Source organism: Lepidochelys kempii, chromosome 1, assembly GCF_965140285.1.
Source record: "Lepidochelys kempii isolate rLepKem1 chromosome 1, rLepKem1.hap1, whole genome shotgun sequence".
NCBI classification, from domain to species: Eukaryota; Metazoa; Chordata; order Testudines; family Cheloniidae; genus Lepidochelys; species Lepidochelys kempii.
The window spans coordinates 335474414-335762771 of NC_136380.1; the positions used below are offsets into that span (position 1 = coordinate 335474414).

General features: G+C 42.7%; 1 protein-coding gene across 17 annotated transcripts; it reads right to left on the reverse strand.

Moving 5' to 3' along the window:
* Positions 1 to 25956: 25956 nt before the first annotated feature.
* SEMA3D (semaphorin 3D) lies at positions 25957 to 222156 on the reverse strand. 17 transcript variants are annotated; one of them, XM_078851164.1, is made up of 21 exons: positions 221599 to 221688; positions 218896 to 218983; positions 216912 to 217056; positions 204575 to 204704; positions 150618 to 150809; positions 128750 to 128910; positions 114065 to 114127; positions 111183 to 111302; positions 102004 to 102097; positions 97891 to 98019; positions 90262 to 90404; positions 76183 to 76297; positions 75716 to 75785; positions 73224 to 73368; positions 59033 to 59255; positions 56029 to 56117; positions 54133 to 54174; positions 52432 to 52589; positions 48050 to 48114; positions 45787 to 45926; positions 25958 to 34402 (listed from the first exon to the last, which is right to left on the reverse strand). In XM_078851164.1, exons 5-21 carry the CDS (start codon positions 150766 to 150768, stop codon positions 33974 to 33976), a joined length of 2337 nt encoding a protein of 778 aa, XP_078707290.1. In that variant the 5' UTR covers positions 150769 to 150809; positions 204575 to 204704; positions 216912 to 217056; positions 218896 to 218983; positions 221599 to 221688; the 3' UTR covers positions 25958 to 33973. The 17 variants fall into 17 exon arrangements, with proteins under 17 accessions (XP_073184750.1, XP_073184751.1, XP_073184758.2 ...); XM_073328654.2 differs by having other exon boundaries at positions 204575 to 204709; XM_073328649.2 differs by lacking the exon at positions 204575 to 204704 and having other exon boundaries at positions 25957 to 34402.
* Between the last annotated feature and the right edge of the window lie 66202 nt (positions 222157 to 288358).

Below are 288358 nucleotides of genomic sequence, written 5' to 3' on the forward strand. Positions count from 1 at the left end.
ATTTGGAGCTCAGACACTGAAAGTAAGACACACAAATCCATACTGAGGCATCCAAGGAAGTGGCCTGATTTTCAGAGGTGTTTGGTGCACCCATAATATGCAGATTGAACATTGCTGGAACTGACCTGTTATTTAGCAAGTCAGTTGCTGCCCCAGGAACAGAACGCTGGTGCCCCAGCTCCTAGCCCTGTGCCTTCAGCACGGGACCATGCAACGAAATAAGGATTAACAGCATTCAAGATGTGGAGGTTAAATTGAGGGCATGGCCACAGAAGACAGTGTCAGCCTCCATGAAGCCATCTTTTACATTCAATTCATATCAATGTACTGTCGTTCTCTTCTGAAATAAATTCCTACTAGTTATTCTGAGTTTAAGTTTGCTCCCATTTAAATCAATGGGAGTTTTGCCATATTGACTTCAGTTGGATTAGAATTTAGCCACCTGTGAGTTGACATTGAACAGAAGACCTTCTCCAGGAGTTCCTAATGTATTTGACTGCTAGAAGCATCAGTTAATCACACAAGCACAGCCCTCTCCCCTACCTCAAATGAATGTGTTATACTATCAACGTTACGATAGCACTGAAGGAATTTCTGGTTAGTGCTCACCAATGGGAGGAAAGCATCCATAATCAGGCCCTGACACAGTATACTGCCCTACTACTACACAAATAGTTTGGGAGTAAAGAGGCTCGCTATTTCTTTTGGTCTCACCCCACCAACCTGTGTAATACGGGACAGGTTTTACCCTTGCTATGCAGTGTGCACAGAGTAGGATTTCACTGTAAGTCAAAGAGACACCATAACAGTGTCACATATTATTGATCTTTAATTTGTTGACCTTTTTAATTTTTGAGTCCACTTTCTCACCATCACTAATTGAATATGGTACATGTTTTTGACCTTTCCCTAGCCAGGGCTGAATTAAGCTACACACTGTGCCCATAGCCCCAGCTTCTATTCTGTGGCTCTGTTCTGTGCCATGAAACCGCCCCCCCCATGGGGTAATAGCAGGTTTCAGAGTTAAGATGAATGGAGCAGATCATACCTCTTGGTGCTATTGTCTCAGGCTTTGTGCAGACTCACAGAAATTGGGTACACATGGGTCAGGTTCTCAAGCTTTTTAATGAGAACTGGTATTTTGATCTCATCCTGTAACCCCATGAGCTGGTATCTTAGGCATGGGCCTATACATCCTATACCTGAAATTAGCCCTGGAGTCAATGGGTCAATGGTTCCCAGGAATAAGTGCTCACCAATGTGAAGGAGGCCTGCACAACTAAGGGTATGTCTACACTATGAAATTAGGTTGAATTTATAGAAGTTGGTTTTTTTAGAAATCGTTTTTATATATTCGAGTGTGTGTGTCCCCACAGAAAATGCTCTAAGTGCTTTAAGTGCATTAACTCGGTGGAGTGCTTCCACAGTACCGAGGCAAGCGTCAACTTCCAGAGTGTTGCACTGTGGGTAGCTATCCCACAGTTCCCGCAGTCTCCGGAAATGAGATTCAAAAGTTCGCGGTTCTTTTCCTGTCTACCTGGCCAGTGCATCTGAGTTGAGAGTGCTGTCCAGAGTGGTCACAATGGAGCACTCTGGGATAGCTCCCGGAGGCCAATACTGTCGAATTGTGTCCACAGTACCCCAAATTCAACCCAGCAAGGCCGATTTAAGCGCTAATCCACTTGTCAGGGGTTGAGTAAGGATATCGATTTTAAGAGCATTTTAAGTAGAAAAAAAGGGCTTCATCATGTGGACGGGTGCAGGTTTACATCGATTCAACGCTGCTAAATTCGACCTAAAGTCCTAGTGTAGACCAGGGCTAAGAAATTTAATACTCTCACATGTGTTAGGGCTGGAGTCAAGCTAACACACTAGCATCTTGGTCACCAGTAGGCACTAGAGGAATCACACACTGCTCTTTTTATGAAGGAGCAATAAGGGGCAGTGCAGAAGTCATTGCCCCAGCCCTCTTCTTCTCTGGTGAGGTTCTCCTGGGACCTTTACAGCAGCTGTACCCCAGCATATTGCTTCAGTGAGCTAGGGCAGGAGTTTTCCCTCAGAGAGGGAAGAGTGCTGCCTTCACAGATTTTCAGTTGCATCGTGTAGCCGAGTGGGGGAGGGTAAGAAAATATAAACAAAGAGCAGAACTTTACCCAGGAAATGGGTGCTCTATATATTTTCCTTTGCAAAAAACAAACAAACAAAAAAAACCCCTAAGAAATAATTGCTGATTAACTTAATTGAAAGCCCTCCCTCTGTTTTCCCATGGAGACCTCACAGCTTTGGTCACATTTCCACGGATTTCTTCACATCATGCTTTGCTCTGAATCCCCAAACACAACAAATACTCATGCTTTATTGAGCACTTGCTTGGCTTATTTGAAGAATCTGACTGTGATGGCACTAATCCTGACCTTTGACTTTTCCTGGCCAAAGCCAAAGTGGTTATTTCTGTCAGTTCTTAGATTGACACCAGGGAGCAATTCATTAATCCTCCAGCCTTGTTTTCTGCCCTTGTTGTTCACGCTTCTCATGTTTCTGTACTTCAGATTTGTTCAGACTGATGTACTATTCCAACAGCTATGGAGAAGGACATGACACTATGAACTGATATTGGCTCCCCACATTCCCCCGCCCCCAACACAACTACCTATATTTTTTCTCACAGATAAATGAATGAACAACACACCAGGCATTTTAGTCCACTGCAAACAAGCACATGCCCACAGACCAGGCTGAATGCTCTAGGTGCAAAATATACATGCCACCTTCTGTAGAACAAATACCATACGCCATGAGTCGAGCGTTGCTAGTCCCACATTACAGCGAAAGTTGAAAAGGCCACCTGAACCTTTTCTCTGCCATTACTAGTAACTTCGTTAATACAGAACAATGCTGAATGCACTTTCTATATATGTAAGACTGTGGGTCAACCCAGCAGCAAGGATATAGACCCAAATTAAAGAGGAGACATGGGATCACAATGGAAAGTTGCAACCGAGAAGGCTTTGGAGCAGCTGTTTATTGAATGAAGCTAACTGGCTGTGCATCTCATACATACAAAGTCAGAAATCTAATGTTTACCATGGTACCAACAATGACCGGGGCCAAAGTGATTTCTATTTGCAGTGCTGTATTTTAAAGCTGATCCATTAGGACAATCTCCTAACGCATTTACATTAATAGGTGTGGAGAGAGGTCATCAGATGTAACATTCTAATTCAGCTTCACCTTTTTGATCATAAGCATGTGAAAGTTTCACTTGTTACCTGGTCTGGTGACTTGCACATGTCGCTAGCTGTTCTGCTTTCTACAAACGGCAGGCCAGATCCTCAGCTGCACTCAATGTAGCTGCTCCAATTTACAGCAGCTGAGAACCTGCCCTGTGTGTTTTGTCTTCTTTCCCAGGCTGGTGAGTCATTTCTGTATTGGTTTTTACCTTCCAAACTGAGTTTGTCTCCAGAATTAGTGTTTTCTCCTTGATCCGCCCTTTTAGAGGGGGCTGTCTCCAGCAATGGCATTTGTGAGACATTATGGACCAGTCCAGCAATCCCTGGGAAAAGTTCCCAGCAATTCAATGGAAGTTTATGAGCTTTGATGCCGTAACCCAATGACCCACCTCAGTGCCACAACTAAAAGCAAACTGTTCCTTTTGTTACTGCCGGCAAGTATATTGAAACTGCCTCCTGAAATATTGCTTATGCAGTTTACTTCCACCATTGGCTGTTTGAGCCTTTCATGCATCACCTCTATATTTACAAAGCTTTAGTTCTGTTTCCCTCATCAGCAGATTATGACTTAATTTTCACTACCTTGTTCTCTTTCATTGCCACAAGTCAATGCCTCTTCCCACATAGGTCTTCGGCTTTCATCACAGGGTTTAGTTTTTTGTGAGTTTCCATTGCATGCTCTTAGATGCAAACTGGGAGCTTTGTTTCCAGTTTACTAGCTTAGCACTTTGTAAATTCTACATACACAGTAGCTTATGGCCTGGTTCTACTCCCACTCAGGTCAGCTGAAGGTTTGCCATGCACTTCCATGGAAAGACAGTTGAGCTGTTTTGAGTGCAAAGTCAGCCCTTAAACTTACACTTGCAAAGATGGCATTGCACCTCATTCTGCTCCTTTCAAACTATTTGCATTTTAACCAGCTGAATGTTTTACATCATCTTCTTGGCTCATTGCTCTGAGGCTACATCTTCTCCACTCTTTGTTTGGTTCCACTATTATATTCTATAAAGGTTATTACGTTGCCCTCCTCACCATAATATCTGAACAGCAGTGTGTTGAACAATTTGACCCATATCACTATCAAGTGTAGTTTGTTCTCTCGTGGATATTCTCCCCATGGGAAGGAATTGCATGTGCGGTGCACTGTTTTGGTTTCCCTTATCTACCACATTAAACATAAGCTACTTATCTTGCCCATTAAGGACCACCATACCCTACCCATCAACTACACCTTATTGACAGAACTGATCAAATTATTTTGTTTAAAAAAGGTGGTTTTAACCATAATATAAATTTCTGAGACCAAGATGCTATCATGTTCTTCAGAAGCTCTAAATTCTATCTGTTAAGTCTTTGGCTTTTGCCTGAGAAATGTGAAACAGATGTAACTGATGCTGAAAGGTGTGACTGAATCTGGCACAAGAGTTCTGAGAGATGTGACCTGCCCCATTCATCTCAGATGGCGTCTGGGGTTAACTCAGATGCCCAGTGATTATGTCTTGTCACTGTTAACTATCTCATTCCTCAGAAAGGATAGCAGGATCACAGATCTGTACAATTTATTCTGGTGACCTCTCATTCTGGTGCTGCAAGTGTGGGGTTTTGGGGTGATGCCATCACTTATTTGTTTATCTGAGAAAGAGCCAACCCCAAGGAGACTAGCAGACTCCTGGGAGTACTCAAACCCTACTGAGAGGGAGACAGGTTCAAGACACTCTGCGGAGCTAAACAACACACACTATCATATTTAAAACCTCTCCACAATCTATTGTGAGGGGAATCTCATTTTGTTGACTCACATGGGTGGAGTTTATTTGGTGGGTGGAGCTTGAAAGAGTACTCACACCTATTTTTCCCTTGTACAAAACACTTGACAATGGCAAGACAGTTGGTGTGGTCTGTCTGCTGCTAAACATAGTTGTTTCTTTCTCCTTCCCCACCATCTTTCCCTTGTCCTTGAATCCACTGCATCACTTTTGTCATATGATACAACTGTAAGCTCTTTGGGGTGGGATCCATGTTTTTCATAAATGTGTGTACGGTGCCTAGTAGAATTATTATTTATTTGTATTACACCACTGCCGAGAAGCTCAACCAAGATCAAAACTCCATTGTGCTATGGTACAAACACATCATAAGCAGTTCTTGCCCCAAAGAGCTTACAACCTAATTAGACAAAACTTGCAAAGAGGGGAAGGGGAAACAGAGACACAGACGTGAAGTAACTTGGCTGAGGTCACCCATCAGGGCAATGGCAGATCAGAGAATAGAAATGAGGTCCCCTATCTCCCAATTTAGCACTCTGTCCATTGGACCACTCGGTCTCTCCTAAAAGGCCTTGATCCCTGGTTAGGGCCTTTACATGCTATACAATGCACAATACAAACAATAAATAACAAAAAAATACCATGTATGAGGCTTTCCAGCATCCATCTCTCTATATTTCTGTTATATTTATATGCCCCAACCCCCATTACTGTTGTATCTGAACTCACAGTCTTTAATGCATTTATCTTCACAGTGCCCCATGAGGTAGGACACAAACACAGTCCTAGATTGAAGCTGTGCAGATTGCCTCCATAAAGGTCTATAGTACCACTTAAGTCCTACTTAGACCCTAAAGGTGGTTCATTGGGTTAGAGTACATACACAAGCAATATTCACAACCTTAAGCATTCAAAAACCATGAGTCAGGCCCCAGACAATCATGGGAGTGGCTTAAAAATAATATGATTTTAAAAAATAAGGGTTGTTTTTATTTGCCCTCTTGTTTCCGAGCCTTTCAGCTGCACTCAATTCACATTTTGAGCCTTTACTCCACAGCCACAAGGGCTAGAAAACACACTTTTTATTTAAAAATAATGAAAGCTGAAATTCACACTTAACTGCTTGGCTAGGGGAGTTGAGAACTTAAGAAAACACCAGATTTTGTGAGACTCATGATAAAATCATGATTGACTGGCAAGCATGACGATGGAGTTACACTGGGCATGAATTTAGCCTATATTGAAGCCTATTTGGTTTGCCATAAAATATGTTGGTTCAAGAACAGGAAACCATTATTTGCATTAGCATTCTCTGTTTTAAAATCTGGGCAAGTTTAGGAGAAGTATTTGTATAAGACTTTTACATGTTTCCTTTCATTACTTCAGTTATAACCTTTATCCATGCCCACTATTTATGCTCCTAATGGATCCCACAAATAACACACTCAGGTTCTATAAATAATCAGCTTTGCAATTACCCTTTTAGTATTAAACAAAGTTACTAGACGTATTGGAAATGCCATAGGACTCTCAAGCAGTGTGGGACTGCAGACCTACTCTGGCTTTTGAAACTTGCTTTATTTTTGCTTTTCTTTAAAGCACATTATTTTGATAAATCATATGACCACCAGCCAATATCTATAGGAAGTTATTGTCTTTGGCGGTTATCTAAATAGTTACTAATTTAGGATAAATTCAAGGTGGAGAAACCTAGAATCAATACCAATAATCTGGAGAAAACAGTGATAATTCAAAGTCTTTAAATTGTCTTCTTGAGTGGGATTAGTTACTTCAAACTAAGGTGATTTTTACTTGATTATAAAAATCTCAATAAAAAAAAATCCACAATATAATGTTAAAAAGAGGGTGATTTGGCCTTTCCGAAAGACAGTATCTATTAAATTATAAACAACTTTTACTTACCTCTTTTGAGGAAAAAAAGAATTTCATTTTATTTTTCCCCGGACGTACTGTTTTCTTGAGTACAAACTAACATCCCCAAGTTTTAGTCTAGTACAGCCCCCTTGCAGCACTCTGTGAATTCAAGGGGCCATACATCCGGGGGATCTGGCCACCTGGGAATTCCCACAATTAAGAAGCTTTTTTTTTAAAAAAAAATCTCTATTTTCTCTTTTTTGTGTTCCCATATTTTTTTCTCTTCATTCTGTAGCAATGGTCCACAAAGCTGGTATTAAGTACTGCTGGTCAAAAATAATTGAATTTAGACAAAAACTTTCTCAATTTTTAAACAGTTATAAGTCTAACTCCAGAAAGGTCCACAGGAATTTCGAAACCAGAGAAGACTAATGGTCCACCCTAGACTAGTATCTTCTCTGACAGTAATTTGTGCCAGGTTCTTCAGAAGAAATAAACAGAAGCCCTTGAAAATACAACTTACAGTACAATACTATACCACAAAAGGAAATTTCTTCCTGGCTCCAGTCGTTGATCAGCTTCCCGCCACCCCTCAGAAATGGTAGGAGGCAACAGAATAGCTACAAGTTGGATAAAGACAGCCATAGTTACTTAATTATTGGTATTTGGGCAGATTGGATAGTTCAGGCCTGGCCTTTTCCCCCTTAACACCTGCTGATAGTTATAGTCATCTCAGACTTCTAGCTACATAACCTAAGAAAACTGTATTGTTGACAGTCACAACTTTTTGCCAAGTTAGGATGGAAACTCTTGGCTCCAGGCTCCAGGGTTATACACTTAGGTCTTAATATACCGTATGTTCAGCTTGAGATTTTGATCTTACACAGTGACAACTGGATATGATCTTTATGAGTCTTACCTTTGTGGAGGTTAAATGCACAAATGGAACCAGTATGTGTAGATTTAACTAGATTTTTAAAGATGATACGAACAGGGTGGCAAAATGAACAAAGAAAATACCAAGCATCTCTGGTGATTTATATTTGATTTCATTCAGCACAGAAGCACACAAGACCTTAAAGGTCTAGGATGTGTTTTTGCAAGAAGGCTCTGTTGAAGACATGCGCACAAATTACTGTAATACAGGACAGTTGTCAAAAAAGAACCAACAGTGATATAGAACAACAAGTCCATGATATAGAATTTTCAGTTCAAAATCGTCTTATGCTAACAAAAACCTGTATCTACAAAACATCTGAACTATAGTTACCAATGTTTTCCTAGTTGGAAATTAGAAAGCAACAACAAATCTTTCAGTCAATTCCTCCTGATCGAGCAAGTAATCTATTACCAATGATCAGAAAACCCTCTCTGTAGCGTTTGGAATCCTTAGAAACACGGATGAAGTCTATAGCAATAACTCAGGGTAAATCAAAGAAATAACTTCCATCAGTTTCTAATTGCTAGACCACAATGTTTAAACAGATGAAAATCAAAATCAAAATGTACCTTGATCATTGTAATCCACTGCCTTCAAATATTTCAGAGTAAAATTTGCTTTTCATCAGTTAATTGTACAAAGCCCAATAGCCACTCAATATTTTGACCAGTGATATTATGGAAGCTGAAATAATGGGGATGGCCCCATAATTGCACTGTCTGCTACAAAAGACCTTGCAAAGTTAGATGTGACTAAGCAGAGCTCACACTATTTAGCAATAAAATCTATGAGAGCTCATGAGAACTATGCAGCTCATAATATTTTTATGTAATATCTCTTTAATCAGGACTGGTGCCCCATTCTGGTAGGTATTGTACAAATATAGAAGATGATGATCTTTTACAATTATATAGTTCCTGCTCAGACTTTCAACCCAAACTTAAATTATCCTAATATGGTGCCTGAATATGGAGTCAACCAACCAGAGAGTCAGGCTGATAACATATGGCCTGTTTCATCATCCCTTGTGGCTGGATTCTTAGTTACACTGCATAGTTCTTTATTGCCTTTAGTCCCATTGAGTTCAACAGTACTACTGGGGCAGCAAAGTCCTACTCAGCACAGGCAAGGGAGGGGAAACTAGGTTCCAAGCTAGCACAGTAAGAGGATTCATCCTGCGGTTCAGCCAACTTCTGCTGTGGTTGACGAGTGGTTTGAATTCAACACCCAACGTGCTCCAGACTTTAAAAGGATAGTCACCACAACTCTTTAAACTCCACACCAGGCAACTGAAAACTTAACAAAGTGCCAAATGGCCATTTAGGAAGGTAAATAAAGAAGAACACCACACCTGCATCCATCTGAAGCTGCAAGAATATTTAGGTAGTCGGAATGTAATTGCAAGTGTTGGAATTTCATCATGGAATTAAAGTGCCATCGAATCTTTAATTACTATCAATTAAATTCAGCCCGTGCTAAACTTGATTAACTGCCATTGAGTTAAGGGTGGGTGAAGTAGTATCTTTTATTGGACCAACTTCTGTTGGTGAGAGAGACAAGCTTTCAAGCTTACCCATACCTTTTCTTCAGGACCTGTGGCCTACCCACAGGCAGATCTTTCCCAAAATAATACAAACTGGAAAAAAATATGAACACTTCCATACAGCTCTTGATCTCAGATTGGGGCAGCCCTCAGATTGTTTTCTGTCCACCATGATATCCATTCTACCAGGTCTGAAACAGGAATGGGAAGCCCCCGTGGTGTACTGGGAAAGCTTTGTAACATAAGCAGGATGGGCTAGTGGCTAGGGCTTCAGCCTGGGACTTAGGAAGCTTGTGGCAGAGCAGATCTCCTGTGTGACTGTGGTCAAGTCACCCAACCTCTCTGTTCCTCATCTGTAAAATGGAGATACTAGCTCTTCCCCACCTCACAAGGATGTTGTAAGAATAAATATGTTAAAGACTGAGATCTACAGAAGAAAATGCTATAGAAAGAGTAGTATTATTAGCCCTGATCTCTCAGCTCATTCCAGACTGGTGCTCATTGACTTCTGTGCTGAGTCCTGTTAAGAGTTAATATAAAGGGGTGCAAAAGGCTTCCTTTATGCAGAACAGTTTTTATAGGTCCTAGAAAACCTTGGAGCAATGCTGCATATTCCCCTATATATGGTACATTATCTGTTAACGATCTGTCTACATAGATACCCACATCCCATTTGTAGAGCACCATCATAACAAGCCCCAGAGATCGTATGGAATGAGCTGAAGGACTGGAGTCTTATTTTTAAGTTTCAAGTTTCCTGAAATCTTTTCAGGTTTCTTAAAGCATTTCCCTCCCTTAATTAAATTATAATATAATCCTCACTCTTACTATAATACACATTATGACCTGTATGCCCCAATCAGGATCATTGTTCTATGCATTGTAGAAACACAGAGTAGAAAGACAATCCCTGCTTTAATCTAATTTAAACAATCCCCTTACAGGAGAAGCTCAATTAAAATCATAATATGTATTTCTAATTAAACAGAAGCCTATAGTATGACAACAACAAAGATTTTTCTTTGAAAACAGTTATTTCCTTGAACCTAGGACTGCCAGAAAGTGAAATATAAACCACACAATGATCCTGAAGGCACAGTTTCCTAGAGACAAACAGAACTCAAACCTCCCCTGTTTTGAGGGTTTTTTTCTAAACCCACAAGCCAAGTGGGTTCTACATTTTGAAAAAAACAAGTTTTCCATCCCGTGTCTGAAACTCTGACAGTTTTTACTAGTATTTTCCTCCAATAACTATTATCTATTATACTTAATCCTAAATCCTGAGTTGAACAAAAAACATTTGGTGCAGTTTAAACTAACACAATAACAGCATAAAAGGTGCATATAGTCTGTAAAATAAGACCCAGATGATCTGGTGTCTCTTTAAATGTCTCTTTAATTTAAATTTAATTAGTTCACTTTATTTTATTTAAATTCATGCGTGGAGACAGAGGCATTTAAGAAGAACAAAAGGTATCTTAACAGGAACAGAATGGTAGTTGCATCAATGCGGATAATGATGTGGCTTTTCTATTTCTCATTTATTGCAGAGGACTAAGATACACTGCCACAATTAGTGGCCCACAAAAGGTCAATGAGCAGGGGGGTACATTTAAATTATATTGGGGAATTTATGTCTACCATTAAACTTTACGCTAACAAAGGTATCTTAAAAAGGGAGACCTCTGTTGTAGTAAGTGACAAAATATGGTTTATATTTTGATAGCCAAGGAATATAAGCTGCAACATGCTACCTGTGAGAACGTGCCATCCCCCACAGAAATAAGAAAGGGACAATCTAACAGGAAATAAAAGTACTTACTGCTGGAAGGAAGGCACAACAAACAGCAGGCAGTTGCAGAATGGCTACTTTAGGCCTGCAGCTGTTTGTTTCTGCCATATTTAAAAGGCCAGTTTCCAGATAGGTATGCTGGGAAAAAGTTCCAAGAGGGTAGAGATTCTATAGTAGAGACTGTGCAGTCACAAAGGAAGGTGTTTTGGAGGGAAGGGTGTGTTGGTTTTGGATTTTGTGCACTGTCCTTAAATCGCACTACATTAGAGTACAAAGCAGGAATAACATTTTGACCTGATAGTGTTTTACACCCACTTTCTCCACCATCTTGCATCTTGTCTACTCATTTACAGTTCTGCAAAGTGAGTGAAAATTACTAGCCAAGATGCCTGGCAGTGGCAATTCAGGTCCTATGGTTCTCAAGAAACTGCCTTTACGCAGAATGAACACATACTCATATTATTGCAATAAACCTATGGCGTTATATTGTGGCCCTGCTCCATGAGTTCCCTGAGACATAAAATTTGAATATTGTGAAACCTGACAACAAGCCTAACATCTTCCATGTTATATCTATGGGCCTGATTCTCCATTACCCTGAAGCTTGTGGAGTCATTTAATCCCATGCAAAGTGGATATAAACTACTACTATCCTGAGCTGAGTGAGAGTCAGGTCCCTTTTATTTATCTAGATGTCCACATGGAATTGAAGGCATCAGACAGTTATTGATGAATTTGTCCTCATAAAGGAGTAAAGCTGTTAGCCGACGGCCAAGGATGTTTGGTGAGGTGCCAGCTATGCCCGTTTATACCATCCGTGACTTTAACCGCTAGGACGCACTGTCCCTTCGCGGCAGGCAGCCCGGGCTAGGCTGACGGATGCCCCAAGGTCCTAACCACCCGTGACTTTAACTGCTAGAGCTCAGAGCTCCTTCGCAGCGGGCAGCCAGGATTGACTGACAGGTGCCCCAAGAGTTTGCCCCGTGGAGGCGGCACAACTCAACGCTAGGCTCTTAGTACTCTCACCTAATGGCCAGGCTTTAGAGCCAAAACGGCTGAGGTTCTTTAATTGTGTTGGCTGCTTTACAGTAAACCAGAGAAAACAAGTCAGGCTTATGCACAAATGGTTACCAAAATTTATTAAGCTAGATTCTAATCATGTGGTTACAAAATTGCTAGTGCCTACTTATTTAAATGTAGAGATGTTACACACACAAACAAGTTACAAAACTGAAGCCACAATCCCAAAGAAAGAAAACAAAGTATAGAGCTCTATTTCAAAATATGTGTACACTAAAGATAGGAGATCAGGTGTGGGTGCTTCTTACCCTCCTTGCATCTCTCGATTCCAGCGGTGCCAAGCCAGGATCGGTCACTCAATTCCGCGGAAAGACGAATAAGGGACAAGGCGTAGGGACCCTCTTAGCTGCAGAAGCCTTGGGAGGCTGTCACTTATCTGACCAGCAGATAGATAGTGAAAAGCACTCAAAAATCATGGTGCTGTAGGTCCCCTACTTATACCTCTGTACTCCTTTATTCTCTTTCTCCTTTCTTATGCCAAATTGAGGCTGGTCTGTCGGGGTGACGCCAGCTTTTGCAAGAGTAGTTTACTCTTGCAAGGGAGAGAAACAATAAGTTTCGACTACTGGACATTTCTTTTATCAGGGTAAATATTTTCCCACCTAGGATGTTGGTGTGTGTGCATCACCCTATTTAGTAGGGGCTAAGAGCCATGTCTGTCACAGGGCCTCTGCCTGCTGTGAGCTTAATCCTTGTATCTGCTCCCAGAGGCACATTGTAGCAGCACACCTGTGCTTTCACAGCTTCAAAGGCTGTGCTGGAATATATGTTAAGTGCCCTGTTCCTGCTTCCTCCTGTGTTTCCAGTAATGCTGGTCTGAGGGGGGGGGCTGGCTGTCTGGCTACATTCCACCCCCTGATGCACCACACTACATCCCAGATTGCAAGGTGGCGGTGATGCCAGCACCTCTTGCCCTCCTTGGGGAAATCTAGAAATACCCAACAACCAAATTAGAGGATGAGGGTTCGCAGAATTGGTTAGGATCCCTTTTTAGCTCTAGGTATCTGATTTGCGTGGAGGAAAGAGCAGTTTGAATCAAACGCTTCATAATACATAAAGTTACACAAAAAACAATTACAATAATTAAAATGGTTAAAACAGTATTCACAACCGAATGTAAAAACGGGGAGAGGGAGAATCCCAAGTGTTGAGCTAACCATTGCATCCATGAGGTTTGTCCATTCTCAGCCACTGCATGTAGTGGTACCAATTCAATTCCCAGTCCATTGGTTGAATCCAGCAAGGTGCACATCCAGCAATTTGTAGCACCAGCAGCTGAGGCGATGGTTTGGATTGCTCCCCGAAGAGGATGTTCTGGTATTGCCAAGGTGACTGGAGCCAACAGAAGGATCATGAGGGCTTGCAGGAACATATCTCTGGTGGGTCGTGTTGTAGCTAAAAAAACTTATTTTAAAACCAAAAGCAAAAATTACACCTGCTATTATAAGTAATGGCAAATATATCAACAGTCCATAGTAGTCTCTAGTGATCAAACAGGTCTGCTGCATGATCCATTTTGCTGACAGGTTAGCTGGCAGGTTGCTCGGAACCATGGGACCATTCCTGCAATAAATCACATGGTCAGCCGGTCTTGGATGCGATCCAAGCCTCTGTAATGGTTATTAGCCTTTTATCAGCATTTAAGGCACTCCATACACCTTTCTCTTTATAGGCGTGCAAAACGCAGGTAAAGGTTCCCAGGGCTGGGTGTTTAATCACAACAGTATCTCCGGGAGCATACTTGGAACTGTGCAGTGGTGTTCTGGCAGGGGAGATAGCTTTCCCTGTAGGGAAGAATCCCCTGCTGATTGGACTTCCTGTAGGAGTCTGTCTGTTGTTTAATCTCTGCACCACTTCGTCCAGTCTGTCTCCCCATGTGCCATCGGTAGGCTTCAAGTGATTCTTTAGAAACCCATTCCAGCGCTCGACCATGCCATTAGATTGAGGTCGATATGGAAGGTGGAAGGTCCATTGGACTCCATGGTTAAGGGTCCATTCCCTTACAAGTTTATTCTTAAAATGCGAACCATTATCTGATTGGATTTCTTGAGGCATTGGGACAATTGCTGTTAAGTGGTTTAGTCCCATAACTGTGGACAACCCTGTTGCCAATCGGGTTGGATATGCAAAACCAATCCCTGAAACAATTTCTACTCCAGTCAAGATGTATTTCCACCTCTGCCTTGTAGTGGGCAGTGGTCCGACATAGTCGACCTGCCAGGTTGCCCATAGTGTTTTTCCATCTCTTAGCCTGGCAAATCTTTGTCCTTCTGCTATATGTTTTCTAGTCTCAGCACAAATAGTGCAGGCTTGCACCAGGTCTCTAGCCTGTCTGTGGGTGATAGGCCACCCCCTGATATGTGCTTGCCGCACTAACTCATCACTTCCTGTGTGTCCTAAATTATCATGTAACCATGAATATAAGCGTTCCCATTCTACTTGTGTGGTAAAGAGCTGGGCAGCTGCATCGGCTAAATTGTTTAACTGTGCAGCTGGGGTATTATTCCTCTGATGAGCTGAGACATGTCCTATAGACAGGGGTTGTTGCAGGGCATGCTGATATAACCACTGCCAGTATTCCAGTCCCCAGACTGGTTTACCTCCTATTTCCCAGTGGTTATTTTTCCAGTTAGTGATCCACTGAGTGGCACCTGCCCATACCGCATAGGAGTCCGTATATACTGCGGTGGCTCCTGCTTCACAGGCCAGTTTAATTGCAGCCAATTCTGCAAGTTGTGCTGACCCATCAATTTCAGCAGTTAGGGGTGCTGCAGAGGGGTCTGCAGGCACTGCTGCAGCTTTTCCCTTCCATTTTCCTTTTACCAGCCTGGCACTGCCATCAGTGAACCATACTCCCTCAGGCTTAGAAGGATCAAATGGGGCAGCATCCTTAATGGGAGACTGCTGTGGAGGTAGGTGGTATTCATCAGGCATTGCTACTTTCCATAGGGATTCCTGAATCATAGTGGGGTTTTGTGCAGTGTCTGCACTCCCTACCCTGTGGTGTATGTAAAGTGCCCATCTTTGGATAGTCATCTTTTGTGCTACACCAGGTGGTAACTCTTTCTCTTCCAATATAGGTTTAATGATTGGAAGAGGAGTGTGAATTGTGATGTCCTTATCCTGAGTTAATTCCTCAGTTTCTCTCAAGGCTGTGTAAGCTGCCAGAAGCACCTTCTCATAAGACGTGTAGTTAGCCTGTGACCCTTGCCATGACTTGGAACCAAACTGAATTGGTCGTCTGGGAGCAGTGTCACTTTCTTGCCAGAGAGCATAAGACATTCCAGTGGCTCCCACAGTTAGGTACAAATGGAATGGGGCTTCAGGATGTATGGGACCCAGAGCCTGATAGGTGTGTATCTCCCCTATCAGTTGCCTGAGGGCTTCCTCATGGGCAGGAGCCCAATCCCAGGCAGCACTTTTCTTTAACAAATTGTACAATGGTCTGGCTATAATGGCAAAGCCAGGTACATGTTTTCTCCAAAACCCCAGGGTTCCCAAAATCTGTCTCAATTGATCTTTACTTTCAGGGGAGGGTGCCTGATTTAGCTCTTGCACAGTGTCATTAGGCACAGACCTCCTACCTCCCATCCATACAGTACCTAAGAATTTTATCTCTTGGGAGGGACCTTGGCATTTCTCAGCTGGTAACTCTAAATTAAGGGCTTCTAGTGCTCCTTTGATTTGATTCATAGCCTCCTGTACCTCTTCTGAGGTTTTCCCACCTATTAAGATGTCATCAATGTATTGCACAGTTTGTACATTGTGTGGCAGTATAAGGCCATCTAGGACCTTTGCCAGTGCCCCATGGCAAATAGTGGGTGAGTGTTTAAACCCTTGTGGCATTCGGGTAAAAGTGTATTGTACACCTTTCCAAGTAAAAGCAAATCTTTCCTGGTCAGCTGGTTGCAAAGGGACCATGAAGAACATGTCCTTTACATCTAATACTGCTAGCCAGTGTTTATCCCAGGTTTGTATGGTGTTTACAATATCTGTTATGCTAGGGACTGCTGCAGTTAATGGTCCAGTGTTACTGTTTAGCTTCCTATAGTCTATAGTGAGTCTCCATTTGCCATTTGGTTTCTTGATGGGCCACACAGGAGAATTAAAGCGAGAGTGTGTACGAATTAAAATTCCTCGCTGTTCCAAATCTTTGATCAGGTCAGTAACAGGGCTTATGGCCTCAGCTGGGACATTATACTGCTTTGTGTTTGTTACTGTTGAGGGCGGGAGAGCAGGCACGCTGCTAAGTAAGTTTACAGAATAGTGGGGAGGGCTTTCCTCTTCCAGGTGGGTGGCATGAGGAACAGAACTGACTCCAAAAGCCCATCTTTCCCCATTAATCCTTCCCTTCTTTCCTCTTAAAACGTCCATGCCCAGTATGTTGGCATTGCCCAAAATCACCTCATATTTTTGAGGCTGATGGTGGGGTTGCAATGGGATATCCAGTTTTATCTTAACTAATGGGTAAGTTATGGTACTGCCATTTACCCCTGTAACAAGTACCTGCTTTCCGCCAGTAGGTGGCGATCCCTGAAAACTTTCTCGCTTAATCATGGACCTTTGAGCCCCTGTGTCCATTAAGAAAGGAATAATGTGTTTGTCATTTACAGTTACATGTATCCGGGGGTCTTTTGCTGTTGTTTTCTCCTCTTTGGATTCAAGCTGGTTTATTAGGAGAGGAGATTGACCCCCGCAAGCTAGTTTCCCTGCTCTGGTAACTCTTGCAGTTGCTGCAGTAATGGAGTATACCAGGTGTCTGCAGGTGGGGAAAGAGGAGAGAGCTGCAGAGGTGCACTGGGAGTAGCATTAGTTGTCTCCCAGTCAGCTCTTTTAAAGGTGGTGAATAATTTTAGCCGCTCTGTGGGCAGTCCATTTATCACATCTCTGGGATAACCTAAAGCCAGACATTGTCTCCACAACTTGGCTCTAAGCTCCTTTTCCTCTTGGGTTGGCTCTCGCTTGTTTTTATGTCCTTTAGATGGTGCCCCCTTGTTTCCCTGAAGGGAACGCATCTTAGCTTTGCCTGTCAGTGCTCTGATGTCTCCGAATTCTCTAAAGTATGACACTAGAAGGTTTAGCAGTGCCCGAAAGGTACTGTTATGTGCTGCAGCTTCTGATCTAAGGGACAGTGCCATAGCCCTGTGGTTACTCGGAACTCCCTTAAGCAGGGGTCTGAGATCATCTACATCTACCTGACCCTCCCATGGGCTTTCATAGGCTAACTCTTGAGGGTTTTGGCCAAGCATGCTAATGACAGCCACAGTTAATAGAGCTGTTTTTACCTCATCTATGTTGGTCCAGTGCATTACTGTGGGTTCATCTCGGTCTGCTGGGTAAATACCTCTTGCCCATCGACAAGCCAGAGACCAAAGCGTTTTAGGGGTGTTCCCCTCTGAGTGTTCCAGGAATATTCCTGCACCTAAGTTAAGGCGCTCAGTTTCTTGGGCTGTCAGGCGTATATATCCACCCCCAGTGTCCCAGAGGCGGACCAGCCACTCTATTATACCTTCCTCAGGCTTTTTAGCAAAATCTCCCTGGATTGTTTTTAACTCCATGGGAGTATATTGGCGGGTGGTAATTTTGGTAAAGTGTGTTGGAGCTTTACTCCCTTTTCCCTTTTTACCTCCCTTCTTTGTTTTTGAAGAGGTGGATGGATAATTGTCATCCCCTTCTTCATCCAGCTCTGCCCCACTCAAATTTTCCTCATGTTCTTCTGATTTGTGATGTGTGATAGCTGGTCTTAATTTTACAGAGGGACCTTCCTCCTCAGAGGAGGGGGACTCATCTGCTGAATCCCAAATGTCTCCATCCCATTCCTCAGGGTCTAGCCAGAGAGCAGTCTCAACTTTAGCTCGGTTGATACTGCGTGTTTTAGTCTCCAGCTTTTCCCTTCGTTCTATCCCTTCTTTCTCAATTAAGGGAAGTAATCTTTTCTGAAGATGTTCCATATCCCTATTCAGTGTTCTTACTCTGGTATCTAAATTCTGGCATTCCTTGCGCAGTGTGTCCCTTTCCTGTTGTAGCCTATTAAATTCTATTGCCAGACTATGATAATCCTTACAGGCAGCTTGACAAATGTTAGTAAGCAGCCATATACAAGCACCTTTTCCTTTCCCTTTCTTCATCTTGCAGGCAGTTCTCCAGTTACAGAAATGCTGCCAGATCTCTGCTGGTTTTCCCCAATATTTCTCCAGCAGTTCTTTGCTCCACAGAGGATTTCCCTATCCCTCTTGGGTCAAACTTTTCTCTAGCGCAGGGAATTATGTGGTGTTTATCATGACTAGTTTCATTGTGTTACTGTAGTGCAGCCTATATCACAATCCTGTTCGTGACGCCAATTTCTGTTAGCCGACGGCCAAGGATGTTTGGTGAGGTGCCAGCTATGCCCGTTTATACCATCTGTGACTTTAACCGCTAGGACGCACTGTCCCTTCGCGGCGGGCAGCCCGGGCTAGGCTGACGGATGCCCCAAGGTCCTAACCACCCGTGACTTAGAGCTCAGAGCTCCTTCGCAGCGGGCAGTCAATACTGACTGACAGGTGCCCCAATGGCAGCACTAAGAGCCTCTCCACACCCGTGACTTTAACTGCTAGAGCTCAGAGCTCCTTCGCAGCGGGCAGCCAGGATTGACTGACAGGTGCCCCAAGAGTTTGCCCCGTGGAGGCGGCACAACTCAACGCTAGGCTCTTAGTACTCTCACCTAATGGCCAGGCTTTAGAGCCAAAACGGCTGAGGTTCTTTAATTGTGTTGGCTGCTTTACAGTAAACCAGAGAAAACAAGTCAGGCTTATGCACAAATGGTTACCAAAATTTATTAAGCTAGATTCTAATCATGTGGTTACAAAATTGCTAGTGCCTACTTATTTAAATGTAGAGATGTTACACACACAAACAAGTTACAAAACTGAAGCCACAATCCCAAAGAAAGAAAACAAAGTATAGAGCTCTATTTCAAAATATGTGTACACTAAAGATAGGAGATCAGGTGTGGGTGCTTCTTACCCTCCTTGCATCTCTCGATTCCAGCGGTGCCAAGCCAGGATCGGTCACTCAATTCCGCGGAAAGACGAATAAGGGACAAGGCGTAGGGACCCTCTTAGCTGCAGAAGCCTTGGGAGGCTGTCACTTATCTGACCAGCAGATAGATAGTGAAAAGCACTCAAAAATCATGGTGCTGTAGGTCCCCTACTTATACCTCTGTACTCCTTTATTCTCTTTCTCCTTTCTTATGCCAAATTGAGGCTGGTCTGTCGGGGTGACGCCAGCTTTCGCAAGAGTAGTTTACACTTGCAAAGGAGAGAAACAATAAGTTTCGACTACTGGACATTTCTTTTATCAGGGTAAATATTTTCCCACCTAGGATGTTGGTGTGTGTGCATCACCCTATTTAGTAGGGGCTAAGAGCCATGTCTGTCACAGGGCCTCTGCCTGCTGTGAGCTTAATCCTTGTATCTGCTCCCAGAGGCACATTGTAGCAGCACACCTGTGCTTTCACAGCTTCAAAGGCTGTGCTGGAATATATGTTAAGTGCCCTGTTCCTGCTTCCTCCTGTGTTTCCAGCAATGCTGGTCTGAGGGCGGGGGGGCTGGCTGTCTGGCTACAAAAGCTGAAGGGAGAGAAAGGATGGTCTTGTGACTGGGATGTTAGCTTTACACACAGAGACCTGGCTTCATTTCCTTCCTCTGCTACAAACTTCCTCTGTGAACAAGGGGAAGTTGCTAAAGCCTCATCTACATGGCAGAGTTTTGTCAGTAAAAGGCAGCTTTTGGCAGCAAAACAGTGGACGTGTACACACTACAATGCCACTTCTGGCAACCAAACTTTTCAGTTTTGGCAACAAAATAAAACCACCTCGACGAGAGACATAGAGCTTTTTTGCAGCAAAGTTAAAATGACAAAGCACCAGCGTAGACACTGCCGTTCGATATATTGCCAGAACTGGCCTCCCCCAGTATCCCACGATGCCCGCCATGACCACTCTGCTCACCATTTTGAACTTGGCTGCCCTCCTCTTTCAAAGCTTCCTGAAGTTCTCACAGCTGAGCCTGCTGCTCTGCTCTGGGAACAAAGAACAAATCATTAAGGTGGGATGCTGCTGTTTCCTTCACTATGAACACAGAGGCAGACAGGCAAGCAGGGACATTTGTGTGTGTGTGTGTGAGAGAGACTGCTGTGCTGTGCAGAACCAGGGAGGGAGGCTGGGCTGATATCGGGGGTGTCCCCCCTCCTGCCTCAGGACTGGTTGCTGCCAGTGGCTGTCTGAACATAGAGACAACATGCCGACACACTCACTCTCCCCCAACCCACACGGTGTCTCTTACATACACCCCCTGCTCTCTCACACAGTCCCCCAACACACTCTGTTTCTCCCCTCCCTCCACACACACACACTCCCTCTCACACACTCTGCCCCCTCCCCTCCCACTTCAGTTGAAAAGTGACTGATAATCTAGTAGGCTGCCCATGGAACGATGGGATTGAGAAACCTGCATCATGTGACGCTGTACCTGCCCATGAGGCAATGCAAACCCTTCCCAAAGCACCCTGCGGCCAGCTGCACAGTGGGATAGCTACCCACAGTGCACTGCTCTCTGTGTTGATGCAAGAGTGGTAGTGTGGATGCGCTCTGACAACACAAGGAACATAGTGTGGGCATGCAACAGCGGGTTAATTAAAATACTTTAATTAAAGTGGCAGAACTTTTGGCAACAAAACTCTGGAGTGTAGACATAGCCTTAGTCTTTCTTTGTACCATCAGTAAAATGGGACTAATGTGGTTTATTCCCTCACAGGCATGTTGTGAGGATAAACATATTACATATTCTGACTTGCTCCAATACTTTGATAATGGGAGCTATTTAAGTACTTTAAAGAAATAAGGCCTTGAACACATGGCCATTTTTCCTCCCTTAAAATCAGTGTGTTCCCTAAGTGTCCCCCTCAGCTCCGATCACCCACCTTCAAACCCCAACCACCCAAAGCTCTGTCCTTGTGTTGTGCTTTGAGTAGGGTGACCAGATCACCACACTAAAATATCGGGACACATTGGGGTGCCATCAGCCCTGCCCACAGTCCACCCCCGCAACTCCCAGGCTCCGCCCCCACTCTGCCCCAGGTCCCGCCCCCTCCCTGCTCCCCCCCTCCCCACCGCACCCTTCCTCATCCCTCTACCAGCCGTTGGCTTGCTGTGTCCCTCCTCAGTCCTCCAGCCACCGCTCGCCTGCCACTCACCCCTACCAGCACCGACTTCCCCTCTGCCGGGTGGCTGCTCGCCCACCCCCCGCCTCTGCACTGCCCTCGCCCTGCCCCCATTCCACCCCCTTCCCCCAAGTCCCCGCCCCTGCCCTGCCTCTTCTCCGCCTCCTTCCCTGAGCGCGCCGCATACCCGCTCCTCCCCCCTCCCTCCTGGAAAGCGCTAAGCGCCACCAAACAGCTGTTAGGTGGCAGGAAGCACTGGGGGGAGAAGAAGGTGAGGAGGGGGAGCTTGGCTGCAATTTTTCCCCGTGGGTGCTCCAGCCCCGGAGCACCCACAGGGTCAGCGCCTCTCTCCCACTCGCCTCCTTACCTGAATATCAGGACAAATGGCGTCCAGATCATACATTGATCGGGATGTGGGACAAAGGGTAAAATATCGGGACAGTCCCGATTTTATGGGGACATCTGGTCACCCTAGCTCTGAGGCATACAGCAAGGCTTTCACTCTGATGCTGAGTTCATGGGGTTTACATGGAGTTACACGGGGTTAAAGGTAAGTTTTTGTGGTTGATGATGTGCCTCTTTGTGCACTGATGCTAATCAAGGTGGTGCTTATTTGGTTCCAGATCATAGTCCTGTCTATCCTCTTGTACTAAATGTTATTCATGATGATTCCTATGAGACTGACTGATTCTTCAACCTCCTTCTCCATTCCCCACTTGTTGATGTCCCATGCAAAAACAATGTTCCAGATTGCATTCTAAAAACCCTTTGAGTTTTAGATTGTCAAGGCCTAGAATGCCTCTGCTCATTTGAAAATTTCTGTGAAGCTGCTCTATTAGTATTAAACATCAGTGTGTTGCTGGCACCCAATGCCAGAGGCGAGCAACAGCAGGGGGTTTGCTGCCTGGTGTGCATCACCCAATAATCACAACAGGGTGGAGAAGCAGAAAAGTTTATTTGAAGCTTCAAAGAAGGTACAGGGAGAATAGAATCTCAAATCCTGCACCCAGAGCAGGAAGTTACACAGGCTTTTATACATCCTTTCTTCAGCACACTTATCCAATAGCAAGCTGCCCTAAGTATCCATATAGCCAGCCAATCCAGTTACCAGCTAGTTCCCTTGTTCTCTGTACCATCTATTAAACCATACATAAAGCTGCTTTATTCAGCATTGTTCTTCCATATCTGCCCTGTTTGGCCTTGTTTAGTTTCAGGCAGTCTGACTCTGCAACATATTGTTGCAGATCCCCAGCATAACTGCTGCGAGTGCCTCCAGGCAGGGGGACGGGGGGGTGGCGTGGGGGGGAAGGACACTTGGGCCTAGTACGAGGGGGCTTCATCGACACTCATGGTCTTCCATCCCCTCGAGTTACCTAGTGGCCATGCCCCAGTGTCCCCAACCAGGTGTAACCATTTTTTGAAGTTTCACATTTCTGTTTTTCTCCATTTGTACTGCCTCTCATTTGAGCGTATGTGATGCACTTTCCAGATGCTTGTCACAGCTAGCCTGTCCGGTAAAATCAGCATGCATGTTCCACCTAGTAAAAAATGACTTTCCTCCGCTTTCATGAAATGTTTGTAGGGTATTGTTGTGCTCGTTGCTTTGCACTTATTTTAGCCACTTTACTCATTTTTTTGTTGTTGCCTCTTTAGCATTTTACTGCTGCTGACACTGCCAAAAAGTTGAGTTTACTTCCTGCTTCCACAAGACGGGTCACTGGTTTCATGGTTGAGTGGCAAGAAATGCCAAAATTCACACGTTCCATGACAATGGTGGCCACTGTGACAAAATCGTATCCCTACTCACACTTAACTGAAGTAAATGGCTTATTCATGGCAGTAAAGTTGAATACATAGGTGTTTGCAAGATTGGAGCCAACGATTGTTACCTTTAGTAAAATCTCAGCACACAATTAATCTGGGAATGCGTGAGCGAGGAAGAAAGGGGTTACAGGAAGGGGTGGGGAAGGAAAACCTTTGAAGCTGCACTGGCAACTATATTCCCTGACAGCTGAGGTATTTGTGGTTGTTTTTCTCACAAAACCCAGGTAGATGGTGGTAAAATTGGCCCCCACAATGCAGAGGCTGGCTGGTGTGCAGAGAATAATGGAGGAGACCACAGATTGAATAGTAAGGGGGAAAAACAAATAGGGAACAACTGACTCATTGACTATGCACTGTCCCTTCTGCGTGCTGAATTAGGCACGGCTCTGCAGATATAACAGTATGTAACCATGTAATTAAAGCTTTTATTGTAAGGAGCGTTAAGGTTGTAGAGGGAATCTTAATGTTGGCCCTGCCTGACTTTAAAGTGTTTAATTCCATTGGACTGTAACACTCTTTTAAAGATGCATGTCAACCTGTTCCAAAACATGCTTCGTTGTAATTAGTTTTCCCCCCACAATTTTAAGAATGAACTCGGAGTCAGAAATGTGGATTTGATACATCAGTGTAGGAGAGCAAAGGAGGGAGCTTAAACTAGAATAATGCTAAATATAATTGAACTTGTTGAACACCCTGAGCCGGTTTTGAAAGGCATTGCTACGGTGTCACTGTATCACGCTCTGGTGAACGTGTTTTCGGGTCTCCCCTCTGTGCCCATCCACAGAGGATAGGAATAGTTACCGCTTGTAGTTGTAGACACTTGGTGTTTTAGCTCAAGCTGTAGCAGCCCATACTTTTAGCTCTGGTGGTCCCCCATTCAATCCTTTATGTGGTAACTAAGGTGATGTAACATCTTACCCTTTGTGGATCAGCACAGAAAAGGTCTTGAAACGCACACACTCACCAGTGGGCAACAACTGTACTGGGTTACAGGTTTCGGACTCCTCGTTGTTTGTCCTGGGTTAGGAACTCCACTTTCTGCCGCCATTTCCAGACAGTGCATTAGCTGCAAGCAATAACAATACAGAGAAAATGTGGCGATGGGGAGCCCCTGGGGGAACTGTTAGGATACAGATATTCAGGCATGTCTGTAAAGGCCTGTACTCTAAGAATTTAGGTGTATTCTTATCACTTGGCTAGTTATAGAGGTATAAAAGAAAGAATCAAAATCACTGTCTGCCGGTGTAAGGGCCTTCTCTTACTGTGACAGTCTGAGGCCCTGTTCTTAGGCTAAGGCCTTTGGCTAAGCAGCAGAGGCAGCCATAACCTGGGAAGCGACTGGTCACTTCCGCACATTCCAAACTAGTCACATTGAAAGAAGGTGCTATTGGGCTGTTAGGAATATAGTCCTGTCCTGATAATGTCTATCGCCTCCAGAGAAAGGGAAATGCCTAGAAGATGTAAAAGGAAACTTAGTTTTAGTTTCTTCCTGTCTGGCAAGAACTCACTTATCAATAGCTGGGGTGTGAAATCCTCACTTCTGTATTGTTTTGTCATTATAGTTCCCACTTTGCTATTGTTTATTTGTATGGTCTCTCTCTGGTTCTGTGATTGTTTCTGTCTGCTGTATAATTAATTTTGCTGGATGTAAACTAATTAAGGTGGTGGGATATAATTGGTTACATAATCATGTTACAATATGTTAGGATTGGTTAGTTAAATTTCAGTAGAATGATTGGTTAAGGTATAGCTAAGCAGAACTCAAGTTTTACTATATAGTCTGCAGTCATCAGGAAGTGAGTGGGTGGGAGGGGGGGATGGGGAATTGGAATCATGTTTTGCTGAGGGAGGGGGAATGGGAACAGGTACACAGGTAAGGCTTTGTGGTGTCAGAGCTGGGAAGGAGGACACTAAGGAAGGAAACTGGAATCATGCTTACTGGAAGTTCACCCCAATAAACATTGAATTGTCTGCACCTTTGGACTTCGGGTATTGTTGTTCTCTGTTCACGCGAGAAGGACCAGGGAAGTAAGTGGGATAAGGAATAAGCCCCCTAACAGCAACTAGCTGTTCTTTTTGCTCACTCTAAAATTGGATCAAATATATTACTTCATAGAAACCTAAATTACTACCAGTGTCAAGTAAACTTTGAATTTCTTGTCATTAACATTATAAATCTCATTGTGTGTGAATAGGCCCACAAGTTCTTCCAAACGGCCAGATTTCACCTCCTCCCTCCTTTTCTCTCTTGGAGTAGTGACGTATTTAGTCAGCAGCCCCACGGATTTCACAGAGACTAGACGTGGAGTAATGTACTACTCGCTGTGAGCAACAGCATGCAGAAAGTTTAGAAAGCTAATCCATTTCACAAATGCTGTCGTGTGAGCTTCAAAGAGCTCCTTGGTTGTATTATTAGTTCCTTAGGCCAGGTCCACACTACAGATGTCTGCCAGCATAACTACATTGGTCAGCGGTGAAAAGAGATGTGATCCCTGATCGACAGAGCTGTGCTGGCGGAAGACCCTAGTGTAGATGCAGCTGGCAAAGCTGTCCTTTTACTGCTATACCTTGTTTTGTTGAATAGGCATTTTCACTACACCAGTACAAAAATACAGACTTGTTGGAGTAGCTGCTGTTACACTAGGATTGATTTGCTGTTAATAGTATAAATGTATTCCTACACCAGTAAAGCACTCCTACGGCAAACATGGCCTATGTCTTCCCACTTCCATCTCACTTTGCAGTCTTTTTTTCTTTGGAAGCCCATATTGTACTATTTGGTATGATTAGGGGGAAAAAATAGACAGCAAAAGTTCTGTCAGAATTTGCTATTTATTATAATAAAACCAAAATATACATTTAACAGTTTCAGATACCTTTGGATTACAAGATTGGAATTCCTGTTAAAACAACAGGATTGCCAAGCTCAAAGCTAGTTAGTGACCATGTACAACGCTTTACTTATGATGTTACATAATTAGCTATATTGGCTGTAGTAGTGTTGTAGCCATGTCAGTCCCAGGATATTAAAGAGAGAAGGTGAGTGAGGTAGTATCTTTTACAGAACCAACTTTTGTGGGGGAAAGAGAAAAGCTTTCAGGTTTACCCGAATGAAGAGCTCTGTATAAGCTCAAAAGCTTGTCTCTTTCACCAACAGAAGTTGGTCCAGTAAAATATATTGCTTCACCCACTGTGTCTCTATATTTAGCCATGGTAATTTACAAATGGGCCCTTTCCACCAAAAATGTTTTTTTTTTCCATATTACTCTATAAATAATGATACTATAAATGTGAAATGGACTCCTTCACAGAGTCAGTCTAAGAACCACTTAAGCCCTATAACATGGTTTTAAATGGTGCATAGTTCTTGTGCTGGACTACTGAAATAGTGTGAGTTTTGTCCTATGTGAAAATATTAGCCTTACTGACAGAATGTGAGGCATTAACCAAATTCCTTTTGGTCAGTCTGCTTGGCCATGACTTTTCTCTTGAGAGCACTTGGAGAGGTTTTGAGCAGTTTCCTTTCTTCCCAGCCAGACTTATGCTGAGATATTTGAAATTTTCTGTCATTAATTGTGGGGGAAAATGCACTTCATACAAGTGATGGAAAAGATTATAGATCAGTCTCTCTTGATTTGTATGTTTCATAGATTTCTGTACTTCTTATCCAGTAGTAATGTACTGTAGTTTTTACAATGTCAACATGTTGACTAGCAAACTTAAAATGACATTTTTACATTTACTTTACATAGAAATCTCTTCAATTTAAGTCATGAAGAAATCATAAGTAACAGAACTTAAGGAATCCTTTAGAGCAGGTTGATTTTTTTTTAAAGTTGGGTGAGTTTTGGAAAATTTGAAAGCAATTTTCATGATGCCATTGTTCCCGGTATTTTCATTTTTCCTGAATTTTCTTGTATAATAATAATTCATTTTCAAACTAAAATTTTCAAAAAATGTTTTTTAAAAAATGCCTTGTGACTAAGGGCTTGTCTGCGTGGGGAAGTTTGTGTGGAGTAATAAGCTAGGGTGTGAATTTAAAATGCACTAGCTACCCGTGTGGATACCATTACGCTTTAAAGCACACAAAGGTGCTCTTAGTGCAGAGTAAGCATGTCCACACAGAGAGTTAATGTGAAGTATCTAGTGTGTACGAGTTGCTCCACACCAGCTACTCTGGGCTTTTTTCCTCATGTAAATAAGCCCGAAAATGACCATGCAATCTTCCCTCCCTGCACAAATATACATTTTGAAAAGCAACAAGCAGGCAATTATTTTCTTTACAAATTTCTGTTGATTTTTTTTTGACAAAATAGAAAACTTCAAAAATATGAAAACTTTTTCCAAAAATATTCCATTTTTGGAAAATGGCCACATTTTGATAAAGTATTTTTTTCCTTTTAAAATTTGACCATTTCTAGCTATCAGAGTTTTGGAACTTTCGATAACAAATTATATAACTTTAGGTGGTGCTTTGATGCATAGTAAATGCAAGTTTTGTAAACTGATCCTGGCTTTCAGCCTATAGGCAGATATATGGTACTGTCCTATGAAATGCTAAGTGCTTTCAAAACTCATTAAAGTTGTGAAGCCCACAAGGCTCTGCCCGGAGCAGCCATGACACACCTTAGCAGACAAGTTATCTGCCTAAGCCTTCTGTTCCAGTCACTATTACCATGTATGTTGAATCTTCAGAAAATGGCTGGTCTTGGACATGGTTCCATTTAACAGCAGGAATAGCAAGAACAAAATGAAAGAACACAAAAAGCAGCCAAAGGCACTTATATATAACAAGAGTAATGGAGCAGAATATAAAACACCACCAAAATCGAGACATGTCTGCATCCATTAAAAATATCATGACTGCCTATGAGTGGACAGATGACTTTCTTGGCACAGACTATATGAAACCATTAACTAGCGGTCTATAGCAGTAATAAAAGTCACCTGGAAACGTTTTTCTTGTTCTTACATCACCCAGAAAGGTTTTTGTTTTAAAGCACAATAGACATTGATTTTAAACTGGGGAATTGTACACAATAACAATACAATAAAGAGGGAAAAGACCAACTTTAAACAAGAGTTTCAAAATCTCATTATTGAGGCAAATTTCACCTTCCGATCTGTGATTTGTCTTTCCAGATCTGGTTTACATCTGTCAGCCACTGAATAGTTTTGTGTCAAAACATTAGGAAAGTTTGTGGTAGACACTAATCTATACAAACACAAGTGCTTAAGAGAAAACATTGTCTGAGATGAGAATATGTTAAGGGGCCTTCTAGTATGTTTAACTTTATACACCAAGCAATGAGCCAAATCCTGAAATCTTCACTGATTTTCCTAGTTTTTTCTTAATGTCAGCAAGAGTTTGCCTGAGTGAGGACTGAGTGAAAACCAAGGAAGGATTTGGCCCGATAACTTGAGACAACAGACTTGGATTGTGGGTTATAAAAACAAACCTGATCAATTAAGAGCCCAATCCTGCGTCTGTTGAAGTTTGTAGCAATACTGTTGTCCCAGTATTATAATTTATTTAAATATTCAGCACTGTCAAAATGTATGCCTGGCTTGGACACTTTTAGGTTTATCATCATTAAAATACTATATGGAAGTAAAAAACCCAAGATTTTTCACAACCTTAAAATTCTTTCATGAGCTGTTCTTTTATCCTTCCTTTTCCTGCCTATAATGAATTTATTTTATAAACCTGAAAAGATAGATTACAATTACAAAGGATTTCACATATCAGCTAATCACAGAAGCCTAATTCTGAGTAATATTTGTGACACTAAGGTAAAATATAATAAGGGACCACTTAAATTTTCATAAATTGTAACAGAATATATTGGAGAGACATGTGGACTTGATTTTCCTGTTATGCAGGTGTAATTCCACTGCCTTCCATGCAGTTAACTCCTGATTCTCCTCTGTATAATGAATCTCTACATAGTTATCTACACTCTAGGCTGCATCTTGGAATAACTTGCTATAATTATTTTGGTTAGGTTCAGATCTATATTCTACTGAAGCCAATGGGACTTTGGTCACTGACATCAATGACTGAGCTGGCTCTGTAAGTATTTTTAACTCATACTAATCAGTTGCAACAACCTTGTGTTACACATAAAATAAAATGCATCCAATTACTTATGTAGGTCCCTACAAAACAGTCATACACATGACAGCAGTTTAGTAGGAAAATCATGTTCCAATAACCATGTATTAATTTTCGATAAGGGATTTGTAAATGGTAGGTGCATATCAAGACTTACATAGATTTGATTAAAATTTCAGAGCATTTTAGACTACGGCCCAATTCTGATCTCATATGAATGTAAACCAAGAGTAATTCCATTAAGTTTAATTCTGTACATCAGTATGATTGAGATAGGAATCAGGGTCCAATGTCTAGTTGAGGACTGGCAAAATCAAGGATCTTGGCTCCTCAGTATATGTGTAAATGTAACTGCTTGCACAGAAAACTGTGTCTGTGATATGAATACATTTTCACACATGTCCTTAGAATGTTTACCAGCAAAGGAAACAATTTATCAGAAGAAGAGTTAAACGCTTTATTCCTTTGTCCGCTAAGCCCACTGCCAGTTTTGTTTTAACTGACTTCTGGACTACTACTGTATTTAGGGACCTGTTGGATCTTAAAGCTGGCATCAGTTTTTAGAATTCTAACAACTACAATACAAGCTGCACTGGATGTTCTGACAGCCTGTTTGAAATGGATGCAACTCAGACAAACACCAGTTATCTTCTGAAGTGGGGGGAGAAGGAATTATTTTATTTTATTTTGTTGAGGTAGGGGAAGAGCATTTATTACTGATTGAACCAAAGTAATTTTTTTTAAAGTCTGCACTGGGGGGATCTGTTTAGAACCTTCAGTTATTAATGTGGAGGTAACTTTTTCCATGCTTAACCTAAACTTTGGGTATCATTACAGACGCTCCCCGGGTTACACAAGACCCGATTTACACAAATTCATACTTACGGAAGAGATTCCGTGAGCTAGAAATAGGAGGGGGGTTTTTTTGCATAACATTTGGGTAAACGTTTCCGACTTATGCAAAAGTCAAGTTATGCAAAGTTTTCCGGAACGGAATGATTGTGTAAGTCGGGGAGTGTCTGTACTTTTATTGAGCACTTTAAGGAGGGTGGGTTCAGTTTCAGTTTCCTGTTGTGGCTCATTATACAGCCCAGCAGCACAATGGACCCTCAAGTCCCCATTTTGAAATTTAAGTAGACCCAGGTTTGTGCCTTTAAATTATATATTTAGGAAGGGAATCCTTTCTTGTCTAGCTCTTGTTGCTACAATTCCCTGGGTTAGCTCATTCTGTTCTCCTTGAGACTGTTTTGGTGATTGTACATTACAGAAGGATCCACTACTGTTACTCCTGACCTTGGTTATTGACTCAATATCAAACAACTGTCTAAAGAAATCCCTTCTTATCCTTCCTCAGTGTTCCCTGGACTATCTATCTAATTTACTGGTCTCCAGGGCCCCTTGGAATCATGACCAGCGTATCATCTACTATGAGAAGCAGTGTGCTAGCTCAGAGTACATCACTTATAAAATGTATTGAACCACAGATTTTTATCTGCACAATATTATTAAATATCCCTCCCCGGGGTGGTATGAATCCAATATGGCACAACGACTTGGAGGATACTGAATTTATTTCCCCAGGATAGAAATGGCCTCATTCCTCACTTGGGGCTTCACTCTGCTACTTCACACAGGAGAGTTGAGGTCAGTCCTCTGAGAGGAATCCTCTTGCAAGAATACTTAAAATAAAACAAAACCCCTTGAATTTAAGAGTAGTAACATTTTAATTCAATCTTTTATGCTCGCAGTCCCAGTGGTGCAGCCCTTAGGCCCTCAAGACTCCTGTTGAAGTTGATGGGGAGTTTTGTGTGAGGATTGTAGCGCTAGGCTCTGCAAAGCTATTTAAACCTAAAGGAAATCAATTGTGTTCAGCTCTTAAGGAAGATGGAAAAAAGTACCAACCAAACAACAAACAGCTCATTTAGGGCCAAATCCTGCTCACCTTATCTCATTGAGTAGGGCCACTGAAGTGAGTCCATGGTTCTACTTTTATGAATAAGGTAAGTAGGGTTTGTGCTGTAATTAATAATTACACTACTCAGTCCAGTCCTGCTCCCATTGACTTCAGTGGGAGCAGGAGCAGGCCCCTTGTCAGTATATGTAAGCACAGGCCCAAGATGGATTATTTGATGGTAGCACCTTAGCTTAATCATGGCGTGGCACCACTCATTCCCAGAAGGACCAACTCTGAGAGATGGTACTTTCTGGACTGATAAAATACAACACGGAATACATCGGTGGGTTCTGTATGGTGACTGCAGTCATTCTTAGGCAAAATTTTTTTAAAGTGATTCAAGATTTTGTGTGTCTCATTTTTGGGTTTCCAACTTAAGATTCCTTAAATGGGCCTCATATTTACAGGATAACACCCCATATGGAGTCTCAAATTGGGCAAGAAACATCAGGGCAGTCAAAATCACTAGTCACTTTTGAAAATCTTGACGTAAGATCCTATTGCTGTACAAGCTGATTTCTGAGCATAATGCTTACTATTGTGAAAAGTTCTACAGACATTAATAGGCTACTCAGAGTAATAAAGATTAACCTTACTAATAAGAGCCCAGGACATCAGTCTCTTTGATTAAAGGTCCTGTACAATGAAACTCCCCTCTCATCTTTTATAATATTTAACACTTGCAGAGTACACTATCAAAGTACTGAGCACAAACTACCTAATACCTTCTAATTAACTAATGTATCTCTTAATGAAAAAACAAAGAATATAAACCCCGTCTTTATACAATACATGCACATTCAGTTTTAGTTTTTTTACAATGAACTTGAGTCAGCTGAGGTTCCTTTCTCCGATCTGAAAAACACACCACCATATTTGTATCATTTATCAGAAAGAAAATGTACAATGACACAGATTGTATGGACACAATTATTGATCTGGGACTGAAAGCACACACACACTAGGTAGCAGATAGGGATAATCTCCAGCATTCAGAGCCAAAGTTCTTGGTTCCTTAATGAATTGCACATGAATTACATGGGTTTTCCACAGACTTTGCTATCCAGACATGTAGAATGCATGAGAAACAAGTAAAGTCTGTCGGTTTAGTATCCATCAAAGCTTCCTTCCATGTGAGGACGTCGCTAATTTGTCATTTCACACTCAAAGAGGCGTGAAAGGCAAAAAGGGGGAGGTTTGGTAGAGTGGGGGAGAGGGGCTGCAAAGCATGAGAAGAGGCAATAGGCCTGATTTTGATCTTGCTTACACTAGCGTAAATTGGAAGAAAGTCCAATGAAGCCAATGGAGTTATACTGGTGTAAATCAGATCTGAAGGAAGCACAGTGTCTCTTGCTCATACAAGAAGATTTATCTTATTAAAGAGCAGAAAGTAAAACTAGGAACAATTTACAAATGATGCTATTGTAAATCACAAAGCTGCTCCTCTCTAATTTGTACTTCAGTTAATTTACACATGGGCTTTTTTTGTTTTTATTTAATTATAATAAAAAAGTATTAATTCCAACACCACAATACCTTGTTTGAAATACACAAGACCTTTTATAAAACAAATACACAAGTCTGAGGAATGTCTGCTCTTTCCCCATTGTTATACCTGGTGTAAGAGCACTGTCAGTTTCTGTCTGTCACTAAATATGTTTCCCTCATTGTCTTTTGTCATCAAGTTCGGGAGGGTTTTTGTGCGTGTGTTCACCTCTCCTCTTTTTTCCACAACAAACTAACCATACTCCAGAAAATGAAGCCAGTTGGGGGTTAGAGTTGTAGAGGTGAGTGGAGACATTCAGGGTAAAATCTTCAGCAAGACAATAGAGGTGAAGGCAGAAATCTCATTATTTGTTAATAGGGTTTGTGCATGTACCTCCCACATGCTTCTTACGAAATTTACTCTCGAGTATCTTGCTGGCAGTTTCAATTTGAGTCAACAGTTCATTTCAGCAGATGGACTGCAAACTAGAGGCTGCTTATGCCCTAATGAATAAAGTTCTACATTTCCTCCTCTTAAGATGTGATTACATTTTTAAAGGGGAAAACGAGTGTTACTTCTAAGCTGATATTTAATTTGATTTTTTGCTTTGCTTCTCTGCGTTAGCAAATGCCACCCATGTACCTAAATATATGCCCAATGGGTAATTTAGTATAGTTTTGCAGATCTGTCATGAAATGGCCTGTATCTATATGGCACCTCCCATCCTTACAAGACCCCCCAGCACTTTTACAAATACATCCACCTACCCCTGAACTGCAGCCAACTCTCGGGTGGAATGTAGCAGTCCATTAATAATATACTGTAACATAGACTTTAAATCTCATACAAAAATTATGCCAGGGAAGCCATGGAACACCCCCATGACATATGTCACGAATCAGCTTCTCACTAAGTGTTAGCTATAAAATCTGAATTTTTCGGGGAAAAAACAGATTTGGAATTATTGCCTTGAGTGCGGTGCTCAAATAAGGAATTTGTCATTTGCTATCGTATTCCAGTATTCCAGTGCAGTCCTGTACAGACCAATAATGACTGTGCATTATCTAATCTCAGTGAGAAGCAACATTAATTAATAGGAAGGATGCACAAAACAGAATACAGTATTTTTGCATGTTAAATGTCCTCTCTTTAAATAGAATATAAAAGCTATGTAGATGTTGGCCTGGCATCTGGGCTGCTGACAGGTTCATGGTGCCTTCGATTTCGCTTTTTCTTCATCTCCTGCATGTGCTTCCATTTTGCCCCACCTTTGTTCCGCTGCCGCCGCTTCTCCCGGTGCCACATCTGTTCACACCACTCCTCCAGGCTGAAGCTGGGGCTGCTGACAAGTTGAATGTAATCCTTGTATCTCAGCCGTGACTCAGTAAGCAAATCTCTCCCTCGTCCCTCTTCATCCTCCGTTTTCTGAGTGCTTTCCATGTGCCCATTCTCTATGACGTTCAAATTTAACTTCACGATGGTGTGAACGAACGTGTGCTCCTGTGCTTTGCAGTAATACGCCCCTGTGTCCTTTCTCTGCAGGCTGCGGATCAGCAGTCCGTATTCCGTTTTGATGATCCTCTCATCAGCCTTCAGCTGTGAGGTTGGACAAAGCAGAAAACAATGCATTAAAAGCACAGGAAAAATAAAATTTGAGTACGTGTTAGGTGGGGAGTAGAGGAGACAGAGGGGATGATTGGCTCAGGGACTGACCATGAGAAATGCAGCCTTTTACCTCTAGGTCACTGGCACATAAGTACCTTAGATAAAGAGATACGTATGGAACCATTTGAATTTCAGAGTTCTACTCTTCAATTGATAACTGTAATCTCATCAGCATGCATTAGTTAAATGTACATACAGTCTGAGAGGATAGAGTCACCAAGAAATAATACAATTAAACAGACCAAAACAACAGCAAGGTAGCTGACTTTCTCGAAGCAAGAGTTGGATAGTTAGCTGGACAAATCCCATTAGATTGCAAGCTGTTTGGGGCAGGGCTTATCATTTTATTCTGTTTGTAGAACACATAGCACAATGGGGTCCTGGTCCATGACTGGGGTGCCTAGCCATGACCGCAATACATATAATAAATCAATAGTAATAACTATTAAGACAATGAATCTGCTTCTGATCTGACACTGGGTTTACAACAGTGTAAACTCTCTTAACTTCAGTGTGGTTACTCTTCATTTACACCATTGTCAGTGAGATCAGAAAAACGTCAATGCTAAACCTCAGGGAGCTAAAACCCAATGCAATTCTTTTATCATGTAGGGTTTACAATCCGTGAATGAGAAAACCTGGAAAAAACAGAGATTTAAAGCTAAGGCTGAATTTCTGTGCATTATGTACCGTATTCACTGCAACATTTGTGGAATTGTACTTGAGATTGTGAAGGCTGTGGAAATACTTGCTATATCTAGCACAATAGGACATGTTAGCCACTGGTGTGCTGGCTCAATGCAATTGGTACCTGAGGCAAACATAGCCATCCATGCTGCCAGCTACTTTGCAAATCTGGTAACCTACAAGTGATTTACAAAATTAATTAAGCCTCACAACCCCTCTCTGAGGCACTGATATGTTAGGACCCTTGCAGATGGAGAAACATGGATGCTAAGTGATTTGCCCAAGGCCACACAAAGACTCAGTGGCAGAATTGTGAGTAGAGCCCTGACTCCCAGTCCCTTGTTCTAATTCCATACCCCAGGGTACGTTCCCTCTGAAGCACGGATGTTGGGAAAGGCAGCTGGTACTTCACAGAGTGCGCAGTGTTCTGCTGCCGCACAGAGGCTGCAGGGGAGCACAACAGCGAAGGGATTGTAGTTCAGCTTGATTAGCCCACAATGCAGCATGCACATTGAATACATCTTCAGCGCCATTAGGGTATTGTTATAATATGCAAGGACCCTGTTTAATTCACTATTGTGCTGAGTGCCTCACTGGAAAAAAAGAAAAAGAAGAAAGAAATCTGGAAAATGTCCCAGACTACACATCTGCCCTTCCAGCATATTTCAGAGGAAGATGATCAGGGAGGCATAAAGATGAGTAAATTAACTGTATTCACAGTGGGTAGACTACACACTGTTTTTATGTGAACAATCTGTATGCAATTCTTCATCCCTAAATAATATATAAGTCCTGCTTCTGCTAGCCTGGCTTGCTACCATGCTAGCTGAGCCACTCTTCAGCCAGAGATGTGCAGCTGTCTGTGTGCCACTTGATGACCCGCTCAGAGAGCACACGTCAGCTACTAGAAAGGCAGGGTGGTCTACTGAACAGAGCTCGGCTCAGCTGGGGCTTACTGGTGGGTTCTGTTTGGTTCTGTCATGGCCACACAACATGGCCTGAGGCAAGGCAGCTCTGGGCTTCAGTTTCCTCATTCAGAAATTGGCGACAATAATACTTACTGAGTCACAAAGGGGAAGTCGGGCTTATTTAATAAGTGTCTGGCAAGTGCTTTGTGATCTTTTGATACCAGGCACGATACAACCCCAAAGTTTGTCTGAATTAAACTAAATTGGTCATGCTCAAAATACAAGCATATTTACAGCAGCTAAGGGTCCTGCAATAGCGGGGAGATGGACTAGGTAACGTAATAAGTCTTTTCTTTCATAGATTCATAGATTCATAGATATTTAGGCCAGAAGGGACCATTATGATCATCTAGTCTGACCTCCTGCACAATGCAGGCCACAGAATTTCACCCACCACTCCTAAAAAAGACCTCACACCTATATCTGTGCTATTGAAGTCCTCAAATTGTAGTTTGAAGACCTCAAGGAGCAGAGAATCCTCCAGCAAGTGACCCGTGCCCCATGCTACAGAGGAAGGCGAAAAACCTCCAGGGCCTTCCAATCTGCCCTGGAGGAAAATTCCTTCCCGACCCCAAATATGGCGATCAGCTAAACCCTGAGCATATGGGCAAGATTCATCAGCCAGATACTACAGAAAATTCTTTCCCGGGTAACTTGGATCTTACCCCATCTAAAAACCCATCACAGTCCATTGGGCCTATTTACCATGAATATTTAATTACCAAAACCATGTTATCCCATCATACCATCTCCTCCATAAACTTATCGAGTTTAATCTTAAAGCAAGATAGATCTTTTGCCCCCACTACTTCCCTCGGAAGGCTATTCCAAAACTTCACTCCTCTGATGGTTAGAAACCTTCGTCTAATTTCTAATCTAAATTTCCTAGTGGCCAGTTTATATCCATTTGTTTCTTTCACCAGATTCTATCACATAGGGTAGTGTTTCCCAAACTTTTCAGGATGGCATCCCCTTATTTGAAGTAAAAAAAATTTTGCAACCCCCTTGCATTTATTGTAAAGTAACAATAACAATGTATCAATGATAACAACGATACGCCTATATAATTTATTTGTGTGTGTGTGTGTTGCGCTGTTGAGAGACAATACTTGACCCTGAAGAGTAAGGCTGGGTAGGCAGTGGTGGAGAGAGATTTTCTTTGATTTAGATTATAATAACATTTCCATTGCCTCGCAAACATCCCCCATCTCCCCAGTTGCCTTTCATGATCCACCCTTTCTTCCCCTGTAAGGATTGCGACCCACCAATTAAGAAACATTGACATGGACAACTTCTGGATGTCTGAGGAAGACAGAGAAATATAGAGTGGGATTTTCAAAACTGCTCAGCATTGGCCTTTACTCTGTTGCCATTAGAACCCGTATGGATTTCAACAGGAGCAGAGTTAGACCGAGTTAGATTTCTTGAAAATTTCACCTAGACATGGCATTGTATTTTGTCAATTGATACCACAACATTTAGTATCCTGCAAAAGTAGAATACAAAAGAGATATTTTAAGTTTTTGAAAAGGCCTATTTTGAAGATAAGGGTTCCCTCACTTTTGCTATTATTATTTCTAAGGCCACCTAAAGATATATTATTAGGTGTCTTCCAAAACAGAAAGCCTTCTCCAAGATGCTTAGAAGCCAAGATTATGCATTTAATCAGCATGGGCATGGCAGTATGAGGAAAGGTTTTTATAAATTATTCTGGGAAAACATGTTCTAATCTGGTTAATTTTGTGTAGGCATTATGAAAAAGGTGGATCTTAAAAAGGGGCTTGAATGAGTTGAGGGTGGTGACTTTTCATAGCAGCTCAAGCAGGTCATGCCAGGAGTACAGACTGGTGTGCAAGAAAGTGCAAAGAGGGCTGTGGGTAAAGTTGATGAGCAGGGCGAAAAGGCTGGTGATGCTGGTGGAGCAGAAATGACGCAATAAGAGACAAGAGGCTCAAACCACTGCTGAGCCCAAGTAAGGGAGTTTCAAAGAGGCATCCTGTGGCTCCCTGACACCATAGTTTAGAGCAGATTAAGGGCTGTTCTACACTATGTCCCAGCTGCAATGTCCTCCAAAGAGCTGTTTGCAGCTGGGAACTGCCAGGGCACAGCTTGCTCTGGCCACATCTCTGATTCTGGAGGCAGAGGGCTGGCTACATTGGTTTAGGGTGACCAGACATCCTGATATTATCGGGACCACCCTGATATTAGGGGCTTTGTCTTATATATGCAACTATACCTCCCTGCAAAAAAGTGTCTTGATTTTTCACACTTGCTATATGGTCACTCTATATCGGCTACACGTCAGACCTCCTACGGTAAGGAAATCTGCAGCCGGCTGTTTAAGCTGGCTGTACACTGGTTCAAAGACACCACAGTGGGGCTCAGCCTATTGTCAGGTAAAACGAAGGACAGAGCTATGGAGGATCTTGAAGAATCTAGAATTAGAAAAGAGCTGTTGGGTCACTTAGTCCATCTCCGTACGAATTATTACCATGCATAATTTGTAATACAGTAGCCTTCATGTGCAGTTTGACACTAGGATGGAGCTTCTCAGATGGAGCTAGGCTGTTCTCGGTGGTGGCAGATGACAGAACAAGGAGCAGTGGTCTCAAGTTGCAGTGTGGGAGGTCTACGCTGGATATCAGGAAACACTATTTCACTAGGAGGGTGGTGAAGCACTGGCATGCGTTACCTAGGGAGGTGGTGGAATCTTCATCCTTAGAGGTTTTTAAGGCCTGGCTTGACAAAGCTCTGGCTGGGATGATTTAGTTGGTGTTGGTCCTGCTTTGAGTTCTGTTCACAGTACAGTATAGTTATAAATGTGCTAAATGTTGAGGTTCCCATCACTCTCCTTGGGAGCCCACACCACGGGCTAACCAACGCTAAGGTGGTTGTGTCTCTTAATCCTAATCCATCTCTACTTTCATTTTTAATGAATAAGATTCTTATTCAAGATCCCATTTACATCTTGGTTATTGATTTATGGAAACTGTCACCCTCTCCTTTTCTGTGGCTTTATTGTTAATTCCTTTCTTATTCTCTGACAGGATGAAATTATGGCTCTGATTTCACACATATTGAGCCACATTTCATAATTGCTTTCCCTTCCACTTCTTTTTTTTTGTATCCTGTTTATGTTGTTTTACCCATAGGTTCAGAACTCTTCCTGTCTTTCCTCTCTACTTTTTCCCCCACAGGACTCTGGAGTTTCATAAACACCTGGCATTTCATTACTTGGTAGTAGATCTTTAACCTTTCACTTGAATACTTAATTTGTTCTTTAGTTTCTGACCTGCAGATGTAAAACATGTTTTATTAAATTTTGAGTATAGTGCCAAGCCTGGTTACGTACGAGATATCATTTTATTTCTGTCATATGTGGTTTCATTATTTTAAAGCGTATCATAACCAATAATTCTGCGGGAGCTATAACGAGTTTTTTAGCAATTCAGAAGACCAGAGATCCCAGTTCAATAATGTGATTAACTTTAAGCAGGTATTTTAAGATGAACATATGATTAAGTGTTTTGTTGAATCAGGGCCAAAATTGTGAGCCACAGAAATTAAGCAGTTGATTATCAACATTCGTCCACTTAGGTCTTCTGGTGTCATGCTTGATTCAGCTTGCAAATAGGTTGCAGTGTGCATGCTATATCTTCTCAATGACAAGGAAGCAGAGTTTAACAGCATTCTGTGTGTTCTTTCAGCAACTTTTAAATAGTTTTTTTATCATTGATATAAAATATTAAATAAAATGTGCAGAGCACAGATTCAGAAAATGCCCGGCAAAGGAATAAGAGGCTCATTTACATTATTTGCTTGATTTTTACAGCATGAATTTGGCAATGGGGGGAAACACAGATTGCCATAAGGATGGCAAATCTTGAAACGGTAAGATAGTAAAGAGCTAAGGATTCAAAAGTGGCATGGCATCAGGTTAGGTCAACGTTTTTTGTCCTTTGTTAATGGTGTGTTTAGATGGCTCCCTCATTACAACTAATTCCATGTCAACTTTTTCACAGATGAAACATTGCACCTGTCTATGAGAAGATAGTGGCTTCAAAACCTGCCTTCCCTCATTAATCAACATGTGAAAAAGCACTATCGGTGAAGCTGAGCTAACCGTGGGTTAGATTACTCCTGGGGGAATTCTGCACCACTGCACAATGTAGAATTTTGCAGAAATTAATGTTTTGCATGCAGAATTTCCTTTCCCCCCCGAACAGAAATGGGCTGCAGAACTGCTGGCCACCACTAGGGGCCACTGGACGTGGCAGAGCCCAGCTCACAACTAGAAGATACTGCGGGGGGAAGAGGAGCTGGTGCAGTTCCCAGCGTGCCCTGAAGGAAGGAGATAGTGTGCAGGAAATTCCATGCCAAGGGGGTATGAGTGTCTAGGCTGGGGGTGGCCATGGCTGGGCTCTGTGGCGGAGGGGGTGTGAGTGTCTGAGTCAGAGGGGGGCCCTGCAGCTGGGCTCTGGGGGAAGGGGTGTGAGTGTCTGGGCCCTGAAAGGCCCCACGGCTGGGCTCCAGGGAAGGAGGGGGTGTGAGTGTCTGACCCCCTGGCTGGGCTCTGCGGGGGGAGGGGGCAGAGAAGCAGGAACTCATCTGTAGTAGGGGTTTCTTTAACTTTCTATTCCTGGGGGAATTTTTGTGTGCGTCTGTATTGTCACAGACATACTTGCTGCCAGGTATTTTGAAATAAATGATTAAATAATTGAAAGTGGCATGATTATATAGTGTTATTTTGACAAATAGAATTTGCAGAATTTTAAAATATTGTGCACAGCATTTTTAATTGTTTGGCATAGAATTGCCCCAGTAGTATTAGATGCAACCGCTGAACAAAGAAAGGGTGGAAGAAACAAAAATAAGGAGCGTTTACTGAGAATTCTCCTTGATCTTCATTATCAGTGGCCTGTATCATCATTCCACTGAGAAAGTGGATCTTTTTTATTATGTGCCATGATGTTACTGTTACACTGGAGAAAATAATAATTGAATTCAAACACCGCTGTAGAGAGAATTATTTTTTTACAATTTTTTTTTTAAATTTGTACTTAATAAAAAATCTAATGGAAAAATCACAAATGTGTTGGGGACATAACAGAGAGACAAGGTGGGTGAAATTTTATCTTTTATTGGAACAACTTCTGATAGTGAGAGAGACAAGATTTTGAGCTTACACAGAGCTCTTCTTCAGGTTTTGGGGTCATAATGTCATTATGTATGGAGAGACATCAGTCACACCATAGTTAAGGTTGAAGTTAACTTCCCATTAGAAGGATAATTTTTAAACTCTCACCCTACACTTACCCAAAGCAAATCAATCTCCCTGAAAATCCACAGGGATATATCTCAGCTCAGGATACAATTTATTTTTTTTGTAATTGTGGAAAAAAAATAATGGTCTGATTTAAGGACCTCATAGAATTAAAAAACAAACAAACAACCCACCATCACCACCCAGTTGGTTAAAGTAAAGTAAAAGAGTGAAAGAATCATTGATCAACAAACTGAAACAGTTAAAACCTTTAAAGAGTAAGTTGACACTGCTGTCGACACCAGGGGATTTCCCTAAGAAAGCACATCACACCACCAACTTATGATAAAAAGCAGATCAGCTGCATCTTCAATAAAATTCTACAACAAATTAATCAATAACTACCTAACATTACATTCCATCCCTGCTGGGCAATGTGTATTTCAGTCCAGGGTTCCCACTAGTCACCATTCAATGGGCCTCCAAGACAAAATTCCCTTCTCAAAGAACCAGGCCTGATACATGACAGTGTATTCTTACATCTTTACTCGATAATAAAGTCTATGCCCATAACTGCTATTTTCCGCCAAACTTAGCCCTTTTCTACACACTGCTTTCATCTGACTCTTGGGTTTTGGGTTGAATAGTCACAGAATCTATCTACAATCACCACCAGAAACTCATGCCCATGGAGTTGTGGCCAAAGAAAATAGGATGTAATCACACAAAAATAATCAGCCACTAACTACCAATGCCTCACACACCCAATTCACCACCAAAAATATCAATACCACAAAACAGAGATAACTACCAGATGTGACTAAAGCCTAATCCCTTAATCCAGGGTAAAATGCACCATGGGAAAAAATGCCTTCCTGTCCCCAATGTGGTGACCACAGCAATAGAGTTGAATTCTCTACCAAACACATAGCTTTCAAAGAGAATTACCAACCAGGCTGGATAGCCTAATCCATGGCCAACATCAGCCAGCCAACGTGGGGTGGGACAGTGCGAAAGAGTGAGCTGCTGGTGAAGAAGCTGAAATATGCTGAGGCTCCCCAGTGGTTTATCTTCCATCCCCCACATCATGCAAGGAGTTAAATCATATCAGTGCATAGGCCGTTGTTTCAAACCATATGGCTTGCTCTGTCCCATGGAAGGGTACATGACAGCCTGGCAAACTTGTGGCCACAGGAGACTCTGGGTTGGGGCCAGCCGAATATTGTCTAAAACTATAGGAGGCCAGAGTTAGTAGCTTTGCAGGGAACCCTGGGTTTGCTTTTTCTGGTCCTGACACCTATTATGTACATAACACAACACATAGGAATTTAAAAAGGAATAAACAAACAGCCGAGCTTAAGCTGCAGGAAATTCAGCACGTTAAAGCTTTACGAACAAATGATATACAGGATTTTTTATTAATCCAAGTCACAAAACTGTTCTCCCACAAGTCAGTGACTAATCTTCCAAATATGGGAATAAACATGATCAATTGCGTGAGCAACACTAAATACAAAAGCACCAGATAATTGACTCATGACCCACCAAACCGCAGGGAAACGCACTCCCCCTGGCAGCAGAATGACCTGGTGACAGCTCCTGTACCACAGGAGATCCTGTCCCCTCCCATAGGCCATTCTGACTGAAAGTAGGATTCTGAACCATGACCTCAAAGGTGAAATGCAGGAGACATCCTGCTGGGCCAAAGGCTCCCAATCTAGTCTGGATTTTGCCCTTTCTCTCCCCTCAGGAAGCTGTATTGCATGTCATGGACAAAGTGTAACCATCTATTTGTAAAGTGAGGTTTAAAGATCTGCTGAAACATTCCAGCTACACCACTCTAACTAAAAGTCTGTAACTTAAGTTCCAGGTGCACTGAGTCATTCGCAAAGCATGGTATCGTCATCACAATAAGTTATACCTTTAAGACATGCACTAAAATAACATACAGTGTTATTCGAGAAATATAATGCAGGAAGACAGAGCAGAATATAGAACTGTAATAGAAAAAGTTATGGTAAGGTATTGACTTAGCAAAGATCAGGCTATATGTTATATACAGCTACCCTATTTCTGTTACATATGGTATTTTGGTCAAACTAAAGTGCATTAAAAAAACCCTCAACTTTATATCTCTCTATCTTTGCATTTTCTATAGGAATCCACCAACCCTGTTGTATCTCAATTTCCCAACATGAAAAATGAAGATGAAAATGCTCAACCAACTTTGCAAAGCACTTTCAGATCTAAGAGGTGTTAAACATTATCATTATTAAATATACCATCTTCAGATGTAATATTTGGTTAATTAACATTTGTAAATCCTTTTGAGAAACTTGGTTAGGTATTACAGAGGTGAAAGGTTGTTTTCATAATGACTGTGGCTCATCGAAGCACCAATCAAAGTTTCCTGTTCTGGAACACTCTAGAGCATGTGCCTAAGTTTAAGCATGTGCTTAAATCTCTTTTAAAACAATAGGACTTAAATAACTGCTCAATTGTTTTCATAAATTGGATTGGATGTAATCATATATGTAAGTGCTTTTCTGAAGTGGACCACTAGTGAGGTAAGGAATACAGCTTCTTGCATAAGAGAGTCAAAAATAAAACAATTAGGGCAAGAATTACAATATTTCTGGAGAGATTAATATAGGTCTTCCAAGCCATGCGTAGTACAGTTTTCAGTTTAGCCACCTGTGTTTATTAGTGTTCTTTGGCCATTCTCCAGACATACCAGCAGGCCTGCTGATAAGAATACAATATAATTTTTCAAGTATGTGGTATTGATGGAAGTCAAAGATACTGTTTTAAACCACTATAACTTTACCTAAGGCATTAAGCCTGGGGCATGAGATGTGCTAGATATATAAATACATTTGTTATGCGCTCATGCTCAGTGGTGAAGTTCACTTTGCCAAGCTTGAGTATGTAGGAATTGGTACAACAAAAGTACCCCAAAGCCAGGGCCTGCAGACAGTCCTGTTCCTCCAGTTCATGTGGTGGAAAAGCAGCTGCAGCCTGAGCTACTTGCATATAAAGTAGATTATCTGACTCCCAAGGTTAGCACCTATCACTACTCTCCATGGCCCACTATTGGTGTCATAGCCTCATGTGGTCTCCCACATGGCGACTTTCCCCAAAGAGCCCAGATGGTGCTCAAGGTCCTCTTCAATAGACACCATAGCCCCATACAAGGCTATCATCTCACAAGAATCTGCCATGGCTAGACTTTCTTGGCCCTTAGGAAGAAAGAGAGAAATCTTGCCATCACAGTCAATGGGGAGAGTTGCTAGTGCCCACAATCAATGGAAGGCTGAGCCATAAACGATGGTGCATGTTTAAAAGTTCCTGTAGGACTCTGATATTTGAACTCTGCTTGAGCTTGAAAGAAAAAACAATTCAATCTGGTTCAGATCCAAAGGCATAACTAACTAAAGACTGGGATGAACATTGAACAATAAAGCACATCTAAAACCTTCAACCAACTTACCCTCCCCCTTTTCTCTACCACTACAGTTGTGATAACTACACCGGTGGTAGGGAGTGGCTTGAGATGGAAAATGGCTTGTCTGAGGACAAAAGGCATTCTCTGTGAGGGGTCCTTAGGTTTGAAAGTCAGTCCAAACCAGTTCCAATCTGTTGACCTTCATGACATGCTCTAATGCCCACTGGTTTTTCACTAGCTGTGAGAGGACTCTGTGGGAAATTATAAAGATTGTAAGGCAGGAGCTATCTCGGGTGCTGGTCCCAGACGATAGAATTAACTCCCCCAGGAACTAAGGACCGTTGGAAACCACCCCACTTTGAAGTGCAAGGGACACTTCTTCCACCTGCCTTCTCCAATTTAAACACAGAGGAGCATAAATATTTTTTAAAAATCTGAAACCCAACACAATCATAATAATAAACACTCCACTGTACATAGAATTCTCCTCCTACGGACAGGAGGAGAGAAAGAATCAACTTCACATGAGAGATGTTCATCACCACATTAATTGAAAGGTTCTCAGATACGAGGGTGATATGAAAACTTATAGAGAGCAGAAGATTCTGAATGTGGTTTCGGCTGCTGAGTTATTCCATGTGTTAATTATTGGGGGAAAGGGTGTTACTGGAGTAGTCTGTCTTTTTAAAATGCACCCAAGAGTGCTTAGAGCAAAGGTTAGGGTTTGGATTTTTTTAATGAGTAGAATAAATAAAATAAATCTGCCTGTAGTACAGTGCAAATGGCCTCTCTCCCACCCTCTCTATGCCCCAAATGGTGATACCAGAACGCTACATGATAGCTAAAGTGAAGCAAGGAAAAAGAAAACATCTACTAATCCCAGTAACTCCTGCTTTTGAATACTCGGCTGAATTCTCCACTGAAGAAGCTTGCCTTGTTGCCTATAATTTACCTCTTCTCGATGTTCTTCTCCAGAGCGTTGAATATACCACCTAATCGAGGCTTGCTGGGACTTAGGAATGCATTCCAGAAAAGTTGAATTAAATTCAATGCCAAAAATCACTTTTTCATCAGCAGTTTCATGACTAATGCCTGGAAAGCAAACATGGTACAGAAGATTAACCCTGACCTGATTTTTAAAGCAATGGGAAAATAGACTGATTCAGAACAGATGCTATAGGAACAAGTGAATTATAAAATAAGCAAAAGGAAACTTAACTTTTAGCTTAAAATGTAACTGCTAGGATTTAGAGGCAGCTGCTAACTTTCTTCCAGTGCAACTGTTTTTTAGAGAGGTTAATAAAATCTGTACCACTGACTTACTTGAATTTAAAGAGAGACAGTCACTGCTAGTGAATTACATATTTTACCTATATTTTTTCTCTGCTCCATCCTCTGTGCACCCAGTGAAGACTGAGCAGAGTAGAGGTGGGGTAGCCATAAGTGCTGGTTGTAGTTTCACCAATTCTGAGAGCCACTAGGGACTGCTTTACCAACCTGCATACTTTAGAGCAGCCTCAAGGCTACTTTAAATCACTCCCTTTTAGTGGCCATCTACTAGGCAGTTACTGCTGGAGTTCAGTGTGTTCCAGATAGGGCACTGAACTAGAAGTAAGGAGATTTGGCTTCTTGTCTTGACTCTGCCAATGACCTTGGAAAAGTCACTCCATCTCTGTGCGTTTGTTTCCCCTCCCAGCCTTTGTCTGTCTTGTGTATTTAGATTGCAAGATCTTCAGAGCAGGGATTGCCTTTTGTACTCTGTTGGTGCAGTGTCTAGCACAACAGGGCCCCAGACACAATTGGAGCTGGGAGGCGCTATCATTACATAATTATTATCTATTATTAATAGTCGTTAGTATTAATCTGCCAGGGGCTGGAAGTGGGGTGGCACAAGGCCATCTTAACCTGTTTTACAGCACCAGGGGAGATACCCAACTAGCTGCTAAAGCTAGCCATACATTCTATTTTTGCCACCATATTGGGGCTCAGTATTGAGTTCATATTAGTGAAACATTTTAGTAATTTTGTATTTGTTCATCAAAGACAATTACTTTAATAACCATTTCTCTACAAAGAGATACCTGACAGCAGCAGTCGGGCTGGCAACCCTACAGTAACCCTAAACTCTGTGGCATATCTCAGATACCACTATGTAGTCATTGTGGGTGAATCGTGAGAGTGCAATCCCAGCCCCATTGAAATCAATGGGAGTCTGGCCATTAACTTCAATGGAACCAGGATTTCACCCTGACTTTTTAATGATCCCTGCGGTATATATGCACAGTGAGAGCCCAGTATACCAGGCACCAGACTGGTCTTTGATTTCATGGCAGACAGCCCTAATTTTTGCCATAACATTCGCTGAGTTCTGCAGTAGGCTTCCAGCACCACAGTGACGTGAAAATAATCAGAGAATGATCAAAGGAATGGCTTCTACTAGCTCAAAAATTAAACTCAGCAATATTATCAATAGTGTTGTGACTGGGCTGTTCATTTTAATAATTCAATGTAAAAACCCCAGACTAACTCAAACTTTGGTTTTGAAATTTTTTCATTTATTTTACGCTGCCACAGAAATTGTAGCATAACCGCAGGATTTAGCATTGACAGTACACACTGTAAGTGAACTGCAGCAGTTGTCAAGGGAGCGAGCCAGACTTTTGGCAGCTGGGAGAGGGGGATTTCTTGTTGAGGGAAGGGGAAGGCTCTTGTAATAAGGGGGGTGCTTAAGTTGCTGCAGGGAGGGGGAACTGGAGGGTTTGGCAGCTGGAACAGGGGTTGGGACTTTTGTCAAGTGTGCGTATGTATTAGGGGAGGAAGAAGGAGCATTTCCTGCTTCCTCAGAGGTTTTCTTACTTGGATCTCTCTCCAGATACTCTGCAAGGGAGTGGAGGTCCTGGCATCTCACTCATGGTCGTGTATGGGGTAGTCACGTCAATTGCCTTATTTCTCCCTTCATGCAGGTTTCTGCTGGTGTCTCTCCCCCATGGAGTGGGGTAGGGGAGAATTGTTTTCACCACTTACTTCTTTTAAGTTCCCATCACGCAGTGAGTCTAACTGCTGACTGAGGGCTGAATGGAGAGTATTTGGGGATTCTAACTGCCTGGGCATTAGCTGCCCGGATATCTCCAGAGGCCTAGTTCCAAAGACCATAGTAAACAGACAGACACACTGACCGTACACTTTTTGTTAGAGGAAGAGGCGCAAATACTTACTTTCTTCCACATCCCAGCACTGGGCGACTGGGTCTCCGTATTTGACATCTTGTCTCCTGGCTCGCCTATAACAAGAGCATTAAAATTTGTAACATTTGAGGCATAATTGCTGGAATTCAGTAACAAAATGCAGAGGAGCTTGGCCGATATGGGTCTGCAGCACTCCTGCCCTATTGTTGGCAATTCCAGCCCTAAGTAAATCCAGCCTCGCTCTCAAGTGGCTTGTGGCACAGAGAGATTTGTACAAATGGCACAAAGAGACAGGCCAATGATTTAAGAAAATCACTGTGGGGAGAGAAATCTGCCTAGAAGAGGGTGAGTGCAACCTAGTAGCAGAGACGGCTTCCAAATCATAGAATCACAGAATATCAGAGTTGGAAGGGACCTCTGGAGGTCATCTTGTCCAACTCCCTGCAGCTACAGGAGCTCTGCCAGATCCAAAGGCAGAACAGATGCTGTGATTTGGTGGGCCAGTTCATCTTGGAAACCATCAGAACCCTCAACACCCTAGGTCATGTAAACCTACGAGGTTCAACAGACCACATTCCTGACCCAATTCAAGGCCAACACAGTGTAATGTCAATGACTGAATTTTCTAAAACAAGCAATGCTGGAAAAGCATAGGTGCTGCTTCAGATGGAACAGTTTTGAGAACAGCAGCTACAGAGTACGGTTTGGGGAACTTTATGAAGAGATGAACAGAGCGGGGGCCTGGGAGTCAAGATTCCTGGATTCTTTTCCCAGTTCTGCTATTTAACTTGTTTAGTGATCTTTGGGTGAATTACTTAGAATCATAGAATATCAGGGTTGGAAGGGACCTCAGGAGGTCATCTAGTCCAACCCCCTGCTCAAAAGCAGGACCAATCCCCAAATAAATCATTCCAGCCAGGACTTTGTCAAGCCTGACCTTAAAAACCTCAAAGAAAGGGGATTCCACCACCTCCCTAGATAACCCATTCCAGTGTTTCACCACCCTCCTAGTGAAAAAGTTTTTCCTAATATCCAACCTAAACCTCCCCCACTGCAACTTGAGACCATTATTCCTTGTTTTGTCATCTGCTACCACTGAGAACAGTCTAGATCCATCCCCTTTGGAACCCCCTTTCAGGTAGTTGAAAGCAGCTATCCAATCCCCCCTTATTCTTCTCTTCTGCAGACTAAACAATCCCAGTTTCCTCAGCCTCTCCTCATAAGTCATGTGTTCCAATCCCCTAATCATTTTTGTTGCCCTCCGCTGCAAGCTTTCCAATTTTTTCACATCCTTCTTGTAGTGTGGGGCCCAAAACTGGACACAGTACCCAGATGAGGCTTCTCCAATGTCGAATAGAGGGGAACGATCACGTCCCATGATCTGCTGGCAGGCCCCTACTTATACAGCCCAAAATGCCATTGGCCTTCTTGGCAACAAGAACACACTGTTGACTCATATCCAGCTTCTCGTCCACTGTAACCTCTAGGTCCATTTCTGCAGAACTGCTGCCTAGCCATTCGGTCCCTAGTCTGTAGCGGTGCATGGGATTCTTCCGTCCTAAGTGCAGGACTCTGCCCTTGTCCTTGTTGAACCTCATCACGTCTTTTGACCCAATCCTGTAATTTGTCTAGGTCCCTCTGTATCCTATCCCTACCCTCCAGCGTATCTACCTCTCCTCCCAGTTTAGTGTCATCTGAAAACTTGCTGAGGGTACAATCCATGCCATCCTCCAGAACATTAATGAAGATATTGAACAAAACCGGCCTGAGGACCAACCCTTGGGGCACTCTGCTTGATACTGGCTGTCAACTAGACATGGAGCCATGGATCACTACCCACTGAGCCCGACAATCTAGCCAACTTTCTATCCACCTTATAGTCCATTTATCCAGCCCATACTTCTTTAACTTGCTGGCAAGAATATTGTGGGAGACCGTGTCAAAAACTTTGCTAAAGTCAAGGAATAACACGTCCACTGCTTTCCCCTCATCCACAGAGCCAGTTGTCTTGTCATAGAAGGCAATTAGATTAGTCAGGCATGACTTGCCCTTGGTGAATCCATGCTGACTGTTCCTGATCACTCTAAGTGCTTCAGAATTGATTCCTTGAGGACCTGCTCCATGATTTTTCCAGGGACTGAGGTGAGGCTGACGGGCCTGTAGTTCCCAGGATCCTCCTTCTTCCCTTTTTTAAAGATGGGCACTACATTAGCCTTTTTCCAGTCATCTGGGACCTCCCCCGATTGCCATGAGTTTTCAAAGATAATGGCCAATGGCTCTGCAATCACATCCGCCAACTCATTTAGCACTCTCGGATGCAGCGCATCTGGCCCCATGGACTTGTGCTCGTCCAGCTTTTCTAAACAGTCCCGAACCACTTCTTTCTCCTTAGAGGGCTGGTCACCTCCTCCCCATGCTGTGCTGCCCAGTGCAGTAGTCTGGGAGCTGACCTTGTTTGTGAAGACAGAGGCAAAAAAAGCATTGAGTACATTAGCTTTTTCCACATCCTCTGTCACTAGGTTGCCTCCCTCATTCAGTAAGGGGCCCACACTTTCCATGACTTTCTTCTTGTTGCTAACATACCTGAAGAAACCCTTCTTGTTACTCTTAACATTTCTTGCTAGCTGCAACTCCAAGTGTTATTTGGCCTTCCTGATTTCACTCCTGCATGCTTGAGCAATATTTTTATACTGCTCCTCGGTCATTTGTCCAATCTTCCACAACTTGTAAGCTTCTTTTTTGTGTTTAAGATCAGCCAGGATTTCACTGTTAAGCCACCCCGGTCACCTGCCATATTTACTATTCTTTCTACACGTTGGGATGGTTTGTTCCTGTAACCTCAGTAAGGATTCTTTAAAATACAGCCAGCTCTCCTGGACTCCTTTTCCCCTCATGTTATTCTCCTCTTAACCTCTCTGTGACTGTTTTTAGGTTTCATTAAAATAATATTGATAATACTTCGCTTTTAAGAACTTTCATCTGTAGATCTCAAGAGGATAAATCTAATTATTTTCATTCTTCACATGGGGAAACTGAGGCTAGGAGAGGCAAAGTGACTTCCTCAAGGACACACTGCAAGCCAGTCTCAGAGATGGCAATAGGACTTTACAAGTGCAATGCACAGCACTGTCTAAGTGGAAGAGCTGGCTCCTGGTGCTGATGTAACCATTTGGGGAAGAGACTTAAATATGCTGGGAGCACAGTGTGCTAGATAGCTAGATTGAGCTAAAGGAAAATACCCAAGTAACTGACCTACGGAAGATGCACAAAGCAAAACATCAACCCCTTCTTCTGGAGCCTCACACCCACAAAGCTTTGACCTATCCACCAAGCCAGGGAGCTCTATAAATAAATGAACTCTCGTTCTCTGTCTCCGCATGCAGTGGAAAGAAAGCACTGCAGCCTTCAGCAACCCCCATGGGTGCATAACTTGTTCATTGAATCTTAGCTTTTATATTTCTCTTCTCATTTACATTTCTCTGAATTTATTCTAGTTTGCTATGGCTTAGGGGAAAATGTACATGGTTGCACAATGAATGACACAATAACCCGCAACTCATTAACTACAATAGTTCATTTCATCGTTTAGGCCCAGTACGGCAGTCCTTAAGGAAGCAAAACTCTTATCACAGATCAGCAACCATGGGCCCTTATTGTAAGCTGGGCAACATTTTTCAGATGATTAGTTTATATGCCAAAAAACTCAGTTTCAGCCAAAAAAATCTTTGTGTGTGTGCGCGCGCGTATGTGTGTTCAGGGAGAGTTCAGATATGGCTCCCATGGTCCTTTCTCTTTAGGGAGGTTGTTGCTGCAGCTGGTATTAGCCCAGCAAAGCACTTGTGTAACCTATACCAGTACACTATGGCTCTTTGTTCTTCGCTAGTCCATGGATAGAGGTTTGTAAACTCTAAAACACCTGAGCCATGAGACCTGTGTCTTTTAGCTTAGACAGCAGCAGCTCATCTTTTCAGTTCCTGCTGTCGATGACCCACCCAAGGATATCATGTGAGATTCACACTCCTCATTGTGATTGTGCCTGGCAGAGGCACAAGTATGGGAGACTCCATGGATCACTTCCCTCCTTTGTACACTCATGCAGAGGTGGCCACAATCTAGTCCTTAGCCTCATAACTTGGTATCTTAAAGGACGTAGCATAACAATAAGTACGGTGATCTTGTTACGTTAGATGCCCTAGCGCAGTTAACGCTGTTCATATTAAAGTGCTGCACTGTTTTCATAGCACTCCCAACAAAACATGGACAAAGTTATGTCTACAATTTACCTAAACAACATGCTGAAAAAGTGCAACTTGTTTTCGCAGGCCTAGAAACAAAATGGGAACCTCTGAAGCCCTTAATGTAGAGAACATGAGTGGATGGATTTTCCATAGGAACTCTATACGTATTCTTACCTTTTAGAAGTTGGTGCATATCTGGAACATGAGTTTCCATCCCAAGCGCAGTATGGGTCTCTGGCAAGGCAGCAGTCTGCACAAGCCTTCCCATACGTGTGACATCTGTGCAGAGAGAGCTGAACCAATCCATCTCTGGAACCAATGTACAACTGTTGCTGCAAATCAGGGAAGGTGAATGAATTAGAAGCATTCTTCAAGCAATTATTTTAAATGTTCTCTTTCTCAATACCACCCTCGCAATCGTCCAACCTTAGCCCAGATTGTATTGAATGGGAGAGAATTTCACATTCATTGTAAAATGTTTCTCAGGGCACTGTGTGCGCTGGCCAGTCTCCATCCATTGCAGATGATATGATGGTGGAAAGGGGCTATGGAACTGGAAGGACAAGGATCTAAAACACTGGTAGCATGTCGGCATAAATTTACAGTATCAATAATCTGCAGCAATCCACAACAAAAGTAACTTTACTAATAATTTGATAGAGGAAGACAGTCATGGGGCTCAGTTCTGGTTTATGTCTTATGTTCCTAAAAGCTCATGCTTCAGGGTTTCAGATGGTCACCAGCACAGGTCAGGAAGGTATTTTTTCCCCCTCCAATGTATTTTTTATCTCCTTCCTCTGAAGCATCAGGGATGGCCCTTCCTGGAGATGGGATAAGGTGAGCCAGGGCTATGAGGTGACATTGAGCATTCTCTCTCTCAGGTGCTTGGCTGGCTGATTCTTGCTCAAAGGGTCTAACTGATTGTCAAACACAAGGTTGCAAAGGCATTTTTCCCCAGGTCAGATTGGCAGTGACCTTGGGGTTTTTTGTCTTTCTCTGCAGCATGTGGGTGAAGGTCACTTGCTAGGATTACCTGGGTATATCTCATCCAATCATTTCCCTGCCATTGCAGGGACCTCAGGTACTGTGCACCTTGGTCTTTCACCTGTTCTCTGCCTGTAGCACATAACAGTTCGGTTTCCTGTGGGCCGTAATACTGTGTTCTAATTTCAGTTGTTGGGTTTAGTGTGTGGGTACTGGGTGCTGTTGGTGGCCTGTAACATACAGGAAGTCAGACTAAATGGTTTGACGGTCCCTTCTGGTTTTAAGCTATGGCACTGACTTGGAATTCAGGATATCTGGATGACCTGGGTAAATAACTTTACCACTCTGTGCCTAAGTTCCTTATTTAAAAAGGGGAATAATAATACTTCCTTTTTCCCACCTTTTGTGACTTGTGTGATTAGACTGTAAGCTGATAGGTTGGGGACCGCCTCGTACTATGTGTACATACAATGTCTGGCACCGTGGGGCCCTGATCCCTATTTGGGATCCCTAGCAGTGCTGTTTGTAATACCGCTACTATAACCAATAATAAAATAATAATAATGTCTTGTTGAATTGATAGATTACACAAAGTCCAATTTTTGTTGTGTATGGAAAATATGTGTGAACTAACTTTATTCACAAATCCCACATCCGCGTGACTAAGGATTTGTATCTATGAGTAATTACCAGTTTGTGCATTCAAACTACTATTTGTGAGCAAATGTCAATTTTCCAGGCAAACTAGTTCACACTATGGTTTCCAGATACAGCTTAAGTGGCAGCCTTTGAAAGTTTGGCTAATAAGCAACAGATGTCACCAGCAAAGCAACAAGCTAAATGATCAAAATACCAAACTATTCATGTGAATTAAACAAGTGTGTGAATTACCTGCTTCAGGGACATCTCCATAGTTGAGATAAATGATGGACGCTGAAAAATTAATGAGTGAATGTCAGTGTAACTATTCATTGACATTTGCTTCTGTCTTTAATAGAAAAGACGACATATCTTATCACCTGCCTAACAACAAAAATAAAGAAAACTACAGAGCAACTTAATTGGTTTATGCAGATGTGGAAAAAAAATCAGAAATAACAAAATACCTGCTTCCAGAAACACATACCAGCAAATATTCTCTGCTACTTGCCAGTAGATGACTTTTATCCAGGAAGATTGTAATGCACTGTGCACAGAGAACCACCACCAAGTCTAAAAACTCCATTTAAGCACTATTCTGAAAGCTTAAATGGAACTTAAGGTATGCATAGGTTGCTCCTCTGCACCAAGGGTGAATTTTACCTCCAGGGAAGTCAATGGGTGTTGGGCCAATGTCTGTAGTATAAACAGGATGGTCCTGGTATATTATTTATGCTCTATCACATAATCCAACATCTAAGCCTATTGTTTAATTTTGATTTGATTTTAGGAATAAGGAATGGTTTGCAGCTGCTCTCTCCTCTTCAATTTTCCACATTAAAAAAATGCAGAGGTAACATTTATAAAGTGGAGGAATGTCTGTTGAGCAAACCCCAACCCTTTTTACTGTTAAATATGATATGGCATGTTTGCCCTTGACATTATGTTATAAGAATGCAGCAAATTGGTGTACGTATTGAAACTCCTGATTATTTGGCAGACTGTCAAGCAATCTTGGTATTTTCAAAGTAATATTTATAATTCATGTTCATGGCAGTGAAAAGAGGATATTGAGAGCCTTTAAATCAAGAGGATTCTCCTCCTATAGATGATGTATCAAAAGGCACATAAAGAGATTAACTCAGTAATATCAGTTTTACAGAGTCCGTAATAGTGCTGGGTGAACTCATTGTGTCTGATTTCAAACCCACTTGATCATTGTGAGTTAGAAAGATCGACTACGACCCCACTGTTCTTGGGCTTGCACTGCACTTAGGAGAGAGTCTATGGAAAAACAGGGCAGATGGTAGGGAGAAAGGAAAACACTAACGAAACAGTAAGGTGAAAAATGAAGTAGAGCTGGATACAATGAAAGGGGAACAGCGAGAGGCTGCCAAAAAGGAGGAGAGAGAAACACTGGAATGAAAAAATAAATCAGCAGGCACATTCTATTTTCCATTACTCTGGTGTAAATCCAAATCACACACTGCCATCAACAGAGTTAATCAGGATTTATGTCAGTGTAATAGAGAGCAGAATTTGGCCCAGGGTATATACCATTTACAGGCAACTCACTGGAGCTGGCCTGACTCTCTCTGACATTCTACCGTCATTGCGAACCCCAAGCACACAAAAACCTAGAATCAGGCTTCAGAATAAACCCACCCCAAAACAAAACAAATCGAGAGATTGATTTAAAAATCATTAGACTTTAAAAAACAGCAGATATTTCGTTCATTTTATTTGCCTTGTGTTTTTTGTTTGTTTTGTTTTTAACCATCATTTGTGTTTCAAGGTTTTCTGCGTGCCCATGAGGGTTGAAAATATTTTTAAAGTGATAATGGGGATCGCAGGACGTCAGAAGCTGAGGCTTTAGGAAAAACACTAAAAATCAAGCAGTGTTGGTGAGATGGGTGATAAAACTGCAACAGTTGGCAGGAGTTTCCTAGGAGCTTGAAAATTCATGTTCTTTTTGATTCAATCACCTTTGGAAAAGCAAAGGATCACAATGCTAAAAATAAAATAAGTCTGGGAACTTGCACTAGTTCCGAGAAATGAATTGCTTCAGAGGTTAAACTCCTCAAGGCTTAAAACTCCCCTAAACTATTCTCTAATGTGTTTAAACATTCAGTGGCTGGTAAAGCTTACCTTGAAAATCTGCAGCTCTTCCAGTACTACCTCCTCTATAGTCCACTTCTCCTTAGTAATACTCACAACTTTCAGTACCGTTCCCGTGTCTGAAACAAAGGGATGTAGTATACAAAGCAGTAGTTGTGTTTCAGCGTTTACGTACAGTTCTGTTGCTAACTGACTTCATATTGACTCCCCTTCCCATTCTTTTTCTAAGTGATGCTCTAAACTGCAGTTATAAAGAAGATAATAAAGGAAACTAGACATCAGAGATCCTGTTTAATGTAGCCAGGAATTTGCTTTCTAGATACGTCTGTCCATCCCAGGTACTTGTATGGCCCCCATCACTATAGTGTCTGCGCAACTCACAATTTTTAATGTATTTAACCTTAGAATGCTCTGTGAGACAGAGCTATTATCCCCATTTTACAGATGGGGGACTGAAGCACAGCAAGACTTGCCCAATCTCACATGAGAAACATGTGGGGGAAGCAAGGAATTGAACCAGGGTCTATTGAGCCCCACTCTAGTGCCTTAGCTACTGTATCATCCTTCTTTTTCAGTAAGAATTTATCTATTTAAACGGTTTTAAGGACGATAAAGGGCCTAAAGTCCTTTGCTGAATAGGGAGCCTGAGTGACTACCTAGGCAGCATGGTGTGATCATACTTAAAACTGAATTGAAGTGCTTTTAAAATCAAACTAAACAGTTGTTTAAGATCCCACAGCGTTAAGGGTGGAACCTCACACCTGCTGAGGCCCAAATGTGGGATGTGTTATGTGCCAGTGACCCAAAGTCAGGGATACAGAAATGTTACTAATGCAGCGATTTAAATTGCAATGGAATCCCTTATTTTAATGTAAACAACTCTTTGGATCACCTCAGCTCCAAGAGTCTGCATTTCTTCTCTGAATAAATCCAACCATAATAGTGAAGGGACACCAAAGCTGTGTGGCATTTATGTATTTGGGCTTGCAATGAGTGATGCCCTTGAAAATGAAGCCCAGGTGAGAGTTGTGCCCGAACACGGCCCTTTGCAACAGTCACATCCCACTTGGCCCTAACAGGGGACTCGTGCTGCATAAAGCCTTGTGCGTGGGTTGCACGTTTTCCTGACAGAATACAGGATAGCACATAGGGAGGCAGGTTGGAAGTCTAGGGAACTGAGTATTGGACTGAGTTAGGCATGCTGGAGTTCTAACCCCACCTCTGTCATTGACTCACTGGGTGGGTTTCAGAAACTCTGGGCCTCAGTTTCCCAAACTCAGCATGAATTAAAACACCTCCCTATCTCAAAGGGGAGATGAAATTCATTGACATTTGCAAATCCCTTTAAAAATACCAGGTTTGGTCATCTCCTGGGAATCCCCAGTGGTGTGAATTCCAGTTGGTGGAATCCCAGCATTGCAAGGGGGCTAGCCAATCCTGCCCCCAAAACTCACAGGCTGGTGAAGGGGCATGGCCTGGATGTCTGGAAGATGCAAGGCAGGATTGAATCAAGCCCATTCAGTACTAAATATTATGTGTAGTATTAAAACAACAAATAAAACAAGTAGTATTAAAACAACAAAAATACATTTTAAAGCAAAGTAGGAGACTACAGCTGATGACATCCCTAGCACTTCAAGTGGAAGCTAGAAAATGTCACTACCTGCCTTCTGTGTCAGTAATGTCCACACTCTTATCTAGGCTTGCACAGATACAAAGGGCTGCAGCTGAAATATCTATACATAACAGGCAGCCTTTCTAAATTCTCCAGCAGTGTTGGTTAAACATATTCAAACATATTTTAAGCTTCTGATCTTCTGGTGGCCAAAACTTCCCAAGTTATTTGGTGTATTTTTATGGACTCATTGTATAATCTTTGAAATATTATCTTTCAGCCTGATTTTCCACAGGATAGATTTAAAATATAACATGAAATAAAACCATGTACTTCTGGACAAAAAAAATAGCTCACTTTTTAACTAAAAGGTGCTGGAGCTGATAATTTTCTCTCTATTCAAATTACTAGTGACTACATGGTACCTAGCCACCTCCAAATCTCTACCCTAAAGAAGAATTACATTGAAGAATTAGATGTCAGTGCTGTCTATGAATAGCTAACCCGACAGAAGGTTATTGATCTAATTTAAGTTAATTTTGTATGAAAACCTATGGCAGTAGAGGATAGCACAAAACAATGCAAATTCTAGAACATGCCAAAACAATATTCCATGTGTTAGGCAGCAAATCTACCTTTTTCGAACGGATGTATAATTTTTTCATAACTGTTCAGCATGTGTAACATATGAATGATCGTGGGTGTGCATGTTGTGTGTATGCTTCAGATGTAACTTTTATATTTGAATTGTAGGGGTTTCATGGTATTTGAAAGTGCATGATTACTTTCCTCCTTTGATTGCGTCAGAAAGGCAAAGCAATGAAGGTTCTCCATGATCGGGGCAGTGCTTGCTCCTGGACAGCCAACCGTGCTGTGAGAGCAACCACCCTGAAGTTCTTCCTCATGCTAAAATCCCAGTCCATCTCACTCTTCACTTGTTGGCCTGAAGTGTATGGATGCTGGAAGACACCTCATGACACCTTGTTTGCTAGTGAAATTAGTACTTGCGAGAAAGGCTGAGTCAAAAGCCCTGGAGACTTAAGTCCTGCACCTGAGACGTTGTTGGCTTTGAAATTCACTCCCGTCCCCAGTTGTGTCCCAAATAGTCAAATTTGTTGAACTGCAGGGCACGCTGCAAAATTCATCTGTGTGGTAAAGGGGAGGCAGTGTGGCCTACTGGAGTGTGACTCAGGAGACCTGAGTTCTATTCTTGGATCTGCCACTGGCCTGTTGGTGATTTTGGGCAAGTCACTTCACCACTCTGTGCCTCAGTTTCCCCATCCGTAAAATGGGAATAATGTTACCTCTTTGGTAAATGGAAAGATTCTTGATAGATGAGGACCACAAATGATCTTCTTCAAGAGCAATATCATAGGAAAGCTAAATAGGTTAAAGAACTATGAGAGCTCTTTAATTTACCTGTGCCTAGGAATATAACATCATACTGCCCATCTTCTGCCATGACATGATCCACCACAATCTGTGTCAGCCTGTAGTCCACATTGATTCTAGTAAATACAGGTCCTCCAGTCACTGGGTAAACAGACTTGTACATCAATGGATGGCGTTTTATAAAGCTAACAACATCATCTGGAAAATCTCTGGTAGATTTAATCAACGGGTCGTAAGTTTTGCTTGGGCACTGAACACAAGAAAGGGGAAAAGAAGATAAAAAAGAGAACATTAAGAAAAAATATGGATTACTTTGAAGCGCTCGTTTCTGTGCTAGGAAAACTTATTCACAAACAGTGCAGGGAGATAAATGAATGTTTAGTATAACTGAAAAACATGTCTCACTCACTTGGAAACAGAGTTTAACATATTGGGTGCTACACAGAGCCCATTGAAGTCAGTGGGAGCTGCTGGGTGCTAAGCCCTATTGAAAAATGAACCACTTGTTTAGATGCCTAAATACGGAATTAGGAGTGTAACTTTAGACAACCATTGTTTTTAAACCTTGGCTTTTGTGTGTATATTGTAACTGTCTATAAAGCATGAATGACAGCGATAAACCCGAGATTTCATCCAGAGGGAACGTAATTTGGCCTAGAATTGGAATAGCTCAGTGGTGTTTCAAGTTTTCTAGTCACCAGTGCTTGGAAGCACACTGGGCTGTTCAAAAAGACCATCCAAGAACTCTCTGCATTGGGGTCTTCAGCTTGCCACTTTCCCCCTTGTTTTTCCACTTCCCTCTCCTCGTCTTTTCATTTTTCGTGTCTTTACAAGCCTGTCCCTTTTATCGTCATTTCTGTTTTTCTCCGCTCCCACTGATTTTCCTTTAGCTTCTAAAACTCTCTGAAACTTTATCATTTGTTTCCACTATTCCATTGCCACTTCTCAGTAATATAAATTTCAGACCCTTGCACTAACACTCTCTTTCACAAACGTGATGCAGTTTCTGGTGTCACTTATTCACCTGGACAATCCAGCAAACTTTTCTCAGGCAGACCTTCCATTGAAGTCAGTGGGAGTGCAGGTCAGTTGCCAGTCTGGGATAGAAAGGATTGGCAGGCCGTGTTAGTAGGAAGACTTTGTCTAGGAGGCACTATATGAAGCTCTAATAGGGGCTATAGGAATTCAAGCACTCAGACTCTATTTTCCTCCATTCAAGTAAAAAGTCTGTTAATGAAACTTATTAAAAAAAGTTACCTTTGGGACTTAAGATATATCAGTAAATAGGTGTGAAGACCACAATCGAAGAGCTTGTCTGTGCCTTCTTCTAATAGACTGTGTGACAATTACAGCTATCATTACGTTTATACTACTATCACCAATCATGGTGTCAAGGGTTACTGAATTTATTAATTATTACTATTATTGATCTGGTCCATGCCAGCAGTGTGCTCAGAGTTGTATGTGGCACATTTTAAAGGGCTTTTCAACAGACATTTGGATAATGAAGAGTGAACAGTTTTCAGCCAAAAACGATAAAGTAACATAAGAAAAAACACCCAGAAATTTCTGGTGTTCAAGATTTTTGTAACTATTTTCAATGTTAAAAGTGTTGAAAGGGAGATATGCTCAATTCTGGAAGAGCTAGAGGCCCGTTGTTTAACAAAGAGTCAGACAAGTGAGTCAGATTGTTTAACAAGGAGTTAGTCAAGTGAACTGTGTATGGAATAGAGGGAGAAAGGAAAGACCCGTTACGTTGTCTACCCATTTTATTTCAATTGCTGTGTGTTTTTCAACAGTTAGCCTACTGTGCCCTCTGGTGGTTTTCAGTGGAAAGTCCCCAGCTTCTTAAATCTGAATTGCCTGGATACAAATACAAGACATGCTTCCTTTCATCACTGTCTGTGCTGTTGTTTAATTGTTTAGGGCCATAGGATACCCTGATCTACACATCACAGAGCAGGGTAAAATGATGCAGAAAAGATCCCAAACTTAAGGGGAGAAGTGTAAACAGAAGTATTCCAGAAGATTGTCTCAAGAGACCAAACAGCAGATTTCTCTCGCGAAGGTTGGGGTTCTGTAGCGCTGGTGCAGTGGGGCTGAACAGGGGAGCAGTCACTCTTTAGTGGCCTGTACCCTGGCACATTTCCTAATGGGAATCTACTCAAAAGTTACAGCTGCTAAAACACCACCGTCTGCATTACTGAAGAAGAACTGTTTTATCATTCTCCCCTTGTTATGCCTTTGTCTGTTATACAGCTCTCTTTGACTATTTTTCTCCTGAGTAGGGAGTTCCAGATGGTGATCAAACCACCTTTTATCTTTCTCTTGTATAACATAATCAGGTTGAGATCCTTGTGTCTCTCATCGTAAATCAGGTTTTCCAGACCCCAAATCATTCCTGTAGCTTTTCTCTGAACCTTCTCCAGCTTTTCAGCACCCTTTTTTTATAGCCTAGAACCAGAACTGGGCACAGCATTCTGACTGATGAAGGCCTTTAAAGTGAATATTGCTGCTTACTATATTACATTTAAAACAGTCATACTATGTATGATAAATACTATGCCAAGGATTGAGCCTTCTCCTCCCTTCATGGTTTGTGTGCATTACTAGCATTCAGGTAACAATCAGACTTATTTTGCAGATAAAGTAGAGACTTTCTGGCAAATGATTACTGAGGTCCCTCTTTTGATAACTAGACAGCTACACGGAACAAAGTTCTTCTAGCAGATCAATACCAGATCTGCACGCTGACAGTGCTCTATATACATGCATTGAACTTCCATTGATATCAGGGATAGTTCTATATATGCACAGCAGGGAAACCACAAGATCAGAGCCAGGCCTGCCGACGCAGGGGAGGAGGGGGAAAGGGGCAATTGCTATGGAGCACAGGCAATTTAAAAGGACCTGGGGGCCCCCGGCCACTGCTGTCGGCAGCAAAGTGGAGCTAAGGCAGGCTTCCTGCCCTCCCTCACTCTGTGTCACTCCCTGAAGTGGCTGGAATGGCCCTCTGGTGGGTGCGGGGTGGGGCAGGGGTTCTCTGTGTGCTACCCCCACACAACGTTGACTCCGCAGCTCCCATTGGCTGGGAACTGCGGCCAATGGGAGATGCAGAGGTGGTGCCTGCGGGGAGCAGCACGCGAAGACTCCCTGAGCTCCCCGCCTAGGAGCCGCTGCCAGAGGGGTGTGCCAATCGCTTTCAGGAGCCCCCCGGGGTAAGTGCTGACCTCCTGCTTCCCTCCTACACCCCAAACCCCTGCCTCAGCCTAGAACCTGCACCCAAACTCCCTCCCAAAGCCCGTACTCCACACCCCCTCCCGCAACCAAACTCCCCGCCCCAGCCTGGTGAAAGTGAGTGAGGGTGGGGGAGAGCGAGCGACAGAGGGAGGGGGGAATGGAGTGAGCAGGGGGTGGGGCCTTGGAGAAGTGGCGGGATAGGGGCATGGCCTCAAGGAAGGGACGGGGCAGGGGCAGAGCAAGGGTCTTTGGGTTTGCACAATTAGATAATTGGCAACCCAACTGGGAGAGCATATGGAAGCCCTGGCTGTGCCGGAAGAGCGAGCCCACCAGCACAGCTGCAGTTCACTGGGCACCAGCCAGCACAGGCCCAGCACCGCCCAAATTTCAGGCGGACTGTGTCCGCACGGGCGCAGCTTGTGCGTGCGTGGGGGACCACTGACCGTTCTGCCCTGGGGCCTGGAATTGCTGTTGGCGGGTCTGATCGGAGCAGAGACCAGCTGTGTAAACCAGGTCGGAGACATTTGTCCTTTAAGTGGATCCTACATTCATACCTAAATTCAATCTGTACAGTCTAGTCCAGCCAAAAAGACAAATTAGCTTGAAGTTTAGCTTGTGGTAAACACAGCTAGTAACTATTCTCTACAAATAAAGGGAGTTTTATCTGCATATAAAACTGCACAAGTCTCCTAAGAGAGAAACTAGTTAGGAAAAAAGTAACTTTTGACTATGGGTAATATTTTCAAAAGCACCTAAATGACCTAGCAGCCTAAATCCCATTTTTCCAAAGTGATTTAGGGCCAGACTTTTAAATGTATTTAGATGTCTAAAGAAACAAATATTAGGAACTCAATGGGAATTAGGCATAGCTGCAATTTTTGGTGTCTAAATACTTTTAAAATCTGGCTTTTAGGCAGTTAGGAGCCTAAGTCTTATTGAAAGTCATTGCAGTTTAGTGCCTACTATGGCCCAGATTTTAAGATATTTAGTCACCTAACTCGCACTGTCCTTGTGTCACTTTTGACTATGCCTAAATTACATAGGAGGTTTTGAAAGTTTTACATTAGATTCTTGAGGTGTTACATCAGTGAAAGGCAGAACTGCACTCTACATCATCATGTACCCAGTGTCCCATCATTTAGCGTCAACCTACAATTTGATGTGCGACTGTGGCTAAAAATTAAAGACTCAACTGGAAAATACAGAGGCTCTTGCATTACTACCGTGTGATAGTTATTCACTGGGCATCTCTGGAGAGTTTGGCACAAGCAAAGAAAGACAAGGAGATATGTCAATTGGATACTGTAAAAGTCTCCTTTGGAAATATATTTTCATTTGCTGTGAGTTATTCTTAGTGGCATTTTGCCAGCATTTGCATATGGTCTTTATCCTCTGGTTTTCTGAGCAGGATCTCCCATGTTCCATTGTCTGATGTGCTTTCACAAACAAAAGCCATTACAAGGTTATTCCCTGAAGGTTGGCTATAGTGAGATTCATTTGTGAAGAAAATGATGTAATTTTAATTCTGACGGAATAATTTGTTTTGATATTATGTAGCAAAGAGAAATACAGAGTGTGTGTCACGAATCTAAAAATCCATTCACAGGCTAGTCAAAACCCTTTTGATTTCCAGAGAAATTCAAAAGGATCTATAGTGTCAGCAGAAAAAATTCAGATAGAACAATAGCTGTAAAAAACCAAGCCATAGCTAAACAGTACATTTTCAGGGCAGCCGTCAGGGAAATTTCTCTTTATCCCCATCCTTCTGAACAATCCAAATTTAATCCTCCTCCAATTTACACTGTTTTGGGAACTCAGTAACTGATTACAATGGTGTAGTTATATATTTAGGGGTTGAGGCAAAGCCCATTGAACCGAATTAAAAGATTTTCATTTTCTTCACTGGTACCAAGTATCAAAGGGGTAGCCGTGTCAGTCTGTATCCATAAAAACAACGAGTCCGGTGGCACCTTAAAGACTAACAGATTTATTTGGGCATAAGATTTCATGGTTAAAAAACCCACTTCTTCAGGTCCATGCCTCTGAAGAAGCGGGTTTTCTACCCACAAAAGCTTATGCCCAAATAAATCCGTTAGTCTTTAAGGTGCCACCGGACTCCTTGTTATTTTCTTCACTGGAGTTTGGATCAGCATAAGTGAGAGTAGAATCAGGCCAGATTCCCCGGGTTCCAGATGTTCAATAGCTCCCCATTGATGGAATTTATTTTTCCCTCCTTTGTATATTTTTCTGTCATCTGCATTATCACTAGCTAAATATGTTATACTTTATATGGCACAGTCCACATCTTCTAGAGATTTTTGTGTTGCTCCTCCATTCACAAATGAATCCCAGCCACTCTGTTTTTTTCTGAATACCATGTTGAAAATCTAAGTTAGCAGGAAAGACTAGAAGATGTGATAGATGTTCTGAGAGCTAGAATGTGAGACATTTAAACATCTTGCTAGAAATGTCTATGTGGAAGAACACAAGACGTAGGAGAGGTGACATCACCTGCTATCATCTGTGGGATTGAGAGCAAAATGTCTACCAATCTGGAACTGAAATAATTATATTACTCCCAAAGGCCTGGATCCTGCAGTGTGTAGTGTCAGCAGATCCCCGCCCATTTATTTCAATGGGCCACCATGGATGTTTGCACACAGTAGTTGGCTGGAGTGGGGTCTACTGTGACTTCAGTGGGCTTTGGATCATGTCCTAGAACAGCCTGACCATTAAGAACAGCTGACCAGGTGCAACCCTGTTGTTCTTGGCAAAGCTAGCTGTGCCCAGAGACATCTCTGTCAGTGGCACGGGGTACTGCAGAAGGGAATGAAAAATGATTCTCAGCCACCAACAGGAATTTGGCAAGTCACCAAACAGCTCCACCCATCATTACAGAACAATCTATATAGGCTTGGGCTTCCTTTCATACTAATCAGCATGACACATGATGTTATGGGCTAGGCAGCACAGTGGGTGAGCATAGTAGCTTTTCACCTCTTGAAAGCTGAGGTCACATCCTGGCATATGTCACAAGTGAAAATGAGAGGGGTGATCTCCACCCATTCCATAGAGGACATTAGTGTACATCCAGAAGGACCAGAGGGTGTGTCAGACATGGACACTCATCTTCCACTAAAGTCAGTGGCAGTTCTAAATTCACATCAGAGGGCACAGGACTGGAACATCAGGGATGTTGCATGTGAAGACTGGAATTCTGCTTTATATAGGTTCTTATAATACTCTCATCACTTTAGTATCTGAGAGCCTTCCAGTAGCATATTAAGTGATGTGACTAGCATCGGTCAGGGGAGGATTAGTTTAGCAGTGGGTGGAAGCCTACAAAGAACATATCCAGAGTGTAAGTCACTCTTGCAAGATTTGTTAGTTCTTTGCTTTTATGAAAGGTAAATTCACAAACACACAAGTTAAATGTTTTACAAAAAACACACATACTGTGCACACATGTTCAGCTACTGTGTAAAATCTGATTCACAAAACATTAAGGGATTGATTCAACACCCATTAAAGTCAATGGGAGTCTTTCGATGGACTTCAATGGGAGTTTGATTAGACCCTATTTGCTTTGGGTCCAATTATTATCCTGGTTACACTAACATAAATGCCGTAGCAGCGTCACCAAAATTGTTGGGAGTTACTCCTAATTTACACAGGTACAGCTGAGAGTTAGGAGTTGCCCATTGGTTAGGGAGGTAGTGTAGCGCAATGTACTTGAACTCAGGATCTCAGGGTTCTGCTCCCAGCTCTACCACTGGCCTGCTGGGTGACTTCAGGCAAGTCTCTTTGCATCTCAGTTTCTGCATCTGTAAAATGGGGACAATGATATTTACCTTGTTTGTAGATCACTTAGATGGATTATTATTTTGCGCAATTCTAGATCAAATTATCCACTCTAGTATGGGAGGAGATGAAACCTCAGAAGCTCCACAAATATGATGGGGAAAAGACACCACAACAGATGATCTGCAAAGATGTTTTTAAAAATTTTCTCATATAGACTATGCTACAGACTAGGGACCGAATGGCTAGGCAGCAGTTCTGCAGAAAAGGACTTCGGGGTTACAGTGGACGAGAAGCTGGATATGAGTCAACAGTGTGCCCTTGTTGCCAAGAAAGCCAATGGCATTTTGGGCTGTATAAGTATGGGCATTGCCAGCAGATCGAGGGATGTGATCGTTCCCCTCTATTCGACGTTGAGGAGGCCTCATCTGGAGTACTGTGTCCAGTTTTGGGCCCCACACTTCAAGAAGGATGTGGAAAAATTGGAAGATGTCCAGCGGAGGGCAACAAAAATGGTTAGAGGACTGGAACCCATAACTTATGAGGAGAGGCTGAGGGAACTGGGATTGTTTAGTCTGCAGAAGAGAAGAATGAGGGGGGAATTGATAGCTGCTTTCAACTACCTGAAAGGGGGTTCCAAAGAGGATGAATCTAGACTGTTCTCAGTGGTAGCAGATGACAGAACAAGGAGTAATGGTCTCAAGTTGCAGTGGGGGAGGTTTAGGTTGGATATTAGGAAAAACATTTTCACTAGGAGGGTGGTGAAGCACTGGAATGGGTTACCTAGGGAGGTGGTGGAATCTCCTTCCTTAGAAGTTTTTAAAGTCAGGCTTGACAAAGCCCTGGCTGGGATGATTTAGTTGAGGATTGGTCCTGCTTTGAGCAGGTGGTTGGACTAAATGGACCCTTCCAACCCTGATATTCTATGATTCTATGGTGTCAGACAGATGGATGCCAATGTATCACTTTGATCAATTAAAGAAAACAAAAACCAGAATAACAAAACAAAACACTATCAGTGTATCTCTGTGTATAGAGACAGCACAAAATATGCAGGCGGGATCCACAGGGAGGTTTAGAAAGCAGCATTTTGCACTAACATTACTGACATGTCATTCAAGCCCACTGGCTAGGCACACACAGGGAGCAGCAAAACAGCAAGGTGGTCAAGGACCAACCTCTTTTTTTTTTTTTTTTAAAGAAAGGGAAATATTTTTTAAAAGGCTCAGATTCCCGTGGCTGATGCCTGATCCTAGAGTGACCCACAAGAGGAAAAATGTTAGTTCAGGTGGTGTTTGGAATCAGCCGCTCCTCTGTTCAAGGTTCCACTGTCTGCCCCAAACGTGCTGTATCACGTTTCCTGTTAACACACTGGCATTGTTGATATTAAGGAATAAATTGAGATAATTGCTTTTAGGTGGACAGGAATAAGAAGGATCCACTAAGTGCTCTTGACTTTGCAGGTGACACTGTAGAGCTCTCTGTAAAGCTTTGCAAGTGCAAAAGGCAACTAAGATTCGCTGAGTTCAGAAAATCTGCTGTTAACTCAAAGGTGATTCATATCAGGGAAAGCGTATTAGTAAGGAGGTGGAGGAGGTTTCTTCAGGAAAACAACATAAAGTAAAATGTTTCACTTGATAAGGCAGCCCAGTTACAGTGTGGAGATCAAAGGAGAGCTGAATTGGAGAAGTGAGGAATGCATTCCAACCTATAAAGATCAGGAGCAACAGGGAGATTAGTCTACAAATAATAAATGACACCTGTGTAACCTCAATGTTTTATACACATGCTTATTACAGCAGGAAAGCCAACCAGAGAGTGGGCTAGTGGGAGTTTTTGGCGGAGAGTGCTGGCTTTGAAGGATGCTTCCCTTGGGGTTCAGTCTTGTTAGAATGAGATGTACAGCACCCCAACTATCTGCATCAAAACTGCAGAGGGGACAAGAGATGTGAAATATGATCAGTGTTAGATGTTATGGTGAGGAGCTCTACAGAAAAGTGAGAGACCCAGAGTAAGGAAGAGATCACATCTGAGAATCTCATTTTAGTTTTAATCATTTTACAGTTTTTAAAAAAATGTAATGCTCTGAAAAACAAAGAACCCAGAAACCCAGGATTTTGTGAGGTGCTTAGATACCAGTGATTATAGCTATAATAGTAGACAGATTAAAAGACTTTTCCCCTAATTTAATCAAAATCCTGCTCTTCTGCCTTCTACCTGACATAAGAACTTTATCAAGCACTGATTATAAGTGTGAAAATCTTCAGAATACATTTTAAACAGAGTTTTCGGAGATTTAGTCCTGATCTTCTTCTAATGTTAATGGTAGCTTCCTGGCTGAATCCTTAGGTAGTGTTTTCTAGTGGCAACAGCAGTTATGCAATCTCAATTTTTAAGAGGTGAAAGAAAATCAGAATGAAGTAGGCTTGCTTTTCAAATGGACCTTCATTTCAGATCTGCCTAATGTTATTTTTGATTTGTCCCTGTCTTCAGCTCCCAAATTCCAGCATACTGTATTTCAGTTATTTCACCCTTGTTTAATTTCCATTATTTCCTAGAGCTTCCAATTAACACCAGTGGGACAGGCCCGGCCAAAAGAGGCATACATCACACACTGACCAAGCCTAGGAGTGTGGTGTATCAATGGTCCCTGAATTAACACCAGAGGGCAGGCAAACAATGCAAGAAAGAAACTGAAGCAAACAAGGGATCCTGCTGCTTCTATACAGTTTAGCATTATGGAGTCATGATGTCATGGTCATGCTGGGAGTTCATCGCTAACACAAATTGCCACAGGAAGCATTTTGTCAAAATTTCGATATCAGCGTGGTCACAGCATATATAGAGAGCAGCTTTATTTAATTCGGAGATAACATTAGTTGAGTAGAATGTTAAATTAGGGTAACAGTCTCCAGCTTCTGTATAAATGCTTACAGGAAGCCAACACATCTCTGGAAGCCCAACATCAAAGGGAATACATTTCACAGTGTATTCATTTTTTAAGCAACCCATAGCATATAACATAAGAAATATAATGAATCCAGGAAGAGCTCTGTACACCCTAATTGTGTCTTAGCCCTTATACAGATCTTTCTATTTTCCAAATACTAATTTATTAAGGGCTAAATTGTATCTATTTTGCATAGCCCTGAGCAGTACTAAGCTACCCCATGCTAGAGGGACCACAGGTGACATTTGACCTTGAGGGGTAGTGACTCCAGCATCCAGAGAACACTCAAAACGCAACACACTTAAGACATGCAGCATACCTCACCTCCTATCCGCCGATGTGCGTAGCAAACTTTACTGACTGGCATATAGGCAGGGAGGAAGCATGTTTCCAACTACATCTCGTCCCCTCTTTTGGGTTCTGTATTACATGGTGGAGAGTCTTGGTATTAACTCTGTGCTCCCTTGATCAGAGGGGCTGCAAATCTGCCCAGAACCTTATGTGGGAGTATAACACAAAGGGAGTTTCCTCTTCCCCAAAGTTTAAGACTATTCATATCCAGGGTTTTGGTTTAGCCTATTACAAGATGCGGGCCCTGCCACTTAATTTGAATTTGGATCCTGATTCAGATCATTATCATCAAGGCACCTCCCAAAGAGATGTAGTCTCCTTGCAGATCAAGCACCACTGGGATCAATCTCTAGCTAGGTCCTTAGAACAATCTGGCTGGATGTTCAGTCTATGTCCATCACTGGCCATCTCACTGCATCACCAAATCTTTTGGTGACCATGTGATCTTGATCTGAGCAGCTGCATTCCTTGGTAAACAGGTTTTGTAATTTGTTGGTCTTCCTCCTATTATATCCATACCAGGAAAGCTGGCGAAATTAAACTAGTGCTGATGGACATCCATTGCTGGGTTTGGCTACAAATATCCTCATTGCTGACTGTGTCCTACCACTTAATATGGAGCTGAAATGGCCAAGACTTTCTTTGCCACTGAGGAAAAAATGCCCAATGAAAACTTGTGAAAGGGCCATTCCTGTATCCTGAGTGTTGGCAGCATATGTAAAATTGGGCCTGGGATGTTCAAACTTTGTCCGAAACAGCTAAGCCACTCTCCTCGTCAAGCTGTTGAAAAGTCTGAAGGTTGATATCTGTGCCTTATCTGAAGCATGCTGCCCAGAACCACCGAAAAAAAAAGAGTTGAGGACTGTACGTTTTTGTTCTCATGCTGCACTCAGGGGTTGCTTGAGCAGAGTGGCTATTGTACTTTCACCCAGTGCCCAAACAGAACTGCAGCTGTGGTGGATAATTCATGAGCAATTTATCCTAACTGGGGTACTAAATACTAAATCCCCAAATTTCAGAGATGTTCAGATCTGGGATAATTCCATCTTAGTAAAGACAAAAGATTCCAGTATTAAAAATACTAAATATAAATAGATATAATGTAAACATGTACTACTGTATTATTAAAGTAAATTATTGTAACCACTTTGAGAGCACTTTCTCCTCTAACAGCCATATCCCCTACTCAACCCTTGTTCAGGAAAACTCTTACTGACGTCTACTGACAAAAGATTGAGTCAGGAGGCCCTTAGTATTTGACCCTAACTTTTTATGGAACCATTCTCTCATAGCTGTTATCAGGTGCTTAAAGGAAGTAGCTGCAGACTTACGGGAAGGGTTATGGAAAGTATCAGTTTATCTTTAAATCTTGCAACCTTTAAAATTCTTTCAGATGTGGATATCCAAACCAGTGAAACAGATCAGTGCTGACAGGATCACTGACACACACTTCCTTCCTTGTGAATCTCAGTTCATGCATGTGATGGCTAATACACAAAAAAAAGATCCCTCTAGGCAGGACAGAAGTTTTAGTATATTCATCTTTCTTGGGCATAGCAGGAGTTTCAGATGAGTAATTCCAATGATATAGACAGCATGGGCCTGTGACAGTTTCTGGTTTTGTGGGCACTATTTTATGCCTATGAGTAACTGCACCTGCATTTTTTAGTAATGAGCTGTGAATGCAAGCGTTGGTTCGTTCTCTGGTCCAAATTGCCAAATGTGGCTTCTACTTTTGGGTACCTCAAATTCTGGATGGCAGTTAGAGACACTTAGTGCCTGATTTCTGAATCTCAGCTCCCATGCTCAGGCCCTGGGTATTTCTGGTTGGGCAACCATAAACTGCGGCGTCATTCCAAATTAAAGGTCTCGACTGAAAATCTGGATCAAAATGTCTACCTGTTTGCATGTACATAAAAGGGTGGGCTGCCCCCTTATGAGCCAGGGGCTGGGTGTTCCCTACAAAGGGCTGAGAGAGCTCCACTGAAAGGGGAGCTATTGAAAGGAAGTAGGTTTCTGTGGCTGGGCCAGGAATAGGAGATAGAAGAGCAAAGGAAAAGGCCTCAGGGGTAATGCAGCCTGTGTTGGTCAGAGGAATAGCGTTTTGTGTTTTTGTGAGTTTTGTGTTCGAACTGATAAACTGTGCCCTGCGGCATGGGCCTGAAAGAGACTTTGGGCATGACATTAGTCCTTCCTGGGTTGGGCAGACAAGCAGCTCGTATTTATCACAGATGTCTAATAACTATTGGTTCCTGCAGACAGCTGAGAAAAAAAATGGGGTGGGGTGGGAATAAAGGAGAAATGGGGGATGACCAGAACACATAGGAGTGAGAGATGGACTGAAAGGAAGAGCAAAAATTAGATAGTGAATTATTGCCTGAGACAGAGGCAACATCAGGCCATAAAATATGTACATGGTTTACTCTGTCACGTAATCAGTTTCTCACAGCAATGTGTGATTGTGTAGGATCATGGATAGGAAGGGAAAAGGCCCATAAGACAATCTCTATTAAGATGTGGATTACTCCACAAAGAAGCTTGGGAACTTTTGTTCTCGTGCTCCGTCCAGTCTACCTTTATATGTCTCGAGCTACACAGGGCTCCCGCCTCTCTCCTCTCCTCCCCAACGTGGAGCTGGCTCTCTTCTCTACACATGGTTAGGCTGGTCCAAATTTTTCCAATTCAATATTTAATTTTATTTTTAAATGTGGGAAATTTGTCATTAAAAATTATCCTTTTTTGACCAGCTACAGAGTAGGTCAACCATTTTGTCAGTATTTGAAATATTAATTAAATTATAAATTTTGAAATAAAGAAGTGTTTTGTTTTTTTTTCAATTTTCCAACCTTTTTTCCCTCAGGGCCTAGGGCAGGGGTGGCCAACCTGTGGCTCCAGAGCCACATGCGGCTCTTCGGAAGTTAATACGCGGCTCCTTGTCTAGGCACCGACTCCAGGGCTGGAGCTACAGGTGCCAATTTTCCAATGTGCCGGGGGGTGCTCACTGCTCAACCCCTGGCTCTGCCACAGGCCCTGCCCCTTCCCACCCCCTTCCCTGAGCCCCTGTGCCCTCGCTCCTCCTCCCCATCCAGAGCCTTCTGCATGCCACACAACAGCTGATCGGGAGTTGCGGGGAGGGAGAGGGAGGTGCTGATCGGTGAGGCTGCTGGTGGGTGGGAGGCACTGGGAGCGGGCTTGGGGACAGACTGATAGGGGGCTGCTGACATATTACTGTGGCTCTTTGGCAACGTACATTGGTAAATTCTGGCTCTTTCTCAGCCTCAGGTTGGCCACCCCTGGCCTAGCGGATTACTACTGAGAAGTATTTCCTGATTTAAGCTTTACTTTTTCCTCCCATCAATCAGTTTTTCACCAGAATAGCTTAAAATTTATGACAACTAATTACTTATGTTACTTTAAAATAACTTATATTAATGACAGAGTCAAAATCAATGGTCACATCTAAGGGAACAGAATTTTATCAAAACCAAAGTCTGTAAGATATAGCAAAACAGAGAAACACAAGATTTAAACAACATGTATCATCATCATTTAATAGTCATCAGAGAAAAGTACTCTGCTATTTATGAAGTGTTGGTGTCTCAGAGAGGATCTCCACCTACACATGGAAATATAGCCAGGAGGAGCCCAGAGTGGGAGAGACCATCAGGAAATAGACAGTCTGGGCACAATGTTATCTCAGAGAAACGGAAGAGTTATATATAAAAAGGGGTAGGTAGAAGTCTGAGCTGTCAACATGAAGGAGGGTTAAGAGGATAATTTAAAACATCCTGAAAGGAAAATACAAGTTACCCATTCAGAAACATAATATATGGTCATTGAGTAAAAATAGAAGTATATAATTAAAGAGACACTTACTGTACCAGGCCGGGGGTATGGGATACGTCCTTCGTATTGTACCCATCTATGATCCACACTTTCTTTGTGAGCGTAAGGGCCATTGAAAACAGCTCGGATATCAGCCATGCTGTACACACAAACCGCGGAGCCCTTGAATACAGAGCTGAAAGAAATGAAGCATGTTTATAATCACATTTTAAAATCTTCAGTATAGGCCTGATCCAAAGCTCTCTGAAGACAGTTAAAAGTCCTCTGATTTTGATGGACTTTGGATCAAGTCCCATACCTGAGAATTATTATAACTGAGGGTGGTGCTAATTATGTACAGTATAGATTATATCTTTGGCTTGAAAACTCTCATACATAATATAACTGTGAATTACAGTTTAAAACTTTGGTTCGCTGGAGACCAGGTTTGTTAACCTTTTGGCCATACTGAAGAAAACGTCTTTTATCTTGGTGGGTGAAGGGATCCAGAGACCTCTTATTCCTTATTATGATTAGGACTTTGGGGTGTGTATTTTAGAGATTGAAGGACAGCCCATTACATTCAGTTTGTATTTGACATTCTGTGTTTTAATTCTTGTTCAGGCAATCAGAGTATTAGAGAGGCATGTGTAGGAGCATTGTAAACCAAAAATAAATAAATAAAATGTTATGTGTCTTTTCTAACAAAGATAGTTGAATTATCTAACCAAAACCAAGCCATAGGTAAACGTGTTAATCTTACACTTTGTGTGATGAAACGGACATTCATTCACTTCTGTATAGCTTCAGTGGCTATGTAATCTTCTAAGGGAAGATCCTATAACTGGGTTCAATTTTTGTCAGTTTATTGGCTGAATTGTATGAAGGTTCCAAGAGGCTTTGTTGCATACAGCACACATCCTATTGATATTATATTCATACTGTTCTTATAGTTGACATTTATAGTGTCTTTCATACTTTGCACACTGGACTGAGACCCAGGGACCTAAGCTCTACTCCTGGCTCTGCCACTAATCAACTGTGTGACCTGGACAAGTCAAGTTATTTCTCTATGTCACTCTCCTGCTTTGACACCTCCCCCTTTGGTTGGTCTATTTAGATTATAAACTCTTCAGGATGAGGACTCGTTTACTATGTGAATGCTCTGAGTCTAGCCCAAAGGCACCCTAATATTGGTTGGGGCCTTTATGTGCTACTGTAATGCAAATCAATAATCAAGACTACTACAAACTGATATAGAAATTATATCTAGAATGATTGAATTCCATTCCATCTGCAACAGGTAGATTACATGACACACAAAACCTACATTAAACATTATTAAGATGTGGAGTCAAATACTCAAAAGTTAGGATGCCAGAGGTAAGATTGCCAGTGCAAACTTAACTCACCCCCTTGTGTGTATACATTCTGATACCGTCTCTAATTACAGGATCACACACTATTTTACCCACAGGACTTCTGCCTCATTCCGTTCACAGGATGGAGGGTGCTCACTTAATCAGCAGTTATTCAATATCTTGTTGTAACCTTATTGTTCAATGTGTGGCCCCATTTACTGCACACTATTCAAACCATGCTCTGAAAATAGATTTATTAATTTCCTCATTGGATTTTCTATGACGTTCTTCGCTATAATATCTGAGTACTACACAAACATTAATTAATCTTCCAACCCCACTCCCCTCCTGTGAGGTGAGAAGGTATTATCTTATTACCATCCCCACCTATTATTCTGATGTGTCACTCTAAAGCATTGGTTCTCAAAGCCGGTTCACCGCTTGTTCAGGGAAAGCCCCTGGCGTGCTGGACCGGTTTGTTTACCTGCCGTGTCCGCAGGTTTGGCCGATCGCGGCTCCCATTGGCCGCGGTTCGCTGCTCCAAGCCAATGGGGGCTGCGGGAAGGGCAGCCAGCACGTCCCTTGGCCCGCGCCGCTTCCCACAGCCCCCGTTGGCCTGGAGCAGCGAACCGCGGCCAGTGGGAGCCGCGATGGGCCGAACCTGCAGACGCGGCAGGTAAACAAACCGGTCCGGCCCGCCAGAGACTTTCCCTGAACAAGCGGCGGACCGGCTTTGAGAACCACTGCTCTAAAGTGCTTTATTGTGAAAAGTGACCAACAGCTGTATCACCTTGACATGTGATATTGTTTGATCTCACAAGATAATCAGGGTCTGGCAGCAGAGGAGAATGAATTTATTTCAAAAGGAGCGCGGTTGGGTACTCTGTAAAGCTAAGAAACTTTTTTTTTTAATTTTGAAATTCAACATCTTGAAGATTTTTGTGAAAAATTCACCTGTTTCTCAACTGACTCTTTTTTTAAAATCAGGGCACTTATTTAGATGCCTACATAAGGACTATGAAGCACAACTTAAGGCACACATTTTGGAAAATATTGGCCTAGGGGAATAGAGGTCATTCCTGCAGGTCTTATTCTGGCAAACTCCCTTTGCCTTTAAGAGGTTTTTGCCTGAGTGAGGCCTTCAGAATTGGATTCCAGGGGCAAATGTGACCCTACACATACCTTGTAGTAGTGAAGACTCCATACACTAGAGGGTTTCTCTCATCTCTTGTGGAAAGTAAGAAAATATCTTCTGTAATGGGAAAAGTTTCTTTTTATTAAACAGCCTATAAACATTTTCATATTTACCACCCTATCATTTGGAGCTTTGTAAACATACAATTAATTCTTATGTTTGTTTGATTTTGAATTTTTTGTCCTGTGAATTTTGCTGAAGTTCTGAGTTCTGCCATCTGCTGTATTCCACCTGGAATCAGCTGAACTTCTCCCTAAATGGGAAAAGCCAAGTAAAAGTAACAGGGCATAATTCTGATCACACCTACACCAGCTGTATACCAGGAGTAAAGTCAGTGGAGTTGCTCACAGTATAAAACTGGTGTGAGTGAGATCAGAACACTGCCCTGAGTTTCTGTAAATCCAAAACACAGAGCAGATTACAGAACAAAATAGTAAAGATCAGTTCAACTTACGTAGCTCATCAAAGTATGTGTCTGCTCCCTCAGGGCCAGGTATCGAGCACACCAGTCTTGCTTTCAGGAAAGTTGTCCACTTGTTTATTAGGCTCCGTTGACCTCCCATATCATTCTAATTTTTTTAAAAAAAGTTTTGCTTAATGACTAAATAAGGCAATTTTACGTAAGTATCTAAAATATCTGCTGATCCCATTCTGAGCAGTGTTTTTTTACAGGGTGTATTTCTAGTCTGCCCTTTCTATATTTAAAGTAGAAGATGGATTAATGGGAAATGTTTAACACAAACAGATATCTCACAAGAAATGCTTAAGATTTCAGGTGCAGGAAGACTTGCTGTATTTAAGGCTGCAGAGTGGTTTTCTTTGTAACCTGATTTTTAGTTGCTCATAGCCTTGGGACTTTGAACTTTGGCGCTGAAATTTAAATGGTTTATTAGTATCCCAATTGTGATTGTATTCTTTTACTCCTTGTGCAGAAAAAAGCCTAGTTTGAACAAATAAGCTAAAACAAAATAAAACAAAACCCTTCAGAACCCCCCCCCCCTTTTCTTTTTTCTTTCTTTCTTTTTTTTTTTTTTTTTTACAGTTTATTTGGTCAAACTAGTCATTTTTAAAAAAAATACATTTTTCCCCATTATACAAAAATCTGTTTGCAAAGTTTCTTTGAACAACTCCACAGCTGAAATGCCCAAAGCCACACCTCTCCCAGCATGTGGTCTCTTCTTGTCAAGAGAGAGTCATTCTGGAATTAATGGTTCTCTAGGAATTTTTTTACATACAGAATAATGGTGCAGATCATCTGGGGCGGAGGTCCCAAAGACAAATTACTGTACCTACCAATTGTTCTACAAATATACATATGCTATTAGTTATGTGTACACAGTTCACAGGGAGGTTTGTGGGAGGGCAAAATTTGGTCAAATTACTATAACCTACGTTCTTGGTGAAGTATTCTGCTAAATTCCATTCTAGACCATTTCCTCTGAGCTACCCTTATAGCCCTAACAATCAATGCTCAAAGGTTTGGGGATTTTCTAAAGTATCAAGTATAAAACAAATGGGATACCATGGAAAAAAAACCTGTTTCTGAAATATTAATATGCTTAACAAAATATACTCATCAGCTGTCAAAAAATGAAAAAAAGGAGTTGAGTCTGGAATGAAGTTTTAAATTTTTAAGGAGTCGACTGTAAGCACTTAGTGACTGAATGATAACTATTACAGACATCCAGGAGCGTGGTCTTAAATGTCAAAGTTCACTTTGCAAGGAGTTGCTTTTCTCTGGTAATGCACTCTCAGCTGACGAACTGTTGACTTCTCTTTTTTCCCCAGTATTTGTTCCTTTTAAATATTTTTAGCTCAGTTTCTAATTTTTTTTTTGTAATTATTACCTTTTGAATCAAAATTCTTACAAGAACTGTCACCTCTCTGCTTATTTTTCTAAAATCCTTCACAGCCTGCAGGTTTGCATCTAGCCAACAGATTTATTATACAGGTGTCAAAATTAGCAGCCTTACGTGACTAGTAAAGTATGCTCTGTACATGTGTGTTGTGTTTGGAGGTGCAACAGCTGAGCATTCTGGCATAAGCAATGAAACATACGTAAACAGTAAATAGCTCTGAGCTTTTCATGCATCTGGCAATTCTGTTCAGCTAAATTACATCTATCTTTTCCACCAGAGTACCCTTATTAGCTCACTAGTTGATGCTGCACGTTTTCAAAAGACCACAAGGAGTTTCTAAATGTCTGTCTGATATTTGGAGTGATGTTGGGGAAGCAGGGGAACGCCTGAGAGAAGAATCTAGAGACATTCCGTTGCAACTACAGACCGGAAACGTGGCTCCCAATCCTTAAGTCCGATCAAGCAAAGCTCTGAAACACCAACTTAATGGTAAACACAGTAGTAGCCCAATTCATTTCCTAAGGTGAAGCACATGCTTAAGTACTTTGATCAGTGACTCAGCAAGCAGCTGAACCTGTGCTACTCATTGCCAGTAATATTTTATTTCACCGATTGACACAAGGAGGAAGGTCAGCATCTTGTGACCTGCCGGCTCCACCTGGACTATCATCAAGTGCTCTACAAAGTAACCACAGGGTGAACATGTCGGGTACAGAAATTACATATGGAAAAGCCGTTCCACCCATAACATCCTCTGCCCTCCAGCAGCAGCTCCTACCCTTCCAGGCACGCCTGGGTGGAAGAGACAGTGAGACACAAAAAGGGCAAGGCACAGGAGAGACACAGGGGAATGGTTGTTTTTGAAAACATCGGTATCTAGTGAACACTCAGCTCTACATCTCTTTTCTCTCATATCTGAATGATGCAGGTTCTTTGCTTTTCTAATTTTGGACACCTCCCAGCTCTTGGATTCTCAGGTAACACAGTAGCTACTACTGCTTTCGATATCTGCGCTTAGCTGTGTAAGCACGACCTTTCCTCCTGGATGCAGACTTCGCCACACCACTTCTAACTACCTCAGCCCTCGCAATTTGCTTAGAAATTTCAGCTACAACAGAACATGCTTATCTATCTGCTGATGGGAGCGCACTGACATCAGCACAATAGTGCCCTGTGAACCACATAAACGTCCCATTTCAATTCACTGTATTGGTTCTGACCTGGGCCTAATCTAGGAATGTGTTACGTTAGAACATACCTCTCTTCCTATTCAATCCCTACAACATCTGAGGCACATTTGCTGACAGTCCCTAGATCCTCCTGAGTGAGGGCCGAAGGTATGGAGCTTTTGGTATATGATCCCCAGTCCATCAAAGCATCTTTACAGGCCTATAGAGTCCTGTCTATAGCACATCTTGGCCAAACATCTGCTTGATGCTTCAGTGACACATGGAAGGGGAGCTATTTTATTTTGTTTGTCTTTCGTGGATGGTTTGATTTAATATCTCACTGCACTTAATCACTGTCAGGTGCTCAGATGCAACCTCAATGGGTAGCAGATCCCACTAAATTAATATAATGAAACCTTCAGAGGCGAGGTGAGCAGTAGATTGGAAAGAGGGTGAAAGAGAAGGGACGGGAAAAGAGAGAGAAAATTAAGAAAGGGAAATTCAAAGTACGGGGGTGGAGGTGGGGTGGTGAAGCCTAGGAGAGGAGGAGACTATGCAGGTAGGAGAATAACAAGAAATAACTTGAAATGGAGAGATCCTCAGCCAGATCCTCAGCTGCTGTAAACCAGCACAGTTCCACCATAGGTGTAGTTTGACTGCTATTTTTGGGGGTGGGGGGACAAAGCGTGTGAATGTGCACATGTACGCACACATACATGCACAGTGAAGCCGGTTCCCCGTCTCACTGGCTCTCTTCCCCAGCCTGGAGTGGTACCGGGGCAGCCGGTACTTAGGGGTTGGGCTGGCTTAATGGGGGAGTCCCAGCTGCTGTTGGCGGCCACTCTGGCACCGGCAGCTTTTGTGATGTCGCTGCTTTGGTGCTGCTGAAACCGCCTCCCAGCTGGGGCTACTGCTGCTGCTGCTGAGGGGATGCCATACGCTGGGTTCTTGCTTCCCCCTGCCCATTCCTTTATCCCCTTCTCTTCCCCCTACCCTTCACCTTCCTTTCCCCACTGTCTCCACCCCATCCCATCCCCCTTTGTCTCCCCACTGTCCCCTGCCCCATCCCATCCCCTTTCTCTCCCCACTGTCCCTGCCCCATCCTCCAACCCCTTCTCTTCCCCTTGCCCAATGCCACTGTCTCTTCCCACCCCCCATGCCGTACCCCTCTCCCCCAGCCCCACCCCACCCACCCCCTTGCCATGCCCTCCATGGGCACTCACTGCTGTAGAGGGTACAGGTGGGCACTAGAATCCAGGAGGTGACATCCAGCTGCTGAGGCAGCAACCCAGAGTGCAGGGGAAAGGCTGCTCCGTCCCACTCCCCGCGAGCTGAAATGTGTGTGGGGGGAGGCGCAGTGTGGGAAGGACAGAGCCCCCCTCCTGAGAAGGCTGAGCAAACCCTGCTCTGTGTTCACACAAATGGGGGGTGGGAAGTGGCACGTGAGCCTGCGTGACAACCTCCCCATACCTCGCCTCTGTTTGGGGGGGCAAAATAAAGGGGCTTTCACCAAGAGAAATCAGTAGAGTGGGGTGCAGAAGAACAGATACTGCAACGAGATGAGACAATGGCAAGAGAGGATGGCGCAGGATGAATTTAAGTGTATGTGTTGAGAGGAGGACGGGCAGGAAGAATACTCTAGTTTTTCAATATAGAATTATGGCCAGACTAGTCACGCCACATGAACAGCCCAAAGGTATCTGAAATCTTATCTCTAAGTATCACTGTCTATAGCTCCTGAGCACACTGGCTTAGTAGTGTTTACAATAAACTTTGTTTCATTACAGAAGAAGGCACTTAAAACCGCATATTTTTTCTCTATATAAATAAAGATTTAATTAGCACTTACTGTTTTGTAATCTCACAAGTTGTAACAGATACCAATGCTTCCGCCTCAAATGCCTTCTTCTATAGTATAAAGAAGTGCCTGTAAACTCTGCTACTCATGTGTATTTGGGAGTGAGAGGCAGCTGTAGATACACTGCCAGCTGGAAAGCAGATAATTTACCTGGAGTTGTCAGTCTGTTATAGTAAGACTTAAAAAAAGACAGCACACATAAATTAACTAGTGACCAGGGAAGCTTATTCATTAAGAATCTAAAAAGTTAAATTAATATATTCTAAGGCCAGAAAGGACCAGTGTGATCATCCAGGATGACTTCCTGCGTTCCATACTAGGCCAGAGAACTTCCCCCAAATAGAGCATATCCTTTAGAAAAAAACCATCCAATCTGAATTTAAAAATTGCCAGTGATGGAGAATCCTCCACAACCTTTGGTAAGTTGCTCGAATGGTTAATTACCTTCAGTATTAAAAATATATGCCTTATTTCCAGTCTCAATTTGACTTGCTTTGACTTGGTACAGTACATTAAAGAGATACTGTAAATATTAGAGATGGTAAAAAAAAACCGATGGAATGATTTTCTGCCATTAAAATGTAGTCACATTGAAATCAAGAAGTTTTGCTGGAATGTGTGAATTTCAACAAAATTTTCAACAAAACAAAGTCAAAGCTAACTCTTTCAACCTTCACTTTTTGTTTGGATAATGTTGAAATGCTTCATTTTGACTCTTGTTTCGATTAATTTCATTTTGACTTTTAAAATATAAATTTTAATATGCATTATAATTATACAGTTTTGATATTATCAAAGTGATGCTTTTACCCTATCCATAATAAATGTTTCAACATTATCTAAATTAAATGTTTCAATGGTAAATTGATTTTTTTTAAAATGTTTCTTCCATGGGAAATTTCAAATTTTTGTTATGATTTAGAACAAAACCAAATTTTGAAACATTAGAATTTTCTGTGGAATGGAAATTCCAATTTCTACCCATCTCTAGTCACTATTCAAATATTTGAGGAAACACTGAAATTAATACAGTTGTACTAGGAAATATAATGCCCTTGTCAAATCAAGAAGGCGTTCTCTTCAAAAGCCAGAATATAAAATCTGTATGAGAGATTAAGGCTGAATCCTGCAGATTTTATGTGAATAGCTCTACTGCTGTGCAAATTATCTCTCAACAAACTGAAGGTCTCATTCAGCTCTTATTAAAGTGAATAGAAAGACTCCCACTGACTTTAAAAGGGAGATGGCTCAGGCTCAAAAATTTTAATAATAATTTACACAATTAAGAACTTTTGGCACCTGGTTCATATTAGAAACTGCAACTAATCTTCCTCATTCATGTCAACATGAAAATGTAAATGTAGATGCATTTCAAGCCCTTGCTTTCTATCTACAAAATTAATATGTCTCTTTCTCATTAAAAAGAAAGAGGAGTCTTTCTGATCTGCAATTTTACCAGAACAAAATATATGTTTCCTAAACCATGTGGTTATAGGTAAAAGTTATTTGAGCATTAACCTTTTTGCAAGTAAAATCTATCACACCACTATTAATCTCGGAGTGTATGGATTGAAAATAAAATTAAATGATACATTTTCTTCAGTCACTTTAGGAAATATGTAGATGACATTAATGTAGCTGAATCAAAATTCACAACTGTGTGCCTTGGAATGCACTAGACAGGAAAACAGATGGCAGTACAGCAAAAGAACACCTGAACCTAACTGATTCTTAATCTCTCATTTGGGTTGTAAGTAACACTGAATGTAAGAACAGAAAAAGTAATTTTTTTAAAACCAGTAAACACTGAAGACATCAGAAAATGTAATACATAAAACTTTAAAGACAGTAATTATCCTGAACAACTGTATAAATCAAATCAGACAATGAATGGAATTCAAAGGAGGCGGCTATTAATTAGTGCCTGCAGCAAGATGCAAAAGGACCATCCAAAGTGAATTCCTAGCAGGAACAAAAGGAAATACCAGCAAACAAAATGAAAAGAGCTGGAACCGCGAAAGACCCTGAAGCTCTAGCTATGTGATAGATCCACCAAAAACAAATAAAATCCTAAGCAACAGAGAGCAGCACTATGGAAAAGTTTCCAGCAGACCAATGAAATTCTATTGAGAAATTGCCAACATTCTAATGTCAATGAATTTACGCCTCCAAATACACAATTCCTTTGTGACTCTTTAAGTATTACTGTCTAATATTTTTATTCCGGCAGTATCCAGCTATGTTAGGTACTGGCCACACACAGGAAGACACAGTCCCTTCCTCCAAGAGCTTTTTATCTTTAGGGTCTGTGTCAAAGCACACTGAAGTCCATGGGAAGACTCCCATGATTTCAGTTGGCTCTACATCCATCAGGCCCTAAGAAGATAAGCAACACAGGAAGGGTGGGAGAGAGAGAGAGAGAAAGAGAGAGAGAGAATAAAAATATACACAAGTATAAATAACAGGAAGGATGGTCATGTGGTTTAGACACTGGGTTAGGCCTCGCGAGTCCTGGGCCAGTTCATGGTTTCCTGTGTGACTTTGGGCAAATCTCTCTCTCTCTCTCTCTCTCTGCCTCAGTCTCCCCTGGGGATAATTCTGTCTTGGAGCAGTGTTTGTTTCTCATTATGTATTTTCACAGGGGTTAGCACAATGGGCCTCAATGTTGGCTGGGACTGCAAAACATTATCATACTACTACTATTAAAGAGCACTTGTATTCAATATTATGGGGCAAAGAATTCACTATACTCCCTGCCATCGACCCACAGGATTGGTGCTACTCTCCCAGCTTCGGAACAGTCGCTTGGAGGAACCCCCTCGATATGTCAGACCCTAAGGGGTCTCACTCTTTCTTCAAGTTAGGCCACGGCCTCCTGGGACTGCACCTGTGGGGCTTCAGCACTTCCTGCTTCACACCATGAGCTTTGTTCAGTGAGTCCAGCAGAGACAGACCCCTGGTAGGGACTTGTCCATTCTTCAGGGATTAATGCACCTCACCAAGCATTTACAGTGACACTTCAGCAATGTTTTCAAAACAATTGGGTTTATTAGTCAACTGGAACACAGCATAGGAAGCCCTTAGGTTAGCACAAAGAAATGAAGGCTAACACATAGAACATTCTGGTCAGCCCAGAGCCCCAGCCAAGCCGCAGTGAACTCCACTTTCAGGCTCTGTGTTTCTCTCTCTCTGAGTCTCACCTCCTTAGTCAGTTCCCAGGTGAGAGAACTTCCAGCTTCCTCCAGAAGCCAACACTTATCCCCCACCTCAAACCTTCCAGCCCTTTGTTCTCCCGCCGCTCTGCTTCCCAGCTGAGAGTGCTGATCCATGAGTCACTGGAGCTTGCATGGTCTCTCTGGATCCCTTGTTGATCTGGATCAGTTTCAGCCAGTCCCGTAATGACTCTATTAATTCTACCTGGACAGGAAGGTGACACACACCCATGTCTCTTAGCCTGCCCTGAGAGCAAACTTAATTCCTCCCCCCCACCCCAACCACCACCACTAGGTAGCCATGCAAAGTATAAGGGAAGCTGCAGATCCATTAAAAATATTACAAAAAATTCCACTTTGTCACACTCCTTCCAGCACACCCTACCCTCCCCTACTGGGGTGTCTGATCACTGACCTGGGGGTGCAAGGAAGGCTTTCCAGGCAGCTGTGCCAATGTCTAAAGTGGAGGGAGGGGACTCCTTGAACTCTCCTCCCCCTCTGCTAATTATTGTTTGAGTGGCCCCATTGTACTAGGTGCTGTACAAACACACAGGGAGACAGAGGCTCTGCTCTGAAGAATTTACAAGGTAACCAGACAACACAGACAACGGCGGGAGGGGAAATGCAAGCACAGAGGTGAAGTGATCTGTCCAAAGTCACATAGAAGGTTAACAACAGAGCCAGAAATGAACTTAGGCCTCCTACCTGCCAGTCCAAAGCCCAATCCAAGGAACCACACTGGCTCCACTATCTGGCCCTGAGCGATGCTGTTTCTTATAAAAGGCACAGGGGAGGTTAAGTAGTAGGTTTTACTGTCTAAAATTATATAGTACAGCCTCAATCACTCAATGAGCACAAAAATGGGGGTCCACCCTTGTAGAATCATTGCAGGATTGGGGCGAATTTTATGAACTTATTGTTTAAGGGTTATTGTTAAATTAGACTTGATGGATAAAGATGGAATTCTGCATACCAATTCATTTCTAGGTATTAAGACAACAGGTAAGGATGTTTTTATCCAGAGAGAAAACTACAGGAGGGAAAGTGAAAGGAACTCAGTTTGAGCAGGTCACATCACCTATGGAAATGGCCTCTGACGGAACTATGTGTGGGAGACAACACTATTTTAGCTTTGAGTTCCTGTACCTCTCACAGATTGGCTGTTACTTCTTTTAGAGCTGTAATTTACTCACAACAAATGTGCAGAACTATTAGGTTCGCCATGGAAAACTCGACTCTCATTTTAGAAAATATTTTCACATCACACCCATAGTTTCTTCTGAAATATTTTTGGATGTGTCCCAAACTGGAAAATCTAACTGTACAGTAAGGAATCTGCTGGATGGTTGCCATTCATACCAGAAAAGAAAGATCAATAGGCTCAGGTGAAATGACAGAGATTACAACAGGTGTATAGGCTTTGGGAGGAAAGTAATCATGAATCAACTGGAATTACTAAACCGTTCAGCACGGGATTGGTTTAGATTAAAAATAAAGCAAGTTTATTAACAAAAGAAGATCGGATGTTAAATGAATTCAAAGATAAGACATAACAATTAGAAATGGTTACTTAGCAAATAAAAGTGAAAACACACATCTAGAAGTCTAAAACTTAAATTGAGCGTATTTTGATGCAAGGCTTTGTTTAAAATGGAGACTGACCCTTTTCTTGGTCAGAAGCTCTCCCTGAGGTGCTGGTGCCATCGTCTTCTTAGGTGAAAAGAGATAAATTAGAGTTTTCTTTTGTAGTCCAGTGAACCTTTGAAGTGGATTCTTCTGAAGATTGCCCTTCAAAGCAAAGTCTATCCAAACAGTGAAGAAGGCAACATGGTGTCCGGTGGTGAAGGAGGCTCCATACTCTTTCTTCCCCCACCTGTGTTTGTTAACATGCAAATGGTTCTGTTTCCTATCATCTCCTCCCACTGCTGTTTTGAGGACCCTGTTTATTATGTATATGTAAATTGACGTAAACACACATTCCTTTGTTTAGGATAGGCCTGTTTAACAACTTTTGCTGAGGCAGGACTGTCTGGTTTTGAACCTGTGCTAATAAAATCATACGGGGGAATTCACATATTTACATATAATGCTGCTACATACATTTCACCACGATACAATTGACCAGCAAGTTATTCATGTTCAAATGATACCTTACAAGGCATATTTTGTATAAAGATTACTACAATGCTGTGTATGGTATGAATACAGGGGTGCTTTTGGTCACATTCATCTTATAATAATTTAATTTAGACCACATTTCCCTAGTTTACTTATGAGAATGTCATGTGGGACAGTGTCAGAAGTCTTACTAAAATCAAGATATATCACATCTACTGCTTTCCCCCCATCCACTAGGCCAGTGACTCTATCAAAGAAGGAAATTAGATTGGTTTGGCATGATTTTTTTCTTGAGAAATCCATGCTGTCTATTCCTTATGATCCTATTATCCTTCGGTGTTTAAAAATTGATTATGTAATAATTTGTTCCAGTATCTTTCCAGGTACTGAAGTTAGGCTGACCAGTCTCTAATTCCCTGGGTCCTCTTTGTTCCCCTTTTTAAAGATAGGTACTATGCTTGTCCTTCCCCACTCTTCTGGGACCTCACCCATCCTCCAGGAGTTCTCAAAGATAATTGCTAACCATTTCTGAGATTGCTTCAGCTAGTTCCTTATGTACCATATGATAGATTTCAAGGAATGACATCATGACTTTTTTACTTAACACTGAGCCTTAATGATCTTGGACAACGTCCAGTACATTACAGTATACTGAAGCTGGCATGTAACTTTGTGAAAATGTACTGAAACTAATAAAAAACTATCTCAAAAGAAATTGTTACCTTCCTAGTGGACTGTTGTAAGTTTGGACTTATTTTTCTAAGGTGATTTTGGCAAATTTCTATATGGTTCAATGTGTTTCTGTATGTGCAGCTTTGCATACAAATGATGACATTTCCATGAACGAAATCTGTTTGTCGTCAATTTGCAATGGATATACATGCAAAGACTTTGTGTGCTTGTGTAACTAAGGTTTATCATTTGGGTGCAAAGGTGACAGTTTTCAGAAACAGCACTAGTTTTCAAAATCTGATCCTGAATGTCTAATATATGGGCCATACCGTCAGCTGGTATAAATGGTGCAAATTGATTTGAGGTCAATGAAACTATAATAATTTACACTGGCTGAGGATATGGTCTTGTGACATCAATGGGAAAAAGTTCCTACAAAGTGTAATACATTTTCTATATTTTAAAAAAATACATAAAAATCCAGATAGGATTAATCTTTAAGCCTGATTTTTGCTTTTTGCAAATAATCCTACCTTGAACGAAAGCAAACAATTAACCACGTTACACTTGATATTAGTGGGAACATTCTGTTTTCCCTAATCAGAACAAGAAATTCCAGGTACTGCAGATAAGCTGACGATACCTTTTTTTTCCTTAAAACCAAAAATAGGAAATGCCATTTGTCGTGATAAATTATACATTTTAGTCTGCAAGTGACTGTTGAAAGCACTTCCTCCCAGTTTATAATTATATCCCCTGGTGATATACAGAAGGCAAGTGACGTAAACCTAAATGAGCACTTTTTAATGCTTTGGTGGCTGTGTTATTAGCAAAGCATGCTTTAAGATAGTAAATATAAGAACAGTTTTCTGAACAGGGCAAGCGACAACTGTTTGACTCTGGGCAAAGAACTTTAAGTGAGATATTGTAATCTTTTAGGTCTAGAAATAGCTGGGAAAGGGGAATGCTCTCCAGAGAAGACTTCCCTAAGGGAGAGGATCAGTGTGAGACTATATTGTTCAACCAATTAATACTAGTTAAAGAGTAGGCTCTACTGACTAACCTGTTATATTAAACACACAAGTCTTTTTGTGTTTTTACTGCCTATTCTAATTTCAGCATGTACCTCTAACACCAAAGTGTAGGAAGAGCCTTAGAGAACAGTGAGGCAGAGTGGTGAAGCTCCAGTCAAAGGAATTGGAATTACACGCACCAAGCAGATCATTTAAATAGTTCCTGATCTCCTGACACATAGCAGTATGTTGTGTTGCTGTGGACATGGTGGAAGGAAGACACAAGCTCGAATTTAAGGAAAATTGTCTAGATTAGTTGAAGCTTATTATCAAGTAATGCTGCAGGACAAGTAGAACTTTCAACCACACTAAATTACTCATGGTTGGTTTTAACTATAGATATGGACACCTATGCCTGCAGGCATAGAGAATTAAGCTGACCAGATTTGGCACTGCAGGTCAGAGAAAACACAATTGAACCAGATGTCAGGAATTTATGCTTTACCCATTTGTACTACATTTATACTACAATAAGCATAATCAAGACACATGCACAAACAGTGCAAATCAGATTTTTCAAGAGAGTTCTGCACCCAGCACTTCCTATTTAGGTCCTTAAATGAAGCAGCCAGATTTTTCAAAATGCTCCTCACCTGTTAGCTCCCACTCAGTGTGTTTAACAGGAGCTGCTGGAGGCTGAGCTGTTTTGAGAACTGGATACCAACTGTGGCTGCTGAGCATTTTGGAATATCTGGTCCCGTAAGTCTAGCAACCATCTGTATTTTGGTGTATGTACACATTACTACACGTGTTCATCGCTCCCAGTGTTGGGAGTTACATATGTATATAATAAAATGGAAGTTCTATTTCGAAGTTCTCCTATAATGTTCATTTGATTGGCAAAATGAAAACAAAGCTCAAGACATTTCCTACAACACCACTACCCTAGAAACTTGGTCTCATTTGAGACTCAATTAGGACTGTCATTAGGGTCTCTTTACAATACATTTGCTTTTATTAAGATATCTTATCTGTCCTTTTTCTCAGTAGAAGCTGGAGGTCTACTATTAATGCATCTTAGTTTAATATAATCTCTCTGTGCCTTGGCTTTCCAGATTCCACCTAACCATTTTCCCCCTAATGCATTAAGTACTTTCATAATCAGCAAAAGCCACATCTAGTAGTAAATTATATTTGTTTGCCTTGTCAGTATTTCATTAATCATACTGCTGTGAAAAACCCAACCGAAGCTTGCCCGTTCTCTTGTTTGGCTAAACACGAACTGCTACAGTGAACTGGTCGCTCAGTTTGTTGCAAACATTTGTCGACCCAGGACTGAAAATTTGTAGACCCAGTGGTCACTGAAGTCTCAGTTGTGACTCTTCGTGGATAGAAGAACAATTCTGGGTAGGCATCCGCACACGTGTGTCCAGTTCTTTGTTCTCTTGTGCCTGCATGTCTTTCTAGTTCATTTTTTCCTATTAATTTCTCTTTCTGAATCAAGAAGTCTTGCAGTTAATTGTTTTTTTCCTCAAGGGTCCTTCTTAGGAACCTAATGCCCACTGTTAGTAGTGCTAACTAATGCATCAGACAACACGCTACAGAATACCAGCAAATGAAGAAAGCTGTACAATTGTACCATAGAAATGCAGTACATTTACCTCTGAGATTACTACATACAGGGTTTTTGCTGAAACTTGGGCCATTTCATAATCAAAGCATAATGTTTTTAAAGTGTAATAACATACGGACATCGAGACTATTCTAAAACATGATAAAGAAACTAAACCGTTCCGGTGTGACATTGGAGTTCCTCACGTTTCCAACTTGACTTTGGCCACTGCATGGAAACGTAATCAAAACCACAATTTCTAATGACCTGGTCCATACTTTTTTCAAAAAGCCCAGCTTTTCTAATCATTACCAAAGTTTCATAAATCCATGGACCTGATCACAAAAATACTGCATTTGGAACACAGAGCATCAGCAGTAACAACATCTATCGCTACAGGGTTATGGATTACAGTAACGGCTGAGAAAAGGAAAGGCTACAGAGAACACATCAGCTAAAGTAGCGTACAGGTCGTTATTACTATTATTTATTATGTCTATGATTGTAGCATCTAGGGGCCCTAATCATAAGCCAGGCATGGTGCAAACACAGAACAAAAAAGACACTGTTAGTAATACTTGTGGGGGCGATACACTGATGCTCCCCACCTCAGCGAAGATTCTATTTTCCCCTTAAGCCAGTGCACACCCCATAAAAAAGGCCCATGTACTCTGACTTTGCACAGATGCTTAGGATTTAGCCTTAACCGAGACAGCAAAACAAAGGTTCTCACCACAAAGGAGCTTAAGATTAATCAATTGCTATTTAGATGCATCATTATCGATTATGAAAATATTATGTTTCCAAAAATATGATGACTTACTAAGTATCAAGCCTATTTTGCAGTTAAGGCAAGTGAATTTTAGACATCATTAGTAATCCATGTTATTGCACATTACTCAGACGGTTATATGCGTGAGGTTATTTCCTTCCTGGACAAAACTGAGATTTCTTAAAGAAACAAATTAAAGTTTACTTTTTTAAAAAAAAGAGAGAAAAAAAAGAATGTACATTTCTCACCTTACAAATTCTTCCAACTCGGGAAAGGATCGCTTTGTCAGACGTACTGCTATCTTGCGATATTTCTCGGAAAAAGAAATAGATTTTGTCGTCATCTGGATTGTATGTGTCCGGGATGGGGTAGGTTCCAATAAATTTTGCTCCTAAAAGAAACCCCCAAAACAAAAACAAATTATTAAAGTATTTTAAAAAATCCCTACTACTTGAGACCAAGATTCTGCGTTTGTGTCCATGAAGCAGATCACGGTGAAATCAACGAGTCATCATAAGCACATCTGAGGGAAGTCTAGCCATAAGACTGTATTGACCCCCAAAGTATTTATATCTAATAGGGTAGCTTTTATTCTTCAGGATGTATTCTGCTGCAGAACACTGCATTGGCATAATTGGCTGCCATTGTGAGTTTACAGGGTTAATGCCAAGGTTTTTAGATCCAAAACCCATACCTATGATACAGCTGATTTGCTGCTTGTGTTACCCTGTTTCCTGCTAAGCAGGTTTTCCAAAATCACACACTATGTTACACAGTTATTTAATTTAAAAATGGCAGCACTTAGTAGTAGTCCAGGGATATAGGAAACCACAAATGTTACAAGAGGCAGTATGCAAGGGAGCAATATAACCTCGATTTGTTTGCATGACTCAAGCTCAGATATTAATAACAGCTGTACTAAGACAATAGTTTCCTATGCACATGTGCTAGGATGGCCTTACTAAGTCAACAGTGTTGAGATTGTCTTGCCAAGACAATTGGTTCATATGTCCCTGTTCTGCTCTACAGTCTCATTTTCAAAGGTTTAATAACTTGGCATTTTCACTTTGCTTGTGCACTCAAATCAGAAATTAACGAAATGCCAGACACCTTAGTTAGTATAGCAACAACAAACAACACAATTCAAATACACAGATAGAGGGGGAAATATTTAGGGAAATTTCTTTAAGATGTTCTTGTGATCTGCCACCATGACTGAGATCCTCTGGGAGCACTCAAGATAACTTTCCTTTGCACTGAACAAGAGGTGGGCCAGTGATCAGACTAAGTCAGTGGGAGTAGGCCCTTGACTCTGGAATTCATTTCCCAGGCTGGTCAGACAGAGCATAGTATCTCTGGCCCTCACAGGATGTCGTCAAGGAACATCATAAAGAGGGGCGAAACGAGGACTAGAAGATGTTGGGTGAGTGAGGAGTGAACTGGTGGTTTGTAGGGAATGATATTTTCTTCTGCCTCCATAAGAAGTTAATTGATCTGTATTTAAATATGTTTGTTTAAATTCTTAGTATGCAAATTGATGCCAGAGAGCAAAATGTATGGGCCAGAATAACCATTGTATTACTCCAGATTCACACTGGTGTGACTCCATGGAGTTACATGTCAGTGTAAAATTGGAATGATGCTGTAGATCATTTAGACTAGGATTTTCAAATCAGCCTAAGGAAGTTAGGCACCCAACTCCCACTCAGCCCCTTTCAGGCTCTTCTGAAAATCCCAGGCCTAGCCATTAATAAATGCATTAATAAGCTCCAAGGTGGCTTTCAGCATATAAAGCTAGTTACAAATAAACAAATAGCAAATTCTGAAAAATACCTTGACAACATCCTTATTACCGTCAGATTTTTTTTAAAATAATCCACATTCAGAGCTAAACTCTGAATTCTGATTTTTTTTTATTACAATTTTACTGGTTTACTTGCCAAATGGAACCCCAAAACAAATGCACACATATCAGTTTTTGGGACAGATTTAAAACAATCTCAAACAAAGTAAATAAAGGAACAGGAATACTTAAGTAATACAATACTTAAGGACTTAAATTCACAATTGAAAGCATTAAAGTTGAAAGTTGCATCCAAACAAATAAACTAGAAAAGGTAAGCATACACAGACAAAGACACAGAAATCAACGGAATAAACAGACCATGACTGTCAGAGTTCCCTCCCCACTCTGAACTGTAGGGTACAGATGTGGGGACCCACATGAAAGACCCCTTAAGCTTATTTTTACCAGCTTAGGTTAAAAACTTCCCCAAGGCACAAACTTTGCCTTGTCCTTGAAAGTATGCTGCCACCACCAAGTGATTTAGACAAAGAACAGGGAAAGGACCACTTGGAGTTCCTATTTCCCCAAAATATCCTCCCAAAACCTTACAGCCCCTTTCCTGGGGAGGCTTGAGAATAAACAAGATGAGCACAAACCAGCCTTGGATTTTTAAGACCCAAAAAACCCAAACAGATTCTTAAATATCAGAGCTTTATTAGAAGAACAAAAAACAAACAAACAAAAAGGTAAGAGAACAACTCTAAGATCAGAATGGAAGATAATCTTACAGGCAGTCAGATTCAAAACACAGAGAATCCCTCTAAGCAAAACCTTAAATTACAAAAAGACACAAAAACAGGAATACACATTCCTACAGCACAGCGAATTTCACAAGTCAAAACAAAGAAAACCTAACGCATTTCTAGCTAGATTACTTACTAACTTTACAGGAGTTGGAGGGCTTGCATTCTTGATTTGTTCCCGGAAAAGATAGCACACAGACAGACAAAAGCCTTTTCCCCCCCACCTCCAGATCTGAAAGTATCTTGTCCCCTCATTGGTCATTTTGGGTTAGGTGCTAGCCAGGTTATCTGAGCTTCTTAACCCTTTACAGGTAAAAGGACTTTGCCTCTGGCCAGGAGGGATATTATAGCACTGTATACAGAAAGGTGGTTACCCTTCCCTTTATATTTATGACAATGACACACACAAAAAAACAGTTATTTTTTCCACAAGTGAGATCTTCCTCTCATCTTTAGTATCCTGTTCACACTATATAGAAAAACTAATTATAATCAGCTGTGACATGGGTTTTTGTATGTTTTGTAAAGGAAACAAATGGCATAATTGTGCAATTTAAATCATTGTTTATATTATCAATCATGTTGTCTATCTTCATTCAAAAATCTGACTAATTTCAATAGAAAGATTGTAAAGATTTCATTTGTTGGGGTGTGTATAAGCAAATAATAAGGCACTGAGATGATAAAGGGAGAGCAAGGCCTGGTAAAAGATGATACAGTATATCCTGGTATTGCATAAACTTTTTGTAATTTGCTCCAATGGCCTTCTGGGAGCAGCAATAAAATTATAGAAAGTTCACTAATGCAGTCTATATCCCTGGTGTTGTATCTGATTACCTACTTTAAAAATGCTCCAATCCAGTATTATACGATTGGTCAAGAGGCTCAATAAAGTTTATTCAACTGAGTAAGTCATATTAAGACTCATGAAGCCCGGATGCAGAGGGAATCAAAGGAGTGGGAAAGGCCCAGCAAGCAGGGAAGTGAAGGGTACAGATCTGAACCAGCATGAGCTAGTGGAAGACATGCTGCACCATCGCTATGACTTTGGGCCTCTAGAGGGCATGGGTATAGAATAGAGGCAGCCACTCTGTGATGCATGCTTCCCATGCGTCCTACATTGTGGAACAAACCCCCAAAGGTTAATGATATCCAGGGAGACGTTAACTCTGACAATGGCATTAATTTCCTGGACAAGTGGGAGGAATGTGCCGTTGCTTGGTGTATATGTGTGTGTCGACAGATCAAAGACAGCATGGCTCAGGCACACTGCCATAGGACCCTTCAATTCTCATACAATCCTTTTCACTGCCAATCTAGTCAAGAATCTGCTTGGCTCGGGCAGGACAGATCCACAGAGCTTCAATCTAAGGCCCAATCCTGAGAATAGACCTACATGCTCACTGACGTTAGTGAAGTTAGTTAACGTTAGTTAGCCAAGAAAAAGAACATTTTCTCTTATTTCCCCCACCCTGTTTTTCATTCTTTTTTTCTTCATCCTCTTCCTATATTATAAGTAATGAGAAGTAAATGAAAATAAAATGAGATACCTTGATTGGGGCAGGAGGTTGAGTGCAGGAGGGAGTGAGGGGGTCAGGCTCTGGGAGGGAGCGTGGGTGCTGGGTGCGGTCTCTGGACTGGGGCAGGGGGTTGGGATGTGGGAGGAGGTGAGGGGTCGGGCTCTGGGAGGAAGTTTCGGTGTGGGAGCGGGCTCTGGGCTGGGGCAGGAGGTTGGTGTGTGTGGGGGGGTGAGGGGTTGGGCTCTGGGAGGGAGTGTGGGTGCTGGGTGAGGGATCTGGGCTGGGGCGGGGGGTTGGGTGTGGGAGGGGTGAGGGTTCAGGCTCTGGGAGGAAGTTTGGGTGCAGAGTGCGGGCTCTGGGCTGGGGCAGGGGTGTGGGAGGCAAGAGGGGCGGCGCTTACCTCAGGTGGCGCAGCTCCCAAAGCGACCGGCACTCAAACCCCTGTGGCAGCGGCCCCTAGGCGGGGGGGAAGAGGGGCAGAGGGTCTCACACACTGCTGCCTCAGGCGCTGCCCCCACAGCTCCCATTGGCTGCAGTTCCCAGCCAACAGGAGCTGTGGAGTCGGCTCTCATGGTGGGGGCAGCATGTGGAGATACCCCCTCCCCCAGGGGCCACAGGGACACACTGGCTGCTTCTGGGAGCAACGCGGCACAGAGGGAAGGAGGCAGAGAGGGCAGGAAGCTGCCTTAGCCCTGGGGCTGACACATCTCTGCGCACCCCTTGGGGGTAAGGGGACAGCGGGTCTCCGTGTGCAGCCCGGGGCAGAAGCAGTGTGCGGAGCCACCTCCCCACACCAGGGGCATGCAGAGACGTGCCAGCAGCCGGCCGCTTCCAGGAGCGACGTGGGGCCACCGTGCCTGCCTAAGCCCTGCTGTGCCGCCGGCTGGGACTCAGGGGCAGTTGTCAGATTAGATTTGTCCTGCATTTTGGGGGCCCGTGTCATTGGGGGCCCAGTGTCACTGCACGGTTTGTTTCATGGTAAATCTGTTCCGGACTTCAGTGGGACTCTGTGCAGGAGTAAGAGTCCCAGTGGGTGTGAATCTGTTTGAAGGTTTATTCATCTCACCTCTTCTGAAAGGCTGCTATTAATGCAGTCAAGAGTAGGATGTGAAGGCAGTGAACTGCATAGGACCTAACGGTGTCCCACAAATCTTTGCCTTCTGCATTGTTTTTTTCCCTCCACAGGTAGGAAAAATACTGCTTCCAGAAACCTTTTACTAAAAAATTAAAACTTAAAATGCCAACATGCATTATAGCACAACCCCCCCTGCACTCAAAAAACCCCCCAAGCCATACATTTTTCACTTATCCTAAGTAAAATATGAGTCACCACTGCAAGTAATTTATTGCTAATTATACAATTACTTAAATATGTACCACCATTCCTGGAGGTCTAGCATATGCCTGGTAAATGGATAGTGAATTTAGGTTCTGGAGTGATTTTAAACCTAGAATCAAGTAAATATTTTCTTAGCACCGAAATCTGCTGAAAGCACAAAAGGTATGTGATTGTTAGTATTACTTAATATACTAGTGATGCACTGAGTATTATGTTACAGTACTTAGTGCAAAAATTGATCACAGTATTTAGAATTTCCTCAGCCTTAAAAGAATCTTTTTAAAACATTAAAAACTGCTAGTTTCTATTTATTTCAATGTAGAACAATGCATGAATTGTCTGTGTCAAGTTTCAGACATACTGTAATCGTAGTCCTTAAATACGGCTGGAAAGAGAGCAAAAACCTGACAAAGATGGTGGGGGCTTCATTATTTATATGGTATGAGATAGTATGTTAGGCTGTGGCGAGGAAACTAAGTTGTTTTTAAAACTCAGCCATATTCATATAATGCATACTGTCCTTACAATGTTCTCACAAATACGTTACCTCTTAGTGAAAACAAAATAAATTAAGAATAATAATAAAAAAAACTGGTCTAAAAAGCCAAACAAAAAACCTCAGAACTAAAACACATACAAAACTCGCAATTTCTTCACTTTATGTTGCACCCTGTTACTGTTCCCTTGCCTGTTTAGGGCCCAATCCTAACCACACACTCTGAGGTAACTTATTGATGCCACTGAACAGCCCAAGTGAAAATTAATGGTGTAGGTAAGTGTTTGCAGGATTGGACTGTTAGGTTGTAAGGCACAGAACACCAAAGGTATTGAGGCATTTAGTTCCCATTAATTGGTGCTTAAACACCTTTAGGGATCTGGGTCTCAGTTCTTTTGGGCAAGAAATGGAACCTTCTAATATGCCTGTGCCATGCATACTAATGGTTGTGCTAGAACGGTAACAACTAAATTCATCAGCCCACAACAGCATTAAATCTTTTCTATGATAATACTTTACCTCTTAGGAAACTGGCTAATCCTAAGGATTTTTATGCCATAAGTACTGGTCATTGTCCAGGGTTCTAAGCTGGCTGGTGAGGGGGCAGGCTGCATCAAAATTCCTGAAAGGAGCCAGTCCTGGCCTGAGCTGGCCTGCCTCACTTTCTAGGAACCCTCTCCTGCTCTGGACTGCAAACTGAATATGCCCTGCCTGCCTTCACTGCCAGGCCTGCCTTCTCCCTCAGGAAGTGTAGCAGCTGGCGGAGTGGCATGCAGCAAGAGAGGTGGGACAGAACTGGTAGAGAGGCAGCCAAGGGAGGAAAGCAGGAGACAGCAGAGAGGGAGCTCAGCAAGACCTAAGGGAGATGAGATTCTCCACTTGTTTGGAAGGATCCCACTTTTACAGCCTGGGGAGCGCTAAGGATATTTTAGTGGTTATATATATGGCTTTTTTACACAGGAAAGACACTGGGACAGGGGAATGGGCAGAAGTGGACAGAAAGGTGAGGCATCAGCATGGGAGGAGAGAGAGGAGTGAAAGAAAATAGAGTATACTCTTGTTAAAGGGTTAACAGGCACAATGATCCCTTTCAGAGGATAACTGTGGAAAAGTCAATTTACTGCTGCAGTCAGGAGGCTCTGGCTTTACAATTCACCCATAATAGCCACATGGTCATGCTGCATCATGGGCCAGTGTTGTCACATTTTTAAAGATAATTGATGGCCGAAAGGGGACACTTTCACATCTCCTAATTGAAAGGCATTAGGATTGTGGGTGAAGTTTTCTGTGCCACTCGGTGTGTGGTTTGAGGATGGCTGGGTATAAATATGGCCATTTTTTTTACAGGGTTTATTACTTTAAAAATGTTTTTAAATGGGCAAGAAAAAGCAGTCTGTTACTTAAGAAGCAGTTTTAAAGCATTCATAGTGAGTTTAAACTGCTCCTTGAAGTAGCACAGGGGTATTTTTCCCCCGAGGTGGGGGAGGGAAGAGGGAAAACCTCCTACCTAATAGATGGAATTTCTAGTCTGACATTTCAGAGCGCTGTAGGAAGCAGCTTTTAATAAATGATTGCAACTGTTTGGTGAAAAAAAATATTATTCCAACAACACTGAAAAACTAGAAGCACTTATGCCATGAAATTATTTCCAACTACTGTGCTATATATAGACTCATAGATTAGAGACGGAAAGAACTCTTAGGTCTTGTACTTCAAATCCCTTCCATTACAGTATTTTCCCCTCTGGTACATTTCTCCAGCACTTTCTCTGTTCTACTTTTAAAAGACTGTAGATGGAAATAACCAACTATGCAACTTTATTTATGCTGGTTATATATACACACACACACATGTGTTTAAATAAAATGGGCCTCTGAACTTTCAAAAAAGCAGAGACAATGCAGTCAACAGCAACGTATGTTAAGTGTCCTACCGTTAAGCCAGTAATGTTCGGAAATGTCAGTTCTGATGTAATGGTGGTCATCAGAAGGGCCTAGAGAACGTGTTAAAGCTGTATCTTTGCCAAGGAAATCAGAAGCTGTTCCAGCATAGAGGTACGCATCTGTAAATGAGAAAGAAATAGTGAGGCTTTCTTCAAGACCATGGTGTATATATGGTTTACTTTATTCCTGTGTTGTTAAATGAATAAAGTATACATATGTTACACCATTCTTTTCTTTTAAATCCAAGTCTTTGACTCTGTAATGTAACATAAAGGATAACATTTTCAAATATGCCTCAGTGACTTTGGAGCCCAGGTCCCATTATCAAAAGTGACTTAGGCACTGAGGAGCCTGAATCCCATTGACTTTCAATGAAACTTAAGAAGAATTTTCAAAGGCTCCTAAATGCTAACTAAATAATTTAATACAGATTAGTGTTTCATATGCTGCAAACTGGTAATGATGAATTCTGATACAAGACCCAATCCTGATCACGTTAAAGTAAATGAGCGTCTTTGCCTGGGTTAGGTGATGATGATTTGCCTCACAGCAAAACTGGAGTTAAGTATAATGGAAGTCCCAGATCATTTCCATGTATTGCACTGTGCCAGTTGCAATTGCAGTTACAGCTTATTCCCCTGCTTAGGTTTCTTTTTTGTATGGTTCTTAGAATCCAAGCCCCAAAGGGACCACTGTGATCATATAGTCTAGGGGTCGGCAAGCTTTCAGAAGGGGTGTGCCAAGTCTTCAGTTATTCACTCTAATTTAAGGTTTCGCGTGCCAGTAATACATTTTAACGTTTTTAGACGGTCTCTTTCTATAAGTCTTTAATATATAACTAAACTATTGTTGAATGTAAAGTAAATAAGGTTTTTAAAATGTTTAAGAAGCTTCATTTACAATTAAATTAAAATGCAGCGCCCCCTGGACTGGTGGCTAGGACCCAGGCAGTGTGAGTGACACTGAAAATCAGCTTGCACGCTGCCTTCGGCACGCGTGCCATCAGCTGCCTACCCCTGAATAGTCCAACCTCCTGTATTACACAGGCCATAGAATTTCCCCAAAATAATTCCTAGAGCATATGTGGCTACCTTCATGGCACCTCAGCACTGCACAAAATTAAAGGAGCACAGAAGACCAGAACAATGTTTGCTCTTTGTGTTCAGAGCATAGCTCTTTTGTGAAAAGAAGCCAAAAAAGACCTTGCTGTAGAAGTTTTGCAGTGCACAGTGCGTTCCACAATAGCTCTTTAATTCTTGCAAAATAAGGAGCTAGATTTAACAACAATGATTTTTATAACAAATTTGCATATGACGACATATTTCTGGTGTCCGTAAGAAGAAACAACAGAACTATGATGATGCATGTAATCCATACATGAATGGCAGAACTTCAAATTGAACAGCAATCATAAACCACATATAAAAGGCCCCTTTACTCAAATTCTGACATGGGTGAAAACATTTTATGTGATCTCTGAGCAGATAAATCCAAAGCTGAAAGTAACTGCATTTTTAATATTATACAATACTGATGTGAATTTTCTTCTGTAAAGAGAAAAACACATATTAAAAAATAAGACCTAACCCCCCCCATGAATAAATATGAACCACACAAACCTAGTTTATCAGTATTACTATTATCTAAGTAATCCTCCCTAAAAATATTTTAAAATTCATCTTTCAGACAGCATGTCTCCTTTGTGCAGTGACAAAGGATTCTGAAAGGTAAATGTCAAAATGAGGAATGGATGGTATAATTAGTGTTTGCTAGCTGACAGGCCTTCAATGATTGATACATTTGAAAGACTCAAACAAAATGCCCATCCTCACTTAACCTCTGTTGACAAGAAGCTTTCAGCACTTAACTTATTCTTTGGTATCCTGCATTCCAAGTTCCTGTTGTTTCCTATAAAGGCTTTGGTAGACAAGAATTTTTAAAAAGGGATGGATGCTAAACAATGTTATTAAAAATAAATGTATTAAAAAACTTTGAGCAACTACATAATAGTATAAAAATGCCTACGTAGGGTAGGCAGATATTCAAAGCTTTTTGTAATACACTCGCAACTACTCATGCAAGGAAGTATTTGTAAAATCAGACACATAGCTTTTTAAGATTATGTACGAAAATAGACACCAACAAATGCACTCAATCTGCCCCTGTATGTTTTAGCCAAAGGGACTAGGTTTTTAACATAATGCATAGCTAACCTGCAGAACTTACTGCCACAAGATATTGACGCCAAATATCTTGCAATATTCAGAAAAAGTAGACATTTATAAGGAGAATGAGAGCATTCCCAATTACATTAAAATATAAAACTATTTATAAAGGATAGAATTCCTAGCTCTTGTTAAGTGTTTCACATCTTTAGATCTCAAAGCACTTAACAAAGGAGGTCAGTATCATTATCCCAATTTAAATATGGGGGAAATGAGGCACAGAGTAGGGTCGTGACTTGTCCAAGGTCACCCAGCATGCCTGGGCAGAGCCAGGAATTGAATGGAGGTCTCTTTTCATAGACGCTAAAACCATGTTTCATCTGAACTCCTGCATAACATAGGCCATAGAACTTCCCCCAAATAATTCTGGTTTGAACTAGGGCTTCTCTTTTAGAAAAATATCTATTCTTGATTTAAAAATTGCCAGTGATGAAGAAGCCACCACAATACTTGGTAAAGTGTGCCAATGGTTAATTATCCACCACTATTAAAAAATGTACACCTCATTTCCAGTCTGAATTTGCATAGCTGCAACTTCCAGCCACAAGGAACCTGGAAGCAGTGTCCAATGCCCAATCTTGGTCCAGTGCCCAAGCCACTAGGCAAAACTGCCTCCCCTTTTGTTTCAGGGCATGAACTAACTGATGCATTACGAAGAAATTTCCCCCAAGGGCAGGTGATTTCACAGCTGCCTATTGCAGTGTTTCTTGTACCTTCTCCTGAAGCATTTGGCACTGGTCCCTGTCAGGGATGGGATACTGAACTAAAGGGGTCACTATTTTGGTCCAGCATGGGAGTTCTTATGTTCTAAATGCTATGTTTTAATAAATTGAAACATGGCCTCTTCTTCACTGCACAAGACTTAACAGAGAACTCAAAAGTATTTTAATGCTACTGAAATTAACAAACAGTTCTGTAATAAATCAGAGTGTTCTGTCACATTAGGAAAAAGAGAACAGTAGAAGTTTTTAGAATCTCTTTTTAGAAGCAGACTTCACGGCCATTAAAAAGGGCTAGGGGTTCCTGAGAATGGTAACCCTCTGGCTTCAGTCTATTGTTTTTAATAAAAGAAGTATTGGCCCTTCAGCTGGGTCAAGATCACAAATCATCGATCTTATTATTGTAGAATAAAGGCTGAACATTAGTCATATTCTTTTTATAGCCCCAAGAGTCCGATACTTCAAAGCACGATCGCCACTCCTCTTCTGCTGTAAGTGAAAAGGTCATGGTGCTTCACTCTTGTCTCGTATTCATACACTTGATGGACAAGTTAAATGAAAATTATCCAAAGCTCTGAACCAAACCATGACAAAAGTAGCTTTTTTACAGTGGTTTGGAATACGGAGGTCAGGCTGACATTCCATGACACCAAATGTCAGACCACACAGCATGGAAGTACAGGCAAGAGGAAAATTGCTCTTAGAATCAGTGCCTCTGAAGTGGCTACTCAAATAATTAGAAACCTCAAAATGGATTTTTGCAGATGACTTCATGTATGTCTGCTGACTTCAAAGGGCTGACAATATTGATAATTGCCACAGAACCCCCGAATCATATGAAATACTGTATACAGATTTTTTTAAAGCAGGAACGACTGGGTAAAGATGACACTACCTTGTTTCTAAACTGGCAGCTTTTCCATTTATTGGCTCTCATAGTTCCCCTTTAGCTTTATCGCATTCATTTTTTTTTTAGCATATGCAAAGTGACGGATGCTGTTGGGCCAGGTCCTCAGCTAGTAGAAGTTGGCATAGCATCATCAAAGTCAATGGAGCTCGGTGGATTTGCACTCGCTGAGCATCTGGCCCTGTTGTTGTTAGTTAAATAAGACTGTGATGAACACGCAAGGAAGAAACATCCGTGATGTTGACATCTTACCTGTCATTACGGAAGCAAACGGCTGATGAGGATCAAAAGGACATTTCAACCTGCCAGACTCCAGGTTCTGAGTGTCCAGTCTGAATACTATTTCCTGAGAATAAATGCAAATTCATTAACCTGGTGTCAATGCAAAGAGCGACTAAGTCTTAGACATATTGCTCCTCTCAGATATGAAGTAATGGCGTATTACACTGTGTATCTCTCACACATCTGGCCTTTATGTCTGTAGTTTTATAGATCTGCTTTGTATCTGGATTTTACATTCATCATTTTAATGCATCACAGTCATTTAATAGCAATGAATTAAGCAAAAATAAACTGATCTGAAAATGGATGCATTGTTCAATGCCATCCTTTCAGATTAAAGGCTGGATGTGCCTTAAAGGCATAAGCCTTTGTTGGGGAGAGTGTGCCGAGAGACTGTGGACAAATGGGAGGGATTCTAGCTATTTCCACCTGGTTTTCTCTTGGGGCTCCTGAACAGTGCTCAAAGCAGACACAGCTCAGCCACTCTTTAAATGAGTGCAGCATATGCTCTCTCCTCGTCATCTTTAAGGAAGCTGTTGAGGCTGGGGCTGCTTGCATGGCTCATTGGCTCCAATCGCCACCTGCATAGTGGCTAGGAGCTGGGTAATGGCATAAGGCATAAAGCAGGATGGAGAAAAATCATGATGTAAAAAAAATAATAAATTAAAAAAATATCAAATAATGGTTCTTATTTAAATCTTATTTTATGTATTTCCATGTTGCTCGTCCTTTACTTTCAGCCCATTTTATAGTCTTTAACTGCGTAAGTGGCTATTTGGTACTGGTTTCCTTCCTTGTTTTTAGTAAAATTTCAAGTTTTACAGAGATTTTCCTTCCACTAAGAAATTTCACACTTAAAATGTTTGTCTGTGCTGGGAGAGAAAAAAAAGCCACGTAAGTCCAGGACCTCCCTATGGGTTTGTCTAGCCTTGGAATGTTTTACCAATTCTATCAGTATAATTATGCCTGTATCATTTAACTGCTATTGTTATGCTAATATAACTCGCAGGGTGGACATTCTTATTCTGGAGTAAGAGTGGCTTTTCTGGGTTAGTTTGAACCCCTTCCAAAGCAACATATGCTAAACGGAAAAAAACAAAAAAGGCACTCATACCAAAATAAGAGTGTCCACATAGGGACTTATATCCCTATAATTACTGTGGTTTAAATTAACACTTTAGTTTCCACTGGTATAACTTTCCTGTGGGGACACATCCAAATATCCTTATTGTGAGAAAAGCACAAACTGAAATATAAAATTGATCAACAAATAGTCTGGGCTGTATTTGCAACCACCACTATATTCCATTACATTGAACTGACAGACGTCAAGAAAGCTGAAATGGTTCAACCATATTACACTCTTCCAACATGGTTTGCAATCTGAAGTCAGTGGGACCCTGTGCTTTTTAATTACTTAGTTGCTTTTGAAAATCCGATCCTTATTTGTCTAAATATCGGCTTGTGGTGGGGTGGCTGCCCTTCCCAGGGAGAAGAAGGGGTTAAAAGCAGCACCAGGGAGGCTGCACAGAACCCACTAATCAGGAAAGGGCTTATTGAGCCCACCAATAGGGGGAAGGCTTGCTGGAGCAGCCAATCAGGGGCAGCGAGGGCCATATATAAAGGGATGCTCAGCAGCGCGGAAGGCAATCTCTCCCTGGAAGGCAAAGGAGAAGGATCGGTTGCCTGAAGAAGTGACAGAGATAGAGCAGTGCTGGGCAGGGGCAGCAGAGTGCAAGGGTGAGCTGCTGGCGGACCACTGCCAGGCTAGGGCCTTGCTTCGTGGGCTGACAGGGTGCTAGGGCTATGGGGGAAGTGGCCCAGAGAAAATAGGCAGCAGGTTGGAGGAGGGCAGTAGGTGGCTGCTGGCTATAGGGTCCCTGGGTTGGGACCCAGAGTAGCGGTGGGCTTGGGTCCCCCACACTTGCCAATGAGGAGAGTGGCCGATATCCAGTCTACAGTTGGCCCCTCAGACGAGGGCTGGATATTGGACTGCAGTTGGCTGGTAAGGCAAGTGGCAGGAATACAGACAGCCGATTCCCCTGGAATGGGGAAGATACTGGAGTGGGGGCACAGCCGGAGGCCTGTGCCCAGAAGAGGACACTGTGGTCCGAGGAGTGAGAGTCCTAAGAGTGAAGACAGGAGTGACAGCAGGCGTGAAGGTGAAGCTGAAGGTGGACTGGAAGGGCCGAGGGCTAATTCTGAGAATGGCCAGCAGGAGGCGCTGCGGAGTTGAGTCCCGCTTTGTCACAGGACTTAAAGCCTAACTTTAGGCTCCTATTTTTGGACAGTATGTATGGGAAAAAAAACAAACCCTTTGTTAATGCAGTGAAAGTCTATATAGTTTTCATTGTTAAAACAAAATCCCTTCAGCGTTAAAGTGACAAAGATGTTATGCCACTAAGGGAAAAGTTTCAATAAAAATACCAATTTTAGTCAGTGATGCTGCAAACACACACATGCATGCTTAACTTTATGCATGTGAGTACTCCCATTGAAGTCAATTTTACTATTTGTGCAAGTAAAATTATGCAACTGTTAAAGTATTTGTTGGACCAGGGCCTTAATTTTCCATATTTTGTTTTTTGCCTGGAGCAGTTTTGTATAATTGCAATGAGATACTCTATTAGTAGTGGCATTTAAAAACCCCTCCTGCATTTACAGTTTAGTTCATCATAAGTTTTAATTTAAAACTGTAATAGCACAAATTTTCTAATTAGTTTTACAAAGTCAACCTGATTTAAATCAATTATTAAAATAAAAATCAAGTGTCTTCAATGAATGGTTTAAATCACTTTGTGTTAAATTATTCCACCCTGTCTTGGGGTATAGAGGGCAGGCTACTTACACACCCACAGAGGGCCATGTATAACAGGACTCCTTAACAAGTTAAATCCACCAATAATCTACACGACCTGGTTAAGTCAATACAAGGCAGCTTACGTTGACCTAGCTGTGGATGTCTTCACTTAATTTGACTCCCGCTGATGTAAGTGCCTCACTATGCTGACTTAATAACAACCACCACCTCCCAGAGCAGGGTAGAGTCACAGTTGATGTAGTTAGATCAACACAAAGTATGTCTACACAGCAAAGAAAAACCCACAGCTAGCCTGTGCTAGGTGACTCGGGTTTGTGAGGCTTGGGCTAAGGGGATGTTTCATTGCTGTGTAGACTTCTGGGCTCAGCTTGGAGTCCAAGCTCTAGGACCCTGCAAGGTGGGAAAGTCCTAGAGCTTGGGATGCAGCCTGAGCCTGAAAGTCTCTGCTGTAGTGAAACAGCCCCGCAGCCCAAACCCCTGGGAGCCCACGTTGATCCAGCCACAGGTATCTAGTTGCTGAGCAGACATACCCACTGTGTCAGTGGAGACATCGTGTTGTTTAAATCAACTATTACTGGTCTCCAGGAGCTGTCCCACATTGTTCCATACTGACCACTCTGGTCACCGTTGTGAACTCCACTGCCCAGGAGGTCAGGGAGAGAGAAAACTGCCCCTCTTTTTTAAAGCCCTGTGAATTTTTGAAATTCCTTTTCCTGGTTGCCTGGCTTGGTGAGCACACCTAGCAGTTCTCCATTGTTGTGTGCAGCTGCCTAGCTGACCAGGCTGGCTACATGCTGCAGACGCGTTCCTGCCTGGAGTAAATGGGCAGTATTCAATCTCCTATGGGGAGAAGAGGTTGTGTAGGGACAGCTCCGATCTAGCCATAGAAATGTGGCCATCTAGAAGCAGATTACTTGGGGGATACCGGAGAAAGGCTACAACAGTGTTGGTGTAACCTGAAATGGAGCGTTCTTTCCCCTTCATAAATTCTGTTCCCTTAATGTATTAAGTTTTAGATGTTTTCTTTTAAGTGCCTGGTTCATGTAACAGAATAAAATTCTATTTTTGGAATAAAATTCATCTTTAGTAATTCACAACATATGCTGGCTGGTGCTGAGCAGATCTGACACCCACCACTTTCCTGTTATTCACTGTTGCAGAACCTGTAACACCATTCACAGACCATATTAATAGGTGTATTGACAATGTTCTAATCACTACAAGATTCATATCGGCCTGCAAAAGAGCAAGGCCAGGTAGAATACACTATAGCAACACTTACTACTCTGGCTCACTATTATAATGGTCCTTCAAAGCCTCCCTGAGCGTGTAGCTCTGTATTGTATCTGAATGTTCAAATTCAGAAGACAGATGTTCCACCTCCACCCCAGTGGAAACCTTTCTCCTTTTGCTTCACAGATATTATGCAGGACACAGCAGGCCACTATAACCATTGGGATAATTTTCTCACTGAGGTCCAATCTTGTAAGTAAACAACGCTAGTGATCCTTCAAACGACCAAAGGCACACTCAGCTGCCATTCTGCACCTGCTCAGCCTGTAGTTGAAGTGCTCCTTGATGCTGTCGATGTGGCCGGTGTATAGCTTCATTACCCATGGGAGCAACAGGGGTAATCTACCAGCTGGGAAAGAAAATCCCGGCTTGCAGTTTTCTGAACAGTTCATCTTCTTAAAGATGCGAGCATCATGTACGTTCTCTAACCAACCCACACGGACGTCAATAAAAGCATCACCAGTGATTTACCAGATTTTGCATTACCATAGAAAAGTAGCCCTTTCTGTGGATGTACTCTGTGGCAAAGTGATCTGATGCTAAAATAGCGATACACATGCCCCATCTCTTGCCACACCATAGTTCAGGAATCCTGCTGCAGCAAAACCAGCCACTATGTCCTCCACATTGCCCAGTCACAGTCCTGCATAGCAGGAGGTGATTAATAGCCCTGCACACTTGCATGCCAATGGCCCCTGTGGTGGATTTCCCAACTCCAAATTGATTCCTGACTGACAGGTAGCAATCTGTCATTGCAAGTTTCTACACTGTGAATCATCACTCACTTCTCAACTGTCAGTGCTGCTCTTATTTTGGTGTCCCTGCACTGGAGGGCTGGGGCAAGTTCAGTGCACAGATCCAAGAAATGTGGCTTTGTGCATCCGAAAGCTCTGCAGCCACTACTCATCATGCCAAACCTGCATGACAATGCAATCCCACCAGTCAGTGCTTGTTTCTCAGGCCCAGAACCTGTGCTCCACCATCTCCGGCTGCTCCACGAACACTACCAACAACCTTGAATTGGTTCTTTCTATGCCCCACAGCAATCAAGCCTCCAAGGAATTGTCATGTTCTCCACAGCTCCTCTGGCAGCTCTGCAAACTCTGCAGGAACATGCCCTCTATGCTTGCAACGCTCATGGCAATAGTGCAGAACTGTGCAAACTCCATGCTTCTGTCACAAACAGCAGGTAGCAAGGAGGGATGTATGGGGTTTTGTGGATTTTGAAAAGAAGATGTGAAATATTATGGGATGCAGATGAAATTAAGGGATGGATAACATTGCATTATGGGAAGTTGACCCCCAGGCTCCTAGTCACCATTGGGTGACTCGTTTCGGCCCCAGCAGACATTGCAAAAACTTCCCAAAACACCCTGTGCTGGATGGTGGCAAATTGCACAGTGGTATACCTACCCATGGTGCATTGCTCTCTGCACTGATACAAGCACTCCTGGTGAGGACATGCTCCGCCAACACAAGAAGCAAAGCATACACATGCACAAGCGATGTAATAACTGTGGCGACTATATGCCAATGTAACTGAGGTCAGCATAATTTTGTAGTGTAGACATGATCTAAGTTTTCATTTAGGTAACCAGAGGGCCAGCATTTTTATTTTTCCTGTTATGTCCATCCATAAATTCTCTAGGCTCATGACAAGATATAAAAACACAGCACCAAAAAACTTATCTGCGGAATATTTAATAACTAAGCTCCCTACAAAGAAGCAAAGTCCCAGTAGTGGGACATATTCCACCCCATCCATTCACCTCATTCCCTCACATAATGCCACCTGGGACACAGGTAAACTTTGCAGTGTTCTCAGAAGGTCACCAATGTGAGTTGAGGCATACTGATGGGGAAAATGAGTTCTAAGGCTAAAGATCACTGGCCTGCTCCCATCCCACTCCCATTTCAACAAGGTGGCTGTTAGTATGAGCCCCTCCCAAGATCACAATGACAGCAGTATCAAATATGGAGAGGGTGCTCTCTAAATTAACTAGGACCCAAGTCACTTAGAGTCTTACACATCAAAATCAAATAGCTCAAACTTCACCCAGAAATCAACAGGTAACCAGTACAGAGTACAGGTAATTAACACACAACCTGGGCAAAGCTTTCAACACTGTTTTGAAGGCTGTGGCAAAACACACAAATTGAGCCCAGTCCTGTTCACCTTGCCCTCAGGAGAAGTTTTGGCTTTGACTTCAATCATAACAAGATTGGGATTTTAATCTCCTTAAATTCAACTGTGTGACGCCTTGGCAGATTTTATCATGTTTCCAAAACAGTATGTGCTGTGGCTTAAAGTCACCTGACCTGTTCTGACTCATCTGTTTTCAGGGCACTGCCATCAGAAGGTTGGCAGACACATGGGCAGGTTTCAAAGGTTGTCAGTACATTGGCAGATTTCAAAGGCTCATTACAGAAAGAAAGACTATCTTGAGCCTTTGCTTTCCCAACAGCAGATTAGTGCCTAGAATCCAACAGAGTCAGACTGAGTTTGGTCATTACAAAACACACGCAATTATAATCTAGACTTTTAAAAATCAAGAAAGAATCTGGATCAGTGGCAATGCTGTGTTACCACGCGAGAAACCTGAATTCAGTTCAGAGTGTCAGGGGACAAAATTCCCAAAGTACACAATCCATGCAACCACAGTCAAATCAATAGGTTTGCAGGGAGAGTAAGGGCTAGCAGCACCTGGCTCCTGACCTCTCACCTCTCAGGAGGTAAGTGAGACACTGAGGAGGCAGTGGAGTTTGCCCGTTAGATAAGAGCCACAGGTGGAAAGGGAAGGAGTGCCTCATGCCGTTCACCGCTACATTGCACTTGATTAAACCAGGCTGCAGAGAAGAGATACTATCGTGTGAGGCTTTGGGTGGTAATGGGAGAAAGGAGCACTCCTTAGGGATGCAGAGGGCAAGCAGGGGGGTGGGAGGAGAGAGGGAAAACGAGGGAGAAAAGTTGCATATAGCCAGTCCAAGAATTCTGTTCCACCAGCTGTGACAAGAGAAGCACAGTTTATTACAGTGCTGCTTTTCTTTTATTTCAGAAGCACTAGAATGTGCTAATTTCTCTTTTGAATCTTAGGTAAGAGGCCTTTGAAAAAAGTGAATTCTTTCAACCCATGAAAAACACAGGACTCTTCCACACACAAACACAAAGGGACATTGGACTTGTCCTAATGGATCAGGCTAGTAGTCGGTCCAGTCAAACGGCCTATTTCCAACCTTGCCCAGCACCAGCTGCTTTAGGGGAAGGAGAAAATAAATCCCTCTAATGAACAATTATGGAAGCATCTGTCCATAGGGGAAATTTCTACCAGACCTGTCAGTTAGTGGCTGGATTATACCCTGTAGAGTGAGTTTGGCACATTGCCACTGTTGTCACTAGGAAGAGCGTGGGCCTGTTATACCAATTGACAAGGTGCAGCATGTACAGACACATGGGAGGGGACAATTTTGCAGGCTGGTGGAGCTGGGGGTAGAGCTTGTGAAGGCAAAAGTGCTGGAATCAGTCTGAACCGAGCTTGTCCACAGGGACCAATACTTTGTCTGTGCTCTGTGTAAGGGGAGGAGGGAAAATCTCCTTGAATCCTCCTGCTCCATCCCAAGCAGATACTGCTCTGGTGCCTTTACACCAAGTAAAGGGCTGGAATGACATAAAGAGGCCCTATCAGTCCCATTTCAGCTGTGGGTGGATTCCCTCAGTGCAGGTACTGATGAAGACAGCCTTCTGAGAACCTCCGCGCAAGCCCTGGCATAGGATGCATGCCAGCAGAAGGGGCATGTCAGGAGCAGGGTTGGACAGAACTAAGAGACTGCCTGGAGACAGGTCCCCAGGACTGGCCTCTCCGGGCTCCAGATCATGCCAGGATCAGGGGCTTGCAAAAGTGGCTTAGATTCCCTCCCCTTGGGCTGTGAGTTTGCCTCAGGTCCCTAAACCCTCTTTTCAGCTACCTTGTTTTTAAAAGTTTTATAGGACTCTGCACCTCTTACCTGGCAGGAAATATCTGGCCTTGGTGCTGTGCCTCAAAAGAACTGCAGGTATCTGGTGTTACCGCATACTTTGGCACACTATGGCTTACATTATATTTTACAGAGCAAGCCAACATTATGTTAGCTTTTGAGAAGCATGGCTTCAGTTGACAAATCCTTCAGGGTAAAATCACAGCCAGGAGTAATACATGTGAAAGGACTCTGCTGTGTGTTCTAAGGATGGGCAGGGCAAGGCTGTGCAGCTGCTCTCAGCACTGACTGCTAACAGATTTGAAGGAAGAATCTGAGATGCACCCTGTTGCTCTCCCCAACTGTCATTTTGATCCCAAGTGGCAATCAGTCCTGTCATCTTCATCCCCATAACTTTCCTACCCTCATGAGCAAAGAGCCACCACACAGTTCCCCCTTCTGCTTCCTGTTCAATTCACAGCCCCTCTGTGCAATGGAAAATGTGTTATTTCCACTGGGAATGGGTGGGTGTAAAGCCAGGCCTGGCGACTGAAAGCTTTCACCCTAAATGGCGAATGGACTAAGCAATCCATAGTGGTTTAGACAGTCCCAAAGCACCAGAGCACTTCCATTCCCACAGGTAGCTGGCCCATGGAGTGATAGTCACAGTGAATTTCGAGGTTGCTACTTTCCCTGGAAGAAGCAGAGTGTTGCAATGCTGACCAGAAAGCAGAGAAAGAGAAACAGGAATAAATAAGCAGGAAAAGGATTTGCTAGAAAACAAGACATCTGGGTTAAATCTGCTCTTCACATAATTAATCATTTGAAAGTGTCATTCTAAAGGCCGTTGTATATTAATTCTTGCTGGGCAAAGAGTTTTGTTCGGGTGCAATATGCACACATCAAATGTGAGAACATGAGTTCTTACATGACCTGTAAAATGCGCCATAACCCTGATATTTATACAAACTGCTGGCAGTTCATTTTTTATACCACTCACTCTGTATTTTAAAATAAATGATGGATGCTAAGCAAGGCTAGAGCCATTTCTTGTCATGCACCATTGGTGGGGGGATTAAATTACCTCTTTGTGTACTCCAAGCTCAATGTATCCACAGATAGGGTGGAAGGCTCCTGTGCCACAGACATAAACATGGGTCCGGTTGTAGGGTTGAAGAACCCGGATAAAATTTGCACATTCTGTCTATTGGGAGAAATGGAGGAAAAGTTAATACTTTACAACTATTCACACAACAGTACTCATATTTGGTGGCTTATTTATTTTTGCTCTCTCATCTACATTTCATTAAGCAATAGCCGTGCTCATGTTATTTTGAAAAAGTTGTAACGGCTAAAGCATTAGCACTGGCCAACTACTGCACAGTTCATCCATCAGGCAATGACTTACATGTTATACTGATTACATTCTTGTTATACTGGTATAAAGCCATGAAGAATGACAAAGTACATGGTGAAAGTCTAGTTTTGAGGAGTTCTCTATGTACCAGTCTTTGTTGTAATAAAGCTCCAGTCTTAACAATTGTCTGGAAACGGGAAAGTTGGCAACCGTTTCCAAAATGTGGTGGGCCCCACGTTTGGCTGGCCTGTTGGTTCCCCTGTCATTTCTTCCAATTAAAGACTCAGTGCAAGCATTAACAGCCAAAGGTTAATTGGGGGAATAGAGGCAGGGGCCCTCCATCAGTGTGGCAGTCCTCAGGGCTGCAATAAACTGTCAAAGGGTGCATTATGTATATACTCCCCTTGCATTGGCCCTACCTTATAGACCAGCAAGGACTGGGGCAAGACTGTTATGCTCTGATGCACCCTAAACAGCTAGCCCAAAACACAAGGAAATTTAAGCAAGACACACAGGTAGGTTGTCAATCAAAACTTTTAACAACCATGAACCAGTTAAGTCAGCAACAATCTGAAGAAAACATCACAACAGTCCAAATGGCTGGTATATAGCAGTTGTGCCTGAGTAACTGCACACATCCAATGATTGTGCACATACACACAGGACCAGTAACTATAACAAAGAGGAACAGGAACAGAGAGAAGGAAGCAGTAAGTAGGAGGGGAACGAACACACACAACACACACACACACGTCATCACAAGGTCCATGACACTTTGGGGTACGTAGCACCAGGGTAGTCCCTGGACAGTCCTGGCCCTTGCTGTTCAGCAGTGCAATTACCTAGAGTTTCAGAGTAGCAGCCGTGTTAGTCTGTATTCGCAAAAAGGAAAGGAGGACTTGTGGCACCTTAGAAAATAACAAATTTATCTGAGCATAAGCTTTCGTGAGCTACAGCTCACTTCATCGGATGCATGCAGTGGAAAATACAGTGGGGAGATCTATATACACAGAGAACAGGAAACAATGGGCGTTACCATACACACTGTAATGAGAGCGATCACTTAAGGTGAGCTATTACCAGCAGGAGAGCGGGGGGAGCTTTTTGTAGTGATAATCAAGGTGGGCCATTTCCAGTAGGTGACTTCTGGGTATTCTTGATTATCACTACAAACAGTTTCCTCCCCCCCTCCCCGCTCTCTATGTATATAAATCTCATGTTCTCTATGTATATAAATCTCCCCACTGTATTTTCCACAATATGCATCTGATGAAATGAGCTGTAGCTCATGAAAGCTTATGCTCAAATAAATATGTTAGCTTCTAAGGTGCCACAAGTACTCCTTTTCTTATTACCTAGCGTGTGGCTGTCCATTGCAAGGTTATGGCATGGGGCGGGGGTAAAGGGCAAGCAACAGCCTTGCCCTAACTGGGAAAAAGAAGCATACAGCAAAGCTGTTTGGCCACTTATTTTCAGGTTAATATATCTGCTGTCTAACCTGTAAGGTGGAAAGAAAGCTGAAGAGGGAATGTAGTAGATGACACCTACGAGGCATCACAAAACACAATATTCATCCCTCCAGCTGCCTCTCTTTTACAAAAGCACAGACATGGGTCCAACTACAAAGTTTGTGTACAGATCAGGATCAGAGAATTCCCAGAGCTCAGATAAGGTGTTGTTCAGCCCTGCTGTATAATAGAGATAAGGGACAGTCATTATGTTAGGATCCCAAATGGAATCTCCTCATAAAGTGTATTTCAATCCAGGGTTTTAGCTTGGGCCCATCCTTTAAACAAAAATGCCCAGTGAAGGCCTCTGGGTTAGTGGGAAGAGAGGGGAAGAAACTTCTCATGTATGAGTGGGGAAGGCTTCACGTTCTTTATGGCTCTTCTTGTCTTTCATGAGGGAATCTGGTTTCTCTTCACTGTGCAGAAGATAGATGGGGGAAGTCTTTTTATTATGCAGAATGATGCATGTTCTTATATGAAAGGGGACTGTGGCACTGGAGAAGAGCTTATGAATCCATGAGACTGATGTTTTAGACTGGTGATAATTGCAGCTGTCTATGAATTGAGTTAATTTGTAAATGTACAGGTCTGCGGCTTTGTTAATGAATTGCATAAAGCTGTGTTCAGTATATTCCCAAGGGGAAGGGACTTTCTGGTGGTCACAGGAGCTTTTAGTGGCTTTGGATCAGGCCCATAATGAGTATCACAGGATACATTTCATAATGGAATTGATTCACTTCTCAATATGAACTGTGGCTGAATTTTGAACGTATACTGAATTTTGCATGTATACTGATGGCTAAGCACCTCTTCTACTCAGTACTGTTCCATGTTTTGCTTGAAGCATCAGCATTTGAAATAGAGATGAAACTACTCTTTGAAGTTAGTGATTTCAATATCAGTTGCATGCACTTTTTTAAAGAAAGAGGCTAAACTATCAATGGTATGTCTTTTGTGCATTAAATTAGAATACAATAGTGTGTGTATTTACCAGCCTTTCTTCCACAGCTGCTTAATAATCAAATCTAACACATTTAGAAATAAATATATAGCTATACAGTGTTACCAGCACCAATAAAGAAAAACAATTTCTGTACTTACCTGGGCATCTTTCCCAGCTAGTTTGCATACTTCCACCTTGTCTTTTGCTGCAGGCCAGTAAATCTGTAATACATTTAAAGGTGTGTTAGGACCAGAGATTTTGCAGCATTTTACTCTTTCTTCTGATTTTGCTTGAAATATTTCATTGCAAAGAGCAGCTCAAATAACCTTATGTATATTTAAAGAACTGAGATATGAATATGTATTTCTTTAAGAATATCATAATGACTATACAAACTTTAAATACAATGTGGCCTGCCATTTGTTCATTTTATTTACCCATTTTAAGGTAACCTTTAAGACCCTTTCTTTACCTGTTTTCATAATTCATATGCATTTTTAATGTGATGAGCTGTGTCTGGTTCTGAAGGACAGACCAAATTCAGCCTGAGTGTAAAATTAATACACTCTATGGAATTACACTAAAAGTGAAGTTAGCCCAGTGGCTACAGATTTGGCAAAGCTGTGTCTGCCAAATATTAGCTGCGTCTGCCAATTTTAAAATGAAAAGGGGTTTTGTTTGAAAAACTAAAGCATAGCTTTAGGGAAATCTTTAGAACAAAAAGGACATTTGTCAGAAATGCATAGCACATGATTTAATAATCTGACCCATCAGCAGAAACTGACTTATAGTAAAGTATATACATGTAGAATATGACATACATGCATAGAGCAGAATTACATGCCATACTTAATAGGTCTCTTTTCTTTCATATACACTTAGAATCCTGACATATGGAAGTTAGTATTTTTGGAAATATTGGCTCAGATCATTAGTTGGCATAAATTGGCATAATTCCATTTATGGCAATGGAGTTACATTGATTTATACCAGCTGAAGAGCTGGGCCATTTATTTCAATTAAGTAATCAAAATAGGGCACTGTCAAATATATGTATGAATCCATCAGCTAAAGAAATACAAACTTTCGATAAATACAAAGAAGGGGAGAGAGAGAGAGAGGGAAAAGTATTCTTCCAAAAGCAACATGATTTATTTGCCCTGAGTTGACCAGGGATCTTTATTCCTGTTTTTTATTATTTTAAGAGAGCCTGAGTGTGAGGAATTTTTTTTCTGATTGACAGCAAAGAGACAGAAAGAATTTAATATGGTAAGGTCTTGACCGAATGCAAGTTAGGAAATATCTAATGCCTCATGCTTCAGGAGCCCAAAAGTGATTTACCAGTAGCCTGGGTTCTTACAGCATAATGTTCATCTTGGATAGCACTTCATTCAAATCTTAAAACACCACAGTCCTAAGAGTCTAGATTAAAGAGCAGACGTTACATAAGGCTTGTTTTCCAATAAAGACATGCTTTCACAAATATATATATAATTTCCAAAAGGGGATTTAAGGAGTTGAATTCATGGCAATTAAATCAAAACATATCCCTCTGGACAATTTCAGATGGAAGAAAGGGCAATATGATTTATACCAATAATGGTGAGCTTCAAAAGGTTCAAAATTGGAGTTCAGTTCAGATAAGCTTCCAAAATTGTAGGGTTCTGGATGTTGGGGTGTAGATGAGCTGTGCTCAGAGCAAGATTGAAAAGCTTGGGGACTTAAGTAGCTCTCTAGCACCATTTTTACTCCTCCAATCCTCAGGGCTACTCTAATCATGTCATCTTATAAGAGCCCCCTAGGGACCATTAGTACAGATGGAGATCGCTGGAGTGAAACACATTCTAGCCATGACCCCTACACCAGCTCAATTCCACACAATTAAGGCAGCTTGAAAGTGCCCACACAGGCCAAGATTTTGCTCCAGATGTTTATGTGCAATGCTTCTCTGAACCATCCCAACCTCCCATGTCTACAAAACTGGGTCGAGAACAACCTCCTTTATTTGCGTTCTAGCCGTTCTTGTTCTCCTCCCAGCCAGAAATGGGATGTGCTGGCCTTCTGCAAGGAAATTCATTCACTCCCACATGAATAAGGGATGTGCAATCAGGCCATATGTATTTCCCTTACTGTCAAAATGCAGTCATTCATTTACAATTACCTTTGTGGTAAGAAACTTTGTGGTCAACAGTGTGCCCTTGTTGCCAAGAAGGCCAATGGCATTTTGGGATGTATAAGTAGGGGCATTGCCAGCAGATTGAGGACGTGATTGTTCCCCTCTATTCAACACTGGTGAGGCCTCATCTGGAGTACTGTGTCCAGTTTTGGGCCCCACACTACAAGAAGGATGTGGAAAAATTGGAAAATGTCCAGCGGAGGGCAACAAAAATGATTAGGGGACTGGAACACATGACTTACGAGGAGAGGCTGAGGGAACTGGGATTGTTTAGTCTGCGGAAGAGAAGAATGAGGGGGGATTTGATAGCTGCTTTCAACTACCTGAAAGGGGGTTCCAAAGAGGATGGCTCTAGACTGTTCTCAGTGGTAGCAGATGACAGAACAAGGAGTAATGGTCTCAAGTTGCAGTGGGGGAGATTTAGGTTGGATATTAGGAAAAACTTTTTCACTAGGAGGGTGGTGAAACACTGGAATGCGTTACCTAGGGAGGTGGTGGAATCTCCTTCCTTAGAAGTTTTTAAGGTCAGGCTTGACAAAGCCCTGGCTGGGATTATTTAATTGGGGATCGGTCCTGCTTTGAGCAGGGGGTTGGACTAGATGACCTCCTGAAGTCCCTTCCAACCCTGATATTCTATGATTCTATGAAAATATTAGTAAAGGAAATTTAAGTTACATAAACTTTAACCCTTTACAGCAATATTTATTTCAAGAAAAGATAAGGCCTTATAATGTCATCTCAGGAAGTGGAGCTCAAATTTGCTCTTCCAGAGCATAGCTCAGGGTGACATAATGAAAGCACCTTGGTCTGAATCAGACATGCCAGTACAGCTGGTTCCAGGGGCATGGATGTTTGGGACAAAGTACTGGGAAAGAAGCAGGGTCATCAGGGTGAGATGTTGGGGTGACTGAGTGGAAGATGGCATTGGTTTCAGTGGGGTACAGCATAAGTAAGGTAAGAGATTCAGGTGGATGGACCCTAACTCCTGGGCAGAGTCTTTTGAAGAACTGAAGGCATGATAGCATGTGTGGTACAAAATGGACAGATCAGGCTGGGACATGAACGCTTCTTGCCATGCTGACTGAGGAAACGGACAGAGTCAATCCTGACTACAGAAGAGTCACTTGGTTTACATCCTAGCTACTTGACAGCCTCAGAGTTTAGCATTCTAAAGACATAAATCAGTCACTGAAGGGTAGCTTAAGTGCTGCAACTTAACAATCTGTTTACAATTCTGCACAAAGGATTTAATCGTTTACTTTTCATGTGAGAAATGAGAGGTTCCCTGAAAATTCCATTTCTAAAATGTAACACATCAAGATTACATAATAAATTATAAAGTATGATCACAAGGCTGAAGCACTTTTAGTTCTAAAAGTGATCAAACTGTACACAATAATTCCCCAGGGCTTGTTACTGCTAACACTGGCCCTCATAAGTAACTTTAGTTATGTCAATAGTCCCATTGACTTCTCATGTGCATCAAGCTATTTACCTGCATAAAGAAAAGGAGTACTTGTGGCACCTTAGAGACTAACCAATTTATTTGAGCATGAGCTTTCGTGAGCTACAGAAGTGAGCTGTAGCTCACGAAAGCTCATGCTCAAATAAATTGGTTAGTCTCTAAGGTGCCACAAGTACTCCTTTTCCTTTTGCGAATGCAGACTAACACGGCTGTTACCTGCATAAGCATTTCCAAGATCCTAGCTATAGACTAAAGACTGGATGCCTTTCTGGAAGATATGCTTTAGTCAACAAAACTTATTGGGCTTAATATAGAAGTAAATGGACAAAATGTTATGACCTATGTGTGACACCCTGGCACCCCAATAATCACGACTGTCATGTAATTAGGATATGTTTTGTTCGAAGTATGCCTCGCGATGTATTATTCTAAAAGTCTTGATCTGCTAGATATTAATATCTCATTGTATTGTATGTATTATCGTCATATCATAGAATATTAGGGTTGGAAGGGACCTCAGAAGGTCATCTAGTCCAACACCCTGCTCAAAGCAGGACCAATCCCCAACTAAATCATCCCAGCCAGGGCTTTGTCAAGCCTGACCTTAAAAATCTCAAAGGAAGGAGATTCCACCACCTCCCTAGGTAACGTATTCCAGCGTTTCACCACCCTCCTAATGAAAAAGTTTTTCCTAATATCCAACCTAAACCTCCCCCACTGCAACTTGAGACCATTACTCCTTGTTCTGTCATCTGCTACCACTGAGAACAGTCTAGAGCCATTCTCTTTGGAACCCCCTTTCAGGTAGTTGAAAGCAGCTATCAAATCCCCCCTCATTCTTCTCTTCCGCAGACTAAACAATCCCAGTTCCCTCAGCCTCTCCTCGTAAGTCATGTGTTCCAGTCCCCTAATCATTTTTGTTGCCCTCCGCTGGACATTTTCCAATTTTTCCACATCCTTCTTGTAGTGTGGGGCCCAAAACTGGACACAGTACTCCAGATGAGGCCTCACCAGTGTTGAATAGAGGGGAACAATCACGTCCCTCGATCTGCTGGCAATGCCCCTACATATACATCACAAAATGCCATTGGCCTTCTTGGCAACAAGGGCACACTGTGAACTCATATCCAGCTTCTCGTCCACTGTAACCCCTAGGTCCTTTTCTGCAGAACTGCTGCCAAGCCATTCGGTCCCTCGTCTGTAGCGGTACATGGGATTCTTCCGTCCTAAGTGCAGGACTCTGCACTTGTCCTTGTTGAACCTCATCAGATTTCTTTTGGCCCAATCCTCTAATTTGTCTAGGGTCCTCTGTATCCTATCCCTACCCTCCAGCGTATCTACCTCTCCTCCCAGTTTAGTGTCATCTGCAAACTTGCTGAGGGTGCAATCCACACCACCCTCCAGATCATTTATGAAGATATTGAACAAAACCGGCCCAAGGATCAACCCTTGGGGCACTCCACTTGATACCGGTGGCTGCCAACTAGACATGGAGCCATGGATCACTACCCGTTGAGCCCAACAATCTAGCCAACTTTCTATCCACCTTATAGTCCATTTATCCAGCCAATACTTCTTTAACTTGCTGGCAAGAAGTGTCAAAAGCTTTGCTAAAGTCAAGGAACAATGCGTCCACCGCTTTCCCCTCATCCACAGAGCCAGTTATCTTGTCTGAAGGCAATTAGATTAGTCAGGCACGACTTGCCCTTGGTGAATCCATGCTGACTATTCCTGATCACTTTCCTCTCCTCTAAGTCCTTCAGAATTGATTCCTTGAGGACTCAATTATGTGACTCAAATATGTGACGTTATGAAGTGGGCTATGTTTGTGTTACTGAAACAAGTTGTGAGGTTGAGAACACCCACAAGCAGCCTTTCAGATACAACAATAAAAAAGCCAAACAATGTTAATGTTTTATTGAGGAAATGCACACAAGCACAAGGATTACCCCAGGAACTGTGTACAATAGAAACCTCTCAGAGATAGAACTACACAATGGGAAATGTTTGACCCAAGTCACAGCAAAAAGAGCTTTCCAGCAAGTGGGAAGAAAATATAAAAAGGGGGAAATGACATCATGACAACACACCTGAAAACACCTGAGGAACAAAGATGAACTGAGGGAAGTGATGGTCCCAGACTAAAGGGATTTTTAGCCTGTGAATGGAACACCTGGGGATTCCAAGCTGTAAGCAAGTGCAGCTTGCCCCTTAAGAATTTCCAGCTTGATTGTATCAGCTCTTAGGGTGAGAATCTGCTATTTAAATCCAATCTAGTTAGTATATTAAGTTTAGTTTGCATTTTTAGTTTATTTGCTAGGTAATCTGTTTTGATCTGTTTTCTTTCACTTATAATCACTTAAATCTATCTTTTATGGTTAATAAACTTATTTTTGCTTTATCTAAACCAGTGTGTGGGAATCATAACTCGGGGCAAAAAGCTGTTGCGTATTCCTCTCCACATTGAGGGAGGGGGCAAATGTTATGAGCTTTCGCTGTACAATTCCCGTGCAATGCAAGATGGGATAATTGTGGGTTTATACTCCAGAGGGGGTGCGTGCCTGAGGAGCTGGTAGTTGCCCTAGCTGTAGCCTTCCCATGCAGGGGCTGGTCCAAGAGCCTGCATGTAACTGCAGCTGGGTGCGTCCCTACCTGTATGTATGCTGGTGAAAGTGCAGGCTGGAGAGGGCTTTGCAGCTTGTCACAGCAGTACAGTTTAAGAGGGAGCTCAGGGTGTTGGGTCAGGGGGGCTCAATGGTACCCCAGTTCCAGGTGGCACCCTGGAAGAACCGGTCACACTATGTTATCGAGAAAATCAGACCAATCTAGTGGTCCCTTCTGACCTTAAAATGTACAAATCTATCGATCTGTGGATGGCTTGGACTGACAAGGTCAAAGCAAAACTTACTTTATTCTGCAAGATGCATTTAAGCTTATGCATTCAATGCAAAATGTAAGTGTTGTAATCTCTTACTGACCAAACCGTTTTATCCTGGAATTCTGCAAAAGGAAGCTCATTAACAAAACCATTTTCACGATAATGAACATGGACAAATGCTACATGCATGCCCTGCTAAAATCTGTTATGAGGTTGCACTACAAGTATTACAGAATTATTTTTTTTCAAATCTAGATAATTATTTCTGGATTTAGAATAATTAGTTTTCATTCCATAAATACCACCAATTAGAGCTTATAAATTGCCTGGAGAGCATCTGTATCTTAAATATCTGTGAAAATTGTAGGTTACCTAACTTCAGTGAAGAATGTAACTGTATTAAAGATGTGATCCATCCACTCAAAAGGTTTTTTTTTCTTTTAATCATTTATTTTTCTTGAAAAGTATATATAATGAAGATCCAAAGGTCAAAGCTGACTTTATAGTTTCATGATTTTGTCTTATGTAGCTCTGATCTAGAATGTACCCTATTATTACTGTTTGACCTTATACAAGCGACTGCTCTGTGCCTCAGTTTCCCCATCACTAAGTAAGATAGAAAGAACATGCAGCATCAATAGAAGGTTTTATGTTGCTCTAAAATAAAATGCCCCCAAATGTAAAATTGTAACATTATGGCATATGACTCTGTTTGTAGTGGTCACTCAGCTCTATGGATTACACATTAAATTTCCAGAAATCAGGTCGTATTGGTGCTGGGGTGCTTGTCATTTGTTTTCACTGATCAGTGGGGCAGTTGGTAAAAAGAAATTCCAAGTAATTTCTTCTATTTTTTTCAAAGGTTCAAAAGAATTTCACACTTTTTTACATATTGCTTAGCAGAAAGAAAAGACATTTACAGTATTTGGGAATGCTAGGTAAGGCCAGTTTTAATGTCATGTTTGTATGACAGTTGCTCTATAGGTACATGAAATCTGTTATATGCATGTGTCCACTTTGAGATATTCACTGTTCAGTGATTTGGACACAGTGATCATTCAGACACACCGATATTAAGGGAGGATTGTCCAAATCAGTTCTTAAAACAGGATCCCATTGTATTGGCTGCACTCTCAAAGCTAAGATTTTTTTAGACCATTACTAAACAAAGAAGGATAAAAAGTAAACTCCTTATCTAAATCTTGTCCCATAATTAATTTTTTAAAATAATTACTCTTTCTTTTTTAAGAATTTTACTGAAGCATCAAGATTTAAATGAACCAGAAGAATAGCTGCAGCTCCTTAAAATGTTAGGCATATATTCTGAATTTTCCTTTAGTGTACATCTGCCACACATCTCCACACTTTCAACAGACACATACATACCTGATGGTCTGACTCCTACACCTGAAATGTACATTCCCAGACTTATGTCTCACAGGGCTTTTCAAAGTCATGTATTTTATTACTGACTGAAAAACAGATACAGGAAAAAATGGTTCGCTATATGCAAGCAAGCTACTCAAAAAGGGGACCTGATTCTCCTCTTGCCCAGCATAATTCAGCAGTAACTCAAAGTCAGTGGAGTTACACTGCTGTCAAACCAGTGCATTTTATTGCTACCCAATTACTGCATACATTCACAATGTAATCAACCCATGTAAATATGCCTGGAAGCTGGAGAGAAATTCAAGAAGGAATCTAGTCTAACCTCCTGTGTAACACAGGCCAAAGAACTTTCCCCAAATAAATTCAAGAGCATATTTTCCACAAAAACATTAAGTCTTGGTTTAAAAATTGCCAGTGATGGAGAATCTACCATGTTCCTTAGTAAATTGTTCCAATGGTTAATTACCCTCACTGTTAAAAATTTGCACCTTATTTCCAGTCTGAATTTGCCTAGCTTCAACTTCCATCCACTGGTTTGTGTTATACCTTTCTCTACTACATTGAAGAGCCCATTATCAAACATATATTCCTCATATAGGTACTTATAGACTAATCCAGTCACCCCTTAACCTTCTCTTTGTTAAACTAAATAGATCAAGCTCCTTAAGTCTATCACTATAAGGCATGTTTTCTAATCTTTAAATCATTTTCATGGCTCTTCTCTGAACCCTCTCCAATTTATCGACATCTTTTTTGAATTGTGGACATCAGAATTGGACACAATATTCCAGCAGTCGTCACACCACTGCCAAATACAGAGATAAGATAACCTACTCAGGATTTCCCTGTCTAGGCATCTAAGGTCCTTAGCACTTCTGGCCACAGTGTCGCACTCGGAGCTCCTGTTCAGCTGATTATCCACCAGGACCCTCAAATCTGTTTTCTATCTGAACACTATAGTGAGGTCTTAATATATAACTATTTTCACTTTAGGATTTGATTGTATTTAAACTATCAATTATATTAAAAGAAAATAATCTTTTAATAGTATTTCTATTTTTGTAAAATGAATGGTTAAAGATACATTACAAGCATATATGAAAATTAGAAAGAAAATATAAAAAGCACAGATGCTGATTTCAGTGACACCAGTGCAAAACTGGAAAGACTTCATTAACTTCAATGGAGTTACTCTGTTTTTCCCTCCCACTGTAAATGAGAGAAGAAATTACCCCACAGTTCGTTTGTCATGAGGGGAAAACTACGCTCAACATGATAGCTAGGGAAAATGCCACCCCTTTTCACATTAGTCTCTCCTCTTCATTTGAATGCAAATTCCGCCCTCACATATTTGAGCAAAGCCCAAGATGAGCAGGATCTTTCAGATGGAAGCATACCACCTATTCATTACACCAAAAGCCAAGCAGTGACACATGAATATGGCAGTGGATGTTTGCACTGTATTTTATGGCAGCATTACAAAAGGAAAAGGAAGATACATTCTCTTCTAACTAAAATTCCTGTGCTGTTCCAGTCAGATAAGGTATTCTTTACATGATGTCCTGGTCTGTTGTGTTGCTCTGCCCTGTTGAAAGGCTGCTGGGGCTTTCACCACAGATGTGGCTGAGTCTGAACGAAAGGTGAAGCGATTTCTTCACTCAGTTCATTGGGCTGTATGTTTCCATGTGATTTTGGACTAAGGAAAGTGTTCCAACATGCAGGGAAGCAAGTTCCATGAGAAGAAACCTACCAAGAAGGCGACTGTCATTGTGCATCTGGGGCCATGTAAACTGGTGGGCTGATCCAGCAGCAGGGGGAAGATGAAAGCAAGCTCCAAACAACAGCTTGACTCCAGTTCTCTTCTCAGGGCTTTCTTTACTAGCAGACATGCAGACCAAAACCAAACACAGGCGAGAACAGTCCCACTGCTCCCCCTGGGCTTCTCTTAGCTTCATAGCCCTTCCAGCACTTCTTCTAGAACTTCACAGGCCACCCCAGCTGAGGCTTCTCTCCAGGTAGCTCCTGATCTTTGCAGGTGGCTCTTTTCAGGTCTTACATCCTGACTGGTGCAGAGAGCCCCTTCTCTCACCTTGGGTCCCCATTGTCTGCTCCTCTGCATAAGAGGTAGGAAGCCCTGTAACCAATTTCCTGTAAGACACCTTACCTGCAACTACATTTCCCAGTCTAATTGGTCTGAGGGCCTTAACAGGCACACTTCCATGTGTGCATGAGCCCCACGGTTCAGTGCCCTAATACAGGCCCACTCCCACATTACTGCTATGCTAAAATTCCTGTTAATTCAGTCCAGATTTAGGGAAAACTCCCACTGATTTAAATATAAGTTTTGCTTGAGAATGGGTGGCAAAATGGGGCCCTTATCAAGTGTTTGTTTTACTATATGAGGATGGGGTCTGTCCAAAAGTGAAAAGAGATAAATCACAGGACTGTTAATCCACATGCTACCCCTCAAACATTCACATGGTGTTGCCACAAAACAAGCTGCAAGCTAAGGATGCCCTCAACTACAACAACTTGTGACCTTATGTCAGTGCACACTGTGGCAGGTCAAAATAACTCATTCCAAAGAAGAGCGTGGGGATGTGACATGTTTATCTGTTTGGCCCATATGTGGATGTGTTTTCTAGCACTGACAGCTCCTGTAGGTTGGCAGCTTTTCAGGAGTTTGTCAGCTCTTGATAGCATTCCTATTGCTGCAAAGAAGGGTGGGTCCCACTGTAGATCGCACAGTGATAACCACGCTAACATGTAACCCTGCTTACACTGCTGAGGGCAGTAAGTACATAAGATGCAGAGGAATATGGGAATTCCTGTGCAGCATTTTCACCAACATTTGTACAGTTGACTGAAGTTATTTTCTTTATTTATTCATTTAAATTTAAAATAATAAGCCAAGGCTCTAGGTGCCCTAACAATACAATAAATGCAATGAATCCCATCGGTATAGAAGTAATCATTTCAGCAAGAACTCAGCCAGCCAGATGCCTATCAAAACTCCTTTTCACCTCTTCATCATTGTGAGGAGCATGCTATCTTCAAAATCCTTTCTACTGCCTTCCTTTTAAACTACACCCTCTAATGGTTACAAACTACTGTTCTTCAAGTATACCACCTAGGAGTGACATGCTGTAACAAACATCCACTGGTGCTCTTTTCTGTCTACTTCTATGCTGATTTTGCGGTGGTTATTTGTTTGAAAAGAGTCACAGGGTCTCTTCTTTATAAGCAGTTTGCAATATTTGTCAAGTATCTTAAGCTCTTTGGACGAAGACATTAGGGCATATGCCTATGAGCTCTCTTATGGAAAAGCCCTATGGAATTTAACAGAAAACCCTCTTGAGGTTTGTAGGTCCTATGTAATTTCATAGACAATTCTATCCCTGCTATAGAAAGGTGATCCTATTCTATTAAGTGCTATAGACTTATACAGTAATATCTAAAAAATTCCTAAATTAATTGATCTATAATTTTAATGGTATTCATTCCTTTTACATTCTACAGGGCGATCGTGACTGTGCTGAAAAGGGGATAATTTTTCAACCATAACACAGTTGACACATTAATAGACGGGAGTTATCAATCACCTCCACAATTACCTAGAATAAGCTGATTAAAAGCTACAACAATTAAAGAAACCATGTACTTGAAGAAAAAAAATCTGTTAATTGGTGATGAAACTGTGATATGACAGAATACAGAAGCTATATTTTTTTTTAAAAAAGTATTAAAATAATACTCCTCATCAAGAATTTCATAGTGGATAGCTGCTCTGTCTCTTTCCAACATATGTGACTAACTATGCTGTAACAGAAAGTTGTAAAAAGGTATTTTTTTAAAAAAAGGGGGAAGGGACCCCTGCTTTTGAGGCTTCTTTAAATACTATTCCGGAAATACTGTAACTTATCTGAACAGACTCTACAATGTAAATTTGTCAAGTGAATGTACAGAAAGTGGCATTCTAAGAGAAAATAGGGGGATATTCAGAGTTAGATATTCAGGGTTATAACTGTTCTTCTAAAAAAAGAAAAGGAGGACTTGTGGCACCTTAGAGACTAACAAACCTAAGGTGCCACAAGTCCTCCTTTTCTTTTTGTGGACACAGACTAACATGGCTGCTACTCTGAAAACTGTTCTTCTGAATCCCCCAAAACTGAGTAACAGCCTGTATGCACATCTCTAGATTCACTAGATTTATAAAATTCAAACACTGTTCATGCTCTTTTTCCCTCCGATGAATGAAAACCTGGGCATTAGTTATACAAACTTTCAGTCTGACTGCAAACCTCTTGTGCCCGTCTCAAACCTCTAAGCAGGATTCTTGTATCATCCTTCTGTAGAGTCATTTGTAATTGTACCATTTGCAGGAAGAAATTTAATATCCTGATATGTTGCTTCTATCCCTAATGGACACCTATAGCACAATACCCTTTTTTCAGAAGACTCTTAGTTCAAAGAGTACAAAGGAGACACTTCAGACCCTGGTAGTCCCAACATGTGTGGTTTCCTCACACAAGGAAAGGCTGCAGCTGAGCCGAGTGGCACAGAGCCAATCAAAACCACAGTCAGTCTAAACACAGCACAGACAAACACTACATTCTGACACTTATTTGCTACTGGAGAGTACCCTTTGGCATTTGATACTGGAGAGTAACCTTAGGCTACAACGTACGTGAAATCTCTCTCTCCCCCTATCATTGTGTAAGTATATTATGGTCATGGATGCCAGCACTAAACAGATAAGACAGACAGACAGATACATAGATGCCAATATTGTAAAACTTGAGCACCTAAAATTAGGCATTGAAATCCATACTTAGGCATTTAAATAAATGGTCCACTACACAAAAGTTCTTCCCCCTCCCACTGAAATTAATGGGATAAGTAGGTTCTCAGCACCTTTGGTCACTCATTTAGCAGCCGAAATATACCTTGTGTGGCTGTCTTGTGATAAAACTCAAGACAGTTAAATGAAACTCCACAGCAAAATTGTGAGTGAAAACTGGGTTTGATCCTGGGGTACATCTACACACATAGCCTCCTGTGAAGTTAGGATCTACTAAAATCTACAAATTTTAATTAGTTACATATTTCAAATTATCACAGTATCAATCAGTTTTTCACTTATTTGATTTTGATTTATCACAAGTAAATTTTAGTTCTATTATAAAGTGAGTTTACACTCTGGAAAGCACTTCTACAGAAATAGCAGTATATGGTTCCATAGTAATTGTCTCAGTAACTTCAGCCTGAATGCTGTGGTGCTTATAGTAGCAAAACTCCCACTGAAATCATTGGGAGTTTAGCTAAAGTAAAGACTTGTAGAAACAGAAATCTGCCTCCCTTACACGTGATTTCCCCTTCTTCCACTGCCCAGTTGCCAAAAACTGGGATAAGAAAGTGTATGGTAGGAATAACTGCAGCAGGAATAATTCTGTTATCCATAACTATGCCTAAGAGATGGATGGGTGCCATTTGTACATTGTTACAATTCTGACTATACTATTGAGCTCTACGATTGAAAATGATCATTCGGAAAAGCATACAAAGAAATAGGAATAAAAGAATAAGTAATAGCTATTCAGATTGTGAAGTTTGATATTAGAAACTCTTTTCTACAGTGCTCTCATGTCTTCCCTTCAGACAGATGGGCCCACCCTGAGTTACACTGGTATAGCCCACAGCAGAATTTACCTTTTAAAGCCTCCTGTTGTATATAAAGAAAATATAAAACACAGCTGAGGATCTAACTTTCTTAAATCAGAAACATATATGTGATCCCATCAAAAAGCAGTTTTAGTTAGAGTTTTTGTGCTAGTACTTGGTTTTTATACACTAGGAGCCAAAGGTATGTGCAAAAAGCATCAAATCATCATCCCCACTGGAAATATTGAGGGTTAAACCTACACCCTTCTCTTAGATATGGTCTAGAACAGTGGTTCCCAAACTGTTCCACTGCTTATGCAAGGAAAGCCCCTGCTGGGCTGGGTCGGGCCGATTTGTTTACCTGCCGTGTCCGCAGGTTCGGTCGATCGCAGCTCCCAGTGGCCACGGTTCGCTGCTCCAGGCTAATGGGAGCTGCTGGAAGAGGCGGCCAGGACGTCCCTCAGCCCGCACCGCTTCCCGCAGCTCCCATTGGCCTGGAGCAGCAAACCGCAGCCACTGGGAGCTGCGATCAGCCGAACCTGCGGACACGGCAGGTAAACAAACCGCCCCAGCCCACCAGGGGCTTTCCCTGCACAAGCGGCAGAACAAGTTTGGGAATCACTGGTCTAGAAGTAACAAAATTAATTTTACCCAGGGTAGAGGCATGGGCTATGTATGGTAGCACCCAACAGAGGTCCCTTGTAACCCAAATAATTGTTCACTAAATAATTGTTCAGTAAATAATAATTCACTATTAGTACAGTTAAGAATATTTAAATTGTCTTCAAAATGTTGAGTGCCATTTAAAACAAAGCAGACTAACATACTAATGGGACATATTGTATGCTTAGTTAGACCCATAACCCCAATGAAATCAGTAAGCAAGGACAGAAATGACCTCACTGTTTGTTTGTTTTTTAAATTTTTGTCATGCAAATGTCTCCATTAGGCTAAAGGGAAGAAGAAACAAATACTTTGAGAGGTGTCCTTGCCATTTGTTGATATTTTGGTTTCATGAAGTGCACAGCCTCTATAGGTATCCGACCTAATACATTTCTTTATTGCTACAAGGGGTCACACACACTGACAACCTCCGTTGATTAAAAGCAAACCATGTAACAATGGGAGGTGAGATTATTAAGTCCGGTTACGAGGACGCATCACGTAGCGCATTTGCCATTTAGCCAGCGAAGACAGAAAAAAACAAAAACACAGGACCGGGAAAGGGGCTGAAAACAAACTTATCAGATGAACTGTGTAGAAAACAAACTGACCTTTTTTACACTTTTGTTTAAATCAACCAAGCTGAGCAGAAAGATGTGGTCTTTAGCTCCGATTAGCAGCCAGCCTCTCTCCTCATCTAGCAGCAGGGTCCGAAAATCAAACCCCTCCGCTGAGCCCAGGAATGGGATACAGCTGTTTGAAAGCAGCAAGTCTGTGGGAAAATGAAGAAAATCTTTATAATCAAAATGTTTACATATGACTCATTGGTGTCTGTTATAAATATATGCAACCACCATGGAGGTTGCCGGTGAGATAACTGCAGCGGACAGCATATCTTTCTGGAGTCAAAATACAGTTTTTGTTATTCTCAAACATGGTTTTTTTTGGCTTTCAGTTGGGTTATATTTACTTTCACAACTGATTTTTAATGTGTAAAAATTTGTTAATAAATATTTTAAAAAGTCTCTGAGGAATCAGACTTTTGGAAGAAATTGGAAACAGGGAAAAGGCAAAACTTTGGAAGAAATTTGCTACATCTTTTTCTTGCTGCTATAAAATCTGGCCATATTATTAACATTATTCTGTATTTTAATTACCATTATGATTATTCACCCCACTCAAGGATGAGGACCCCAATGTGCTCAGCTCTACACAAACAATGTAACAATAAAGACAGTCACTGACCCAGAGAAATATCAGACACGATGTAACAGGTGAACCAAAGAGATAAGTTAGGAACGGAAGGATCTGAGAGATTGAGGTAATAATAAAATTGATAGAGGTTAGCATAAAAAGTGAGACAACGTGGGTGAGGGAATCTTTTATTGGACCAACTTCTGTTAGTGAGAGAGACAAACTTTCGAGTTACACAGAGCCCTTCCTCAGGTCTGGGAAAGGAGAGGATCACAGCTAGATACAAGCTCAAACAGATAGGTTAGCATAAGTAGTTAGCACATCTCGTAAGGGACCATTCAAGGTGAAGTGGGCCAATTAACACCCCTGTAGTCATAGGACAAAAAGGGGGGCTAGTGGGTTACAGATTGTTGTAATAAGCCATGAATCCAGTATCTTTATTAAAACCATGATTTTTAGTGTCTCGTAAAGTTATGAATTTAATCTCCCAGGCTTGTCCTTTGAAGGTGTTGTGCAGCTGTCCTTTGAGCCTGGGAGCTTAAATCCGTAAGCTAGACACTAAAAATCATGGTCTTAATAAAGATCCTGGATTTGTGGCTTATTACAACAATCTGTAACTCAGGCCATGTCTGTGTGTGGAGCGCAGCAGCGGCGCAGCTGTACTGATATAGCGTCTGCAGAGCTCTCCCATCGGCACAATAAAACCACCTCCACGAACCGCGGAAGACACAGCGCTGTGTATACGAGCGCTTCTGTCAGAGTAACGTATGTCGCTCAGGGGGGTGGAATATTCACACGCGAGTATGTTTTGCCGATATAGGCTGTTGTGTAGACATAGCCTCACTAAGCCCCCTTTTTGTCCTATGACTACAGGGGGGCTAATGGGCCACTTCACCTTGAATGGTACCTTTGAATATCTGCTAACTACTTATGCTAAACTATCTGTTCCCTAAAAAGAAAAGGAGTACTTGTGGCACCTTAGAGACTAACCAATTTATTTGAGCATGAGCTTTCGTGAGCTACAGCTCACTTCATCAGATGTTTACCGTGGAAACTGCAGCAGACTTTATATACACACAGAAATCATGAAACAATACCTCCTCCCACCCCACTGTCCTGCTGGTAATAGCTTATCTAAAGTGATCAACAGGTGGGCCATTTCCAGCACAAATCCAGGTTTTCTTTTTTTGCGAATACAGACTAACACGGCTGTTCCTCTGATATCTGTTCCCTCTTGTATTTAGCTGTGACTCTTAGGCTATGTCTACACTACTGCCTATGTTGGGAAAACTTATCTCGCTCAGGGGTGTGAATATTCCACCCCGAGTGACACAAGTTACACCAACATAAGCGTTCGTATGCACGGCGCTATGTCAGCAGGAGAGTTTGTCCCGCCAACATAGCTTCTGCTGCTCGCGGAGGTGGCTTTATTACGCTGACGAGAGAGCTCTCTCCTGTCAGCATAGAGCGCCTTCACCAAATGCGCTGCAGCTGCGTTGTAAGTGTAGACAGAGACTAAGTACCTTTCCCAGGCTTGAGGAAGAGCTCTGTGTAGCTTGACAGCTGTCTCTCTCACTAACAGAAGGTGGTCCAATAAAAGCTATTACCTCACCCATCTGGTCTCTAATATCCTGGGACTGACATGGCTACAACAACACTGCACAGCATAAAAAGTCTCAGTTCGCCGCTTGTCTACCCATACGGGTGGTTGGGGATGTACAGGAGCATAGTATTAACATTTGAAACAATCTAAGCAACACATATGAGACTCAGGTATGGCACTATGGCGCAGTCTTGCAGTAGGGGGCAGTATGGAGACAAACCAGCCCAGCCAATGCTAAAGGAAGCTTGCATGGTGCCTGAGCCAGGCACAATGGCCCAGGTCCTCAAGGTATTTAGCTACCTACCTCCAGGAGCCTTGGAGGAGCACAGCCAGTGTACCCGCATGAAAAGGAGACAGCGTGTGCTTGCCCCACATTGCTGATCTATCAGCAGAGGAAGTGAGGCCATTGCTAGGCCCCTCTACTCGAGTTGTCTAACCTGAGCAACAAGTGCCCATACTTGAATTGAGCTGTTGCTTTTGTGAGACATCCACTTTGGCCAACACTGGAGACTGAACAGGGGAACCTCCAAAGCTAAAAGCATGAGTCTCCACTGCTTGAATTCCAGAGACCCCTTCAGTAGCACGGGCTTTATCTGACTCTGTGGATCCGTGACAGAAGGGGACATGTAACATAAGCCAATCAGTGAATTACACTTGCACACAGAAGAGCGCAAAGACTATGACTGAAACCAGCCCAACAAAGCTCTGGAGGACTTTCTGCCTAGGGACCCTCTTTCAGGGTTCTTACCGGGAAAGCAAGCATAAACCAGGGCTAAAGTTGACCAACCAATTCATCTACTGATATTCTTCTGCCTGACAGTCCCCATAAACACCTCTGTTCTTAGCACATCCTCTAATTCTAACACAGATTATTAAGATAGCCCCACCTCTTCCAGTTTGATTTCTTTTTACTACATGTCCAGCATGCGGCAGTGCTAGATCAGTTTTCCCTTCACGCTGTGGAAGTGAGCACTAATTTGGGGAGAACACACTTAAACATGCAGAAATCATGCATGGCCTGGTTTCCTAAACCGAACCACACACATCTTTTGGGAGAGACAGATGAATCCAGGGATCAACAGAACAATATCAAGGTTCCTTCCTTCTCAAGGTAGGTGGACTTACTCCCACTCCTTTATCTAACCAGCATGATTTATATGCCCAGCACATGAAGAAAAATGTTATTGGGCTTTCATGAACAGGAATTCCCCATTCAACAAAATAAACGGAATACCCCAGAGGACTCTTGCACGCTAACAGAGATATGGCAGACACTATAGACTGCTCAAGGATTAAGCCAGTTTCTTGGGAAAACAGTATTGGGGAAGAAAAAATAAATATTTTATCATTATTCATCTGCTAATGAGGATATTGTTTCAATAGTTATAAGCTGGCTCTTTGTCATCGTTATGTATGAAGTCCAGGTATTATTGTCTGGCTCATTACTGAATGTTGTTACAGCACAAGCTGCAGACAAATTGCCCTGTATTGAAGCTTCTGTTCCCTTAGGTGAGATTTATCTGGTGCTATTTGGAAAAGTCTTAATTTAAATAGGATATTAATTCAATTGTTCTGCCTAAGCTGTTTCGGGCAAGGGCTGTCTTTGCATGCATCTTTTAGAGCCAAGGATGTTGCCGGTGTTTAGCAAATAAATAGTATTTTACAAGGGCTGTCTCTTAGTCAGACCAAGAGCACAAGAAAGGAGCTAGGGCTGCACAGGTTTTCATGGCATGATGCTATGAACACCTGAGCCCTGTCCAGACTGCTCCTCAGGCTAAAAATGCAGTTGTTGGAAACTGGGTACCAAATTTTCCAGTGGAGACAAGGCAGCGTAGCCTGAATATCTCCATTTATCCACTGAGCAGGTACAGCACACATAGTTAGCTTACCCATACTGATCTGCCAATGGAGGTTGAGGGGATGATTTATTCTCCATGATCCATTCATTTGTTGGCCTCTCTGTGGAGGCAGCCAATCAGTGCCACTTATGGTGCGTTTTTTCTTTTTTTTTTATTTGTGTGTGATGTGGACATCTGTCCACTGGGAATTAAAAGTTGTTCAAGATTCTTTCCAAAGTTGTTGTTAATATTATTTGTATTACTGTAGTGCCCAGAGGTCCCAGTCAAGAATGGGGTCCATTGTACTGGATGCTATGAAAATACATAGGATAAGATTCCCTGCAGCTGTGCACAACAGAGTAATGGGTTACAGCCACTTAATACTCCCTCAGGCTACTCTAACTTGAACTAGCAGCGGTCTCTAAGGCCCTGTTCAGCAGCTGAGCATTGCTGGAGAGCATCATGCTCCAGTCACTCCTCCCTCCTGCCCTCCCCCTCCCCGCCCCATCAGCTCTACACCATTCTGGGATAAAAGCAGAGACCAGGGTGTCTGGCCCATACTACATGTAAATCCCTGCCCTAATGACTTTGCAATCTCGATTAAAACAATGCATAAGAGTTGGGTATAGCAGACAATGGATGGGCTCAAGGAGGAGAGATGAGAGTAACAGCAATGGGAACACACAGCTACATAGATCAGCCATGGATAATTTGCTGGAATTAATTTTAAAGAAACAGGAGATTTTAATGAACGACTGTAGGCTGGTACATTTTAACAGTTGCCCCCTCTTTTTTTTAGTCCCAAGTCTCATGAGCACAAACTCAAAATGATAGATTGTGTGATGTGTCTAAATGAGACCACTGACCTCATTTTTATCTGCATTCTAGTAAACCAGGATTTGAATCTGGGTATCCAGCGATAGACAGCTACTGTCCTCTCCCACCTGGCTCTGATTGCCATAGCTCATAAAATCAGTCAACATGCTAAGATATATAGCAATGGAATCCAACATATCTGAGAGGGGAGGAATGAGGCACTGGTTTCCTTTTTCATTTGCTTAATTGGAAGGAAATCTCTCTGCAATGAGCATCCCAAAAGGATAATACGTCATTCCTTCTTCATGAGCAAATACTGTCAAGAAAACTTAAGTAATCATCTCAGGCAGCTATTAAGGGGAAGTGAAAGGGTTGTCTCATGACTGGAACACTTGACTGGGAGCCTGGAGAATTTGGACGGATTTTCCGTTGTCTTGCACAGTAATTTATCCTGCGCAGAGGGTGAAAAATGCTATCAAATGGAACAGCCGCATTTCACACTGACTTTATGCAGGGGTCAATGCCAACACAAGGTGCAAAGCAGTGAAGGATCCAGCTGGCAGTGTTTTTACTTTTAACTAATGTATTTCTGAAAAAAATCTTGGAAATTAGATTCTGCCTATTGCCACTGATAGGATTAAAACTGAGATGTGACCCATTAAAATCTTGCAAAGCAACATTAGCAGAGAACTCATTAAATTACTTCCAAATTAATCATTACAACCACTCACATTAAAAAGAAGCCAAACTTATGGGTTTCCCCCCTACCCCTTTTGGGTAAATCTATTAAAGGTGATCAAGGATATGAAAATGATCAAAGTTATCATGAAAAACAGCCCTGTCCACTGCCATCCAGGAGAATTTATTGCTTATCGGAGAAATGTGTAGATTTGCAGCACTGCACCTTGATCAGTTAGTGGCTGACTGTGTTCTCATATTGCACAGGAACAGAGTTAATTATACATATGGTCGTTTATTAATGTACGGTGAACATTCACTTTAAGAGGTATGCTTTCTGTTTTATTAAAGATTAAAGTTTTTATCACTTCCTCAGAGACTCTGGTTGGGTCATTAAATCGGCATGCAGCTAGTTCCTCATCTACATTAATGTTTGCCCATTAAGTGGTGGAAATTACAGTCATGCCATCATTTTTATTAATGGAGAAAAGCATCTCAGTAGATCTGACTGGCTATGCCAGTACGACTGTTACTCTACAGTACAGCAGTGCTGTAATAAAAATACATTGTATTATGAATGAACATGCCGCCGTTTGCACTGTTTACCAGGGACTTTAATGTGTAACCCCACCCCCGACTGCAGTTGTGCAGATAGTCCTATTGACTTCAGCTGTGCAAGACTGGGCCCTTATTCTTGGACCAGTGCTCCATCACAGCGTTCAAGACGCTGCTAGCTGGAGCCACTCTCATTTCGATGACCTAATGGAGCCATTTTTCTAAATTATGGGCCAGGTCATCAGCTGACATGAATGGGCACAGCTCCACTCATTTCTAAAGAGCTGGGCCCATTTACGGCGACTGACGAGCCTGCCTTAAAAGCACGTGTGTGTATGTGTACACATTTGAATAAACTTTTTTTTTTTTAAATATCCGGTGGCATTTTTCTCAGTAACTGAGGTGTTAGCTCCTGGAGTCTTGACTAAGCTGCTATTTTAAATGTCCAAGAGTAGCAAGAGCTGCAGAATGAACGAGATCGGTGCGGTGTACAGAGCATTTCATTTCCAAACAAATTTGACTAGAGAAACAGCTGCACAAATAACAGTTAAAGTATTATTATTCCAGAGATGATTAAATGCTGCTTTGTGACTTCATGTTATTGGTGAAAAATGCATAAGGCCTGGTTCACAAACTCCATGTAGCCAAACTAAATAGTTAGCTTTAGACAGCACAAATGAAAACGTATTCAAAATATTTGTTATTATGAAGAAGACCTCAGGCTGTGGATTTGCACAGGTTCCCTTTTTCCGAGAGCAGCTTATCTTTCTTGCGTTACTGCCAAATAAAGCAAAGTCATCTTTGTTACCAAGGCAGTTCAATTCACAGATTTTTTTTAAATGGAACTATGGCCATTAAAGGTTACACACGGAAAGTTTAATCCAGCACAAATTATTTACAGCCATGCCAGCCCTGGAATACCACCAGTGGGTACAAGCCACATCCCACCACTCTATTCACATGGCAGGTCAGTGTGGAATGGAAGAAAAGAAACCCCATCCTTGAAACAAAGCTCTCTTTGGGAGAGCTCATGCAAATTAGCTTCCCATCACATTTGTTCCACAATTCCCAGTTCTCAGATCTGCACATCCTGCCTCTCCTCCATTCACCTCCCACAGCTTCCTGCTGTAACTTTCCTGCAAGCCTCAGGTAGACAGTCTGTACTGTTTCACTGGAGTCCATTTCTCCTCCTCTCAATTGCCATTTTAAGTGAACCTAGTCATAGGGGAGTAGCTGAAAAGCCCTACTCTCTAATATCTTGTCTAGCGGTGTGGAGGAAAGGTGCTGAATCTTTAGCCTAATGGACTCTTCTCTTCCTCTCCTGAATCCTCACAAAAAGGAGTTGCCAGCCTGGGAGAAGCCAATAAATGTAGCCTTCTGCCCTATCTTTTAAAAGTTTTCCCTCAGTGACTGAGGTTCAGGCATCTAAAGAAGAACACATCCTCTATATTGGGATGTTGGGACACTTAATATGCTCCTCACTGAATCCTCAAATTGTTCCTAAAATCTGGATTACAGTTTTCACCTGTGGGATTGGCAGGACTATTCACTGAAAGGGCAGCTGTAGAAGGACTTGTGCTATCTTCCACACTCATTATCAGGATTTAAACTTCAGGAATCTCCCATCAATCTTAAAATTGTGAAGGAGGCAAATCCTTAATCTATTCGGCCACAAATCCCCTCCCCGATCTGTTCCCCACATATCTACCAACCAATAAAAATGGAAGCAACATACCACACAGTTCAGCTAGGGATTGTCCTACAAATTGGAGACAAAAGGGACATGAACTGGGGGACTCCTAGGTCTACAGTTGTTCAGGTCCTAAAAATAGACTTTGACATGAGCTGAATTAGAAATGTCCTCCTAGCCTGGAGCGCTCAGAGGCTCTGTAGGTCAGTAGCAGTAGTTCATTTTGTCTGGACCAATGAAATTATAGAATTGGACCCACAATATTAAAGCGAGAGTCAAGAAAGCCCTGGCTGGGATCATTTAGTCAGGGATCGGTCCTGCTTTGAGCAGGGGGTTGGACTAGATGACCTCCTGAGGTCCCTTCCAACCCTGATATTCGAGGATTCTATGAATGAACTTTCGTCTTAAGATCCTGTTCCCTTACCTCCAAATTTCTCATGTCTGGTGTGGAGGATTTTAAAAGTATCATGAGCACAAGGTAAATAGTGCATGCAAATACGCACTAATCAGAAGTACAATGAACACAAAGGAGACATTTTGTGGGTGGAAAGACTGGCAAAGTTCTCTTTGGCTGTCTTATTTGAATGGTCTGTGTTAAATGGGTTTACTCTGAACCTCTCTTTCCCACTGCCACATCTGTCCCCATCACTCTGGCCTGCCATCCCTCTTCTATGAATTTCTTTACCATATTTATTTGAGTGCATGATCCAAAGATCTCAAGTTCAAACCAGACTACATTCTCTGAGGGATGCTCAGCTACCAGAAGGCAGGCTATGCTACAAAGCACATAGCTACCACACTGAGTAAAAGGTAAGGACTGGCCTAAAGAGACTAGGACTAGCCAGCGCATACAAAATTTTAAATTGGCAACAGAATGGGTTCAGCAGAAAGCTTATTGCATCAACATGAGCCCAGCCATTTTGGGAGACATATTAACTTCCATTAATACAGCCCACCGTGCAGCAGATTCAGCATTTGGTCACAGTCATAGTCAGTGGCTCAGCAGGCAAGCAGCTCTTTACAGTTCAGATGTTCATGTTGCACATTTCAGGCAAATCCAGGTGTTAAAAATGTAACAGTCATACTTACCACGTACAGCAAATAGAGCTTTACTTTCCCAGAGAGTCATACATACAATTATCTGTGGTACTATGCCTCATTTTAAAACAAAATCACTGTCATTACACTTGTCTCCAAAATAGCACCAGCTTTTTACTTTAAAATGTATTTTGCTTTTGAGTTACTCAGAAAGGATTGTTTTCCAACAGTAAAGTCCTATCTACCTTCAAAACTGGTCAGATTTTGCTTGTTTGCAGTGAGTTTTAAGTCAGAAACATGACTAAAAATGGCTACTTTGACCTTCGCTATTCTTCTGCAATGACTTTTATAGCACAGTTTGCTCCATTTACAAGTTGAATGATGATTTTTCTCACTGCGAGCTCTTCAGGTTCAAGCTAGGTTCATCCTGCCACTTACATCATCACCATAAAAAAAAAAAAAAAGATCCTGCAATCTGGACATAGCTGAAGGTACACAAAGCAGACTAGAACCCAGCTCATTTTTCCTGAGCTGTACTGGCTTTGAGGACCTAACATGAGTAAACAACTGGTTTTGCCTGGAAAGCACATGCATGGTTCTAACATACAGGTGAAAAAGCTGCCCTGCTCCTTCTCAGAGAGGATTTGAGAAAGGAGCAAAAGTGATGCGCAGGGAGGAAGGTGAGTGGAGATGTCAATCAAGAGACTGCTCATACCATGTGGACCCAAGCTCATGGTGGTTCTCTCTGCAGACAGAGTTGATGACAGGCTGAGGGAATGGCCAATAGTTCTATGCACGGACCAGATCCAATGACCTAAATTTCCATATGGTGAAGAGGCTATAGGAGAGAATGTCTTCTATTCCTTCCATAGCCTGTTCACCAGAGGGCAAATTCCAAAACCTTACCCAGCTTTTGCTCCTTGCCCCCACTCCCCACTGGGAGTTTTACCATTGATTGTAATGAGGCTTGGGATTCAACCCTTGTCTTGAATAGGAATTTGCTTAAATAAAGACTGATGAAGAACTGGGTAAGGTATTCACAATCTGGCTCCAGTAGAATGCGTGATACTACTGGTAGGTGCTGATACATGTGGTTCTTAGTGTGATTCATGCTTGTCTGACCCACTTCTTGGACCATGTGTTTGGTGCCAGAATTTGGCCCACAGGGACCAGATCTGTGGAATACAGAGGTTCCAGTTTATAAAGTGTTTTTTAAAAATAGTATCTCCACCCTTAAAAGTTTCTCCCCAGTTTGAAACTTATTTGCCAAGACTCTGATGAGAGCAATTTTTGATAACCAAGTAGACAGGGGTTTATAAGTGAAACAATGGGAGACCCTAACCTAGTGTGGCGCGAACAACTCTGCTATGATAAAAGTGTTAAATGACTATGGACCATAAAGCACATTAAAATCAATTTTAACGGGCTTGGGAGAGTAGTAGAACAGCACAAACTTTTTCTGAAGTAGGTGAATGGACAGTTAGGAGAGTTAACACAAACACATTTATTGGCTTAATGTCTTTAAACTACTTTCAGTACCTTCTTTGTAAGAATGTTTCATTGACAAAAGAAACCAAATAGGTGCCTTATTAGTCCTATGACTGAAAAAAAATTGGTAATTTTCTTATTAGCATAAGAGGAAAGTAAGAACTAGTGGGGTTTTCTCAGATGTAGTACTGTTTAATTTTCTAATGGTCTCTGAGTCAGTATAAAGTATAAAAGGTGTTAATTTTACACCCATGCTATGAGCTCATCAGGTCTCACCCCCTAAATTGGGTTGGGCCTGGTCAAGACTTGGATGTGACAGCAATGGAAAATTAAAAATCAAGGGCCAGATCCTCAGCTTGACTTCAATAAGGCCATGACAAGTCACAGCAGGTATCCATCCAGGCCCCAGTTTGCTGCTGAAAGTTGTGCTGGCAGTTCTATAGCCGACATTCTTCCCTTAGAATCAGTACTGAGAGAAAGCCCCCTCATGCTGTCACACGAGATATAAATGTGAGTCCTGGTTACTGATAGTAACTACATGAATAAGGGGTCCTGACCACATTAGTGTTTAGGTAATTATATTCTGCCTAGGCAGTTCCAACAGAATGTAGTTAGGTCACGGTTTCTAGTTTGAGGTTAAAACCAATAAAACCACATAAAAATCTGAGAACAGGTTATTATAAAGCAGAGATGGGGGGGGGGGCAATATTTATTTTACATATAGTTCAGAGAAACCTGTTCAAAACACTGCTAAACAATATTTACTCCAAAACGGAGTCATTACTTGTCTAAAAATAAAATAAAACAGGAAAAATATATTGAATATCCTGTGTATGATCATCTTTGTTTCCTGTCCTAAACCATTTTGTGGTCTTGCTGCAAGTTGTTAAACAGCTTCTACACTTCATTCCATTCAGTGAAAAAAATATCATTCAGTGGTTAAGTATCTGGCCTAGATCTTGGGTAGACCTAGGTTCAAGTCCTTGGGTAGGCCTAGGTTCAAGTCCCTGCTCTGTCACAAGCACTCCCTTATGTTGCCTGGGCAAGTCACTTGGCCTCCCTATGCCTCGGTTCCCCATCTGTAAAATGGGGATAATAGCACCACTGAGAGGTAGGGCAGTGCTATGACATTAAAAATGGTGAGATGTTCATGTAATGAGGGTCATAGAAATATCTAAGACAGACATAAAAAATAGCTGCATTTCAGCCATAAGAGTCTTTCAAGAGTGTGTAGAATAAGAACCTCATAAGTAAAGTGATTTAGAATCCTGTATATTTTAAGACACTTTTTTACAATGCAGGCAATTAGTTTAGAAACAGACTAAATTCTTAATGAGGATTAGAAATAGGGACTGATTAGTTTTGTCTCATGTGGGCAGAATTTTACCGAACATTTCATCTCATCAATAAAAGTGAATCCCATTACAGTATTTCATTGTGGAAAGAAGATTACAAAATATTTTGTGTGGGTGAATTTTTTCATAACTAACTCCCATTTATGCTATATAAACTGAGTAAAACAGGAGTTTAAGCTATTTACTCCAGCAGCACTTGCATGTACTTGTTAGACACTCATTTAATTCTAATGGGCTATTCTTGTTAAGAGTTAAGTTGTTTTTCTCAATGGTGCTGCTAATTAATGCACCCTAAAAGCAGAACCATTTTCAGCAATGAAAAAAAATCTGCATGGTAATAGCTCAGATTAGCATAATAAAAATTCTGACATGGAAAACTAAATTATATTCTCAGTTACATTTTGATATTGATGGAGTTGAAATTCTGATAAGACATCTGGAACCAAATGTCACTGTATATGTAGATTTTTTTCTTTAAAACATTATTTATTTCTAGTAGAGTAACAGATAGCACCCCCAACCAGGGTTGGAGCCCCAGTGTGCTGCATGATGAACACATGGCCAGACACAGCCCTTGCCTCAAAGAGCTCACAATCTACTTCAACACAAAACACAACTAATCAGAAGGAATGGGGCAGGGAAGATGAAGGAAACAATAAGGACATGTGTTTACACAGGCCAGTTGTGTGCACTGCCAGATTACATCAGATCAGTTTGGGAGTTTTTTTAGTTATAATATATAAATAAAGAGATAAACTAAATATAAACTACAGGCTAATATTACAGCTCAAATAATGCGGGTGGGGGGACTGAAGCAGCATCTGCATGTTTTATGTATAACCTTTGCTGTCAGCAAAATACTCATGTAGAAACACACATTTTTCATCAGAACATCTCAACGCATTCTACAAAGGAAGTCAGCATGATTATCCCCACTCTACATATGGGGTAGTGTTATGCTATACAAAGCACACGGGATCTTTTATGAGAGAGAAGGCAAATACGCCATATTTATTGAAAATACAACAGTTAGCATATGCTTTTCAGTCACACATCATGCACACAGTCCTGCCAGTTGATGTTTTTATAGTTACCAGTCTGTTGTAGCTCCAGTCAATCTAATGGCCAGTTAGTTTGAGCACAAGTGAGGAGCTGGACTCTGTCGGTCGCAATCCGATGCTCAGAGGTTTTGGCAGGACTGAACCCAGAGTTTCATGGCAAAACACCATGAAATTTATATTTGTAAATTCCCATTTGAGTCCATGCATTTTGCAATGTCATCCTGTAATCATTAGTCCTTAAGTGGTGGTAATCTTGGGGTTTTCCGTTGTTATCATTTGATGATTATTGTCAGGCTTCCCATCGTTATCTCCTATTTGTTGTCTTGTCTTTGGGGGTGGTTGCCTCACCTCTGAGGCCATCAATGCTGCTAACATGTTTAGCATCTGATACAACGGACATTTTCTGATTTTCTCCTGGTGTTTCCAAGTCTCTCAATTTTTCCTGACCATCTGGACATTTGTGATGGCTTTCACACCTTATCTTTTCCTGATGCATGCATTCCTCATTCGCACAAACAATCTCACAGAGAAGACAGCAGTATTTTATATTCAACCGAATACATTGTAAATTAAACTTCACAAAATATTGTGGTCAAAACAGTTTACATTGTGGCTCAGGCCTTTAACATTCCTTTAATCTAATTAACAGACACAATAAAAGATCCAGTCTTTTACTCACTAAACCTTAAACCAAAGAAATGACTAGAGGGAAGTTTATAATGCATATAGGGAACAAGATCCCAGTCTCAGGCAATCATTCCTGCTGTTATTCAAAGAGGGTGGCTGGCAGAATTAATTCAAAGCTTACATCAATTTTTATAGTACAATTATAAAATCCTGTCCCTACAGTAGAGGGAGGCGTGGAGACTCACCCAAAAATCCAGTGGCAGAACTCAGGTGCTCCTGAGTCCCAAGCTAGTACTCTACCCACTAGGCCATGATGCCTCCCCCTGTAATGATCTGATCTGATCACCCTGGAGATTGAAATCTTTTATCTAGTCACAGGGCAGCACGTGCAGCAGCAGTGTATACTTCTTCAGGACAGCTGGGACCCATGCTAACGCACAGAACTCCTGCCTTGTCTAATGCATGTTCCTCAACCCTAAAAATCCTCTCTACCACCCTCTGCATATACTTATCCCCTTGCTCCTGGATAATCTTTGCAAAATCCAGTTGCAAATTGGACAGTGTAACACAAGTCCCTTTTTAAGCCTGGGTTTCCTACTTGGACACTAGAGGAAGCTACAAAAATACCCTTAGGTGCTAATAGGATACCCTAGCATCTCCTTGTGCCATTTTTAAAGACATGTAAATAGCACAGAGACACGCATCCGATGAAGGGAGCTGTAGCTCACGAAAGCTTATGTTCATATAAATGTTAGTCTAAGATGCCACAGTCCTCCTTTTCTTTTTGCGAATACAGACTAACACGGCTGCTACTCTGAAAATTGATCTAGGTAAGTTACTCTGAGCAAGTATGTTAGCAGCAGCACAAATTTTGGCAAAAATTCCTTCAATGTGTTTCATAATTTTCCCCTCTCTTTCCCTCTGGCCCTGTGTATAAAGATCTATTCCATATATAGATTACCAGAGACTCAGAGGAAGGTATAGGAGGTAAAACATTATTTAAGGCCCAGGCCTATTCCCACTGACAACAGGATCAGGACAGGTCCTAAAATTAGTTCATAGTGAAAGACTAAGGGTAGAGTTTTCAAAAGCACTTGGCATTGGCCTCACTCTGTTTCCATTGAAGCCAACAGAAATTTTACTATTGACTTCACTGGGAGCAGAGAGTTAGGCAAGCACTTTCGAAAACCCCACCTGAAAATGCTGCCATACTCAACCCCTGTTCTTTTAGGGTAGCAACCCATAAGTATTTTCTCTTCCTCCTTTTTAACTGATTCAACACTTTCTCCACAATCCAGTCCACTTCCTCTCTCTCTCATCTTTGTGAACTCTAAGAATTATGGGGCAGTGTCTTGTGAACTCAACATTTTTCCTCTTCCAAGTGAGGCCCTTTTGCAATTATGCAAAGAGAAGAGCGTTGTGAGCTACAAGCTGTTTACATTGTTATGAGGCTGATGTGGGTCAGCTCTTCAAGGTTATTCTTAGTTCAACTGCTATGTAAACTACTGATGTCATTGAGTGGAAGTTGCCCTGCAGGACATAATATATGTGATAATTATAAGCCAGAGAATACAGCATCTCGTCAGATATGACTCCAAGTTCTCTAGTTCAAGGAGGAGGGAGAAACCTGTTAGTTTTCCGGTTGTAGCTCTGCAAAAGAACCTGAATGAAAAACAGATTGATTCTATGCACGTTATATCCCAGATTTTTTCCCAAGCACGATAGTGCTGCCCACCCAAATTCATTTAGAATTGATTTAAGTTTGTATGTCAGAAAGCATCTTTTGAAGACCATGGAAAGGAAAAAAAATTAATATGCTAGCTAACCAACACCCTCAGCCAGGGCCTTGTAACAGAGCATGCAGCTACTGATGTTCTGCTTGTTTTTCAAGCAGCTGCATCGATTTGTGATGATCCCACATCAGATGAAATGACAAGCGATAACACTTTGCAAAGCACTTTGAGATCCATAGATGAGAAGTGTTATGTGAGTGCAAAGGTGATTAAAGCACGGCTCTTGTCTGCAACGATGTAAAATGGCACTCACTCACCCCACAGATCTGCTTTCTCCTAACGTATATTTAGAATTATATCTGCCGACTTTGGTCACAGCAGTAGATTTTTACTGCTTTTTCCTCCCCTTATTCCTGCACAGCCAGCACAGCTATGAGCATGTGAGCTTAATTCTATTCCTTCTTGGGCATCATCAGTAGAACAGTTTACTACGTTCCAATCCGTTACACCTGTGCAAACCCTTGCAGTGCAGTCACTGTTGGCTTAAATGAGGACCATGGAACTACGCCATTGTAACTCAGTTTTGCAGGGTAAGTGAATGATGGAAAGATGCCAGCTTGACTCATACAGCACAGGCTGAGTACAGAGGGGTAACAGTTTATTGTCTTTTCATTGATTTATGAGGAGAGGCTGAGGGAACTGGGATTTAGTCTGCAGAAGAGAAGAATTGGGGGAGGGAGTTGACAGCTGCTTTCAACTACCTGGAAGGGGGTTCCAAAGAGGATGGATCTAGACTGTTTTCAGTGGTAGCAGATGACAGAATGAGGAGTAATGGTCTCAAGTTGCAGTGGGGAAGGTTTAGGTTAGATATTAGGGAAAACTTTCACTAGGAGGGTGGTGAAACACTGGAATGGGTTATCTAGGGAGGTGGTGGAATCTCCTTCCTTAGGAATTTTTAAGGTCAGGCTTGACAAAGCCCTGGCTGGGATGATTTAGTTGGGGATTGGCCCTGCTTTGAGCAGGGGGTTGGACTAGATGACCTCCTGAGGTCCCTTCCAACCCTGATATTCTATGATTTGCAAACAGAATAAGCTGAATACAGAACTCATTGGAGAGACAGTAAGCATGGAACTTTGCAATACCATTTTTAAAGAAAAATTTATTTTCAGTGATTATTGTTAAAAAGTTATCGATTCTGGGTAAAAAAAAAAGTCAGAAGTGCCAACATTTTACCCTGTTGGCTGTGTACATATGAATGGATCACTCATCTTGTAAAAGGAGGAAATTCACTCTCCTCTGTACAAAGCTAAAAGCTTATAAAGCAAGGTTTGTTCCTGTTCACCCGATTTACCTTAGCATCCTACAACATAGGGAACAGGACCTTACAGTAATAGTTCCTTCAGGTCATGTTGACTAATGATGTGAACAACTGGGGACTTGATCCTGCTCCAGTTGATGTCAGTGGCAAAACTCCCACTGGCTTCAGTGTCAGTGGGCTTCAATTGCACAAAAACTTTCTTAATTAATGCAGCAGGATCTTCATGCTGTGTGAGTAGGAAGAAGGCAGGTGAGACCTGTGTTCTTTTTTACTAGCCATTAAGTTACCACCACAACAGTCCTTACGAGGGTTGAGTCAATGCAGCCTGAATATGGACTTCCAAACTCCAAAGGGCAACTAATACAAGATGAAAATTGTTTATGAAAATGCTAGGGCTGAAAGTATCCCTTCAAAGAGTCACTCAGTAGTTGCTTCTAGTCAAGAAGCATCCACTGGACACGGTAAATAAGTTATACATTAAATAAAGAATGTTAAGGTTAGAAAGTCAAGCACTCAAAAGTTAGGAAATACCAGAATTAAAGGTTGCTTGCGCAACATTAATGTGGCCCCCTTGTGAATATGCATTATGGAATAGGATAACATGCTATTCCCCGCCCCCACAGGACCCCTGCCTAATTTAGTGTACAGCATGGACATTGCTCTCGGAATCAGGATTGTGTAGTGAATGAGGTTGTTGTCTCCATGACCTCTGCCTCATTTGTTGCAGAAGTTGGAAAGTGTGCAGTGAAGACAGCAGGGACTTACAGAAGGAGAAGGGATGGTCTCATAGTTAAGATATTTGAATGCAACCTTAGAGAACTAGGTTCAATTCCTGCTTCTGCCACAGAAGTCTTATATGATGCTGGATACCCAACAGAAGATCTCTTACAGAAGTATAGCCAAGCACCTGAAATTGATTGAAATGGTGCTTTTAACATATTAAAGTGCTAGACTCAGTAAAATTGAATCCTAAGTATACCAAGTTGGGCACTTAAAATTAGCAACCAATTTTGTCGTTAATGTCTGTGCCTCTGTTCCACCTTTTGTGTTCTGGGAATAATAATGCCTCCTAAGATCACAGGAGTGCTGAGAAGATAAAATTCATTAGTGACACTATTCATTCATTCATTCATAGTGACACTATGGTGAGAGCACCACAGAAGCCCAAGAGGAGATTACTAGTTTTGTATTCAACATAGTGCAAACACTCCGTAACCAAAAGTCCCCAAACTTAATCCACACACTTCCCAGTAAGGGCATGCAATCTTTAAAACCCAGCTTCGTTCTCTTAAATGTCTTCTCCATCCCTCTGCCAGGGCAGTCGCCCACAACTTTCCTTCTGGGGTGCAACCCTGCTCTTCCCAGTGAGAACTCCCACAGCCTGTCTGCTGGGTGCATTCTTGTCAGGGAAGCATCCCTCACTCCCCTGGCCCTCTCACTATTCCCTGTGGTCCCCACTCTCCAGCAAGGGGATGCCAGAAAGTAAGCCCTTCCTCTTCTCCCCCTTCCTACAGCTCTCTCTAGCCCTTAGCTCTGGCTCTCCAGCCTAGAGCTAGCAGGCATCTTACTCTTCTGCCTTCAGCCCTGGCTCTCTGGCTTGGGGATGCCAGCCAGAAAACACCATGTGTTGCTCTTTGCCTTCAGCCTTCTCCCAGGAACCATCTTCTCTGTTTGGCAGCTCTCCTGTCCTTCTCCTGTCTGTCTCCTGACTCATCTTCTAGAACCCACCCAGATGTTTCTCCACCCTCTTAATTGGCCCAACTGGGATCATGTGGACTGGATGTTCATTTAATGGGCCAGCAACCCTGTTGCAGAGAACAAGACACATCCCTAGCACCAGCAATGTGTCCTGGCCAAATTGCCAGACTGAGAAAGTTCTGTCTCCTGCACAAATGAGCTTAATTCTTATTGTTGAGAGTTCCATTGTGCCAGATAGTGAAGTTCTTCATCCTGGAGCTTTATATTGTCTTTTAGGTATCCTGGGCTCATGCCATGAAGCACCTTGAAGATAAGGGACGAACCCTTGAACTTGATTTGATATTCCTTGGGAATCCAGTGCAGAAGAAGTTTGATGTGCTTATGGTATCCAGTGTTGCTGAAGAGATGCGCTTCTGCGTTCTGTACTAGTGGGAGTCTTTTAAGTGCTGAAGACTTAATTTCTGGTATATCTCATTGCTGTAGTCCAACCAAGAGGCGATGAAGGCATTTATAACTTGAGATCAGGCCATCATCTTCCAGGATGTGATGGAGTCTCCTAGCCAACCAGAGATGATAGAAAGTATTACTCATGGCTGTTGCGATGTGAGAGCTCAGTGGCAAGAAGAAATCCAAGAGCACTCCTAGACTACGTTCTGAATTGACCTATTGTGGATATGAACCATCAAAATGTTGTCCTCTGCCCACCAACATCACCTCTGTCTTTCTTGGGTTCAGCTTCAGCCAGCTGTGCTTAATCCATAAGCTGATTTTATACAAGCCTGGTGGTAGTGGTGAGGTCATATGTGGTGAAAGACAGGTACAGATGTGTCATCCACATATTGCTGGCACATGAGTTCATGTTATTTGACCATTTCATGGTTGCATGTGGATGTTGAAAAGGACTGGAGAAAGAACTAATCCTCGTGGAACTCCACAAGTGAGGGATCTAGTGGTGAAGGTGTAGTTTCCCCATCATTATTCATTGGTTGTGTCCCTCAAGGAAGAGCTTAAACCATTTAGTGCATTACCCTGGCCCCTGTCACTTCCCTCAGCTGAGAGAGCAGTAGTTCGTGGTCAACAGTGTTGAATGCTACAGAGAAGTCGAGCAGGGCTAAAATTTGGCTAAGTTTTAAGTAACTGAAAACAGCATGTAATCATGGGAAGTACTTGGCAACTTTAACTTTAGGCATCACTATCTACACTGACTATAATGGAAATCACTACTCAGTGAAAAGTCAGCATAAAACAGGCACATCAAAATTCTGTTTTGGAAACAAACATTTGGATGCACCTCTGCAAGCCTTTGACACAGGTTGACAGCTAGTTACTTTTGAACTTTAGGACCAGCTTGGTTGTTCTTGCACATGAACAGATGACACCACATTTCAACACACCTTCTCATAGATTCTAAAGCTGCTCTAAAGACACAAAGCCTTAAGAAATTGGTTCAAACCATTTAATTCTTTTTGGTGGTAAGCAGAGTCCAGGTTTGCATTAGTGTGTGTTCAGGATGTGCATTTTTCCTCTACTTTTTATTTCTCTTTAATAAACCTTTTCATCCACAGTGCTCAAAGAGCTTAGAGATGCTAGCAAGTTTTTTTTGTTTATACTTTTTTCCTCCTTGCCATTGTTTTAATGCCATTAAAAAGCTTGAAAATATTACATTTTCTTTTACTTTTTTCTTCTTCCAGTTTTGGGGGAAAAAACCAAAGAGCAAGCACAACAGTAATTCAATATTCCTCATACTTCCTTATTTGTCTACTGGCCTCATCATTGGCAGCACAGCTCTCTAAATTGGAGTGTGTGTGTTTATTTGTATTCCACTCTGATTTTTTCCCTGCAGGGCTAGGTCACTGAGTTTAGATATAATAACCCACCCCTCCAGCCAAATCCAGAGCTTTATGAAGGTCCTAAAAAAGTTTGGGTCAGGGTCTCAATATCAGTCATCTACTCACTGTCATTATTAATGACTAAGCATTTTCCAACACCACTCCCAGCAGGTCTTTCATTATTTTAAAATATTTCACACATTTTTTCCTACATTGACCTCAAAGTTTTTTTTGTCTCCCCTCCTCTTCTACCTGCCAACTGAGTCTATCAGGATTTTGCAGGTGGCTAGCTATCTGAAGTACAGAAGAATACAGAAATTTTGGTCATAAGTCCCACAATATGTGTCATCACCATGTGGAATAAGTAACTCGGGGGAAATGTTTAAAAGCCAAAACTAGAAGTTTAAATACAAGTTGCAGGTTTTTCCTACTAATATCCATAACTCAATGTCAGATCTTTCAGCTTCTGAATTCATTGGCTTACATAACTGTAACTATTTCCTGAAACTATGGAAAAGCTGTCAAGATCTCACATGCACACAAACACACCCACATACTTGCATACAAATCCAGCAGATGCAGAGTTGAAACTTGTAAGTAAGTAGCATTTCACAGGATACAGTACTCACTGATTAAATAAATTTTTGTATGTGTCATACCTTACAATAGGCACACTCTGCTCATTTATGATGGCTGTTCAAACTCTTGTCATTACAGAGCATCTTGGGCCTCATTTAGGGTGACCAGATGTCCCAATTTTATAGGGACAGTACTGGTATTTGGGACTTTTTCTTATATAGGCTCCTATTACCCCCCCACCCCGTCCTGATTTTTCACACTTGCTGTCTGGTCACCCTAGCCTCACCCTACTCATTTACACACTGAAGAATAACTATGCCTCTAAGTGAGAGCAGAATCAGTGCCCTTAATTGCGGGCACCGAGATGGTTTAAAACTAACTAGGGAAACTTTTCTTTAGCTAAGCAAGACAAGATCAAGTGCATCAATGTATCTGAATGGAATCTCACCAACTCTGGTAGGATGCAGTGCAGAGACAGCAACAAGAAAACCCACGAACTGGACTATGATCATCATCATTTAACAATTAAAATATATATCTTTATTTAAATTCAGCCTTTATCATTCTTACTGAGGGCAGAATTTAAGACAAAAGGATTGCACAGGTGTAACTGCCAACACTTCAGTGCGTAGTCTGAAGAATCTTTCTAAAGTGCTAAAGATGCACAAGTAAGGGAAAAAAAACCTCTAGATTTTTAGATCCCAGGTTGAGTTAGGTAGGGCAGCAGTTAGGGGTGAAATAAAAACAAAAACAATGTATTTTGTAAACTGAGCAAGCACATTGTAAAACAATACTCATAGAACTCCACAATGACCTTTTTACATAGCCAGTTTTCAGACAGTTGTACTTGCAGTTTTACTTCTAATCTCAACGTGAGCAATGTATTGGGCCCTAAATCAGGGAATTGGACCCCAAAACAATAAGAAATACTATCAAGTGGCTACCAGAGTCATGCACGTTCAATGGTGACCATACAAAAGAACCCAAAAGAATAAGGATTAGTTTCTTACCAGTCATATGGGATTAATTTATACAATTCTTGGTGATTTGCGTACTGTTTGTCACATAAGTGATTTTTAGCGTCAAGAAAAAAGTCTAAGTTTAACAAACACTTTGGAGTGTTAAAAATTATATCCCTTTAAAATGTATTTGAGAAACTTTATGGTTTCCATTACTATCCGTCGCCCCCAAAAAGATAATTGAATACTTTTGTCCCATAGAAGACTATACAAGTCTTTCATGCTATTGTTGTCTATTTCTAGGAACTGTTGTGACAACTGTTTACTTTCCTGTTTACTAACAGAAACTAAATGGTGCCACCACCACTACCACCACACACTTCAACAGCCCAGAAATAGAAAAGCTTCTGATGGGTTTACCTTTATAGGAAAGTTTAAGTCTTGGGATATTTTGCTTTGAAGTTCCAGTGACTGGAAGGAACAGCATTACTAAGGATAACGCTGTGCAGACATGTGGTGCTTTGAAAGATCTCACTCTGCTGTTCTCTCGACAGTCTGTTCTTGCATTCATGGTGAAAAAGGTCCGTTTTTTCAGAAAAATCCAAATGTAATCTGAAAGCAAGAAGAAAACATCTGTGTCTCCTTTGCATCGTCACACACAAAGCTTATGAAGGCAGGCCAAACCTTCAGTTAGAGAGTATCTTAAGCAGAAGTCACTTTGTTATAGACACTTTTCTCCAGTATACACCAAAACTCTAATCTCTTTTCTATAAAACTAATTTGGTAGACTGAGGCCGGAACAATGCGTAAGCTTTTGGACACTGTCTAGCATAGCTAACTTTTAAGTACAAATTAAATTAAATATAATACCCGTTAAAAATAGTCACATTAATGCCTTGGCTATCTCTATATAGATCAGGTGTTCTCAAACTGGGGGTTAGGACTCCTCAGGGAGTCACAGGGTTCTTACATGGAGGGGGGAGTTGACGAGCTGTCAGCCTCCACCACAAACCCCACCTTGCCTCCAGCATTTATTATAGTGTTAAATATATAAAAAGTGTTTTTAATTTATAAGGAGGAGTTGCATTCAGAGGCTATGTGAAAGGGGCCACCGGTACAAAACTTTGAGAACCACTGACACAGATACCACAGCAATTTTATATCCTTACACTGTGAATAGGCTACACTGTAATATCTCAGATACCACGGTGTAGCAACTGGAGATACCATTAAAATTAACATGTAATTGACATTCATCACAAACTTATTTATAAAATAAAAAAAAGGGCTATTAGAAGCTTTTATTCACTTTCAGGAGAAAAACAATGATTGCTGATAAAATGTAAACATACCTTCCCATATGTTGTTCTCAGTGAACTAAGACTTACTTAACAACCACAATCCACAAACCAAAACGTCCTAGGAACGTTAAACGGGGGAGGTCCATGCAAAGGCCCATCTCAGCACAACATGTAAGAAAAGCAAGCTTTGCATCACCTTTCACTTAATAATCATAATAGAATACCTAGCTCTTTTCATCCATAGATATCACAGAGTACCCTACAAAGGAAGGCAATTATCACTATCCATGGAAAAACGGAGACACAAGTAAGTTGAAGTGACTTTGGGAAGATCACACAGTAGTCTCCCTGTGTAGAATTGGGGACAGCAAGATAGGATTTTTTTTCCCTAAAAGATATTCATGTTTGAACAAGAGCATTGGTTTGGGGAAGTTCTATGGCCTTTGTTATGCAGGCGGTCAGGCTGGATGACCACAGTGGTCCCTTCTGGCTTTAGAATCTATGAAAATGACCAAAGCAGATACAACACCAGTGATTAACAAGTAGGGCTGCTGGGAAAACAATGACAATTTTTCCATTAATTTTTTTTTTCGGGGCGGAGGAGGGGAGAGCGGAGTCAGTTGACTTAAAAAAAAAGTTAACTCCAGTGCTCTGATCAACTGATTTGGTGTAAGTACCGCAGGCAATGTTCTGTGCTGACCCTTTTAGATGAAACAGAATGCAGAGCCCCTCCGACGTTTGGGCTGCTCCATGGCTCTCGGTGTTAACTTAGCGTTAATTTAGCTCTCAGAGAAGCTGCAGCACTGCCCAGGATCTCCATGGTATTGCATGCTCTAGCCCTACCCCCGGCACATCCCTCCTGGCCCCAGCCTCTCCCCAAGCACATCCCCTACACCATGGCTTGCAATGGGGTCCTTGGAAGATTGCGGAGGATAGCTGTGTCTTGCCAGAGTAATCCTTCCTCCGCCTAAACAAGGTGGTTCTGAGCCCTTTACACTACTCTGGTACTTCTACCTGGTGTAAAGAAGCCAGAGAGGGGGTGAGGATCTCACCTGGAACATCCTTCCTATGCCAACACATCCAGTTTCCTCCCTTTCCTCCTTCAAATCTCTCCTCCAAATGCAGCGGGACCCTGCCGCCTTTCAATCTGAATCGACTCCTGTAGACTACGCACAATCGCCCATTCATTAAATAAAACCCCAAAGTAAGCATCTGATTATTTGATTTGTTTCTTATTCTTTGCCCTGTTAGAATGCAAACCCCTGAGAGAGAGGGGGAGAGAGAGAGATCTTGTTTACTCCATAAATGTGTATTACTGAGTTCATTATTGGCGCCCAACAAATAAGATGATACAGGAAGTAACTGATGGTGACATTTTTCACCTCAGTCTTTTTTTATATAGATATATAGAGAGAGATGGTTAAAGATGCACAGGCCCTGTCCATTTTGGTGGAGGAGAGTGAAAGCTATACTCCAAAGCAAGAAATTATCTAACATCAAGTCTCATTGCAAAGATTGCATAGGGATCATGGCTTGGGGGACTGGGATTCTGCTAAACGTATAAGGATTCCGCCAGAGGGTGTGAGGGTCATTTTCTAGAGGCAAGAGCATACTTAAATTGTAGGTCCAAATTCACCAATGGTATAGTGAGGCATGAATGGGACGTGTCTTACAGCACTAAATTTAGCCTTTTGGCTGCAAGGAGTCTGACTTTTCCACGTAGAAATTTCTTGCTACACAAATCCTTCTTCTTTTGTGTTGTCTGAACTCTGGCTGTGGAAAGAGGCCAGACACAAGGGGCTTACTTTACACTTGAGGCAGCTGTTCAGTGAGTTTGAGCCAAAAAAGTCCCATTAAGGACTCACTGCAGGCTAGTCAGATTTTTTAAGTTATGCTTTTTCATACGTTCATCCTCTAATACACCTCCAGCTTCAATACAGGACTCTTCCAGGAGATTAATGACTAGCTCAGGTTAATGTACCTCAGACCAATTGACTCAACATTAATCCCCAGAAAATGCCCAATAGCTCCTGGGTAGGGTGACCAGATGTCCTGATTTTATAGGGACAGTCCCGATATTTGGTGTGTTATCGCTTATGTAGACACTTATTACCCCCCACATCCTGTCCTGATTTTTCACATTTGCTATTTGGTCACCCTACTCTTGGGACATCTCTAATGTAGATCAGTGTCCTATGCTCCATTTGACCAAATCCATAAGCACTGTTTTGTTTTTAAAAGAGGAATTTTATAAGAATGAATAGCAATTCTTCTTACTTTAGTTTGATTTTTCTGATAAGCATCTACCTATGCTGCAATAGTCCTGTGAGATGTACTGAACCAAAATGGAGGACAAAACATTTCAAGAGAATGATGTTTAACTTCAAGTGCTTTATCATGAAGCTGTATCTGCATTTGGTTCTTTTACGTTTTTTTTATTATCCTCCTGTAGGGAGCCAGGGTGGCTCCCCTCTGAACCAGAGGGTAAAGAGCCACCCTTTCAGCCTGAGTGGGCGGAGCCAGGCCAAGCTTCCGCCAATCCCCGGAAGGGGAAGGGTGGGACAGGAAGTACAAAGGGCAGGGGGGCCCTCTGCCCAGTGAAGAGAGCACCAGGGAGGGAGACAGACACGCGCTGCTGGCTGCTCCCTCGCGAGCCTGCTGCTGACCCAGGCGAAGCCCTGGGCAAGGAGGAGCCTGACCGGGAGGAAGGCCTGTGGCAACCACGGCTGCCAGCCGCTGAATACCCAGAGGACCTGGAGGGGCCTGACTGCAGCCCGGGCCAGCGTGAGTCCGACACCGAGGGGGAGCGGGAGCTGCCTGCAGCAGAATACCCGGAGGAGATGGAGGGACCGGAGCTGCCCGCTTGAGAGACCGGGTAGGAAGTAGCCCAGGGGCCGAACTACACCATGGGGTGGGTGTGTTTGGTCAGTGGGTGCGGACGGCCCCGCTGACCCAGCGGCAGGACCTTCGCCTCCCGCCACTGTCAGGGCCCTGGGCTGGAACGCAGTGGCGTTGGGTGGGCCTGCGTTCCCCTACCCTGGCGCTCCCCTGCCTGAGGGGCGTGCTACTGACTCCGGCCGGCACACCTTCCCCGCTAATTCCCCAACACCTAGAAGGTGTGGCTGAGGCCTGCCACGGAGACCATAGCTCTCCATCGCCCCTAGGGGCTCGGAGGACCGACCAACACCTGTCACAAGTGGTGGAGAATGCGGACAGGCGATCCCAACCCCTGCCGAAAGGGGTTAGTGCGAGGGCGCCTGTGAAGCGCCCCTACTGGAAAGATGGAGATGGGAAGCCTTATCAAGTTCCTGGCTGAGAGCCAGCAACAGCAGCAGCACCAACTTGAGCAGCAGCTGGGCGCCCACCAGCAGCAGTTGCTTCAAACCCTGGGGGCCCAGCACCAGGAACAGCAAACCCAGTGCTTCCAGCAGCTTGCAACCCTGTGGTCAGGCATTGGTGGTGCTCAACCGAAGCGGGCAGCCACCCCGACCCTTCCCGCCCCACCGATCTGTCTGGCCAAGATGGGGCTGGAGGATGACCTGGAAGCCTACCTAGTGACCTTCGAGCAGGTTGCCTCAGTGGCTGGTTGGGCGCCTGACCAATGGGCGACACTCCTCGCCCCATATCTGACAGGGCTAGCCCAGAAGGCTTACCATGGGCTCCCAGATGATGAGGCCTGCATTTATGCTTGAGTGAAAGTGGCCATCTTGGATGCCTTCAACATTACCCCGGAAACCTTTACCCCAGAAACCTTTCGGCAACGGTTTCGGGAAAAGGTCTACCCACCGGGCGCCAGACCCCAGGCGACGGCCCAGGAACTGAAGGACGTGGGTACCCGATGGCTCCAACCTGAGCGTCGAACCGCAGCTGAGGTGATGGAACAGGTAATCCTTTAACAATTCGTGCACATCCTCCCACCCCAGGGGAGGGCTTGGGTGTTACGGCACTGGCCACAAAGTCTGAGCTCGGCCGTCACGCTTATGGAGGACTTTCTCGAGGCTGAGGCCCCGATACGACCGGCCACCTGCCCCCCAAACCCTGGGCCCAATGCACAGAAACTTGAACGGAGGGGGCCCACCTCCCAAACCAACGCACCCCACCGTACCAGACGACCAGAAGGCGGCAGGACCGAGTTTTCCCGATGGCCTGAGTCAACACCACTCTCTGGCCCTGGATGCTTAACCCGACCACCAGGCCCCGGCCCACGCTGCGGCCCCACTGGTGCCCCCACGTGGCCGGCGTGCCCAGAGGTAGGACCTTGTTTCCGATGTGGTGAGTATGGGCATCTGCAACGGGGCTGTCCTGCAATGGACTGCAACTTTGGCCTGGTGTGTGCCGGGGAGCGATGGGCCCGTCTGCCCTCCGTGGCCAAACTGACAGCTCCCATGGAAGTCGCCGGGGTCCCTGTGGTGGGTCTAGTCAATTCGGGCTGTGGGCAGACCCTTGTCCGCCAGGCGCTCTTCTCGGACACCACGCGGACCGTTGGGGAAGTACAGATTCAGTGCATCGACGGAGATGTAAAATGGTACCCCACGGTGTGGGTCCCCATTATGGTGCACGGAGTAACCCAGTTGATGAATGTGGCAGTGGCGTCATCCCTCGCCTATCCAGTGATCCTGGGCCGTGACTGGCCTGACTTTGTCGAGGTGCTCCAATCCCTACCCACCAAAGAGGCGTTTGAGGGAGCCCCGCCTGAGAAGAAGACAGGACCTGACTCGAGCTCCGACTCTGGAGCTGAACCAGGCCCCACCCCCAGGCAGGATGGCTGGGAAATGGCGGGTCCTCCTCCTGACCTGGACTTTAGCCGAGATCAAAGGGAGAATCCTACGCTCCGGTTTGCCTATGAGCAGCTAGCCCGGGTGGATGGTGAGGTCGTGGAGGCGCAGCGCACCACCCAGTGGCCCAGGTTTGAACTCAACCATGAGCGGCTCTACCGCCTTGACCGAGACCCCCAGACCCAAGAGGTCCGGACCCAACTCGTGGTCCCCCGCATCCATCGTCGGGCTGTCTTGAAGCTTGCACATGACATCCCGGCTGCTAGCCATTTAGGGCAGGAAAAACTGGCTAGGGTCCTGACCAGGTTCTTCTGGCCCGCCGTCCACCGTGAGGTGAAGGAGTATTGTGCGTCGTGCCCAGACTGCCAACATGCAGCCCCGGCCGGGGTACGGAAGGCCCCCCTGGTCCCGTTATCAGTCGTAGGTGTGCCATTTGAGCAGGTAGCAATGGACCTGGTTGGGCCATTCCCAAAAAGCAAGGCGGGCCATCAATACATCCTCATCCTGATGGACTACGCCACCCGCTTCCTGGAGGCCATCCCCTTAAGTATCACCGCCCGCACTATTGCTGCGGAGCTCGTGAAGACCTTCGCAAGGGTGGGCCTCCCACGGGAGATACTCACTGATCAAGGGACCAACTTCACATCTAAGCTGTTCCACCAGGTATGTGCCCTATTGGGGATTAAGAAATTGCAGACCTCGGTCTACCATCCCCAGACTGACTGGTCGAGCGGTTCAACTGAGAACCAGACTGACTGGTTCTCCAAGAGGAGAAGGCGGGTGGTGGTGGTCGGGGACTCTCTCCTCCGGGGGACTGAGTCATCTATCTGCCGCCCTGACCGGGAAAACCGAGAAGTCTGCTGCTTGCCAGGGGCTAAGATTCGCGATGTGACGGAGAGACTGCTGAGACTCATCAAGCCCTCGGATCTCTACCCCTTCCTGCTTCTCCACGTGGGCACCAATGATACTGCCAAGAATGACCTTGAGCGGATCACTGCAGACTATGTGGCTCTAGGAAGAAGAATAAAGGAGTTGGAGGCGCAAGTGGTGTTCTCGTCCATCCTCCCCGTGGAAGGAAAAGGCCTAGGTAGGGAGCATCGAATCGTGGAAGTCAACGAATGGCTACGCAGGTGGTGTCGGAGAGAAGGCTTTGGTTTCTTTGACCATGGGATGGTGTTCCATGAAGGAGGAGTGCTGGGCAGAGACGGGCTCCATCTTACGAAGAGAGGGAAGAGCATCTTTGCCAGCAGGCTGGCTAACCTAGTGAGGAGGGCTTTAAACTAGGTTCACCGGGGGAAGGAGACCAAAGCCCTGAGGTAAGTGGGAAAGCGGGATACCGGGAGGAAGCACAGGCAGGAATGTCTGTGAGGGGAGGGCTCCTGCCTCATACTGGCAATGAGGGGCGATCAACAGGTTATCTCAAGTGCTTATATACAAATGCACAAAGCCTTGGAAACAAGCAGGGAGAACTGGAGGTCCTGGTGATGTCAAGGAACTATGACGTGATCGGAATAACAGAGACTTGGTGGGATAACTCGCATGACTGGAGTACTGTCATGGATGGTTATAAACTGTTCAGGAAGGACAGGCAGGGCAGAAAAGGTGGGGGAGTAGCACTGTATGTAAGGGAGCAGTATGACTGCTCAGAGCTCCGGTACGAAACTGCACAAAAACCTGAGTGTCTCTGGATTAAGTTTAGAAGTGTGTGCAACAAGAGTGATGTAGTGGTGGGAGTCTGCTATAGACCACCGGACCAGGGGGATGAGGTGGATGAGGCTTTCTTCCGGCAGCTCACGGAAGCTACTAGATCGCATGCCCTGATTCTCATGGGTGACTTTAATTTTCCTGATATCTGCTGGGAGAGCAATACAGCGGTGCATAGACAATCCAGGAAGTTTTTGGAAAGCGTAGGGGACAATTTCCTGGCGCAAGTGCTAGAGGAGCCAACTAGGGGGGGTGCTTTTCTTGACCTGCTGCTCACAAACCGGGTAGAATTAGTGGGGGAAGCAAAAGTGGATGGGAATCTGGGAGGCAGTGACCATGAGTTGGTTGAGTTCAGGATCCTGACGCAGGGAAGAAAGGTAAGCAGCAGGATACGGACCCTGGACTTCAGGAAAGCAGACTTCGACTCCTTCAGGGAACGGATGGCCAGGATCCCCTGGGGGACTAACTTGAAGGGGAAAGGAGTCCAGGAGAGCTGGCTGTATTTCAAGGAATCCCTGTTGAGGTTACAGGGACAAACCATCCCGATGAGTCGAAAGAATAGTAAATATGGCAGGCGACCAGCTTGGCTTAATGGTGAAATCCTAGCGGATCTTAAACATAAAAAAGAAGCTTACAAGAAGTGGAAGGTTGGACATATGACCAGGGAAGAGTATAAAAATATTGCTCGGGCATGTAGGAATGTTATCAGGAGGGCCAAATCGCACCTGGAGCTGCAGCTAGCCAGAGATGTCAAGAGTAACAAGAAGGGTTTCTTCAGGTATGTTGGCAACAAGAAGAAAGCCAAGGAATGTGTGGGCCCCTTACTGAATGAGGGAGGCAACCTAGTGACAGAGGATGTGGAAAAAGCTAATGTACTCAATGCTTTTTTTGCCTCTGTTTTCACTAACAAGGTCAGCTCCCAGACTGCTGCGCTGGGCATCACAACATGGGGAATAGATGGCCAGCCGTCTGTGGAGAAAGAGGCGGTTAGGGACTATTTAGAAAAGCTGGACGTGCACAAGTCCATGGGGCCGGACGAGTTGCATCCGAGAGTCCTGAAGGAATTGGCGGCTGTGATTGCAGAGCCACTAGCCATTATCTTTGAAAACTCGTGGCGAAGGGGAAGTCCCGGGGAAGTCCCGGATGACTGGAAAAAGGCTAATGTAGTGCCAATCTTTAAAAAAGGGAAGAAGGAAGATCCTGGGAACTACAGGCCAGTCAGCCTCACATCAGTCCCTGGAAAAATCATGGAGCAGGTCCTCAAAGAATCAATCCTGAAGCACTTGCATGAGAGGAAAGTGATCAGGAACAGCCAGCATGGATTCACCAAGGGAAGGTCATGCCTGACTAATCTAATCGCCTTTTATGATGAGATTACTGGTTCTGTGGATGAAGGGAAAGCAGTGGATGTATTGTTTCTTGACTTTAGCAAAGCTTTTGACACTGTCTCCCATAGTATTCTTGTCAGCAAGTTAAGGAAGTATGGGCTGGATGAATGCACTATAAGGTGGGTAGAAAGCTGGCTAAATTGTCGGGCTCAACGGGTAGTGATCAATGGCTCCATGTCTAGTTGGCAGCCGGTATCAAGGGGAGTGCCCCAAGGGTCGGTCCTGGGGCCGGTTTTGTTCAATATCTTCATAAATGATTTGGAGGATGGTGTGGATTGCACTCTCAGCAAATTTGCGGATGATACTAAACTGGGAGGAGTGGTAGATACGCTGGAGGGGAGCGATAGGATACAGAAGGACCTAGACCAATTGGAAGATTGGGCCAAAAGGAATCTGATGAGGTTCAATAAGGATAAGTGCAGGGTCCTGCACTTAGGACGGAAGAACCCAATGCACAGCTACAGACTAGGGACCGAATGGCTAGGCAGCAGTTCTGCGGAAAAGGACCTAGGGGTGACAGTGGACGAGAAGCTGGATATGAGTCAGCAGTGTGCCCTTGTTGCCAAGAAGGCCAATGGCATTTTGGGATGTATAAGTAGGGGCATAGCGAGCAGATCGAGGGACGTGATCGTTCCCCTCTATTCGACATTGGTGAGGCCTCATCTGGAGTACTGTGTCCAGTTTTGGGCCCCACACTTCAAGAAGGATGTGGATAAATTGGAGAGAGTCCAGCGAAGGGCAACAAAAATGATTAGGGGACTGGAACACATGAGTTATGAGGAGAGGCTGAGGGAGCTGGGATTGTTTAGCCTGCAGAAGAGAAGAATGAGGGGGGATTTGATAGCTGCTTTCAACTACCTGAAAGGGGGTTCCAAAGAGGATGGCTCTAGACTGTTCTCAATGGTAGCAGATGACAGAACGAGGAGTAATGGTCTCAAGCTGCAGTGGGGGAGGTTTAGATTGGATATTAGGAAAAACTTTTTCACTAAGAGGGTGGTGAAACACTGGAATGCGTTACCTAGGGAGGTGGTAGAATCTCCTTCCTTAGAGGTTTTTAAGGTCAGGCTTGACAAAGCCCTGGCTGGGATGATTTAACTGGGAATTGGTCCTGCTTTGAGCAGGGGGTTGGACTAGATGACCTTCTGGGGTCCCTTCCAACCCTGATATTCTATGATTCTATGATTCTATGACCCTGAAGGGGATGTTGCGGCGTTTCCCCACCCAGGACCTCTGCCAGTGGGACCAGCTGCTCCCTCCTTTACTACTGGCGATTCTAGAAGTCCCACAGGCCTCCAAGAAATTCTCCCCATTCGAGCTCCTCTATGGGCAGCGACCCCGCGGGGTGTTGGACCTCTTAAGGGAGACTTGGGAACACAACCCATCCGCAACACAGGGTCTCTTGCAATATGTCTTACAACTGCAGGGGCAGCTGGCGCAGGCGGGCGAGCTCGCGAGGGAGAACTTAAACACTGCCCAAAGAGCCCAGGAGCAACACTACAATCGGGGTGCCCAGGCTCGATCATTCGGGCCAGGGGACCGAGTACTCCTCCTGCTCCCCTCAGAGGAATCAAAGCTTTTTTCCCGCTGGCAGAGTCCGTATGAGGTCCACCAGGTCGGGCCGGTAACTTATGAGATTTGGCAACCTGGTCGCCGTAAGGAAAAGCAGATTTATCATGTAAACCTCTTAAAACCTTGGCAGGACTGGAAAGGGCTCCTAGTGGCCCCATATCCCCCCGAACCGGAACTGGGGCCCCAACCACCCGAGGAGTCGGATAATGGTGAACCCCACCTAGCAGAGACACTCACCGTTGAGCAGCGAGAACAGGCACTCTGCTTAGTGAGGGCATTCCCCAAGATGTTCACCACGAAACCCGGGCGGACTATGCTCACCTACCATGTGATCCAGACGGAACCTGGTGTGGTGGTCCGAGAGACAACCCGGTCATTGGCTAGGCAAAAGCGGGAGGCTGTAGAGGAGGAAGTCCAGGCGATGTCGGAACTGGGTGTCATTGAGCCCTCCCAGAGCAAGTGGCGGAGCCCCGTCGTCCTCATACCAAAGCCCGATGGGAGCTGGCAGTTTTGCATTGACTTCTGGAGGGTCAACGCCATCTCAAAATTTGACGCCTATCCGATGCCCCGCGTCGATGAGCTCCTCGACCAGCTCGGGGAGGCCTGTTATATCACCACTTTAGATCTCAAAGGGTACTGACAGATCCCCTTGGATCCCAGGTCCAAGGAGAAGACCACGTTTGCCACCCCTTCAGGGTTATACCATTTCACCCAGATGCCTTTCGGCCTACATGGGGCCCTGGCAACCTTCCAGTGTTTGATGGACCGGGTGTTGCAACCACACACGAAATACGCGGCAGCCTACCTGGACGATGTGCTCATCTTTGGCAATAACTGGGAGGAACATCTTAACCAAGTAGCAGCAGTCCTCCGGGACCTCCGCGCAGCTGGGCTGATGGCCAACCCGAAAAAATGTTGAATCAGGCAGGAGGAAACCACTTACCTGGGGTACACCTTGGGCCGGGGACAGGTCTGCCCCCTCATTGGGAAGGTCCAAGCACTCCAGGAATGTCCGGTGCTGACCACGAAGAGACAAGTACGTCAATTTTTCGGCTTAGCTGCTTATTACCGGCGGTTTTTACCCCACTTCGCAAGCATTATGGCCCCGCTAACGGAGTTCTTGACCAAGGACAGTCCCCGCCAGGTGCACTGGTCCAACGAGTGTGAGACGGCCTTTCAAACTATCAAAGAACGGCTGTGTAGCGATCCAATACTCTTCAGCCCAGACTTTCATCGTGACTTTATTGTCCAGACAGATGCCTCAGGCGTTGGGCTTGGGGCGGTCCTCTCGCAGGAGGTGGATGGGGAAGAACACCCGATTGTTTACCTCAGTCGGAAGCTGTTCCCCAGAGAACGGAACTACTCAGTTGTGGAGAAAGAGGCCCTAGCCATTAAGTGGGCAGTCGATGCTCTCCACTACTACCTCCTCCAGGCCCCCTTTATACTGGTTACGGACCACGCACCCCTGAAGTGGCTTAATAAGATGAAGGACAATAATGCCAGGCTGATGCAATGGTATCTCGCTCTGCAGCCCTATGCCTTCACGATTCACCATCGGGCGGGACAAGACAACACCAATGCGGATTTGCTATCCCACCTCGGAGAAGGTGAGGACGCCAGCTCCGAAGATCAGGAGCTGGATTTGAGGGGTGGGGTATGTAGGGAGCCAGGGTGGCTCCCCTCCGAGCCAGAGGGTAAAGAGCCACCCTTTCAGCCTGAGTGGGTGGGGCCAGGCCAAGCTTCCGCCAATCCCCGGAAGGGAAAGGGTGGGACAGGAAGTACAAAGGGCAGGGGGGCCCTCTGCCCAGTGAAGAGCGCACCAGGGAGGGAGACAGACACAGGCTGCTCCCTTGCGAGCCTGCTGCTGACCCAGGCGAAGCCCTGGACAAGTAGGAGCCTGACTGGGAGGAAGGCCTGTGGCAACCAGGGCTGCCAGCCGCTGAATACCCAGAGGACTTGAAGAGGCCTGACTGCAGCCCGGGCCAGCGTGAGTCCGACACTGAGGGGGAGCGGGAGTGGCCCGCAGCGGAATACTCGGACGAGATGGAGGGACCGGAGCTGCCCGCCTGAGAGACCGGGTAGGAAGTAGCCCAGGGGCCAAACTACACCGTGGGGTAGGTGTGTTTGGTCAGCGGGTGCGGACGGCCCTGCTGACCCAGCGGCGGGACCTTCGCCTCCCGCCACTGTCAGGGCCCTGGGCTGGAACGCAGTGGAGTTGGGTGGGCCTGCGTTCCCCTACCCTGGCGCTCCCCTGCCTGAGGGGCGCACGCTACTGACTCTTGCCGGCGCTCCCCTGCCTGAGGGGCGCGCTACTGACTCCTGCCGGCACACCTTCCCCGCTAATTCCCCAACGCCCGGAAGGTGTGGCTGAGGCCTGCCACGGAGACCATAGCTCTCCATCGCCCCTAGGAGCTCGGAGGACCGACCGACACCTGTCACACCTCCCTTAGTACTTTGCTGAAAAGGGCCTTAAGCACAAACCTCTTTTTACGTACATAGCAGCTCCAATGAAGTAATGGGGACTATTCACATGCTTAAAACTGGGTGGGTGCAAAAGCACCTTGTTGAATCAGGGCCAATATGGTTGGCTCTGCAGTTAGATCTTCCCTGTGGAACTCTAATTTGAAACGGGTTATGGGCTAGCAGAGCTGCCAGCAGTCAAACCACTGATGTGCTGGTATTCTGCCATCTTGGGACAACCAGGGCTATCCAGATGCACATGACTGGTGCATTTGTGACATTATATCCCTGAAAAGAAGTGACATCTCAGTGCAAGTGGTCAGACTTAGTAAAACCTGTAGGGTAGATTACTCTGAAACTACTGTCTGAAACAGGCAAACCTGGAGCCAATTTATTTAGCATAATTTATTCCAGGCCCTTTGTTGGAACAAACAGAGCTCAGATAGACAGTCCCCTATTAGCTGCAAAACTACATCAGTTTTTAAACACATTGTTCAGTTAAATCTGATATCTAAATGCAAAAAATCTAGCACCCAGGGATGTTGTGTGGACTCCCAACTTTCCCTGGCATCTTGAAGTCCAGAAACAAAGGACAGCAACTCACTGATAAATTTAGATTTTTCGAGCATGGCTGATATAACACTCATTTGAATATTTAAACAATGGTTTTTACTTAATTGGAGTATAACAGTTACCACTGTTCATGTTGTGAGACAGTTTTAAAATGATGAGTTTTGTATTGTGCTAGAGAGCACAATGAAAACTGCTTGCAGCAAATAAAGTATCCAAATCTCACTAATAAGGATGTAAAAGTGAAACAATGACAAATCCAGAGTAAACCTGGAGAGTTTGGCCCATTGTGATTATAATAATTAAGAAAAGGGTAGGAAAAATTAGGACACGATGTCTACTCAAATATGTTGGGTAAGTTACTTGGCCCCTTTTTTTTCAGCATGCATAATATTAACCAGCGTTTTTTAGTGGAGAAGACTGTTGTCCAGTAAAGAAGCCCATTTTGACTGTCTGATCTGGGTTGATATACATGACAGACATTCTGTTGATCAGACCTATGTTTAGACCCATACACGAGCACACTGTATGCAATGGTTAAATACTAACTGTAGTTGGGAAAAAAAAAGACGGAAAATGTATCCCACCTACAGTTAAATTTCAAATATGTAGAGAAATATATAGAAAGTTTCTAAATATATTATATACAGACAAACATCCACATAAGTTCTAAATTTATTGCTAAACAACTATCTTTCAGATGACTAATTACAGTAAAACAGCGAGACATATTTCCAAGAAAGATATTTCTACAGTTGGCTAGTTTATACTTCCAAACTGCACTATAATCACAAACTGGGTATTGGAAATCTAGCCTTAACCAGAAGAGAAACTGGAAACATATATGACAGTCAGATGAATAATTCAGCAAATAAAACACAGAGTGAAATACAGTATCCGGGTTCACTTAGCATCCAGGCTCTCTTTTTAAATAACGAAGATGACATTGATCCAGAGCACAGTGAAACTATGTTCTTTCCCCTCACAGACAGGATACTCTGCTGATAGACAGTTTGGCAGAGAAAGCTTTTCTTCTCGATGGGAAATCTCATTATAAATCTAACTCCATCTGAGAGCTAACAATATACTTCATAGCCATTCTCCAACATTTACTTTATAAAGCAGCTTTAGTGATGTTTACAATGCAGCAAATTTTGTCTTCTGCATAGACTCAGACCCGTTACTCTTTTCCACAAAAGCCCCACAAATCAATATCACTCCACCCCACCCCCGTCCAAAAACAAACAAAATAACCTAGCAAAACTAACATTAACAAAAGGAAGTACTTTGGTACAATACTAACATTAAAGTGAACGTGCAATGCATTTACTTGATCTTTTCTTGAATTTCAATACGCTAAACATCCAATGGGGTATTCTCTACACATTCAGGTCTGTCCTAAAATGAGTTTGACAGCACAGGAATCCACCCATTCTATGCTCTGTCATCCATTCAGCCTCCAAAACACCTGCATCCTCTGTTTGGAATATGAGATAGACCTCTTCTCTGGATTTCAGTCCAAAAGGAACAAGTGGAACAAAGAAAAGAAGGGACTGGAAAATGAAGGAGGGGGAGAGATAAGTGAGGGGAAGGATTCACACCAGTAGAAAAGTTATTTTAAATGGAGAAAAGAAAGAGGTTTAGAGATTATAGTAAATTAAAACAGTAAAAAGAATGACACCAAAAAAAGGGGAAGTCGGGAGAAAAAAAAATCTGAAAAAGGACAGCCTAAAATACAGAAGAAATAAGTGGAGACTAGGGAAATGAAAGAAAAACAAACAAGCTAGGGTTTTTTTTCCCCCTTTCTACAAACTATTAGGATTTAACATCTGGTAAAGCATGACTATGACACAGTAATTGGTGGAAGGGCAAACAGGATAAGGATGGACCAGATCCACAGGGTGGTCTGGATCACATGGCAGGCTAGGCTCATTAAAATGTGCTTTGATGCAGCCAATGCAAGGTCATATATCCAGGGAGGGAGGGTGAAACTCTGGCCCTACTGAAGTCAGGGCCCCCACTGATTTCAACGATGCCAGGATTTCATCCAGCGAACGTGGATCATACATGTAGGAGAGGGGAGTGTACTATGCAAAGCTGCAATACTGAAAGGTACTACATGAGCGTAATGGTGCATTCTGACTTCACAGTCCGTGACTCAAAGGTTGAGGATAACGTGAAGCCTTCTCTCCAGACCTGATCTGTGGTGTGCTGCAGATCACACTCATGTGCATGTAGAAAAGCAAATGCGGGAATGTACTTTTAGATTGTATTGTCTGTTTCTGTTTTTCCAACTCCAGTCTACATTTTCTGGCTGAAGGCTGAGAGGAGCTTGTGTCATTCGGTGATATCACATATTTGACAGCATCCCAGCAGCCAGCTGTCCAGATGGTGATTTGTACCCACAGATCTCAGTACGTGTACACTATTGTGTTGAATGCATGTGCAAAGGATATTCAAAATTGTACAGATATTTTTGAAAAAAATTATGCCTTAGCTACCCATTTTTGTGAGCTCTGAAACATTCAGGCACGCCTGCTTTAATACTAGGTCCTCAGGAACAGCGCATTTAAGTCACCTAAAAAACCCGATTGTAGCTTTACTCATTTGAAAAGGAAAATGAGATGAGAGAGTGAAACAGTTTAATAGTTTAAAAAATACTCAAACAGAACTCATAGGACAAACCTCACCATAATATTATTTTCATTACAGCATATACCCTGATCAGAGCGAACTGAACGAATTATGTGTCTATATTAAATATGTTCTAGGTATCATTACCTTGGCATCTAAGACAAGAAGGCAGTAGACAAATCTCTAGAGGCACTACAAGTGTGAAGTTGACACCCAATAAACAGATGCTGAGAGCTGCTGCTGGCAGCATAACATTTCCCAGAAGATGCAGAGCTTCCCTGCAGAGAGTTGGATGGTTTCACACAGCTATTAAATAAGTGGGCACAGAGAATGGGCAGGAAGCCTGCCTAAGGAAGCACCTTTGCCTGCTATTGAGAAAATAAGAACCCTCCCCACCATCAAAAACGAAAAAAAGTGTCACGATGACAGTAAGAGAAACTTCAGGAGCTGTATCTTGGGGCTACCTGCCTAACCAATTAAATGTTCCCTGGTTTTATTGGCAAAGGCTAATGTCTGAATAACTCCAGGCAGAAATCACAAACTGTTAATCAACTGACCCTGCAGCTACTATTGCCCTACACATGGAGACACACACCTGCTGTAGCCCGTTTGAAGAACTAGAGTCTTCCCCCCCTGCACACACACACCCCGCCCCCAGGTCTGTGCTGACAGTTTGCTGAGGAAGCTGTGAGTACCTCTCTACTTAGTTTACTTTTTGCAACCCCCACACCAGATCATCAGCATGAATGGAACCAGAGACCTCCAATAATGGAGGTTTGAGCTTTCGGGATTCAGGGCCTATCCCTGCTGATGACCAGTAGTGATGGGTTTTTACAAACTGGGACTTGTCCTTCCATGCACCTCACATGCTTGGGATAAAACTCCCTTGACTGGGAGGGGTTCATAACACACGGCTAAGTGTGTTATGAACCCCTTCACCAATGGGCTCAAACAGGATAAGACTACAACTCCTACCAGGAGCTAGAGGAGCACCTCAAATGGAGGAGGCTTATGTTTCTGAATGTGTAGGAACTGGTTCTATCGTGGCAACAATTTGTGATGGAAATTTGTCACCAGCTGGCAATCCATAATATTGTTGTTATCAATACTTGCAAGTTGCATTAAGAAGCTTGCACTGGGGAATTTGTTTATTATTAGATGCTCCCATGCCTCATGACACATATGGCAACAGTGTTTCCACCTCAGTCTGTCTAATGACATGTTTCTTGCTCTGTTGCAGTCTGTTTCCATGACAGCAACATCTTTCCCAATTGTTCTCTTACATGCCATCTGTTGTCACCCATTTCTCCATCTTCCACCAACTGGTATCCAGCATTTGGGAGACTGCTGCTTGAACATAATGAGTACAACATGTTCAAATTTTAATATTACTAAACATTTACATTGGGGTAGCATATAAGGTCTCATCTTGGACAGGGCCCCTTCTGGTAGGGACTACAGAGTCATGTAGTAAGTGACAGTCCCTGCCCCACAGAACTTTCCATCTAGAACACTGGACATTAAAAGGTGGAGGATACAAACAATTGAGCAGGGGATTTCATTTACTGCAACTCATAGCAAGAACTTTCTCAGTTTATTGATCTGATATAACAGATGTTTAATCAGATTTGCTTTTCTGTAATATTGCACTAGCAGGTTTCTTGCTATGGTGGGAAATGTATGCAACTGTTTGGTACAATTGTGGTGCTAATAGATGTGCCAGTTTTATTTAAGTTAAACAGAAAAGGTTACTTCTATATCTGGTTCCTCTTGTGTCTCCCTATGAGAAATACCGTGAGTACTGCAAATATTGAGCTTAGCTAACTGCAGACTTTAAATGAGAAACCTAAGGCAATTAATTTTTTTTTTTAAGTACCACCACTGTACTACGGATACAAAATTCCGCCAACCACCAATTACCAGCAATTCATTATCAGCCCGTGTTTCCTGTTTTGAAAGGTTTGTTAATAAGTTCAGCTTGTTTATCGTCTCTAAAGTCATGTCTACACTATGACATCTAAGCTACAACACTTCAGCCGTGCTGTTGTAGCACTCCAGTATAGACACTTTCTCCACTGATGGAAGGGGTTTTCCCCCCCATCTATGCAGTTAATACACCTCTCCAAGAGGTGGTAGCGAGGTCAATGGAAGAATTATTCCATTGACCATGCTGTACCTACAGTGGAGGTTAGTTCAACCTGATTAATCACACAGGTGCAAAATTTCACAGCCCTGAGTGACGTAGGCTAGGTCAATCTAATTTTTTAGTGTAGACCAGATTTAACTTCAAGCTATTGTGATTTGGTGTCTGTCGGCTACAGAAATGTAGGATTCATACTAGAAGAAGACTGATCAAATGTTTGTTCTATACTAACTTATTACTTTTGATTCCTATCACCAGTGTACGGCCTCATTATTTGATGCACAGCCCATGAACTCTATGAAGTATAGCTTGCTTGGATTTAGCATGTAAGGTACAGAATTGAGAGATGTGGGGGGAAGGATTTTTTTAGTTTACAATTCCAACAGATTTTGGTTTCTTTTAATCATATATTTGATTACTTTTGGAGGAGTTCTTTATGTCACTCGTCCAACTAAATTTTGGATCAACATTTTGTGCAATCCACGTGTAAAATGATATTCAAGGAGGTTTAAGAAAGGATATATTGCAATGGAGTAATCAACCAAGTTATGGCCCTGCTGGGATGGATGTTTTATTTTTTTAATGGTTGGATCAGATTTTAAGGAGAGATTGAGAGAACAAGCAGAAGCATTATAACGTGTAAGTTTACAATCTTACAGAGTAATTAAATCCTTTTAAATCTTAGCCAAACATTATAGACCTTTTATAGGCTCTTCTAGAGTGCTCATCACCATAGTATCTGAGCAATTCACAGACGTTAATGCATTTATCTTCACAACTCCATTATGAGCTAGGTAAGCATTGTTATTCTAGTGTTGTTACTAGAAAATGGAGGTACAGAAAGAAGAAAGGACTTGTGCAAGGTCACACAAGAAGTCTGTAACAGAGCCTGAATCAGAACTCACATCCCTTGAATGCCCATTCACTTCCTGGGGTCACAAAACCATCCCTCCTCTCTTCATCCTACTCATTCCTTATACCATGCAATGTTTGCAGTAAGTCTTGTGGCTGGAGACTGAGGACTCACATTTCACTGAATTTAAACTAAATAAAAGATGGAACTTTTCCTAATGCTTTATTCTTTGCCTGTGGGCAAACTTCAGAGTATTAAGTGATCACTGTTTTATTCTTCATAAATATTTAAAATGGAATCACTGAGACTCCTTGTGGAGTAACAGACTGCTTGGGGTGAGTAAGGATATCAGATTATTATTTTAAAATAAGTTAATATTCACTAACTGTACCATTTCCAAGGGGTTTGGAATTGCTGCTGCTCTGACCTAACAGAGTTTTCTGCCTGTGTTACGCCAGGACTCAGCTTATCTTTAGCACAACACACATAAAAAGCAAAAGCTGTTTTGAGAAGGATGCAGTGTCAATGTCCTCTGGGTCTAGCAGAGCTATTCTGCGGGGGGAGGGATCAACACCGCCATTAAACATAGAATTATTTTCCGGTTTGGTTTAAACCACAATAGTGGCTTGGGGGTGTTTTTTGAGTACAAAGTGAGAGCAACATAAGTGCAAAGATGAATCAGTTCTGCACAGGACATAACAGGGCTTTCCAGACTTTTAACCTCTTAGTTACTGGGTAGATGAGTGCCTTGTTTTCAGCTTTGTTGTACAGCCATCACACTGAATGAGTCCTACATCTTACAGAATTATGGATCTTTTAAAAATAAGAATTTACATGCACAGTAGTTTCCATCTTGAGTGGGGGTTGCCCTTCAAGGACCTCTCATCCAAGAATTTGGGCATGATAAAATATGTATCAGAACCTCCCTTCATTGGAGTCAGGTATCCGGGGAATCCAAAAATCGGTACCTAAATAGATACCTGCTTCTCCCATGTACAGCCTACTGAAATGACTGCCAATTTCAATTGATGATGTAGCGGAGAACAAAACTCAATCATATTAAGCCAAATACTGACTCTTCATCTGACTGTCTAACTTGGAGAGCAAGGAAAATACACATGCACACACTTCTTAAAACCTTTGTAAGTATATCAGAAGCTGGAAGCCTGCAAGAGGGTGAATCTGCACTGTACTATTAGGCATAAAGGGGGCAATTAAAGAGGTTAAGGACATGACTGACAAACTACACGATTCCTTTGTATAAAGGATTAACTAAAAAGGTAGTATTTTCAACCCTACACATTCAAAAATCATGAGATGGGAACAAAAAAATTATGGGATTGGCTTAAAAATAATGAGATTTAATAAATATATTTGGAATCTTATGATTTGCCTTCTGGGTTTAGAGTGCTACGTTTATTTTTCACATTTTTATCTACAGATACGTGGGCTGGAGCTTACTTTTAAAAGAAGAGGTTGAGATTCTCATTTAGTCACGGGACTCCAGGAGCCAAAACCTTAAGTGCCATGAACCTGGTCTAGGCCCATTCTTTTAGTCTAAGAAACAAAGTTAGAGATGGAGGTACCAGAACAATACGATATATCAAAAAGCAACAAGTCACCAGTCCAAGGCCAATGGAAAGACTCTTATAGAGCTGTGTGGTCTTTGGAACAGTACCAGGACTTGAGTAGATGGATTTTTTTTTTTTTTAAAAAGCAAAGCATAAAAGTGGCTGAACTGCTAATCTTGCAAGCCTTTACTCATATGAGTAACTCTTCTTACACAAGTAGTTGTGCCACCTTGATTGGGAATGTTCATGAGAATAAGGACTACTCGTGTGAGTAAAAGCTTGCAGCATCCAGCCCACAGGTTTAGTATTTTGCACAGCTGGTACCTCTGATTATAGTAAGAGCTGTTTGTGTCCCCAGCACCTTTGGGCAATCGAGGCTGTACAACACAGGTAAACCTCCTCACAAGACTTCTGACATCTTCTCAGCCATGAGGACCCTTATGACTACAAGACACTTTGGGATCTTCGTGATTAACTAGCCTATACGAGATATTCCACACTGCTTTAGTGCTTTTAACTCCCAACCCTCTGGATTAAAGAGTTCTCTCTTCACAGCTGCAGCTCAACTTTGAGAGGAATTGAGAGACATCCAAAAATAAAGCCAGACAGAATTTAAAAAAAAAAAAAAAAAAAAATCCTTCAGTGAGGCATTTAAAAAGGGTGACAGATACAGCTGGATCTTATAAATACAACCACCAACTAAATATATATTTATTATACAACAGCCTTATGGGGACTGACCTTGAGAAGGACAATTTTGTACAAGGAACCAGAAGGAATATATATATATATATGTATATATATATATATATATATATATATACACATACACACACACACACACACATACACACACCATGAACAAATCAGATCAATAACAACAATATTTTGTACTTATATAGTGCCTTTCATCAACTCAGCATTTAGAATAAATAATGTATACATCCTTGAGCCATCCCTCAGGGCACTAAAGGTAATTATCTTGATTTTACATTTGGGAATGCTGAGGCACAGAGTGGTTAAGAGCCTTGATAAGGCGCAGAGATGGAAATAGATCTCAGAATTTGTGATTATAAATGCCATGTTCCAGCCACGAAGAAAAGTCTCCCTGATGAAAGAAGTTATGCATCAAAATGGAAAAGGTATTAGGTATCCGCTGAAAAAAAATTGCAACTAAACAGAGTCCAAGACATTCAAGCAAATAGAAACCTAGTTGCAAAGGCAAGAAATCTTTAGAGCAGCTTTGCCAATTTATCAAGCCTGGATGCTATGCACTATCAAGAGCAAACTAGAAATGAATATTTTAAATCTCTACAATCTACCTTTTCAGTGGCTCTGTTATCCCTGCATCTGGAGTGCGGAATTTTTACTAATGTCAATGAATGGGAGTAAGATGTTTGCTCTAAGGGCCAAACCCTGGCCCTGCTGAGGTCAGTGGGAGTTAGGCCATTGATTTTAATGGGACCAGTGATTGTCTGAGGGCAGGTCTACACTCAGAATGCTGCAACAATGCAGCTGTAGCGGTTCAGTGAAGACACTACTCCGCTGACGGGGGAGAGAGTCTCCTGTCGGCAGTTAGCTACCGTCTCTCACAGAGGTGGACTATGTCAGCGGGAGAAGGGGCTAGGGCAGTATAACGCCATCGCTCAGGTTTATGTAATATAGACCTGGCCTAAGGGAAAAAGGCATCCTAAGGACCCAATTATCCAAACTAGTGAACATTTCCTCTGAGGTGCTGACTAGCCTCAATTCTCACTGGTCTAGATCTTCGACCCTGCTACGACAAAAGGAAAAGGAGTACTTCTGGCACCTTAGAGACTAACAAATTTGAGCATAAGCTTTCGTGAGCTACAGCTCACTTCATCGGACCCTGCTACGGCTGCGTAGTACCATTCCCGCTGACTAGAAGGGCCACTTGAGAATACTCCCTGTGTTTGGAATTCTGGGGTGGCATAGAGTCAATGTAACATACAGCCTCCCCTTCTTGGGGCCCTTTCCAGGGAAAAGGCCGTGGCCAGGATATCCCTACATGCCAGAAGCCCAGAGTACCGCAGCATCTTGGCAGCCATATGTAACCAAAATATATAGATTTTTGAGAGATTTGAGGACACTTGGCACCTTTCAGGAAGCACTTGCTACCGTGCCAAATTTGCTTTCTTCCAACCCCCCACCTAAGCTGCCCCAGGTGCCCAAAAGCCCAACCCAAGGATAGCACCCAATGTATGGCGAAGGCACTCACTGAGCACCTTGAAAGAGACACTTGCCATCCTGCTTGGCTTCCTGAGCCCAAGCCCAAATTCCTTCATCTTTAACATCAAACAAACTACTAACACAAGAAAAACATGTTGAAGCCAAAAGAATGATGGCAAAAGAAGATTGAAGTCATAAGTTGCCCTTACATAGCACAAGTTGGGCCACACAATACCATTTCAAGGACAATATAAAACAGGGCCATGAAAGTGACACTGAGATGGGCACTTCAAAATTGTGTTTTAACTGAAGACCTCCCTACAGGTTCAGATATACAGTTCATCACAGAAAGACAAATGTCATCCAGAGAAAGTTAAGATGAATTTAACAACATAGGCCAAGAACTGTCACCAACATGCTACAACAATGAGTCAGATCTGCAGCTAGCATTGTACAGAGGCCCACTGGTGCCAAGTGGCGAAGGGTTCAACACTGTTTATTACAAGCAACTCCTGTCTCAGACCTGACATGCTCAATACATCTAATACACCACTTTCATGGTATTTATCCATAAAGGGTAGCATGTGAGGTCTCTAATGAAAGCTTATAACTTAATGACAAAAATCACTGTGAGTTGTGTGTATGGGTACTAGTTAAGGATTAATGTAGCTATACTGAAATTTATGCCCTTATGATCTTGTAGTGAAAGTGAATCACCAAGGAATGTGTCTCAGTGATGGCCCAATCAAGTGGCAGAGAGTTATCACTCTTCCCTGCCTAATTATGTAATGTATTGCTCAATTGTCTACCATTGCAACAAACCAGAAAAGCCCATGGAAAACCCCCAAAGACAAAACTATGATCACTGAAGCCACTCGGAAGGGATAAAGAACTATAAGACCATAAGGGGATGGCCCTGTCTGCAAATAAAGGCAAAAGTCTGATTCTGCACATCACATGGTGGAGAAAGACACCCTGCATCCATTCACAGAGGAGCAGTAGGTGAAAGAATGGGCCCTGGCTCCTTCCAGTTAGGAAGCGCTGCAAAAGACTGAACTTTGGGGTGAGAATCTACTTTGTTGGATAGGAAAGGCGATTATTAGTGTAGGCCCTGGTTTGGTTTTGTATGTTACCATTTGTTTCCCTCACTCTCTTGTTTCTATTTGAATTGCTCTTCTTTCTTCAATGAATTTGATTATCATTTTTTAAAGGAAATTTAAGTGGTGTGTGTGACACAGGAGCAGTGGGCTAAGGTAAAACTGAGCTATGCTGTTCCTTTGGGAACAGATGTGGGACTCCTGGTGGTATCTGGTGATCACAGGCTGGATAGCAGGACACTTTGAAGGGACTTGGGCGGGGGTGCAGCTATTGTCAACTAGCAGAGGCGGTATAGGCCAGAGAAGAGTGCTTGAATGGCCAACAGCCAGTCGTGTTATGGAGTAACACCCAGCTGGCATAGACTAGACTCCCTGGGTAGGTGGCAAAAAGGCGATTGGAGATCTGGGTGGCCTGAGAAGCGTAACAGAAATGAATCACCATCACTTCATCTGGCCCAGTTGTCCCCCTGCACCACCCACACACATACACAATAGTATTTGAGCACCTTGCAGTCCTTTAATGTATTGAGCCTCACAATATCCCTCTACAGTAGGCAGTATTTTACAGTTGGAGCACCAAGACCCATAGAGATGGACTTGCCCAAGGTCATGCAGAAAGTCTGTGCAGTGCAGGTAATTTAACTTCCGGTCCCAAACAAACACCCTAACCCTTGGACATACTTCCTCTCAGCAATGACAACTGATAAGATGACTCATAACAGAATTGCCATATTTGAAAGCTCAAGGGCTGCCATATTGCTGATAAAGAAATTTGAGGCCAAAATTGACTGCCAAGATATTAATGTACACAAAGATGAACACAGTAACAAATTTTTGTACCATCTCATTTCACCCAAGAGATTCTGGAAGTGAGTATAAATAATAATAGTGACACCCACAGTGTGAACAGTTTTCAGTAGGTTCCAGGTTGATCCAGAGAGTCTAATGTGATCTTTAGGGATTATAGGAGGGTGGACGGCCTCTAGTAATGTTTAGCCACATATGAAAAAAAGAAGCTCTGGGGGTTACAGCACAGCCCTGGGAGTTGTCAGACCTAGGGGAAGTCACTTAAATGAGCATATTTAAATTTAGGCACCTATATCTATATGTAGGCACCCAAATATCTGCCTTGTTTTAGAAGTACTTATATAAATATTTACATGTATGAAATTAAATATAAAAATCCACAATGTAAGGAATAGCCAAAGGATAAAAGAAAAAACAGAAAAAACCAAGTTTAAAATAATAAAAACCTTATGTGCCTCCTAAAAAAATTAAAAATTACATTGTGAGTCATCCAACTGACTCACAATCTATAAATTGATCTGTGTCCCTTTGACTTCTGTTACTGATTGCCCATCTCAAAACAATGTAAATTGTATATGTTTGGTCAAAATAATAGTTGTAGGTGATTTGCTTCTGCTGGTCAGTAGCCTATAAATGCTGCAGCATAATCCACACCATTTCCTTAACACCGGAGACAACTTTACAAGGTGCCTCTCAAAAGCAGATTCCCATCTGGATCAGTCATTGCTCTTTCAGAGTGATGCTAGAAGGAATTGTTAGGAAAAATCGCAAAAGTCAGCCCAACAACATTAATATAAAGTGAAAGGGAAAACACTGACAACCTACGTTCAAGTAGTTAGAACAGTAAAAAAATGTGGGCTTGTCACCTGGATTCTATGCCAGGGTGACCCCTCGGCCAGGCCCCAGCTCTCACCCGGGTCTATGCTTGGCAGTGTCTGGGTATCTCAGCATGCACTCCAGTCTCAAGAGGCGCAGCCCTTTGGCCAAGCCCCTTCCCGAGGGTCAGTAAACAGAAACAAATGGGAATTAACACAAAGGAGTGGTTCCACAGCTGCATTAAAAATCCTCCTTCAGAGGGCACTGGTCAGGATGTGGCCCTGAAAAAGAGTTCACAAGTAAACAAAGGCATAGTCCCTTCTTCAGGTGAGTCAGCATCAGGCCCTCCTTTCCTTCAGGGAGGGGCCATCAGTTGGCAGGATCTCCTTGGATGACTGCTTTCAGCCAGCCCTCTCTCCTGGAGCTGAGGATTTAAGGCCTGCTCTCCTCCCTGGTCTGTCATCAACTGAGCTGGGTTTCTCCCTTTTTCCCCTCTAATTCTGACATTTCCCACTGGTGTGATGGCATGGGGCCACTTCAGCACACATTAGCTCATTAATCTCCTATTGCCCAGGGTGGGGTTTGAATACCCTCCTTAAAGGGCTTCTTTTAACATTAGTTTAAAGGATTGAGCATATTCCTATTGTTGTAGCTCACTGCTCTCATTATGGGGGGTGGGAGGAGGGGAGGGAAGTGTCTTTTCCCTTACCTTACTCCAGGCAGATGTTAGCCATGGGCGCGGTCTCAATTCCAAATTAATTACTAATATTTATCAATAAGCACATAATTTATGTTCCTTTCCTGAAGGGGTGTTTTCTCCAGCCCCACCCATGGCTTGTTCTGAGACGCGCATCCATATCTCAATGACTGGAAGGCATCTATCCAATAATATAAAGTGATGATATGTAAAGTGAGAGTGTGCAACTCAAGCACCAATGACACCATTTTAAGATCTGAAAAGTACATCCCATGGGGCTCTGGATATGGTGATGTATGGTTTAGGTCTGCAAATCGCCATAGTTATCAGTATACTCTGCCACATGATCAATTATGCACCATCCACCACAGTTTGCTTGTTTTTACTGGCTCAACTCATATTGGCTTGGAATTCAGGGATGATGAAAGGGAGTTGAGATAGAGGGCACCACTGATTGTTGCCTTCTGCCAATTGCAAGTATCTTTGTTTGAGAGCCATTTATTATGATCATTGCCCAAGATAAAAATTGCCATGAGCCACATTTGGCATTTGATTTGATTCCCATTTCCCAGAGGATTCCACAAAGCAGCTTTTCAACTGCTTTTAAATCATTTTTCATACTAAAGATATTGCAAATGTAGTTACATAACCCTACACCACTTCAAATACTTCAGCTATGATCTTCATGTCTCAGATTTTTATACATATATGTTTTGCATTAAAGTAGACAGCAAATTAAGGACTTGCAGAGACTTCCCACAAGCAAAGTTAATACTTAACATAAGGGATCATCTTCATATTTTATTCAGCGTGCATATGCTTTTTACATGCCAATAATGTAACTTTGATTTCTAAATATCCCTATTAAATTAGGCAGACATACTGGGATTTGGAACACCTTCCATTTGATAACAAGTACCGGTCAAAACTGGAACCATTTATCAAAAGCTTCTCAAACTTAGAAGTTTCTTACAAAATGGGATCTGAATCTGTGCCATCCACTGCATTTGCAAAACTGACCAGGCTTTGCAACAACCATTTCAGTTGTATTGTTTCCTGGGTGTCTAATGCTTTAACAAACAGAATTACTACAACCACCTGTGTGTTTGTTAAAAGTATCAAACATTGGCATAATGACAGTTTTAAGTCTTACTTAGGTAAACTAATATTTTAGCAAATATTCTCAAATCCCAGAGGAAAAATTTAAAAATGTAAACACTTGGTTTTGGTCCTAAAGAAATTCCTCCAAAGGGCACATCATGCTACTTAAAAACACAATTACATAGGAGATACACAACATCAAACAATCCAAAGCAGCCGAAGCTTTTCCCATTCCCCTGCCTCATGTATCAAGATGAGATTGGTACAATGACGTTTTGTAGTAACTTGAAACTGAAATCTAGCTGATGAAACCCCTACACTAGGAGTTTGCAAAGGTATCACTCAGGTCATAATCTGAACACAGTGAGGTTGCAAAAAAAATGTAATCGGACCTGCAGAATTTTCATTGTGTGAAAAGAACCCACCTTCACTGCAAGAATCCAGGGTGCGCCTATGGGATTGGGTGTTAGAGCAAGCACCTATTAGATTTCTAAACCAAATAAATTCAGTATGGAAATCAATGAGTTACAATGAAAATGAAAACTCAGAAGGCCATAGTCAGTCACTTTTCAGGGAACACCCACGCTTGTATTTCATTTTTTATATAGCACATTGTTATTGCTGCTGTGGACACTTAACGGCCCTATCAATGTACTGCTGTCTGCCATCAACTCCTAATGAAATCTGTGAAAGCAGAAGGCAGTTGGTGGATTAAAATAGGTGCTCAGCACCTTGCTGAGTCAGTCTCACAATGAGGTGTCCGAGCTCTGAGGCTCTACAACTACTGCACTTTAATACATTTTTATTCTAGTACATGTTTAACATACACATAGAAAAGCTTGTATACTTCTCATATCCATTAATGAGAAAGGGAGTTTTGCCATTGACTCCAGTAGGAGCAGAATTGCAATCCTTTTACAGTAGCTTTCAAGTGTGGAAATAATAAATTGTGCTGCTAATTACATGGTATTGTATGAGATGAGTGTATCTCCTTTTCTGTCCGTCTCATTCCCTTCCCCATAACAATGTGGCTGACACTAGATATGGTGTTTTACAACTGTTAAAGAGGTCACATATGTATTTTGATCCACAATAGTCTACTTGGGCTAGATTGAGCTATGGTGTTTTACAACAGCTGCGTTCCAGCTAATTATGTTCATAAAACTTACTATAAACTATTAGAACATGGACACATAGACAGTGCTTTCAAGTAACAATCACCAATCAATGGTCACCTGTATTTTCATTGGCAGAACACCAGATTTCTCGAGACATTTTTGGTGTCAAAGCAGAGCTGAAATATCAAAATTCCTTCAAATACTTCTCCACCACTATTATCTGCAGCTGCTTTCAAAACCTGCTGCCTTTGGTATCACTTACATTCCCACAGGAAGATAAACCTCTGTGAGGCAAGAAAAAAAAGACAGTCCAATAGGAAACACACAAATTAATTCTTTTGATGCTCAGTGATAATTTGCAAGTGTTATACCTACTGAATTATGTGTTTTGTACTCTTTGTGAATGTTATTGCCTCTTAGATTGTTAATTTGAAAACAGACCAAAATAAAACCAACTGAGAGAGCCGATGAATTCAGAATCAAGTACTGTATTGTCATGCTAGTTCTGGCCACTGAATAGCTTGAATACAGGCAATTTACTTCTAGGCACTGGAATATTAAGAAAAACGTCAAGAAGAGATTATTGAAACTGGCTGTTCTCTTTGGGATCGAAGAGAATATGAAATTGTCAGCTGTAGACAAGATAATATATGTGGTGGTGTAATGGGGGACACACCTCTTGGGCACCTCCTGCTGCTGCAAGCAATACAGTAAGCCTTTCCCTGCTCCTAGCACCCCCTGTAGGTTATCAACAGACATGTAGCCCTGCTTTTGCAAGTGCAGGTATTCTGCCCCTATCACCCACCCCAGTGTGACCCCAACCCACAGGCAGGATCCCCCCCAGCATGTTTCTGTATAAAATGGCAACCTCCATGCAACATAATCTCATACATGCAGTGTGTGTGAGGTCAAAAGCACAGGAACCCTGTTCCTGCAGTCCTGCCCCACTATCCAACTAAGTATCAGCCTTGCTTGGCAGGTCTTCTTCAGATCAGTCCTTCACCTACTTCACACTGGGTAGCAGAGAGTTCAAAAACACTATCTGCCCTCACCAAGGTCTTCAGCCCCAGCTCTGAGCCCTTTAAATTCAGCCATTTGCTTGAGCTTCCAAACAAACCTTGCTCTCTTCTCAGGGTTTACACCACTTCACTAGTAGCTGGTGAGAGAACCCAGGCTCACCCACTGCATGTTCCAACCCATGGACTTACAAACACCAGACACATACAGCTCCCTTCAATTCATTGCTGCTACTTCCCCAGGCCTATTCCCACCTGGCCCCTTTATCTTCACCCCTTACCTCAGGGTTAAATTTCTCCAGTCCTATCTCTCCCATTTTAAGGGAAATGCAGTCAGAACCAAACTCTGGTTATCCCTCAAGCGTGTTTAGCCAGACAGGATCCCCTTCCATGACACTCTACTCTCAGCAAGGAACTGAGCTGCTAAGGCCCTGTAGCTCCTTTTATCAGAGCCTGCTGGACTCTGATTGGCTGCTTCCATGCAGCCTCTCTAGGCAGGCCTGGAGGACCCACCTTCGGTGCTCATTTCCTGGGGTGGGGTGTGGTAGGATCACAGTGCTCCAGCAGGGGTCATGAAGGTCTTGTATGCCCCCTTAACAGGTGTTCTTGCACTTTAATTGTTAAATATTCATACTGAGAAATTTTATTTTAAGAGGTTTAATTTTAAAATCCATTAGCATTATAACAAATGAACAATCAAAAAGTATTGATATTACATTTCAGAACTACAGCTATTTCAACAAGGCACCTTCTTATTTGTAAAAAGAAAAGGAGTACTTGTGGCACCTTAGAGACTAACAAATTTATTTGAGCATAAGCTGTAGCTCACGAAAGCTTATGCTCAAATAATTTTTTTAGTCTCTAAGGTGCCACAAGTACTCCTTTTCTTTTTGCGAATACAGACTAACACGGCTGCTACTCTGAAACCTTCTTATTTGTGTGGCTAAAAAAAAATTCAAAATGAGATGGCTCAGAACTATAATGCTGTATTGTTTTGGAAACCCAGTGGCCCTATTTGTTTAATTTAATCTCTTAAACTTCATGATTATCATGATAATAATAATGATCTAAAGAATGTCTATTACTATTGGAACTTAAATGGATAGTGACAAATCTGAAAACATCACTTACAAAGCTACCCATAATGACAGCACTAAAGAAGCATCGTTCTTCCTTACAGAAATATTAATCACAATTATCTTGTTTGGAATAAAAAATAAATGTAAAAAATTATATTGCAACAACAACAACAACAACAAACATTGAGCACATAAACATGTGTTTTGAATTGCACCCTGTCATTAGTCTTGGGAGCTGCCATATCTCCAAAGGATGTCTTGATTGAGAAATCCATGACACTGGTCACAGAAAGTTCAACCCAAGGGATGACATCAATCTTAACTGTTGCAGTGGGAAATACAGTGAGAGGTCTCAGAAACCCTGACCATTCAACACTTTCATTTAATCACAGACCCTTAAATGGCACAAGGAAGCAAACAGGAAGCCAATGTCTGACTTGAGCATAATGAGAAAGGCTGTCATAAATATAAAGGGAAGGGTAAACACCTTCAAAATCCCTCCTGGCCAGAGGAAAAACCCTTTCACCTGTAAAGGGTTATGAAACTAGGATTACCTCGCTGGCACCTGACCAAAATGACCAATGAGGAGACAAGATACTTTCAAAAGCTGGGGGGAGGGAGAAACAAAGACTCTCTTGTCTGTCCGTGTGATGCTTTTGCCGGGGACAGAACAGGAATGGAGTCTTAGAACTTAGTAAGTAATCTAGCTAGATATGCATTAGATTCTGATTCCTTTAAATGGCTGAGAAAATAAGCTGTGCTGAATGGAATGGATATTCCTGTTTTTGTGCCTTTTTGTAACTTAAGGTTTTGCCTAGAGGGATTCTCTATGTTTTTAATCTAATTACCCTATAAGGTATTTACCATCCTGATTTTACAGAGGTGATTCTTTTTACTTTTTCTTCTATTAAAATTCTTCCTTATGAAATTGAATGCTTTTTCATTTTTCTTAAGATCCAAGGGTTTGGGTCTGTGGTCACCTATGCAAATTGGTGAGGATTTTTATCAAACCTTTCCCAGGAAAGGGGGTGTAATGTTTGGGAGGATTTTGGGGGGAAAGACGTTTCCAAACGGACTCTTTCCTAGTAATATACCAGTTAGACGTTTGGTGGTGGCAGCGAAAGTCCAAGGGCAAAAGGTAAAATAGTTTGTACCTTGGGGAAGTTTTAACCTAAGCTGGTAAAAGTAAGCTTAGGAGGTTTTTATGCATGTCCCCACATCTGTACCCTAGAGTTCAGAGTGGGGAAGGAACCTTGACAAAAGCTAAGGCATAAAATAGTTACACCTAGCAAGGGACATAAGAAGCAATAAGAAGACATTCTATAAATACATTAGGAGCAAGAAAAAGATAAAGAAAAGTGTGTGTCCTCTTCTTAGCAGGAAGGGAGAACTCATTATGGACAACATCAAGAAAGGTGAGGTGTTTTGTACCTATTTTGCCTCAGCCTTCACTAAAAACATAAATTGTACCAGTCAAATTAGGGAAAGAACAGATTAAAGAATATTTAGATAACTTAGATGTATTCAAGTCAGAAGGGCCTGATGAGGAAAAGCAGCATAAGCTCTGGCAAGCCAAGTGTAAAAGAATAATTAGGCAGGCCAAAAAAGAATTTGAAGAACAATTATCAAAAGACAAAAAATAACAATATTCTTAAGTACAATAGAAGCAGAAACCCTGTCAAACAATCAGTGGGATCAATGGACAATCAAGGTACTCAAGGAGCATTCAAGGAAGACAGGGTCGTTGTTGAGAAGCTAAACAAGTTATGTGCATCAGTTCTCACTGTAGAGGATGTGAGGGAGATTCCCACACATGAGCCATTCTTTTCAGGTGGCAAATCTGAGGAACTGTCCCAGATTCAGGGGTTGACAGAGGAGGTTTTGGAACTCTTGATAAATTAAACAGTAATAAGTCACCAGGAGCAAGATGATATTCACCCAAGATTTCTGAAGGAACTCAAATATGAAATTGCAGAACTACTAACTGTGGCATGTAACCTATCACTTAAATTAGACTCTGTACCAGATGACTGGCTAATAGTTAATATAATGCCAATTTTCAAAAAAGGCTCCAGAGGTGATCCTGGCAATTACAGATCTGAAAGCCTAACTTCAGTACCAGGACAACTGGTTGAAACTATAGTAAAGAACAGAATTACTAGACACATAAATGAAAACAATGTGTTGGGGCAGAGTCAACATGGCTTTTGTAAAAGAAAATCACGTCTCACCAATCTATTAGAATTCTTTGTGGGAGTCAAACATATGGAAAAGGTGATGCAGTGGACAGAGTGTACTTGGTTTTTCAGAAAGCCTTTGACAAGGTCCCTCACCAAAATCTCCTAAGCAAAATAAGCAGGATAAGAGGGAAGGTCGTTTCTTGGATCAGTAACTGGTTAAAAAATAGGAAGCAAAGGGTAGGAATAAATGGTCAGTTTTCACAGTGGAGAGAGGTAAATAGCAGGGTCCCCCAAGGGTCTGCACTGCGATCAAATCTGTTCCATATATTCATAAATGATCTGGAAAAAGGGGTAAACAGTGAGGTGGCAAAGCTTGCAGACAACGTTAAATTACTCATGATAGTTAAGTCCAAAGCGGACTGCAGAGAGTTACAAAGGGATCTCACAAAACAGAGTGACTGCGTAACAAAATGGCAGATGAAATGCAAAGTAGAGCACACTGGAAAACACAATCCCAACTATACAAACAGAGTGAGCTATTGCCACTCAAGAAAGTTCTTGGCATTAGTGTGAATAGTTTCTTGAAAACATCTGCTCAATGTCCATCAGCAATCAAAAAAGATAACAGAATTTTTTGGAACAGTTAAAAAAGGGATACATACTATATACATCCATGGTACACCCAAACCTTGAATACTGCACACAGTTTTGGTCATCCCATCTCAAAAAAAGATATATTAGAATTGGAAAAAGTACAGAGAGGAGCAACAAAAATGATTAGGGGATGGAACAGCTTCCATATGAGAAGAGATTAAACAGACTGGGAGTGCTGAGCTTCAGAAAGAGGGATATGACAGAAGTGTATAAAATCAAGAACCAAGGTCACCCAATGAAATTAATAGGTGGCAAGTTTAAAACAAACATAAGAAAGTAGTTCTTCACACAATGCATAATCAACCTGTGGGACTTGTTGCCATGGGAAAACCAAAGTATAACTGGGTTTAAAAAAGAATTAGCTAAGTTCAATGAGGATAGGTCCATCAATGGCTATTTGCCAAGATAGTCAGAAACACAACCCTGTGCTCTGGATGTCTTTAGGTCTCTGATTTTCAGAAGCTCAGACTGGACAACAGGGGATGGATCACTTAATAATTGCCCTGTTCTGTTCATTCCCTCTGAAACACCTGGCAATGGACACTATCAGGAGGCAAGATATTGGGGTAGTTGGATCAATGGTCTGACCCAGTATGGCCATTCTGATGTTCTTATGAAATTCACCATAGCATGCTTAAGGAAATAGTTGAAGCAAACTCAGAACCATTAGCAATTATCTTTTGAGAACTCATGGAGGAATGGTGAGATTCTAGAAGACTGGAAAAGGGCAAACATAGTACCCATTTTTACAAAGCAAAACAAAGAGGATGCAGGGAATTATAGACCAATCAGCCTAATTTCGATACCTGGAAAGATACTGGAACAAATTATTAAACAATCAGTTGGTAAGAATCTGAAGGATCTAGGGAATAGCTGGCATGGATTTGTCAAGAACAAATCATGCCAAACCAATCTAATTTCCTGCTTTGACAGGATTAGTGGCCTAGAGGATAATGGAGAACCTGTATATCTGATATATCCTGGCTTTTAAAAGACTTTTGACACAGTCCCATATGACATTCTCATAAGCAAACTAGGAAATATGGTTTAGAAGAAATTACTATAAGATGGGTGCACAACTGGTTGAAAATCTGTACTCAAAAATAGTTATCAGTGGTTCACTGTCATACTGTGAGGGTGTACCTACTGAAATCCTGAAGGTGTCAGTCCTGGGTCCAGTATTATTCAATATTTTAATTAAAAACTCGGATAATAAAGTGAAGAGAATGCTTATAAAATCTGTGGATGACACCACACTCAGAGGGGTTTTTAGCCCTTGGAGGACAGAATTAGAATTCAAAACAACCTTGATAAATAGGAGAACTAGTCTGAAATCAACAAGATGAAATTAAATAAAGAAAAGTACAAAGCACTATGTTTAGGAAGGAAAATTCAAATGCACAACTATAAAATGGGCAGTAGCACTGTTGTTAACAATCTGGGATTACCGTGAATCACAAACTGAATATGAGCCAACAATGTGATGTAGTTGCAAAAAGTCCAATATCCTTCTGTGTATTAACAGGAATGTCATATGTAAGACACAGAGTTATTGTCCTGCTCTACACAGCACTGGTCAGGCCTCAGCTGGAGTACTGTGTTCAGTTCTGTGCTTTAAGAAAGATGTGAACAAACTGGAGAGAATCCAGAGGAGAGCAACAAAAATTATAAAAGGTTTAGAAAACTTAAGGTATGAAGAAATGTTAAAAAAGCTGGCCATGTTTAGTTTTGAGGAAAAAAGACTGAGGGACGACATGATAACAGTCTTCATATATGTGAAGGGCTATTATAAAAAGGATGGTGATAAACTGTTCTCTATGTCCACTAAAGATAGGACAAGAAATAATTGTCTTAATTTGCAGCCAGGAAGATTTATGTTAGATATTATGAAAACTTTCATATTATAAGGATAGTTAAGCACTGGAATAGGGTTCCAAGGGAGGTTGTGGAATTCCTGTCATTTTTAAGAACAGGTTGGACAAACACCTATCAGGGATGGTCTAGGTATACTTGCTCTTGCCTCAGCCTAGGGGGGTTGGACTTGAAGACCTCTCAATGTCCCTTCCAGCCCTAAATTTCTACGATTCTATAAGTGTATGGACTCACAGCAGCATGCCTTGTTCAGCAGGTTGATGACTATGGTCTGCACTAGCTAAAGCTTAAACTTCGACTTCAAGGATACCTGTGAGTAAAGCACATTCCAGTACTGGAGGCTGGTGACAAAGGCCTGATTGGTGTGAGGTTCACATTAGGGAGAAACGACCACAGCCTCCTGGTGAAAGGCCCTGAAGACCATGGCTGCTGTAGACCTCACCATTACAAATAGTCAATTTCCCATCTTAAGTATGTGAAAAAGCAGATATTTCAGATATCATTGCAAGGAGATGCTGGCAAATTCTGGCTTTTTTATTGACACCCTTATTACTGCAAAATTGAAGAACAGCAATGGATCACAGTGGATTAGAAGACTGAGAATTATTTTGCAGGGCATATATCCTCAGTATACAGTGTAGGTATCTCCTCCACCCATGCCTCTAAGTGCTTCCCGTACCTAATAACCATCATTTCCTTCTTAGTCAAATTTTGTCACTAACAGTTCAAACCAGACTGAGAAGGACCAAGGAAATCTATGGAATCTCAGTGTAGGTGACACTGCTGCAATTCCACCTTCTCAATAACTTTTCTTCAAAAAGGGAGATTCAAGGCCATAAAGCAAATGATGAGATATCGCCATCCAAATAGTTTGAGTTTAAGTAGAGCTTGCTTACGTGTTGCTGGCAGCTTGCCCTATTCAAGTGAAGGGGCAACTCAGTCACAATGAGCCCAAAATATCTATGCTTACTTTAACCAACCATGAAGGACACAGGTGGTTGGTTACAACTCCCTAAGAACATCCAAAACCACTGGAACTGAAAGTAGACGAAAACCAACCAGAAGAGATGACACATTCCTTCCCTTCCGCTTGAACACACTTCCTACAGAAGTCATCAGACTGGCCCAGATCTCACTGAATGTATTTGCTAGTTAAGTTGACAGTGCCTCATGAAGAGAAACATTCCACTCAGTTAACCAAGCTAAGAGAGTCTTGATTTATCAGTCTGCTGACAACTCAGAACAGTACAGCTGGTTTGGATTTCGTAAGATGTCAGGGGGCTTTGTGGAGCAACTCAGTGAAAAAAAGCTTAAGAACATGGCAGAAATGGGGATGATTACTTCAAAGATGGTTTAGATTAGTTAGAGATGGAAGAGGTGTCTAAACACAAATCCATCACACTGTGTGCACTTACTACAGAATACTGTCCTCAAAAACAAAAGGCATGCTAAATTGATACATAAGCTACAACAGAGCCAATTTGGAGGTACAAACTCTGGCAACCATAAAACATGTTTTCAAGGGGGCTTTAGGGGATGGCAGCCACATATTTATCTGTTGTGTCAAATATAGTAACCTCAGGACAACAACTCAGCATAACACAAACAATAAGGCAATAAATAAAATAGTAATACCTTGGAAATTATTAATACAAATTACAGTTGCATCTGCACTGTTTCCAAAAACTGGCAGAATTCCTTCAAATAAACATGTAACTTTTTATTTTTTTTTAAAGATTCTATGATGGCAGTAATTTGAGGAAATCTGCTAATTGATTACATTCATCTGAGGTGAAACACATCTATCACATTGCCTTTTTTCGCTTGGAAAGCCAGAACAGGGAATCTCCAAAGATTAAAGCAGTATAATGAAAACGATCATTGTAAAACAAGTTTCAGAGTAACAGCCGTGTTAGTCTGTATTCGCAAAAAGAAAAGGAGTACTTGTGGCACCTTAGAGACTAACCAATTTATTTGAGCATGAGCTTTCATGAGCTACAGCTCACTTCATCGGATGCATACTGTGGAAACTGCAGAAGACATTATATACACAGAGACCATGAAACAATACCTCCTCCCACCCCATTCTCCTGCTGGTAATAGCTTATCTAAAGTGATCATCAAGTTGGGCCATTTCCAGCACAAACCTGGATTTGTGCTGGAAATGGCCCAACTTGATGATCACTTTACGTAAGCTATTACTAGCAGGAGAGTGGGGTGGGAGGAGGTATTGTTTCATGGTCTCCGTGTATATAATGTCTTCTGCAGTTTCCACAGTATGCACCCGATGAAGTGAGCTGTAGCTCACGAAAGCTAATGCTCAAATAAATTGGTTAGTCTCTAAGGTGCCACAAGTACTCCTTTTCTTATTGTAAAACAAGACAGTCATAGTCTGGGGTATTTACATGTGGTATGTATGCAACATACTAAGCCAATAAAATCATAATGTATGTTTTTGTTATATAGGGTAAAATTCTTTCCTGGTGTAAATGAGCACAACTCAGCTGAAGGCAGTGGAACTGTGATCAGTTACACAGACAGAGAATTTTGTCCTAAATAATATGTATAATATAATTATAGGTCCCAATCCTGCAAACACACACACAGGAGTAACCTTACTCACGAGTAGTCTCTATGATCTCAGTTGTGTGTGTTTGCAAGGCTGAACCTTTAGTATGTACTGTACAACACCATGACATACAAAGCGTTATGTAAGTGCTAGAGTACATAATGGTATTATAATCTCTTCTGCAGTGGAGATTTCAATTAACTCAATTCCCCTTACAAGAGAGGACATATACCCAATTTTTGTAGCAGTGATCTTGGCAGGTTAAAAGAAAACATCCTTTTATCCAATAACTGAAATTTAAAATAAGTACCTTCATGCTTTCTCCCACGCAGTCCTTCATGCTTCAGAGGAGCGCGCCTTAAATATTCACAAAACTAACACAATATCCTCTTTCAAATCCCTCCTTAAAACTCTCCTTTGCCTTTATGCCTACAAAAAACTTGGCAGGTAGGGGAGCTGGTATGCTGAGACCCTTGCCTATCATTCTGGCCAATATTGTCTCATTGTTTCCTTGTGTTCCCGTCAGCCTTTCTGTATCCATCTGTTGTCTCTTGTCTTTGGCTATAAGTCCTTGTGGCAGGAACTATCTTTTTGTTCTGGGGTACTGGGCCATGATGGGCACAATGATAATACAAGCAATAATAATAGGGTTAAAAATAACTATATTAAACGTTCTCCTGAAAACGCCATTCTGTCTCAGATGGTGCATTAATTAGCCTATTCACCATATGAATAAACACCAAAGCTGTTGCACAAAACAAATACCTGTCAGGAAAATGTGCTTGTTTAATAATAAAAAAAAAAAGGCTGAAAGAAGTATCAGCCACCACATGCTAGAGTGAGACTGCTTAACAACACTGTACCTTGGAGACCAATCATGCATCAGTGAAGTCAATGACAGGTTTACCGCTGACAATGTCAGCAGGGCACAGCCCCATCTGTATGAATACAAGTAAGAGGCCTGTGTAATACAATACTTCTATGTTGATCTGTGAGCCACTAAGCCCATGCATAATATTGTGTCTTACCCACAGCATGGGTGAGACGTGGAATGTGTTTTAAACTGCTGCATACCTAGGGCCTGATTTTGCTCCCATTGAAGTCAATCAGGCCGCTTCAGAGGCACGTTAGTTGTTCATAATACAGAGGTTCTTAACTCATTTCTCATGGGGTGCAGTGGGGCTTGCCGACCTAAAATGTGCTCCAATGGCTCTGACCTGGAATTAAACCGATACGCCATTACTGTAAAACTGAGTGTTACATCTTTTTCAGGATGACCCCATACTTAGTTATAATTCACAAACCATCAGAATGGCATTACATGTGAATGGTGATAATACACTGCTGAATTCCCCACAACCATCTTATAGCATGCACTTTCTGGGTATGCTACCATGGGAGTTCAATTACTTTGTCTGAAACAGGCTGATCTGTGCTTTAGAAATGTGTACAGTCAGATAGATTAGTCACTCTTTCCACCCCACTGTAATACATTCCTATCCATATTAATTCTGATTTTCTCCCTTCATTCTTTCTCCGGTGGATAGTTTCTCTGTATCATAGTGATTTTTCCCCAGCTTTCTACCCAAAATAACAGAGATTTATGACTGTCTTCAACATTGACCAATATCAGTGTATTGCAAGACTGTTACCACTATGGTTCAGAAAGTCTTTTTTGTTGTTGTTGTTGTTCTAACTCAGGGGTTCTCAAATGTCATCGCACAACAAAAATTCTTCTGACAACAAAAATAACTACACAACCCCAGGACGGGGGACTGAGGCCTGAGCCCGCCCAAGCCCTGTCACCCAGGGTGGAAGGGCCAAAACCAAAGCCTGAGCCCCACCATCTGGGGGGGGAGGGGAAGGGCCAAAAACTAAGAGCTTCAGCCCCAGGTAGATGGCCTGTAACCTGAGCCTCCCCACCCAGGTCTGAAGCCCTTGGGTTTCAGCTTCTACCCCAGATAGTGGGATTGTCACCCATTTGGGGGTCCATGCCCACAGTTTGAGAACCCCTGTTGTAACTGAATAAACTATGTGGACCAGAACCTCAATTGGTATAAATCATGTTAGATCCATTGATTTCAATGGAGTTACACCAACTGAAGCCAGGCGAGGGTCTGGTCCTAGAGAATTAGTGTATTTAAGAACACAAATATCACAAATGCAGAATTACTTTCCTTGCCTGTAATTCTGAGTTATCTTAATATGGCTGGCTACCACATTTTGGACAGAAATAATCATTCATGGCCATGTTGGTCCAATCCAGTTGAATGGAAGCAGAATTCCTTTTTACAGTAATAAATGAATCTGAAGGCTTCTATTTGCTAACGTGTTATCTGATCTGACTACACTCTCTCCCCAGGCAAACACTTCCAAGGACAGCCAGATACAAAAACAGATCAAATTGCCACAATCTGGACCTGAAGAAACAAAAATATAACCATTGCGTATGTAACTCCCCTCCTCAGAGGTCACCTGCTGACCAATTATTTGAGCATGGTCAAATATTGTCAAATATTCCACTATGAATGCCCTGATGTAGGCTGTGGTGTACCATTTTGATTCCACCTGTTACCAAGTCTATTTAAATGTCTTGATCACTCACTTTAATATATGCTAATGCCACCTGTTGGGGAAAAGAAGAACTTTTCGAAAACTGAGCATCTTGATTGGCTGGAATATTCTAGAACAATGTCTGTATGTGGTATATATGTATTTGTTTTCCAGACCATCAGTGTGCATGGCAGTTTACAAGGCACATTAACAAGTTAAAAGGGATGGTCCTTGCCCTGAAGAGCTTACAAGGCAAACATACAGAAATTAATTCAGAAGGGAGTGGGGACAGGAAAGGGGGGCTTGTAGTCATTAAACCTCCTCCCACAACACAAAGAGAAAAGATGCACAACCATTGAACAGATTGAAGAGTTAGCCTGCTGCCTACGTAACATAAGTGCATGTAAAAATGTTACTGTTTTTCTTTTCTTTTGTAAGTGTTCAGTGTTAAATGACATTCATATTTGAATGCCAACCTACCATTGCTAATTAAAATAACACAGTTAAGTAACTTGTCTTTTTTGTAATTAGGCATAAGTATCTAAGGCTAAGCCTATTGGAAACCAGTCAAATGCCCAACTGTACCTAATTCTTCCTCTTAGCTAAGCACATTCTCTTTTTGTGTGCTAGGTGTTACAGAAGGATCTAAATAGAACCATGTCTTCTCAAATGTTACAACACAACTGCCTACTGTGATGTTTCGTGCCTCTTCTTCTGAAGCCAGTGCCAGTGACAGGACATAGGATTAGATGGCTAGAACTGTGCAGACCAGATCCAGGAGGATCATCTGTAAATACTGTACAGGGATTTTTATTCTAGAGAGAAAAGTGGGCTGAAATCAAGAAGTCAGAGTTGGCAAGCAGCATACATCCCTGAAGGCTTTCTTCAAGGGGACTAGGCTCAATAGCTAGGACTAGAAATGTAAGGGAGACTCTCCACTTTCTTTCTTTCTTTATTTATTTCTAAAAAATAAGTTTCTAACCATTTCCTTTGCAAAGATACCCTTGAAAAGGTAACCAAAGCAAAACCCCACTTTAGAGCTGAAAGCCTATTACTAATTTTTCCTAAGGTCGCAGTTATTCAAAGTCCCCTCACAGCCCTTTGGGTTCCAGATAAAAACGAACCTTAGCCACTGGTTTTTGAGAAGACCCCGGATCAGTTCACAGCTATAGGGAGCAGTTATATTTTTCCTGATATCCAGCCGAATGTTCCATACCTTACTCTCATTATTCAGAGTATTCGCTCCCTATGGAGCTCTGCATGTAGCTTCCACTAGCTAAGCACACAGAAAGGAAACAAATCAGAATAGACATTGCGAGAGAGCCTCCATGAGCACATTGAATAATGTTCCCAAATTGTTAAACGCTAGTGAAACACTGAACTTGATATCATTGTTATTGTTTTATCATTCTTTTCAAATCAGAACTTCATGCTTTCATCCTCCATGAACTAGTTCTCTAAACTTAAGATATACACAATGATCTAACAGAAAGGCATTAGAAAAATGTTAAAGTAAACAAAATAAATAAAATAATCATCATAATGAATTGGGCTTACATCTGTTTGTGATTATTATTTATGAATGCCTTTTGGGGAAAACTATATAGAATCCTTATAACACACATCAATTTAACTGCTTTAACTTTGGCCCAAAATTCACGGTACTGTTAAGTTTATCCAACAAGGATCCTCTTATTTGAGGCTCAGTGTCAAGTAAGACTAAGCTTTCAAAAGAGGCTGACTGAAGCTATCACACAAGAGGATCAGAGGCATACTTCTGCCACAAGAGAAAGCACTCTGAACAGCAGTGCGCAATTCTGTCAACAGATTGTCACTCAGTGGATTATAGCATCAGACTCAGTCACAGATTCCCCTTTCAGATAAACACTTTGTCACAATCCTGACCTTGCCAGATAAGGCCCATTTAGCAGAGTTCAAGTCTCACCAGGTAAGACCCGAAGAAGTTATGATTCACCTCTTCTCATTCTCATCATAGAGCTCTATTTGTTACCAGCCACAGTTATTTACCCAGCGATTGTTCAGACTTTACTGGAGGTGGAGGAAATGCACACAAAAACAAACATGCACTTGCTAAACTAAAAAGTTTCAGCAAGTACCCCCACAGCATAGGTGCAAATCACTATTTCTGAGACCTCCTTATGGGCATAGTCCAAAAAGGAATGGAAAGTGACACTGGCAGGCATATTCTGCTCCAACTAGCAAAGTGTTTAAAATCAAGAAAAACGGGCAATTCTGGATCAGACTAGGCTAATTTATGTGGAATTTTTGTCTCTTAAATGTTAGAATATCAGAGAATATCGGGGTTGGAAAGGACCTCAGGAGGTCATCTAATCCAAATCTCCACTCAAAGCAGGACCAATCCCCAGCTAAATCATCTCAGCCAGGGCTTTGTCAAGCCTGACTTTAAAAACCTCTAAGGAAGGAGATTCCACCACCACCCTAGTTAACCCATTCAAGTGCTTCACCACCATCCTAGTAAAAAAGTTTTTCCTAATATCCAACCTAAACCTTCCCCACTGCAACTTGAGACCATTACTCCTTGTTCTGTCATCTGCCACCACTGAAAACCACTGAGAACAGTCTAGATCCATCCTCTTTGGAACCCCCTTTCAGGTAGTTGAAAGCAGCTATCAAATCCCCCCTCACTCTTCTCTTCTCCAGACTCAATAATCCCAGTTCCCTCAGCCTCTCCTCATAAATCACGTTCTCCAGTTCCCTTTAATATTCAATCCAAAGAAGAAATGAAATATTTGTAATCTTAAGGGTCTGACATAAGGCTACAAAATAAAAAGATAACTAGTCCTGAAGTTAAGTTCTTAAGGTTGTTTCAAAATTATTATTCTGTGTTGTTTAAAAAAATGCCCTTAGTTTCTTCCCAGTGGTAGAATTACAATAAGAGCACACACCAAGTTCCTCACAAATAATAAGGACCAGATTTAGACACCTTTATTCACACTCAGTGCTACTAGGTTTAAGGCCCTACTGTGCCAGGTATTGTACAAACAGATAATAAGAGTCAGTCCCTGCCCCCAAAAGCTTACAGCCTAAACAAAGGGTGGGAGAGACAACACAAACACAAAGTGATGTGCACAGGCCACTGGTAGACTCAGGAACAGAAATGAAGTCTCTTGAGGCCCAGTCCAGTGCCGTATCTAATGAAACACACTGCCTCTCACAGAGTAGCTGCAATGTAAACAAGGTTTCAGAGGAACAGCCGTGTTAGTCTGTATTCGCAAAAAGAAAAGGAGTACTTGTGGCACCTTAGAGACTAACCAATTTATTTGAGCATGAGCTTTCGTGAGCTACAGCTGTAGCTCACGAAAGCTCATGCTCAAATAAATTGGTTAGTCTCTAAGGTGCCACAAGTACTCCTTTTCTTAATGTAAACAATGGAACTGCTGATGAAGAAGTTACTCTTCAGCACGCAGACGGTTGGAGGAGTCAGGCCCACAGGAAAGTGAAAGTGAAAACTGGAAAAGAAAGACAGGGCATGCAAGTGTGGGCTAGATTCACACCCCAGCTTGCTGCAAACTAATTGTTCATGTAGACAAGTCCTTCCTCAAACTGGTTTTAGAAAAAGTGATTCTTAGGCTAAAACCCCATCTGATTCTTACTGCCATATAATTCATTTATTTTCAAGGATCTGTTGACAGATCTTTAAACAAAACAAAGCTGTCAGGTGCCACAATGAAAACAAATACCGTTCTGCAGACCCTTAATCAAACAATGTGTTTCTAAACCAGAGTTCTACCTACTTCTGTATACTCGTTCTGAGTCCTCATTCCACTATTTGACGTGGGCCCCGTTTCTAAAAAGCTCCATGTGTCAGACTAGAGGAGACAACATTCTTATAGGCTGTATCGCTCCATGGCCGCTCCAGCCACATCCCCAAGCTTATGACCCAATCCTGCTCCCACTTATTTAATGGCAAAGCTACCTTCAGTCCTCCTGTTTCAGGTCCAAAGTGACACATGATGCCTGAGACAGGGTGGTCTAATTCTTTTATTAAGCTAACCCTGGGATAGCAGTATTTTATTTTTTATTTTTTGTAATTTGCCATGGCTCGTGAAGACAAGGGTCTCATGGAATTTTTTATGTCAGAGAACAGGCTTTTTGCCATCTGTATGTTTGTTTTGTTTTAACTAACCATGAGAGGGGAGCTTCTGTAGCTTCATTTTTCTCCCCTACTCCAAAGCCCCTGCGGATGTTTCTGTTTAATTTCATGGTTTCACTCCTGCTTTGGGAAACCTTTTTCCTGGTGTGTGTGAGAGTGACCCTTCCTTAGAGGTTTTTAAGGTTAGGCTTGACAAAGCCCTGGCTGGGATGACTAGTTGGGGATTGGTCCTGCTTTGGGCAGGGGGTTGGACTAGATGACCTCCTGAGGTCCCTTCCAACCCTAATATTCTCTGATTCTATGACTCTATGATATGAATGGAGGATAATCACTACTGCCTACTTCATTCTGCCCTTGCTGGATTATTCTATTCTTCCAGTTCTTCCTCAGAACAAAGAAAGGAACATCTTTTTCTTTCCCTTACTATAAAGGACGTTTTTTGTCTCTGGGGAAACCGAGGTCTCTGTTTTCTTAGGTCCAGCTACAAGCTGTGATGGGATATACAAACCCCACGCTGGGATGGAAGGGGTTAAAAGACTATACTGGGCCCAGCTAGCCCTGCCCCTCCAACTCTGCAGGGCATGGTCCAAATGGAGACAGAGTTGAAAAGGGAGCGACCCAGCTCAGAACAGGGAGACTGGGGAGGAGTGCAGACCTACCTTTTGCAGGAGCCTGCAAAAGGAGTCAGAAACGCCTCCCAGAGACTCAAAGGACTGTGTGCTGAGCCCGGTTGGGACTGACGGTTTGGTTTCCCTTTTCTATTTTCTTTCTCCTTACCTGGACTGGAAACGGAGAGAGCAGAGTTAAGAAGCAACCCAGGGACAGTAACACAGAGTGTCCACAACTCTCCTCAGGGTTCTGTGCTGCTGACCCTCCTAGGGTCCTGGGTTGGAGCCCGGTAGAGTGGGTGAGCTGAGGCTCCCCTACTACCCTCCACCAGCTGAGTGAACACTAACCACTAGGACACCCAGCCCACCAAGGACCCTACCACACAAGCTCTTTGGACTATTGCATAACTGAGGCCATTTGTCCAGCTTCCTGCTTACGCAGGATTTTGAAACCAGGGAATCCAAGGCAAAACATGGGGCATGAATTTAGCAGGCCTAAGCAGCTACAACTCCAGCTGAAGTCAATTGGCGCTCCTGGGGTTCAGTATCTCTGAAAATCAACCCCTAGGACAACAACAGAGTTAAGACAATGGAGCACAACTGACATCCAGGGAGGAGACTAGTATCTTCTTCTTACATATTAAAACCTTAGGTTTGTTTTTTTGAAAAAAAACTATCCAGGCCATGGCCATGTACAAGCCAGAGCAAAGGCAGGAGGAGAGTTACACGAGCTCAGAAAAGCTTTCCTCTCTCCATCCCAGTCCATATGAAAAGAGATCACTCACCCCCAATTTAGACACTTCCTGAAACAGCTGCTATGGGCCCAGCTGGTGTTGGACTCCACAGGATCACACAGGTGCAGCAGTATGCAGCCGCAATATGAGATTTTTGTTTCCTGGATGCATGCTTTGTGTTTGAAGACCTCATTCTAACCTAACAGACATGATCCAGCTCCCGCTGAAGTCAACGGAAAGACTTTGCTTATGTTCAAGAACTCTTTTTTATTAATGTAATTTGTGATGTGAAATAAAAAGCACCCCGGAGGCTATTACATTTCATTTCAGCAGCAGCTCCCTGGAGTCTAGATAGCCTTGGCCATGACTAGTGCAAGCTGAAATCTACATTGTGTGCTGTAGATAAAAACTCTACTAGAGACAGCAACTTGCCGTTCTTAAATTAGAGCACTATAAAATCACTGTTCAGTAGCACTCCCTGTAGAATAGCTGGGAATGTCATCTCTACAACCCAACAGTTTGTGTGTACAATCTACAGTACAAAAGTCACTCCCAAGCTTAGGTCTCCTCTTTAGGAGCAAACTGTGCTTTCACCTCATCTATAACTGGCAATGTGTGCAATGTTTCTATATAGATTACGGAGAGAAAGAGAAATATGCTGCAGATAACCTATAACCATGGTAAAGCTGTTTGTCTGAATGGTCTTCCTGGCAAGCATGGAAGTTAATGCACTGCCAGTTAAGAGATTCTCCTAAATTCACTGACTTGTAACAGTGGCAGCTGTGAGAGACCAGTCAAAGGTATTGGACTTAGTCTGTATGTGGGAGGATGTCCAAGCCACTGCTTTCCATTCACCTTCTGGAATTCAACTGGAAGAGTCCCAATAGCTCGCACCTTGGGGAAATGGAGGCGAAAAGAATTAAAGACACACAAGTGACACATGAGGCTCCAGCTCTGCAAAAGCTCTAAGTTTAAAGAGGTACAAGAATGTTGCTGCTAAACTAAGAATGTCCACAAAACTGTGAATTTGCCAAGAGTACTTCACTCAGTGCTAATGCAAAACACTGTCGGCATTTCATCAAATCATGTGCATTTGCTAAAATATAAGCAATTATCTACAAAAAGGAAAGACCTATAAGTGGGCAAGTCACCTAATCTCTGTGCCTTGGTTCCCTATCTGTAACATGTGGATAATAATGCTTCCTTCTCCCACCTAGGCCTGTTGTCTATTTAGAATGAAAACTTTTCAGAGAAGATTCTGTCTCTCACTCTGTATACTCTGTGTCTGTGCAACGGGGCCTTGATGTTGGATGGGGTCTCTAGGCACTATTGTAACACAAGTGATCATCATCAGCATCATCTTTTCTGTTGTGCACTGCCCCTCCACGCCTCAGAATGTGTGTGCGTGTCACAGAGATAAATTGTATTATTTAATCTGAGCATACTGGAGCTGCATGAACAATCAATGCTGTATAGATAGAAAGGAAGCTGCTGCAAACTCCAGTGTAATAGTTGCACAGACATGGCAAATGCTTTTCAGTTGTTCAGAGGTATTACTTCATTTTATATATTTATGAACTTTTTTGCTCTTGGAAAAACCTCCAAAAAAACCCGACAAAGCCTGGTCATCATCACATAAGACACATTCTGCCCACACTTGTCACTCACCTGTGCAGTAAATACAGATTGCTCACACACACAGAATTCTTACGTTGTCTTAGGTTTCTATCTCTAAGAGCTGGCAATTGCATGAACCAGACATCTGACAACAGTATAGTTTACTGTTAAAACAGAGCGTGGGCCTCAAGAACTATATGGATGTTACACTGGTCATATATGATTTGTATTGGGGCAGTGCCTTGAGGCCCCAAACAAGGATCAGGGCCCCATTGTGCTAGGCCCTGTACACAGATGTAACAAGACAGTCGGTGCCCCTAAGAGATTACAATTTAAAAATATGAGAAAAGACTCCAGGTGGATAAAAACAGTCGGTGGAGCAAAGGTGAGATGGTTATGAATGGTGTTATGAATAGTGTAATAAGCTGCAGACACAGCACACCAGCTGTCTAGCTATATACAGTATATTCAATTTTGTGTTCCTATTACTATAATCCTTGTCTTCCCTTTGCCCTCTCCACCTGTCATGTTCTGTCCCTGGACAGAGCCTGATCCTGAAAACACAGGTACATGAGTAGCTTTGCATTGACTTATTATTCATTATTTGTGTTACCGTAGTGCCTAGGAAACCTGGACCTCACTGTGTTTGCATAACTGGCCCTTGGGTTGTAAACTCTCAGAGGTAGGACTGCCTTCTATGTTTATACAGCTCCAAGCAGAATGGGGGCCTGATCCTAGTTTGGGCTTCAGGACACTACAAATAATAAAGCAGTATCCAAATTACTTTTACGAGACCACTTGGGGTATGTTATTTATGACTCTCTTCCTAACCAGGTCTCTTAAAAACATATTTCCCACATCTGAATTCAATGCATCTTTGTATTCTGACACTACAGAGCTTACAACTAATCTGATGGCACATGTTTAATGTCTCTCAGTAACAGTTAATAACAACAGCACAATACTTTGGAATTATACAGCATTAAAAACACATTGTACAAATATTCACAGAATGTTGGGGTATACACTGTGGTTTTTGATGTTTTCTGCAATGCACTAGGACATAGTAAAGTTGCTTTACAACTGCGATATCAGACACCCCACTCCAGATCCAGCCCACTTGACATATTTATGTGGCTGGCATCAGTCATTTTTGCAGAAACGAAGACACTGATTCTGCAACCTGTGCCATGCAAGCCGTGCCACTAAGCCAGCACAGGGCGCCACTGAGATCAATGGGGCTCCGTGAGAGTTGCAGGGATAATCCAGAGTGGAGCAATTTCTGGGACTGGTGCTTCAGCTTTAATAAATAAAAAAAATTATGTTCCCAGCCTTCATGGTTGTGAAGATAACCTTCAAACTGAGTGCACTGACAGATTTTAATTAACAGGTTTTTAAACATCACTTAGCACCTGGGGTGGACAAAGACAATAAAGGGTTTAAAAATGCGTTAGCTGGGCATGGTTAACCCTGCCTGAAACTTGCACACCAGCTTGGACATCCCCTAGAAGGAAGGGAGCAAAACTGGTGACAGAAGGCAGTGGGAGGAGAAGAATGCTAATGGATGGGAAAAAACTCTCTCATTTTCATGAGCTATCACTTGCCTTACAGTCAAGAGGAGGGACTAAAAAATGTCTTCCTGCAGCAGTGGCAACCAAACCACGGAAAAATCATAGTCCACGGAAATATTTTGTAAAACACCAAATGTGTGTCATCCATTTAGCTCACTGATATCAAGCCCCATTTAGGAATTGTCTAAATGGATGGTACCAACAGGACATCTCAACTCAAGGATAGCCTCCCTATACTACTGTGTGTATAAGTGTGGATCCCTCTTCCCCTTGACAGTAATGCTGAGAGTTACCTCACATCTATGATTGCTGTCACTGGTCTGCTGTGCTGTGTGGATAAGATGAATAAGGGTTGCACGATGGTGACTTAGTGCCATGGCAGTTGGTATAGAGAGATGAGGAATGTGATCTCTCCTTAAAAAAAAAACAAACCTAAACATTTTTCAAAAAGGTGTTTCCACCATTTCTCTGAACTCAGAAATTAAATCCCTGTGTCTCTATATCGATGGAGTCCTGGTTCTCCACTGCCTCTTGGCTAGGAGCACAGCCAGTTGAAGGAAAAGGGGGATGGGGGACTGAGCAGTGAAGGGATTCCCTCTATGTGTGCAGAGCCAGTGAAGTGAGTGAGCTCAAAATGCTGGGAGGGATGCAGAGCCAGCTGTGTGGGGATGAGCTCCATAGAGGTAAGGGTGGTAGCTACCATGATACTAGAGACAAAACATTAAAGCAGGCCATTACTTCAAAGGCTACAGACCAGAACAGTAAATGGGACAGGAAGAGAGGGTGTTGTCCAGCAGTGTAGAGTATAACAAGTGAGAAATTAGTGACTGAGTCACACCTATGTCTTTAGCTGGATGGGCCAATAAAACCCATCTCCCTTTGAAATGTAGAATCCTGGACTCATGTGGAGTAGAAGGGCCTCTGGTGGGTTATTCCACTCTGTCTCCTGTATCGTAATTGCTAAACCTTGCTTCAAAGGGCCCCATCCTACCGCTGCTCTGCACATGGACCTCCCAGCAGCCATGTTGGGAGCTCCAAGCATTTTCAAAGCTCTCCTCTGAACAGTTCAGTTTTTTCCCTTGTCTTTTTTTTTAATGCATGTTGCCCATAACTGAGTAGAGTGTTTCAGCTGAGGCCTACCAATTGCCATGTAGGGAGCTGCCACCTATGGGCAAGTATTGGTTTCCAATTTGACCATCAGATAATTTTATAGAGCAATTACCAATCTTATCAAAGCAATTAGGGCCAAATATTCAGAAGACCTCACTTCCCATTTAAACACGTAGGCCCCAATCCTCAAAGGTATTTAGGCTCCTAACTTTCACTAAAATCAGAGGGACTAAGGTGCCTAAATACCTATGAGGATCTGGACCTTAATGGCTACAATAGTTGTTTCTTCTACTTTCTTCCCACGCAAAAAAATTCTTACAATATATAGGTATATAATGACTGTATTAGAGAAGCTAGCAATGGAAATGACCTATCATCTAATTAAACTTTCCTGCCAGTTCAAGATGTTCCCTAATAAAATAACTGCTGTTCTTGGCCAGTTTAGTTTCAAAAACCCCAGGTGATGAAGTTTCCACCACTTCCCATGGGAGACTATTCCACAGGAGAACAAATCTGTCAGGCAGATTTTGTCATATATTCAGTCTAAATCATCCCTTTCTTAATTTCATCCCACTATTCTTAGTTACTCTGCCTTTTATCTGTTTAAGATAATTATATGTCTCTCTATAGTGGTGGGATCACCCGCTCCTGCCTGAAAGGGCTTAAAACAGCCCTGGGAGAGGGCTGGGGCAGGGGAAAAGCTGGGCTGATTGGGAGGCAGCCTCAGCTGTGACCACACCCCAAACAGACCCAGTTGGCCCTATAAAAGCCAGTGATGCCAGGAGCTGGACACACACACGAGAGGGGCCTGGCTGCTGGGGAGTGTACCTAAGGTGAAGCAGGGCTGGGGGAAGGCCAAAAAGGGTACTGGGGATGCAAGGGGCAGGCAGAGGCAGCAGGTCCAACCCCCCTTGCCTATGATGAGTGGAGCTTACACTGCAGTTGGCCCCAGGGAACAGGGGCCAGGTGATGACCATAGACTGAGGTGGGGGTAGAGGGTTGGGGGTTCCCTGGGGAGGAGAGACCCAGATCTGTGTGGGGTACTGCAGGTGGCAGCACCCCAGTGTAAAAGGGGGTACTGGGGTCCGGGGTACTGGCCTGCAGAGGGAGCTCTGGAGGCTGGAATGCTAATTCCCTGGATGACCAGCAGGAGGTGCCGCAGGGGTGAGTCTCACACTACTACACTCCCATTACCATAGTATTTGGGAACCTCACAATCTTCCATAGTATTTATCCTCACAATACCCATGTATGGTAAGTTAAGTGCAATTATGTCCATTTTACAGATGGGAAACTGAGGCACAGAGAGGCAAAGGCAGGATACCCAATGGGATTTAGGTGCTACTGTGATCCACAAAAACCCTGCTCAGCTGCCACCTAATCCGATAGGTGCCAAGTGAGCTTAGGCACCTAAGGTTTCACTGCAAAAATTCCTTAGGCTCCTACGTGTCTGCCTATAGCAGGGGTGGGCAAACTATGGCCCGGGGGCTGCATTCTGCCCTTCAGACGTTTTAATCTGGCCCTCAAGCTTCGCTGGGTAGCAGGGTCCAGGGCTTACCCCGTTCCGTGCTGTGGCTCCTCGCGGCTCCCGGAAGCAGCAGCATGTCCCCCTGCCGGATCCTACATGTAGGGGCAGCCAGTGGGCTCCACATGCTGGCCCCACCCCAAGCACCACCTCTGCAGCTCCCATTGGCCGGGAACTGCAGCCAATGGGAGCTGCCTGGCCACGCCTCTGTGTAGGAGCCGGGGAGGGGGGGACATGCCACTGCTTCCAGGAGCTGCTTGAGGTAACTGTAACCTGGAGCCTGACCTCCTCCCACGCCCCAACCCTGATCCCCCTCACAGCTGAGTGCCCTGACCTTTGGACTCTTCTGATATGGGTCACTCTCAATATCTTACATTGAAGCTGTTCCATTTTGTATTAAATAATTGGGCCAGCGAACGTAACAATGGATCTATAGTACAGTGGTGAGTGCACTCCTCTGAAAGGTGGGTAACAACTGTTCAAATCCCTTCCCATCAGGCAGAGGGGGACAAAAGGTCACAAGGGAGTGTTCTTGTCCTTCTCCCCTGCTGTTCTGTACTTGGAGCTTGGCAGATGCCTAAGCCAATCTCGCAAAAACGGCTGAGGCACCTGACTCCAGAAGAGGGATTCCCGGTTGTGGATTGCACAGCCCAGACTTAGGCAACTCGCTCCACGAGAAGGGCAGGTTTTATCTTCTGGGACTAAGATGCCCCAAAATATCGTCCTAATACAATGAAACCCTGGTCTCAGTGGGAGCTTTTAGATACTTCTGTAATACAAATTAAAAATAGGGACTGATCCAATACCCATTAAAGTCAATAGAAATATTCTCTTTACTTCAGTGAGCGCTGTATCAGACCCATAACGTAACTTTCTTCTAAAACATTTTATACCACAATGTATGAATGGACCGTATATATATATATAATATATATATCATACAAACACATTATATATAAAGCCATAGACCTATTGGTTCACAGCAGGCTTCCATATCAGCAGTTTTCCTACTTCTTAGAGTAATTGTGGAGTGCCCTTGGATGTGTGCCCCCAAGGCTCCCAGTGACTTCAGTAGGAGCCATACATGAGCATCCAAGGGCAGAATTCGATGCAAGTAATGACCGATAAGCTGGAAACATTTTATAAATTAGGCTGCATTAGTCCCAGCTCAAATCCTGTTACTGGGCTGCAGCCTGCACACTTTACATACGGTGCAGCAGGAAAAGCAAAGAACTGAGCTGTCCTTGAGACAAAATTATCACCCGTGTGAAACAATGACAGGCTTGCACTATCAAGCTCTGTGAGAAATATGAAGCAACATTGTATCTTTTGCACTACACATTTGCTATTTTCCTTTACTGAGCCAGAAATCTTGATTTTAACCAAAAACAATCCCATCCCTTCCTAGAACCATCACCAAAGCCGATCTATATTTTTTTTTCAAAAACTACATGCACTGTTCCATTTTTTTTTAATATTCAGTTGGATTAAAGTGCATTTGTAAGCAAGGTGTTTTTTAAATGACTGTAAAAGGTTTTGCACATTTTAAATTCATAGTTTCAAGGGCCCAACAGATCATCTGATCTGACCTCCTGTGTAAAATAGACCATAGAATTTCAATTTTACCCAGTTATCCCTGTATAGAGCCAAATAACTTGTGCTGGGTAAAGCATATTTTCCAGAACGGCACCCACCCTTGGTTTCAAAACATCAAGAGATGGAGAATCCACCATCTTCCTTGGAAAAAGTGACTTGTCCAGGGACATGCAGCGGATTAATGTTTCCCAAGTCCCCGTCCAGTGACCTATCCACTGGCTTGCATTGCCTTCCACCATTTTTTTTGAATGAGGGGAAAAAACCTATAGCAAAAAATGAGTTTTGCTGAATAAGCAGTGTTCACAGCCAGAAAACAGCACTTGTCCAAGGCAATGCAAAGAACACAGGAGCTGACCTAGTAGATCAGACCAATGGTCCATCTGATTCAGTATCAGAATAAGGTATTGATGTGGACCTAGGGCTCACTGCAGGATCATGGCCCAAATGCCTATATATAAACTGTCCCTGCAGCTGACGTACATTAAATCCTCTATCCATTAATGCTCTTTTCCAGTCCCCTCTGCCTCCTCATGAACAAGCCGTCTCTCATTTAGACACACATACACAGCATGAAGGATGAATATAAAGAGAGAGATAGCATAGGTCAAAAGGATTTTTTTCCATGCTTCAGATGTGCCAATTAACATAATAGACAATGGGTATAATACAGTGCCCACTACAAGACCTTGTATCCCTCACTAGATATTACAAAAGGCCATAGTACTCCCGCAGGCATTTATAGTGAGGATGACAGTCCTACTCACACTTAGTGTCACTGTGCCCCAGTTATGCTGGCTTCACATGCTGGTTCTCTGTGCCATTCAATGAAGAGGAATACACTCCTTTACATGGAGATTGAGGCATTTATCTTGTCTCCTTTGTATCGTGTGAATTCTAGACTAGGAGACAAACAATTACAATGAACTGAGCTTCATTTCCAAAATGGGTCCAAAATGCTCTTTTAAAATCTCTTTAGTAGGATTTATCTTAATGCTTTTACTTTAAAAAAAATCTGTTTTCATTACATGTACTGCAGCTTTTCTTCTTAGCAGTAAAAAAGAGAGTATGATACACTTGGATAAAGACAACAATTTAGCCTCCTAGGACATGTCTGCGCTAGAAGAATTACTCCCAATATTTCATCAGTGATCAGCAGCAGTGAGTGCATCTGCACCAGTGACAGCTACGGTGTAAGTGCTAATGCAGACAGACAGGACTCAGGGGCTTTTACCCCGTCTCGAAAGTCTGCCTAGAGCTGAGACTTGTCTGCGCCTGAGCGCTCTCAATGCTAGCAGCTTAGCACTCACGTTGCAAGAGTGTTGAAATATGGGGACTAATTTGGACGCACCCTTAGGGATGCAGCTGGTGTTTTCAGTTTTCATCTGGACCATTATTTGGAGTTAGCTGGGTACAGCAAAACTGTGGCTGCTGATTTACTTATAACCACAAAGGAGAGCTAAATTGTAAAAACAGTGGGAGAGGGAAACTGAGAAGGGTTTGCAAGGGGGAAAGATCTGTTTTACACTGTGGCTTGAAACAAGCTGGGGAACTGGTGCAGCAAAGAGGTGTGGGTGGGCTGTTCCAGGCAAAGCAGAAGAAAAAGTCCTTGTGCCACAGTAGCTAGTATGTGTGGAATAGCCCGAGACAATGAATCGGGGAGTGGAGGACAGAAGAGATTGTATGCCAAATGCGAGTTTACCAGTGGTGTCCAAGCAAATTAAGACAATTTTGATTAGTACCATTTTTCAGTCAGTTGTGTGAATACCATTTATGGTACATTTTGTAATAATAGTGAACAAGCTTTATTTCCTCACTCAACAAAGCATTTATTACAAGTGATCGTTATAGTGGAGCTACTGAACAGAGTAGGGGTTGAGACATTTTCCAGACACCTACTATCCAGGAAACTAAGCCTACCAGCCACAGGGTCATGAAAGATAGGGAAAGGCCACCAGCATGTTCCAGGGTCAAGGTTCTAATGCGTAGGATACTGCTCAGAACTTTCCCAAGCATCAGCCAAATGACACTCCCATCATCCTTGCCAGTTTCCCTGATGCCCACAGAATTCTGAATAGCACCGAGAAAATTGACCAGTGTCCTGTCAATTTAATTCTGCTGTTCTGCTGCTGCTTAGGAATGCTACGAGCTGTAGCAAAGACACAGAGCAGTGGGTCTGCAGACTCAGCCTTTCAAATGTAAACCGTTGTGGTGTTGTATTCCTATCTATCTTTGGACACAGGCGTACAAGAAAACACTGGGAGACTTTAAAGTGGGATGATTTTAGAATGGAGGTTCATCTTTTTCCTGCATATCCTTAATTTTGCAGGTTTAAGCAGTCTCCTAACTATGAATTGCCTATTATGGGCTCTGGCCTAGTGATGCAATCCTTCCACAATGTAGAACTTGAGTGGGAGATCACGTTCTGGCTATTATATTGGGTCCTAATTTTCTTTAATGTGGATTTTATTTTTTTTCTCACTGGGACAGCTTTATGAGGTATACATCTCCTTTTTTATAGGTGTAACTACAGGACAGTAACCATGGCCATAACTCCAGCATAAATCAGTGTAGCATAAACAGTATACAGGACACTCAAGAGGCAGACAAAACTGAGCGGTCATAATTACAGGTCTTTTTACAATGACAAGGCATCTAGAAAAGAAGAATCAAAAGTCCCTTAAACCCAGACAATGATAGTGTCTGATTTAAAAGAACAGGTGCTGTAATTCCCCCTTCCCCCCAGTGGTTTGGGACTGAAATTCCAAACGCTTCCCACAATCAGTTCTGCCCTGGAGACCCTTTAATACTTTGTGTTTGTATTGGAAAAAAATAATAATACCTAAAGTTTAAAACAGCTATAATTTTATCAGGATTGAACATCCTTCATATCTTATACCCATGTATAATCTAAGACCCTGGACAAAATAGCCCATGTTGATTCTTTCAAAGGCACCAAGCCTATTTCAAAATCTTTTACCCAAAGTGTCTTCACACTACACACTGAAACTGAAAATCTGAAATTCCTCAGGAACCCTTTAATTAAAGTAATTGGTGTTCTGGACACTTCTCCAGATATAGGGCCAGACACTGGTATAAATCAATGGAACTCCACTTACTTCAATGACACTACTCTGATTTATACCAACTGAGGATCCAGCTTGTGAAGTCCTGAATTCTTTGTGAACATGGCCATGAGATTACTCTAGGTAAGATTGTCACAATCATATTCCCTATCTACAAGCTCTGGCACGTCCTCCAAAGGGGATTTTGTTTTCCTAACATGAATCACATTTATACACCTCAGCTCTTACAAAACTGGACTTCCCACACAAGTGTGTGTTGTTGGGATTTGTTTTCTAGTTATTACCTTGATCATTATCAAAATACCTCCCACCACTTTAATGGAGTGCCACACAGGTTTCTTTTGTTAAGATATAACTGAGATAAACTGCAGAATTTCAAGAGCTGCTGACACCTATTGGGAAACTTTGAGAAATACTCATTTTACAATTAATTCCTATTATACATTATTTTCAGAGGGGTGTGTGGGTGAGGAACTAGGGGGGAATTCTTCAGTGATTTTGTTTTATCACTGAAGATTTTTGCATTTGAAGGTTTGTTCCTGACCTATTGATCTTCTTCTGCTTTTTCTTCCCGAATGATACTTTGTGCCGAAATAGCTCCTTCCAACTGAAGATAACTCAAATCTTTAGCAATATTAATGAACTCATCCTCATACGCCCTTGGAGACAGATATAGTAAATATTCTTACGCCCATTTTTAGATGAAGAACTGAGGAATGGAAACACATGTTTTTCCCTACACAGGAAACACCACAAGTTTGTGTTCATAGAATTTGATAGCTTTTCTTTTTAGGGTTTGGCCCCACTGGAAGTGGCAGGGGTTAAATCCTCCAAATCAAAATACGACCTAAGATTCATGTGTTTCTCTGTGGATCCCAGGATCATCCACATAGAGACCCTGTGTCTCTATATCAGTTCCCAGTCTCTCTGCAATAAACCTCCTCATGATAAGATGTAGCCTCTGAAGCTGCATAGCCCACAAAGTTCTTCTGGTAGCCCTCAGAGGCTCCAGGCACAAGCAGACTAATTTAGTATCATTTATTTTAGATATTAGCTCTCATTTGACTTTGTTTTTAATTCTAGTTGCTAAGTGTTCAACATGCATCTTAACTACTGCAATATCCTCCTCTGTCTTTGACACAGACAAATGCAACGTTGCTCTCCCATCATGCCTAGGGTGACCATATTTTCCTAAACTGAAACCAGGACACCCAGCTGATGATCAGTTGGCAAGAGTGAATGGGACAAATGCCCAGTTTTGCCAAAAAAGTTGTGATGAACAGAGCTTAAAAAGGGGACTGTCCTGGCCAAAATGGACTATATGGTCACTCTAGCCATGCTCCAAGTCATTCAAAACATCTGCTGAACATCTTCCAGGCTCATTACTCTAAAGGCTACATCACTCCTATTTTTTGTATCCCTTCACTACCATATCAAATACAAACTGTTTTTTGCCTTTAAGGTCTTTCATGGGTTAACTCTACCTTACCTACCTATTACATGAGAACATAAGAGCTGCCATGGTCCATTTTGCCCAGTATCCTGTCTCTGACAATGGCTCATACCTGAGCTTCAGGAGGAGTATACAGAGCAAGGCAATTATGGAATGATCCACTTTTGTGTTCCACTCCACTACTACCAAGACATCAGTGCCCACCTCCTCTCTGCCAGTGAGGCTAGCCTTCATCAATACTCCAATTATTTCCCCAAACATCTTCATGCTTTCTACCATGTTGCCTCTTAGAAGGAGGTCCCTGTAAAAACCCATGTGTTATCCTGCTTCAAATCCCTCCTTAAGACTCACCTCTGCCAACACAACACAAGGGATAGACAGTCGGTGTGCCAAGATGATTGTTTGTCATACTAACCAGTCTTTTCATTATTACCCTGTCTTCTACCACACCTGTTTCTTGGTCTTCCCAACCTGTTCAAACCATCTAAGGTACTTATACCATAGTCATAGTATCAAAGCAAGACACAATTGTTAATGTATTTATCCTTACAACACCCCTGTGAGGTCAGGCAGTGCTATTATCCCTATTTTGCAGATGGGGAACTGAAGCACAGAGAGACTAAGTGACTTGCCCAAGGCCCCTCAAGAAGTCTGTAGTGAAACAGGGAACTGCACCCAGGTCTCTCAAGTCCTAGGCGAGGGCACTAACCACTGGACCATCCTTCCTCACGTATTTTCTTTTCTCATATGCTAAGATTGTAAACTCTCTATTAGATTAATGCACTGTGCTTAGTACAACTGATCCCTGACTGTGGCCTCCAGATGCTACTGCAATACAAATACATTAATAACAATAATCATTTTGATTAGAAAGTGTCCCCTTCTTAGCAACTAAATGAATTTACAAACAGAAATTACGAAATTTATATATTGCACAAGCATCCCTAGTACTAAGAAGGTGACTTAAGAAATATAGAAAATGTATACAAACAGATCACATCTAAATCTTTTTTCCAACATTTTCCATGACACATCAAGGGATCTTTAATCAAGAAGCATAAAATTACCCTGTAGATACAAAGCCTTGGAGTAGCTTTAAAGGAATATTTATGTTCTTAATAAAGGTTTCCAGGCACTTGTTACAGAAACATGAAAGGTCACGAAACTGATTAAAGGATCAATTTTGTGTGAAAGACTGGGAAATTTCAGATATTGAAATGCTGCAGCAAAAGAGACAGCAGATGTATCAGTAGTCAAGAAAGAGAGGTTCAAATTGGAAAACCCTTAGGGTATGTCTACACTGCATTTAAACACTCACGGCTCGCCCATGTCAGCTGACTCTGACTCGCAGAGCTTGGGATGTAGGGCTATAAAATTGCAATGTAGACATTTGGGATCAGGCTGGAGCCCAGGATCTGAGAACATTCCCCTACACAGGGTCCCAGAGCTTGGGCCTGAGCCCAAATGTCTACACTGCAACTTTACAGCCCTGCAGCCTGAGCCCTGTGAGTCCGATTAGCTGACTCAGGCCACCTGCAGGTGTTTAACTGCAGTGTAGACATACTCTTAGAGCCCAAGTGGACATGCTCTGTTATGCCTGGAGAAGAAGCATATTTGCAATAACACACCACTACCTGTCATTCCCAGCACACTTTATTATTTGTCTTTTTTAGGTGTGGTGACTTTGGGATCAAAGCATATTATTCTATACAAAGCTTTCATACATTATAATGTGTTACCAGAACCGATAAAAAGTTACAAAGATTGTAACATCCCAAAGATAAATATCTACATGAACATTAAAATATATTTCTGCCTCTTTATATTTTTAGCAGATACTTTGGCATTTAATTTGAGAGTAAGATACATGCCTTTTGATGTAAGCAGCTAGTCAAAAAATCAGGGTCTAGTGGGTTGCTCCAGGTAGGAGCAAAAATTGATGGAGTTTGGTATTTTCTTTGATGCAGTCTTGTTTATTTACAAGGAATAGACAGAGTCCTGCTTCTCTGAACGCAGAAGGAACCAAACAGGAGATAGCTTCTTTGCTTATAGACTAAGCCTCTTTAGCTAGCACCAGAACCTTTCTATATGTTTCTCCAGGGTCACACTATGCTTATAGGCTTCTGCCTGGCTTTCTTCCTGCCTCTGAGTCTCTCTCAGATTCTGAGTGTTCCGCTCTCCCTCATACACACACACACAAAATTCTCCACCCCTTCAGTCCAAAAGTCCTGGGCAGGTTCACGCACCCCTTAGTCTTAGGTGGGCAGGGGGGCTTGTCATTAACTTATCCTGACTATGTTAACTAAGAGTGTGTTCATGCAGTTCACACCCAATCTCAAAGAGCTTTGTGATCATGAAGTCACCTGCACTTCTCATCACAACAGTATTCTTTCGGGGGTCAGAAGGGGAGAAAGCAACGTTTTTGGGCAGTGAAATAATTCTTTGCATTTTCTCTCTTTTCATTACACCACAAAAATGATGAGGAACAACCACAATTTTACAGAGTGAGTCACTGACAACTTCCAGGGGGATAATATAAAGTATGTATGCATAATGCACATACCATTAGATATAGTTGTACAGAATGTTAAACTCCTAGCCAAACATCAGGTTGGAGAATTTGGACACATCTGGTATCAAAATCATGCTTAACATTTGAAGAACCTGATCTTACATTACTTTGAGGCACTGATTCAGGAAAGCATCCTCATTAAGGGCAGCACTTAAACACAGACTTAACTTTAAATGTGTGCAAATGTCCTATGACAGTCTCACTGGTATACGCTGAGATCAAGATCAAGTCTGCAATATTTACATTTTTAGAACTGGATATTCCAGGAAGATGGGTAATTTCCTCCCCCTCTCTCCAAAAAAACAAAACAAAAAAAAACCCCACCCACCCACCATTCCGCTAGATTGAATCATTACATTTTTAAAGACTTTTTTTCTTCTGCACAACATCTGCTTCCTGCAGGAATCCGATTCACTGACCAATTGTCAACTATTTAAATTCTGGGTTTTCTCTTTTTAAAAGTGACCACATCAAGAGAGAGAACGCACACAGCTCTCCCCTCTGTGTACACACACATGAACAAGGTTAGAATGCTAAAAAGTGCTGTCTTGTGTAAGGGCCAGGGGACAAATATTACTGAAGAGCAGAGTAATATATGCAGCACCCTATGAGTGAAATTCACCCTCCGTGCAGAGGGTCCTCATCATTTAAGCTGTGATGCACATTTAAGGTCCACTGGGTGACCTTAAATGTGCATCACAGCTGCATTCAGCTAATGTCTGAGCCAGCAAGATTCCACGTGGGAGACAAGACTGTGGAGTCTTTGCACCTTAACTAGTACTAATGTACTATGCTACTCCTGAGAAATGGTTTGACTAGGAAAGTCCACTAACGTATGAATTAATTAATTTATTATTATTATTATTATTATTTATTACTATTATGGTAGTACCCAAGCACCAACCAAGAATGGGGCCCCATTGTGCTAGTCCCTGTACCAACACATAGTATTAGATAGCCACTGCCCCCAAAGAGCTTACAATCTAAATAGATAAGACAGAACCAGGGTGGGGGAAGAGGGAGAACACATCACAGAGTGACCAAATGTGATGGTGGCAAATGTCATGTTAGTTCCCGCGACACTTTTTGAAGTTGGTGTAGTTAGGAGGGGATAAGCTAAATGGAAAGAAAAGTGAAGGGAAAGGGAACACTAAAGGGAAGGAGGTTCAGGAGGGCAGGGCAAGGAAGAAGGGGGGGCAGATGTAGAGTAAAGCTGATGTGAAGAGACTGAGGGAGAGAGAGAGGAAGAGAGTTGGAGCAAACAGCCAATAAGCATAAGGCAAAGAAAGTCCAGTCAGAACTGTAGAATGTTTACTTTACTAGGTAACAGTATCAGCAGGGTTCTATATTTTAATTGGATTTTCCAGTTGTGTTGGCAGGGTTACTGGGTGGTGCAGTGACTTCGCTAAGGTCACATATAACTGTCTAGATTTTAATACCACACCCATCACCAAAAGAGTTGAATCGAGTTAGTGATTCAACCCAGATGGGAACCCAGGTTCCTCTTGGCTTTCCCTTATTTCTTCTGACCATTAGGTCAGGTGGCCTCCATAAATTATTTGGCATTTTCTGTAAAAATCCACATTATCCTGGCCACAACACCAAAGGGACTTTTGGAGGGGTGCCTCGCTTTCAAAGAGCTGACTCATTATGGATCCATTCCATTTTATGCTGGATCCCTCTATCCAAGCGAGAAAAGAATTTTATGGGGTTTTATCAGTCGCAGTCAGATAACATGTGAGTGATTATGCCGTATGCCGCTGGGTATGTGAAAAGTAAAAATAGAGGGTAGGTGCTTTTAGATTAAATACAGTAGGATGGCAGGGAGAAAGAAAAGCATTAAGGATGTATACGGGGCTAATTTAAACATTGACTCATTGCCATTACTAAGTTTGTAATACATGAAACCCAGACAAAGTTGTTAGGGGTTTTTTAAGCAGCATGACTGAGGTTCAGCACTATAAAAAGATTAAAATAGCTCACACATCAAATAAAAGGTTAGTTTGCACATGAATTAAAAGGAGTCGCTGCTCTTCATGTTTCAGATGCCTTGAGGGAACCTTTCTTCTGAGCTTTTCTGTTGCTTACTGGTAGCAGAAAAAATCCCACCAAGCAAGGAAAGCAAATATGTAACACATTTACTATATTTATTTAGGTATTTAGATTTCACAGCTATTATGTACCTTAATTGCTTTACCAGGATTAAAAAGACAATGGGCCAAAATCTAGCTCTGGCTGGAATGGGCTGCTTTGACAACACAAAACTTCCTGATTGCCCCATGTAGGAAAAACCCAATGGTGTAGGTCTGTGTGATGAGACGTGCCCTCATCCCCCATTCCTGCACTTGGTGCCAACTAGGTGCACCTGCAGAACATGCTCCATCTGGAGAAGTGAATCTTAAAAGGGAGAGACTGGCCACACAAACAGCGGGAGGGGGAGTTTTCTAGGAGCAGGAAGGGTGCCAGGGACGACTAGCAAACTCAGCTAGCAAGGGGAGCTCAGTCTGAGGCAGTTGCGAGTCCTTTCACTTCCCCTCCCTTGTTTGCAGCAGAACTGACACTGTGAGACTGATATGGACAAGGAGCCCTGGAGGGCTCCTCGAATCCAGCAACAAGGGAGCGAGCGCCTCCAGGGAGTAGAGGCAAGTGAGCTGTAATTGTACTCAGAAATGCCCTCCAGGAGTGACCTGAACTCTCACCGGGAACAGTGAGGTTGCCCAGGAGTAGGTACTCCAGGAGGTGACCTGGGGTAAGAGACTACAAGTAAGTCCAGGCTGAGGGTCGTCCAACTACAATTGGTGGAGAATGAGGGCATGAAGGTCTATGCCCGATAAAGAGCCTTGAGACGGACCCAGGTTCCTCCAGCCAGTGAGTGTTCTGGAGAAAGAGTGGTGAAATCGAGTGGCACGGAACCTTCACTCAGGGTTAACGAGAACTTAGCTACTGGTACCATGTAAGCATTGCCAAGACATAATGCAGCTACCTCATCATATTCTCTAGGGCAGGATAAGAACTTGCAATGGTACTGCCCTACTTTTTCTGGGGGATGGGGGGTACAGCACAAGGTTAGGGAATATTGCTCTTCCTGTCCTGAGTGTCAGTATTTGGCAGCTAAAAATGTTCCAAAGGCTCCCTTGGTCCCAAAGCCATTAGTGGAAACCCCATTTGAAAGAATAGGGAGGACATGGCTGGGCCTTTAGAAAAGAGCTCTGTGGGAAACCAGTATATACATGTAGTAGTGGACTATACCTCTTGCTACCTGAAAGCCATCCCCTTCAGTTCAGCTAAGGCAACAGCAATCACTCCCAAGCTGATGAGACTCATTGCCTGTGTAGGTTTCACTGATCATAAGAACATACATAAGAACTGCCATAATGGGTCAGACAATTGGTCCATCTAGCCCAGTACCCTGTCTTCTGACAGTGGACAATTCCAGATGCTTCAGAGGGAATGAACAGATATTCATCAAGCGATCCATCCCATGTCATCCATTCCCAGATTCTGAAGGGCTCCAACTTCACCATTCAGGTGATGTGTGAGCTATGCTCCCTCTTTAAAATCAAAGCCTTGAAAACATCAGTGTACCATCCGCAGACAGACAGCCTCATGGAAAGATTTAACAAGACACGGAAGGACATGTTGAAGCAGATAATTTGGACCTAGCCTAGGCACTGGGACCAATTCCTCCTGCTGTTTCTCTTTGCCATGAGAGGTAACCCAGGGTTCTCACCATTCAAACTGCTCTGTGAATGCCAGACCCACGGAATCTTGGATGTGTTGCAAGGAGGTTGGGATGAGCAAGATGAAAATATGCTCAGAATGATCCAATACATCATATGTCTAAGGGACAAGAGCACCCAATTGTCTATTTAAGGAGAAAGTTGTTCCTCAGGGAGAGATTTAATTCAATTAGTGAGAAGGAAGCTCTGGATATCTAGTGGATTGTGGACTCCCTCAGCTATTATATGCTGGGTAGTCCCTTTTCCCAAATCACAGACGACATGCCCTTGTGGAGGTTACACTACACAAAGGACTCAACCCTCTGGATTATGAGCTGGTATCTAGCGCTCCAGCCCTATGGCTTCTGGGTACAACACCACACAGGGAAAGAGCATACAAATGCAGATATTTTTTCCCCAGGGAGACTGGGACTGGAGAAATGCTTGAGCAAGAAACTCTGCTCGTGTTGAGGGTGGGAAGGGGGGCAGGTATGTGATGATCCACTGATAGAAAGGCTACTGAGCATTCCTGCACTCAGGCCCACCTGCAGAACATGTTTCACCCGGAAAAGTGGCGCTTAAAAGGATGAGACTGGCCACACAAATGCAGCGGGAGTTCCCTCGCATCGTGGAACCTGGGGAGAGCCGCCTGGGATTAGAGGCAAGTGAACTGTAACTGGACTCAGAAAGGACCCTGGGAGTGAGCTGAACTCTCACTGGGCTCAATGAGATTGTCCAGGAGTGGGTGCTCCTGTAGGGGATCCAGACGCAAGAAATTCAAAGAAGCTACAGCTAAGTCCAGGCTGAGTGTCAGCCAACTACAGGCTGGCGTAGTGACTCAGTCATCAAGCGCAGTGTAGAGACTGTGGCCAAGGAAATGTGGACAAAGACTGGAAATCCAATTGATGCCTGGCTGATCAATCAGCCTATGTGGAGCTGGGTGTAAATTACAGGAGCTTTCAGGCTGCTCTAATATATACTGAAGACCACCCTGATCCCCAGCCAGCCCTGGAATGAGGGAAGATAAAGAATTTAAACACAAGCTGTCTCTAGGTAAGCACACAAAATTACTGGTCATGCGAACATTTTGGCTTTAATCTCTCTTAGCCCTAATTCCGCATCTGTAAAATGGGAGTAAATAATAACTCCTTATCTCACAGTAGAGTGGTGAGGTTAAACTCATTAATACTGATAAGGTGCACAAATACTATGGTCATAGGAACAAGATAAGGAAATAGATTTTATTTTCAGTAATAGACAGCCATCAAGTCTGAGGCATTGGGTGTAATATTTTAAAGGAAGTTAAAGTGAATTTCATTTGTGGGCTAGAAGCCACTTCATCAGATGCATGGAGTGGAAAATACAGTAGCAGGTATAAATACATAGCACATGAAAGGATGGGAGTTGCCTTACCAAGTGGGAGGTCAGTCTAACGAGACAATTCAATTAACAGTAGGATACCAAGGGAGGAAAAAATCACTTTTGTAATGGTAATGAGTGGCCCATTTCAAACAGTTGACAAGAAGGTGAAACAGTAGGGGGAAATTAGTATGGGGGAAATTAGGTTTAGGTTTTGTAAACACCCAGCCACTCCCAGTCTTTATTCAGGCCTAATTTGATGGTGTCCAGCAATGCCCTTCTGCCATGTACATCTCTACCCCGATATAATGCGGTCGTCGGGAGCCAAAAAATTATACCGTGTTATAGGTGAGACCGCGTTGCATTGAACTTCCTTTGGCCACCCTGCTCCTTGTCCCCTCACCGCTCCGATGACTATCCACACACCCCGCCCCCTGACAGGCACTCACCGGCAGCGGCAGGAAGCGGAGCAGCCCAGCCCCAGCCCACTCCACTCTGCCAGCTTCCAGCCGCGACGCCCCGCTTCCTGCCGCTGGTGAGTGCGGGGAGGTTGGGGAAAGGATGCCCCCTGTACTCACCTGCGGCGGGAAGTGGAGTGCCATGGCTGGGAGCTGGAGGAGTGGAATGGGCTGGGGCCGGGCTGCTCCGCTTCTGCTGCTGCCGGTGAGTGCGGGGAGGTTGGAGAAACCAACCAATCGCGACCACAGCCCGCTCCGCTTTCTTTTCCCCGGCCTCAGCCCCAAACATCTTGCTTTGGGGGGGGGGGGTTGGGGAAAGGTCCTGCACTCACTGGCAGTGGGAAGCGGAGCAGCCCAGCCCCAGCCCACTCCACTCTGCCAGCTCCCGGCCACGGCGCTCTGCTTCCCGCCTCAGGTGAGTACGGGGGCATCCTTTCCCCAACCTCCCCTCACTCACCGGCGGCAGGAAGCAGAGCGCTGCAGCTGGGAACTGACGCGCTGATCTGCCGGAGTGCTGCTTTACCACGTTGTATGCAAACCGGTGTCATATCGGGTCGCGTTATATCAGGGTAGAGGTGTACATTGGCCAAACCAGACAGTCTCTATGCAAAAGAATAAATGGACACAAATCTGACATCAGGAATTATAACATTCAAAAACCAGTAGGAGAACACTTCAATCTCTCTGGTCACTCAATAACAGACCTAAAAGTGGCAATTCTTCAACAAAAAAAAACTTAAAAAACAGACTCCAACGTGAAAGTGCAGAACTGGAATTAATTTGCACACTGGACACCATCAAATTAGGCCTGAAAAAAAAGTGGGAGTGGTTGGGTCATTACAAAACCTAAACCTAATTTCCCCCATACTAATTTTCCCCTATTGTTACTCACACCTTCTTGTCAACTGTTTGAAATGTGCCACTCATTACCGCTACAAAAGTGATTTTTCCTCCCTTGGTATCCTACTATTAATTGAATTGTCTCATTAGGCCGACCTCCCACTTGGTAAGGCAACTCCCATCCTTTCATGTGCTGTGAATTTATACCTGCTACTGTATTTTCCACTCCATGCATCTTATGAAGTGGGTTCTAGTCCACAAAAGCTTATGCCCAAATAAATTTGTTAGTCTCTAAGGTGCCACAAGGACTATTTGTTGTTTTTGCTGATACAGACTAACACGGCTACCACTCTGAAATCTGAATTTCTTTTGTAAACTTTTTTTTTTCTTTGTAAGAATATGGCAGCTTTTTAGATAGAAGAGAGCAGGCGATGCACTTATGACCAGATTTGTAAAGGTATTGTAGGCACCTAAGATGCAAATATAGCCTAACTACCACTGAAATAAAGCCTAACTTTTACTGAAACCAATGGGAGTTGGGTACCAAAGTACTTGTGAAAATTCCAATAGGAATCTTATCTGTATCTTTACTTGCTTTTAGGTACCCTTACACCTTTACATATCTAGTCCTCAGTGGGAAGTTATTCCTTTGACCTCCCTCCCTCTCTGGTGCTTCCAGCTAATTGGCTGTCAGTTGGACAGCACTTGGGTGAAAGAGAAAAAGGAGACTTCCAGGCCTAAAAGACAAATTCACTGGAGCAAAAAGACTTTGCAAAGATAAGAGTTTTGAGAGCTCAGGGCTATATTCCTTTCACACCCAAACTCCCCCTGACTTCAGCAGGGTTTTGGATGCAAAAAGAAAGTAGATTCATTCCATAATGCTGAACACTAAACACAAAGGTCCAGATCCTCAGATGTATTTAGGCTTCTAACTTACATTGTAATCAATGGAAATTAGGTGCCTAAATAGCTTTGAGTATTAGAGTGAGAAAGTCTGTACATATAGCATCTCATTAAATGATTATGGCATTTTGAGCGGTTAAACTACAGATGCTCTAATTTACCTGAGTTCTTGTGATTTTGTTACTTATTCCCACTTGTGTTATACTATGGATGGTGCACGTGGTTTGTTTGGAGTCTATTTTATAACTTGGAGTTGAGGATTTTTTTGTAATTAGTTTATTCTTTGTTTGCTTTATAATGCTTTGGCAGTCATATAGTAGTTTTGTGTTTTTAATTAATTGTTATTATAATTGCAAAAAGAAAAGGAGTACTTGTGGCACCTTAGAGACTAACCAATTTATTTGAGCATAAGCTTTCGTGAGCTACAGCTTACTCCTTTTCTTTTTGCGAATACAGACTAACACGGCTGTTACTCTGAAACCTGTTATTATAATTATTGCATATTTAATGCATAGCATCCCAATGATTTTGGGTGGGGACACTTTATAAAATAAATTATTTATATTTAATTTTCTAACACGGTTTTTGAAACACACACACACACACACACAAATCTCTCCTTGAGCCTTACCCCACTCAAGTCAATTGCAAAATTCCAATTGACTTTAATGGATGCAGATCAAACCACTAATCCTCACCATGGTATCTTTAGGGGCATATCTCCCTTTGAAAACCCACTGTAAACAAAAAGGTACATCATCATTCTCTCATCTTCAGCTGAGTAAACTATTAAAAGACAAAGATAAAATGAATTATATTTCATACATGTAATCATTCAAGTTAGAGGAATATTGGATAACTACTTTGCAGTGTGTTAATCCATTCACTAAAGATTAAAATGGAATCCAGGTATTCCATCCTACTTACTAGAAATGCAAAAGAATAGTAAAAGGTGATTGAGTATATTATTGCAACTAATGTTATAATCTGCATCTGTGTAAAGACAGAACTATGCAGATGAGCAGCTTGGGAGCTGCTTTCTGAGCAGACAAGAATGAGCTGTTTGGTCTGACTGCTCCTAAATCATCCCTATTGTTCTTGGACAATTTTTTTGTTTGATTTATTTTGTCTTGATCTGTTTCATGGAAATCTAAGTGGCTGCTTTGTAATTCTTCATTACCCAACAAAGACCAATCACATCACACACTGTGGAATGTTTCTGCTCTAGAAACAACAAAAGCCATTTTCAATATTTATAATGAAACAATGAGCTTTGGCAGCTACACCTGGGCACCATCTATCCATTTGCCTGAACAAAGCAATATACAGCTTGTTGCAAATTTGAGGACGTTAGCAATATCATTCCAGTGAAAACCACAGGACAAACTGGCACTGACATACTACACCACAGCTGGATACATCTGAAGAAAATAAACAGCTAGATCAAGCTCCGCACTGTAGTTAGTAGCTGAGCTTGAGAAAGAAACATGCAGCATTGCTCTCAGCAATTGCAACTCCAGAGTTCAATTGAATTGTATGCACATACAGTAGGATTGCATATGGCCACCCACCTGTGTCATTCCTTCTCCTTCATTGTCTAAGGAAACATTTCAACAATAACTGGTTCAAAAAGCACTAAGGAATTCCATACAGGTACATGGAGGAACTGATCTGTCGACCTGTATGGCCTCCTTCCCCATAGTCTGAATACCTAAACTCTGGAACACTTTCTGTGTCTGTTTAATTCTGATCCAAAGCAGTGCGTTTCCCACTCCTGGGGAAGGGATGGCAATGTAATGATAACCTGGTGCAGTGCTGTGGTTCAAACCTATCGACTGTCCTGGAGGACTCACAGTTGGGCATATTACTCTCTCTTTCTGCAGCTTTGGGAGGATACCCCCCCTACAGTGTCTCGCCCTCCAGAAATCCAATCAAATGAAAAGAGCTGAGCAAAGTTCAGCTCACAAATTATACTGTGCAGGGATATAACACTTTCCACCGAGTGATCTCAAAGTGTTAAACGGCGGGTAAATATAACTACCCTCATTCTACAGAAGGGTATACTGAGGCACAGTGAGCTGGAGGGACCTGCTCAAGGTCACACCGCAAGTCAGGGGCAGAGCCTGACTCCCAACCTCCGACTCTAAACATTATAAATGTATATTACCCACCTCGGTGGTTCATATTAATTACTCCCCTATTTGTGCATGAATTATGTGCAGTGTATTAATTAAGTGCAAAGCCAAAACACCTGAGCTGATGATAGCAACGGCCTGAACAGGGCCCGGAGAGTGCGTGGGTATCCACCGAGCCCCCAGGGGTGTCCCACACTGCAGGCGGTGGGGCAGCTGCAGACCCAGCTGTGCTAGCTCGATGACGCCCCAGGAGGTGCGGCCAGGTGTCTGGCACCTGCACCGGCGCTGCATGGAGCGAGCATCTGCGGGGAGCCAGAGAGCAGGCGCCCACCAGCGCACCTCTGCAAACGCTCCCTACTTAAACACACGCCAGCCACCCTCTGCTGGGAATTCGCCACAGATTTGCAGAGAGCCTCGCAAAGCGTGAGAGGTTTGGCCGGGCGAGACAGCCCGAGGGAGGCTGCCTGAGAAAGAGTGGGGAATTGACCCCAACCCTACTCTCCTGCTGCAACCCAGTGCCAGATCCGCTCATGCAATGATTTGTGTCCAGGGATAAACTTCAGATCAACTCACGCAATGGTTGCTGCGTGTAGCTTGCCAGCGGGTTAGTCACCCGCTCTCCTGCCTGAAACGCAGAGCTGCCTGGAGATCAATCCGTCTATTGAAAAACGGCTGTCAATGAGTGTCTCCATTTAACTTTTCTTGTCGTAGACAACCCCCCAGCCCCCAACTCTGGATGCACCTCGGGTCATTTCCCCCATTGGGAACTGCCCGCTGATGAGCGATTGAATGAACATCGCAAACCCCGCTGGAAGGGGAGAAACCTAGGGGTGGATTTTACACGTGAATCCGCCGCGCTGCTTTGCTTCGATTAGTCTCCAAGCTGCCCCGGTGAGCAGCCAGGGGAGACTCACTTCCCTTGCTCACCTCCCCCCCAAAATCACAGCCTGCCCCCCGCTACCCCCGGCTGGGGGGGGGGGGCAGCCCAGACAGCAGCATCCCGGGCAGCCGGCTCCCTGAACCAGCCCTTCCAAAGCAGCCCCTCTTCCGTCCCACCCAGCCCTCTGCCGGGCCAAGCCGCAGCACACCTTAGGGAAAGGGTCGCACCGGCTCCCGTCTGGACGCTCGCTGACCGGCCCCGCCGCTCGTGCCCAGCGCGTCTGTGGGACCGTGTCTGAGCCCGTCCGACCCCCGGGAGACTCGCCCCCTCTGGAGCCAGCCCTGGGGACCTGCCCTGCCAAAGGGGCGGGCGGAGCCGCACGGTACCTGCCGGGTGTCGCCGCCGCAGGGGAAGGAAGCCGGTCCCGGGAGGGAGACGCTGTTGCTCCGATAAGAGCCGCTGGCCCTTCACTGTTGCACGCACCGGGAGCGAGCGGCGGCTCCTCTCCGCAGCCAGGGAGCAGAGGGCGCTGCCGGCCGCTCCCCGCCAGGCAGAGGTTGCGCCGCTTGGGCGTGACGCGACTCCGGTGTCCCGCTGCGGCTGGGGGCTCTGGGGCGAGCGGCTGCCGCGGCTCTTGTCGGGCCGTTCGGGGCGAGGGAGTTTCCTCCTTCCATCCCCTCCCTGCCGCCCTCTGTCTCTCACACCCCCCCCCCCTCGGGCGCGTTGGCGGGAGTTCCCGCACACGCCTCCCCCCACGGGCCCGCGAGCGCACAGGGGCGCCGCGGCGGGCCCCGGGAGACGGGGGCGGGGGTCCGCCCCGCTGGCCAGCAGCGGCAAGTGAAAGGGCATCGCGAACGCGCCCTGTGCGCGGCAGCCCTTGGCAGGTGCCGCGCAGCCTGACCCGAGAGCTGCGGCCCAACAGGCAGGCTCCCTGCTGCACCGGACAGCGCTGCGCTCATGTCGTACCCGCAGCCCCCAGGGGTAGGCGGGCAAGGATCCCGCCCGGGACCGCTGGAGCTAAATGCCTGCGCCTCTACTGCGTGGGCTGAACGCTGGCCCTGAGCGAAGGCTGCGGCGGACTCATTCAGCTCTCAGTCTGGATGCCACTAAAGGGGACAGAACACCCCACCCAAGAGGTGCCTGGGTTACACTCGCATGGCCATAGGCCAGGTCCCAGCCTGGGACACAGAGCTAGACATTGCACACAATGCCAGAACCATCTCGGGCAGGGGCCACTGAAACTTCGGTGGAACCTAGCGGCCTTGCTCAGGGCGGTGAACAACTTCAGCACTGTAGTCAGGCGGACCTGACCCCTGGTGTCGAAGGGTGAGAGCAACAGAAGGATTCTTCCCTCAAGCTCCCTACCCTCTCTGGGAAAGAGGGATTCTCTACATCTGTGGGAAACCCCCTTCCGGCAATGCAGGGAGCAGCCTTACAGCGGCACAGCTGCAGCTCCATAGCTGTGCTGCTGAAGCATAGATGTACCCTGACCCACAGCGTATCTTGGAATCATAGAACTGGAAGGGACCTCGAGAGGTCCTCTGGTCCATTCCCCTGCACTCAAGGCAGGACTAAGTATTATCTAGACCATACCTGATGGGTGTTTGTCCAACCTGCTCTTAAAAATCCCCAGTGATGGAGATGCCACCATCTCCCTAGGCAATTTATTCCAGTACTTAACCACTCTGACAGTTAGGAAGTTTTTCCTAATGTCCCACCTAAACCACCCTTGCTGCAATTTAAGCCCATTGCTTTCTGTCCTATCCTCAGAGGTTAAGAAGAACAATTTTTCTCCCTCCTCCTTGTAACAACCTTTTATGCACTTCAAAACCACTATTGTGTCCTCTCTCAGTCTTCTCTTCTCCAAACTAAACAAACCCAATTTTTCAATCTCTGTACAGTACTCCAGTTGAGGCCTAATCAGCGCAGAGTAGAGTGGAAGAATTACTTCTCGGGTCTTGCTTACAACACTCCTGGTTATACATCCCAGAATGATGTTTGCTTTTTTTTACAACAGCATTACACTGTTGATCCATATTTAGCTTGTGATCCACTATGACCCCCAGATCCCTTTCCATAGTACTCCTTCCTAGGCAGTCGTTTCCCATTTTGTATGTGTGCAACTGATTGTTCTTTCCTAAATGGAGTACTTTGCATTTGTCCTTATTGAATTTCATCCTATTTACTTCAGACCATTTCTCCAGTTTATCCAGATCATTTTGAATTTTAATCCTATTCTCCAAAGGACTTGCAACCCCTCCCAGCTTGGTATCGTCTGCAAACTTTATAAGTGTACTCTGTATGCCATTATCTAAATCATTGATGAAGATATTGAACAGAACCGGACCCAGAACTGATCCCTGCGGGCCCCCTTTTATTATGCCCTTCCAGCAAGACTGTGAATCAGGCAGCCACAGGTTCACTAAGGAGCATTACACACCAGACACAAGAGCCATTCCCAGTGATGTGGGCCTAGGTCCTGCACTCATTTGGTGGTGGACCCTGCAGCTAGTGAATGGAAACAAAATAAGAAGGCAAGATGTCCATGCTGTCTGATTCAGTTAAAGGGGATGGGCAGTTGCTTATAACTAGAGTTGCTCAGATAGGGTAGCTGATTTCAGCTAAACAGTAGTAGACAGCCCCACCCCTCCCACACAAAAACATAAGAACGGCCATACTGGGTCAGACCAAAGGTTCATCTAGCCCAGTATCCTGTCTTTGGGCAGTGGCCAATGTCAGGTGCCCCAGAGGTAATGAACAGAACAGGTAATCATCAAGTGTTCCATCCCCTGTTGCCCATTCTCAGCTTCTGGTAAACAGAGCCTATGGACACCATCCCTGCCCATCCTGGCTAATACACATTGATGGACCTACCCTCCATGAATTTATCTAGTTCTTTTCTGAACCCAGTTATAGTCTTGGCCTTCACAACATCCTCTGGCAAAGAATTCCACAGGTTGACTATGTGTTGTGTGAAGAAATACTTCCTTTTGTTTGTTTTAAACCTGTTGCCTATTAATTTCATTTGGTGACCCCAAGTTCTTGTGTTATGAGAAGGAGTAAATAACACTTCCTTATTTACTTTCTCCGCACCAGTCATGATTTTATAGATCTCAATCATATGCTCTGTTTGGTGTCTCTTTTCCAAGCTGAAAAGTCCCAGTCTTATTAATCTCTCCTCATATGGAAACTGTTCCATACCCCTAATCATTTTTGTTGCCCTTTTCTGAACCTTTTCCAATATATCTTTTTTTTACATCTGCATGCAGTATTCAATATGTGGGCATACCATGGATTTATGTAGAGGCAATATGATATTTTCTGTGTTATCTATCCCTTTCTTAATGATTCCAATATTCTGTTTGCTTTTTTGACTGCCACTGCACATTAAAGTGGATGTTTGCAGAGAACTATCCACAATGACTTCAAGATCTCTTTCTTGAGTGGTAACAGCTAATTTAGATCCCATCATTTTATATGTATAGCTGGGATTATATTTTCCAATGTGCATTACTTTGTATTTATCCACATTGAATTTCATCTGCCATTTTGTTGTCCAGTCACCGAGTTTTGAGACATCCTTTCGTAGCTCTTCACAGTCTCTCTGGGACTTAACTATCTTGTATAGTTTTGTATCATCTGCAAATTATTTCACCTCACTGTTTACCCCTTTTTCCACACACTCTTGTTTTTGTTGTTGGTTTTGGTCCTTGGAATGTACTACATCAGTGGTTCTCCAACCTTTTCATTCTGCAGGCCACGTCCTCAGAGAGAACTCCCCTCATGGAACCACCCTCCCACCCCAAACTGTCTTCCCAACACTTGGCTCTCAAAATATGTCATTCTGTGGCTGCCAAGGAAGAGCCTCACAGACCACAGGTTGAGAACAGCTGTATAGACTTCATGGATAGTATCAAAACATTTCCCTGGCGGCACACAGTAGGATCCTTCCCCCAAATTGGCTTTATTCACCCTCATGGAAACTCACATTGAATATTTCCAGTTGGCAACTGGTTTCTGAAACAAACCAATGTATCCACCAGTAAAAAACAAGGAACCAGTTAAAGAAGTCCAATGCAATATACAGGAAATTTTCACTCAGGCCACCCTCCCCAACAAAATTCTACCCTCAGTTACACCAGTGCCACTTCAGTAATTTGGGCTGTACGGGTGGAAAAGAGGGCAGAAATTGGACCTATATCTGCCGTTTAAATGGTGCCTTTATTGCTGAAAGGCACCTTGATACTTATCTATCTTGGTTTTAATACCAAGTTTCTCATCATGATATCTGATATGATGGTAATATTATTGTAAGCTCTTTGGGACAAGAGGAATATTTTCATTGTGTGTGCATACAGCGGTCAGCACAGTGACCTCCTGGTCCATGGCTGGATCACCAAGCTGCTACCACAATATAAATAAATAAATTATATTAGCATTTAGAGAGAGCTGACTGGCTGGACACTTGGCCTTTACACAGAGAAAAACAGCCCCTGCTTCATAGAGCTGGTGTTAAATTCTTCGCAAAAGTAGCATGTTTTAAGGAATGATTTGAAGGAAGGCAGGGTAGTTGTTCAGTGAACAAGGGAGCATAAAGAATGCCAAGCAATAAGGGGCAACGTTGATTTTTTCTTTTCTTTTTTTTTTTTTTTGCTGCTTTAAAGGGCCGCAAAAATGGATTTCATACCTTGTTTCCTCCTTTAAATGGTCTAGAAAATACAGATGATCTCATCACAAAAACAGTGTTCACGCCGATCAGCCTTGCTTTTGCCACTTGCCAGCCCCTGGTGTCAGGGTCCCAGCGAGAGCAGTCCAGGCCTAGGGTCAGAGTAGGGGCAAACCTGCAGCTGGGAGCCGTAGAGGAGTTCATAGTTATGTCCAGGCTAGTGTCGACACCAGGGGCCAGAGTCTGAATCAGGTTTCAGTGTTCAAGTCAGGAGGCAAAGTCAAAATCAAGCCAGGAATTCAAGGGCAAGGAGCACAAATGGCCATGGCAGCTACAGAAGAGCCACACTGTTGCCTGGACACTTCCTGGAGTGCACTTTGGTTTATATAGGGCAGGGAGCCAATCAGGTGCCATGGGGATGCTGTCTGTCAGCCCCTTGACGTGGAACTTCCCATGGACTGTGGCCACAGCAGGTAATGGCAAATGGAGCACAAGTTGGTTGCAGCTGCTACTAGGTAGTCTAGAGCTGTCAGTTGCCTGGTATTGCTACACACCTGCACTCTAGACCTGTGGGGCCTTACACCTTGCAAGTCAGAATATGATAATGGTTTATACAATGCAAGTCAGAAGTATTCTTAAACTATGGAGATTAACTGTTGTCCTTCCAAATCCTCCCAATCAGATTAACTCTTGTCCTCCCAACCAGATTCTAGATAAATGCCAGGTAAATTACAAGTAACTGCCCTTTTCCAACAGACAACAGTCAGTGAAAAAGAAATAGAGATCCTACAGGACTGACAAAGGCGAAATTCCCACTTATTTTCATGAGTGATTTGCCTTCATCAGAACTACAGAACTGGACTCTAGGTTGCTCTAAAAATGTCTGGTCCTACAAGGGGTGAAGTACCCCTGAGTGATGCCGGGCACCCTCCACATATGTTATAATCAGTGGAAATGGAGGGCACTCAGAATTTCCGAGGATCTGTCTCAAATATTGGAACTATTTTGGATAAGAGACCAAAAAAAATAAGGTATCATGAAAGAGTCTCCTTTCTCATTTCTAAACACAGCCTGCATTCTCTGTACACCATAAAATAAAACCACTTGGAAGTGGTTTTCTTTCAATGTCCACTTTTCCTCTTGTGGTTCATTAGAATAAGATTTCTGAAATCCAATAGAATCAATATGTTCAATGTTTCCAAAAAATATTATGCTAAAATATGTGATAAAATAATTAGTCCATATATTTATTGAAGCTGGTGAAGCCAATATGCCCTCTTGTGGCTATTTGACAATGTGTAAAAGCTGTGAATATCTAATAATAACTGTCTTTTCTTTATAGAGCGAACATGCCTTTTTATTTTATAAGTTAGGCATGGCTGTAAAACCACTGGTCAGGTTACATAAGGTCATACCTTAAGAGCAGAATGAAAAGATACATTCATTGTCCACACAGAGTATCTTTTTTAGGATCAGATAGTACAAAATGTTCAGCCTTAGTCAACATGGTATTTTAAACCATTAATGTTCACAAAAATCTCACTGCGGGCCTACAAATGTCCTTATCTGTTATGGCAGATTTCCCCAAACGCACTGCAAATTTCCCCAAATGCACTGCAAAAGATTTCATAGCTGGAAATTTGCGGTGGGGAGGGTGTTCTCTGAAGGAAAACTAGTGGGGGAAAGATAAGCTTCACAGGTTCCTGCACACTAGGAAAAATGTGTACTAGTTTCTTTGAGACCCTTTGTCCGAATTCCTCAGTCTGATACACCCGGACAACCCATCCAACTTCATACAAGACAGTGCTGTGTTTGAGCAAAAGTCGGACATTGGATCATTTTTACCATTTTCTTTTTCTTCTCTCAGGAAACAAGGGTTCAAGCAGAAGCAAGAGTGAGTTAGGTGATCAAAAAGGTCTTTAAAAAAAGTCAAAAATAGCGTAGAAGATAAGCCATTATTTATTTGGTCATGACAATGACAATGACAATGGTTACAATGGAAATATTCACCTACAGCATGACTGTTGGGTGCCACTATGCTATTAGCATTTATGGTTATGCAGAGCTCCTTTACAGTACTACTCTTTCTTCTATACTGTAAACCAGTGTTTCCCAAACTTGGGACGCCACTTGTTCAGGGAAAGCCCGTGGCGGGCCGGGCTGGTTTGTTTACCTGCCGGGACCACAGGTTTGGCCAACCGCAGCCAATGGGGGCTGCAGGAAGTGGCGCAGGCCAAAAGACGTACTGGCCACCACTTCCCGCAGCCCCCATTGGCCGGGCACAGTGAACCACAACCAGTGGGAACCGGCGGACATGGCAGGTAAACAAACCGGCCCAGACTGCCAGGGGCTTTCCCTGAACAAGTGGCGTCACAAGGTTGGGAAACACTGCTGTAAACATATGCAGCACTGTGCAATGGGTCAAAAGATCCAGAGAAATTCTTTGGCCTGAATATCTTGCAATCTAAGGGTCTGATCCAACACCCATTGAAGTCAATGAGAGTCCATTTACTACAGTGGGTACTGGATTTGGCCCACTAGGGTCATGTACAACATAGAGCAGAGTGGCCTACAGCCAGTTAAGTTGGACTGTGGAGGAAGATACAGGGTGTGGAGTCATACCTAATGAAGGAGTCAGCATAAAAAGACCTCATGAAAGTCATGGGTTTTAAAGAGGGATTTGAAGGAAGGGCAGTAATGCTAGTATTAAATTAGATTGTCATCTTTCAGTCCCTCCCAGAGTAAGGGCAGCTTACTGCTCTGAGAGTCACAGTTCAGTCCCGGTTTCTTTGAGCCGGGGGGAAGGAAACTAACAGAGCCCTTTTCTGGGCACAGCTTATTTCTCCCTCAGCTTATTTCTCCATCTCAGCTGTGCTGGCTAGAGAGTTGAGGGGCAGAAAGAAGACTCTGCCCACTCTCACCCACATGCAGGATGGGGACTGGCAGCTGTGCAGAGACTGGTTTACCCCCAGTGCTATTAATCACGATACAGGCACTCATGCAACAGAGTGCAGGGGCTATTTACTCCCCTGCACAGGTTCACAGCCAGCATCATGATCAGGAGTGTCATTTGCCATGGGGCAAGGGGGGCCGTTGCCCTCCTAGAACTTGTCCCCACCCCGACTTTCATAGATCTATATACAACACTCCCCACCACCCCCTCCAACTTTGCAGGATATAATATAATCACACGTAATGTTCTATATGCTGACACAACTTTGCCCCCTCTCCAGAATTTTTCTGAAATGATGCCTCTGATCGTGATCTGGTCCTTTGTTTTCCCTATAATATAGCTTGAGCAAAACCTCCACGCTTGCTTTAAGGCAGTGGCTGTCAGAAGAGCTTGATATCATTAATGGATTTCTTGGTGATTTTAAATACATTTATTTGTTTTTAATTTGGATTAAACAGGTAAGTGCAGTGACATGGACAACTGAAATCCATTCTCCTATCCACCAGGGTACAGACCTATTTGGGAAAGACCCACAGAAGAGAGAACTTACAAATATATTCTGTTTTGGAAAGTTTTTTATTTTTATTTTTTCACCTCTCTTTGCTCCTTAATCCTGTATTTCAGGTTTTACCTGGTACAAAAAAATATGATCAACAAGTAGCTGCAGAGCTGGGAGATGGTAGATAAGATTCCTCTAGGCATACCAAATTATTAAAAAGAAAAGGAGTACGAGTGGCACCTTAGAGACTAGAGACTAACCAATTTATTTGAGCATAAGCTTTCGTGAGCTACAGCTCAATGCATCCGATGAAGTGAGCTGTAGCTCACGAAAGCTTATGCTCAAATAAATTGATTAGTCTCTAAGGTGCCACTAGCAGTCCTTTTCTTTTTGCGAATACAGACTAACACGGCTGCTACTCTGAAACAAATTATTAAAGAATTTAGGAGTAAATTGCTGGTTGTAACACTAGGGGGAAAATCTGATTGAATATTAGAACTTATGAAGCTGTATGCTTTACATTCACTATTTATTATATTAGCACTTAGAGCTCCAAACTGAGTGCAAGGTAATATATGGATGTCAAATAGAACATAGTCCCTGACCCACTGACTTCACTTTCTATAAAAGGAACAAGGTGCAACAGGTGTATGTAGAAAGAGAAGTCAAGGCTGACATTTAGGGTACATCTACTCTGAATCTGGAAGGTATCATTTCTAGCATGCGGAGACATAATTGTGCTGATCTAGCTAGGGCACTAAAAATAGAGGTGCAGCCACAGTAGCATGAGTGGTAAGAGGGGCCAGCTGCCCCAAATATGTATTTAGGGGTTTGGACGGGATCCATACTCGTGGCAGCCAGCCCCTCCTGCCAACATGGCTACACTTCTATATTTAGCACACTACCTCAATCAGAGCTAGCATGAGTATGTCTATTCGGGCTGGAAATTATACCTTCCAATCCAGTGTGGATTTACCCTAAATGGGAACGGAAGGCTTCATGTATCAGTAAGGTAAAAATGGAAGCGCAATGCTTTGCTGCCTAATATATGGCAAGGTACCAATTTTTAGTCATAATAGAGCTGATCCTGAAACGGAATCCATTCAAATTCTACAGAAATCAATGGTATTTGATGGTGCTCAGCATCTCACAGGACTGGGCCCCAATTAAGTTAAGCCACACTGAACATTTGACCAGTTCCTATGTGCATTCCTACCTTCATTTGGGCCCAATTCCATTCAGGGTTGTGCCCTTATGAGGTAAGCACTTGCAATTTCCATTGCCTTCAGTGAGAGCTAACGGTGCTCAGCACATTTTGGAATCTGGCCCCAAACCGCCTTAGAACCATGGCCACAGGAGCAGGAATTTTGTGCAATGATCAAAGGCAGAATCCAAACCCAAATATTAATGTATATAAAGTAAATACTTACACAAAGGCCTGTTAAATGTCTCTGTCGGTCCTAACTAGAAAAAGGTAAAAACATGCAGTGCCATGTGTATGGTAACATAGATCAGAAATTCATTTGCATAAAAATTCACTAAAATTCTGTCTTCCAGATTATGCAGACCATACTGTCAACTTTATTTTCAAGATGTGTGATCTACAGCTGATTTCTATCCTCACTGGAGTCAGTGGCAGAACTCTCCTGGATAAAGAGTATGTCTCCACAGCAATTAAACACCTGCGTTTGGCCCGACTCAACTGACTCAGGCTCATGGGGCTTGGTCTGCAGGCTGTAAAACTATGGGGTAGATAGTTAGGCTCAGGCTGGAGCCCGGGCTCTGGGGCCTTACCCCCTTGCTGTATAGACATAGCCTTAATGTCAGAGCCTGCACTTGCTGAAGCCAATCAGTGTCAAAAATTGACTCATTGACTTCATTGGGAGCAGCATCAAGTGCTTAAATAAGGCCAGGACTGTAACATAGGGATAAATTCAGCTCATTTTTAGATGGGTACAACTCCCATTCAAAGGGAGCTGAACCCACATTAAATCATCCCCTTGTGTTTCCCATGAAAATGAGTGTTATAGCTAGAAATGATTTCACCTAGTTTCTTATCTCCAAACACAGGCTCTACAGTTCTATTTATCTTTAGCATGAACAAGGCTTTGTGTTCCCCTGAATGTCACTTTTAATACCCAAAATACATATGTGTGGTTAATTGAAGAAAAACATTCAAGCAAAGATACTATAGACATAAAAAGCTCTTTGTGGCTTCAAGATATAGTTTTTGCCTAAAGTGCCCCCTATTTATTTTTTGTTTTCCACCTGATTCAGAGCAAGACTCACTATGAGCGATCACTTTTCAAGAAAAATACCTGTTAAAAGAAATCACATCTGAGTGATTTATACGGTGCATTGGGTGGACTTAGAACTTTGGCTAAAATGTTGTCACTGGTAAATTCCAACTTTGAGTGCATTATAAGATTTTGTCCTTTGCTAACAAATGTTAAATTAGTTACAGCTTCTTTACAAGAACATATTGTTTAAAATTCCTTGAGCCCGTTTTCTCCAGGACCAACTGGGCCAAAGGCAATTTGAAAGCTGTGGGTCATCCTCACACTGGTTCGGAAGGGGAAAACCTGAGTCTTTTTGTGGTGTAATTTTACAAATTGCCTTTATTCCATCTATTTCCTTCTCTTCAGTATTTTGTTCAAATCCACTCCACTCTGTAGTTGGGGGAGGGATAGCTCAGTGGTTTGAGCATTGGCCTGCTAAACCCAGGGTTGTGAGTTCAGTCCTTGAGGGGACCATTTAGGGATCTGGGGCAAAAAATGGGGATTTTCTGCAGAAAAGGACCTAGGGGTGACAGTGGACGAGAAGCTGGATATAAGTCAGCAGTGTGCCCTTGCTGCCAAGAAGGCCAATGGCATTTTGGGATGTATAAGTAGGGGCATAACGAGCAGATCGAGGGACGTGATCGTTCCCCTCTATTCGACATTGGTGAGGCCTCATCTGGAGTATTGTGTCCAGTTTTGGGCCCCACACTACAAGAAGGATGTGGATAAATTGGAGAGAGTCCAGCGAAAGGCAACAAAAATGATTAGGGATCTGGAACACATGACTTCTGAGGAGAGGCTGAGGGAACTGGGATTGTTTAGTCTGCAGAAGAGAAGAATGAGGGGGGATTTGATAGCTGCTTTCAACTACCTGAGAGATGGTTCCAGAGAGGATGGTTCTAGACTATTCTCAGTGGTAGAAGAGGACAGGACAAGGAGTAATGGTCTCAAGTTGCAGTGGGGGAGGTTTAGGTTGGATATTAGGAAAACCTTTTTCACTAGGAGGGTGGTGAAACACTGGAATGCGTTACCTAGGGAGGTGGTAGAATCTCCTTCCTTAGAGGTTTTTAAGGTCAGGCTTGACAAAGCCCTGGCTGGGATGATTTAATTGGGGATTGGTCCTGCTTTGAGCAGGGGGTTGGACTAGATGACCTCCTGAGGTCTCTTCCAACCCTGATATTCTATGATTCTATGATTCTGTAAGGACTAGATTTACACACAGAGTGCAGATGTTGAAACTGAGTTTACAGTGCATGCTTACATTTGAAAAAACAAATTCATTTAACAAACCCAACCAGAAGGAGATGGTGCAGTAGTCTGAGCATCAGATTTGAAGGACTCCCTTGAATAACAAGAAAAAAAGTCCTTGTGGCACCTTAGAGACTAACAAATTTATTTGAGCATAAGCTTTCGTGAGCTACAGGCTCACGAAAAAAAAAAAAAAAACTTCTGTAGTGATAATCAAGGTGGGCCATTTCCAGCAGTTGACAAGAATGTGTGAGGGACGGGGAGGGAATAAACATGGGGAAATAGTTTTAATTTTTGTAATGACACATCCACTCCCTGTCTTTATTCAAACCTAAATTAATGGTGTCCAGTTTGCAAATTAATTCCAAATAAAGACTGGGAGTGGATGTGTCATTACACAAAGTAAAACTATTTCCCCATGTTTATCCTCCCCCTCCCCCCACAAAAGGTTTTTTTTTTTCTCTCCTGCTGGTAATAGCTTACCTTACCTGATTACTCTCCTTACAGCGTGTATGGAAACACTCATTGTTTCATGTTCTCTGTGTATATAAAATCTCCCCACCTGTATTTTCCACTGCATGCATCCGATGAAATGAGCTGTAGCTCACGAAAGCTTATGCTCTAATAAATTTGTTAGTGTCTAAGGTGCCACAAGTCCTCCTTTTCTTTTTGTGGCTACAGACTAACACGGCTGCTGCTCTGAAACTTGTTGAATGACAAGGACAAGTAATCTCTTCGAATGTAGACAAACTGAGTCTCATGCAGAGTTTTTGCCTGTTTGTTAGGTACCAGATAATCAAATGCCCTCAGACTATCATGAATATTAACTGCATTGGCTTGCAATCTACTTCCAGATGCATTAAAGTCAGCGGAAGTAGAAGTATCATAGAATATCAGGATTGGAAGGGACCTCAGGAGGTCATCTAGTCCAACCCCCTGCTCAAAGCAGGACCGATCCCCAATTTTTGCCCCAAATCCCTAAATGGCCCCCTCAAGGGTTTAGCAGGCCAATGCTCAAACCACTGAGCATTGGGGTCTCCTGGATTAATTCAACACCTGGCTTTCTCTACAGGTTTCTCTAGAGAACCTAATCTAAGCCCCTGTGAGTGGAAGGGAAATCCAGGGAGGCCAGCAGAGGCTACACAGAACACATCATATTTTGAGTATCTGCACAATCCACTGTGAACTGCATCTTAGACTGATAGGGTTTATTTTGTGGGCTGATCTTGGAGGGGTATCAATAATTCCCCCCCCCCGCCCAATTTGCACTCACTTTTTGTAATGTGGGGGGATTTGCTCTCACTAGCACTGGCTTGTAGCATGCTCTGTGTCAGCTGTCTCCTTCCCAACAGCCTTTCTTCACCCATTTTTGACTGCAAAAATTTGCCTTCGACATCTAAAACAATCATACTTGATTCAAACTAAACAAATATATTTCTAATTTTGTTTATTGCTTTTTCCAATACAAATAGTTTGTGAAGTTTTACACTAAACTTAATTCAGTTTACATCAGCAACATTTCTTGATGTGGCTATGTCTGGCTGCCTTTCAGTCTTTTGGCCTATGTTTTTTTTTTAAAAAATGACAAATTCATAAATTTAGCATCATTGAAACCATGTGCATCTACATCAAAGTGGCCAATTATTCAGTGGCTGTATCAAATGTGACTGCAGTAACTTGACCTCAAATCTGGACAATCTGGAATGTTGCTTTATATAAAAAAATATCTCTGAATATGGAACTTGATATTGTGGGTTGGGTAGGTCCAATCTTATCCTATCAAACTGCAATTATGAAGTGATATATATCATACGTGTTTTGGTTAGTTAGCCTTTATATTCTCTTTTTGGGGCTGATTCAGCTCCCAGTAAAGTCAGTGCAACTTCTGCAATTGACGGAAGTGGAATCTGGACCTAAGAGCAAATATGGTGAATATTTTTAAAGGAGCGTTCAGATTAAAAGACCCTATCGTCTGTGCAGAAACATGTTGACTCTTTCGACACTGCATGTAGGCGTTAGAGCTTTGTAAGTACACAGACATTTGTGCAAAAAGAGAGCCAGTGCTGGAGATGCTTAAAAACTTCCCCTTCCCCCAAACCTCCACTGCTGCCCCACCTCTTCCTGCCCCTGCTCTCCCCCTTCCCACCCAGGTCCACCCCTCCCCAAACCACGCCATATCCCCGCTCCTCCCTCTCCCTCCCAGCGCCTTCAGCATGCCGCGGAACAGCTGATCGCTGCGGACAGGAGGTGCTGGGAGGGAAGAACTGGCTGCTGGTGGGTGATAAGCACCCACTACTTTTTTCCCCATGGGTGCTGAAGCCCTGGAGCACCCACAGAGTCGGCACCTATGCTCCCAGTTATCCCTCCTTCCCCTACGCTCCAGTTCACACCTTCCTTTCTGCTGCCCCATACCCTTAGAGCAGTTACCTCTGTGGGATACAAACTTTGTCATCACATCTTGGCTTCTGTAGAACACTTCGCAAGCTAAATAAATAAAGGGTCAATTCCTCAGCTGGTGAAAATAGGCATAGCTCTGTTGAAGTCAATGGAACAGCACTAATATATACCAGCTGATGATCTGGCCCGAGGTCCTCAGGATTCAGGAACCAGATTGTATCTTTGCTTGTTGCATAAAATACTGTGTACAGAACATACAAGGCTCTATGCAAATCTTTCTTAATAACACTATTTGTTACACAATCTGTCTGCTATATTCAGTGCACAGTTTGTTCCATACCTATTTCAGACCTGATGGAATGTGTTCCCCGCTTGATCTTCCAACCTAATCTCTTTTTAATTTTTTAATTAGAAGTTGGATGGTTGGCACCCTGCTTCTTGTAAAAGATGCTCTGTAAAGGCAAATTTCTCATCTTACTCCCAAACAACAGATCGAGACTCACAGATTCTTCCCAGTTTAGCTTGGCATAGCCTGGGTAACCACGTGATCTTATTACTGCTACAATCCTCCTCCTTTCGATTGTTTGTTACTTTTGTTCATTTATTCCAGATTCAAATTGCATTAAAATTTTTCCTGTACAGTACAAACCTGTTTAGCTGAATGGCCTGGGGGACAGCCAAAACTTTTGGATAACTGGGCATTTGGTTAAAAAAAAAAGGGCTATTTTGAGCTGCAACTTCATTGATATACATATACAGGGAACAAAGGGAGTAATGCTGATGTTTGCTTAAAACTGTATACTTTCTTAAAAAGAGTAAAAAAAAACTTTATGGAATTTATTAAAATGGCAAAAATGTATTAAAACCACAGTGGTCATAATTTAATTCTGATTTATTTATTTTAAAACTGACTAATCACGGTGTGTCGTTCGTGTAGGTCTCCGTAACGGTTCAGAACTACTATACAAATACAAGGCTAGTGATTAGCTCTAACAGGCACTAGGAGGCTACTTGAACAGTTTTTAGCAGTTGGCATAGGGCTACAGGGGGACACACTGTGGATTTAGATCACTAGGATTTTTGTATAAAAATAATTTGGCAACTGCAATTCTATGTAAAATGATAAAATGAATCTCAGTGGGGTCTTGGGGTGCTATAACAATAGAAATAATAAATGCAAATATTAAAGAGGACAGATTGAGTTGGGATCCACTTTGCAGCTATGACTTTTGTGAACCTTTATGCATTTAAGATTAGTACATAGCTTTCTTCAGTAACACTGGCCCTGATTCTTTCTCCTGTGCCAATTTTATACCAGCATAAGTCCATTGTCCTCACAGGAGTTGCATGGGTTTAACTGAATTATTATGTCCTAGCTCAAGCAAAAATTGTGGGTTCAACACAAGAATTAATGGGTAAAATTCTATGGCCTGTGTTATACAGGAGGTCAGACTAGATCAAGGTTTCTCAACTCAGGAGTTGTGACCCAAAATTGGGTTGCCAGAAGGTGTCAAAGGGTGATAGGGCTGACTGGGCTCAGCTCCCCACTCTGGGCTTTGCGACTGGGTATGTGGGGTTTCAGTGCCACTCAGGTCTTGCCCAGCCACGCCAATGTCATGGTGATGGGCATCCAGCTGAGCCACATTTGACTGAGGCGTGCTGTGATCCCATGCACCAGGGAGTAAAGTCACTCACACAAGTTTGGCCTCACCGGCCCCCATAACAGAGGGGCCAGGCAAAACCTGAGCAGCACTTGCATCCCTCATGGTGGCACCACCCAGGCCAATGAGCTGAGCCCAGCCAACTCTGTGGCACAGGAGCTGGGAGAAAGTAGCTGACGTCACATTCTCTGGTAAGTACCAATCACCTGATGTACTCCTCCCCATAGCTGGGTGAATCCCACTCTGACATACCACCCCTCCTGGCCCCAGATCTATCCCCCTGCACCTCCAACCCCTTCTGCCTTCTACTCTTTCCCTCAGCCTCACCACTTTACCCTCAGGACTCCAAACCCCCCCCCCTTTTATTCTCTGCCCTCATGGGCCATGTGTGGGACCTGTGTGTGTTTTGCGGGAGGTATCAGCTTACTGCCCCTCCCCTATACCCCTCTGACCCTCAATTCCTTATCCAGCCCAGTCCTTCCTCATTATACCCCCAGGCACGTTAATCCCCCTCACTTCAGCTCCAGAACCCCAAATCCCTCCACCCTTGACCTCTGCCATCTGTGTGCCATGGAGGGGGCTGTATGTTTTGGGGAGATATCTTTTCTTGCTGCCCTTCTCCCCAGTTGCTGGTTGGAGAGGTTCCCCAGCTGTTCACATCTGTCTGCAGCGTCTAGAATTTTAGCCCAGAGCCTCCCCCCAATGGACCATTGCTGAGGGTAGGGGTGGCATGGGGCTAGGAGCATTTTTTCTGGATGAGATAGTTCTTTGGGTCACAATAGGCCATCAAGGTGTACAAATGGGGCCTGAGCCTAAAAAAGTTGTGAATCCTAGTACCTTCTAGCCTTAAAATCTCTGGAGAAATCCTGGCCCCAATGAAGTCAATGGCAAAACTCCCATTGACTTCAACAGAGTCAGAATTGAACCCTATGACTATAAATTTGGCCCAACTCTCAGATAACAATAAAGCCACTTAACAAAGCTTTTACAGAATTGTAGATTCATCGCTTTTCTGCTAATAATCAATGCAGTGTAACAACAGACTTTAAATTGTGACCAGTCTGTTTGCAAATGAGGGATACCCTCATTCACGATCACTTGGAAATCTTCAAGTTTGGCAGCACGAGAGCACTTAGGTTCTTGGCATTTTATTTCCCTTATTTTTTAAACAGCCATTTTTAATGCAGTTTTCTTGGCCCACAGAGCCTGGTTGGAGTTTCAGCTCCTTGCTGCTTTTATTCAGACCCTATACAACGTCATTCGTCAGCTTGGTTTTATGCAACACTGGCTGTTTGTGAAGCTCAAAAGCTGTTTCTTTTGGCAACTTTGAGCTAGGGTTCAAAATGGGGCTCTAGTTTAGAGCCACTAGCTTTTGGGTACACATAATACAGCATTTTAAGTTTCAAACCCCAGCAAGCTTATATTGCAGGTGCAAGTTGTCAAAACTTGTGGTTCTTTAACTTCAACCCAAAGAAAGATATAACTACATCCAGTCACATATTCAAATTGTAAATTACATAGCCCCAGTCACTTGATGACCCTCTCTTTTTTGTTTCTTGAGTTTAGAATGAAACTATAAAGGAAAGCAGACTTGGCAGGCATCTGGGTGGTTTCTGGAGGGATCTAAGCAACTTACTTCCAGGTTTTGTGGCATTTATGGTAGAAATGGGTTTAGTGTTTGTGGTTTCTGTCTATGGAATATCACTGGACACGTGCACAGAGGCCTGTTCTTCATTTTCCAGACCAGCAAACTTAGAGAACACTGGAAAATCTAAGTCTGATTTTGTGATGCTTCACAATTAAGAATTCACAAACCCAAACCATGCATCACATTACTCTTTGTTTTGTTTTGTGTCGGGTTTTTTTTTAAAAGAGGCAATGACCAGTAAGTTTCAGCCTAAATTTATGGGGGTAGGTTTGATTCCACTCCTTTCCCAAGTGGCAATGAGAATAAAATCCCATGCGCCAATCAGAACTCAAGCAAGGTGTGGAAGGATCATTTGGAGGGTGGAAGGGAGAAAGGTTTCATAAAACCTTGTTGTGATGGGTTCCCCGCAGGGTGCCAACTGGAACTGGGGTACCACTGAGCCTGTGTGACCCACCAGCCTGGGCTCCCTTTACACTGTACTGCTGTGACAGGCCCTCAAGCCCCCTCCAGCACACAGACAGGTAGGGACTCACCCAGCTGCAGCTACACACAGATGCTGAGATCAGCTCTGCATGGGAAGGCTCAGCTAAGACACCTCCCAGTTCCTAAGGCATGCACCCACCTCTGGAGTGTATACCGTCTTGTGCTGCACAGAGATCTGTACAGCATAAGCTCATGAAATTCACCCGTTCCCTCAATGTGGAGAAGATTATACACAGCTTTCTGCCCCAAGTTATGACTTTCACACACTGGTTTATTAACTACAGAAGATAGATTTTAAGTGATTATAAGGGATAGCAAACAGATCAAAGCAGATTACCTAGCAAATAATCAAAAACAAAATCTAAGCTTAATATACTGAAGAGATTGGATATGAGTAGTAAATTGTCATAAATATAAAGGAAAGGGTAACCACCTTTCTGTATACAGTGCTATAAAATCCCTCCTGGCCAGAGGCAACACCCTGTTACCTGTAAAGGGTTAAGAAGCTCAGTTAACCTGGCTGGCACCTGACCCAAAGGACCAATAAGGGGACAAGATACTTTCAAATCTTGGGAGGGGAGGCTTTTGTTTGTGCTTTTTGTTTACGTGGTTGTTCTCTCTTGGGACTGAGAGAGGCCAGACAGAAATCCATCTTCTCCAACCCATCCTAATCCAAGTCTCCAATATTGCAACCAGTATAGGTAAGCCAGGCAAGGTGGATTAGTTTATCTTTTGTTTTATGTGAATTTTCCCTGTGTTAAGAGGGAGGTTTATTCCTGTTTTCTGTAACTTTAAGGTTTTGCCCAGAGGGGGATCCTCTGTGTTTTGAATCTGAATTCCCTGTAAAGTATTTTCCATCCTGATTTGACAGAGATGATTTTTACCTTTCTTCTTTTTTCTTTTTTTTTTAAATAAAATCCTTCTTTTAAGAACCTGACTGATCTTTCCATTGTTCCAAGATCCAGGGGTTTGGGTCTTTGATGATTTTGTAACCAATTGGTTAGGATATTATTCTCAAGCCTTCCCAGGAAAGGGGCTGTGTAGGGCTTGGGGGGATATTTTCGGGGGCAGACATCTCCAAGTTGTCTCTTCCCCTGCTCTTTGTTTAAAATGCTTGGTGGTGGTAACATACTGTTCAAGGACAAGGCGAAGTTTGTACCTTGGGGAAGTTTTTAACCTAAGCTGGTAAGAACAAGTTTAGGGGGTCTTTCATGCGGGTCCCCACATCTGTACCCTAGAGTTCAGAGTGGGGAAGTAACCCCGACAAATTCTCACCCTTATTGTTGATTTAGGCAGTTTGCAGAGATTCTTGAGGGCAAGCTGCACTTGCTTGCAGCTTAAACCCCCAGGTATTTCTTTCACAGGCTAGAAATCCCTCTAGCCTGGATTCAGCCCTTCTCCCCTAGTCCAGTCCTTATTCTTCAAGTGTTTCCAGCAGTCTTCTTGGGCGGGGAGTCAGTGAAGAACCACAATGATGTGACTCCCCTGCCTTAAATAGCTTTTACATATTGGCAGGAACCCTTTGACTCCCAGTTTGGTTCCCACGCCTGGTCAGTGGAAAAACACTGGTATTCCAAGATGGAGTCCAATACCAGGTGACTTGGTCACATGACCCCATAGTGTCATAGCAGCCATGAGTCAGAGGCTGTTTATAGTGCCCCCAGGAAGGCTCCTGGGTGGGAGATTGACTTCTTCTAAGACCTATTTTTCTTTCTATTGGCCCTTCCCAGACAGCCATCTAAACTGATTGCATTCTGCCTAGTGGGCGTTTCCCAAGTGTAAACACATTTGTAGTAGATGCATAGGTAATATTCCTAACTTCAGATACCAAAATGAAACATGCATACAAATAGGAGAATCATATTCAGTAAATCAAAACCTTTTCAATGATATCTCACATGACCTATCTTGCATAAAATACATAGTTTTTGCATAGTTATGCCCTAATCATATCCTAATAATATCTCTATGAAGAATATGGGCATAGTGTCACACTAGTATTGGAAATATTACATTTTTAAATTAAAATAAATAACTGCGGACTGAGATTGATAGATTTTAAGGCTAAAAGAGACCACCATGATCATCTAGCCCAGTGGTTCTCAACCTAATTACCATGTGGGCCAGATATGTAGCTCTCTGTGTGTTGTGTGGGCCACATCCATACAATATATATGTAACTTTAGCGCGTGGCCAATATGGAGTCTGCTCTGCAGGCAGCTTTGGCCAAGAGACGGCGTGCGCAGGAATGCAGCAGGAAAAATCCCTTCCACCCCAGGGGCACCTGTTCCAAACCCCCCAGAGTGAACACACCCACCCACGGGAAAAGTACAATGGATATAACAAAGGGAGATATTTATTTACAGAGGGATGAGAGGAGAAAAACAACAAGGGGAAATATAGGGGGAGCAGTAGAACAAGGTTACATCCAAACCAAGGCCCCACGGGCCCAGTGATAGCAAGGGCAGGCACTGAGCAATGTGTCTGCACACAGAGGTCAGGAGGCCTGAGCAAAGTTCCAGTTCAGTGCTGAGTCTTGTGTGCCCCTGGTCGTCTTCAGCGCCAGTGAACTTTCCCCAACAAAGCCCTTCAGTGCCCTCTTCTGCCCCTCTCTGCAAAGCCACACAGAGCGACAACCGCCCCACTTAACTAGCTACCAGCCTCCCTCCTTATTCCCAATGCAAAGTCTCAAGCCCTGGTACTCACAGCCCCATGCAGCTCTGGGCAGCAGTGAAACTGGGTCCAGCTCCAGCTCCTTCCTCCCTGGCACAGTGCTCCTCCTGATTCCTGTCCTGGGGTGTCCCCACTCGGCCGCCCTGTCCTTCCCAGGCTTCAGGCAGGTTCTCTGCTGCTTCACTTTGCGAGGGCCTGTGGGCTGCCGCCCTTCTTTCTCTCTCCCTGGCTCCAGAGCCCCACCTGGAGTTTCCCTCCTTTCTCTCACTGCTCCCTCCTCCCCCCTTAGGAAAAAGATTTAAAGGGGCCATGCTTTCTAAACCCCAAGGGGTTACACATATCTACTACCTGTATAGCCCTGAGGATGTCACGAGGGCCGCAGCTGTGTGCTGATTGGTCCGCAAGTGGCCCACGGCCGCTGATTGAGAACCACTGATCTAGCCTGACCTTCTACATAACACAGGCCATAAAACCTGTAATTCCTGCATCTAGCCCATAACTCCTGTTTGAGCTATTGCATATCTATTAGACATCCAGTCTTGATTTAAAGACTTAAATGATTCTTAAGCATTCACATTCAGCATTTGAAATCTAACCTCTGCAGCATGGTGGTAGTGTATAAGATCTAGATAGAAACTGTCTAGACATCACCTAAGACAATGGCATATTAGATATAGCTTAGTCAATTGAAATTCAATGAAACGTTATTTGCAACTAATTATAATGAACATGTTTTCAAGGTAGAAAGTAAATTTGTTGGAATTTTTCCACTTTTAGGGACAGATTCTAAGAAGTCTTGATTAGTCACATCTCCAAGTCAATAGGAATTGCAGATGCTTAGCACCTTTCAGGATCCAGCCCGTAATAATAATTCAAGACACCACATTGAGACAGAATATACCCTTGTATTCATACCTGACACACTGTTGTAATAATCTTTGTACAAAGTATGCTTTGTAAGTATCATTTGATAACTCATAATTTGCTGGGTAGTATTGTCCAGACAAAATATGTGTGGCAACATTGCATGTGAAGTTATAAGATTCCACTGTATGGTGTTATTAACACATGTTCCAAACCCAAAAGCCCTGCCCCAAACTGAGGTTGGCAAACAGGTCTGTCCTAAACCAAGGGATGTGTGTTTTGCTTAATTTGTATTTAAGCAGTAAACAGAACCATCGAGCAGGAAGAGAAACAAAGGAAGCAGCAGGGAATGTCCTTCCATGTTGACTCTTTGCCTCCTGATGCCCAGGAGAAATATTTTTCAAAAGAGGCACTGACACTATAAAAAGGAGGAACAAACTCTCCAAGGACCTCTTCTCTTCCTGCCCATTGTATTCACTGTACTGAAGCAACAAAGGAAGCATCTGTTAAACTCTGGGAGTAGGGATCCTGGCCTACAGAGTTTGGTCAGTAAGACTGCTGAAAGCATGTGGTGAGAAACTTTGCTTGAGTCTGATATAGTTTGTTAAATTAGGTAACAGTGAACTTCTTCTCTTTATTTTTTCTTGTAACCATTTCTGACTTTCATGCCTCATTACTTGTACTCACTGAAAATCTCTCTCTTTGTAGTTAATAAACTTATTTTATTGTTTTAGCTAATCCAGTGTGTTTAAACTGAAGTGTCTGAAAAACTCCATTTGGGGTGACAAGTTCTGTGCATATTGTTCTCTTAAAGGAATAACAGACTTAATATAATATATACTGTCTAGGAGAGAGCTGAATGTATTTCCCTCCCCCCCAGGATGTACATTTCTGGGGGGAAATCTACAACAGGGGGTGTGTTGGGGTCACCGTGCAGTATAACTAAGGTAGGAGAGAGCCAGAGTGTAACTCAAGTGTGGTTGGTAGGCTGCAGCTATACATCGACACTCAGGGTGTGGCTTGCATGCTGGAAGGCTGTTTGTGAGCGGCCCAGGTGGGAAGTACTTCAGCAAGGCACTGTAAGGTACCCTAGGTTGCAGGGCAGGGATGACACAGCTGCTCATTAGTCTGGATTGTACCCTGGTACGTCACACAGATATACAGAATTAAATATAAAAAATTCAACTCTGATTTATCCCCCAGTCAAATCCACTGACCCCTTATTTTCAGTCTGTCACTGTTCCTGTAAGCACATTATCCTTTCCACAAACACTCAAGAAGAAAGATGCAATTACATTTACAACAGTTAGATTATATATGTTCTAAATTACAGAACAGATACTATTCTGGAGTACATAACCTCACCAATATGTAAAGCAAGATGTAATATAAGAATCTGTCACATTTTCCTTAACTTAAACAACACATCAGCATTACCATTTTTCATTGGCAGTTTGATAAGTGTTTTGGAAGAGGCATGCAATAAAGTAAATTAAGGTCCAATCCTACCATCTTTCCCCATGTGGCAATGGGAATAGAGTCCCAGGCCTTAATGGGAGTCCTGAATGCACAAGCATCTTCCTTTGTGTCAGGTTATTCTATAATTGTCCATTTAGAAAGTTTCTTGCACTCTGAAGCACCTAATTCTAGCCACTGTTGGAGTCAGGTTGCTGAACAGATTAATCCCTTCCCTAGTATGGTAGTGCCATTTCTATGGTCAAAAGATGGATTTAGTTATCTTTAGTTACCCTGAGTGCTTAGAGTTCATTAAGGAAAACACAAAGAGAAAACATTGGTACCTTATTTCCAGCTTTGATTTCTGATGACAACTCCTTCTGCTGACAAAAAGATACCATCTTCTCACCATAGATGGAGTAGGGGGTGGGGGCAAAAGGAGATACAGGAGAAATCTAGGATTATCCCCTTGCATTAAGGAGCTAAAATCCAGGAGTGAAAATCCTGACTAAATAATATAGATGGGTATTTTAGCTGCACTTTTCAGGTAGCTTTGCTGAATGTTCCTTTTCTATATTGTATTTATGTAACGTTGTCCCTTACAGAAACCAACTGAGCTATGAGTTCATGAATCACTATTTCATCACAGGGAGTCATGGACAAAAACTGTCCAGAACAATGTGCTGACTGCATCCTGCACTCATTGAAGGCAATTAACGTTAAGACTTCAGTGAATGTGAGATTAGAAAATTGTTAACTATGGAACATATCCTGAGGTCCTTAGTTAGTCCTCCATCTTTGTAGGATACTTTTCTCTGTGTATTACACACACAAAATTCACAGCTCAACTCAAAACAGTATGGGCCTGATCCTCAGATGCTGTAATTCACTGTAGCTCCCATTGACCTCAATTCAGCTGTCGCATAACCTGGCAATTGGATTGAAGACATCTCTGTTATGTATTATAGGATATTCTGCCACCAGTTATGCCAAGTGATATGCTGTATTTTTTCCAAATATCAAATGTTAACCAAAAAGACTATAAATTAGTCATTTTCCATTGTGGATGAAGGTTGCTTCCTAAGTATTCCAGTATTTAGAATATTTTGCACTTCTGTGCAACTTGCATGTGTTTGGAGAGGAAGATTTCAATACAACATGGTTAATATGTACTGGCCACATACATGCTCAAAATACCACAATCAAGTGAATGCAATAAAATGTTTTACAAGCACTAACATTCTTCCGAGGGATTAACTTTTTTTTCAGAACAATGGATCTAAAAGTAACATGAACTTCAGAAGAGTGTTTACCTTGGTTTTAACTTACATTAAATTATTTTAGCCTTTGGCTTTGTAGCATCATTATTGAATTGCAATTTGAACGATCTTCCTTCTCCTCAAACCTTATTCGTGCCAAGAGAATGATTGATTAGCTGTGTTTGCAATGAGTTTATTACTTTTTAATGTAAAGACATTTCTTCAGTGCCTACATCCATAACAACTTATACTTGTATGGCAGTTTGGTTATACCATGTTTGTATTTTGCTTCCGTTTCTGAAACAAATCAGTAGGACAAAGTTCACTCTTAATTTTGCATGTTGTCATTTCAGGACATTATGGGCCTAAACCTACTAGTCTATCATACTCAAAAATCCCATTATATATCATGGGAGTATTAGATATTCCAAGGAGGCAGAATAAAGCTCAATGTGCATCACTGAGGAAATATTTCTCGTCTGGATGGTTTGTTGACTCTTACATAATCAACATCATAGCTAACACATAGCATATAGAAACAAATAAATAAAAAGGTAGAAATCATTCCAAATAAGACACATTTAAATACAATCCTTTAGTTTATAATGGCGATCACTCAGTTTTTCCTGTTCATGGAACAAACCTCCAACAGGGTTTGAATGCAGGACCTCAACAGACCTCTACTACTTGAGGAGTTCCTTCATTAGCTGGTAGCAGTAGTAGGTTGTGGTCCTCCAGCAGATCTTACATTAGAGGGAAAAAACTCTGAGTATGTTACATTATGAAAGTAATATCTTTGAAAAGTAGAGTCAAACACTGTCAGTTACATCAGTATGACTCCATTGACTTGTGCCAGATGAGGTTGAACAGTGTAGATTTTAGCCCTAGAACTTTATTTTGGAGTTATATATAGATGTAAAGCTGGGAACTAAGCTTGTCAACTACAAAACAAGCTAAATTCTAGGTGCATTTCATGCTTTTAAAATCTTCCATCAGTTCCTATATAAAGTTAAAACAAAATACTACGCACTTATCCTTCTGTAGGTTACAAAATGTAACTTTAAAAAATAAATTTTAAAAGGGCAGACTTGGTAAGGGGCCCAGCAAACTTTTCCCTTTCATTCCAAATAAAGTAAGAGGTAAGATTACATAAACTAAGTTGCACTATATTGGGGGAGTTTGCCATTTTTCAACCAGTGGGAGAGCTTGCCTTGATATCAAGAGATTAGTTCATTTTCCTCACTATCTTAAAATGTAATTTTTCAAAAGTTTTAAAGACTTCTCCAGTGCCTCACAAATTTTAAGGTTGTTTTATCCTTTAAGTGACCCATACCCAGTCTCTTATTCAGTTGACTAATTTTCTGCCTTTTCCCATTAAGATTAGAATTGAAAACTCTAAAAAATCATTAAGTGTCAGAACAGTGGGAACAAGACAATGTTTTGGCTCGCTATTAATAAGAGATAAGTTTACTGCATACCTCAAAAGAGTAAAAATGATTCTGTAGTTCACATATTAGCCTGCTAGAAAGAGGAGCCTTGAAGAATTTAGATGTATGCCTATTAAGCCACGTATTTCAACCATAATTCAACCCTCTCTGGGGGGATTTGTCAAGATTTTGCCCTCAAACATACATTGATGAGAACATTCCATTCAAGTAAAGGTGAATCATTGTGAAGTGACGTGGGGTGAATCATTGTGAAGATGAAAAAAGAAAAGGAGTACTTATGGCACCTTAGAGACTAACCAATTTATTTGAGCATAAGCTTTCGTGAGCTACAGCTCACTTCATCAGATGCATGCTGTGGAAGGTGTAGAAGATCTTTTCATACACACAAAGCATGAAAAAATACCTCCCCCCACCCCACTCTACTGCTGGTAATAGCTTATCTAAAGTGATCACTCTCCTTACAATGTGTATGATAATCAAGTTGGGCCATTTGATTATCATACACATTGTACACATTGTAAGGATGAGCTTTACCCTTATGGTTAAGGTATTTGTCTGTTCTCTGAGAGTCAGTTATGTCTTAGCGGCACGTTAAATGACAGAAATAGCAATACAGTAGGTATCACTTAATGAGGATGGCTCATCCGGGAACTTGAACTGAATGGAGCCATCCTGAATGCCATTTCAAGGTCCAATCCCTAATGCCCATATGTGTTCTACTGCCAAATTGGTCCTTCTGATTCTGTAGATCAGATGGGACCTCCCACACTTGCATTGCCTTCCGAGCCAGTTTCTTGCTCTCCCTAAAGTACATCAGGAAGGAAAAAGGGACAGTTTCAGTATATTAGAACAGGGAGTGCTGATCGGGTTGGTGCTGTCTTCTTTGGTCTGCCCTCATGCATTTGGCAGCTGGCTATGAGGGAAGCACTCATAGTATGATGACATGCACAAAGGGGGGAGGGTCAAGTAGGGGCAGCTCCCCAATAATCGACAGGGGAGGCACAGAACTCCTCCAGCCCCAGGGTTCGAGTGGGGAGAGTGAGCTCCTCTGGCCTTAGGGCTTTCCAGGCCACAGGGCCACAGTGGGAGCGGACAGCCCCTCCAAAAGCATTGACATTTAAATTCCTGTCCATGCCCCTGATAACATAAATATGAGAAAAACAAATATGCAACATCCCACCTAAAGTGGGGAAAAGTGGGGGGCTGGGGAAGGGATGGGAGGAATGACGAGGAGGAGGAGAAGAATTGAGGGGAGGTGACCAGACAGTGGGTGAGGGTGACAAGTATCAGGCCCAGAGGGTGTAATGTGGCTTAGGTAGGGCAACTGGAGATATCAAAGCAAAAACAGAAGTTTTGAGATAGTTGAGCCACAAGAAAACTTTCCTTATAGTTCTATACAGAGATTAACCTCCTCTTGTGCCTCCCCCCGAACCCAAACACCCCAGTCTTTGTGGGAGTTCAGCCGCAGACTGGCATATGGTGTCTCAGGTCCTGCTCTGGCTCTGATTTGTTGAAAAGATTAATAGATTTGGGGCCAGACAGGACAATGAGCACTTTTTAAACTCACTTTGCCGATTAGGACTATCTGTGTTCCAGGGAGATGTCTCTAGTAACAAAGTCCTGCAGCTGATAGAAAAGTATGCACATCTACATCTTTGTTAAAACATGGAGCGCTTCTGTGGACTTGAATATACAGTGGGGCAAATTCTCCTTTTATTTACACCCGCGCAAGTATTTTCAGCACCTAAAGTTTCAGACTGGACACTGAATTCATTATATGACTAGCACTGATAATCAAAGGATGCACTATTAAAATTTCAGTGAAGATTTACTGGAGAAACAGTATTATTAATAGCTGTTTCATATAGATGGTTAAAAATAGGGCATTACACTTTCTTTTAATTGATTTCTAAAATGCACTCCATATTGCACCTTTGCCACCACTTTTCCTTTTTATAATACTAATTTTATGAGCTCTGATCATAGGAAACTTACCCTATGTATCATGATCAGTGGACCTGGAGTCAGAGGGAAAATGTTTCCTGGAAGTACTGTTATTGATGGGAGAGTGGAACAGGGAATGTGGGGAGGTAGGCTGGTTGCTACTCAGCCATATGGACAGAGCAGTCCATAGGGTTAAATAAAGTTTCACTTGTTCTGTTTAAACAGCATTCCACTTCAGACTTTATGAATGAAACACTGTGCAGTCTGCTAAGGTCAAGCTTGGGATAGTTACAGTTAACGTGAAAGGCAAGGGAATTCCATCTGTACAAGAATACAATTTCTTTTTTAAAAAATCACTTTGAAACAAATGTATTCAACTCCAGGAATGTTGCATATGGTTATTACTTTGTTCCACATTACCAACATGCTTTCTTTGTACTTGTCCTTTGAGACAACTAGACTGCCGCAACATTCAGATTAAAGCACCAGAGTGGGAGGTTCATGTTGCAACCCAGAGCCGAAAGAGCAACATAAGATATTGTAGTTAAGTGGTTAGAGTAGGCTGTTTGGTAGGAATGCCAAAATTGGACTGTTCAAATGGCCCCGCTCCTCTTGGAATCAAAACACAGTGGTAGCAAGTTTGGGAAGGAGGGCTGGAAGAGACTTCTCCAAATAGCCTACTTCCTCCATTGGAACCAGAGCAAAGCAATTCAATCCGTTCAAACTGGTTCCCAAATACGTCTGTTCTACCCAAACACTCCACGTCCAGGCTGGCTTTGTTTTGCTAAACTCATAGTTTAGGTTAAGCTATCATAGAGCATTCTGTGGCTCCTGGAAGTACAAGCATAAACAGAGACCACTGTTGACTTTTTTTTACTGACCACATTAGATTCCTCCTGTCTCAATTGAATGGGATGATCTCTAGGTGGCTTAGCACCTCCCAGGCCATCTCTAAACTCAGAAGTCTTAACAGAAATTTGGTTCATAAATGTTTAAAATAAGTAAGTGGATGAGAATTATCTCAAGGTTGGCACATTTGCTCTTGGACGATGCTGGATCTTCAGTGGAAAAGGTGAAACATGGGATTGAAACTATGCTTTACCTTCCATTATTTGTTTATGGTAGCATCTACAATATGCTAGGCATTTTCCAGACACTCAGGAACAGACAGTCCCTGCTTAGAAGAGCTCACAGACTAGGGATAGAAAAGCATAGGTTGCAGAAGGGAATCAAACACCAATTCAGCTTTTGTACAAGTCACCTAGATTCACTGCAGGCAGCACAACAGAAGTGGGTCCTTAAGAAGGTCTTAAACGTGACCCTTATGGCTGAATTCAGGCAGGTCAAAACATGCCTAGTCAGCCACATGGAGGAGATTGTTCAAGGAGCTGACACAATTAAATTATTGCTCAACAACTAAAGCAAAGTTGACCCAAATCAGAGGCACATTTTAAACACGTGAAGCCTCTTTACTGCCTTATTTTAGAGATATATTAGCTTTGGAATGTGTTAGTTATCTAAGGCCTGTGATGGGTTATACAAACGCCACACTGGGCAACAAGAGGTTAAGGAACTTCTCTGGGCTCAGCCAGCACTGCCCCACCACACCTGTAGCAAATGCACCAACTGGAGGAGAAGTTAAAAGGCAGGGGAGCAGCTCATTTGGTGGCAGACCAGGGAAGAGGGCAGACCTGTAGCTCCAAGTGTGAAGAGCTGAGGGAAGGCAGAATCTCTCCCTAAACAACTGCCCAACAGTCCCTCCCTGAGTGAAGGGAGAGTCTGCTGCGGAAACAGCCTGAGAGGGAAGCATTCCCTTCTCTCTCTTATATGAACTCCAGACTTGGTGAAACTCCTTTATTTTGTTTGGACTACTGCAGCACGGGAAAGCCCTGGGACAGAGCTAGCCCAGGAGGCTGGGCCATACTGCAGGAGGAGGCAGTTGCTGCCCGAGAGAAAAAGAGGGTGACTTCATTATACACAGCTCCCAGGAGGTGCCTTGCAGTGAGCAGACACCCCTTACACCTCCTTAACCCAGATGATGATGTTGAGACAATCGCAGGTGGGGATAGGAAGCAGGCCAGGGAGAGAAGCCTTAAGCACCCCCAGCTGTCAGATTACTGACCACCTTCAGAGGGTGGTGGGTCAGAGGCTGGTGGAGTGGGAGGTCCCTGGCTTCCCTATCAACAACCCCCCTGTACATGATGGGCCTAAGCTCTGACCACTAGGCAATGCTCCCCTCCCAATCACCCTAAGTGAGGACCGTCTCAGGGCCTAATTCAAACTCTGCTGAAGTCAATGGGCTATGCAATGTCAATGATGCGTCAAATGAATGCTTACTCTGTGTGTTATGTATCCAGCTTTGTGTAACTCGAAAAAAGAAAGGAAAAAACCAAGATGGATATAAATTGACACATCACAGTGTATGGATTTGAAAGAAAAAAAAAAGTAAGGTGGGAAAGTTTTCCTTTGATTGACTTCTTTACAAATAATTTATCTTAGATTTTGCCCATGTGGGATGCCAGCAGCCTGGGGAGCTAGCAGGCCATGGAGTTTGGAAGCCCAGGGCTCCTCTAGTCCTCAGGCAACTACTGATCTTGAAAGCTCTGATGGCTGCTGACTTGTACTTGTAGTCTTGCCAGTTTAATTGCTACTGTTCAATGGTGAGCAACCCTGAAACTGATCAAAGTCATGTCCATTTCAGTCAGCAGCTGCTGGGGTTCTGGGGAGAACACTTGGGTTTGAAAACACCCTGTAATGTTTCCAGTTCACAGAAAATTTAAAAATGTCCATTTCCCACAAACCAGAAGTTCTGAATTTTGGCCAGCTCTACAGAATTTTGGCCAGGGCTTACGTGTTTTCTCACTACCAAGGTATATCTGGGTTTCTGAAAATAAACTGGGTAGGACTGGAAGCTTAGAACCCAGTTTGAGAAAAGGTGAATATTCTTTATGTGGACATTGTTTAAATACCCTTATTAGAAAACACATGCTTCACTTTTCAGGTGGAATATATAGTACTCGGGGGGGAAGCAAATATCCTTCATTTCTCTAGTGTTTCCTACTAAAAGCTTTGCTTACCATACATTTTCATATCTATGTTTACCTGTAAACAAGTCTCCATTTCAGTTCTGCTTTAGCCTCAGCTGTAAGAGAATTACAATTTTCGTCATGTCAGAACAGGAGCCTATTAATCATGTTAGGCAGCAATTAATTATTTTGTTTTTCTGAACCATCTCCCCCATCAGATATATGTGACAGAATTCAGAAAACATCTGCATGAGACAGGGTTAGACACAATGTGAGAATCTGTATCCACTAGATGCCATGTTCTAAATATGGATTTACACTAACATTGCTCCACATCGGTACTGGGGCAAATGTCTCCAAAAGAGCATCTTTAGTCTCAAGCACAGAGGCAATTCTGACTTAGAAGGAGTTAAGCAATGGGAGACCATTTATCTATTGTTAATGGACACCCTCAGCATTGCTTCTTAATGGACAATTTCAGCCTAAGCATCCTTATACTTCCTATACCTGAGCCACCTTTAGAAGAGATCCTAAGTGAAGGGATATTAGACCAGTGACTTTCTTTTCCATATAATGACCCCTTTTATATTAAAGTACTTTCAGGACCCTCTACTCCCATCTCACCATGAAGAAAGTGATATTGGCTGTGACTGCCTGAAACCTGTTTGTGACGCCCCCAAAACACCACCCTGTATTAGTCCAACCTTTCAAATATCGCAAGTAGTGACAAATATTTACCACCCTCACAGGAGAAACTGGACATTTTATGAACAGAATATGAGAACCCCCTGCTCAAAGCAGGACACTAACACTTTATCCAAATGAACTTTTGAGGCATGTAAATTGAGATGTAATCAGAGAAGAGTTAGCAGCATTGTTGTACACATCTTGCCAAAAGGGAAATAGCTAAACATTTTCCACTTCCCCCACATAGTGTTTTCTCTTCAATGCTCTCAACATGCTTTAAGGATTACTAAGACACAACATCCCATGAGGTAGGTACCCACTTATTTTTGGATGGCAACCAAAGTACTAAATGGATGGGGTGAAATGCATGTCATCAGACCTAGTCCATTATCTTTCCTGCCTTTCTGCACACAAGCCAAGACCGTATGCTTTTTTTCTCCCGACCCATTCTGCCTCACCCAGCCCAGCTTCCCTTGTTATAGCTCATAAGGTTTCATGGCCATTAAAATATTTGGCTTGTGTGAGAACATGCAACAATCCACAACCAATATACATTCATTGGTCTGTTCATTTTCGCTCTCAGATACCAAGTTACTTTGCCCAAAATCTTCAAATTCGGGTTCCTAAAGACAGCACCTAACTCATACTTAGGCACATAAATGAGGAGCCTGATCCACACCTCCCATTGTGTAAAGGGCTCAGTATAAACATGTTTGTACCAGGATCATAGAATCATAGAATATTAGGGTTGGAAGAGACCTCAGGAGGTCATCTAGTCCAATCCCCTGCTCAAAGCAGGACCAACACCAACAGGACCAAGGATGATCAGCATAGAGCCTATTAATACTGAATGTTGTGTCATGGGGAAAGGATGCATTCCTAATAGATTAATACTGTAGTGCAGATGGCTGGTTTAGAGAGCCCTTCACCCAGATGATTTTGTAAACACTTCCCCCTGCCAAATTGGCATTTTTTCAGTTCTACACAATGTGGTGTTCTGCTGCTCTATAAACATATGCCAATGCCAAAATGCCTTGTCTGAGGGATTAAAAAAGGGCTTGGATGTGGGAAGAGAACAGGAAGCGTTCAAATTAGCAGGGATCCATTGAACAACTTCCCGATAAATAGGATACTCTCTCACGCACATTCCAAAATACACTGTATGGAAGGCAGCACAGATGTAATCCTAGCAGAGGGCAGACACGCTACATTGCAGATAATCTATGAGACAAGCACAGCTAAGGAAGGGCAGAGACATTACCAAATTCTGATGTTCACTTTGAGACTCTAGAGATATCCCCCTTGTTTATGGTTCTCTGCGCTGAGAACGAGAAGGGGAGCAAGATCCATCTGGGAAGGACATGGCAAGGGAAACTGGTGGTAAACCCTTTGTGACATGCTGCTCAGAGCTACCAAGTATCTCAGGAAATGCCCTCCCATTCCTAGGAAAGGCCTCACCTGCTGGCAGTGTGACATCTTATTGGTCAAAGGAAAATGTTTGAAATACTCACCAAACTGGGGTAGGTATTTGTGGATGGACTGACCAATGATAGCTGACTCTTTATGGATATTCTGGAGAACCATGAGAAGTGCTTGTTGCTCTGTCTACACACCCTTCTGCCTCTCTTTTATTGCGCACATCAAGGACAACATCCTCTGATTGGTTTTATGACTTTCCTCCTTTCTGTTTCTCCACATCCACAAGATCCAGCACATCCACCCGTCGAAGGGCTGGTGTTGTACAAAAGTTGCTACTGGGGCTCTGGAACTCTGCAAATGTAACTCTAGAGAAGGAAGAGGCTGCAAATCTGTCAATGATTTGGGAGATTGGGTGCTGTATTCCTGGAGGGTCCTTCTCACCTGCCATTAAGTGGTCCAAACTCCCAGCCATCTTCACCTTTTAGCCCAGTGTTGTCACTCAAGTCTGAAGGTAAAGATTTGTGCCTTACATTAGGAATTGGAGGAGATGTCTTCAATGGGGAAGTCAGGGGATACTCTTGGAAAGGAGCAACCACAGAAACTGCAGGAGTTTGGGGCAGCTGCACTGGGAATGGATTGCTTGACCAAGAAAGGAGTTTCTCAATAATCTAATGGGATGTAGGGCTGAAGATTATGAGTGAAACCACTGTTGCAGGATCAGAAAAGTCTGTTGCTTCAGGAAGATGCATAGGGAGAATTGCAAAGCCCTGCAATGGGGTACAAGGCACATGAACATGCTGATGCACCATACCAGCCACTTCTGAAGCCAAAGATTTTCCTCCTTGGTCCTTGGAAGGGCCACGGGGGTTGTATCCTCTGAGGAGCTGCTTGGCCTGAAGAATATGATCCACACTAAAGAGACAAACCTAAATAGAGGAAAGCCACAAGTGAGAAAATTACCAAAGAAATGAGGTTGATAAAAATATTGGGCCAATTTTATTCCTGGTGCTTATTCTCTTGATTTCCCATTGTATCAAAGATGAATTTGGCCCACTCTCAGACTAGGTCTGGATCATAGAATCATAGAATATCAGGGTTGGAAGGGACCTCAGGAGGTCATCTAGTCTAACCCACTGCTCAAAGCAGGACCAATCACCAACTAAATCATCCCAGCCAGGGCTTTGTCAAGCCTGACCTTAAAATCTTCTAAGGAAGGAGATTCTACCACCTCCCTAGGTAACGCATTCCAGTGCTTCACCACCCTCCTAGTGAAAAAGTTTTTCCTAATATCCAACCTAAACCTCCCCCACTGCAACTTGAGACCATTACTCCTCATTCTGTCATCTGCTACCACTGAGAACAGTCTTGATCCATCCCCTTTGGAACCCCCTTTCAGGTAGTTGAAAGCAGCTATCAAATCCCCCCTCATTCTTCTCTTCTGCATACTAAACAATCCCAGTTCCCTCAACCTCTCCTCATAAGTCATGTGTTCCAGTCCCCTAATCATTTTTGTTGCCCTCCACTGGACTCTTCCAATTTTTCCACATCCTTCTTGTAGTGTGGGGCCCAAAACTGGACACAGTACTCCAGATGAGGCCTCACCAATGTCGAATAGAGGGGAACGATCACGTCCCTCGATCTGCTGGCAATGCCCCTACTTATACATCCCAAAATGCCATTGGCCTTCTTGGCATCAAGGGCACACTGTTGACTCATATCCAGCTTCTCGTCCACTGTAACCCCTGGGTCCTTTTCTGCAGAACTGCTGCCTAGCCATTCGGTCCCTAGTCTGTAGCGGTGCATGGGATTCTTCCGTCCTAAGTGCAGGACTCTGCACTTTTCCTTGTTGAACCTCATCAGATTTCTTTTGGCCCAATCCTCTAATTTGTCTAGGGGCCGCTGTATCCTATCCCTACCCACCAGCGAATCTACCTCTCCTTCCAGTTTAGTGCCATCTGCAAACTTGCTAAGGGTGCAATCCATACCATCCTCCAGATCATTTATGAAGATATTGAACAAAACCAGCCCGAGGACCAACCCTTGGGGCACTCCATTTGATACCGGCTGCCAACTAGACATGGAGCCATTGATCACTACCCGTTGAGCCCGACAATCTAGCCAGCTTTCTATCTACCTTATAGTCCATTCATCCAGCCCATACTTCTTTAACTTGCTGGCAAGAATACTGTGGGAGACTGTGTCAAAAGCTTTGCTAAAGTCAAGGAACAACACGTCCACTGCTTTCCCCTCATCCACAGAGCCAGTTATCTTGTCATAGAAGGCAATTGGGCTAGTTAGGCATGAGTTGCCCTTGGTGAATCCATGCTGATTGTTCCTGATCACTTTCCTCTCTTCTAAGAGCTTCAGAATTGATTCCTTTAGGACCTGCTCCATGATTTTTCCAGGGACTGAGGTGAGGCTGACTGGCCTGTAGTTCCCCAGACCCTCCTTCTTTCCTTTTTTAAAGATGGGCACTACATTAGCCTTTTTCCAGTCGTCCGGGACCTCCCCCGATCGCCATGAGTTTTCAGAGATAATGGCCAATGGCTCTGTAATCACATCCGCCAACTCCGTTAGCACTCTTGGATGCAGCACATCCAGCCCCATGGATTTGTGCTTGTCCAGCTTTTCTAAATAGTCCCGAAGCACTTCTTTCTCCACAGACGGCTGGTCACCTCCTCCCCATGCTCTGCTGCCCAGTGCAGCAGTCTGGGAGCTGACCTTGTTCGTGAAGACAGAGGCAAAAAAAGCATTGAGTACATTGTTTTGAAACACCAAGACAGCAACATGAGTAGACAAACAGGATATGCATGCTTGTCTGAAATGTTGTTTGTACCTGAACTGCCCATGTACTCTGGAAAGCTGAAGTCCGACTGCCCTCCCCAGGGGAAAGCCGAACTCTGCGTCTGAGGCGGCTGAGGTTCCATGGTTTCTGTTACTGAAGGCAGTGCATTTGTGGCATGCTCCATGGCAGATTCGGGTGCGGTTCTTTCGCATGTCCTAGCACCTGAAAAAATTCAGAGACTGGCTTAATCTTCTTTACAGTGTAAATTAATATATCTGATATATAGCTGTGGCACTGCACTGATTTATCCTGTGGTCTACCAGAAAGGGGGAAAAACGAGAGCCCCACGAGGACAACTGATGCATGCCTATGAGGGACATGACAGATGTGTGGAGTTTGTGTCACTGGGATGTTCACTGTGAGACGTTATAATACGAATAAAATTGACACACGTAAAATTTAAAGCAATGTTTCTACCTATGGGCTTTTGCCTTTTAGGTGGGTCCAATGCCAATTCCAAACCAAATCAAACTCCTACAAACCTTTTAGAGGTCACCCTGCTCTAAGATAGGCTTAAAATAGTCTTAGCTGTTCGGTCCCACAGAATGACAGCTCATGATGCTGAGATCCTCCCAGGTGCATCTGCAGCACATCCAATAAACTCAGTAATATATTTAACTTTTCAGTTCCCAAAAGTGACAATGCAGCACAGAGAATTGTTATTGTACTACAACAAATGAAAATCACATTAAGCATTCAAAGACCTTGTGTGCTAGGGATGATTAAAGCAAGCCACTCTAAAAACACATCTGGAGATTTTATGTTCAAACAAAGCATTACTTGTCAGCTTTAATACCATGTGCTATATTTGACAGGTTTCTTACTAACCTCAACCACTGGGGAGCCAACACTCCCCATTTTCAGTTATATATTAGGCGATTGTATGTAAAATGCTGATAATTATATATTGCAGCTCATAATACATGATTTTAAGAGGTCCCTCAGTATTTGATGACTATGTAAATCTAAGGTAAACATAGAAGGGGTTTAGGTCATAGTGAAAATAAAGAATTATTTAGTTAAGCACACAGTATTCATGTTAAAATTCTGCATTCGTCTGGGCATTCTTGACAGAGTCATAGAAATTCATTGGCTACATTATAGTTAAGTTTTTCATCACCTCTGATTGCTTTACACACACCCCTCTACCACAGTATTTCTAATGGCACAGTCTGATATAAAAACCAAAAACATATGGGGGTGGGAATTACTAAAGAAATTAGAAATCTTGAGTTAGATTTTTTTTCTTGAATAGGGACTAGACAGTGAAAAAAACATATCTACACTGGTGGTCTAAGAGCATTTGAATTCACAAGCCTGTTTTCCAGAATTCGTTGTATGAAATGTTGTTAAAATTACCAAGCTAAATGTAGAAATCTTGGAGCTTACATTGGATTTCCAGGAGAGTCATCTGGAAAATTGAGTCTAATGGCAGGGGTTATACTGGCCCCTGAAGGCATTTTTCACTAGTGACAAAGGACTGATTCCATGAAAACTCCTTTGAAGATAGAGTAATTTTACTGAAGTCAATGGAACCACTCACATGAACAAGTGTGGCAGCATCCAGCTCAAAGCCATTTAGAAATGGTATTTGTTGGTGGGAAAAAAACAGGCATGTGAGACCAATACAGCGACTGTCTAAACTATTCACAAGAAGGGAGAGAGATGCTCGCTTGACCAAGGAGAGGTACAGTCAGAGTGGAAAAAGAAACATGAAAACCAAAAACTTCTGCCCAAAACAACCTCTTATTTTTGAGACAGAAACCACACAAGTGAAAGTTTCCACAGGTCTAATTGCTTGGAAAAGTAAGTTGTGCTAATAGGATGGGGAGACGAGGAGAGAGAACCAAAGTAATTCCGTGGGTCACAGTATCAGCTTGTTTAAATTGGCATAGCTACATTGAAGTCAATGAACGATGCCAATTTATACCAGGTAGGGAGCTGGCTTTGTGGTTGTAAGACCTTTTAGTGGAGGAACAGGATTAGGTGCCTCACTCCCTTGGGTACTTTTTGAAAATACCACCTAATGTCTTTTCATGAAATGTATACTCCTCATAGGTTTTACTACTGTATCCCAACTCCAGGAAGGCCACCACACATTCTGCACTGCTCACTGATTCAGATACACTGATCAACTGTTTACCCCAGGTGTTTTCTCATTACCATTCTTTTCACTGGATAGTCTCACTGGAGCATTTACCTTGCAGATCTGCTTGCACCAGCTTTGTGCCTCTCACCTGGAATGTTACTATGGATGAATACTGCCTGGATCATCTCACATCTGCATCTAATTTTGTGGATATGCTCCTGTAGCAGCAAGGGCTCTGTGCCCTCCAGTCCCTCCACTTGACACACCGGGTAGGGCAGGATTTTACAGCAAGTCCTGCAATTGTCTCCTGGTAGAAGAGGGAGATCCCAGAAGCAAACACCAACCTTGACAAAACAGAAGCCAAGTGACTCAGTCAGGATTTGAACAGACCAGCCAGCGGAACTCCATGCAGCACTCAGCTCCCAGTACAACAGGACCCACTGTTCTCTCTCCACAAGGTATCAAGAGAACCAGCAGTAGGAGAAACAGCTCACTGGGCATGCAGGGGTTTCTGTGATGGTAGCTGAGGGAGCTGCTACCATGGCGTGTCTGATTAATCTTATCTGGTCATTCAAACAAGCTTGTGGGATGACCACTGGCCAGTACCTATGGGTGAACTTCAAGAGGTTCAGAGATCCCATTGCATTAAGCAACCAGATGAAGTCTACATGAACCTCTTAGGCCAACTACAACAATAGACACAAATGGTGGTATAAATTCTGACTCTGATTTCCAGTACATACATGGAAGAAGGATGGTAACTAGCTCTGACCTTTTCAGGGGAGGCTGAAGATGGGTACAATCACAAAAGCAGACACCTTCCATAACAGATAGAAATTTGCCATCAGAGGTATAAAAGCTATTCATGCATCCTTCGTATGAGAAAAAAAAACCTTCTGCTATTTTACTCCCTGCAGGCAGGTGACATTTTGCAAGGCTGATGTAGGAAAACAGGTTCCTCCTCTTAGACAGTTGGTCAGATTCTGATCAGGAGTAGAACTGGTAAAATAAACCCAAAATCCACATCTTTTTCTGTGCAAGTTTTCAAGCTGAATATTTATGTTGAATATTTTCAATTTTCACCAGGAAATTGAAAAAATAAATGTGTTTTGTTTCCCATTATAATTTTGTTTTTTGAATACTAAAAATTTTTGAGTTTTAGGTTTTGGATTTCTGGAATCCCCTCTGTGACGCACTGTACCTCAAAATATACCCTGTACCCACATATTCACTTCTGTTATATGATTATGATATATTTTGTACAAAGAATGCCTTGTAAGGTATCATATGGCAAGTCATGATTGGCTGAAACTCACTGTTCTGTCAAAATACGTATATCATCATTGTATGTTGAGTTATGAGATTTTGCTATATGGTTGTTATTGAAATATGTTGTGAGTCTGGGAGATGCCCACAGCTAGGTCTCCAGTGGCAACAAAGAGGTGACTCACACTCAGACAGGTCTTAAGTGACCATCACAGCCAGTGATTAGCAGGGGAATTGTAAACAAGAGATATACAATTCAATAAGGGACGGTTGCTCAAGCTCCATACAATGGGGCTAACTCTGTGACTCAGCAAGGTATCAGGAGATGTGATACTCACCTCCATGTTTGAGCCAGTATTTTTCCAGGCACATGATCTGCGGGTATAAAATAAGGGACAGTGGCATCATGAAATCACCGCTCTCTTCTCCCCCATGTACTCTGAAGGCCCCAAGAACGTTTGGAAGAAAAAGAATTTGAACTGGGGACATTGGTCCCAGGCTGAGCAGGGAATTTAGCCTGTCTATGAAGAACTGTGAACTGCTTACAATGCCTAACAGGGTGAGAAAAACTGCTTGAATCAGCTCTTGTTTAATCTGATAAAGTTTAGGATTTAGAATGCGTGTTTACTTTTCATTTCTTGTGTAATCATCTCTGATCTTTATGGCTCCCACTTATAATCATGTAAAATCTACCTTTCTGTAATTAATAAACTTATTTTAATATTTAATCTTAACCAGTGAGTTTGTCCTAAGTGCTTCGGGAATCTGCTCAGATTACAAAGGCTGGTGCATGTCCACTATCTTTTGATGAAGTGGCAAACTAATTAATGAGCTTGCATTGTTCAAGAGGGTCTTGAGTAGCGTAAGATGGTACATTTCTGGGCTGCAAGGCTGGGGGGGATTTGCTGGTGTCTCCCTGTGTGTAGTTCATGAAAGGCAGTGAGACCCTGCATGTAACTTTGGGTGTGCCTTCACATGCTAATGGCTGTGTTGTGAGAGAAGCCTGAAGGGAAGGCTTTTCACTAGCAGAGCAGTATGAGAGGTACCCTGATCCAGAGAGAAAAAGGGGGCACAGCATCCCACAATCCAGGTTGTACCAGGGGGCGTAGACCCACTTATTCTTCTGTCCTTTTAAAAATATTTGCTAACATCTATTCTACTGGAAGGGGACAAAGGCAGGAGGATTAGAAAGGGAGAGAAAGTGCTCACACAGACCCAATATTTCTTCTTGTACCTTGTCATTCTATTCCCCCCGCACACACACACACACTCTTCTGACATGTGAAAAACTGGGGCGGGGTATAAAAGGGAGAGAAATAGGAGGAGCACACACCCAACCATCAAAGCAAACAGGGGCATGCGCAGGGATGTAAATGTGACTACTTTGGGGGGGGCACTTTACACCCCAGCCCCCCCAGCCAAAGCCCCCGGGTCCTGCTGCCTTCCCCACCCCGTTGGCTCCCACTGACTCTCAGGGCTCCCCACCCATCCCTCCTGCACCCCGCTGTCTCCCCGCATTGTCCCGGGCTCCAAACACTTACTAGAGGCTTTTGAGGAGGAATGGAGGGGGCTCAGCAGGATTCCTGGGCCCCTTCTTGCAGAAGCTTCCCTGATCTGGACACCATCTAATGGGGCTCGGTCGGAGCGTGAGCTGCAGTGCCTTTCCCAGGCACGTCTCTTCAGCCACACTCAGCCTGACTCCCACCCTGGCAGAAAGGGGGGAGAAGGAGTTCGGGGGAGGGAATCCCAGGGCGGGGGCCGGGGCAGAAGCTGTGGATGGTGGCAGAGATTATTTTGGGGGGGACTACACCCATCCTTGCCCCCCTTACACGTGCCCCTGAAAGCAAAAAAGTCACAATATGAAGCAAAACATTTGTTTCACTTTTAATTTTCCAAGGAAAAATTATCAAAAGTGACATTTTCCCATGATGATTTTGGTTTGATGAAACTCTACCTTTTTAGAAAATCTTTAATCAGCTCTAATCAAGAGTAAGTCCAATTAAGTCAATGGAGCCTCACCAGTGTTAAAACCAAGCTGAGCAAGATCAGAAACAGGCCCTAGTTTCATATTAGATATTTTTCTTACTACGATTTCTTTTTCTTCAGAATCCTTGACCTGTAGCATTATGTTCATTTTGCACAGTCATGAAAACACAAATTTAATCCATATCGCCATTTGCGTCATTATTCTGGCTGACCTAGAGCCCATGGAGTTACAACTGTGTAAACCAGTTCCAATTTCCTAACCCTGGAAATCTTTCAAGTTCATGCTCACAAACTATGCAATTTTTTTTGTTTTAGTGAAGCTGAAAGCACATTATCTAGGTACTAATGATTCCAGATGAACACAGGAAATGCAAGAGATTCACTAACATGATAAATAAAATAAAAGTTAACTTTGTCTCAGCAAGGGTTTGGTTTACGTCAAGCTTTGGATGTAGGTTTGTTGAATCAGTTCTTGTTTCAGAACAAATCAGTTAGTCCAACCTTTTATAATATCATCCCTCTGGCCAGCACTAGCAGAACTCAGGGCCTTGCAGTATCACTGTGAAATTTACCTGAGTCTGGGTATATTCTTAGTGTAACTTGTTTTGTTTACACTCTAAAACACCAGTCCAGAACACAGGGGGTCACAATTAGCACACACACAAATGCTTCCTTCAGAACTCTCAGCTCAAACACGTATACTAGTGCTGTCTTCTCAGGAAGCTATGCAGCCCCAAGAATTGACTCTAGCTGGAGACTAAGTCAGACAAACTTTTGCTGCTTGCCACAGTTTCTCCAAAAGAATGGACATCACAGAAAGCTTAACATACAGCACTTCCTCAAAGACTGTACACTACTTGCATGCAAAGAAAAATAATTTGTAAGAGTATGGAACGGCGCCATCTGGTGACTCCCACTATACCAATAAAATGGCAAAGCAATACTATAATCTGGAATTCATTTAAATGTGAAGCTTATTTATTCAGGTTAGTAAAACACTTGTTTTGTCCATTTTGTGCTGTGTTTCTCCCTTGGCATGGCTGCTGTGATTTTAGCTCTGTCTTTATTTATGACACACAAGAGTCCACAATATTCCACAAGAGTCCACAATAATCCTGGATTGTGGGTTGCTGTGCTCCCTTTTTCTCTCTGGATCAGGGTACCTCTCATACTGCTCTGCTGGTGAACAGCAGGTAAGAGCAGATGCAATGGTACTGTGAGATTTTGATAATCCTGTCATCATGTGTGTTTATTTGAAGCTACTGCATGGAGCAAAATAATGTTCAGTATTGTCAGAAGGGCGCAAAGAGAACTTTGTGCTGCTCTCAATGATTTCCAGATGTGATTTGCGGTACAAGCTACTACGTAGCTTCTTTGTGACTCCTTTATTGTTTTCCTGCGGGTTCTCCATTTATATGTCTGGGATAATCTGGCCACTCAAAAAAAACAACAACTTTATTCTTATGGCCTTGCTACATTAGCTGACACCCTCCTTCCCTTCCCTCCCCCAACCTCACACTCCCATCCAACCTTCGCAAACTCTTCTTCCTGCACCTATGTGAACCCCCAGTACACCTGTCACAGTTTCAGGGTAACTGCACCCACCTCCCCAGTGCCCAGTCAGGTTTCAGGTCTCCAGCCATCACCTGCCTCTGGGCAGGGACCCTTGTCCCACTCCTTTCCGACCAGTGGATTTTGAGTCTGCACAGCAACCTGCTTTACACTAGGCAGACTGGTTGCTGGGGCCATCATAAAGCCCACTGCCTGTACTTTGCTGTCTCACTGAAGGTCATGAACAGCATATTGCCAGCAGTTACAAGATACACACAGCTTTTTCTAAGCAAGCACAATTATTGTTGAGGTAAAAGATTTACAGAGAAAACATAGAAGGCAATAAAAGTTCCTATACACATGCTAAACACTTACCAAAGATCACACACCAGGGCCCTAGTAAGCCAAAGACTTCCCAACCCTTACGCAAGGATTGGGGGGGCCCCCTTGAACAGAATGTCCTGTCTTTTGCTCAGAAAGAATGCCGGAGTCCGTCCAGGCTCATCCTTTGATGCCAAAAGCCCTTTCTTTGTTGCCTGGTCCATGGAAAACCCATCCTGAACTAGTCTATAGAAGGCACTCCCGGGGGTGGAACTTCTCTGTTGTTATTCACTCTCAGTGACTCACCTGAATCACCTCACACTGTTTTTTAGCTCCCGGAGGGGCTGTGGTAACTCTCCCCCATGGAGCAGAACACAATCATACATAAACCATTTTGAAATGTAATCTAGTGTTCCCCAAAGATACTGCCTAGGGTTGCAATGTCTGTCTCAACACCTGTATCCAGTGTCACGCTCAGCCCATGGGAAAGGCATCCTAGTTTAGTTTTAAAAGTCTGAGCATTCGCCTCACTCCCCCAGCCTCCTTCCTTCCCAACCCTCCAACAGCCAGAAAGATTTGGGTTCCTTCTTACCAATCTTAGTTACTAGGAGGGATGTGGCTTCTCCAGCCCAAATAATCTGGTTCCTGAAGAGAAGAAGGTGAGGAATTTTAATTTACTACAGCCAGAACACTGTCTGCTCAGCCTATGCAAACTCCAGCCCCTGGTTTAAACAAGGAAGCCAAAGTAGAAGCCAGGGAGACATCCAATTTAGTCTTTGATGTTGCAATTGAGGTGGTAAAAGAAAACCCAAGTGTCTGGGGAAAACTAATGAGCCAGCATTTTAACATACAGCTGTTTCTTATATTCTCCTTTATACCAAACCATACAATTCCCTAGTCAGCCTAAATGTTAGCTTAGACCATTATATGCCACTAACCTGTATTACTGAACTCTACATAACCAACGTTACTGCTCACTGAGGAGTTCACAGACAGCTTCTAGAGGTCTCTCCTGTGTGATCACTGAAAACACACCACCACTTTTCAGTTTTCCAAAGTGATTAGTGACTTGGGGTGCCTGAGCCCAGGGCAAGACACTTCAAAAAGGGGCTTGGTATTCAGAAAGTGTTGAGCACCCACCTTCTGATAATCAGCCCCTTTAAGGTATCTCAGCATAGGGAGCCAACAATGGAAGCAATAGAATCACTAGTCACTTTGGAAACTGTAGGCTGCACACAGGAGACAGATCCCTTTCAGGTACTGCCATAGACCTGTGTCAGGCCTACTGAACAGGCCTGTTCTGTTATTCCAGGCATAGAGAAGTGGAAATACAGGAATTTTCTTTTATGAGGGAGAGGTTCTCTCCTGCGTTTGGCCCGGGTCCCCAATTTAAGTTAAGGGGTAGTAAGAAGTAGGTTTTCCAGGGTAGGGAAGAAGAGAAATGCTGCCCACACCAGCAGTGTTTCTATAACCTGCCTGTGAACTTTGAAATTAAGTGACATTATTCGTAAGCCTTAGTTATCTGGCATCGAGCAGCCCAGTGTCTAATAAACTAGTGTAAAAAACCCATTGCAGATTAGAAAAGGCAGTCAGAGCCCTCTACTCTTTACAACCCTTAGACAGACTAATCCAAGAAACATATACATGTTGTAAAAACTCTTATTACAAAAAAAATGTTGAAGGCAGCGCTGTAAAATAGTCAGATTTAAGGCTCTTTCCCAGCAAGCTGTTTTTAAGGGATAAAACAAATTGTATCTTATGTATATAAAGCAAACTGTCAAACGGGGGTGTTTTAACAAAGCTAAGTGAGATCTACAGTACAGCAATTGGTTTTAATAAGTTCATTTGGTGTTTGTCTCTAACTTACAAATCACAGCAGGTCAATTTGAAAAGGCAGATTGTCTTCATGACAGAAATAAGGGGCAGAAGAAATGCATGAAGAGACCTTCGTGTTCTTTTGAGGGTGCGGAGGAATCTAAAGGGTGCAGAAAAATATTGTGAGCTCCTCAGCTTGAGAGGGGAAATGTGGTCCTGTGCAGAGGTAATGTAGGGTGGGGGTGGGTCAAGCGCCCCTCCCAGATTGACCTGTCAGAGGCGGGAAGGGAAAGGGACTCTGTCCATCTCTCCCTGTTCCTCCCCCCAGCACCTTTGACTGCTGTCCCTGACAGCCAGGCAGGAAATGGGATGGGACCGCTTCTGCCTGAGAAAACCTGGCTGGGAGGCAGCAATGGCCTGCTACCCAGCCAGCTGCCAGCGAGAGTGGCCAAAGGTGCAGAGGGGAGGTGCAGAGAGAGAAGGACAGAGAGTTCCTCCCCACCACACACACAGGTCACGTGGGGCGGGGAGACCACTGTGGTCTCAAGCTGGGTGCAGGGTGGGTGGGTCACTGGGCAGGGGAGACACATGGGAAGCTCATGTCTTCTCCCCTTTAGATTGTGCCCCTTCTGTATAGGGAGGTACCAGTCATCTATGGTCCTGTGGTTAGAGCAATAAGTAGTTTGGGACTCAGAAGACCCAGGTTCAGTTCCCTCTGGGAGTCTGGACAAGTCACTTATTCAGCTGTGTTAATAATCAGTTGTTCATTTCGGAGGCTGAACCCATAAAAATTGAAAAATAAATCTTTTTATTTCATTTCCAGGGGTCTTTACTTTTTTTAAAAAAAATGTAATGGAAGTACCATGTGAAACAACAAGTCATCTTGAGTCCAAAAAAAATTAAAACATTTCATTAATGGCAAAAGAAAATGTTTTGATTTGGCATTTTTTTCCCAGCCGAAACAACTCAGAAAATTAGACCCGGAATCGCCGGATGTCTTGGTTGATCCCAATGTGCATTTTTCAGCCAAAAAAGTTTCATCAGAAAAATTTCGCCCGGCTGGAGTCACCTAGTGTGTCTGCACCTCAGTTCCCCATCTGACAGTGGTGTTGCAAGGATAAATACCAGTGAGAGGTGCTCAGAGGGTCATGTAAGTGCCGTAGAGAGGGAGGATTCACACTTTTGGAGATCTGGGGAAAACAAGACACTTCAGGGGGGATTGACAGGGAAATATTGTTTCCCCTCCTCTATCACCTCAGCTCATTCTGTTTGCTCAGCCCCTCATGAAAGAAGAGGGGCAACTGCAGCAAGTGATAGCTTTCCCCTCACTGCAAAGCCTCTAGTACCTATGACTGTTGAAGACCACAGCTCCTATTCTTTCCCTAGGGCTACTGCCTGCAGTTAACAGAATGATACCCTTCTGCCCTGAGAGGATCATGGATAGAGCAGGAGAGGAAGAAGCAAGTTATTCACCAGCCAGCTCTTAGAGCTGGTGGGGGATGAATGCATCCTCCTCTCCCTCACGGAGCCATCAAAATGGCTGCTAGTCAGAAAGGCAGGCTTTCAAGCAACGCTCTATCCCCCGATGCTCAGGTAGCCGATTGACACAGGTAGTGCTGCTGCTGAGCAAGATTCCCCTACTTGGGCAGTCATGAAGTTGCAAGGGAAGTTTTAAGAGGTCTTGGTGCATCCAATCGGAGTGGAGGGTGCATAGCCCCATGCTGAACTACACCCAAAAGAGGTGAGATCCCCACACAACACGCCACACTTCAAAGCCCTTTAACTTGTAACAATTATTTCATGCAGTCTCGCTGAATTTTGCACTCATCTGTGCAATAAACATTATCCTTACAGCATAAAGGAAGGTAAGAAGTGGGCTAGTGGATTCTGTACCTACTCAGTGTTGCCTGCTCTCCCCTTTTATCATGAGTCTAATAATATGTGGTATTTTCCTTAGAGCACTTGACTCCAAAAGTTTGGATTACATGAGAAACTCAGCTTCCATTAAAAAAAAAAGTTACTATCCCTTAAGGCTAAAAAGCCTGAAAACATGAACCCTAAAAACTTAAAAGACAGATTTAAAAAACACAAACCCAAACTCTTCTTTTTTTAAGGTTATGATTTTTAAGCCAACCTGGTGAGTCTGAAGCTTGACTCTTGATTTATTTTTAAAAACCCTTGGGAGTGGCATTAATATACTTTGTATGTAGAATTCTTCTGTTAGTGTCACTCATTGACCCTAAAACAACCTTTATTGGATTAAATCTGTCTATAAAATACAAGCTTAAAAAATTAGCAATGCATGATGCCAATGTCAGTACAAAAACCAGACTGCTGTGAATTCAAACATTCTAATTACTAACAAATGGAGATGCTGACAGGTTTGGACTATTCTGCAGGAAATTGACATAAAAGACCATTTTTGCATACAGGTGGCCTTGGCCTCTTATCTGTATTTACTCTGTGTGAGTCTTTCTGAATAGGTTCTTAGGTTCACATCCAAAAAAACATGCTCAGTTGTCTAGTTTTAGCTGCTACTTCAACTGCATGTCACCAGAGTAAGATCTAACCCAACAAGTTCAATATGGGGAAAAAAAACCACTTTAATCTAAAAAAACGTGTCAATTCTGAGTCAGGGTTAATCATCAAGGTTGACACCAGCCTTAGCAGTTTTTTGTTTGTATGTTGGGGAGAGTTTACAGCAGTATGAATTTAGCTCAGATAGTCAACCCTTTATTATAAACTTCCTTGCCTTTATGGTTTTTTTTAGATGAATACAAAATGCACACATACACAAACACACATAAATAACATTATCCCATTAGTGTTATCTGCATCCCAGATTTGGCAATGCAGTTTGCGTCTGTTACATTTTAAATGAAAGAAAGATTATCTGGTGAGAGCAGAACATGTCAGAAACCTAGGCTAAAAACCAGTCATGGAATCAGAGCCTCGACCTCCAGTATACTGTTTCCAGATGGAGCATTAATTTTCTGTATCTTTACATGGTATAAGACTGAATTGTTTGCTAAACCTTCCTGTCTCCTTCCTGGCAATAATTATTATTATTATTATTAATTTATTTATTTATTTTAATTCATTTTGATTCCACTGCAAAACTAAACAGCTTTCTTGCACAACAGACCTGTTAATTCAATTTGTATTGACTGAATGCACCCTGTGTTCACATGCCACACACTGTTGTACTAATCTTTGTAATAAATATGACTTGTGAGTGTCATTTGAAAACTCATAACTCACTGGTCAATAATATCCTGGTAAAATGTATGTAGTAACACTGTATGTAAAGTTATGAAATTCCCCATGTATAAAGCTGGAAATGGCCCAACTTGATTATCATACACATTGTAAGGAGAGCGATCACTTTAGATAAGCTATTACCAGCAGGAGAGTGGGGTGGGGGGAAGTATTTTTTCATGCTTTGTGTGTATAAAAAGATCTTCTACACTTTCCACAGTATGCATCCGATGAAGTGAGCTGTAGCTCACAAAAGCTTATGCTCAAATAAATTGGTTAGTCTCTAAGGTGCCACAAGTACTCCTTTTCTTCCCATGTATAAAGTTAAAGGCACGTGACCCCAATTAGGCACAACTGGGCAAGCAGGTCTTAAACAAAGGGATGTGTGATTACCTCAATTTGCATGGAAGCTGAAAACAGATTCCTCAGACACACACACAGAGAAAAGAAATGAGACAAAGAAAATCTGTATCTCAGCATACACAGGTGAAAAAACCCCAGCATGAATCATGGACTCATTGTCTCCTTGCTCTCAACTGAAAAGAACTTTATGAGGAGGACTAAACTATAAAAGTGAGGGGCAAACACCACAAGTGTTCTCTCGCCCTGTCCATTTCCCTCTTTGCACTTAAGACAAAAAAAGAAACGCCCTTGGACTTTGGAGGAGGTGGTCCTGACTTGAAGATTTTGGTCAATAATGATCACAGAATCATAGAATATCAGGGTTGGAAGGGACCTCAGGAGGTCATCTAGTCCAACCCCCTGCTCCAAGCAGGACCAATCGCCAACTAAATCATCCCAGCCAGGGCTTCGTCAAGCCTGTCTTTAAAAACTTCTAAGGAAGGAGATTCTACCTCCTCCCTAGGTAACCCATTCCAATGCTTCACCACCCTGCTAGTGAAAAAACTTTTCCTAATATCCAACCTAAACCTCCCCCACTGCAACTTGAGACCATTACTCCTTGTTCTATCAGCTGGAACCACTGAGAACAGTCTAGATCCATCCTCTTTGGAACCCCCTTTCAGGTAGTTGAAAGCAGCTATCAAATCCCCCCATATTCTTCTCTTCTCCAGACTAAATAATCCCAGTTCCCTCAGCCTCTCCTCATAAATCATGTGCTCCAACCCCCCTAATAATTTTTGTTGCCCTCCGCTGGATATTTTCCAATTTTTCCACATCCTGCTTGTAGTGTGGGGCCCAAAACTGGACACAGTACTCCAGATGAGGCCTCACCAATACCGAATAGAGGGGAACGATCACGTCCCTCAATCTGCTGGCAATGCCCCTACTTATACAGCCCAAAATGCCATTGGCCTTCTTGGCAACATGAGCACACTGTTGACTCACATCCAGCTTCTCATACACTGTAACCCCTTGGTCCTTTTCTGCAGAACTGCTGCCGAGCCATTCGGTCCCTAGTCTGTAGCGGTGCATGGGATTCTTCCGTCCTAAGTGCAGGACTCTGCACTTGTCCTTGTTGAACCTCATCAGATTTCTTTTGGCCCAATCCTCTAATTTGTCTAAGTCCCTCTGTATCCTATCTCTACCCTCCAGCGTATCTACCATTCCTCCCAGTTTAGTGTCATCTGAAAACTTGCTGAGAGGGCAATCCCTGCCATCCTCCAGAACATTAATGAAGATATTGAACAAAACCGGCCCTAGGACCGACCCTTGGGGCACTCCGCTTGATACCGGCTGCCATCTAGACATGGAGCCATTGATCACTATCCATTGAGCGTGATGATCTAACCAGTTTTCTATCCACCTTATAGTCCATTCATCCAGCCCATACTTCTTTAACTTGCTGGCAAGAATACTGTGGGAGACCGTATCAAAAGCTTTGCTAAAGTCAAGGAACAACACGTCCACTGCTTTCCCCTCATCCATAGAGCCAGTTATCTTGTCATAGAAGGCAATTAGGCTAGTCAGGCATGAGTTGCCCTTGGTTAATCCATGCTGACTGTTCCTGATCACTTTCCTTTCCTTGAAGTGCTTCAAAATTGATTCCTTGAGGACCTGCTCCATGATTTTTCCGGGGACTGAGGTGAGACTGACTGGCCTGTAGTTCCCCAGATCCTCCTTCCCTTTTTTAAAGATGGGCACTATAGTAGCCTTTTTCCAATCATCCAGGACCTGCACCGATCGCCATGAGTTTTCAAAGAGAATGGTCAATGGCTCTGCAATCACATCCGCCAACTCCGTTAGCACCCTCGGATGCAGTGCATCCAGTCCCATGGACTTGTGCTCATCCAGCTTTTCTAAATAGTCCTGAGCCACCCCCTCCTCCATAGAGCTGCCCAGTGCAGCAGTCTTGGAGCTGACCTTGTTCATGAAGACAGAAGCAAAAAAAGCATTGAGTGCATTAGCTTTTTCCACATCCTCCGTCACTAGGTAGCCTTCCCAATATAGTAAGGGGCCCACACTTTCCTTGACCTTCTTTTTGCTAACATACCTATAGAAACTCTTTTTGTTACTCTTAACATCCCTTGCTAGCTGCAACTCCAAGTGTGATTTGGCCTTCCTGATTTCACTCCTGCATTATGTTGGAAGGATGTGGTAAGGACTATACCTTAATTCAAGTATAGTTTAAGTTAAGCTAAGCAATAGGAAGCATTTTGTCTTTATTTTTCTTTTAACCATTTCTGACTTTTATGTCTCATTGCTTGTACTCACTTAAATTTTTCTCTTCTTTTGTTAATAAACTTGTTTTATTGTTTAATTCAATCCAGTATGTCTAAGTTAAATTGTCCAGGTAACTCCATTTCAGGTGTCAAGTTGTTGTGTATTTTTCCCTTAGAGTGACCTAATATCTCTGGACTGTCCAGGAGAGAGTCGGACAGTACATAACATTCATTTGGGGGTGGAAATCTGGGACAGGGAGTGTGTTGGGGTCACCCTCCAAATAGTAACCCAGGCTGGTGGAAACCAGCGTGTGTCTGGTGTGTTGCTGATAGGCATCTGGGGTCAAAGCTGCTGGACCAGAGCTGTGGCTTTACAAAGACACTTAGGGTGTGACCTACATGCTGTTTGTCTGTTTGTGAGTGGCCCAGGTGGGAGCTACAGCAGTAAAGCATTGTGAGGCACCCAAGGTTGCAGGATAGGGGGACATAGCCCCTGACTGGTTTGGATTGCACCCTGCAGTCACACACACACAAAAATCCTTATTTTATTTAAATATGGGATCAGAGTCTCAACTAGCATAAATTGGCAACTTTAATGGAGCTCTGCTGGGCATATGACTCAAAGATATTTGCAGTATTAAGATGAAAGATTTAAATTAAAAGAAAAAAGAAAAAGAAAAGAAAAAGGAGGAAAAAAAACAACAACCTGAATCCTCATCTCTGTCAAATAATGCATTAGACTCTTGAAACTTAGACTTTTTAAATCTAGGCCCCGATCCCACAACATATACATAAGTAACCTTATACATGTAAAGAATCTCATTTAGCTGCATGAGTTTGCAGGCTAGGGGCCCTATTCGCCCTCTTCTCTGCATCACTCATTTCACTATGCCCCTTACTTTTTTACATTTCTCCCAGTTTAGACATTGGAAATAGGCTAGTCAATTTCACTTTCAGAGTTTTTTTTAAATTGTTTGCATTACAGTGCTATATCCTATCAACACAATGAAGGACATGCCCCAAAGATCTTACTATCTGAAATCCCAATCCTGCAATAAATCTATGCATGTGTTTAACCTTGAGTGCACATATAGTCCCATTAACTTTAATGTGACTTTGCACATACTTAAACTTGAGCGTGTGCATTAATCTTTGAGAACTGGAGTCTACTTTAAGGCATGATGAAACAAGTGAAGAAGGACAGGTGTAGGGGGAGAATAGAGGACAAGGGTAATCGCTCTCAAACATTAGTTTCAGTGTTTGGATTGAAAATGCTTTAATATTGAGCAAATTTATTTTAACGAGGCATGATTCTACGTAAGCCCCAGTCTCCTTTCAGCTGCAAAGATCCATTTTATTTTTCAAGACATTTTTCTACATAAAATTCTGAGACTCAGAAGCAAATAAAAGTTGACTGAAGAGCTCAGCATGAACTCCCTGTCAGCCCGGTTTTACAGCTGGATTGAATGAGGCACAAGGACACTTAATATGAACATTTTCAGCACAAAATAAACTCTGTTTTATTGTGCTTTGTTTACCAGCCATGACATAAGAAAAACATCCCTGCCAGTGTGTATTCCAGCATATGCTGGACTGAAGTGAATCCTCAGGACCCTTTCTAGCTGCATGTCAGTCACAGAATTACCATTCCCTAAGCTAAGTTTTTCAAAGATGATTAATGAACTTTGTGTCCAATTTGAGAAACCTCAAAAGGACCCAATTTTCAGAGGGAGGGTGCTGAGCACTCTCTCACAATTAGGTCCTGTTTAAGGTGTCTAAAGATGCACACACAAAGTCACTAGTCACTTTCCAATCTAGGTCCCTGTCTTTGGAGCCTATCTTCCTCCCACTTCACCATGACAGAGTATTCTCACAGAGGGGTCAGGAAGCTCCTTGCATTTCCTTTGTATTCTTTTCTCATCCGATGAAGTGAGCTGTAGCTCACGAAAGCTTATGCTCAAATAAATTGGTTAGTCTCTAAGGTGCCACAAGTACTCCTATTCTTTTCTCAGGAGTTCATCTGGTGACATGGTTTGCTCCTCCATGGAAGATGCAAGTGACTCAGTCAGCAACACTAAAAGATCCCTTCAGATCTGCACAGATTCCAAGGGACCTAGTGGTCAGGGACATCTGCATGGAGTCTACAGATTATTCTTGAGACTATGACTCCTTGAGAATTTAGTTTCTGAAAAAGCCACTCTGCCAGGCCCTTCCCTGCTGTGAATTCTACTTCCTCTGTAATCTTCTCTTATAGGAGAAAGGAAGATTTCACAGTACAGAGGGGGACAAGGGAAAGTTAATGTTGACATTTAGGGGAAGGATACCATGGGGGATGTTTATTCCCCATCTGCTCTGAACCCCGGAGTGTCTTCTTTCTCCCCCCTTCAACACTCTCATTCCCCATATCTACTGGGTTCTCATGTTCACCACTCCACAGTGTTGCATATGCATGTACCAGAAGGGTCACTGAGACTATGATTCATACACTGCACAGAAACACCAAGCTATAGACCCCTTTCCTTACTAAATCAGGAAGCATGCCAGGTCCTCAGCGGGTGTGAATCAGCAGCACTCTGTTGACCGTGGAACCACACCAGCTCACAGCCGCTCCGAACCTGGTCCACAGCATTCAAGAGTCAGCATCTAGTTGTCTGAACACGGGACTGGGAAACAGGAACTCCCAAGTACTAATCCGGGCTCTGATTACCTCTGTGCATTTTGAAGGGGGGAAAGCCTCTGAGATAAATAATAAGTGTCAAGTACTATTACTCAGACTTGTAGTAGACTCGGAGCATTGTTCATAATCTCCATGGTTTCCAGTTATCAAACACACAAGGGCATTAGTTTATACAAAATAACGGCTATTTCTTAGCCTCCCTGTAACTTCTAAAAACTAAGGAATGCAATTATGTATAAGGACACCACACATGCTATATATTAATTTCTGTACACCTTTCTATTGTGCTTTTCACTGGAATTAAGGTTTCATGGGTGTGCATAACCCTTCTTTCACAAGGCTTAAGCAAGCACATTTATGGGTGAAACTCATACTCAATATGGGTATGGGAAAAAGCACTTCATGTAATCCTCATAAATCCTGCCAAGACGCAAGTTCTACTTTAGTCGAGACATTCCAGGCTAGAGCAAAATCCAACCCCATGTGTTAATTGGATATTATTACTTGCTGTACCATTATTTGCTGTACCTCAAGGGGCTCTTATAAGAATAGGCAAATATGAAATTGGCTAGTGCATTAATCATTTGTCTTAGGAGACGAAGTCCTGGTTTGAATCACATGAGATTTTAGTGACTCCTCTTAGACCCGGATTGTCAATTACACAAGACTATGACCCAGCACTAGCTCTCTTCTGAAGAAAAGGTCAAGGGCTGGAATGACAGGGAACATGGCAGTTCAGAACTGAGATGTGATGGAAGGGCTGTGAATCCAACAGTATGCCTTCTCACAATATGCCCTGCTTAAGCAAATGCATCTCCATGGGATAGGGAGTAGACAAGCTGGAAGAGCACCCGGAGCTATTTACACAACTGGAACCATTTCATCTTCACTCAAGTGAAGCAAATAGCTATAAAAGCATTCTCCATTCCAGCCATCCAAGAACAACATGACACAGTGGACATCCTGAAGAGTAAGTTGCCATGGGCATTCAGGCATCTGAAAGAGAGAATACACACACTAAACCAAACCAACCCCAAAGTAATTTCAGTTCTTATTAATGCAAATTTGCTGTCACTCAATGTTAAAAGTATCCTAGAAACTTAGGGAAAAATGCCTGGATGCTGGGTAAGGTCCTCCTCTGAGACGAGACTGGAAAGAAGCAAATACTCACAACATCAACAGCAGCCAGGGGTGGGATCCTTTATTTTTTCACATTAGGCTCCACAGACACTGGTTCCACTTGACTAATTCTCCAAGCCTGTGTATCTAAGCCCTCTACACAAACATGCTCCCCAACTTGTGTTTCTCAGGGAAGGTTCCTGGCAAAGATCATTTATTTTTTTTCAGTGATTCCTAATCAGAGTTACCAGCAGCTTCTGTGAAACAGGATTGTTAATTACTTTGATTGCTGATGTAGCTCAGTTTAAACACAGCCACCCAATTTCTTCCTCAATCATACTATAGAAACCCACTGATTTTAATGGAGCTGCCTCAGTGAGCCAGAGCAGAATTTTATCCAGTGTAACGGCAATAAGGTCTTGCTACTGCCCAGGGTTAAAGCAGGTTTGACGGAAATCGGTCCTTCTCTTTGCTGAGGCTTCTCCACATTTGTGTCCCTGTCCCCTAAAAAATTAAACAATGATTTGTTTTTTTCCCTTTGCATATGGCATGAGCAGAAATTCCCATGGCAACTCAGCCATTCAATGCCAAACACAATAAAACCACAGCATGACCGCAGAAATTATTCACAGTCATAATTTAGCTCCATAGCCGCACAAGCACTTTGCTAGCTCTGAAATGCCTAGGGCCTTCTTTCTTCATAAAGAAGGAATTGGAAAAAGTGTTACAAGAACTTTCTTCAGGTTCTTTGCACCTGAGGCTCTTCAAAGAGACATCACTTTGCCAGCTCTCATTGGAGACCTGGAGGTTTTTATCTCAGAGAATGATCTAACCTGCAACACACTAGCCTGAAGAATGCACTCTGCACTTTTTTCAGAATAGCAGCCGTGTTAGTCTGTATCCGCAAAAAGAAAAGGAGTACTTGTGGCACCTTAGAGACTAACAAATGTATTTGAGCATAAGCTTTCGTGAGCTACAGCTCACTTCATCGGATGCATTCAGAGGAAAATACAGTGGGGAGATTTATATACACAGAGAACATGTAGATCCTTGATGATGTGTTTCTTTGGGCCAACAAAGAAAATAACAGAACACCACTAGCCATCACCTTCAGCCTCCAACTAAAACCTCTCCAACGCATCATCAAGGATCTATAATCTATCCTGAAGGACGACCCATCACTCTCACAGATCTTGGGAGACAGGCTAGTCCTTGCTTACAGACAGCCCCCCAACCTGAAGCAAATACTCATCAGCAACCACACACCACACAACAAAAACACTAACCCAGGAACCTATCCTTGCAACAAAGCCCGTTCCCAACTCTGTCCACATATCTATTCAGGGGACACCATCATAGCGCTTAATCACATCAGCCACACTATCAGACAGCCACTGCTTACAGACAGCCCCCCAACCTGAAGCAAATACTCATCAGCAACCACACACCACACAACAAAAACACTAACCCAAGAACCTATCCTTGCAACAAAGCCCGTTGCCAACTCTGTCCACATATCTATTCAGGGGACACCATCATAGGGCTTAATCACATCAGCCACACTATCAGAGGCTTATTCACCTGCACATCTACCAATGTGATATATGCCATTATGTGCCAGCAATGCCCCTCTGCCACCTACATTGGCCAAACTGGACAGTCTCTATGTAAAAGAGTAAATGGACACAAATCAGACATCAAGAATTATAACATTCAAAAACCAGTTCAATCTCTTTGGTCACTCCATTACAGACCTAAAAGTGGCAATTCTTCAACAAAAAAAACTTCAAAAACAGACTCCAAGGAGAGACTGCTGAATTGGATTTAATTTGCAAACTGGATACAATTAACATAGACTTGAATAAAGACTGGGAGTGGATGGGTCATTACACAAAATAAAACTATTTCCCCATGTTTATTCCCCCCCCCCCCACCTCTACTGTTCCTCACACATTCTTGTCAACTGCTGGAAATGGCCCACCTTGATTATCACTACAAAAGGTTCCCCCCCACCCCCCGCCGCTCTCCTGCTGGTAATAGCTCACCTTACCTGATCACTCTGGTTACAGTGTGTATGGTAACACCCATTGTTTCATGTTTTCTGTGTATATAAAATCTCCCCACTGTATTTTCCCCTGCATGCATCCGATGAAGTGAGCTGTAGCTCACGAAAGCTTATGCTCAAATAAATTGGCTAGTCTCTAAGATGCCACAAGTCCTCCTGTTCTTTTCACTCTGCACTTTGTGATCTCTGGGCCGTGTGTATGGGCCCCACCAGGGACGATTATTCTTTTTGGTGACTTGACCTGCAGTTATATTGCTTAGGGATGTGGTGCCATTATCTCTCCCAAGTCAGCAGTGCTAGTACTTTGGCTTTGAGCCCCTCGCTGTTGCCAAGATGCAGTTCTGATAGAGTAGGTGCTAATCTTCCCTCTGAGTTCTGGATGTCTGTCCAAGAATGGTGCTAGGGAGCACTGTGCTGGGAGAGATGCTCTCCTTCAGAGGAGATATAGCAGAGGAGAGTCCTGACAGTGATAATAGGAGACCATATGTAAGAATAGGGGAATAAACCATAATGCCCTGCCCAAGTCAATGGGGCCCTTTTTGTCCATCTGTGACTGGCCCTCTCCCGGGTATGACCCACTTCTTGCTTTCCTGGTAAACCCTGTTATTTCCACTGCTGTAGTAACTAGAGGGCTTCACCCAGGGATCTCTGTTGTGCTCGTAGATTGAACCAGGGACCTCTGGAGCTTAGTGCATGAGCCTCTACCACATGAGCTAAAAGCCAACCGGCTGTTAGCTAAGGCTGTACAGCAGACTCAGTCTCTCTCTCTCTCTTTAAGTGGTCTCAGTACCACTAGATGGGACAGAACCCCACACCCAGAAGGAGTGTGGGTCACACTAGGACTGTACGCAATATCAAAAAGTGATGCCCACCCGAGAAAGCTTGCAATTTAGGTATATGACAAGACACAACAGGTGGATACAAAGAGGTAAAAGTGAAACAATTACAGTTCTGGTCATACACAGGGGGGTCACAATATGCCAGCTGGCTAGCCATTATCAAGTGTTTTGTAAGCATTGTGGTGAAGGCTTATTCAAGGGGAGATTTTAAGAAGGATAGCATTACTGTAGAGGCTGTGCTGATTTGTATAGATCTCCCATGCATGAAGAGTGACACAGGAGAAAGAAGAACATAAGAGATTACAGGAGCAGAGAAAATAGTCCTCGGTAGGCGGCTAACTCAGAGATGCCAAAGGAATGCTGGCCACCACACTGTTTCTCTGATAATGGGGTGCAGTTTCCTTGTCTGTTACAGCTGGAAAAAATAGGCTTCAGAGAGGTATCCAGATGACTCCAGGGCTGCACTCTGCAAGTATGATATACAAATGTTTATCATTTGTGACACCTTCATGTAGTTCTATAACTCAAATCCCTTTCTCGTTTTAATATGACACCGGCATTTCCCCCATCTCCAAACAACAGACTATTTTAATTAGAAATTTGGCCAATATTTCACTAGTACTAAGGAGCATCATTATACTAGCTAGAGTCATAGGAATTCTGTAATGAAGACAGCCAAAATGTCTATGAGAGATCTGTTTAAATATGGTCTTTCCATTAGGAAGGGGCACACCTTATCCACACCAAAGATGACAAATACAGATTAGAGCTAGATCATCATGATGATCAGAAAGTGCTCAAATGACAATGACTCGTGTGATGTTAATATACTGTCTGTTTGGGGTTTGTTTGGTTTTTTTGCTGCAGTACTTCCCACAATCAGGCCGCTGAACTGTAAAGTGGCTGCAATGGCAGAGCTAAGAGATTCCAGGACAATAAGGAATCTTGACATAGGGCACATTTTTCTTAACTTTCACAGGCTGTTGCAGGGGTCTGGCTGAAGAAAACCTAGTGAGCTTCGTGGCCTATAAGAACCTGGGTAAGACATTTGGACAAAGGCATCCAGTTAAAGCCCTGACTCTGCCTGAAGTAATCCAGTACCTAATCGCAATGGTGCGGTGGTTACTTTCTTTAGGAATATACTGTGACTACTGCTAATCCACTCTTAGTATATCAGTGGTCTAAACCCACCCTAAGGGATGGTTAAAAGCATTGCAGAGTCTCCATGCCCAAGTACATGATCAAAGTCTAAGGATTTGGGTTACAAGATGAAAATAATTACTTTTCTCCCAGAACAAAGTGATAATTGACTTTGGGGGAAAGAATTCAACACTGCATATTTTAAATAATTTAAAAAGCAGGAGATAATATATCAAGTAAAGCTGGCTGCTTGTTATAACAGCAACCCTGGTACATTCTTAAGACCCACAGTGTAAATAGCAGTGCGGGGCATATAGTATATCTTTGTAGCATCTGAAAATTGTGTTTACACTTTTACATCTAAAGAATCAGCACTCATCATACACTTTACATGTATATCCGTGATGGAGAATAAAACTGCATTTTTGTCCTGCACTACAAAAGTTACTGGAAGGAGCTAAAAATGTCCATTATATCATTCTTTTCCTTCTTGGAAGGATTGTGTAGGAGAGCTGTGATGGTTTATACTATTATGCTCACTAATTTTACAAGACTATGATGCATTTTGTTCAAGTATACCTTGTGAGGCATCATTTGAAAAGTCATAATCTGCTGAGTATTATTGTCCAGGTAAAATGTGTGTATCAACAATGTATGTGGAGTTATAAGATTCTACTATGTATCATTCTTACAACATGCTCCAAGGTTAAGACAAGCAGGCCCAAACCGGTTTTCCAGAGACAAAAAGATACATTAGCTCCCCATCCAGGTGTAAAAGAGATATCACTGGCTTAAGTAGACATCCCCCAGCAATGGGAAGGTGTAAACAAGAAATTTACATTTAATCACAGGGACAATGCAAACCTTATGTCCACAACAGACTGCGTGTCACCCGGACTCAACAAGGATGTTTCTAGCATAGGAAACTGAATTATAGAGGGGTGGAAAAAACTTGATTTTACCTCTTCTCCTCTCCCCTCTGCTCATGACATTAATGACTCTCAAAGGACTGAACTAAGGGGGAGTGGTCTCAGGCTGAAAAGAGACCCAGCTTGTGAAATTTACAACAGCATATGGTGAGACAAAACCTTTGCTTTTAAGTTCACCTAGCTTGTTAAGTTAGGTATTAGCATATGTATTACTCTTGAATTTATGTAACCAATCCTGACTTTTATGCATCATTACTTGTAATCACTTAAAATCTATATTTCTGTAGTTAATAAACGTATCTTATTGTTTTATTTTAACCAGTGTTTTTGTAGTAGTGTGTGTGTGAAACTTTATTTGGCATAACAAGGCTGATATATCATTTCCCTATGATGAAATGATGGGCTTTCTATAAGATTGCATTGTTTAGTAGCGTGCTGGACAGTACAAGACCCACATTTCTGGGGGAAAATCTGGGACTAGGAATTTGCTCAGGTATTTAGCTGAGAGTGAATTTGCATGCTGAAGCCTGCATGAGCAGACCAGGAGTGACTGTTCTGACAGTAAAGCAGTGTAAATGGCACCTGTGGTTAGAGAGTTAATGGGACACTGCTCTTCAACAGTCCAGATTGTACTCTAGGGACACAGGAGTACAACTGGTTTGACCTTTGAGCCCGATTCTACAAGGTCTGTAGCAGTTGAAGATACAGCACCTTGGGGGCTCATGCCTTTAGCCTGCAGTGTTAGCAAAATTGAGGTAAATTTTCATTTGGGAGGAACCAGCAGGGGATCCAGGTCTTATTACACTTATCTTTTAGAAAATGAATAAATGATATTTCCAGATGTAGACAATGGCACTTTCAAGTGATTTTCTACTTCAGATAGTGACTTTTTAAAAATGAAACTTAGTCCGGATTTCTCAAAAGGTGTGTGAATTGCTTCATGCTTTGGGACACAAGTCACTAATTTATACTGTGTATTCGGATTGTGTTTGTGTGTCCATTTTGATTTCCAGGTAAAAGCACTTAGAGCTGAGAATAAGCACTTGCAAACAATGAACAGTGGAGTTAGGAATCTTCTCCATGCTCAGATTATTATATATTTGTCCATTTTAGAGGTTTTATACCTTCATCTGAAGCATCTTGCACCAACCACAGTCAGGTAGGATAATGGACTAGGTGGTACATAGGCTAGGAGTTTACTGATCAAACCTGGATCTGTTTCTTTGACCACATCAACCCTTTCTTCATCCTTCCACTGGATCTTCTGTCACATCAGACATAAGCTACTTCTCTTCATTTTCAAGACTCTTGATGATCTATCCCCACTCTAGCCATCATCTCTCTTTCGGAGAGGCTGACTCCTGCTTCTGATCAGTCCATGATTCCAGACTCCATTGCTCATCTAAATGTTCAAACAAGGTCAAACAAGCACCCAAGTTCTTTTGTCCACGCTGCCCCTCACGCTTGGGAGGAGCTCCCTGAAAACATCCACAAAGCTACCCCATTATCCGCCTTCAGATCCCTCCATTAAAAACTGTCATGATGCTTACAAAAAAGTTGTCAATGGCTAGGCTGCTGATATACCAAGACATTCCTGGCTGGATGGTCTCATCGCTCATTGCAGTGGTCTCATTGCTTCAGTCAGTCAATCTGTCTGGAATCCGCTGTTGTTCTGTCATTACAAAAAGTAAAGCTATTTCCCCATATTTATTTCCCACACACACACACTGTTCCTCACACTTCTTGTCAACTGCTGGAAATGTCCCATCTTGATCATCACTACAAAAGGTTTTTTTTCCTCTCCTGCTAGTAATAGCTTACCTTAACTGATCACTCTCGTTATCGCATGTATGGTACCACCCATTGTTTCATATTCTCTGTATGTATAAATTTCTTACTATATGTTCCATTCTATGCATCTGATGAAGTGGGCTGTAGCCCATGAAAGCTTATGCTCAAATAAATTGGTTAGTCTCTAAGGTGCCACAAGTCCTCCTGTTCTTTTTGCAGATACAGACTAACACAGCTGCTACCCTGAAACATGTTGTTCTTACTTTGTAAGGTCTTTGGGGCAGGGACCATCTTTTTGTTCTGTGCTTATGCAACTCTTAGCCCGGGGGGAGAGGGGGCTGCTCCATAACTGAGGCTCCCATGGGCTATGGGAATACAATTATAATATAACTGGATGCTTCTAACCTTTGAAGCAAATCTGGCTTGATTTATAGTTTGGCATCAAAACCACACAGCACTCAGATTTTAGTGAATTTTGTCCAGGGTTTTATTCTTAAAGAGAGATTGATTTAGGGGTGCAAATCCCCACAACATGCCTGCACCATCTCCTGCACTATAACAGAACAACATTTTTCTTTCTTAACACAATCAAAAAAGTGTGGCTGTCCACACAGCCTCTGTCAAAGAATACTATGTATGCTCTTAAAGAAAACAAAGCAAATAAGGAAACTGTCTGCAGAGATAAGAGAGAGGTGGATTTAAAAGGATTGTGTTTCAATAAATTGAGGCACTCAGTGACAGCTTTAAAGCAGGGTCAAAAACATTGCAAGAAGTGTCACTTGGATAAGAAGTTAATCCAAGTTTCCATCTCTCTTCCTTTAGTGCTTGTTCAAGTGGAAGTTAAAGATCCCATAAGAGAGATATTCTGCCCTGAATCCCCCTCTCAGTATCTTCAGAGATTTCTCTAGTACCAGTACACACAGATTGGTGTGTCTTTTTGTGTAATAACAGTTACATTTGCCTGCAACACCTTTACCACAATTTCTTCGCTAGATTTAAGATTCTCTGCTGCTATGCAAACAAATTGAAGTGAGCTGTAGCTCACGAAAGCTCATGCTCAAATAAATTGGTTAGTCTCTAAGGTGCCACAAGTACTCCTTTTCTTTTTGCGAATACAGACTAACACGGCTGTTACTCTGAAACTAATTTTACAGATTATTCAAATGTGTTTGCACTTAAAATATGCCAAAAGATTCATAGATATTAAGGTCAGAAGGGACCATTATGATCATCTAGTCCAACCTCCTGAACAATGCAGGCCACCGAATCTCACCCACCCACTCCTGCAATAAACCTCTCACCTGTGTCTGAGCTATCGAAGTCCTCAAATCATGGTTTAAGGACTTCAAGGTGCAGAGAATCCTCCAGCAAGTGACCCGTGCCCCATGCTACAGAGGAAGGCGAAAACCCCCCAGGGCTTCTTACAATCTGCCCTGGAGGAAAATTCCTTCCCGACCCCAAATATGGTGATCAGCTGAACCCTGAGCATGTGGGCAAGATTCACCAGCCAGATACCCAGGAAAGAATTCTCTGTAGTAACTCTGATCCCACCCCATCTAACATCTCATCACAGGCCATTTGGCCTATTTACCATGAATATTTAATGATCAATTAATTGCCAAAATCATGTTGTCCCATCAGATAGTAAATCTGAACAAGGTTCTTTTCCACAGGGGAGGATCTCAAGAAACTAGATAAAACCTAGTAACTGTACATCTTCACACTGACCGAACCAAAGAGTAGATTTGTATTTAGCATAAAGAAAAGGAGTACTTGTGGCACCTTAGAGACTAACCAATTTATTTGAGCATAAGCTTTCGTGAAGCTCACGAAAGCTTATGCTCAAATAAATTGGTTAGTCTCTAAGGTGCCACAAAGTACTCCTTTTCTTTATGCGAATACAGACTAACATGGCTGTTACTCTGAAACTGTATTCAGCATAGTTTCACTTTTGATGATGCACTGTAGATGTAGTGGTTTGTAATATTGTAATACAATTAATGTTTTTCCCTGAAAGAAAATGGTATTAACGTGCTGCTGAAGGCACAAAGGGATTGTGTTTTTAGATTGGAACAAAGACTTTAAATTAAAAACAAATGCATGTTCCACATCAGGCCTGATATCTGAAATGTCAGCATCATGATTTAATGACAGATCCTGCAGTTATAGATTAATAGATTGCAAAGGCAGAAGGGATCATTGTGATCATCTAGTCTGACCATCTGTATAACACAGGTCAGAGAACTTCCCCAAAATAATTCCTAGAGTGTATATTTTAGAAAAGAAATCCAATCTTGATTTCAAATGGTCAGTGATGGAGAATCCACCTTGACTGTTAAATTGTTCCAATAGTTAATTACCTTCACGGTTAAAAATGTAGGCCTTATTTTCAGGCTGAATTTGTCTAGCTTCAGCCTCCAGACACTGGATTGTGTTACTCTTTTATTTGGTAGATTGAAGAGCCCATCAAATATTTGTTCCCATGTAGATATTTGATGCTGTAATAAAAAGTCACCCCATAATGTTGTTTTTTAAGCTAAATAGATGGAGCTCCTTGAGGGCTATCAGTATAAGGCATGTTTTCTAAACCTTCAATCATACTTATGGCTCTTCTCTGAACCCTCTCCAATTTAACATCCTTTTTGAATATCAGATATCAGTCCTTACATTCAGTTATGCTTACTTACAGGAATAGTTCCTTTGAAGTCAGTGAGACTAGTTGCATACAAATATCTATTTGTAGGTTTGGATAAAGAGAGAGTATGGGAGAAAGTAGCATGAGGAGAACTCAGGTCACTTTTAGCCCCCAAGTTAACAGAATTTAAGTTAAACACAATGAAGCTAAACATCCTCTTTTACTCCTGCACAGAGTGAAATCAGTATGAGGATTTGACTTATGAGGAGAGGCTGAGGGAGCTGGGATTGTTTAGCCTGCAGAAGAGAAGAATGAGGGGGGATTTGATAGCTGCTTTCAACTACCTGAAAGGGGGTTCCAAAGAGGATGGCTCTAGACTGTTCTCAACGGTAGCAGATGACAGAACGAGGAGTAATGGTCTCAAGTTGCAGTGGGGGAGGTTTAGATTGGATATTAGGAAAAACTTTTTCACTAAGAGGGTGGTGAAACACTGGAATGCGTTACCTAGGGAGGTGGTAGAATCTCCTTCCTTAGAGGTTTTTAAGGTCAGGCTTGACAAAGCCCTGGCTGGGATGATTTAACTGGGAATTGGTCCTGCTTCGAGCAGGGGGTTGGACTAGATGACCTTCTGGGGTCCCTTCCAACCCTGATATTCTATGAGTACATGAGCTGTAATAAGAAAAAAAGGCTTCTGAGAGTGGTATCTCAAGAGCAATCACCAGGTCAAATATGGCCTAACATTTAAGGCCCCGATTCAGGTAATTCTTAAGCATGTGTTTCAGGGCTAGTCTACACTGGTAGCGCTGCCGTGGCAGTGGTTTAACGTGGTGTGTGTGGTCGTGGCAAGAGCTCTCCTAGCGCTCTAGAAAAACCACCTCCACGAGGGGTGTAGCTCCCAGCACTGAAACTTGCTGCACTCGGGGGGGTGTTTTTTCACACCCCTGAGCTAGAAAGTTGCAGCACTGAAAATTGCTGGTGTAGAGAAGCCCCAGGTCTCATCAAAGTCAGAGGGATTGCTTAAGAGTTTTCTTCCACCGAGGCCTACAAGTGCCAAATAAAACTTTCTTAGCCAAACAAATGTTTCCACGATTGTTTAGAAGTTTCACTGCAAATGTTTTTTTAGAAAGCCAATATTCCCCTGCAATGCTTACAAGCCAGGTATTGTAACATTGTGTTTGTGAATAAGAAACTGGTTATGCAGGTTGAAGAAAAAGGAGTCCAAACTGGAACAGGTATAGAGCAAGGCTACTAGGATGACCCGGGAAATGGAGAGCCTGGTTTACAAAAGGAAACTAAAAGAACTTGGTTTGCTGAGCCTACCAGAACAAAGGCTGAGAGGGGATACCATTGTTTTCTATAAATACATCAGGGAGGTAAACATCAGGGAGGGAGAAATGCTATTTAAGCAGATGGACAATATGGGGACATGAACAAATGGGTCTAAACTTGCCATGAATAAATTTAGGCTGGAAATTATGTTTGTAATCGCTAGAAGAGAGAAGTTCTGGAACAGCCTTCCAACAGGAGCAGTGGGAGGCAAATAACGTAACTAGTTTTAAGATGGAGCTTGACAAATTTATGAAAAGGCTTATATAACAGGATTGCCTGTGATAGCGTAGATATCACCCTGGAGTAGATAGCCCGGTTCCCTTCTGATCCTATGTAAACTGAAGGCAAAATTAATGTATTGACTAGAAACAATGATTCTGACCAGTCTATTTTCATCATCCAAATGGAGAGCAAAGAGACAAATACCAATACACATTTATTTTTAAATATTAATAGTGACGAGCACATTGCTTAAAGAAGGGTTAACAGAGCTTGAAAGAGAAAGCTGAGGGTCTGATTCTCCTCACACTTACATCAGTGTTACACCAAATAACTCCGTTCTGTTGTGTTTCTAGAGAGGGCTGATTGTATGATTCCCAGAATAATGACTGGGTGGAGAAGACTTTCTGCAGGTAGCTGAGTTTGTGTTTCAATGATCTGTAAAACAACAAAATCCCAGAAGCATTAAAATAATCTTGTGTTAGGGCATCTAAAGCCTGGAGTAGAAGTTTTCTTCATTACTTAAATCTAAATAAATAAAAAGCTCCATTGACTTCAATTGAGTTATTCCTGCTTTACACCAGATGAAACGATAGCAGTTCCAAAGGGAACAATAGGGCAGATAAAAGAAGAATCAAGTGGCTACTCTCAGCGAATTCACAACCTGGAGAGGAAAAACCATGTTAATAATGCCAAGGGTAGGAAACTGAATGAAAGATCTTTTGTAAGATACTTCCAAACACATTTGTTAATCTCTTTAAGGTAAATAGTAAGGAGATGGTATCTCTAATATCTCTTTGCTCTTTATCTCCATTTCAAATATGTGAATTGGACAAGCACCTTGTGACATACTTTGTAAAACCACACAATACAAGTTCCAGATTACCCTCCGATGTAGTCCATTGGCTTCACGGGGGCTACTCAGGCGAGTAAAGGTTCTTAGGGCTGGGTCCTGAAATGGTATTTTAGCAGCATTCTCCTGGGCTCTTATGAAAAGAGAGACAACAGATTCAGGACAGAATGGATGTCAACACAACTCTGAGGGGTTTCTTTGTAAGACAATGCTACATGCAAATCAAGCATAAAATTGCTTATGCATAGGTTTTTGGGTGGTCCCATAAAAATTATGGCTACTGTTTCTCTTTGCTCTTTAGTTTCTGGTCGGGGGGGGGGGGGGGGGAGGATTTATTGTGTGTGAAGATATTACTTTTGCCACTGGGCAAAAATTTCAATGTCTGAAATGGGTTTGGATCCAGCAATGGCAATTGGAAGCTGGATGAAGTTATGCCTTAATTCATTTATAATTTGGTAGGGCTGAGACACAATCTGGTTTGATACAGAAAGACAGCAGAAAATATTACTGAAACTATTTCCTGAGGCACTGTGTCTTTGAATTCTTTGGAAGGATTAATTAAGTTCATCACATTTTAAAATTTTGCAGATCCCTTCCAGAAAGTAATTATAGGTTATGATGTGGGTCTGTAGGTTTAATCTTGGCACATGCACATTATAAACATAATGTAATGTTCTTTAATTAGACAAATATTGTAGCAGACCACTAAAATAAATAGTCACAGACAGCACAACTGTCCTGGGTAGATCTAAGTTTCTGGGATTTGTTTGAGCTTTTGTTATATTACTCATGTCTTCTTGTTGTGTCAAGCCACATTCAAACTAACCCCCTTGGTAATTCGTGACAGATCTGATGTATTAACCAGGAGTTTATGCTGGCAAGAATTTCAGAAAAATTCTGAAACAGTCGGAGACAGGCTAGAAAAGAAATAAAATAAAATAAATAATTATAATATATTGTTTATATAGTACTTTTCATCTGTAGCTCTCAAAACATTTTACTTAGGCAATAAGAATGATTGTCCTTATTTTATAGATTAGGAAACTGAGTCACATAGAGGCTAAAATGGATAGCTTAAGATCACCCAGCAGGCCACTGGCAGAGCTGGGACAAGAACCACAGTTTGAGTTTCAGTCTAGGCTGTAGCTTTTCATGCAAATATGGGCTCTGCTCCTCCAGAGACTTACTC

Excerpts from the sequence above, each read along its gene's own strand:
- SEMA3D (XM_073328657.2), bottom strand. The coding sequence starts at position 222,061 with ATGCCCTTTCACTTGCCGCTGCTGGCCAGCGGGGCGGACCCCCGCCCC. Across the intron at positions 75,786-76,182 it reads CACATACTTTGATGAGCTAC|AAGATATTTTCTTACTTTCC; the intron begins GTAAGTTGAACT and ends TTCCCATTACAG. Across the intron at positions 48,115-52,431 it reads TATGCACCAACTTCTAAAAG|GCGAGCCAGGAGACAAGATG; the intron begins GTAAGAATACGT and ends CTCTTGTTATAG.